The following is a 269,224-nucleotide window of genomic DNA, read 5'->3' on the forward strand; positions in this document are numbered from 1 at the left end:
GACAGTCAGCGCCATCTATAAGCCAAACGACGAATGTGAAAACACTCTTATGCGCATGTTTGGCGTCACGTAGCACGTGAACTTATTGTGAGCGGGCACCTGATTAATTGTCCCTCTTATACAACCTAAACACACAAATTCTGCGAGTACGAGACCCACATTCAATGAAATAAGGGAAAGAAGTGTATACCTAGGGGCTTTGTTTTTCCGTATTTTAACACAATATTATTGAGATCTAACAGACAGTAATGCCAAGGAATGTACAGGGGAAGTTATTAGAACCAATAGAATGTAAGTAAGAAGAAAGAAAAGTGGATGAAAAAATAACCAGCCGTGGGCAGGAATCAAACCTACGACCTTCAATTAACACGTTCGTTGCTCTAACCAATGAGCTACCACAGCGGCCTTCCCTCCATCCACTTTTTTGAGTTTATATGTGAATTGAGAAGAAGGAGTGACAGTCAGCACCATCTATAAGCAAAACAACGATTGTGAAAACACTCTTATGCGCATGTTGCGTCACGTAGCACGTGAACTTATTATGAGTGGGCAGCTGATTAATTGTCCCTCTTATACAACCTAAACACACCAATTCTGCGAGTACGAGACCCTCGTTCATTGAAATAAGGGAAAGAAGTGTATACCTAAGGGCTCGTTTTTTCGTGTTTTAACACAATATTAATGAGATCTAACAAACAGTAATGCCAAGGAATGTATAGGGGAAGTTATTAGAACCATTGGAATGTAAATAAGAAGAAAGAAAAGTGGATGAAAAAATAACCAGCCGTGGGCAGGAATCGAACCTATGACCTTCGAATAACGCGTTCGATGCTCTAACCACTGATCTACCACAGCTGCCTTCCCTCCGCCCACTTTTATGAGTTTATATGAGAATTTAGAAGTAGGAGTGACAGTCACTTCCATCTATAAGCCAAACGACGAATGTGAAAACACACTTATGCATATGTTTGGCATCACGTAGCACGTGAACTTATTATGAGCGGGCAGCTGATTAATTGTCCCTCTTATACAACCTAAACACACCAAGTCTGCCAGTACGAGACCCTAGCTCAATGAAATAGAGGAAAGAAGTGTATACCTAAGGGCTCGTTTTTCCGTGTTTAACACAATATTAATGAGATCTAACAGACAGTCATGCCAAGGAATGTACAGGGGAAGTTATTAGAACCAATGGAATGTAAATAAGAAGAAAGAAAAGTGGATGAAAAAATAACCAGCCGTGGGCAGAAATCGAACCTACGACCTTCAAATAACGCGTTCGATGGTCTAACCACTGAGCTACCACAGCGGCCTTCTCTCCATTCACTTTTTTGAGTTTACATGTGAAGTTGGAAGTAGGAGTGACAGTCAGCGCCATCTATAAGCCAAACCACGAATGTGAAAACACTCTTATGCGCATGTTTGGCGTCACGTAGCACGTGAACTTATTATTAGCGGGCAGCTGATTTATTGTCCCTCTTATACAACCCAAAGACACCAAGTCTGCCAGTACGAGACCCTCGTTCAATGAAATAAGGGAAAGAAGTGTATACCTAAGGGCTCGTTTTTGCGTGTTTTAACACAATAATAATGAGATCTAACAGACAGTAATGCCAAGGAATGTACAGGGGAAGTTATTTGAACCAATGGAATGTAAATAAGAAGAAAGAAAAGTGGATGAAAAAATAACCAGCCGTGGGCGGAATCAAACCTACGACCTTCGAATAACGCGTTCGATGCTCTAACCACTGATCTACCACAGCTGCCTTCCCTCCATCCACTTTTATGAGTTTATATGTGAACTTAGAAGAAGGAGTGACAGTCAGCGCCATCTATAAGCCAAACGACGAATGTGAAAACACTCCTATGCGCATGTTTGGCGTCACGTAGCACGTGAACTTATAATGAGCGAGCAGCTGATTAATTGTCCCTCTTATACAACCTAAACACACCAATTCTGCGAGTACGAGACCCTCGTTCATTGAAATAAGGGAAAGAAGTGTATACCTAAGGGCTCGTTTTTGCGTGTTTTAACACAATATTAATGAGATTTAACAGACAGTAATGCCAAGGAATGTACAGGGGAAGTTATTAGAACCAATGGAATGTAAATAAGAAGAAAGAAAAGTGGATGAAAGAGTAACGAGCCGTGGGCAGGAATTGAACCTACGACCTTCCAATAACACGTTCGATGCTCTAACCACTGAGCTACCACAGCAGCCTTTCCTCCATCCACTTTTTTGAGTTTATATGTGAATTCAGAAGAAGGAGTGACAGTCAGCATCATCTATAAGCAAAACGACGATGGTGAAAACATTCTTATGCGCATGTTTGGCGTCCCGTAGCACGTGAACTTATTATGAGCGGGCAGCTGATTAATTGTCCCTCTTATACAACCTAAACACACCAATTCTGCGAGTACGAGACCCTCGTTCATTGAAATAAGGGAAAGAAGTGTATACCTAAGGGCTCGTTTTTGCGTGTTTTAACACAATATTAGTGAGATCTAACCGACAGTAATGCCAAGGAATGTGCAGGGGAAGTTATTAGAACCAATGGAATGTAAATAAGAAGAAAGAAAAGCGGATGAAAGAGTAACGAGCCGTGGGCAGGAATCGAACATACGACCTTCAAATAACGCGTTCGATGCTCTAACCACTGAGCTACCACAGCGGCCTTCCTTCCGTCCACTTTTTTGAGTTTATATGTGAACCTAAAAGATGGAGTGACAGTCAGCGCCATCTATAGGCCAAACGACGAATGTGAAAACACTCCTATGCGCATGTTTGGCGTCACGTAGCACGTGAACCAATTATGAGCGAGCAGCTGATTAATTGTCCCTCTTATACAACCTAAACACACCGAGTCTGCCAGTACGAGACCGTCGTTCAATGAAATAAGGGAAAGAAGTGTATACCTTAGGGCTCGTTTTTGCGTGTTTTTCCACAATAATAATGAGATCTAAGAGACAGTAATGCCAAGTAATGTACAGGGGAAGTTATTAGAACCAATGGAATGTAAATAAAAAGAAAGAAAAGTGGATGAAAGAGTAACGAGCCGTGGGCAGGAATCGAACATACGACCTTCAAATAACGCGTTCGATGCTTTAACCACTGAGCTACCAGAGCGGCCTTCCTTCCATCCACTTTTTTGAGTTTATATGTGAACTTAGAAGAAGGAGTGACAGTCAGCGCCATCTATAAGCCATACGACGAATGTGAAAACACTCTTATGCGCATGTTTGGCGTCACGTAGCACGTGAACTTATTATGAGCGGGCAGCTGACTAATTGTCCCTCTTATACAACCTAAACACACCAATTCTGCCGGTACGTGACACTCGTTCAATGAAATAAGGGAAAGAAGTGTATACCTAAGGGCTCGTTTTTCCGTCTTTTAACACAATATTAATGAGATCTAACAGACAGTAATGCCAAGGAATGTACAGGGGAAGTTATTAGAACCAATGGAATGTAAATAAGAAGAATAAAAAGTGGATGAAAAAATAACCAGCCGCGGGAAGGAATCAAACCTACGACCTTCAAATAACACGTTCGATGCTCTAACCACTGAGCTACCACAGCGGCCTTCCCTCCATCCACTTTTTTTAGTTTATATGTGAATTCAGAAGAAGGAGTGACAGTCAGCACCATCTATAAGCAAAACAACGATTGTGAAAACACTCTTATGCTCATGTTTGGCGTCACGTAGCACGTGAACTTATTATGAGCGGGCAGCTGAATAATTGTCCCTCTTATACAACCTAAAGACACCAAGTCTGCCAGTACGAGACCCTCGTTCAATGAAATAAGGGAAAAAAGTGTATACCTAAGCGCTCGTTTTTCCGTGTTTTAACACAATAATAATGAGATCTAACAGACAGTAATGCCAAGGAATGTACAGGGGAAGTTATTTGAACCAATGGAATGTAAATAAGAAGAAAGAAAAGTGGATGAAAAAATAACCAGCCGTGGGCGGAATCGAACCTACGACCTTCGAATAACGCGTTCGATGCTCTAACCACTGATCTACCACAGCTGCCTTCCCTCCATCCACTTTTATGAGTTTATATGTGAATTTAGAAGTAGGAGTGACAGTCAGCGCCATCTATAAGCCAAACGACGAATGTGAAAACACACTTATGCACATGTTTGGCGTCACGTAGCACGTGAACTTATTATGAGCGGGCAGCTGAATAATTGTTCCTCTCATACAACCTAAACACACCAAGTCTGCCAGTACGAGACCCTAGCTCAGTGAAATAGGGGAAAGAAGTGTATACCTAAGGTGTCGTTTTTTCGTGTTTTAACACGATATTAATGAGATCTAACAGACAGTCATGCCAAGAAACGTACAGGGGAAGTTATTAGAACCAATGGAATGTAAATAAGAAGAAAGAAAAGTGGATGAAAAAATAACAAGCCGTGGGCAGGAATCGAACCTACGACCTTCGAATAACGCGTTCGATGCTCTAACCACTGATCTACCACAGCTGCCTTCCCTCCATCTACTTTTTTGAGTTTATATGTGAATTTGGAAGTAGGAGTGACAGTCAGCGCCATCTATAAGCCAAACGACGAATGTGAAAACACTCTTATGCGCATGTTTGGCGTCACGTAGCACGTGAACTTATTGTGAGCGGGCAGCTGATTAATTGTCCCTCTTATACAACCTAAACACACCAATTCAGCGAGAACGAGACCCTAGCTCAATGAAATAGGGGAAAGAAGTGTATACCTAAGGGCTCGTTTTTCCGTGTTTAACACAATATTAATGAGATCTAACAGACAGTCATGCCAAGGAATGTACAGGGGAAGTTATTAGAAGCAATGAAATGTAAATAAAAAGAAAGAAAAGTGGATGAAAAAATAACCAGCCGTGGGCAGAAATCGAACCTACGACCTTCAAATAACGCGTTCGATGGTCTAACCACTGAGCTACCACAGCGGCCTTCCCTCCATCCACTTTTTTGAGTTCATATGTGAATTTGGAAGTAGGAGTGACAGTCAGCGCCATCTATAAGCCAAACGACGAATGTGAAAACACTCTTATGCGCATGTTTGGCGTCACGTAGCACGTGAACTTATTGTGAGTGGGCAGCTGATTAATTGTTCCTCTTATACAACCTAAACACACGAATTCTGCGAGTACGAGACCCACATTCAATGAAATAAGGGAAAGAAGTGTATACCTAGGGGCTTTGTTTTTCCGTATTTTAACACAATATTATTGAGATCTAACAGACAGTAATGCCAAGGAATGTACAGGGGAAGTTATTAGAACCAATAGAATGTAAGTAAGAAGAAAGAAAAGTGGATGAAAAAATAACCAGCCGTGGGCAGGAATCAAACCTACGACCTTCAAATAACACGTTCGTTGCTCTAACCACTGAGCTACCACAGCGGCCTTCCCTCCATCCACTTTTTTGAGTTTATATGTGAATTCAGAAGAAGGAGTGACAGTCAGCACCATCTATAAGCAAAGCGATTGTGAAAACACTCTTATGCGCATGTTGCGTCACGTAGCACGTGAACTTATTATGAGTGGGCAGCTGATTAATTGTCCCTCTTATACAATCTAAAGACACCAAGTCTGCCAGTACGAGACCCTCGTTCAATTAAATAAGGGAAAAAAGTGTAAACCTAAGCGCTCGTTTTTCCGTGTTTTAACACAATAATAATGAGATCTAACAGACAGTAATGCCAAGGAATGTACAGGTGAAGTTATTAGAACCAATGGAATGTAAATAAGAAGAAAGAAAAGTGGATGAAAAAATAACCAGCCGTGGGCAGGAATCAAACCTACGACCTTCAAATAACACGTTCGATGCTCTAACCACTGAGCTACCACAGCGGCCTTCCCTACATCCACTTTTTTGAGTTTATATGTGAATTTGGAAGTACGAGTGACAGTCAGCGCCATCTATAAGCCAAACGACGAATGTGAAAACACTCTTATGCGCATGTTTGGCGTCACGTAGCACGTGAACTTATTGTGAGCGGGCACCTGATTAATTGTCCTTCTTATACAACCTAAACACACGAATTCTGCGAGTACGAGACCCACATTCAATGAAATAAGGGAAAGAAGTGTATACCTAGGGGCTTTGTTTTTCCGTATTTTAACACAATATTATTGAGATCTAACAGACAGTAATGCCAAGGAATGTACAGGGGAAGTTATTAGAACCAATAGAATGTAAGTAAGAAGAAAGAAAAGTGGATGAAAAAATAACCAGCCGTGGGCAGGAATCAAACCTACGACCTTCAATTAACACGTTCGTTGCTCTAACCAATGAGCTACCACAGCGGCCTTCCCTCCATCCACTTTTTTGAGTTTATATGTGAATTGAGAAGAAGGAGTGACAGTCAGCACCATCTATAAGCAAAACAACGATTGTGAAAACACTCTTATGCGCATGTTGCGTCACGTAGCACGTGAACTTATTATGAGTGTGCAGCTGATTAATTGTCCCTCTTATACAACCTAAACACACCAATTCTGCCGGTACGTGACACTCGTTCAATGAAATAAGGGAAAGAAGTGTATACCTAAGGGCTCGTTTTTTCGTGTTTTAACACAATATTAATGAGATCTAACAAACAGTAATGCCAAGGAATGTATAGGGGAAGTTATTAGAACCATTGGAATGTAAATAAGAAGAAAGAAAAGTGGATGAAAAAATAACCAGCCGTGGGCAGGAATCGAACCTATGACCTTCGAATAACGCGTTCGATGCTCTAACCACTGATCTACCACAGCTGCCTTCCCTCCGCCCACTTTTATGAGTTTATATGAGAATTTAGAAGTAGGAGTGACAGTCAGTTCCATCTATAAGCCAAACGACGAATGTGAAAACACTCTTATGCGCATGTTTGGCGTCACGTAGCACGTGAACTCATTGTGAGCGGGCAGCTGATTTATTGTCCCTCTTATACAACCTAAACACACGAATTCTGCGAGTACGAGACCCTCATTCAATGAAATAAGGGAAAAAAGTGTATACCTAAGCGCTCGTTTTTCCGTGTTTTAACACAATAATAATGAGATCTAACAGACAGTAATGCCAAGGAATGTACAGGGGAAGTTATTAGAACCAATGGAATGTAAATAAGAAGAAAGAAAAGTGGATGAAGAAATAACCAGCCGTGGGCAGGAATCAAACCTACGACCTTCAAATAACACGTTCGATGCTCTAACCACTGAGCTACCACAGCGGCCTTCCCTCCATCCACTTTTCTGAGTTTATATGTGAATTCAGAAGAAGGAGTGACAGTCAGCACCATCTATAAGCAAAACGACGATGGTGAAAACACTCTTATGCGCATGTTTGGCGTCACGTAGCACGTGAACTTATTATGAGCGGGCAGCTGATTTATTGTCCCTCTTATACAACCCAAAGACACCAAGTCTGCCAGTACGAGACCCTCGTTCAATGAAATAAGGGAAAGAAGTGTATACCTAAGGGCTCGTTTTTGCGTGTTTTAACACAATAATAATGAGATCTAACAGACAGTAATGCCAAGGAATGTACAGGGGAAGTTATTTGAACCAATGGAATGTAAATAAGAAGAAAGAAAAGTGGATGAAAAAATAACCAGCCGTGGGCGGAATCAAACCTACGACCTTCGAATAACGCGTTCGATGCTCTAACCACTGATCTACCACAGCTGCCTTCCCTCCATCCACTTTTATGAGTTTATATGTGAACTTAGAAGAAGGAGTGACAGTCAGCGCCATCTATAAGCCAAACGACGAATGTGAAAACACTCCTATGCGCATGTTTGGCGTCACGTAGCACGTGAACTTATAATGAGCGAGCAGCTGATTAATTGTCCCTCTTATACAACCTAAACACACCAATTCTGCGAGTACGAGACCCTCGTTCATTGAAATAAGGGAAAGAAGTGTATACCTAAGGGCTCGTTTTTGCGTGTTTTAACACAATATTAATGAGATTTAACAGACAGTAATGCCAAGGAATGTACAGGGGAAGTTATTAGAACCAATGGAATGTAAATAAGAAGAAAGAAAAGTGGATGAAAGAGTAACGAGCCGTGGGCAGGAATTGAACCTACGACCTTCCAATAACACGTTCGATGCTCTAACCACTGAGCTACCACAGCAGCCTTTCCTCCATCCACTTTTTTGAGTTTATATGTGAATTCAGAAGAAGGAGTGACAGTCAGCATCATCTATAAGCAAAACGACGATGGTGAAAACATTCTTATGCGCATGTTTGGCGTCCCGTAGCACGTGAACTTATTATGAGCGGGCAGCTGATTAATTGTCCCTCTTATACAACCTAAACACACCAATTCTGCGAGTACGAGACCCTCGTTCATTGAAATAAGGGAAAGAAGTGTATACCTAAGGGCTCGTTTTTGCGTGTTTTAACACAATATTAGTGAGATCTAACCGACAGTAATGCCAAGGAATGTGCAGGGGAAGTTATTAGAACCAATGGAATGTAAATAAAAAGAAAGAAAAGCGGATGAAAGAGTAACGAGCCGTGGGCAGGAATCGAACATACGACCTTCAAATAACGCGTTCGATGCTCTAACCACTGAGCTACCACAGCGGCCTTCCTTCCGTCCACTTTTTTGAGTTTATATGTGAACCTAAAAGATGGAGTGACAGTCAGCGCCATCTATAGGCCAAACGACGAATGTGAAAACACTCCTATGCGCATGTTTGGCGTCACGTAGCACGTGAACCAATTATGAGCGAGCAGCTGATTAATTGTCCCTCTTATACAACCTAAACACACCGAGTCTGCCAGTACGAGACCGTCGTTCAATGAAATAAGGGAAAGAAGTGTATACCTTAGGGCTCGTTTTTGCGTGTTTTTCCACAATAATAATGAGATCTAAGAGACAGTAATGCCAAGGAATGTACAGGGGAAGTTATTAGAACCAATGGAATGTAAATAAAAAGAAAGAAAAGTGGATGAAAGAGTAACGAGCCGTGGGCAGGAATCGAACATACGACCTTCAAATAACGCGTTCGATGCTTTAACCACTGAGCTACCAGAGCGGCCTTCCTTCCATCCACTTTTTTGAGTTTATATGTGAACTTAGAAGAAGGAGTGACAGTCAGCGCCATCTATAAGCCATACGACGAATGTGAAAACACTCTTATGCGCATGTTTGGCGTCACGTAGCACGTGAACTTATTATGAGCGGGCAGCTGACTAATTGTCCCTCTTATACTACCTAAACACACCAATTCTGCCGGTACGTGACACTCGTTCAATGAAATAAGGGAAAGAAGTGTATACCTAAGGGCTCGTTTTTCCGTGTTTTAACACAATATTAATGAGATCTAACAGACAGTAATGCCAAGGAATGTACAGGGGAAGTTATTAGAACCAATGGAATGTAAATAAGAAGAATAAAAAGTGGATGAAAAAATAACCAGCCGCGGGCAGGAATCAAACCTACGACCTTCAAATAACACGTTCGATGCTCTAACCACTGAGCTACCACAGCGGCCTTCCCTCCATCCACTTTTTTAGTTTATATGTGAATTCAGAAGAAGGAGTGACAGTCAGCACCATCTATAAGCAAAACAACGATTGTGAAAACACTCTTATGCGCATGTTTGGCGTCACGTAGCACGTGAACTTATTATGAGCGGGCAGCTGAATAATTGTCCCTCTTATACAACCTAAAGACACCAAGTCTGCCAGTACGAGACCCTCGTTCAATGAAATAAGGGAAAAAAGTGTATACCTAAGCGCTCGTTTTTCCGTGTTTTAACACAATAATAATGAGATCTAACAGAGAGTAATGCCAAGGAATGTACAGGGGAAGTTATTTGAACCAATGGAATGTAAATAAGAAGAAAGAAAAGTGGATGAAAAAATAACCAGCCGTGGGCGGAATCGAACCTACGACCTTCGAATAACGCGTTCGATGCTCTAACCACTGATCTACCACAGCTGCCTTCCCTCCATCTACTTTTTTGAGTTTATATGTGAATTTGGAAGTAGGAGTGACAGTCAGCGCCATCTATAAGCCAAACGACGAATGTGAAAACACTCTTATGCGCATGTTTGGCGTCACGTAGCACGTGAACTTATTGTGAGTGGGCAGCTGATTAATTGTCCCTCTTATACAACCTAAACACACGAATTCTGCGAGTACGAGACCCACATTCAATGAAATAAGGGAAAGAAGTGTATACCTAGGGGCTTTGTTTTTCCGTATTTTAACACAATATTATTGAGATCTAACAGACAGTAATGCCAAGGAATGTACAGGGGAAGTTATTAGAACCAATAGAATGTAAGTAAGAAGAAAGAAAAGTGGATGAAAAAATAACCAGCCGTGGGCAGGAATCAAACCTACGACCTTCAAATAACACGTTCGTTGCTCTAACCACTGAGCTACCACAGCGGCCTTCCCTCCATCCACTTTTTTGAGTTTATATGTGAATTCAGAAGAAGGAGTGACAGTCAGCACCATCTATAAGCAAAGCGATTGTGAAAACACTCTTATGCGCATGTTGCGTCACGTAGCACGTGAACTTATTATGAGTGGGCAGCTGATTAATTGTCCCTCTTATACAATCTAAAGACACCAAGTCTGCCAGTACGAGACCCTCGTTCAATTAAATAAGGGAAAAAAGTGTAAACCTAAGCGCTCGTTTTTCCGTGTTTTAACACAATAATAATGAGATCTATCAGACAGTAATGCCAAGGAATGTACAGGTGAAGTTATTAGAACCAATGGAATGTAAATAAGAAGAAAGAAAAGTGGATGAAAAAATAACCAGCCGTGGGCAGGAATCAAACCTACGACCTTCAAATAACACGTTCGATGCTCTAACCACTGAGCTACCACAGCGGCCTTCCCTCCATCCACTTTTTTGAGTTTATATGTGAATTTGGAAGTACGAGTGACAGTCAGCGCCATCTATAAGCCAAACGACGAATGTGAAAACACTCTTATGCGCATGTTTGGCGTCACGTAGCACGTGAACCTATTGTGAGCGGGCACCTGATTAATTGTCCCTCTTATACAACCTAAACACACGAATTCTGCGAGTACGAGACCCACATTCAATGAAATAAGGGAAAGAAGTGTATACCTAGGGGCTTTGTTTTTCCGTATTTTAACACAATATTATTGAGATCTAACAGACAGTAATGCCAAGGAATGTACAGGGGAAGTTATTAGAACCAATAGAATGTAAGTAAGAAGAAAGAAAAGTGGATGAAAAAATAACCAGCCGTGGGCAGGAATCAAACCTACGACCTTCAATTAACACGTTCGTTGCTCTAACCAATGAGCTACCACAGCGGCCTTCCCTCCATCCACTTTTTTGAGTTTATATGTGAATTGAGAAGAAGGAGTGACAGTCAGCACCATCTATAAGCAAAACAACGATTGTGAAAACACTCTTATGCGCATGTTGCGCCACGTAGCACGTGAACTTATTATGAGTGGGCAGCTGATTAATTGTCCCTCTTATACAATCTAAAGACACCAAGTCTGCCAGTACGATACCCTCGTTCAATGAAATAAGGGAAAAAAGTGTAAACCTAAGCGCTCGTTTTTCCGTGTTTTAACACAATAATATTGAGATCTAACAGACAGTAATGCCAAGGAATGTACAGGTGAAGTTATTAGAACCAATGGAATGTAAATAAGAAGAAAGAAAAGTTGATGAAAAAATAACCAGCCGTGGGCAGGAATCGAACCTACGACCTTAAAATAACACGTTTGATGCTCTAACCACTGAGCTACCACAGCGGCCTTCCCTCCATCCACTTTTTTGAGTTTATATGTGAGTTCAGAAGAAGGAGTGACAGTCAGCACCATCTATAAGCAAAACGACGATGGTGAAAACACTCTTTTCGCATGTTTGGCGTCACGTAGCACGTAAACTTATTGTGAGTGGGCAGCTGATTAATTGTCCCTCTTACACAACCTAAACACACCAATTCTGCGAGTACGAGACCCTCGTTCAATGAAATAGGGGAAAGAAGTGTATACCTAAGGGCTCATTTTTCCGGGTTTCAACACAATATTAAAGAGATCTAACAGACAGTCATGCCAAGAAACGTACAGGGGAAGTTATTAGAACCAATGGAATGTATATAAGAAGAAAGAAAAGTGGATGAAAAAATAACAAGCCGTGGACAGAAATCGAACCTACGACCTTCAAATAAAGCGTTCGATGGTCTAATCACTGAGATACCACAGCGGCCTTCCCTCCATCCACTTTTTTGAGTTTATATGTGAATTTGGAAGTAGGAGTGACAGTCAGCGCAATCTATAAGCCAAACGACGAATGTGAAAACACTCTTATGCGCATGTTTGGTGTCACGTAGCACGTAAACTTATTGTGAGCGGGCAGCTGATTAATTGTCCCTCTTATACAACCTAAACACACCAATTCTGCGAGAACGAGACCCTAGCTCAATGAAATAGGGGAAAGAAGTGTATACCTAAGGGCTCGTTTTTCCGTGTTTAACACAATATTAATGAGATCTAACAGACAGTCATGCCAAGGAATGTACAGGGGAAGTTATTAGAAGCAATGAAATGTAAATAAGAAGAAAGAAAAGTGGATGAAAAAATAACCAGCCGTGGGCAGAAATCGAACCTACGACCTTCAAATAACGCGTTCGATGGTCTAACCACTGAGCTACCACAGCGGCCTTCCCTCCATCCACTTTTTTGAGTTCATATGTGAATTTGGAAGTAGGAGTGACAGTCAGCGCCATCTATAAGCCAAACGACGAATGTGAAAACACTCTTATGCGCATGTTTGGCGTCACGTAGCACGTGAACTTATTGTGAGCGGGCAGCTGATTAATTGTCCCTCTTATACAACCTAAACACACGAATTCTGCGAGTACGAGACCCACATTCAATGAAATAAGGGAAAGAAGTGTATACCTAGGGGCTTTGTTTTTCCGTATTTTAACACAATATTATTGAGATCTAACAGACAGTAATGCCAAGGAATGTACAGGGGAAGTTATTAGAACCAATAGAATGTAAGTAAGAAGAAAGAAAAGTGGATGAAAAAATAACAAGCCGTGGGCAGGAATCAAACCTACGACCTTCAAATAACACGTTGGTTGCTCTAACCACTGAGCTACCACAGCGGCCTTCCCTCCATCAACTTCTTTGAGTTTATATGTGAATTCAAAAGAAGGAGTGACAGTCAGCACCATCTATAAGCAAAGCGATTGTGAAAACACTCTTATGCGCATGTTGCGTAACGTAGCACGTGAACTTATTATGAGTGGGCAGCTGATTAATTGTCCCTCTTATACAATCTAAAGACACCAAGTCTGCCAGTACGAGACCCTCGTTCAATTAAATAAGGGAAAAAAGTGTAAACCTAAGCGCTCGTTTTTCCGTGTTTTAACACAATAATAATGAGATCTAACAGACAGTAATGCCAAGGAATGTACAGGTGAAGTTATTAGAACCAATGGAATGTAAATAAGAAGAAAGAAAAGTGGATGAAAAAATAACCAGCCGTGGGCAGGAATCAAACCTACGACCTTCAAATAACACGTTCGATGCTCTAACCACTGAGCTACCACAGCGGCCTTCCCTCCATCCACTTTTTTGAGTTTATATGTGAATTTGGAAGTACGAGTGACAGTCAGCGCCATCTATAAGCCAAACGACGAATGTGAAAACACTCTTATGCGCATGTTTGGCGTCACGTAGCACGTGAACTTATTGTGAGCGGGCACCTGATTAATTGTCCCTCTTATACAACCTAAACACACGAATTCTGCGAGTACGAGACCCACATTCAATGAAATAAGGGAAAGAAGTGTATACCTAGGGGCTTTGTTTTTCCGTATTTTAACACAATATTATTGAGATCTAACAGACAGTAATGCCAAGGAATGTACAGGGGAAGTTATTAGAACCAATGGAATGTAAATAAGAAGAAAGAAAAGTGGATGAAAAAATAACCAGCCGTGGGCGGAATCGAACCTACGACCTTCGAATAACGCGTTCGATGCTCTAACCACTGATCTACCACAGCTGCCTTCCCTCCATCCACTTTTATGAGTTTATATGTGAATTTAGAAGTAGGAGTGACAGTCAGCGCCATCTATAAGCCAAACGACGAATGTGAAAACACACTTATGCACATGTTTGGCGTCACGTAGCACGTGAACTTATTATGAGCGGGCAGCTGAATAATTGTCCCTCTCATACAACCTAAACACACAAAGTCTGCCAGTACGAGACCCTAGCTCAATGAAATAGGGGAAAGAAGAGTAAACCTAAGGGCTCGTTTTTTCGTGTTTTAACACAATATTAATGAGATCTAACAGACAGTAATGCCAAGGAATGTACAGGGGAAGTTATTAGAAGCAATGAAATGTAAATAAGAAGAAAGAAAAGTGGATGAAAAAATAACCAGCCGTGGGCAGAAATCGAACCTACGACCTTCGAATAACGTGTTCGATGCTCTAACCACTGATCTACCACAGCTGCTTTCCCGCCATCCACTTTTTTGAGTTTATATGTGAACTCAGAAGAAGGAGTGACAGTCAGCGCCATCTATAAGCCAAACGACGAATGTGAAAACACTCCTATGTGCATGTTTGGCGTAACGTAGCACGTGAACTTATTCTGAGCGGGCAGCTGACTAATTGTTCCTCTTATACAACCTAAACACACCACTTCTGCGAGTACGAGACCCTCGTTCATTGAAATAAGCAAAAGAAGTGTATACCTAAGGGCTCAATTTTGCGTGTTTTAACACAATATTAATGAGATCTAACCGACAGTAATGCCAAGGAATGTGCAGGGGAAGTTATTAGAACCAATGGAATGTAAATAAGAAGAAAGAAAAGTGGATGAAAGAGTAACGAGCCGTGGGCAGGAATCGAACATACGACCTTCAAATAACGCGTTCGATGCTCTAACCACTGAGCTACCACAGCGGCCTTCCTTCCATCCACTTTTTTGAGCTTATATGTGAACTTAAAAGAAGGAGTGACAGTCAGCGCCATCTATAAACCAAACGACGATTGTGAAAACACTCCTATGCGCATGTTTGGCGTCACGTAGCACGTGAACCTATTATGAGCGAGCAGCTGATTAATTGTCCCTCTTATACAACCTAAACACACCAATTCTGCCGGTACGTGACACTCGTTCAATGAAATAAGGGAAAGAAGTGTATACCTAAGGGCTCGTTTTTCCGTGTTTTAACACAATATTAATGAGATCTAACAGACAGTAATGCCAAGGAATGTACAGGGGAAGTTATTAGAACCAATGGAATGTAAATAAGAAGAATAAAAAGTGGATGAAAAAATAACCAGCCGCGGGCAGGAATCAAACCTACGACTTTCAAATAACACGTTCGATGCTCTAACCACTGAGCTACCACAGCGGCCTCCCTCCATCCACTTTTTTTAGTTTATATGTGAATTCAGAAGAAGGAGTGACAGTCAGCACCATCTATAAGCAAAACAACGATTGTGAAAACACTCTTATGCGCATGTTTGGCGTCACGTAGCACGTGAACTTATTATGAGCGGGCAGCTGATTAATTGTCCCTCTTATACAACCTAAAGACACCAAGTCTGCCAGTACGAGACCCTCGTTCAATGAAATAAGGGAAAAAAGTGTATACCTAAGCGCTCGTTTTTCCGTGTTTTAACACAATAATATTGAGATCTAACAGACAGTAATGCCAAGGAATGTACAGGGGAAGTTATTTGAACCAATGGAATGTAAATAAGAAGAAAGAAAAGTGGATGAAAAAATAACCAGCCGTGGGCGGAATCGAACCTACGACCTTCGAATAACGCGTTCGATGCTCTAACCACTGATCTACCACAGCTGCCTTCCCTCCATCCACTTTTATGAGTTTATATGTGAATTTAGAAGTAGGAGTGACAGTCAGCGCCATCTATAAGCCAAACGACGAATGTGAAAACACACTTATGCACATGTTTGGCGTCACGTAGCACGTGAACTTATTATGAGCGGGCAGCTGAATAATTGTTCCTCTCATACAACCTAAACACGCCAAGTCTGCCAGTACGAGACCCTAGCTCAGTGAAATAGGGGAAAGAAGTGTATACCTAAGGGCTCGTTTTTTCGTGTTTTAACACGATATTAATGAGATCTAACAGACAGTCATGCCAAGAAACGTACAGGGGAAGTTATTAGAACCAATGGAATGTAAATAAGAAGAAATTAAAGTGGATGAAAAAATAACAAGCCGTGGACAGAAATCGAACCTACGACCTTCAAATAAAGCGTTCGATGGTCTAATCACTCAGATACCACAGCGGCCTTCCCTCCATCCACTTTTTTGAGTTTATATGTGAATTTGGAAGTAGGAGTGACAGTCAGCGCAATCTATAAGCCAAACGACGAATGTGAAAACACTCTTATGCGCATGTTTGGTGTCACGTAGCACGTAAACTTATTGTGAGTGGGCAGCCGATTAATTGTCCCTCTTACACAACCTAAACACACCAATTCTGCGAGTACGAGACCCTCATTCAATGAAATAAGGGAAAGAAGTGTATACCTAGGGGCTTTGTTTTTCCATATTTTAACACAATATTATTGAGATCTAACAGACAGTAATGCCAAGGAATGTACAGGGGAAGTTATTAGAACCAATAAAAATGTAAATAAGAAGAAACAAATGCGGATGAAAAAATAACCAGCCGTGGGCAGGAATCGAACCTACGACCTTCGAATAACGCGTTCGATGCTCTAACCACTGATCTACCACAGCTGCCTTCCCTCCATCTACTTTCTTGAGTTTATATGTGAATTTGGAAGTAGGAGTGACAGTCAGCGCCATCTATAAGCCAAACGACGAATGTGAAAACACTCTTATGCGCATGTTTGGCGTCACGTAGCACGTGAACTTATTGTGAGTGGGCAGCTGATTAATTGTCCCTCTTATACAACCTAAACACACGAATTCTGCGAGTACGAGACCCACATTCAATGAAATAAGGGAAAGAAGTGTATACCTAGGGGCTTTGTTTTTCCGTATTTTAACACAATATTATTGAGATCTAACAGACAGTAATGCCAAGGAATGTACAGGGGAAGTTATTAGAAGCAATGAAATGTAAATAAGAAGAAAGAAAAGTGGATGAAAAAATAACCAGCCGTGGGCAGAAATCGAACCTACGACCTTCAAATAACGCGTTCGATGGTCTAACCACTGAGCTACCACAGCGGCCTTCCCTCCATCCACTTTTTTGAGTTCATATGTGAATTTGGAAGTAGGAGTGACAGTCAGCGCCATCTATAAGCCAAACGACGAATGTGAAAACACTCTTATGCGCATGTTTGGCGTCACGTAGCACGTGAACTTATTGTGAGTGGGCAGCTGATTAATTGTCCCTCTTATACAACCTAAACACACGAATTCTGCGAGTACGAGACCCACATTCAATGAAATAAGGGAAAGAAGTGTATACCTAGGGGCTTTGTTTTTCCGTATTTTAACACAATATTATTGAGATCTAACAGACAGTAATGCCAAGGAATGTACAGGGGAAGTTATTAGAACCAATAGAATGTAAGTAAGAAGAAAGAAAAGTGGATGAAAAAATAACCAGCCGTGGGCAGGAATCAAACCTACGACCTTCAAATAACACGTTCGTTGCTGTAACCACTGAGCTACCACAGCGGCCTTCCCTCCATCCACTTTTTTGAGTTTATATGTGAATTCAGAAGAAGGAGTGACAGTCAGCACCATCTATAAGCAAAGCGATTGTGAAAACACTCTTATGCGCATGTTGCGTCACGTAGCACGTGAACTTATTATGAGTGGGCAGCTGATTAATTGTCCCTCTTATACAACCTAAAGACACCAAGTCTGCCAGTACGAGACCCTCGTTCGATGAAATAAGGGAAAAAAGTGTAGACCTAAGCGCTCGTTTTTCCGTGTTTTAACACAATAATAATGAGATCTAACAGACAGTAATGCCAAGGAATGTACAGGGGAAGTTATTTGAACCAATGGAATGTAAATAAGAAGAAAGAAAAGTTGATGAAAAAATAACCAGCCGTGGGCGGAATCGAACCTACGACCTTCGAATAACGCGTTCGATGCTCTAACCACTGATCTACCACAGCTGCCTTCCCTCCATCCACTTTTATGAGTTTATATGTGAATTTAGAAGTAGGAGTGACAGTCAGCGCCATCTATAAGCCAAACCACGAATGTGAAAACACACTTATGCACATGTTTGGCGTCACGTAGCACGTGAACTTATTATGAGCGGGCAGCTGAATAATTGTCCCTCTCATACAACCTAAACACACCAAGTCTGCCAGTACGAGACCCTAGCTCAATGAAATAGGGGAAAGAAGAGTAAACCTAAGGGCTCGTTTTTTCGTGTTTTAACACAATATTAATGAGATCTAACAGACAGTAATGCCAAGGAATGTACAGGGGAAGTTATCAGAACCAATGGAATGTAAATAAGAAGAAAGAAAAGTGGATGAAAAAATAACCAGCCGTGGGCAGGAATCGAACCTACGACCTTCGAATAACGTGTTCGATGATCTAACCACTGATCTACCACAGCTGCCTTCCCGCCATCCACTTTTTTGAGTTTATATGTGAACTCAGAAGAAGAAGTGACAGTCAGCGCCATCTATAAACCAAACGACGAATGTGAAAACACTCCTATGTGCATGTTTGGCGTCACGTAGCACGTGAACTTATTCTGAGCGGGCAGCTGACTAATTGTTCCTCTTATACAACCTAAACACACCACTTCTGCGAGTACGAGACCCTCGTTCATTGAAATAAGGGAAAGAAGTGTATACCTAAGGGCTCGTTTTTGCGTGTTTTAACACAATATTAATGAGATCTAACCGACAGTAATGCCAAGGAATGTGCAGGGGAAGTTATTAGAACCAATGGAATGTAAATAAGAAGAAAGAAAAGTGGATGAAAGAGTAACGAGCCGTGGGCAGGAATCGAACATACGACCTTCAAATAACGCATTCGATGCTCTAACCACTGAGCTACCACAGCGGCCTTCCTTCCATCCACTTTTTTGAGCTTATATGTGAACTTAAAAGAAGGAGTGACAGTCAGCGCCATCTATAAACCAAACGACGATTGTGAAAACACTCTTATGCGCATGTTTGGCGTCACGTAGCACGTGAACTTATTATGAGCGGGCAGCTGATTAATTGTCCCTCTTATACAACCTAAAGACACCAAGTCTGCCAGTACGAGACCCTCGTTCAATGAAATAAGGTAAAAAAGTGTATACCTAAGCGCTCGTTTTTCCGTGTTTTAACACAATAATAATGAGATCTAACAGACAGTAATGCCAAGGAATGTACAGGGGAAGATATTTGAACCAATGGAATGTAAATAAGAAGAAAGAAAACTGGATGAAAAAATAACCAGCCGTGGGCGGAATCGAACCTACGACCTTCGAATAACGCGTTCGATGCTCTAACCACTGATCTACCAGAGCTGCCTTCCCTCCATCCACTTTTATGAGTTTATATGTGAATTTAGAAGTAGGAGTGACAGTCAGCGCCATCTATAAGCCAAACGACGAATGTGAAAACACACTTATGCACATGTTTGGCGTCACGTAGCACGTGAACTTATTATGAGCGGGCAGCTGAATAATTGTCCCTCTCATACAACCTAAACACACCAAGTCTGCCAGTACGAGACCCTAGCTCAATGAAATAGGGGAAAGAAGTGTAAACCTAAGGGCTCGTTTTTTCGTGTTTTAACACAATATTAATGAGATCTAACAGACAGTAATGCCAAGGAATGTACAGGGGAAGTTATCAGAACCAATGGAATGTAAATAAGAAGAAAGAAAAGTGGATGAAAAAATAACCAGCCGTGGGCAGGAATCGAACCTACGACCTTCGAATAACGTGTTCGATGCTCTAACCACTGATCTACCACAGCTGCCTTCCCGCCATCCACTTTTTTGAGTTTATATGTGAACTCAGAAGAAGGAGTGACAGTCAGTGCCATCTATAAGCCAAACGGCGAATGTGAAAACACACTTATGCACATGTTTGGCGTCACGTAGCACGTGAACTTATTATGAGCGGGCAGCTGAATAATTGTCCCTCTCATACAACCTAAACACACCAAGTCTGCCAGTACGAGACCCTAGCTCAATGAAATAGGGGAAAGAAGTGTATACCTAAGGGCTCGTTTTTTCGTGTTTTAACACAATATTAATGAGATCTAACAGACAGTCATGCCAAGAAACGTACAGGGGAAGTTATTAGAACCAATGGAATGTAAATAAGAAGAAAAAAAAGTGGATGAAAAAATAACAAGCCGTGGACAGAAATCGAACCTACGACCTTCAAATAAAGCGTTCGATGGTCTAATCACTGAGATACCACAGCGGCCTTCCCTCCATCCACTTTTTTGAGTTTATATGTGAATTTGGAAGTAGGAGTGACAGTCAGCGCAATCTATAAGCCAAACGACGAATGTGAAAACACTCTTATGCGCATGTTTGGTGTCACGTAGCACGTAAACTTATTGTGAGTGGGCAGCTGATTAATTGTCCCTCTTACACAACCTAAACACACCAATTCTGCGAGTACGCGACCCTCATTCAATGAAATAAGGGAAAGAAGTGTATACCTAGGGGCTTTGTTTTTCCGTGTTTTAACACAATAATATTGAGATCTAACAGACAGTAATGCCAAGGAATGTACAGGGGAAGTTATTAGAACCAATGGAATGTAAATAAGAAGGAAAAGTGGATGAAAAAATAACCAGCCGTGGGCAGGAATCGAACCTACGACCTTCAAATAACACGTTCGATGCTCTAACCACTGAGCTACCACAGCGGCCTTCCCTCTATCCACTTTTTTGAGTTTATATGTGAATTTAGAAGTAGGAGTGACTGTCAGCGCCATCCATAAGGCAAACGACGAATGTGAAAACACTCTTATGCGCATGTTTGGCGTCACGTAGCACGGGAACTTATTATGAGCGGGCAGCTGATTAATTGTCCCTATAATACAACCTAAACACACCAAGTCTGCTAGTACGAGACCCTCGTTCAATGAAATAGGGGAAAGAAGTGTATACCTAAGGGCTCATTTTTCCGGGTTTCAACACAATATTAAAGAGATCTAACAGACAGTCATGCCATGGAATGTACAGGGGAAGTTATTAGAACCAATAAAAATGTAAATAAGAAGAAACAAATGTGGATGAAAAAATAACCAGCCGTGGGCAGGAATCGAACCTACGACCTTCGAATAACGCGTTCGATGCTCTAACCACTGATCTACCACAGCTGCCTTCCCTCCATCCACTTTTTTGAGTTTATATGTGAATTTGGAAGTAGGAGTGACAGTCAGCGCCATCTATAAGCCAAACGACGAATGTGAAAACACTCTTATGCGCATGTTTGGCGTCACGTAGCACGTGAACTTATTGTGAGTGGGCAGCTGATTAATTGTCCCTCTTATACAACCTAAACACACCAATTCTGCGAGAACGAGACCCTAGCTCAATGAAATAGGGGAAAGAAGTGTATACCTAAGGGCTCGTTTTTCCGTGTTTAACACAATATTAATGAGATCTAACAGACAGTCATGCCAAGGAATGTACAGGGGAAGTTATTAGAAGCAATGGAATGTAAATAAGAAGAAAGAAAAGTGGATGAAAAAATAACCAGCCGTGGGCAGAAATCGAACCTACGACCTTCAAATAACGCGTTCGATGGTCTAACCACTGAGCTACCACAGCGGCCTTCCCTCCATCCACTTTTTTGAGTTCATATGTGAATTTGGAAGTAGGAGTGACAGTCAGCGCCATCTATAAGCCATACGACGAATGTGAAAACACTCTTATGCGCATGTTTGGCGTCACGTAGCACGTGAACTTATTGTGAGCGGGCAGCTGATTAATTGTCCCTCTTATACAACCTAAACACACGAATTCTGCGAGTACGAGACCCACATTCAATGAAATAAGGGAAAGAAGTGTATACCTAGGGGCTTTGTTTTTCCGTATTTTAACACAATATTATTGAGATCTAACAGACAGTAATGCCAAGGAACGTACAGGGGAAGTTATTAGAACCAATAGAATGTAAGTAAGAAGAAAGAAAAGTGGATGAAAAAATAACCAGCCGTGGGCAGGAATCAAACCTACGACCTTCAAATAATACGTTCGTTGCTCTAACCACTGAGCTACCACAGCGGCCTTCCCTCCATCCACTTTTTTGAGTTTAAATGTGAATTCAGAAGAAGGAGTGACAGTCAGCACCATCTATAAGCAAAACAACGATTGTGAAAACACTCTTATGCGCATGTTGCGTCACGTAGCACGTGAACTTATTATGAGTGGGCAGCTGAATAATTGTCCCTCTTATACAATCTAAAGACACCAAGTCTGCCAGTACGAGACCCTCGTTACATTAAATAAGGGAAAAAAGTGTAAACCTAAGCGCTCGTTTTTCCGTGTTTTAACACAATAATAATGAGATCCAACAGACAGTAATGCCAAGGAATGTACAGGTGAAGTTATTAGAACCAATGGAATGTAAATAAGAAGAAAGAAAAGTTGATGAAAAAATAACCAGCCGTGGGCAGGTATCAAACCTACGACCTTCGATGCTCTAACCACTGAGCTACCACAGCGGCCTTCCCTCCATCCACTTTTTTTAGTTTATATGTTAATTCAGAAGAAGGAGTGACAGTCAGCACCATCTATAAGCCAAACGACAAATGTGAAAACACTCCTATGTGCATGTTTGGCGTCACGTAGCACGTGAACTTATTATGAGCGGGCAGCTGAATAATTGTCCCTCTCATACAACCTAAACACACCAAAACTGCCAGTACGAGACCCTAGCTCAATGAAATAGGGGAAAGAAGTGTAAACCTAAGGGCTCGTTTTTCCGTGTTTTAACACAATAATAATGAGATCTAACAGACAGTAATGCCAAGGAATGTACAGAGGAAGTTATTAGAACCAATGGAATGTAAATAAGAAGAAAGAAAAGTGGATGAAAGAGTAACGAGCCGTGGGCAGGAATCGAACATACGACCTTCAAATAACGCGTTCGATGCTTTAACCACCGAGCTACCACAGCGGCCTTCCTTCCATCCACTTTTTTGAGTTTATATGTGAACTTAGAAGAAGGAGTGAAAGTCAGCGCCATCTATAAGCCAAACGACGATTGTGAAAACACTCTTATGCGCATGTTTGGCGTCACGTAGTACGTGAACTTATTATAAGCGGGCAGCTGATTAATTCTCCCTCTTATACAACCTAAACACACCAATTCTGCCGGTACGTGACACTCGTTCAATGAAATAAGGGAAAGAAGTGTATACCTAAGGGCTCGTTTTTCCGTGTTTTAACACAATATTAATGAGATCTAACAGACAGTAATGCCAAGGAATGTACAGGGGAAGTTATTAGAACCAATGGAATGTAAATAAGAAGAAAGAAAAGTGGATGAAAAAAAAACCAGCCGTGGGCAGGAATCGAACCTATGACCTTCGAATAACGCGTTCGATGCTCTAACCACTGATCTACCACAGCTGCCTTCCCTCCACCCACTTTTATGAGTTTATATGAGAATTTAGAAGTAGGAGTGACTGTCAGCGCCATCCATAAGCCAAACGACGAATGTGAAAACACTCTTATGCGCATGTTTGGCGTCACGTAGCACGGGAACTTATTATGAGCGGGCAGCTGATTAATTGTCCCTATAATACAACCTAAACACACCAAGTCTGCTAGTACGAGACCCTCGTTCAATGAAATAGGGGAAAGAAGTGTATACCTAAGGGCTCATTTTTCCGGGTTTCAACACAATATTAAAGAGATCTAACAGACAGTCATGCCAAGGAATGTACAGGGGAAGTTATTAGAACCAATAAAAATGTAAATAAGAAGAAACAAATGTGGATGAAAAAATAACCAGCCGTGGGCAGGAATCGAACCTACGACCTTCGAATAACGCGTTCGATGCTCTAACCACTGATCTACCACAGCTGCCTTCCCTCCATCCACTTTTTTGAGTTTATATGTGAATTTGGAAGTAGGAGTGACAGTCAGCGCCATCTATAAGCCAAACGACGAATGTGAAAACACTCTTATGCGCATGTTTGGCGTCACGTAGCACGTGAACTTATTGTGAGCGGGCAGCTGATTAATTGTCCCTCTTATACAACCTAAACACACGAATTCTGCGAGTACGAGACCCACATTCAATGAAATAAGGGAAAGAAGTGTATACCTAGGGGCTTTGTTTTTCCGTATTTTAACACAATATTATTGAGATCTAACAGACAGTAATGCCAAGGAACGTACAGGGGAAGTTATTAGAACCAATAGAATGTAAGTAAGAAGAAAGAAAAGTGGATGAAAAAATAACCAGCCGTGGGCAGGAATCAAACCTACGACCTTCAAATAATACGTTCGTTGCTCTAACCACTGAGCTACCACAGCGGCCTTCCCTCCATCCACTTTTTTGAGTTTAAATGTGAATTCAGAAGAAGGAGTGACAGTCAGCACCATCTATAAGCAAAACAACGATTGCGAAAACACTCTTATGCGCATGTTGCGTCACGTAGCACGTGAACTTATTATGAGTGGGCAGCTGAATAATTGTCCCTCTTATACAATCTAAAGACACCAAGTCTGCCAGTACGAGACCCTCGTTACATTAAATAAGGGAAAAAAGTGTAAACCTAAGCGCTCGTTTTTCCGTGTTTTAACACAATAATAATGAGATCCAACAGACAGTAATGCCAAGGAATGTACAGGTGAAGTTATTAGAACCAATGGAATGTAAATAAGAAGAAAGAAAAGTTGATGAAAAAATAACCAGCCGTGGGCAGGAATCAAACCTACGACCTTCGATGCTCTAACCACTGAGCTACCACAGCGGCCTTCCCTCCATCCACTTTTTTTAGTTTATATGTTAATTCAGAAGAAGGAGTGACAGTCAGCACCATCTATAAGCCAAACGACAAATGTGAAAACACTCCTATGTGCATGTTTGGCGTCACGTAGCACGTGAACTTATTATGAGCGGGCAGCTGAATAATTGTCCCTCTCATACAACCTAAACACACCAAAACTGCCAGTACGAGACCCTAGCTCAATGAAATAGGGGAAAGAAGTGTAAACCTAAGGGCTCGTTTTTTCGTGTTTTAACACAATATTAATGAGGTCTAACAGACAGTAATGCCAAGGAATGTACAGGGGAAGTTATCAGAACCAATGGAATGTAAATAAGAAGAAAGAAAAGTGCATGAAAAAATAACCAGCCATGGGCAGGAATCGAACCTACGACCTTCGAATAACGCGTTCGATGCTTTAACCACTGATCTACCACAGCTGCCTTCCCGCCATCCACTTTTTTGAGTTTATATGTGAACTCAGAAGAAGGAGTGACAGTCAGCGCCATCTATAAGCCAAACGACGAATGTGAAAACACTCCTATGCGCATGTTTGGCGTCACGTAGCACGTGAACTTATTCTGAGCGGGCAGCTGACTAATTGTTCCTCTTATACAACCTAAACACACCAATTCTGCGAGTACGAGACCCTCGTTCATTGAAATAGGGGAAAGAAGTGAATACCTAAGGGCTCGTTTTTGCGTGTTTTAACACAATATTAATGAGATCTAACCGACAGTAATGCCAAGGAATGTGCAGGGGAAGTTATTAGAACCAATGGAATGTAAATAAGAAGAAAGAAAAGTGAATGAAAGAGTAACGAGCCGTGGGCAGGAATCGAACATACGACCTTCAAATAACGCGTTCGATGCTCTAACCATTGAGCTACCACAGCGGCCTTCCTTCCATCCACTTTTTTGAGCTTATATGTGAACTTAGAAGAAGGAGTGACAGTCAGCGCCATCTATAAGCCAAACGACGAATGTGAAAACACTCTTATGCGCATGTTTGGCGTCACGTAGCACGTGAACTTATTATAAGCGGGCAGCTGATTAATTGTCCCTCTTATACAACCTAAACACACCAATTCTGCCGGTACGTGACACTCGTTCAATGAAATAAGGGAAAGAAGTGTATACCTAAGGGCTCGTTTTTCCGTGTTTTAACACAATATTAATGAGATCTAACAGACAGTAATGCCAAGGAATGTACAGGGGAAGTTATTAGAACCAATGGAATGTAAATAAGAAGAAAGAAAAGTGGATGAAAAAATAACCAGCCGCGGGCAGGAATCAAACCTACGACCTTCAAATAACACGTTCGATGCTCTAACCACTGAGCTACCACAGCGGCCTTCCCTCCATCCACTTTCTTAGTTTATATGTGAATTCAGAAGAAGGAGTGACAGTCAGCACCATCTATAAGCAAAACAACGATTGTGAAAACACTCTTATGCGCATGTTTGGCGTCACGTAGCACGTGAACTTATTATGAGCGGGCAGCTGATTAATTGTCCCTCTTATACAACCTAAAGACACCAAGTCTGCCAGTACGAGACCCTCGTTCAATGAAATAAGGGAAAAAAGTGTATACCTAAGCGCTCGTTTTTCCGTGTTTTAACACAATAATAATGAGATCTAACAGACAGTAATGCCAAGGAATGTACAGGGGAAGTTATTTGAACCAATGGAATGTAAATAAGAAGAAAGAAAAGTGGATGAAAAAATAACCAGCCGTGGGCGGAATCGAACCTACGACCTTCGAATAACGCGTTCGATGCTCTAACCACTGATCTACCACAGCTGCCTTCCCTCCATCCACTTTTATGAGTTTATATGTGAATTTGGAAGTAGGAGTGACAGTCAGCGCCATCTATAAGCCAAACGACGAATGTGAAAACACACTTATGCACATGTTTGGCGTCACGTAGCACGTGAACTTATTATGAGCGGGCAGCTGAATAATTGTCCCTCTCATACAACCTAAACACACCAAGTCTGCCAGTACGAGACCCTAGCTCAATGAAATAGGGGAAAGAAGTGTAAACCTAAGGGCTCGTTTTTTCGTGTTTTAACACAATATTAATGAGATCTAACAGACAGTAATGCCAAGGAATGTACAGGGGAAGTTATCAGAACCAATGGAATGTAAATAAGAAGAAAGAAAAGTGGATGAAAAAATAACCAGCCGTGGGCAGGAATCGAACCTACGACCTTCGAATAACGTGTTCGATGCTCTAACCACTGATCTACCACAGCTGCCTTCCCGCCATCCACTTTTTTGAGTTTATATGTGAACTCAGAAAAAGGAGTGACAGTCAGCGCCATCTATAAGCCAAACGACGAATGTGAAAACACTCCTATGCGCATGTTTGGTGTCACGTAGCACGTGAACTTATTCTGAGCGGGCAGCTGACTAATTGTTCCTCTTATACAACCTAAACACACCACTTCTGCGAGTACGAGACCCTCGTTCATTGAAATAAGGGAAAGAAGTGTATACCTAAGGGCTCGTTTTTGCGTGTTTTAACACAATATTAATGAGATCTAACCGACAGTAATGCCAAGGAATGTGCAGGGGAAGTTATTAGAACCAATGGAATGTAAATAAGAAGAAAGAAAAGTGGATGAAAGAGTAACGAGCCGTGGGCAGGAATCGAACATACGACCTTCAAATAACGCGTTCGATGCTCTAACCACTGAGCTACCACAGCGGCCTTCCTTCCATCCACTTTTTTGAGCTTATATGTGAACTTAAAAGAAGGAGTGACAGTCAGCGCCATCTATAAACCAAACGACGATTGTGAAAACACTCCTATGCGCATGTTTGGCGTCACGTAGCACGTGAACTTATTATGAGCGAGCAGCTGATTAATTGCCCCTCTTATACAACCTAAACACACCAAGTCTGCCAGTACGAGACCGTCGTTCAATGAAATAAGGGAAAGAACTGTATACCTAAGGGCTCGTTTTTCCGTGTTTTAACACAATATTGTTGCGGGTTCGCGGCTATGCAGCTATGCGGGCGGTGCGAAGAAGAAGACGACGACGTTTTTGGGCTGTTCGAAATACACAACGGCTGCCATCTTGACTGCTGGAGTACTTTTCTACTCTAAAGTAGTAAATACATTCGCAACATTTTGGTGGAGGTGCTGGGTACGACGCAAGACGGAACTTCGAAGCGGACGTGTTCTCGACTGCCCGACCATGGCAACAGAAACCAATTCTGCCGCTCCTGTTTCAGCCGCGACTCCGGCGCAGCCTGTACAGCCGGTCGTATTGACGCAACCGCGCGACCCTGGCAACTTCTGCGGCACCGACCATGTTGACGTTGACGACTGGATTCCGAAGTTCGAGCGGTTTGCAGCAGTGTACCGGTGGGACCCTACGATGATGCTCGCCAACGTTGGCTTCTATCTCTGCGGAACAGCTGGCGCGTGGTTCGAGGCTCATGAAGCGGACATAACCAGCTGGGATACTTGCAAACAGAAGCTTCGTGACCTGTTTGGTAAGGCCGTCGGACGCCAGCGGGCCGCTTCTAAAGAACTCTCTGGTCGGGCACAAACTACGACCGAATCATATGTCACCTACATCCTTGACGTTCTCGCCCTTTGCCATCGTGCCGACCCCAACATGTCCGAGGAAGACAAAGTAAGCCATTTACTTAAAGGCATTGCAGATGATGCTTTTAACATACTGGTTTCCAAAGACTGTTCCACCATTGATGACATTATCAAAGAGTGCCGCCGATTCGAAGAGCTGAAGAGTCGCCGGGTCGCCAAGAATTTCTTGCGACTTCCGAACACGGCCGCTACGTCATCTTGCGAGGACCTTCAGCCGCCATGCAGTCAACCACATAACAACGAAAGTGTGGTTCGCATCGTTCGTAGAGAAATCGAGGCCGCGTCTCCGTCTTTTCTGACCCGCCCATCTGATGATCGACCAACGATCTCGTTGATCCAACAGGTCGTGAGAGAGGAGCTGGCAAACGTTGGGCTGCAGCCTGTGTGTTCGTTGACGGAACCTCGGGTCAGTACCATAGCGCCTTCTCCTGCACCAGAAAGATTCCGCCGCTATCGTGATCCTGCTCAGTGGAGGACACAGGACGACAAGCCTATATGTTTTCATTGTCATGGTGTAGGACACATCTCCCGCTACTGTCGTTTCCGCACGTATCCACCTCGGTCGTTTCCTGGCTATCGACGTGACGACAACCACCGGCCCCTGCAGTACAGCGCTCGTGACGATGGACCGTACAATGGCACTCCTGCGACACCAGTCCGCCGGTCCAGCCGTTCGCCGTCCCCGCATGACCGTCGCTCCAGGTCACCTCAGCACCGCCGCTATTCGTCGCCCCACCCTAGTGGACGCCCTTCTTCGGAAAACTGAGCAATGCAGCTCCCGGAGGTGACGCTGCATTGGACTCCCGACCTGAAAACCCTCTGCTGACCTTGACTACGGACAAGAACCTGCTTGATGTAGAAGTGGATGGCCTTCCTGTTACTGCCCTTATTGACACCGGCGCACATATTTCAATTCTGAGCTCTGACCTCCGTGCACGATTAAACAAGGTCCTTACGCCGCCAGAGTCCCTATTTGTACGTGTCGCTAGTGGAGCGACCCCGGCTGTGCTCGGAATGTGCACCGCGCGTGTGAGATTCGCCGACCGCCAGACGTCCGTTCTATTCCATGTTCTCGCTCACTGTCCACATGACGTCATCCTTGGACTCGATTTTTTGTCCGACCACTCCGCTGTAATTGACTGCTCAGCCGGCGTCGTGCAACTTGACTTGCCTGCGGCCACCGAAGAGTCGAAGATGGTACAGAACAAGCTTTCGTGCGCTGAGTTTGTTCGCCTCCCACCCCAAGCCCTAACTTGTGTCACAGTTGAACCATATCCCAGTGTTCCGGATGGGGATTACGTGGTCTTTCCCTCTCCCGGTGTTTTATTGGCCCGCAACGTTTCCTCCCCGTACACCATATTAACTGTCACAGCGAACAAGACGTGCCTTCCTCTTCTGAACTTCGGACTCAGCCCTCAAATCCTACCACAAGGCATTGTTCTCGCCACTCTTTCACCGTCACACGAGTGCCAGATCTCATCAGTGTCACGTGAACTGGCCACAGTCGCCTCGCCGAACCTGCATAGCACCGACGCAGCCAAATCTACACGGCTCAACAATGTAACTAAGATGATTGCCTCAGACCTCTTGCCGTCTCAGGTCAAAGACCTCACTGATCTTCTCACGAGCTATTCGGACATATTTGACTTTGACGGTAGGCCCATAAGTCAAACATCGCAAGTCAAACATCGCATTAATACCGGTGATGCAGCTCCAATTCACAGGCGTCCCTATCGAGTGTCACCATCAGAACGCCAAGTTATCCAACAGGAGGTGAATAAGATGCTCACAAAAGGCATCATAGAGCCCTCATCGAGTCCGTGGGCGTCCCCTGTAGTCTTAGTTAAAAAGAAGGACAATACCTGGCGTTTCTGCGTGGACTATCGGCATTTAAACAAGGTCACCAAAAGGGATGTCTACCCGCTTCCTCGTATTGATGATGCCCTGGACTGCCTTCATGGCGCAACCTATTTTTCTTCGATAGACTTACGCTCCGGTTACTGGCAGATCGCCGTGGACGACCTCGACCGGGAGAAGACCGCCTTTGTAACGCCTGACGGTCTCTACCAATTCAAGGTAATGCCGTTTGGCTTGTGCAATGCGCCGGCAACGTTCGAGCGGATGATGGACACGCTTTTGCGCAGCTTTAAATGGTCTATCTGCCTGTGTTATCTGGACGACGTGATTGTGTTTGCCCCAACCTTTAAGTCTCACCTCGAGCGCCTTTCCTCAATTCTTTCAGTATTTCGAGAGGCTGGGCTCCAACTTAATTCCTCGAAATGCCATTTTGGGCATCGCCAAGTTACTATTCTAGGGCATCTCGTTGACTCCTCCGGCATCCGCCCCGATCCCGACAAAGTCCGAGCTGTCCTGGATTTTCCTGTACCGACTTGTGTCAAGGACGTTCGAAGTTTTGTGGGCCTATGCTCATATTTCCGACGATTTGTCAGAAACTTCGCAGAGGTCGCACGCCCCCTCACTGATCTTTTGAAGAAAGATGTACCATTTGAGTGGGGTCCTGATCAAGGCACGGCCTTTTCCCAGCTCATAACACTTCTGACCACGCCACCGATTCTCGCTCACTTCGACCCGTCTGCTCCAACCGAGGTCCGCACTGATGCTAGTGGCTACGGTATTGGCGCGGTTTTAGCCCAGCGTCAATCCGGTCACGATCGAGTTCTTGCGTATGCCAGCCGGCTCCTTTCTCCTGCCGAACGCAATTACTCTATTACGGAACGCGAGTGCCTGGCGCTTGTATGGGCAGTTGGTAAATTCCGCCCCTATTTATATGGCCGGCCTTTCACAGTTACCACTGACCATCACGCTCTATGCTGGCTTTCAGCCCTCAAAGATCCAACGGGGCGCCTTGCTCGTTGGGCTCTGCGCCTCCAGGAATTCACATACACAGTGGTTTACAAGTCTGGCCGTTTACACCAAGACGCCGACTGCCTCTCTCGGTACCCCGTTGACGCTCCAGATCTAGTAACCGACGACGCGTCCATCTGTATTTCCTCGCTCTCTGCTTTCGGCAACATAGGATGTGAGCAACGGCGTGACGCGTCCCTACGCGAGCTAATCGACCGCCTGAACACAGGCTGTACAGACAATTCGCTTCGCATGTTCGTTGTCATAGACGGCATTTTATACCGCCGCAACATGCACCATGTGGGAAACGAACTACTACTCGTAATACCCACTCATTTGCACTCGACCGTACTTCAGCAACTACATGATGTACCAACGGCTGGCCACCTTGGTGTTGCCAGAACGTACGACCGTGTCCGCCGACGCTTTTTCTGGCCCGGCCTCTACCGTTCTGTACAACGTTATGTTAGGTCTTGTGAGTCGTGCCAACGCCGCAAAAGGCCAGCGGTACACCCCGCCGGGCTCCTTCAACCGATCGACGTACCTGCCGAGCCTTTCTATCGTGTCGGCCTCGACCTGCTGGGCCCTTTCCCTCTTTCTACCGACGGTAACAGGTGGGTCGCCGTCGCCATAGATTACTCGACCCGTTTCGCAATTACGAGACCTCTTCCAAGCAGCTGCGCTACAGATGTCGCCGACTTTTTGATTCAAGACGTCATCTTACATCATGGTGCTCCTCGTCAACTGGTCACCGATCGCGGTCGCTACTTTTTATCTAAGGTAATTGACGATCTACTTCGTTCTTGTGCAACCAAGCACAAGCTTACGACGGCCTACCATCCTCAAACAAACGGCCTCACAGAACGTCTGAATCGCACACTCACTGACATGCTCGCCATGTACGTGTCGACGGATCATCGTGACTGGGACATTGCGCTACCCTTTGTCACTTTCGCTTACAATAGCTCACGCCACGACACTGCTGGATATTCTCCCTTTTACCTTTTGTATGGAAGAGACCCGACATTGCCGTTCGACACGCTTGTACCCAACCCTACCGACCTGTCCACAGCATATGCTCGCCGCGCTATTAGCACCGCGGAGAAAGCCCGTCAGATTGCCCACCAGCGCCTTTCGGACTCGCAGCTCCGTCAGAAACGTAGCTATGACAGCCACCATCGGGACGTCCACTTTAGTCCAGGTGACCTCGTTCTTCTGTGGACTCCGTCGCGACATGTTGGTCTGGCTGAAAAGCTTCTACCCAAGTATTCCGGACCTTATCGTGTGCTACGGCAGGTAACTGATGTTACCTATGAAATAGCACCTCTAAACCCTTCGATACCTTCCACATCTTCCGACATCGTCCACGTCGCTCGCCTCAAGCCGTACATCTCGTCCAACACCTGCTAACAAGCGCCGGGTCGGCGCTTTTCGCCGCCGGAGGTCGATGTTGCGGGTTCGCGGCTATGCAGCTATGCGGGCGGTGCGAAGAAGAAGACGACGACGTTTTTGGGCTGTTCGAAATACACAACGGCTGCCATCTTGACTGCTGGAGTACTTTTCTACTCTAAAGTAGTAAATACATTCGCAACAATATTAATGAGATCTAACAGACAGTAATGCCAAGGAATGTACAGGGGAAGTTATTAGAACCAATGGAATGTAAATAAGAAGAAAGAAAAGTGGATGAAAAAAAAACCAGCCGTGGGCAGGAATCGAACCTATGACCTTCGAATAACGCGTTCGATGCTCTAACCACTGATCTACCACAGCTGCCTTCCCTCCACCCACTTTTATGAGTTTATATGAGAATTTAGAAGTAGGAGTGACAGTCAGTTCCATCTATAAGCCAAACGACGAATGTGAAAACACACTTATGCATATGTTTGGCATCACGTAGCACGTGAACTTATTATGAGCGGGCAGCTGATTAATTGTCCCTCTTATACAACCTAAACACACCAAGTCTGCCTGTACGAGACCCTAGCTCAATGAAATAGAGGAAAGAAGTGTATACCTAAGGGCTCGTTTTTCCGTGTTTAACACAATATTAATGAGATCTAACAGACAGTCATGCCAAGGAATGTACAGGGGAAGTTATTAGAACCAATGGAATGTAAATAGGAAGAAAGAAAAGTGGATGAAAAATAACCAGCCGTGGGCAGAAATCGAACCTACGACCTTCAAATAACACGTTCGATGCTCTAACCACTGAACTACCTCAGCGGCCTTCCCTCCATCCACTTTTTTGAGTTTATATGTGAATTCATAAGAAGGAGTGACAGTCAGCACCATCTATAAGCAAAACAACGATTGTGAAAACACTCTTATGCGCATGTTTGGCGTCACGTAGCACGTGAACTTATTATGAGCGGGCAGCTGAATAATTGTCCCTCTTATACAACCTAAAGACACCAAGTCTGCCAGTACGAGACCCTCGTTCAATGAAATAAGGGAAAAAAGTGTATACCTAAGCGCTCGTTTTTCCGTGTTTTAACACAATAATAATGAGATCTAACAGAGAGTAATGCCAAGGAATGCACAGCGGAAGTTATTAGAACCAATGGAATGTAAATAAGAAGAAAGAAAAGTGGATGAAAAAATAACCAGCCGTGGGCAGGAATCGAACCTACGACCTTCAAATAACACGTTCGATGCTCTAACCACTGATCTACCACAGCTGCCTTCCCGCCATCCACTTTTTTGAGTTTATATGTGAACTCAGAAGAAGGAGTGACAGTCAGCGCCATCTATAAGCCAAACGACGAATGTGAAAACACTCCTATGCGCATGTTTGGCATCACGTAGCACGTGAACCTATTATGAGCGAGCAGCTGATTAATTGTCCCTCTTATACAACCTAAACACACCGAGTCTGCCAGTACGAGACCGTCGTTCAATGAAATAAGGGAAAGAAGTGTATACCTTAGGGCTCGTTTTTGCGTGTTTTTCCACAATAATAATGAGATCTAACAGACAGTAATGCCAAGGAATGTACAGGGGAAGTTATTAGAACCAATGGAATGTAAATAAGAAGAAAGAAAAGTGGATGAAATAGTAACGAGCCGTAGGCAGGAATCGAACATACGACCTTCAAATAACGCGTTCGATGCTTTAACCACTGAGCTACCACAGCGGCCTTCCTTCCATCCACTTTTTTGAGTTTATATGTGAACTTAGAAGAAGGAGTGACAGTCAGCGCCATCTATAAGCCAAACGACGAATGTGAAAACACTCTTATGCGCATGTTTGGCGTCACGTAGCACGTGAACTTATTATGAGCGGGCAGCTGACTAATTGTCCCTCTTATACAACCTAAACACACCAATTCTGCCAGTACGAGACCCTCGTTCAATGAAATAAGGGAAAAAAGTGTAAACCTAAGCGCTCGTTTTTCCGTGTTTTAACACAATAATAATGAGATCTAACAGACAGTAATGCCAAGGAATGTACAGGGGAAGTTATTAGAACCAATGGAATGTAAATAGGAAGAAAGAAAAGTGGATGAAAAAATAACCAGCCGTGGGCAGGAATCGAACCTACGACCTTCAAATAACACGTTTGATGCTCTAACCACCGAGCTACCACAGCGGCCTTCCTTCCATCCACTTTTTTGAGTTTATATGTGAACTTAGAAGAAGGAGTGACAGTCAGCGCCATCTATAAGCCAAACGACGAATGTGAAAACACTCTTATGCGCATGTTTGGCGTCACGTAGCACGTGAACTTATTATAAGCGGGCAGCTGATTAATTCTCCCTCTTATACAACCTAAACACACCAATTCTGCCGGTACGTGACACTCGTTCAATGAAATAAGGGAAAGAAGTGTATACCTAAGGGCTCGTTTTTCCGTGTTTTAACACAATATTAATGAGATCTAACAGACAGTAATGCCAAGGAATGTACAGGGGAAGTTATTAGAACCAATGGAATGTAAATAAGAAGAAAGAAAAGTGGATGAAAAAAAAACCAGCCGTGGGCAGGAATCGAACCTATGACCTTCGAATAACGCGTTCGATGCTCTAACCACTGATCTACCACAGCTGCCTTCCCTCCACCCACTTTTATGAGTTTATATGAGAATTTAGAAGTAGGAGTGACAGTCAGTTCCATCTATAAGCCAAACGACGAATGTGAAAACACACTTATGCATATGTTTGGCATCACGTAGCACGTGAACTTATTATGAGCGGGCAGCTGATTAATTGTCCCTCTTATACAACCTAAACACACCAAGTCTGCCTGTACGAGACCCTAGCTCAATGAAATAGAGGAAAGAAGTGTATACCTAAGGGCTCGTTTTTCCGTGTTTAACACAATATTAATGAGATCTAACAGACAGTCATGCCAAGGAATGTACAGGGGAAGTTATTGGAACCAATGGAATGTAAATAGGAAGAAAGAAAAGTGGATGAAAAATAACCAGCCGTGGGCAGAAATCGAACCTACGACCTTCAAATAACACGTTCGATGCTCTAACCACTGAGCTACCACAGCGGCCTTCCCTCCATCCACTTTTTTGAGTTTATATGTGAATTCATAAGAAGGAGTGACAGTCAGCACCATCTATAAGCAAAACAACGATTGTGAAAACACTCTTATGCGCATGTTTGGCGTCACGTAGCACGTGAACTTATTATGATCGGGCAGCTGATTAATTGTCCCTCTTATACAACCTAAAGACACCAAGTCTGCCAGTACGAGACCCTCGTTCAATGAAATAAGGGGAAAAAGTGTATACCTAAGCGCTCGTTTTTCCGTGTTTTAACACAATAATAATGAGATCTAACAGAGAGTAATGCCAAGGAATGCACAGCGGAAGTTATTAGAACCAATGGAATAAAAATAAGAAGAAAGAAAAGTGGATAAAAAAATAACCAGCCGTGGGCAGGAATCTAACCTACGACCTTCAAATAACACGTTCGATGCTCTAACCACTGATCTACCACAGCTGCCTTCCCGCCATCCACTTTTTTGAGTTTATATGTGAACTCAGAAGAAGGAGTGACAGTCAGCGCCATCTATAAGCCAAACGACGAATGTGAAAACACTCCTATGCGCATGTTTGGCGTCACGTAGCACGTGAACCTATTATGAGCGAGCAGCTGATTAATTGTCCCTCTTATACAACCTAAACACACCGAGTCTGCCAGTACGAGACCGTCGTTCAATGAAATAAGGGAAAGAAGTGTATACCTTAGGGCTCGTTTTTGCGTGTTTTTCCACAATAATAATGAGATCTAACAGACAGTAATGCCAAGGAATGTACAGGGGAAGTTATTAGAACCAATGGAATGTAAATAAGAAGAAAGAAAAGTGGATGAAATAGTAACGAGCCGTAGGCAGGAATCGAACATACGACCTTCAAATAACGCGTTCGATGCTTTAACCACTGAGCTACCACAGCGGCCTTCCTTCCATCCACTTTTTTGAGTTTATATGTGAACTTAGAAGAAGGAGTGACAGTCAGCGCCATCGATAAGCCAAACGACGAATGTGAAAACACTCTTATGCGCATGTTTGGCGTCACGTAGCACGTGAACTTATTATGAGCGGGCAGCTGACTAATTGTCCCTCTTATACAACCTAAACACACCAATTCTGCCAGTACGAGACCCTCGTTCAATGAAATAAGGGAAAAAAGTGTAAACCTAAGCGCTCGTTTTTCCGTGTTTTAACACAATAATAATGAGATCTAACAGACAGTAATGCCAAGGAATGTACAGGGGAAGTTATTAGAACCAATGGAATGTAAATAGGAAGAAAGAAAAGTGGATGAAAAAATAACCAGCCGTGGGCAGGAATCGAACCTACGACCTTCAAATAACACGTTTGATGCTCTAACCACCGAGCTACCACAGCGGCCTTCCTTCCATCCACTTTTTTGAGTTTATATGTGAACTTAGAAGAAGGAGTGACAGTCAGCGCCATCTATAAGCCAAACGACGAATGTGAAAACACTCTTATGCGCATGTTTGGCGTCACGTAGCACGTGAACTTATTATAAGCGGGCAGCTGATTAATTGTCCCTCTTATACAACCTAAACACACCAATTCTGCCGGTACGTGACACTCGTTCAATGAAATAAGGGAAAGAAGTGTATACCTAAGGGCTCGTTTTTCCGTGTTTTAACACAATATTAATGAGATCTAACAGACAGTAATGCCAAGGAATGTACAGGGGAAGTTATTAGAACCAATGGAATGTAAATAAGAAGGAAGAAAAGTGGATGAAAAAAAACCAGCCGTGGGCAGGAATCGAACCTATGACCTTCGAATAACGCGTTCGATGCTCTAACCACTGATCTACCACAGCTGCCTTCCCTCCACCCACTTTTATGAGTTTATATGTGAATTCAGAAGAAGGAGTGACAGTCAGCACCATCTATAAGCAAAACAACGATTGTGAAAACACTCTTATGCGCATGTTTGGCGTCACGTAGCACGTGAACTTATTATGAGCGGGCAGCTGATTAATTGTCCCTCTCATACAACCTAAACACACCAAGTCTGCCAGTACGAGACCCTAGCTCAATGAAATAGGGGAAAGAAGTGTAAACCTAAGGGCTCGTTTTTTCGCGTTTTAACACAATATTAATGAGATCAAACAGACAGTAATGCCAAGGAATGTACAGGGGAAGTTATCAGAACCAATGGAATGTAAATAAGAAGAAAGAAAAGTGGATGAAAAAATAACCAGCCGTGGGCAGGAATCGAACCTACGACCTTCGAATAACGTGTTCGATGCTCTAACCACTGATCTACCACAGCTGCCTTCCCGCAATCCACTTTTTTGAGTTTATATGTGAACTCAGATGAAGGAGTGACAGTCAGCGCCATCTATAAGCCAAACGACGAATGTGAAAACACTCCTATGCGCATGTTTGGCGTCACGTAGCACGTGAACTTATTCTGAGCGGGCAGCTGACTAATTGTTCCTCTTATACAACCTAAACACACCACTTCTGCGAGTACGAGACCCTCGTTCATTGAAATAAGGGAAAGAAGTGTATACCTAAGGGCTCGTATTTGCGTGTTTTAACACAATAGTAATGAGATCTAACCGACAGTAATGCCAAGGAATGTGCAGGGGAAGTTATTAGAACCAATGGAATGTAAATAAGAAGAAAGAAAAGTGGATGAAAGAGTAACAAGCCGTGGGCAGGAATCGAACATACGACCTTCAAATAAAGCGTTCGATGCTCTAACCACTGAGCTACCACAGCGGCCTTCCTTCCATCCACTTTTTTGAGCTTATATGTGAACTTAAAAGAAGGAGTGACAGTCAGCGCCATCTATAAACCAAACGACGATTGTGAAAACACTCCTATGCGCATGTTTGGCGTCACGTAGCACGTGAACTTATTATGAGCGAGCAGCTGATTAATTGTCCCTCTTATACAACCTAAACACACCAAGTCTGCCAGTACGAGACCGTCGTTCAATGAAATAAGGGAAAGAAGTGTATACCTAAGGGCTCGTTTTTCCGTGTTTTAACACAATAATAATGAGATCTAACAGACAGTAATGCCAAGGAATGTACAGAGGAAGTTATTAGAACCAATGGAATGTAAATAAGAAGAAAGAAAAGTGGATGAAAGAGTAACGAGCCGTGGGCAGGAATCGAACATACGACCTTCAAATAACGCGTTCGATGCTTTAACCACCGAGCTACCACAGCGGCCTTCCTTCCATCCACTTTTTTGAGTTTATATGTGAACTTAGAAGAAGGAGTGACAGTCAGCGCCATCTATAAGCCAAACGACGAATTTGAAAACACTCTTATGCGCATGTTTGGCGTCACGTAGCACGTGAACTTATTATGAGCGGGCAGCTGACTAATTGTCCCTCTTATACAACCTAAACACACCAATTCTGCCAGTACGAGACCCTCGTTCAATGAAATAAGGGAAAAAAGTGTAAACCTAAGCGCTCGTTTTTCCGTGTTTTAACACAATAATAATGAGATCTAACAGACAGTAATGCCAAGGAATGTACAGGGGAAGTTATTAGAACCAATGGAATGTAAATAAGAAGAAAGAAAAGTGGATGAAAAAATAACCAGCCGTGGGCAGGAATCGAACCTACGACCTTCAAATAACACGTTTGATGCTCTAACTACTGAGCTACCACAGCGGCCTTCCCTCCATCCACTTTTTTGAGTTTATATGTGAATTCAGAAGAAGGAGTGACAGTCAGCGCCCTCTATAAGCCAAACGACGAATGTGAAAACACTCTTATGCGCATGTTTGGCGTCACGTAGCACGTGAACTTATTATGAGCGGGAAGCTGACTAATTGTCCCTCTTATACAACCTAAACACACCAATTCTGCCAGTACGAGACCCTAGCTCAATGAAATAGGGGAAAGAAGTGTATACCTAAGGGCTCGTTTTTCCGTGTTTAACACAATATTAATGAGATCTAACAGACAGTCATGCCAAGGAATGTACAGGGGAAGTTATTAGAACCAATGGAATGTAAATAAGAAGAAAGAAAAGTGGATGAAAAAATAACCAGCCGTGGGCAGAAATCGAACCTACGACCTTCAAATAACGCGTTCGATGGTCTAACCACTGAGCTACCACAGCGGCCTTTCTCCATCCACTTTTTTGAGTTTGTATGTGAATTTGGAAGTAGGAGTGACAGTCAGCGCCATCTATAAGCCAAACGACGAATGTGAAAACACTCTTATGCGCATGTTTGGCGTCACGTAGCACGTGAACTTATTGTGAGCGGGCACCTGATTAAATGTCCCTCTTATACAACCTAAACACACGAATTCTGCGAGTACGAGACCCACATTCAATGAAATAAGGGAAAGAAGTGTATACCTAGGAGCTTTGTTTTTCCGTATTTTAACACAATATTATTGAGATCTAACAGACAGTAATGCCAAGGAACACACAGGGGAAGTTACTAGAACCAATAGAATGTAAGTAAGAAGAAAGAAAAGTGGATGAAAAAATAACCAGCCGTGGGCCGGAATCAAACCTACGACCTTCAAAAACACGTTCGTTGCTCTAACCACTGAGCTACCACAGCGGCCTTCCCTCCATCCACTTTTTTGAGTTTATATGTGAATTCAGAAGAAGGAGTGACAGTCAGCACCATCTATAAGCAAAACAACGATTGTGAAAACACTCTTATGCGCATGTTGCGTCACGTAGCACGTGAACTTATTATGAGTGGGCAGCTGAATAATTGTCCCTCTTATACAATCTAAAGACACCAAGTCTGCCAGTACGAGACCCTCGTTCAATTAAATAAGGGAAAAAAGTGTAAACCTAAGCGCTCGTTTTTCCGTGTTTTAACACAATAATAATGAGATCCAACAGACAGTAATGCCAAGGAATGTACAGGTGAAGTTATTAGAACCAATGGAATGTAAATAAGAAGAAAGAAAAGTTGATGAAAAAATAACCAGCCGTGGGCAGGAATCAAACCTACGACCTTCGATGCTCTAACCACTGAGCTACCACAGCGGCCTTCCCTCCATCCACTTTTTTTAGTTTATATGTTAATTCAGAAGAAGGAGTGACAGTCAGCACCATCTATAAGCAAAACAACGATTGTGAAAACACTCTTATGCGCATGTTTGGCGTCACGTAGCACGTGAACTTATTATGAGCGGGCAGCTGATTAATTGTCCCTCTTATACAACCTAAAGACACCAAGTCTGCCAGTACGAGACCCTCGTTCAATGAAATAAGGTAAAAAGTGTATACCTAAGCGCTCGTTTTTCCGTGTTTTAACACAATAATAATGAGATCTAACAGACAGTAATGCCAAGGAATGTACAGGGGAAGTTATTTGAACCAATGGAATGTAAATAAGAAGAAAGAAAAGTGGATGAAAAAATAACCAGCCGTGGGCGGAATCGAACCTACGACCTTCGAATAACGCGTTCGATGCTCTAACCACTGATCTACCACAGCTGCCTTCCCTCCATCCACTTTTATGAGTTTATATGTGAATTTAGAAGTAGGAGTGACAGTCAGCGCCATCTATAAGCCAAACGACGAATGTCAAAACACACTTATGCACATGTTTGGCGTCACGTAGCACGTGAACTTATTATGAGCGGGCAGCTGAATAATTGTCCCTCTCATACAACCTAAACACACCAAAACTGCCAGTACGAGACCCTAGCTCAATGAAATAGGGGAAAGAAGTGTAAACCTAAGGGCTCGTTTTTTCGTGTTTTAACACAATATTAATGAGATCTAACAGACAGTAATGCCAAGGAATGTACAGGGGAAGTTATCAGAACCAATGGAATGTAAATAAGAAGAAAGAAAAGTGGATGAAAAAATAACCAGCCGTGGGCAGGAATGGAACCTACGACCTTCGAATAACGTGTTCGATGCTCTAACCACTGATCTACCACAGCTGCCTTCCCGCCATCCACTTTTTTGAGTTTATATGTGAACTCAGAAGAAGGAGTGACAGTCAGCGCCATCTATAAGCCAAACTACGAATGTGAAAACACTCCTATGCGCATGTTTGGCGTCACGTAGCACGTGAACTTATTCTGAGCGGGCAGCTGACTAATTGTTCCTCTTATACAACCTAAACACACCAATTCTGCGAGTACGAGACCCTCGTTCATTGAAATAGGGGAAAGAAGTGTATACCTAAGGGCTCGTTTTTGCGTGTTTTAACACAATATTAATGAGATCTAACCGACAGTAATGCCAAGAAATGTGCAGGGGAAGTTATTAGAACCAATGGAATGTAAATAAGAAGAAAGAAAAGTGAATGAAAGAGTAACGAGCCGTGGGCAGGAATCGAACATACGACCTTCAAATAACGCGTTCGATGCTCTAACCATTGAGCTACCACAGCGGCCTTCCTTCCATCCACTTTTTTTGAGCTTATATGTGAACTTAAAAGAAGGAGTGACAGTCAGCGCCATCTATAAACCAAACGACGATTGTGAAAACACTCCTATGCGCATGTTTGGCGTCACGTAGCACGTGAACCTATTATGAGCGAGCAGCTGATTAATTGTCCCTCTTATACAACCTAAACACACCAAGTCTGCCAGTACGAGACCGTCGTTCAATGAAATAAGGGAAAGAAGTGTATACCTAAGGGCTCGTTTTTGCGTGTTTTAACACAATATTAATGAGACCTAACAGACAGTAATGCCAAGGAATGTACAGAGGAAGTTATTAGAACCAATGGAATGTAAATAAGAAGAAAGAAAAGTGGATGAAAGAGTAACGAGCCGTGGGCAGGAATCGAACATACGACCTTCAAATAACGCGTTCGATGCTTTAACCACTGAGCTACCACAGCGGCCTTCCTTCCATCCACTTTTTTTAGTTTATATGTGAACTTAGAAGAAGGAGTGACAGTCAGCGCCATCTATAAGCCAAACGACGAATGTGAAAACACTCTTATGCGCATGTTTGGCGTCACGTAGCACGTGAACTTATAAGCGGGCAGCTGATTAATTGTACCTCTTATACAACCTAAACACACCAATTCTGCCGGTACGTGACACTCGTTCAATGAAATAAGGGAAAGAAGTGTATACCTAAGGGCTCGTTTTTCCGTGTTTTAACACAATATTAATGAGATCTAACAGACAGCAATGCCAAGGAATGTACAGGGGAAGTTATTAGAACCAATGGAATGTAAATAAGAAGAATGAAAAGTGGATGAAAAAATAACCAGCCGCGGGCAGGAATCAAACCTACGACCTTCAAATAACACGTTCGATGCTCTAACCACTGAGCTACCACAGCGGCCTTCCCTCCATCCACTTTTTTAGTTTATATGTGAATTCAGAAGAAGGAGTGACAGTCAGCACCATCTATAAGCAAAACAACGATTGTGAAAACACTCTTATGCGCATGTTTGGCGTCACGTAGCACGTGAACTTATTATGAGCGGGCAGCTGATTAATTGTCCCTCTCATACAACCTAAACACACCAAGTCTGCCAGTACGAGACCCTAGCTCAATGAAATAGGGGAAAGAAGTGTAAACCTAAGGGCTCGTTTTTTCGTGTTTTAACACAATATTAATGAGATCAAACAGACAGTAATGCCAAGGAATGTACAGGGGAAGTTATCAGAACCAATGGAATGTAAATAAGAAGAAAGAAAAGTGGATGAAAAAATAACCAGCCGTGGGCAGGAATCGAACCTACGACCTTCGAATAACGTGTTCGATGCTCTAACCACTGATCTACCACAGCTGCCTTCCCGCAATCCACTTTTTTGAGTTTATATGTGAACTCAGATGAAGAAGTGACAGTCAGCGCCATCTATAAGCCAAACGACGAATGTGAAAACACTCCTATGCGCATGTTTGGCGTCACGTAGCACGTGAACTTATTCTGAGCGGGCAGCTGACTAATTGTTCCTCTTATACAACCTAAACACACCACTTCTGCGAGTACGAGACCCTCGTTCATTGAAATAAGGGAAAGAAGTGTATACCTAAGGGCTCGTATTTGCGTGTTTTAACACAATAGTAATGAGATCTAACCGACAGTAATGCCAAGGAATGTGCAGGGGAAGTTATTAGAACCAATGGAATGTAAATAAGAAGAAAGAAAAGTGGATGAAAGAGTAACAAGCCGTGGGCAGGAATCGAACATACGACCTTCAAATAAAGCGTTCGATGCTCTAACCACTGAGCTACCACAGTGGCCTTCCTTCCATCCACTTTTTTGAGCTTATATGTGAACTTAAAAGAAGGAGTGACAGTCAGCGCCATCTATAAACCAAACGACGATTGTGAAAACACTCCTATGCGCATGTTTGGCGTCACGTAGCACGTGAACTTATTATGAGCGAGCAGCTGATTAATTGTCCCTCTTATACAACCTAAACACACCAAGTCTGCCAGTACGAGACCGTCGTTCAATGAAATAAGGGAAAGAAGTGTATACCTAAGGGCTCGTTTTTCCGTGTTTTAACACAATAATAATGAGATCTAACAGACAGTAATGCCAAGGAATGTACAGAGGAAGTTATTAGAACCAATGGAATGTAAATAAGAAGAAAGAAAAGTGGATGAAAGAGTAACGAGCCGTGGGCAGGAATCGAACATACGACCTTCAAATAACGCGTTCGATGCTTTAACCACCGAGCTACCACAGCGGCCTTCCTTCCATCCACTTTTTTGAGTTTATATGTGAACTTAGAAGAAGGAGTGACAGTCAGCGCCATCTATAAGCCAAACGACGAATGTGAAAACACTCTTATGCGCATGTTTGGCGTCACGTAGCACGTGAACTTATTATAAGCGGGCAGCTGATTAATTGTCCCTCTTATACAACCTAAACACACCAATTCTGCCGGAAAGTGACACTCGTTCAATGAAATAAGGGAAAGAAGTGTATACCTAAGGGCTCGTTTTTCCGTGTTTTAACACAATAATAATGAGATCTAACAGACAGTAATGCCAAGGAATGTACAGGGGAAGTTATTAGAACCAATGGAATGTAAATAAGAAGAAAGAAAAGTGGATGAAAAAATAACCAGCCGTGGGCAGGAATCGAACCTACGACCTTCAAATAACACGTTCGATGCTCTAACCACTGATCTACCACAGCTGCCTTCCCGCCATCCACTTTTTTGAGTTTATATGTGAACTCAGAAGAAGGAGTGACAGTCAGCGCCATCTATAAGCCAAACGACGAATGTGAAAACACTCCTATGCGCATGTTTGGCGTCACGTAGCACGTGAACCTATTATGAGCGAGCAGCTGATTAATTGTCCCTCTTATACAACCTAAACACACCGAGTCTGCCAGTACGAGACCGTCGTTCAATGAAATAAGGGAAAGAAGTGTATACCTTAGGGCTCGTTTTTGCGTGTTTTTCCACAATAATAATGAGATCTAACAGACAGTAATGCCAAGGAATGTACAGGGGAAGTTATTAGAACCAATGGAATGTAAATAAGAAGAAAGAAAAGTGGATGAAATAGTAACGAGCCGTAGACAGGAATCGAACATACGACCTTCAAATAACGCGTTCGATGCTTTAACCACTGAGCTACCACAGCGGCCTTCCTTCCATCCACTTTTTTGAGTTTATATGTGAACTTAGAAGAAGGAGTGACAGTCAGCGCCATCTATAAGCCAAACGACGAATGTGAAAACACTCTTATGCGCATGTTTGGCGTCACGTAGCACGTGAACTTATTATGAGCGGGCAGCTGACTAATTGTCCCTCTTATACAACCTAAACACACCAATTCTGCCAGTACGAGACCCTCGTTCAATGAAATAAGGGAAAAAAGTGTAAACCTAAGCGCTCGTTTTTCCGTGTTTTAACACAATAATAATGAGATCTAACAGACAGTAATGCCAAGGAATGTACAGGGGAAGTTATTAGAACCAATGGAATGTAAATAAGAAGAAAGAAAAGTGGATGAAAAAATAACCAGCCGTGGGCAGGAATCGAACCTACGACCTTCAAATAACACGTTTGATGCTCTAACCACCGAGCTACCACAGCGGCCTTCCTTCCATCCACTTTTTTGAGTTTATATGTGAACTTAGAAGAAGGAGTGACAGTCAGCGCCATCTATAAGCCAAACGACGAATGTGAAAACACTCTTATGCGCATGTTTGGCGTCACGTAGCACGTGAACTTATTATAAGCGGGCAGCTGATTAATTGTCCCTCTTATACAACCTAAACACACCAATTCTGCCGGTACGTGACACTCGTTCAATGAAATAAGGGAAAGAAGTGTATACCTAAGGGCTCGTTTTTCCGTGTTTTAACACAATATTAATGAGATCTAACAGACAGTAATGCCAAGGAATGTACAGGGGAAGTTATTAGAACCAATGGAATGTAAATAAGAAGAAAGAAAAGTGGATGAAAAAAAAACCAGCCGTGGGCAGGAATCGAACCTATGACCTTCGAATAACGCGTTCGATGCTCTAACCACTGATCTACCACAGCTGCCTTCCCTCCACCCACTTTTATGAGTTTATATGAGAATTTAGAAAAAGGAGTGACAGTCAGTTCCATCTATAAGCCAAACGACGAATGTGAAAACACACTTATGCATATGTTTGGCATCACGTAGCACGTGAACTTATTATGAGCGGGCAGCTGATTAATTGTCCCTCTTATACAACCTAAACACACCACGTCTGCCAGTACGAGACCCTAGCTCAATGAAATAGAGGAAAGAAGTGTATACCTAAGGGCTCGTTTTTCCGTGTTTAACACAATATTAATGAGATCTAACAGACAGTCATGCCAAGGAATGTACAGGGGAAGTTATTATAACCAATGGAATGTAAATAGGAAGAAAGAAAAGTGGATGAAAAATAACCAGCCGTGGGCAGAAATCGAACCTACGACCTTCAAATAACACGTTCGATGCTCTAACCACTGAGCTACCACAGCGGCCTTCCCTCCATCCACTTTTTTGAGTTTATATGTGAATTCAGAAGAAGGAGTGACAGTCAGCACCATCTATAAGCAAAACAACGATTGTGAAAACACTCTTATGCGCATGTTTGGCGTCACGTAGCACGTGAACTTATTATGAGCGGGCAGCTGATTAATTGTCCCTCTTATACAACCTAAAGACACCAAGTCTGCCAGTACGAGACCCTCGTTCAATGAAATAAGGGAAAAAAGTGTATACCTAAGCGCTCGTTTTTCCGTGTTTTAACACAATAATAATGAGATCTAACAGACAGTAATGCCAAGGAGTGCACAGGGGAAGTTATTAGAACCAATGGAATGTAAATAAGAAGAAAGAAAAGTGGATGAAAAAATAACCAGCCGTGGGCAGGAATCGAACCTACGACCTTCAAATAACACGTTCGATGCTCTAACCACTGAGCTACCACAGCGGCCTTCCCTCCATCCACTTTTCTGAGTTTATATGTGAATTCAGAAGAAGGAGTGACAGTCAGCACCATCTATAAGCAAAACGACGATGGTGAAAACACTCTTATGCGCATGTTTGGCATCACGTAGCACGTGAACCTATTATGAGCGAGCAGCTGATTAATTGTCCCTCTTATACAACCTAAACACAACGAGTCTGCCAGTACGAGACCGTCGTTCAATGAAATAAGGGAAAGAAGTGTATACCTTAGGGCTCGTTTTTGCGTGTTTTTCCACAATAATAATGAGATCTAACAGACAGTAATGCCAAGGAATGTACAGGGGAAGTTATTAGAACCAATGGAATGTAAATAAGAAGAAAGAAAAGTGGATGAAATAGTAACGAGCCGTAGGCAGGAATCGAACATACGACCTTCAAATAACGCGTTCGATGCTTTAACCACTGAGCTACCACAGCGGCCTTCCTTCCATCCACTTTTTTGAGTTTATATGTGAACTTAGAAGAAGGAGTGACAGTCAGCGCCATCTATAAGCCAAACGACGAATGTGAAAACACTCTTATGCGCATGTTTGGCGTCACGTAGCACGTGAACTTATTATGAGCGGGCAGCTGACTAATTGTCCCTCTTATACAACCTAAACACACCAATTCTGCCAGTACGAGACCCTCGTTCAATGAAATAAGGGAAAAAAGTGTAAACCTAAGCGCTCGTTTTTCAGTGTTTTAACACAATAATAATGAGATCTAACAGACAGTAATGCCAAGGAATGTACAGGGGAAGTTATTGGAATCAATGGAATGTAAATACGAAGAAAGAAAAGTGGATGAAAAAATAACCAGCCGTGGGCAGGAATCGAACCTACGACCTTCAAATAACACGTTTGATGCTCTAACTACTGAGCTACCACAGCGGCCTTCCCTCCATCCACTTTTTTGAGTTTATATGTGAATTCAGAAGAAGGAGTGACAGTCAGCGCCCTCTATAAGCCAAACGACGAATGTGAAAACACTCTTATGCGCATGTTTGGCGTCACGTAGCACGTGAACTTATTATGAGCGGGCAGCTGACTAATTGTCCCTCTTATACAACCTAAACACACCAATTCTGCCAGTACGAGACCCTAGCTCAATGAAATAGGGGAAAGAAGTGTATACCTAAGGGCTCGTTTTTCCGTGTTTAACACAATATTAATGAGATCTAACAGACAGTCATGCCAAGGAATGTACAGGGGAAGTTATTAGAACCAATGGAATGTAAATAAGAAGAAAGAAAAGTGGATGAAAAAATAACCAGCCGTGGGCAGAAATCGAACCTACGACCTTCAAATAACGCGTTCGATGGTCTAACCACTGAGCTACCACAGCGGCCTTTCTCCATCCACTTTTTTGAGTTTATATGTGAATTTGGAAGTAGGAGTGACAGTCAGCGCCATCTATAAGCCAAACGACGAATGTGAAAACACTCTTATGCGCATGTTTGGCGTCACGTAGCACGTGAACTTATTGTGAGTGGGCAGCTGATTAATTGTCCCTCTTATACAATCTAAAGACACCAAGTCTGCCAGTACGAGACCCTCGTTCAATGAAATAAGGGAAAAAAGTGTAAACCTAAGCGCTCGTTTTTCCGTGTTTTAACACAATAATAATGAGATCTAACAGACAGTAATGCCAAGGAATGTACAGGTGAAGTTATTAGAACCAATGGAATGTAAATAAGAAGAAAGAAAAGTTGATGAAAAAATAACCAGCCGTGGGCATGAATCGAACCTACGACCTTCAAATAACACGTTTGATGCTCTAACCACTGAGCTACCACATCGGCCTTCCCTCCATCCACTTTTTTGAGTTTATATGTGAGTTCAGAAGAAGGAGTGACAGTCAGCACCATCTATAAGCAAAACAACGATTGTGAAAACACTCTTATGCGCATGTTGCGTCACGTAGCACGTGAACTTGTTATGAGTGGGCAGCTGAATAATTGTCCCTCTTATACAATCTAAAGACACCAAGTCTGCCAGTACGAGACCCTCGTTCAATGAAATAAGGGAAAAAAGTGTAAACCTAAGCGCTCGTTTTTCCGTGTTTTAACACAATAATAATGAGATCTAACAGACAGTAATGCCAAGGAATGTACAGGTGAAGTTATTAGAACCAATGGAATGTAAATAAGAAGAAAGAAAAGTTGATGAAAAAATAACCAGCCGTGGGCATGAATCGAACCTACGACCTTCAAATAACACGTTTGATGCTCTAACCACTGAGCTACCACAGCTGCCTTCCCGACATCCACTTTTTTGAGTTTATATGTGAACTCAGAAGAAGGAGTGACAGTCAGCGCCATCTATAAGCCAAACGACGAATGTGAAAACACTCCTATGCGCATGTTTGGCGTCACGTAGCACGTGAACTTATTCTGAGCGGGCAGCTGACTAATTGTTCCTCTTATACAACCTAAACACACCAATTCTGCGAGTACGAGACCCTCGTTCATTGAAATAAGGGAAAGAAGTGTATACCTAAGGGCTCGTTTTTGCGTGTTTTAACACAATATTAATGAGATCTAACCGACAGTAATGCCAAGGAATGTGCAGGGGAAGTTATTAGAACCAATGGAATGTAAATAAGAAGAAAGAAAAGTGAATGAAAGAGTAACGAGCCGTGGGCAGGAATCGAACATACGACCTTCAAATAACGCGTTCGATGCTCTAACCATTGAGCTACCACAGCGGCCTTCCTTCCATCCACTTTTTTGAGCTTATATGTGAACTTAAAAGAAGGAGTGACAGTCAGCGCCATCTATAAACCAAACGACGATTGTGAAAACACTCCTATGCGCATGTTTGGCGTCACGTAGCACGTGAACCTATTATGAGCGAGCAGCTGATTAATTGTCCCTCTTATACAACCTAAACACACCAAGTCTGCCAGTACGAGACCGTCGTTCAATGAAATAAGGGAAAGAAGTGTATACCTAAGGGCTCGTTTTTGCGTGTTTTAACACAATATTAATGAGATCTAACAGACAGTAATGCCAAGGAATGTACAGAGGAAGTTATTAGAACCAATGGAATGTAAATAAGAAGAAAGAAAAGTGGATGAAAGAGTAACGAGCCGTGGGCAGGAATCGAACATACGACCTTCAAATAACGCGTTCGATGCTTTAACCACTGAGCTACCACAGCGGCGTTCCTTCCATCCACTTTTTTGAGTTTATATGTGAACTTAGAAGGAGTGACAGTCAGCGCCATCTATAAGCCAAACGACGAATGTGAAAACACTCTTATGCGCATGTTTGGCGTCACGTAGCACGTGAACTTATTATAAGCGGGCAGCTGATTAATTGTCCCTCTTATACAACCTAAACACACCAATTCTGCCGGTACGTGACACTCGTTCAATGAAATAAGGGAAAGAAGTGTATACCTAAGGGCTCGTTTTTCCGTGTTTTAACACAATAATAATGAGATCTAACAGACAGTAATGCCAAGGAATGTACAGGGAAAGTTATTAGAACCAATGGAATGTAAATAGGAAGAATGAAAAGTGGATGAAAAAATAACCAGCCGCGGGCAGGAATCAAACCTACGACCTTCAAATAACACGTTCGATGCTCTAACCACTGAGCTACCACAGCGGCCTTCCCTCTATCCACTTTTTTAGTTTATATGTGAATTCAGAAGAAGGAGTGACAGTCAGCACCATCTATAAGCAAAACAACGATTGTGAAAACACTCTTATGCGCATGTTTGGCGTCACGTAGCACGTGAACTTATTATAAGCGGGCAGCTGATTAATTGGCCCTCTTATACAACCTAAACACACCAATTCTGCCGGTACGTGACACTCGTTCAATGAAATAAGGGAAAGAAGTGTATACCTAAGGGCTCGTTTTTCCGTGTTTTAACACAATATTAATGAGATCTAACAGACAGTAATGCCAAGGAATGTACAGGGGAAGTTATTAGAACCAATGGAATGTAAATAAGAAGAATGAAAAGTGGATGAAAAAATAACCAGCCGCGGGCAGGAATCAAACCTACGACCTTCAAATAACACGTTCGATGCTCTAACCACTGAGCTACCACAGCGGCCTTCCCTCCATCCACTTTTTTAATTTATATGTGAATTCAGAAGAAGGAGTGACAGTCAGCACCATCTATAAGCAAAACAACGATTGTGAAAACACTCTTATGCGCATGTTTGGCGTCACGTAGCACGTGAACTTATTATGAGCGGGCAGCTGAATAATTGTCCCTCTCATACAACCTAAACACACCAAGTCTGCCAGTACGAGACCCTAGCTCAATGAAATAGGGGAAAGAAGTGTAAACCTAAGGGCTCGTTTTTTCGTGTTTTAACACAATATTAATGAGATCTAACAGACAGTAATGCCGAGGAATGTACAGGGGAAGTTATCACAACCAATGGAATGTAAATAAGAAGAAAGAAAAGTGGATGAAAAAATAACCAGCCGTGGGCAGGAATCGAACCTACGATTTTCGAATAACGTGTTCGATGCTCTAACCACTGATCTACCACAGCTGCCTTCCCGCCATCCACTTTTTTGAGTTTATATGTGATCTCAGAAGAAGGAGTGACAGTCAGCGCCATCTATAAGCCAAACGACGAATGTGAAAACACTCCTATGCGCATGTTTGGCGTCACGTAGCACGTGAACTTATTCTGAGCGGGCAGCTGACTAATTGTTCCTCTTATACAACCTAAACACACCACTTCTGCGAGTACGAGACCCTCGTTCATTGAAATAAGAAAAAGAAGTGTATACTTAAGGGCTCGTTTTTGCGTGTTTTAACACAATATTAATGAGATCTAACCAACAGTAATGCCAAGGAATGTGCAGGGGAAGTTATTAGAACCAATGGAATGTAAATAAGAAGAAAGAAAAGTGGATGAAAGAGTAACGAGCCGTGGGCAGGAATCGAACATACGACCTTCAAATAACGCGTTCGATGCTCTAACCACTGAGCTACCACAGCGGCCTTCCTTCCATCCACTTTTTTGAGCTTATATGTGAACTTAAAAGAAGGAGTGACAGTCAGCGCCATCTATAAACCAAACGACGATTGTGAAAACACTCCTATGCGCATGTTTGGCGTCACGTAGCACGTGAACTTATTATGAGCGAGCAGCTGATTAATTGTCCCTCTTATACAACCTAAACACACCAAGTCTGCCAGTACGAGACCGTCGTTCAATGAAATAAGGGAAAGAAGTGTACACCTAAGGGCTCGTTTTTGCGTGTTTTAACACAATATTAATGAGATCTAACAGACAGTAATGCCAAGGAATGTACAGAGGAAGTTATTAGAACCAATGGAATGTAAATAAGAAGAAAGAAAAGTGGATGAAAGAGTAACGAGCCGTGGGCAGGAATCGAACATACGACCTTCAAATAACGCGTTCGATGCTTTAACCACCGAGCTACCACAGCGGCCTTCCTTCCATCCACTTTTTTGAGTTTATATGTGAACTCAGAAGAAGGAGTGACAGTCAGCGCCATCTATAAGCCAAACGACGAATGTGAAAACACTCTTATGCGCATGTTTGGCGTCACGTAGCACGTGAACTTATTATAAGCGGGCAGCTGATTAATTGTCCCTCTTATACAACCTAAACACACCAATTCTGCCGGTACGTGACACTCGTTTAATGAAATAAGGGAAAGAAGTGTATACCTAAGGGCTCGTTTTTCGGTGTTTTAACACAATAATAATGAGATCTAACAGACAGTAATGCCAAGGAATGCACAGGGGAAGTTATTACAACCAATGGAATGTAAATAAGAAGAAAGAAAAGTGGATGAAAAAATAATCAGCCGTGGGCAGGAATCGAACCTACGACCTTCAAATAACACGTTCGATGCTCTAACCACTGAGCTACCACAGCGGCCTTCCCTCCATCCACTTTTCTGAGTTTATATGTGAATTCAGAAGAAGGAGTGACAGTCAGCACCATCTATAAGCAAAACGACGATGGTGAAAACACTCCTATGCGCATGTTTGGCATCACGTAGCACGTGAACGTTTTATGAGCGAGCAGCTGATTAATTGTCCCTCTTATACAACCTAAACACACCGAGTCTGCCAGTACGAGACCGTCGTTCAATGAAATAAGGGAAAGAAGTGTATACCTTAGGGCTCGTTTTTGCGTGTTTTTCCACAATAATAATGAGATCTAACAGACAGTAATGCCAAGGAATGTACAGGGGAAGTTATTAGAACCAATGGAATGTAAATAAGAAGAAAGAAAAGTGGATGAAAGAGTAACGAGCCGTGGGCAGGAATCGAACATACGACCTTCAAATAACGCGTTCGATGCTTTAACCACTGAGCTACCACAGCGGCCTTCCTTCCATCCACTTTTTTGAGTTTATATGTGAACTTAGAAGGAGTGACAGTCAGCGCCATCTATAAGCCAAACGACGAATGTGAAAACACTCTTATGCGCATGTTTGGCGTCACGTAGCACGTGAACTTATTATAAGCGGGCAGCTGATTAATTGTCCCTCTTATACAACCTAAACACACCAATTCTGCCGGTACGTGACACTCGTTCAATGAAATAAGGGAAAGAAGTGTATACCTAAGGGCTCGTTTTTCCGTGTTTAACACAATAATAATGAGATCTAACAGACAGTCATGCCAAGGAATGTACAGGGGAAGTTATTAGAACCAATGTAATGTAAATAAGAAGAAAGAAAAGTGGATGAAAAAATAACCAGCCGTGGGCAGAAATCGAACCTACGACCTTCAAATAACACGTTCGATGCTCTAACCATTGAGCTACCACAGCGGCCTTCCTTCCATCCACTTTTTTGAGCTTATATGTGAACTTAAAAGAAGGAGTGACAGTCAGCGCCATCTATAAACCAAACGACGATTGTGAAAACACTCCTATGCGCATGTTTGGCGTCACGTAGCACGTGAACCTATTATGAGCGAGCAGCTGATTAATTGTCCCTCTTATACAACCTAAACACACCAAGTCTGCCAGTACGAGACCGTCGTTCAATGAAATAACGGAAAGAAGTGTATACCTAAGGGCTCGTTTTTGCGTGTTTTAACACAATATTAATGAGATCTAACAGACAGTAATGCCAAGGAATGTACAGAGGAAGTTATTAGAACCAATGGAATGTAAATAAGAAGAAAGAAAAGTGGATGAAAGAGTAACGAGCCGTGGGCAGGAATCGAACATACGACCTTCAAATAACGCGTTCGATGCTTTAACCACTGAGCTACCACAGCGGCCTTCCTTCCATCCACTTTTTTGAGTTTATATGTGAACTTAGAAGGAGTGACAGTCAGCGCCATCTATAAGCCAAACGACGAATGTGAAAACACTCTTATGCGCATGTTTGGCGTCACGTAGCACGTGAACTTATTATAAGCGGGCAGCTGATTAATTGTCCCTCTTATACAACCTAAACACACCAATTCTGCCGGTACGTGACACTCGTTCAATGAAATAAGGGAAAGAAGTGTATACCTAAGGGCTCGTTTTTCCGTGTTTTAACACAATATTAATGAGATCTAACAGACAGTAATGCCAAGGAATGTACAGGGGAAGTTATTAGAACCAATGGAATGTAAATAGGAAGAATGAAAAGTGGATGAAAAAATAACCAGCCGCGGACAGGAATCAAACCTACGACCTTCAAATAACACGTTCGATGCTCTAACCACTGAGCTACCACAGCGGCCTTCCCTCCATCCACTTTTTTAGTTTATATGTGAATTCAGAAGAAGGAGTGACAGTCAGCACCATCTATAAGCAAAACAACGATTGTGAAAACACTCTTATGCGCATGTTTGGCGTCACGTAGCACGTGAACTTATTATAAGCGGGCAGCTGATTAATTGTCCCTCTTATACAACCTAAACACACCAATTCTGCCAGTACGTGACACTCGTTCAATGAAATAAGGGAAAGAAGTGTATACCTAAGGGCTCGTTTTTCCGTGTTTTAACACAATATTAATGAGATCTAACAGACAGTAATGCCAAGGAATGTACAGGGGAAGTTATTAGAACCAATGGAATGTAAATAAGAAGAATGAAAAGTGGATGAAAAAATAACCAGCCGCGGGCAGGAATCAAACCTACGACCTTCAAATAACACGTTCGATGCTGTAACCACTGAGCTACCACAGCGGCCTTCCCTCCATCCACTTTTTTAGTTTATATGTGAATTCAGAAGAAGGAGTGACAGTCAGCACCATCTATAAGCAAAACAACGATTGTGAAAACACTCTTATGCGCATGTTTGGCGTCACGTAGCACGTGAACTTATTATGAGCGGGCAGCTGAATAATTGTCCCTCTCATACAACCTAAACACACCAAGTCTGCCAGTACGAGACCCTAGCTCAATGAAATAGGGGAAAGAAGTGTAAACCTAAGGGCTCGTTTTTTCGTGTTGTAACACAATATTAATGAGATCTAACAGACAGTAATGCCAAGGAATGTACAGGGGAAGTTATCAGAACCAATGGAATGTAAATAAGAAGAAAGAAAAGTGGATGAAAAAATAACCAGCCGTGGGCAGGAATCGAACCTACGATTTTCGAATAACGTGTTCGATGCTCTAACCACTGATCTACCACAGCTGCCTTCCCGCCATCCACTTTTTTGAGTTTATATGTGAACTCAGAAGTAGGAGTGACAGTCAGTTCCATCTATAAGCCAAACGACGAATGTGAAAACACACTTATGCATATGTTTGGCATCACGTAGCACGTGAACTTATTATGAGCGGGCAGCTGATTAATTGTCCCTCTTATACAACATAAACACACCAAGTCTGCCAGTACGAGACCCTAGCTCAATGAAATAGAGGAAAGAAGTGTATACCTAAGGGCTCGTTTTTCCGTGTTTAACACAATATTAATGAGATCTAACAGACAGTCATGCCAAGGAATGTACAGGGGAAGTTATTAGAACCAATGGAATGTAAATAGGAAGAAAGAAAAGTGGATGAAAAATAACCAGCCGTGGGCAGAAATCGAACCTACGACCTTCAAATAACACGTTCGATGCTCTAACCACTGAGCTACCACAGCGGCCTTCCCTCCATCCACTTTTTTGAGTTTATATGTGAATTCAGAAGAAGGAGTGACAGTCAGCACCATCTATAAGCAAAACAACGATTGTGAAAACACTCTTATGCGCATGTTTGGCGTCACGTAGCACGTGAACTTATTATGAGCGGGCAGCTGATTAATTGTCCCTCTTATACAACCTAAAGACACCAAGTCTGCCAGTACGAGACCCTCGTTCAATGAAATAAGGGAAAAAAGTGTATACCTAAGCGCTCGTTTTTCGGTGTTTTAACACAATAATAATGAGATCTAACAGACAGTAATGCCAAGGAATGCACAGGGGAAGTTATTACAACCAATGGAATGTAAATAAGAAGAAAGAAAAGTGGATGAAAAAATAACCAGCCGTGGGCAGGAATCGAACCTACGACCTTCAAATAACACGTTCGATGCTCTAACCACTGAGCTACCACAGCGACCTTCCCTCCATCCACTTTTCTGAGTTTATATGTGAATTCAGAAGAAGGAGTGACAGTCAGCACCATCTATAAGCAAAACGACGATGGTGAAAACACTCCTATGCGCATGTTTGGCATCACGTAGCACGTGAACCTTTTATGAGCGAGCAGCTGATTAATTGTCCCTCTTATACAACCTAAACACACCGAGTCTGCCAGTACGAGACCGTCGTTCAATGAAATAAGGGAAAGAAGTGTATACCTTAGGGCTCGTTTTTGCGTGTTTTTCCACAATAATAATGAGATCTAACAGACAGTAATGCCAAGGAATGTACAGGGGAAGTTATTAGAACCAATGGAATGTAAATAAGAAGAAAGAAAAGTGGATGAAAGAGTAACGAGCCGTGGGCAGGAATCGAACATACGACCTTCAAATAACGCGTTCGATGCTTTAACCACTGAGCTACCACAGCGGCCTTCCTTCCATCCACTTTTTTGAGTTTATATGTGAACTTAGAAGAAGGAGTGACAGTCAGCGCCATCTATAAGCCAAACGACGAATGTGAAAACACTCTTATGCGCATGTTTGGCGTCACGTAGCACGTGAACTTATTATGAGCGGGCAGCTGACTAATTGTCCCTCTTATACAACCTAAACACACCAATTCTGCCAGTACGACACCCTCGTTCAATGAAATAGGGGAAAAAAGTGTAAACCTAAGCGCTCGTTTTTCCGTGTTTTAACACAATAATAATGAGATCTAACAGACAGTAATGCCAAGGAATGTACAGGGGAAGTTATTAGAACCAATGGAATGTAAATAAGAAGAAAGAAAAGTGGATGAAAAAATAACCAGCCGTGGGCAGGAATCGAACCTACGACCTTCAAATAACACGTTTGATGCTCTAACTACTGAGCTACCACAGCGGCCTTCCCTCCATCCACTTTTTTGAGTTTATATGTGAATTCAGAAGAAGGAGTGACAGTCAGCGCCCTCTATAAGCCAAACGACGAATGTGAAAACACTCTTATGCGCATGTTTGGCGTCACGTAGCACGTGAACTTATTATGAGCGGGCAGCTGACTGATTGTCCCTCTTATACAACCTAAACACACCAATTCTGCCAGTACGAGACCCTAGCTCAATGAAATAGGGGAAAGAAGTGTATACCTAAGGGCTCGTTTTTCCGTGTTTAACACAATAATAATGAGATCTAACAGACAGTCATGCCAAGGAATGTACAGGGGAAGTTATTAGAACCAATGGAATGTAAATAAGAAGAAAGAAAAGTGGATGGAAAAATAACCAGCCGTGGGCAGAAATCGAACCTACGACCTTCAAATAACGCGTTTTATGGTCTAACCATTGAGCTACCACAGCGGCCTTCCTTCCATCCACTTTTTTGAGCTTATATGTGAACTTAAAAGAAGGAGTGACAGTCAGCGCTATCTATAAACCAAACGACGATTGTGAAAACACTCCTATGCGCATGTTTGGCGTCACGTAGCACGTGAACCTATTATGAGCGAGCAGCTGATTAATTGTCCCTCTTATACAACCTAAACACACCAAGTCTGCCAGTACGAGACCGTCGTTCAATGAAATAAGGGAAAGAAGTGTATACCTAAGGGCTCGTTTTTGCGTGTTTTAACACAATATTAATGAGATCTAACAGACAGTAATGCCAAGGAATGTACAGAGGAAGTTATTAGAACCAATGGAATGTAAATAAGAAGAAAGAAAAGTGGATGAAAGAGTAACGAGCCGTGGGCAGGAATCGAACATACGACCTTCAAATAACGCGTTCGATGCTTTAACCACTGAGCTACCACAGCGGCCTTCCTTCCATCCACTTTTTTGAGTTTATATGTGAACTTAGAAGGAGTGACAGTCAGCGCCATCTATAAGCCAAACGACGAATGTGAAAACACTCTTATGCGCATGTTTGGCGTCACGTAGCACGTGAACTTATTATAAGCGGGCAGCTGATTAATTGTCCCTCTTATACAACCTAAACACACCAATTCTGCCGGTACGTGACACTCGTTCAATGAAATAAGGGAAAGAAGTGTATACCTAAGGGCTCGTTTTTCCGTGTTTTAACACAATATTAATGAGATCTAACAGACAGTAATGCCAAGGAATGTACAGGGGAAGTTATTAGAACCAATGGAATGTAAATAGGAAGAATGAAAAGTGGATGAAAAAATAACCAGCCGCGGGCAGGAATCAAACCTACGACCTTCAAATAACACGTTCGATGCTCTAACCACTGAGCTACCACAGCGGCCTTCCCTCCATCCACTTTTTTAGTTTATATGTGAATTCAGAAGAAGGAGTGACAGTCAGCACCATCTATAAGCAAAACAACGATTGTGAAAACACTCTTATGCGCATGTTTGGCGTCACGTAGCACGTGAACTTATTATAAGCGGGCAGCTGATTAATTGTCCCTCTTATACAACCTAAACACACCAATTCTGCCGGTACGTGACACTCGTTCAATGAAATAAGGGAAAGAAGTGTATACCTAAGGGCTCGTTTTTCCGTGTTTTAACACAATATTAATGAGATCTAACAGACAGTAATGCCAAGGAATGTACAGGGGAAGTTATTAGAACCAATGGAATGTAAATAAGAAGAATGAAAAGTCGATGAAAAAATAACCAGCCGCGGGCAGGAATCAAACCTACGACCTTCAAATAACACGTTCGATGCTCTAACCACTGAGCTACCACAGCGGCCTTCCCTCCATCCACTTTTTTAATTTATATGTGAATTCAGAAGAAGGAGTGACAGTCAGCACCATCTATAAGCAAAACAACGATTGTGAAAACACTCTTATGCGCATGTTTGGCGTCACGTAGCACGTGAACTTATTATGAGCGGGCAGCTGAATAATTGTCCCTCTCATACAACCTAAACACACCAAGTCTGCCAGTACGAGACCCTAGCTCAATGAAATAGGGGAAAGAAGTGTAAACCTAAGGGCTCGTTTTTTCGTGTTTTAACACAATATTAATGAGATCTAACAGACAGTAATGCCAAGGAATGTACAGGGGAAGTTATCAGAACCAATGGAATGTAAATAAGAAGAAAGAAAAGTGGATGAAAAAATAACCAGCCGTGGGCAGGAATCGAACCTACGATTTTCGAATAACGTGTTCGATGCTCTAACCACTGATCTACCACAGCTGCCTTCCCGCCATCCACTTTTTTGAGTTTATATGTGATCTCAGAAGAAGGAGTGACAGTCAGCGCCATCTATAAGCCAAACGACGAATGTGAAAACACTCCTATGCGCATGTTTGGCGTCACGTAGCACGTGAACTTATTCTGAGCGGGCAGCTGACTAATTGTTCCTCTTATACAACCTAAACACACCACTTCTGCGAGTACGAGACCCTCGTTCATTGAAATAAGAAAAAGAAGTGTATACTTAAGGGCTCGTTTTTGCGTGTTTTAACACAATATTAATGAGATCTAACCAACAGTAATGCCAAGGAATGTGCAGGGGAAGTTATTAGAACCAATGGAATGTAAATAAGAAGAAAGAAAAGTGGATGAAAGAGTAACGAGCCGTGGGCAGGAATCGAACATACGACCTTCAAATAACGCGTTCGATGCTCTAACCACTGAGCTACCACAGCGGCCTTCCTTCCATCCACTTTTTTGAGCTTATATGTGAACTTAAAAGAAGGAGTGACAGTCAGCGCCATCTATAAACCAAACGACGATTGTGAAAACACTCCTATGCGCATGTTTGGCGTCACGTAGCACGTGAACTTATTATGAGCGAGCAGCTGATTAATTGTCCCTCTTATACAACCTAAACACACCAAGTCTGCCAGTACGAGACCGTCGTTCAATGAAATAAGGGAAAGAAGTGTACACCTAAGGGCTCGTTTTTGCGTGTTTTAACACAATATTAATGAGATCTAACAGACAGTAATGCGAAGGAATGTACAGAGGAAGTTATTAGAACCAATGGAATGTAAATAAGAAGAAAGAAAAGTGGATGAAAGAGTAACGAGCCGTGGGCAGGAATCGAACATACGACCTTCAAATAACGCGTTCGATGCTTTAACCACCGAGCTACCACAGCGGCCTTCCTTCCATCCACTTTTTTGAGTTTATATGTGAACTCAGAAGAAGGAGTGACAGTCAGCGCCATCTATAAGCCAAACGACGAATGTGAAAACACTCTTATGCGCATGTTTGGCGTCACGTAGCACGTGAACTTATTATAAGCGGGCAGCTGATTAATTGTCCCTCTTATACAACCTAAACACACCAATTCTGCCGGTACGTGACACTCGTTTAATGAAATAAGGGAAAGAAGTGTATACCTAAGGGCTCGTTTTTCGGTGTTTTAACACAATAATAATGAGATCTAACAGACAGTAATGCCAAGGAATGCACAGGGGAAGTTATTACAACCAATGGAATGTAAATAAGAAGAAAGAAAAGTGGATGAAAAAATAATCAGCCGTGGGCAGGAATCGAACCTACGACCTTCAAATAACACGTTCGATGCTCTAACCACTGAGCTACCACAGCGGCCTTCCCTCCATCCACTTTTCTGAGTTTATATGTGAATTCAGAAGAAGGAGTGACAGTCAGCACCATCTATAAGCAAAACGACGATGGTGAAAACACTCCTATGCGCATGTTTGGCATCACGTAGCACGTGAACCTTTTATGAGCGAGCAGCTGATTAATTGTCCCTCTTATACAACCTAAACACACCGAGTCTGCCAGTACGAGACCGTCGTTCAATGAAATAAGGGAAAGAAGTGTATACCTTAGGGCTCGTTTTTGCGTGTTTTTTCACAATAATAATGAGATCTAACAGACAGTAATGCCAAGGAATGTACAGGGGAAGTTATTAGAACCAATGGAATGTAAATAAGAAGAAAGAAAAGTGGATGAAAGAGTAACGAGCCGTGGGCAGGAATCGAACATACGACCTTCAAATAACGCGTTCGATGCTTTAACCACTGAGCTACCAAAGCGGCCTTCCTTCCATCCACTTTTTTGAGTTTATATGTGAACTTAGAAGGAGTGACAGTCAGCGCCATCTATAAGCCAAACGACGAATGTGAAAACACTCTTATGCGCATGTTTGGCGTCACGTAGCACGTGAACTTATTATAAGCGGGCAGCTGATTAATTGTCCCTCTTATACAACCTAAACACACCAATTCTGCTGGTACGTGACACTCGTTCAATGAAATAAGGGAAAGAAGTGTATACCTAAGGGCTCGTTTTTCCGTGTTTAACACAATAATAATGAGATCTAACAGACAGTCATGCCAAGGAATGTACAGGGGAAGTTATTAGAACCAATGTAATGTAAATAAGAAGAAAGAAAAGTGGATGAAAAAATAACCAGCCGTGGGCAGAAATCGAACCTACGACCTTCAAATAACACGTTCGATGCTCTAACCATTGAGCTACCACAGCGGCCTTCCTTCCATCCACTTTTTTGAGCTTATATGTGAACTTAAAAGAAGGAGTGACAGTCAGCGCCATCTATAAACCAAACGACGATTGTGAAAACACTCCTATGCGCATGTTTGGCGTCACGTAGCACGTGAACCTATTATGAGCGAGCAGCTGATTAATTGTCCCTCTTATACAACCTAAACACACCAAGTCTGCCAGTACGAGACCGTCGTTCAATGAAATAACGGAAAGAAGTGTATACCTAAGGGCTCGTTTTTGCGTGTTTTAACACAATATTAATGAGATCTAACAGACAGTAATGCCAAGGAATGTACAGAGGAAGTTATTAGAACCAATGGAATGTAAATAAGAAGAAAGAAAAGTGGATGAAAGAGTAACGAGCCGTGGGCAGGAATCGAACATACGACCTTCAAATAACGCGTTCGATGCTTTAACCACTGAGCTACCACAGCGGCCTTCCTTCCATCCACTTTTTTGAGTTTATATGTGAACTTAGAAGGAGTGACAGTCAGCGCCATCTATAAGCCAAACGACGAATGTGAAAACACTCTTATGCGCATGTTTGGCGTCACGTAGCACGTGAACTTATTATAAGCGGGCAGCTGATTAATTGTCCCTCTTATACAACCTAAACACACCAATTCTGCCGGTACGTGACACTCGTTCAATGAAATAAGGGAAAGAAGTGTATACCTAAGGGCTCGTTTTTCCGTGTTTTAACACAATATTAATGAGATCTAACAGACAGTAATGCCAAGGAATGTACAGGGGAAGTTATTAGAACCAATGGAATGTAAATAGGAAGAATGAAAAGTGGATGAAAAAATAACCAGCCGCGGACAGGAATCAAACCTACGACCTTCAAATAACACGTTCGATGCTCTAACCACTGAGCTACCACAGCGGCCTTCCCTCCATCCACTTTTTTAGTTTATATGTGAATTCAGAAGAAGGAGTGACAGTCAGCACCATCTATAAGCAAAACAACGATTGTGAAAACACTCTTATGCGCATGTTTGGCGTCACGTAGCACGTGAACTTATTATAAGCGGGCAGCTGATTAATTGTCCCTCTTATACAACCTAAACACACCAATTCTGCCGGTACGTGACACTCGTTCAATGAAATAAGGGAAAGAAGTGTATACCTAAGGGCTCGTTTTTCCGTGTTTTAACACAATAATAATGAGATCTAACAGACAGTAATGCCAAGGAATGTACAGGGGAAGTTATTAGAACCAATGGAATGTAAATAAGAAGAATGAAAAGTGGATGAAAAAATAACCAGCCGCGGGCAGGAATCAAACCTACGACCTTAAATAACACGTTCGATGCTGTAACCACTGAGCTACCACAGCGGCCTTCCCTCCATCCACTTTTTTAGTTTATATGTGAATTCAGAAGAAGGAGTGACAGTCAGCACCATCTATAAGCAAAACAACGATTGTGAAAACACTCTTATGCGCATGTTTGGCGTCACGTAGCACGTGAACTTATTATGAGCGGGCAGCTGAATAATTGTCCCTCTCATACAACCTAAACACACCAAGTCTGCCAGTACGAGACCCTAGCTCAATGAAATAGGGGAAAGAAGTGTAAACCTAAGGGCTCGTTTTTTCGTGTTTTAACACAATATTAATGAGATCTAACAGACAGTAATGCCAAGGAATGTACAGGGGAAGTTATCAGAACCAATGGAATGTAAATAAGAAGAAAGAAAAGTGGATGAAAAAATAACCAGCCGTGGGCAGGAATCGAACCTACGATTTTCGAATAACGTGTTCGATGCTCTAACCACTGATCTACCACAGCTGCCTTCCCGCCATCCACTTTTTTGAGTTTATATGTGAACTCAGAAGTAGGAGTGACAGTCAGTTCCATCTATAAGCCAAACGACGAATGTGAAAACACACTTATGCATATGTTTGGCATCACGTAGCACGTGAACTTATTATGAGCGGGCAGCTGATTAATTGTCCCTCTTATACAACCTAAACACACCAAGTCTGCCAGTACGAGACCCTAGCTCAATGAAATAGAGGAAAGAAGTGTATACCTAAGGGCTCGTTTTTCCGTGTTTAACACAATATTAATGAGATCTAACAGACAGTCATGCCAAGGAATGTACAGGGGAAGTTATTAGAACCAATGGAATGTAAATAGGAAGAAAGAAAAGTGGATGAAAAATAACCAGCCGTGGGCAGAAATCGAACCTACGACCTTCAAATAACACGTTCGATGCTCTAACCACTGAGCTACCACAGCGGCCTTCCCTCCATCCACTTTTTTGAGTTTATATGTGAATTCAGAAGAAGGAGTGACAGTCAGCACCATCTATAAGCAAAACAACGATTGTGAAAACACTCTTATGCGCATGTTTGGCGTCACGTAGCACGTGAACTTATTATGAGCGGGCAGCTGATTAATTGTCCCTCTTATACAACCTAAAGACACCAAGTCTGCCAGTACGAGACCCTCGTTCAATGAAATAAGGGAAAAAAGTGTATACCTAAGCGCTCGTTTTTCGGTGTTTTAACACAATAATAATGAGATCTAACAGACAGTAATGCCAAGGAATGCACAGGGGAAGTTATTACAACCAATGGAATGTAAATAAGAAGAAAGAAAAGTGGATGAAAAAATAACCAGCCGTGGGCAGGAATCGAACCTACGACCTTCAAATAACACGTTCGATGCTCTAACCACTGAGCTACCACAGCGACCTTCCCTCCATCCACTTTTCTGAGTTTATATGTGAATTCAGAAGAAGGAGTGACAGTCAGCACCATCTATAAGCAAAACGACGATGGTGAAAACACTCCTATGCGCATGTTTGGCATCACGTAGCACGTGAACCTTTTATGAGCGAGCAGCTGATTAATTGTCCCTCTTATACAACCTAAACACACCGAGTCTGCCAGTACGAGACCGTCGTTCAATGAAATAAGGGAAAGAAGTGTATACCTTAGGGCTCGTTTTTGCGTGTTTTTCCACAATAATAATGAGATCTAACAGACAGTAATGCCAAGGAATGTACAGGGGAAGTTATTAGAACCAATGGAATGTAAATAAGAAGAAAGAAAAGTGGATGAAAGAGTAACGAGCCGTGGGCAGGAATCGAACATACGACCTTCAAATAACGCGTTCGATGCTTTAACCACTGAGCTACCACAGCGGCCTTCCTTCCATCCACTTTTTTGAGTTTATATGTGAACTTAGAAGGAGTGACAGTCAGCGCCATCTATAAGCCAAACGACGAATGTGAAAACACTCTTATGCGCATGTTTGGCGTCACGTAGCACGTGAACTTATTATAAGCGGGCAGCTGATTAATTCTCCCTCTTATACAACCTAAACACACCAATTCTGCCGGTACGTGACACTCGTTCAATGAAATAAGGGAAAGAAGTGTATACCTAAGGGCTCGTTTTTCCGTGTTTTAACACAATATTAATGAGATCTAACAGACAGTAATGCCAAGGAATGTACAGGGGAAGTTATTAGAACCAATGGAATGTAAATAGGAAGAATGAAAAGTGGATGAAAAAATAACCAGCCGCGGACAGGAATCAAACCTACGACCTTCAAATAACACGTTCGATGCTCTAACCACTGAGCTACCACAGCGGCCTTCCCTCCATCCACTTTTTTAGTTTATATGTGAATTCAGAAGAAGGAGTGACAGTCAGCACCATCTATAAGCAAAACAACGATTGTGAAAACACTCTTATGCGCATGTTTGGCGTCACGTAGCACGTGAACTTATTATAAGCGGGCAGCTGATTAATTGTCCCTCTTATACAACCTAAACACACCAATTCTGCCGGTACGTGACACTCGTTCAATGAAATAAGGGAAAGAAGTGTATACCTAAGGGCTCGTTTTTCCGTGTTTTAACACAACATAATGAGATCTAACAGACAGTAATGCCAAGGAATGTACAGGGGAAGTTATTAGAACCAATGGAATGTAAATAAGAAGAATGAAAAGTGGATGAAAAAATAACCAGCCGCGGGCAGGAATCAAACCTACGACCTTCAAATAACACGTTCGATGCTGTAACCACTGAGCTACCACAGCGGCCTTCCCTCCATCCACATTTTTTGTTTATATGTGAATTCAGAAGAAGGAGTGACAGTCAGCACCATCTATAAGCAAAACAACGATTGTGAAAACACTCTTATGCGCATGTTTGGCGTCACGTAGCACGTGAACTTATTATGAGCGGGCAGCTGAATAATTGTCCCTCTCATACAACCTAAACACACCAAGTCTGCCAGTACGAGACCGTCGTTCAATGAAATAAGGGAAAGAAGTGTATACCTAAGGGCTCGTTTTTGCGTGTTTTAACACAATATTAATGAGATCTAACAGACAGTAATGCCAAGGAATGTACAGAGGAAGTTATTAGAACCAATGGAATGTAAATAAGAAGAAAGAAAAGTGGATGAAAGAGTAACGAGCCGTGGGCAGGAATCGAACATACGACCTTCAAATAACACGTTTGATGCTCTAACTACTGAGCTACCACAGCGGCCTTCCCTCCATCCACTTTTTTGAGTTTATATGTGAATTCAGAAGAAGGAGTGACAGTCAGCGCCCTCTATAAGCCAAACGACGAATGTGAAAACACTCTTATGCGCATGTTTGGCGTCACGTAGCACGTGAACTTATTATGAGCGGGCAGCTGACTGATTGTCCCTCCTATACAACCTAAACACACCAATTCTGCCAGTACGAGACCCTAGCTCAATGAAATAGGGGAAAGAAGTGTATACCTAAGGGCTCGTTTTTCCGTGTTTAACACAATAATAATGAGATCTAACAGACAGTCATGCCAAGGAATGTACAGGGGAAGTTATTAGAACCAATGGAATGTAAATAAGAAGAAAGAAAAGTGGATGAAAAAATAACCAGCCGTGGGCAGAAATCGAACCTACGACCTTCAAATAACGCGTTTTATGGTCTAACTATTGAGCTACCACAGCGGCCTTCCTTCCATCCACTTTTTTGAGCTTATATGTGAACTTAAAAGAAGGAGTGACAGTCAGCGCCATCTATAAACCAAACGACGATTGTGAAAACACTCCTATGCGCATGTTTGGCGTCACGTAGCACGTGAACCTATTATGAGCGAGCAGCTGATTAATTGTCCCTCTTATACAACCTAAACACACCAAGTCTGCCAGTACGAGACCGTCGTTCAATGAAATAAGGGAAAGAAGTGTATACCTAAGGGCTCGTTTTTGCGTGTTTTAACACAATATTAATGAGATCTAACAGACAGTAATGCCAAGGAATGTACAGAGGAAGTTATTAGAACCAATGAAATGTAAATAAGAAGAAAGAAAAGTGGATGAAAGAGTAACGAGCCGTGGGCAGGAATCGAACATACGACCTTCAAATAACGCGTTCGATGCTTTAACCACTGAGCTACCACAGCGGCCTTCCTTCCATCCACTTTTTTGAGTTTATATGTGAACTTAGAAGGAGTGACAGTCAGCGCCATCTATAAGCCAAACGACGAATGTGAAAACACTCTTATGCGCATGTTTGGCGTCACGTAGCACGTGAACTTATTATAAGCGGGCAGCTGATTAATTCTCCCTCTTATACAACCTAAACACACCAATTCTGCCGGTACGTGACACTCGTTCAATGAAATAAGGGAAAGAAGTGTATACCTAAGGGCTCGTTTTTCCGTGTTTTAACACAATATTAATGAGATCTAACAGACAGTAATGCCAAGGAATGTACAGGGGAAGTTATTAGAACCAATGGAATGTAAATAGGAAGAATGAAAAGTGGATGAAAAAATAACCAGCCGCGGACAGGAATCAAACCTACGACCTTCAAATAACACGTTCGATGCTCTAACCACTGAGCTACCACAGCGGCCTTCCCTCCATCCACTTTTTTAGTTTATATGTGAATTCAGAAGAAGGAGTGACAGTCAGCACCATCTATAAGCAAAACAACGATTGTGAAAACACTCTTATGCGCATGTTTGGCGTCACGTAGCACGTGAACTTATTATAAGCGGGCAGCTGATTAATTGTCCCTCTTATACAACCTAAACACACCAATTCTGCCGGTACGTGACACTCGTTCAATGAAATAAGGGAAAGAAGTGTATACCTAAGGGCTCGTTTTTCCGTGTTTTAACACAATATAATGAGATCTAACAGACAGTAATGCCAAGGAATGTACAGGGGAAGTTATTAGAACCAATGGAATGTAAATAAGAAGAATGAAAAGTGGATGAAAAAATAACCAGCCGCGGGCAGGAATCAAACCTACGACCTTCAAATAACACGTTCGATGCTGTAACCACTGAGCTACCACAGCGGCCTTCCCTCCATCCACATTTTTTGTTTATATGTGAATTCAGAAGAAGGAGTGACAGTCAGCACCATCTATAAGCAAAACAACGATTGTGAAAACACTCTTATGCGCATGTTTGGCGTCACGTAGCACGTGAACTTATTATGAGCGGGCAGCTGAATAATTGTCCCTCTCATACAACCTAAACACACCAAGTCTGCCAGTACGAGACCGTCGTTCAATGAAATAAGGGAAAGAAGTGTATACCTAAGGGCTCGTTTTTGCGTGTTTTAACACAATATTAATGAGATCTAACAGACAGTAATGCCAAGGAATGTACAGAGGAAGTTATTAGAACCAATGGAATGTAAATAAGAAGAAAGAAAAGTGGATGAAAGAGTAACGAGCCGTGGGCAGGAATCGAACATACGACCTTCAAATAACACGTTTGATGCTCTAACTACTGAGCTACCACAGCGGCCTTCCCTCCATCCACTTTTTTGAGTTTATATGTGAATTCAGAAGAAGGAGTGACAGTCAGCGCCCTCTATAAGCCAAACGACGAATGTGAAAACACTCTTATGCGCATGTTTGGCGTCACGTAGCACGTGAACTTATTATGAGCGGGCAGCTGACTAATTGTCCCTCTTATACAACCTAAACACACCAATTCTGCCAGTACGAGACCCTCGTTCAATGAAATAGGGGAAAAAAGTGTAAACCTAAGCGCTCGTTTTTCCGTGTTTTAACACAATAATAATGAGATCTAACAGACAGTAATGCCAAGGAATGTACAGGGGAAGTTATTAGAACCAATGGAATGTAAATAAGAAGAAAGAAAAGTGGATGAAAAAATAACCAGCCGTGGGCAGGAATCGAACCTACGACCTTCAAATAACACGTTTGATGCTCTAACTACTGAGCTACCACAGCGGCCTTCCCTCCATCCACTTTTTTGAGTTTATATGTGAATTCAGAAGAAGGAGTGACAGTCAGCGCCCTCTATAAGCCAAACGACGAATGTGAAAACACTCTTATGCGCATGTTTGGCGTCACGTAGCACGTGAACTTATTATGAGCGGGCAGCTGACTGATTGTCCCTCTTATACAACCTAAACACACCAATTCTGCCAGTACGAGACCCTAGCTCAATGAAATAGGGGAAAGAAGTGTATACCTAAGGGCTCGTTTTTCCGTGTTTAACACAATAATAATGAGATCTAACAGACAGTCATGCCAAGGAATGTACAGGGGAAGTTATTAGAACCAATGGAATGTAAATAAGAAGAAAGAAAAGTGGATGAAAAAATAACCAGCCGTGGGCAGAAATCGAACCTACGACCTTCAAATAACGCGTTTTATGTTCTAACCATTGAGCTACCACAGCGGCCTTCCTTCCATCCACTTTTTTGAGCTTATATGTGAACTTAAAAGAAGGAGTGACAATCAGCGCCATCTATAAACCAAACGACGATTGTGAAAACACTCCTATGCGCATGTTTGGCGTCACGTAGCACGTGAACCTATTATGAGCGAGCAGCTGATTAATTGTCCCTCTTATACAACCTAAACACACCAAGTCTGCCAGTACGAGACCGTCGTTCAATGAAATAAGGGAAAGAAGTGTATACCTAAGGGCTCGTTTTTGCGTGTTTTAACACAATATTAATGAGATCTAACAGACAGTAATGCCAAGGAATGTACAGAGGAAGTTATTAGAACCAATGGAATGTAAATAAGAAGAAAGAAAAGTGGATGAAAGAGTAACGAGCCGTGGGCAGGAATCGAACATACGACCTTCAAATAACGCGTTCGATGCTTTAACCACTGAGCTACCACAGCGGCCTTCCCTCCATCCACTTTTTTAGTTTATATGTGAATTCAGAAGAAGGAGTGACAGTCAGCACCATCTATAAGCAAAACAACGATTGTGAAAACACTCTTATGCGCATGTTTGGCGTCACGTAGCACGTGAACTTATTATAAGCGGGCAGCTGATTAATTGTCCCTCTTATACAACCTAAACACACCAATTCTGCCGGTACGTGACACTCGTTCAATGAAATAAGGGAAAGAAGTGTATACCTAAGGGCTCGTTTTTCCGTGTTTTAACACAATATTAATGAGATCTAACAGACAGTAATGCCAAGGAATGTACAGGGGAAGTTATTAGAACCAATGGAATGTAAATAAGAAGAATGAAAAGTGGATGAAAAAATAACCAGCCGCGGGCAGGAATCAAACCTACGACCTTCAAATAACACGTTCGATGCTGTAACCACTGAGCTACCACAGCGGCCTTCCCTCCATCCACATTTTTTGTTTATATGTGAATTCAGAAGAAGGAGTGACAGTCAGCACCATCTATAAGCAAAACAATCATTGTGAAAACACTCTTATGCGCATGTTTGGCGTCACGTAGCACGTGAACTTATTATGAGCGGGCAGCTGAATAATTGTCCCTCTCATACAACCTAAACACACCAAGTCTGCCAGTACGAGACCCTAGCTCAATGAAATAGGGGAAAGAAGTGTAAACCTAAGGGCTCGTTTTTTCGTGTTTTAACACAATAATAATGAGATCTAACAGACAGTAATGCCAAGGAATGTACAGGGGAAGTTATCAGAACCAATGGAATGTAAATAAGAAGAAAGAAAAGTGGATGAAAAAATAACCAGCCGTGGGCAGGAATCAAACCTACGATTTTCGAATAACGTGTTCGATGCTCTAACCACTGATCTACCACAGCTGCCTTCCCGCCATCCACTTTTTTGAGTTTATATGTGAACTCAGAAGAAGGAGTGACAGTCAGCGCCATCTATAAGCCAAACGACGAATGTGAAAACACTCCTATGCGCATGTTTGGCGTCACGTAGCACGTGAACTTATTCTGAGCGGGCAGCTGACTAATTGTTCCTCTTATACAACCTAAACACACCACTTCTGCGAGTACGAGACCCTCGTTCATTGAAATAAGAAAAAGAAGTGTATACTTAAGGGCTCGTTTTTGCGTGTTTTAACACAATATTAATGAGATCTAACCAACAGTAATGCCAAGGAATGTGCAGGGGAAGTTATTAGAACCAATGGAATGTAAATAAGAAGAAAGAAAAGTGGATGAAAGAGTAACGAGCCGTGGGCAGGAATCGAACATACGACCTTCAAATAACGCGTTCGATGCTCTAACCACTGAGCTACCACAGCGGCCTTCCTTCCATCCACTTTTTTGAGCTTATATGTGAACTTAAAAGAAGGAGTGACAGTCAGCGCCATGTATAAACCAAACGACGATTGTGAAAACACTCCTATGCGCATGTTTGGCGTCACGTAGCACGAGAACTTATTATGAGCGAGCAGCTGATTAATTGTCCCTCTTATACAACCTAAACACACCAAGTCTGCCAGTACGAGACCGTCGTTCAATGAAATAAGGGAAAGAAGTGTATACCTAAGGGCTCGTTTTTGCGTGTTTTAACACAATATTAATGAGATCTAACAGACAGTAATGCCAAGGAATGTACAGAGGAAGTTATTAGAACCAATGGAATGTAAATAAGAAGAAAGAAAAGTGGATGAAAGAGTAACGAGCCGTGGGCAGGAATCGAACATACGACCTTCAAATAACGCGTTCGATGCTTTAACCACCGAGCTACCACAGCGGCCTTCCTTCCATCCACTTTTTTGAGTTTATATGTGAACTTAGAAGAAGGAGTGACAGTCAGCGCCATCTATAAGCCAAACGACGAATGTGAAAACACTCTTATGCGCATGTTTGGCGTCACGTAGCACGTGAACTTATTATAAGCGGGCAGCTGATTAATTGTCCCTCTTATACAACCAAAACACACCAATTCTGCCGGTACGTGACACTCGTTCAATGAAATAAGGGAAAGAAGTGTATACCTAAGGGCTCGTTTTTCCGTGTTTAACACAATATTAATGAGATCTAACAGACAGTCATGCCAAGGAATGTACAGGGGAAGTTATTAGAACCAATGGAATGTAAATAAGAAGAAAGAATAGTGGATGAAAAATAACCAGCCGTGGGCAGAAATCGAACCTACGACCTTCAAATAACACGTTCTATGCTCTAACCACTGAGCTACCACAGCGGCCTTCCCTCCATCCACTTTTTTGAGTTTATATGTGAATTCAGAAGAAGGAGTGACAGTCAGCACCATCTATAAGCAAAACAACGATTGTGAAAACACTGTTATGCGCATGTTTGGCGTCACGTAGCACGTGAACTTATTATGAGCGGGCAGCTGAATAATTGCCCCTCTTATACAACCTAAAGACACCAAGTCTGCCAGTACGAGACCCTCGTTCAATGAAATAAGGGAAAAAAGTGTATACCTAAGCGCTCGTTTTTCGGTGTTTTAACACAATAATAATGAGATCTAACAGACAGTAATGCCAAGGAATGCACAGGGGAGGTTATTACAACCAATGGAATGTAAATAAGAAGAAAGAAAAGTGGATGAAAAAATAACCAGCCATGGGCAGGAATCGAACCTACGACCTTCAAATAACACATTCGAGCTCTAACCACTGAGCTACCACAGCGGCCTTCCCTCCATCCACTTTTCTGAGTTTATATGTGAATTCAGAAGAAGGAGTGACAGTCAGCACCATCTATAAGCAAAACGACGATGGTGAAAACACTCCTATGCGCATGTTTGGCATCACGTAGCACGTGAACCTTTTATGAGCGAGCAGCTGATTAATTGTCCCTCTTATACAACCTAAACACACCGAGTCTGCCAGTACGAGACCGTCGTTCAATGAAATAAGGGAAAGAAGTGTATACCTTAGGGCTCGTTTTTGCGTGTTTTTCCACAATAATAATGAGATCTAACAGACAGTAATGCCAAGGAATGTACAGGGGAAGTTATTAGAACCAATGGAATGTAAATAAGAAGAAAGAAAAGTGGATGAAAGAGTAACGAGCCGTGGGCAGGAATCGAACATACGACCTTCAAATAACGCGTTCGATGCTTTAACCACTGAGCTACCACAGCGGCCTTCCTTCCATCCACTTTTTTGAGTTTATATGTGAACTTAGAAGAAGGAGTGAGAGTCAGCGCCATCTATAAGCCAAACGACGAATGTGAAAACACTCTTATGCGCATGTTTGGCGTCACGTAGCACGTGAACTTATTATGAGCGGGCAGCTGACTAATTGTCCCTCTTATACAACCTAAACACACCAATTCTGCCAGTACGAGACCCTCGTTCAATGAAATAGGGGAAAAGTGTAAACCTAAGCGCTCGTTTTTCCGTGTTTTAACACAATAATAATGAGATCTAACAGACAGTAATGCCAAGGAATGTACAGGGGAAGTTATTAGAACCAATAGAATGTAAATAAGAAGAAAGAAAAGTGGATGAAAAAATAACCAGTCGTGGGCAGGAATCGAACCTACGACCTTCAAATAAATCGTTTGATGCTCTAACTACTGAGCTACCACAGCGGCCTTCCCTCCATCCACTTTTTTGAGTTTATATGTGAATTCAGAAGAAGGAGTGACAGTCAGCGCCCTCTATAAGCCAAACGACGAATGTGAAAACACTCTTATGCGCATGTTTGGCGTCACGTAGCACGTGAACTTATTATGAGCGGGCAGCTGACTAATTGTCCCTCTTATACAACCTAAACACACCAATTCTGCCAGTACGAGACCCTAGCTCAATGAAATAGGGGAAAGAAGTGTATACCTAAGGGCTCGTTTTTCCGTGTTTAACACAATAATAATGAGATCTAACAGACAGTCATGCCAAGGAATGTACGGTGGAAGTTATTAGAACCAATTAAATGTAAATAAGAAGAAAGAAAAGTGGATGAAAAAATAACCAGCCGTGGGCAGAAATCGAACCTACGACCTTCAAATAACGCGTTTTATGGTCTAACCACTGAGCTACCACAGCGGCCTTTCTCCATCCACTTTTTTGAGTTTATATGTGAATTTGGAAGTAGGAGTGACAGTCAGCGCCATCTATAAGCCAAACGACGAATGCGAAAACACTCTTATGCGCATGTTTGGCGTCACGTAGCACGTGAACTTATTGTGAGCGGGCACCTGAATAATTGTCCCTCTTATACAACCTAAACACACGAATTCTGCGAGTACGAGACCCACATTCAATGAAATAAGGGAAAGAAGTGTATACCTAGGAGCTTTGTTTTTCCGTATTTTAACACAATATATTGAGATGTAACAGACAGTAATGCCAAGGAACACACAGGGGAAGTTATTAGAACCAATAGAATGTAAGTAGGAAGAAAGAAAAGTGGATGAAAAAATAACCAGCCGTGGGCAGGAATCAAACCTACGACCTTCAAATAACACGTTCGTTGCTCTAACCACTGAGCTACCACAGCGGCCTTCCCTCCATCCACTTTTTTGAGTTTATATGTGAATTCAGAAGAAGGAGTGACAGTCAGCACCATCTATAAGCAAAACAACGATTGTTAAAACACTCTTATGCGCATGTTGCGTCACGTAGCACGTGAACTTATTATGAGTGGGCAGCTGATTAATTGTCCCTCTTATACAATCTAAAGACACCAAGTCTGCCAGTACGAGACCCTCGTTCAATGAAATAAGGGAAAAAAGTGTAAACCTAAGCGCTCGTTTTTCCGTGTTTTAACACAATAATAATGAGATCTAACAGACAGTAATGCCAAGGAATGTACAGGTGAAGTTATTAGAACCAATGGAATGTAAATAAGAAGAAAGAAAAGTTGATGAAAAAATAACCAGCCGTGGGCAGGAATCGAACCTACGACCTTCAAATAACACGTTTGATGCTCTAACCACTGAGCTACCACAGCGGCCTTCCCTCCATCCACTTTTTTGAGTTTATATGTGAGTTAAGAAGAAGGAGTGACAGTCAGCACCATCTATAAGCAAAACGACGATGGTGAAAACACTCTTTTCGCATGTTTGGCGTCACGTAGCACGTGAACTTATTATGAGCGGGCAGCTGATTAATTGTCCCTCTTATACAACCTAAACACACCAAGTCCGCCAGTACGAAACCCTAGCTCAATGAAATAGGGGAAAGAAGTGTATACCTAAGGGCTCGTTTTTTCGTGTTTTAACACAATATTAATGAGATCTAACAGACAGTCATGCCAAGAAACGTACAGGGGAAGTTATTAGAACCAATGGAATGTAAATAAGAAGAAAGAAAAGTGAATGAAAAAATAACAAGCCGTGGACCGAAATCGAACCTACGACCTTCAAATAAAGCGTTCGATGGTCTAATCACTGAGATACCACAGCGGCCTTCCCTCCATCCACTTTTTTGAGTTTATATGTGAATTTGGAAGTAGGAGTGACAGTCAGCGCAATCTATGCGCCAAACGACGAATGTGAAAACACTCTTATGCGCATGTTTGGTGTCACGTAGCACGTAAACTTATTGTGAGTGGGCAGCTGATTAATTGTCCCTCTTACACAACCTAAACACACCAATTCTGCGAGTACGAGACCCTCATTCAATGAAATAAGGGAAAGAAGTGTATACCTAGGGGCTTTGTTTTTCCGTGTTTTAACACAATAATATTGAGATCTAACAGACAGTAATGCCAAGGAATGTACAGGGGAAGTTATTAGAACCAATGGAATGTAAATAAGAAGAAGGAAAAGGGGATGAAAAAATAACCAGCCGTGGGCAGGAATCGAACCTACGACCTTCAAATAACACGTTCGATGCTCTAACCACTGAGCTACCACAGCGGCCTTCCCTCTATCCACTTTTTTGAGTTTATATGTGAATTTAGAAGTAGGAGTGACTGTCAGCGCTATCCATAAGCCAAACGACGAATGTGAAAACACTCTTATGCGCATGTTTGGCGTCACGTAGCACGTGAACTTATTATGAGCGGGCAGCTGATTAATTGTCCCTCTTATACAACCTAAACACACCAAGTCTGCTAGTACGAGACCCTCGTTCAATGAAATAGGGGAAAGAAGTGTATACCTAAGGGCTCATTTTTCCGGGTTTCAACACAATATTAAAGAGATCTAACAGACAGTCATGCCAAGGAATGTACAGGGGAAGTTATTAGAACCAATAAAAATGTAAATAAGAAGAAACAAATGTGGATGAAAAAATAACCAGCCGTGGGCAGGAATCGAACCTACGACCTTCGAATAACGCGTTCGATGCTCTAACCACTGATCTACCACAGCTGCCTTCCCTCCATCCACTTTTTTGAGTTTATATGTGAATTTGGAAGTAGGAGTGACAGTCAGCGCCATCTATAAGCCAAACGACAAATGTGAAAACACTCTTATGCGCATGTTTGGCGTCACGTAGCACGTGAACTTATTGTGAGCGGGCAGCTGATTAATTGTCCCTCTTATACAACCTAAATACACCAATTCTGCGAGAACGAGACCCTAGCTCAATGAAATAGGGGAAAGAAGTGTATACCTAAGGGCTCGTTTTTCCGTGTTTAACACAATAATAATGAGATCTAACAGACAGTCATGCCAAGGAATGTAGAGGGGAAGTTATTAGAAGCAATGGAATGTAAATAAGAAGAAAGAAAAATGGATGAAAAAATAACCAGCCGCGGGCAGAAATCGAACCTACGACCTTCAAATAACGCGTTCGATGGTCTAACCACTGAGCTACCACAGCGGCCTTCCCTCCATCCACTTTTTTGAGTTCATATGTGAATTTGGAAGTTGGAGTGACAGTCAGCGCCATCTATAAGCCAAACAACGAATGTGAAAACACTCTTATGCGCATGTTTGGCGTCACGTAGCACGTGAACTTATTGTGAGCGGGCAGCTGATTAATTGTCCCTCTTATACAACCTAAACACACGAATTCTGCGAGTACGAGACCCAAATTCAATGAAATAAGGGAAAGAAGTGTATACCTAGGGGCTTTGTTTTTCCATATTTTAACACAATATTATTGAGATCTAACAGACAGTAATGCCAAGGAATGTACAGGGGAAGTTATTAGAACCAATAGAATGTAAGTAAGAAGAAAGAAAAGTGGATGAAAAAATAACCAGCCGTGGGCAGGAATCAAACCTACGACCTTCAAATAACACGTTCGTTGCTCTAACCACTGAGCTACCACAGCGGCCTTCCCTCCATCCACTTTTTTGAGTTTATATGTGAATTCAGAAGAAGGAGTGACAGTCAGCACCATCTATAAGCAAAACAACGATTGTGAAAACACTCTTATGCGCATGTTGCGTCACGTAGCACGTGAACTTATTATGAGTGGGCAGCTGATTAATTGTCCCTCTTATACAATCTAAAGACACCAAGTCTGCCAGTACGAGACCCTCGTTCAATGAAATAAGGGAAAAAAGTGTATACCTAAGCGCTCGTTTTTCGGTGTTTTAACACAATAATAATGAGATCTAACAGACAGTAATGCCAAGGAATGCACAGGGGAAGTTATTACAACCAATGGAATGTAAATAAGAAGAAAGAAAAGTGGATGAAAAAATAACCAGCCATGGGCAGGAATCGAACCTACGACCTTCAAATAACACATTCGAGCTCTAACCACTGAGCTACCACAGCGGCCTTCCCTCCATCCACTTTTCTGAGTTTATATGTGAATTCAGAAGAAGGAGTGACAGTCAGCACCATCTATAAGCAAAACGACGATGGTGAAAACACTCCTATGCGCATGTTTGGCATCACGTAGCACGTGAACCTTTTATGAGCGAGCAGCTGAATAATTGTCCCTCTTATACAACCTAAACACACCGAGTCTGCCAGTACGAGACCGTCGTTCAATGAAATAAGGGAAAGAAGTGTATACCTTAGGGCTCGTTTTTGCGTGTTTTTCCACAATAATAATGAGATCTAACAGACAGTAATGCCAAGGAATGTACAGGGGAAGTTATTAGAACCAATGGAATGTAAATAAGAAGAAAGAAAAGTGGATGAAAGAGTAACGAGCCGTGGGCAGGAATCGAACATACGACCTTCAAATAACGCGTTCGATGCTTTAACCACTGAGCTACCACAGCGGCCTTCCTTCCATCCACTTTTTTGAGTTTATATGTGAACTTAGAAGAAGAAGTGAGAGTCAGCGCCATCTATAAGCCAAACGACGAATGTGAAAACACTCTTATGCGCATGTTTGGCGTCACGTAGCACGTGAACTTATTATGAGCGGGCAGCTGACTAATTGTCCCTCTTATACAACCTAAACACACCAATTCTGCCAGTACGAGACCCTCGTTCAATGAAATAGGGGAAAAAGTGTAAACCTAAGCGCTCGTTTTTCCGTGTTTTAACACAATAATAATGAGATCTAACAGACAGTAATGCCAAGGAATGTACAGGGGAAGTTATTAGAACCAATGGAATGTAAATAAGAAGAAAGAAAAGTGGATGAAAAAATAACCAGCCGTGGGCAGGAATCGAACCTACGACCTTCAAATAACACGTTTGATGCTCTAACTACTGAGCTACCACAGCGGCCTTCCCTCCATCCACTTTTTTGAGTTTATATGTGAATTCAGAAGAAGGAGTGACAGTCAGCGCCCTCTATAAGCCAAACGACGAATGTGAAAACACTCTTATGCGCATGTTTGGCGTCACGTAGCACGTGAACTTATTATGAGCGGGCAGCTGACTAATTGTCCCTCTTATACAACCTAAACACACCAATTCTGCCAGTACGAGACCCTAGCTCAATGAAATAGGGGAAAGAAGTGTATACCTAAGGGCTCGTTTTTCCGTGTTTAACACAATAATAATGAGATCTAACAGACAGTCATGCCAAGGAATGTACAGGGGAAGTTATTAGAACCAATGGAATGTAAATAAGAAGAAAGAAAAGTGGATGAAAAAATAACCAGCCGTGGGCAGAAATCGAACCTACGACCTTCAAATAACGCGTTTTATGGTCTAACCACTGAGCTACCACAGCGGCCTTTCTCCATCAACTTTTTTGAGTTTATATGTGAATTTGGAAGTAGGAGTGACAGTCAGCGCCATCTATAAGCCAAACGACGAATGCGAAAACACTCTTATGCGCATGTTTGGCGTCACGTAGCACGTGAACTTATTGTGAGCGGGCACCTGAATAATTGTCCCTCTTATACAACCTAAACACACGAATTCTGCGAGTACGAGACCCACATTCAATGAAATAAGGGAAAGAAGTGTATACCTAGGAGCTTTGTTTTTCCGTATTTTAACACAATATTATTGAGATGTAACAGACAGTAATGCCAAGGAACACACAGGGGAAGTTATTAGAACCAATAGAATGTAAGTAGGAAGAAAGAAAAGTGGATGAAAAAATAACCAGCCGTGGGCAGGAATCAAACCTACGACCTTCAAATAACACGTTCGTTGCTCTAACCACTGAGCTACCACAGCGGCCTTCCCTCCATCCACTTTTTTGAGTTTATATGTGAATTCAGAAGAAGGAGTGACAGTCAGCACCATCTATAAGCAAAACAACGATTGTTAAAACACTCTTATGCGCATGTTGCGTCACGTAGCACGTGAACTTATTATGAGTGGGCAGCTGATTAATTGTCCCTCTTATACAATCTAAAGACACCAAGTCTGCCAGTACGAGACCCTCGTTCAATGAAATAAGGGAAAAAAGTGTAAACCTAAGCGCTCGTTTTTCCGTGTTTTAACACAATAATAATGAGATCTAACAGACAGTAATGCCAAGGAATGTACAGGTGAAGTTATTAGAACCAATGGAATGTAAATAAGAAGAAAGAAAAGTTGATGAAAAAATAACCAGCCGTGGGCAGGAATCGAACCTACGACCTTCAAATAACACGTTTGATGCTCTAACCACTGAGCTACCACAGCGGCCTTCCCTCCATCCACTTTTTTGAGTTTATATGTGAGTTAAGAAGAAGGAGTGACAGTCAGCACCATCTATAAGCAAAACGACGATGGTGAAAACACTCTTTTCGCATGTTTGGCGTCACGTAGCACGTGAACTTATTATGAGCGGGCAGCTGATTAATTGTCCCTCTTATACAACCTAAACACACCAAGTCCGCCAGTACGAAACCCTAGCTCAATGAAATAGGGGAAAGAAGTGTATACCTAAGGGCTCGTTTTTTCGTGTTTTAACACAATATTAATGAGATCTAACAGACAGTCATGCCAAGAAACGTACAGGGGAAGTTATTAGAACCAATGGAATGTAAATAAGAAGAAAGAAAAGTGAATGAAAAATAACAAGCCGTGGACAGAAATCGAACCTACGACCTTCAAATAAAGCGTTCGATGGTCTAATCACTGAGATACCACAGCGGCCACTTTTTTGAGTTTATATGTGAATTTGGAAGTAGGAGTGACAGTCAGCGCAATCTATGCGCCAAACGACGAATGTGAAAACACTCTTATGCGCATGTTTGGTGTCACGTAGCACGTAAACTTATTGTGAGTGGGCAGCTGATTAATTGTCCCTCTTACACAACCTAAACACACCAATTCTGCGAGTACGAGACCCTCATTCAATGAAATAAGGGAAAGAAGTGTATACCTAGGGGCTTTGTTTTTCCGTGTTTTAACACAATAATATTGAGATCTAACAGACAGTAATGCCAAGGAATGTACAGGGGAAGTTATTAGAACCAATGGAATGTAAATAAGAAGAAGGAAAAGGGGATGAAAAAATAACCAGCCGTGGGCAGGAATCGAACCTACGACCTTCAAATAACACGTTCGATGCTCTAACCACTGAGCTACCACAGCGGCCTTCCCTCTATCCACTTTTTTGAGTTTATATGTGAATTTAGAAGTAGGAGTGACTGTCAGCGCTATCCATAAGCCAAACGACGAATGTGAAAACACTCTTATGCGCATGTTTGGCGTCACGTAGCACGTGAACTTATTATGAGCGGGCAGCTGATTAATTGTCCCTCTTATACAACCTAAACACACCAAGTCTGCTAGTACGAGACCCTCGTTCAATGAAATAGGGGAAAGAAGTGTATACCTAAGGGCTCATTTTTCCGGGTTTCAACACAATATTAAAGAGATCTAACAGACAGTCATGCCAAGGAATGTACAGGGGAAGTTATTAGAACCAATAAAAATGTAAATAAGAAGAAACAAATGTGGATGAAAAAATAACCAGCCGTGGGCAGGAATCGAACCTACGACCTTCGAATAACGCGTTCGATGCTCTAACCACTGATCTACCACAGCTGCCTTCCCTCCATCCACTTTTTTGAGTTTATATGTGAATTTGGAAGTAGGAGTGACAGTCAGCGCCATCTATAAGCCAAACGACAAATGTGAAAACACTCTTATGCGCATGTTTGGCGTCACGTAGCACGTGAACTTATTGTGAGCGGGCAGCTGATTAATTGTCCCTCTTATACAACCTAAATACACCAATTCTGCGAGAACGAGACCCTAGCTCAATGAAATAGGGGAAAGAAGTGTATACCTAAGGGCTCGTTTTTCCGTGTTTAACACAATAATAATGAGATCTAACAGACAGTCATGCCAAGGAATGTACAGGGGAAGTTATTAGAAGCAATGGAATGTAAATAAGAAGAAAGAAAAATGGATGAAAAAATAACCAGCCGCGGGCAGAAATCGAACCTACGACCTTCAAATAACGCGTTCGATGGTCTAACCACTGAGCTACCACAGCGGCCTTCCCTCCATCCACTTTTTTGAGTTCATATGTGAATTTGGAAGTTGGAGTGACAGTCAGCGCCATCTATAAGCCAAACAACGAATGTGAAAACACTCTTATGCGCATGTTTGGCGTCACGTAGCACGTGAACTTATTGTGAGCGGGCAGCTGATTAATTGTCCCTCTTATACAACCTAAACACACGAATTCTGCGAGTACGAGACCCAAATTCAATGAAATAAGGGAAAGAAGTGTATACCTAGGGGCTTTGTTTTTCCATATTTTAACACAATATTATTGAGATCTAACAGACAGTAATGCCAAGGAATGTACAGGGGAAGTTATTAGAACCAATAGAATGTAAGTAAGAAGAAAGAAAAGTGGATGAAAAAATAACCAGCCGTGGGCAGGAATCAAACCTACGACCTTCAAATAACACGTTCGTTGCTCTAACCACTGAGCTACCACAGCGGCCTTCCCTCCATCCACTTTTTTGAGTTTATATGTGAATTCAGAAGAAGGAGTGACAGTCAGCACCATCTATAAGCAAAACAACGATTGTGAAAACACTCTTATGCGCATGTTGCGTCACGTAGCACGTGAACTTATTATGAGTGGGCAGCTGATTAATTGTCCCTCTTATACAATCTAAAGACACCAAGTCTGCCAGTACGAGACCCTCGTTCAATGAAATAAGGGAAAAAAGTGTATACCTAAGCGCTCGTTTTTCGGTGTTTTAACACAATAATAATGAGATCTAACAGACAGTAATGCCAAGGAATGCACAGGGGAAGTTATTACAACCAATGGAATGTAAATAAGAAGAAAGAAAAGTGGATGAAAAAATAACCAGCCATGGGCAGGAATCGAACCTACGACCTTCAAATAACACATTCGAGCTCTAACCACTGAGCTACCACAGCGGCCTTCCCTCCATCCACTTTTCTGAGTTTATATGTGAATTCAGAAGAAGGAGTGACAGTCAGCACCATCTATAAGCAAAACGACGATGGTGAAAACACTCCTATGCGCATGTTTGGCATCACGTAGCACGTGAACCTTTTATGAGCGAGCAGCTGATTAATTGTCCCTCTTATACAACCTAAACACACCGAGTCTGCCAGTACGAGACCGTCGTTCAATGAAATAAGGGAAAGAAGTGTATACCTTAGGGCTCGTTTTTGCGTGTTTTTCCACAATAATAATGAGATCTAACAGACAGTAATGCCAAGGAATGTACAGGGGAAGTTATTAGAACCAATGGAATGTAAATAAGAAGAAAGAAAAGTGGATGAAAAAGTAACGAGCCGTGGGCAGGAATCGAACATACGACCTTCAAATAACGCGTTCGATGCTTTAACCACTGAGCTACCACAGCGGCCTTCCTTCCATCCACTTTTTTGAGTTTATATGTGAACTTAGAAGAAGGAGTGAGAGTCAGCGCCATCTATAAGCCAAACGACGAATGTGAAAACACTCTTATGCGCATGTTTGGCGTCACGTAGCACGTGAACTTATTATGAGCGGGCAGCTGACTAATTGTCCCTCTTATACAACCTAAACACACCAATTCTGCCAGTACGAGACCCTCGTTCAATGAAATAGGGGAAAAAGTGTAAACCTAAGCGCTCGTTTTTCCGTGTTTTAACACAATAATAATGAGATCTAACAGACAGTAATGCCAAGGAATGTACAGGGGAAGTTATTAGAACCAATGGAATGTAAATAAGAAGAAAGAAAAGTGGATGAAAAAATAACCAGCCGTGGGCAGGAATCGAACCTACGACCTTCAAATAACACGTTTGATGCTCTAACTACTGAGCTACCACAGCGGCCTTCCCTCCATCCACTTTTTTGAGTTTATATGTGAATTCAGAAGAAGGAGTGACAGTCAGCGCCCTCTATAAGCCAAACGACGAATGTGAAAACACTCTTATGCGCATGTTTGGCGTCACGTAGCACGTGAACTTATTATGAGCGGGCAGCTGACTAATTGTCCCTCTTATACAACCTAAACACACCAATTCTGCCAGTACGAGACCCTAGCTCAATGAAATAGGGGAAAGAAGTGTATACCTAAGGGCTCGTTTTTCCGTGTTTAACACAATAATAATGAGATCTAACAGACAGTCATGCCAAGGAATGTACAGGGGAAGTTATTAGAACCAATGGAATGTAAATAAGAAGAAAGAAAAGTGGATGAAAAAATAACCAGCCGTGGGCAGAAATCGAACCTACGACCTTCAAATAACGCGTTTTATGGTCTAACCACTGAGCTACCACAGCGGCCTTTCTCCATCCACTTTTTTGAGTTTATATGTGAATTTGGAAGTAGGAGTGACAGTCAGCGCCATCTATAAGCCAAACGACGAATGCGAAAACACTCTTATGCGCATGTTTGGCGTCACGTAGCACGTGAACTTATTGTGAGCGGGCACCTGAATAATTGTCCCTCTTATACAACCTAAACACACGAATTCTGCGAGTACGAGACCCACATTCAATGAAATAAGGGAAAGAAGTGTATACCTAGGAGCTTTGTTTTTCCGTATTTTAACACAATATTATTGAGATGTAACAGACAGTAATGCCAAGGAACACACAGGGGAAGTTATTAGAACCAATAGAATGTAAGTAGGAAGAAAGAAAAGTGGATGAAAAAATAACCAGCCGTGGGCAGGAATCAAACCTACGACCTTCAAATAACACGTTCGTTGCTCTAACCACTGAGCTACCACAGCGGCCTTCCCTCCATCCACTTTTTTGAGTTTATATGTGAATTCAGAAGAAGGAGTGACAGTCAGCACCATCTATAAGCAAAACAACGATTGTTAAAACACTCTTATGCGCATGTTGCGTCACGTAGCACGTGAACTTATTATGAGTGGGCAGCTGATTAATTGTCCCTCTTATACAATCTAAAGACACCAAGTCTGCCAGTACGAGACCCTCGTTCAATGAAATAAGGGAAAAAAGTGTAAACCTAAGCGCTCGTTTTTCCGTGTTTTAACACAATAATAATGAGATCTAACAGACAGTAATGCCAAGGAATGTACAGGTGAAGTTATTAGAACCAATGGAATGTAAATAAGAAGAAAGAAAAGTTGATGAAAAAATAACCAGCCGTGGGCAGGAATCGAACCTACGACCTTCAAATAACACGTTTGATGCTCTAACCACTGAGCTACCACAGCGGCCTTCCCTCCATCCACTTTTTTGAGTTTATATGTGAGTTAAGAAGAAGGAGTGACAGTCAGCACCATCTATAAGCAAAACGACGATGGTGAAAACACTCTTTTCGCATGTTTGGCGTCACGTAGCACGTGAACTTATTATGAGCGGGCAGCTGATTAATTGTCCCTCTTATACAACCTAAACACACCAAGTCCGCCAGTACGAAACCCTAGCTCAATGAAATAGGGGAAAGAAGTGTATACCTAAGGGCTCGTTTTTTCGTGTTTTAACACAATATTAATGAGATCTAACAGACAGTCATGCCAAGAAACGTACAGGGGAAGTTATTAGAACCAATGGAATGTAAATAAGAAGAAAGAAAAGTGAATGAAAAAATAACAAGCCGTGGACAGAAATCGAACCTACGACCTTCAAATAAAGCGTTCGATGGTCTAATCACTGAGATACCACAGCGGCCTTCCCTCCATCCACTTTTTTGAGTTTATATGTGAATTTGGAAGTAGGAGTGACAGTCAGCGCAATCTATGCGCCAAACGACGAATGTGAAAACACTCTTATGCGCATGTTTGGTGTCACGTAGCACGTAAACTTATTGTGAGTGGGCAGCTGATTAATTGTCCCTCTTACACAACCTAAACACACCAATTCTGCGAGTACGAGACCCTCATTCAATGAAATAAGGGAAAGAAGTGTATACCTAGGGGCTTTGTTTTTCCGTGTTTTAACACAATAATATTGAGATCTAACAGACAGTAATGCCAAGGAATGTACAGGGGAAGTTATTAGAACCAATGGAATGTAAATAAGAAGAAGGAAAAGGGGATGAAAAAATAACCAGCCGTGGGCAGGAATCGAACCTACGACCTTCAAATAACACGTTCGATGCTCTAACCACTGAGCTACCACAGCGGCCTTCCCTCTATCCACTTTTTTGAGTTTATATGTGAATTTAGAAGTAGGAGTGACTGTCAGCGCCATCCATAAGCCAAACGACGAATGTGAAAACACTCTTATGCGCATGTTTGGCGTCACGTAGCACGTGAACTTATTATGAGCGGGCAGCTGATTAATTGTCCCTCTTATACAACCTAAACACACCAAGTCTGCTAGTACGAGACCCTCGTTCAATGAAATAGGGGAAAGAAGTGTATACCTAAGGGCTCATTTTTCCGGGTTTCAACACAATATTAAAGAGATCTAACAGACAGTCATGCCAAGGAATGTACAGGGGAAGTTATTAGAACCAATAAAAATGTAAATAAGAAGAAACAAATGTGGATGAAAAAATAACCAGCCGTGGGCAGGAATCGAACCTACGACCTTCGAATAACGCGTTCGATGCTCTAACCACTGATCTACCACAGCTGCCTTCCCTCCATCCACTTTTTTGAGTTTATATGTGAATTTGGAAGTAGGAGTGACAGTCAGCGCCATCTATAAGCCAAACGACAAATGTGAAAACACTCTTATGCGCATGTTTGGCGTCACGTAGCACGTGAACTTATTGTGAGCGGGCAGCTGATTAATTGTCCCTCTTATACAACCTAAATACACCAATTCTGCGAGAACGAGACCCTAGCTCAATGAAATAGGGGAAAGAAGTGTATACCTAAGGGCTCGTTTTTCCGTGTTTAACACAATAATAATGAGATCTAACAGACAGTCATGCCAAGGAATGTACAGGGGAAGTTATTAGAAGCAATGGAATGTAAATAAGAAGAAAGAAAAATGGATGAAAAAATAACCAGCCGCGGGCAGAAATCGAACCTACGACCTTCAAATAACGCGTTCGATGGTCTAACCACTGAGCTACCACAGCGGCCTTCCCTCCATCCACTTTTTTGAGTTCATATGTGAATTTGGAAGTTGGAGTGACAGTCAGCGCCATCTATAAGCCAAACAACGAATGTGAAAACACTCTTATGCGCATGTTTGGCGTCACGTAGCACGTGAACTTATTATGAGCGGGCAGCTGACTAATTGTCCCTCTTATACAACCTAAACACACCAATTCTGCCAGTACGAGACCCTCGTTCAATGAAATAGGGGAAAAGTGTAAACCTAAGCGCTCGTTTTTCCGTGTTTTAACACAATAATAATGAGATCTAACAGACAGTAATGCCAAGGAATGTACAGGGGAAGTTATTAGAACCAATAGAATGTAAATAAGAAGAAAGAAAAGTGGATGAAAAAATAACCAGTCGTGGGCAGGAATCGAACCTACGACCTTCAAATAACACGTTTGATGCTCTAACTACTGAGCTACCACAGCGGCCTTCCCTCCATCCACTTTTTTGAGTTTATATGTGAATTCAGAAGAAGGAGTGACAGTCAGCGCCCTCTATAAGCCAAACGACGAATGTGAAAACACTCTTATGCGCATGTTTGGCGTCACGTAGCACGTGAACTTATTATGAGCGGGCAGCTGACTAATTGTCCCTCTTATACAACCTAAACACACCAATTCTGCCAGTACGAGACCCTAGCTCAATGAAATAGGGGAAAGAAGTGTATACCTAAGGGCTCGTTTTTCCGTGTTTAACACAATAATAATGAGATCTAACAGACAGTCATGCCAAGGAATGTACAGGGGAAGTTATTAGAACCAATGGAATGTAAATAAGAAGAAAGAAAAGTGGATGAAAAAATAACCAGCCGTGGGCAGAAATCGAACCTACGACCTTCAAATAACGCGTTTTATGGTCTAACCACTGAGCTACCACAGCGGCCTTTCTCCATCCACTTTTTTGAGTTTATATGTGAATTTGGAAGTAGGAGTGACAGTCAGCGCCATCTATAAGCCAAACGACGAATGCGAAAACACTCTTATGCGCATGTTTGGCGTCACGTAGCACGTGAACTTATTGTGAGCGGGCACCTGAATAATTGTCCCTCTTATACAACCTAAACACACGAATTCTGCGAGTACGAGACCCACATTCAATGAAATAAGGGAAAGAAGTGTATACCTAGGAGCTTTGTTTTTCCGTATTTTAACACAATATATTGAGATGTAACAGACAGTAATGCCAAGGAACACACAGGGGAAGTTATTAGAACCAATAGAATGTAAGTAGGAAGAAAGAAAAGTGGATGAAAAAATAACCAGCCGTGGGCAGGAATCAAACCTACGACCTTCAAATAACACGTTCGTTGCTCTAACCACTGAGCTACCACAGCGGCCTTCCCTCCATCCACTTTTTTGAGTTTATATGTGAATTCAGAAGAAGGAGTGACAGTCAGCACCATCTATAAGCAAAACAACGATTGTTAAAACACTCTTATGCGCATGTTGCGTCACGTAGCACGTGAACTTATTATGAGTGGGCAGCTGATTAATTGTCCCTCTTATACAATCTAAAGACACCAAGTCTGCCAGTACGAGACCCTCGTTCAATGAAATAAGGGAAAAAAGTGTAAACCTAAGCGCTCGTTTTTCCGTGTTTTAACACAATAATAATGAGATCTAACAGACAGTAATGCCAAGGAATGTACAGGTGAAGTTATTAGAACCAATGGAATGTAAATAAGAAGAAAGAAAAGTTGATGAAAAAATAACCAGCCGTGGGCAGGAATCGAACCTACGACCTTCAAATAACACGTTTGATGCTCTAACCACTGAGCTACCACAGCGGCCTTCCCTCCATCCACTTTTTTGAGTTTATATGTGAGTTAAGAAGAAGGAGTGACAGTCAGCACCATCTATAAGCAAAACGACGATGGTGAAAACACTCTTTTCGCATGTTTGGCGTCACGTAGCACGTGAACTTATTATGAGCGGGCAGCTGATTAATTGTCCCTCTTATACAACCTAAACACACCAAGTCCGCCAGTACGAAACCCTAGCTCAATGAAATAGGGGAAAGAAGTGTATACCTAAGGGCTCGTTTTTTCGTGTTTTAACACAATATTAATGAGATCTAACAGACAGTCATGCCAAGAAACGTACAGGGGAAGTTATTAGAACCAATGGAATGTAAATAAGAAGAAAGAAAAGTGAATGAAAAAATAACAAGCCGTGGACAGAAATCGAACCTACGACCTTCAAATAAAGCGTTCGATGGTCTAATCACTGAGATACCACAGCGGCCTTCCCTCCATCCACTTTTTTGAGTTTATATGTGAATTTGGAAGTAGGAGTGACAGTCAGCGCAATCTATGCGCCAAACGACGAATGTGAAAACACTCTTATGCGCATGTTTGGTGTCACGTAGCACGTAAACTTATTGTGAGTGGGCAGCTGATTAATTGTCCCTCTTACACAACCTAAACACACCAATTCTGCGAGTACGAGACCCTCATTCAATGAAATAAGGGAAAGAAGTGTATACCTAGGGGCTTTGTTTTTCCGTGTTTTAACACAATAATATTGAGATCTAACAGACAGTAATGCCAAGGAATGTACAGGGGAAGTTATTAGAACCAATGGAATGTAAATAAGAAGAAGGAAAAGGGGATGAAAAAATAACCAGCCGTGGGCAGGAATCGAACCTACGACCTTCAAATAACACGTTCGATGCTCTAACCACTGAGCTACCACAGCGGCCTTCCCTCTATCCACTTTTTTGAGTTTATATGTGAATTTAGAAGTAGGAGTGACTGTCAGCGCTATCCATAAGCCAAACGACGAATGTGAAAACACTCTTATGCGCATGTTTGGCGTCACGTAGCACGTGAACTTATTATGAGCGGGCAGCTGATTAATTGTCCCTCTTATACAACCTAAACACACCAAGTCTGCTAGTACGAGACCCTCGTTCAATGAAATAGGGGAAAGAAGTGTATACCTAAGGGCTCATTTTTCCGGGTTTCAACACAATATTAAAGAGATCTAACAGACAGTCATGCCAAGGAATGTACAGGGGAAGTTATTAGAACCAATAAAAATGTAAATAAGAAGAAACAAATGTGGATGAAAAAATAACCAGCCGTGGGCAGGAATCGAACCTACGACCTTCGAATAACGCGTTCGATGCTCTAACCACTGATCTACCACAGCTGCCTTCCCTCCATCCACTTTTTTGAGTTTATATGTGAATTTGGAAGTAGGAGTGACAGTCAGCGCCATCTATAAGCCAAACGACAAATGTGAAAACACTCTTATGCGCATGTTTGGCGTCACGTAGCACGTGAACTTATTGTGAGCGGGCAGCTGATTAATTGTCCCTCTTATACAACCTAAATACACCAATTCTGCGAGAACGAGACCCTAGCTCAATGAAATAGGGGAAAGAAGTGTATACCTAAGGGCTCGTTTTTCCGTGTTTAACACAATAATAATGAGATCTAACAGACAGTCATGCCAAGGAATGTACAGGGGAAGTTATTAGAAGCAATGGAATGTAAATAAGAAGAAAGAAAAATGGATGAAAAAATAACCAGCCGCGGGCAGAAATCGAACCTACGACCTTCAAATAACGCGTTCGATGGTCTAACCACTGAGCTACCACAGCGGCCTTCCCTCCATCCACTTTTTTGAGTTCATATGTGAATTTGGAAGTTGGAGTGACAGTCAGCGCCATCTATAAGCCAAACAACGAATGTGAAAACACTCTTATGCGCATGTTTGGCGTCACGTAGCACGTGAACTTATTGTGAGCGGGCAGCTGATTAATTGTCCCTCTTATACAACCTAAACACACGAATTCTGCGAGTACGAGACCCAAATTCAATGAAATAAGGGAAAGAAGTGTATACCTAGGGGCTTTGTTTTTCCATATTTTAACACAATATTATTGAGATCTAACAGACAGTAATGCCAAGGAATGTACAGGGGAAGTTATTAGAACCAATAGAATGTAAGTAAGAAGAAAGAAAAGTGGATGAAAAAATAACCAGCCGTGGGCAGGAATCAAACCTACGACCTTCAAATAACACGTTCGTTGCTCTAACCACTGAGCTACCACAGCGGCCTTCCCTCCATCCACTTTTTTGAGTTTATATGTGAATTCAGAAGAAGGAGTGACAGTCAGCACCATCTATAAGCAAAACAACGATTGTGAAAACACTCTTATGCGCATGTTGCGTCACGTAGCACGTGAACTTATTATGAGTGGGCAGCTGATTAATTGTCCCTCTTATACAATCTAAAGACACCAAGTCTGCCAGTACGAGACCCTCGTTCAATGAAATAAGGGAAAAAAGTGTATACCTAAGCGCTCGTTTTTCGGTGTTTTAACACAATAATAATGAGATCTAACAGACAGTAATGCCAAGGAATGCACAGGGGAAGTTATTACAACCAATGGAATGTAAATAAGAAGAAAGAAAAGTGGATGAAAAAATAACCAGCCATGGGCAGGAATCGAACCTACGACCTTCAAATAACACATTCGAGCTCTAACCACTGAGCTACCACAGCGGCCTTCCCTCCATCCACTTTTCTGAGTTTATATGTGAATTCAGAAGAAGGAGTGACAGTCAGCACCATCTATAAGCAAAACGACGATGGTGAAAACACTCCTATGCGCATGTTTGGCATCACGTAGCACGTGAACCTTTTATGAGCGAGCAGCTGAATAATTGTCCCTCTTATACAACCTAAACACACCGAGTCTGCCAGTACGAGACCGTCGTTCAATGAAATAAGGGAAAGAAGTGTATACCTTAGGGCTCGTTTTTGCGTGTTTTTCCACAATAATAATGAGATCTAACAGACAGTAATGCCAAGGTATGTACAGGGGAAGTTATTAGAACCAATGGAATGTAAATAAGAAGAAAGAAAAGTGGATGAAAGAGTAACGAGCCGTGGGCAGGAATCGAACATACGACCTTCAAATAACGCGTTCGATGCTTTAACCACTGAGCTACCACAGCGGCCTTCCTTCCATCCACTTTTTTGAGTTTATATGTGAACTTAGAAGAAGGAGTGAGAGTCAGCGCCATCTATAAGCCAAACGACGAATGTGAAAACACTCTTATGCGCATGTTTGGCGTCACGTAGCACGTGAACTTATTATGAGCGGGCAGCTGACTAATTGTCCCTCTTATACAACCTAAACACACCAATTCTGCCAGTACGAGACCCTCGTTCAATGAAATAGGGGAAAAAGTGTAAACCTAAGCGCTCGTTTTTCCGTGTTTTAACACAATAATAATGAGATCTAACAGACAGTAATGCCAAGGAATGTACAGGGGAAGTTATTAGAACCAATGGAATGTAAATAAGAAGAAAGAAAAGTGGATGAAAAAATAACCAGCCGTGGGCAGGAATCGAACCTACGACCTTCAAATAACACGTTTGATGCTCTAACTACTGAGCTACCACAGCGGCCTTCCCTCCATCCACTTTTTTGAGTTTATATGTGAATTCAGAAGAAGGAGTGACAGTCAGCGCCCTCTATAAGCCAAACGACGAATGTGAAAACACTCTTATGCGCATGTTTGGCGTCACGTAGCACGTGAACTTATTATGAGCGGGCAGCTGACTAATTGTCCCTCTTATACAACCTAAACACACCAATTCTGCCAGTACGAGACCCTAGCTCAATGAAATAGGGGAAAGAAGTGTATACCTAAGGGCTCGTTTTTCCGTGTTTAACACAATAATAATGAGATCTAACAGACAGTCATGCCAAGGAATGTACAGGGGAAGTTATTAGAACCAATAGAATGTAAGTAGGAAGAAAGAAAAGTGGATGAAAAAATAACCAGCCGTGGGCAGGAATCAAACCTACGACCTTCAAATAACACGTTCGTTGCTCTAACCACTGAGCTACCACAGCGGCCTTCCCTCCATCCACTTTTTTGAGTTTATATGTGAATTCAGAAGAAGGAGTGACAGTCAGCACCATCTATAAGCAAAACAACGATTGTTAAAACACTCTTATGCGCATGTTGCGTCACGTAGCACGTGAACTTATTATGAGTGGGCAGCTGATTAATTGTCCCTCTTATACAATCTAAAGACACCAAGTCTGCCAGTACGAGACCCTCGTTCAATGAAATAAGGGAAAAAAGTGTAAACCTAAGCGCTCGTTTTTCCGTGTTTTAACACAATAATAATGAGATCTAACAGACAGTAATGCCAAGGAATGTACAGGTGAAGTTATTAGAACCAATGGAATGTAAATAAGAAGAAAGAAAAGTTGATGAAAAAATAACCAGCCGTGGGCAGGAATCGAACCTACGACCTTCAAATAACACGTTTGATGCTCTAACCACTGAGCTACCACAGCGGCCTTCCCTCCATCCACTTTTTTGAGTTTATATGTGAGTTAAGAAGAAGGAGTGACAGTCAGCACCATCTATAAGCAAAACGACGATGGTGAAAACACTCTTTTCGCATGTTTGGCGTCACGTAGCACGTGAACTTATTATGAGCGGGCAGCTGATTAATTGTCCCTCTTATACAACCTAAACACACCAAGTCCGCCAGTACGAAACCCTAGCTCAATGAAATAGGGGAAAGAAGTGTATACCTAAGGGCTCGTTTTTTCGTGTTTTAACACAATATTAATGAGATCTAACAGACAGTCATGCCAAGAAACGTACAGGGGAAGTTATTAGAACCAATGGAATGTAAATAAGAAGAAAGAAAAGTGAATGAAAAAATAACAAGCCGTGGACAGAAATCGAACCTACGACCTTCAAATAAAGCGTTCGATGGTCTAATCACTGAGATACCACAGCGGCCTTCCCTCCATCCACTTTTTTGAGTTTATATGTGAATTTGGAAGTAGGAGTGACAGTCAGCGCAATCTATGCGCCTAACGACGAATGTGAAAACACTCTTATGCGCATGTTTGGTGTCACGTAGCACGTAAACTTATTGTGAGTGGGCAGATGATTAATTGTCCCTCTTACACAACCTAAACACACCAATTCTGCGAGTACGAGACCCTCATTCAATGAAATAAGGGAAAGAAGTGTATACCTAGGGGCTTTGTTTTTCCGTGTTTTAACACAATAATATTGAGATCTAACAGACAGTAATGCCAAGGAATGTACAGGGGAAGTTATTAGAACCAATGGAATGTAAATAAGAAGAAGGAAAAGGGGATGAAAAAATAACCAGCCGTGGGCAGGAATCGAACCTACGACCTTCAAATAACACGTTCGATGCTCTAACCACTGAGCTACCACAGCGGCCTTCCCTCTATCCACTTTTTTGAGTTTATATGTGAATTTAGAAGTAGGAGTGACTGTCAGCGCTATCCATAAGCCAAACGACGAATGTGAAAACACTCTTATGCGCATGTTTGGCGTCACGTAGCACGTGAACTTATTATGAGCGGGCAGCTGATTATTGTCCCTCTTATACAACCTAAACACACCAAGTCTGCTAGTACGAGACCCTCGTTCAATGAAATAGGGGAAAGAAGTGTATACCTAAGGGCTCATTTTTCCGGGTTTCAACACAATATTAAAGAGATCTAACAGACAGTCATGCCAAGGAATGTACAGGGGAAGTTATTAGAACCAATAAAAATGTAAATAAGAAGAAACAAATGTGGATGAAAAAATAACCAGCCGTGGGCAGGAATCGAACCTACGACCTTCGAATAACGCGTTCGATGCTCTAACCACTGATCTACCACAGCTGCCTTCCCTCCATCCACTTTTTTGAGTTTATATGTGAATTTGGAAGTAGGAGTGACAGTCAGCGCCATCTATAAGCCAAACGACAAATGTGAAAACACTCTTATGCGCATGTTTGGCGTCACGTAGCACGTGAACTTATTGTGAGCGGGCAGCTGATTAATTGTCCCTCTTATACAACCTAAATACACCAATTCTGCGAGAACGAGACCCTAGCTCAATGAAATAGGGGAAAGAAGTGTATACCTAAGGGCTCGTTTTTCCGTGTTTAACACAATAATAATGAGATCTAACAGACAGTCATGCCAAGGAATGTACAGGGGAAGTTATTAGAAGCAATGGAATGTAAATAAGAAGAAAGAAAAATGGATGAAAAAATAACCAGCCGCGGGCAGAAATCGAACCTACGACCTTCAAATAACGCGTTCGATGGTCTAACCACTGAGCTACCACAGCGGCCTTCCCTCCATCCACTTTTTTGAGTTCATATGTGAATTTGGAAGTTGGAGTGACAGTCAGCGCCATCTATAAGCCAAACAACGAATGTGAAAACACTCTTATGCGCATGTTTGGCGTCACGTAGCACGTGAACTTATTGTGAGCGGGCAGCTGATTAATTGTCCCTCTTATACAACCTAAACACACGAATTCTGCGAGTACGAGACCCAAATTCAATGAAATAAGGGAAAGAAGTGTATACCTAGGGGCTTTGTTTTTCCATATTTTAACACAATATTATTGAGATCTAACAGACAGTAATGCCAAGGAATGTACAGGGGAAGTTATTAGAACCAATAGAATGTAAGTAAGAAGAAAGAAAAGTGGATGAAAAAATAACCAGCCGTGGGCAGGAATCAAACCTACGACCTTCAAATAACACGTTCGTTGCTCTAACCACTGAGCTACCACAGCGGCCTTCCCTCCATCCACTTTTTTGAGTTTATATGTGAATTCAGAAGAAGGAGTGACAGTCAGCACCATCTATAAGCAAAACAACGATTGTGAAAACACTCTTATGCGCATGTTGCGTCACGTAGCACGTGAACTTATTATGAGTGGGCAGCTGATTAATTGTCCCTCTTATACAATCTAAAGACACCAAGTCTGCCAGTACGAGACCCTCGTTCAATGAAATAAGGGAAAAAAGTGTATACCTAAGCGCTCGTTTTTCGGTGTTTTAACACAATAATAATGAGATCTAACAGACAGTAATGCCAAGGAATGCACAGGGGAAGTTATTACAACCAATGGAATGTAAATAAGAAGAAAGAAAAGTGGATGAAAAAATAACCAGCCATGGGCAGGAATCGAACCTACGACCTTCAAATAACGCGTTCGATGCTTTAACCACTGAGCTACCACAGCGGCCTTCCTTCCATCCACTTTTTTGAGTTTATATGTGAACTTAGAAGAAGGAGTGAGAGTCAGCGCCATCTATAAGCCAAACGACGAATGTGAAAACACTCTTATGCGCATGTTTGGCGTCACGTAGCACGTGAACTTATTATGAGCGGGCAGCTGACTAATTGTCCCTCTTATACAACCTAAACACACCAATTCTGCCAGTACGAGACCCTCGTTCAATGAAATAGGGGAAAAAGTGTAAACCTAAGCGCTCGTTTTTCGGTGTTTTAACACAATAATAATGAGATCTAACAGACAGTAATGCCAAGGAATGCACAGGGGAAGTTATTACAACCAATGGAATGTAAATAAGAAGAAAGAAAAGTGGATGAAAAAATAACCAGCCATGGGCAGGAATCGAACCTACGACCTTCAAATAACACATTCGAGCTCTAACCACTGAGCTACCACAGCGGCCTTCCCTCCATCCACTTTTCTGAGTTTATATGTGAATTCAGAAGAAGGAGTGACAGTCAGCACCATCTATAAGCAAAACGACGATGGTGAAAACACTCCTATGCGCATGTTTGGCATCACGTAGCACGTGAACCTTTTATGAGCGAGCAGCTGAATAATTGTCCCTCTTATACAACCTAAACACACCGAGTCTGCCAGTACGAGACCGTCGTTCAATGAAATAAGGGAAAGAAGTGTATACCTTAGGGCTCGTTTTTGCGTGTTTTTCCACAATAATAATGAGATCTAACAGACAGTAATGCCAAGGTATGTACAGGGGAAGTTATTAGAACCAATGGAATGTAAATAAGAAGAAAGAAAAGTGGATGAAAGAGTAACGAGCCGTGGGCAGGAATCGAACATACGACCTTCAAATAACGCGTTCGATGCTTTAACCACTGAGCTACCACAGCGGCCTTCCTTCCATCCACTTTTTTGAGTTTATATGTGAACTTAGAAGAAGGAGTGAGAGTCAGCGCCATCTATAAGCCAAACGACGAATGTGAAAACACTCTTATGCGCATGTTTGGCGTCACGTAGCACGTGAACTTATTATGAGCGGGCAGCTGACTAATTGTCCCTCTTATACAACCTAAACACACCAATTCTGCCAGTACGAGACCCTCGTTCAATGAAATAGGGGAAAAAGTGTAAACCTAAGCGCTCGTTTTTCCGTGTTTTAACACAATAATAATGAGATCTAACAGACAGTAATGCCAAGGAATGTACAGGGGAAGTTATTAGAACCAATGGAATGTAAATAAGAAGAAAGAAAAGTGGATGAAAAAATAACCAGCCGTGGGCAGGAATCGAACCTACGACCTTCAAATAACACGTTTGATGCTCTAACTACTGAGCTACCACAGCGGCCTTCCCTCCATCCACTTTTTTGAGTTTATATGTGAATTCAGAAGAAGGAGTGACAGTCAGCGCCCTCTATAAGCCAAACGACGAATGTGAAAACACTCTTATGCGCATGTTTGGCGTCACGTAGCACGTGAACTTATTATGAGCGGGCAGCTGACTAATTGTCCCTCTTATACAACCTAAACACACCAATTCTGCCAGTACGAGACCCTAGCTCAATGAAATAGGGGAAAGAAGTGTATACCTAAGGGCTCGTTTTTCCGTGTTTAACACAATAATAATGAGATCTAACAGACAGTCATGCCAAGGAATGTACAGGGGAAGTTATTAGAACCAATAGAATGTAAGTAGGAAGAAAGAAAAGTGGATGAAAAAATAACCAGCCGTGGGCAGGAATCAAACCTACGACCTTCAAATAACACGTTCGTTGCTCTAACCACTGAGCTACCACAGCGGCCTTCCCTCCATCCACTTTTTTGAGTTTATATGTGAATTCAGAAGAAGGAGTGACAGTCAGCACCATCTATAAGCAAAACAACGATTGTTAAAACACTCTTATGCGCATGTTGCGTCACGTAGCACGTGAACTTATTATGAGTGGGCAGCTGATTAATTGTCCCTCTTATACAATCTAAAGACACCAAGTCTGCCAGTACGAGACCCTCGTTCAATGAAATAAGGGAAAAAAGTGTAAACCTAAGCGCTCGTTTTTCCGTGTTTTAACACAATAATAATGAGATCTAACAGACAGTAATGCCAAGGAATGTACAGGTGAAGTTATTAGAACCAATGGAATGTAAATAAGAAGAAAGAAAAGTTGATGAAAAAATAACCAGCCGTGGGCAGGAATCGAACCTACGACCTTCAAATAACACGTTTGATGCTCTAACCACTGAGCTACCACAGCGGCCTTCCCTCCATCCACTTTTTTGAGTTTATATGTGAGTTAAGAAGAAGGAGTGACAGTCAGCACCATCTATAAGCAAAACGACGATGGTGAAAACACTCTTTTCGCATGTTTGGCGTCACGTAGCACGTGAACTTATTATGAGCGGGCAGCTGATTAATTGTCCCTCTTATACAACCTAAACACACCAAGTCCGCCAGTACGAAACCCTAGCTCAATGAAATAGGGGAAAGAAGTGTATACCTAAGGGCTCGTTTTTTCGTGTTTTAACACAATATTAATGAGATCTAACAGACAGTCATGCCAAGAAACGTACAGGGGAAGTTATTAGAACCAATGGAATGTAAATAAGAAGAAAGAAAAGTGAATGAAAAAATAACAAGCCGTGGACAGAAATCGAACCTACGACCTTCAAATAAAGCGTTCGATGGTCTAATCACTGAGATACCACAGCGGCCTTCCCTCCATCCACTTTTTTGAGTTTATATGTGAATTTGGAAGTAGGAGTGACAGTCAGCGCAATCTATGCGCCTAACGACGAATGTGAAAACACTCTTATGCGCATGTTTGGTGTCACGTAGCACGTAAACTTATTGTGAGTGGGCAGATGATTAATTGTCCCTCTTACACAACCTAAACACACCAATTCTGCGAGTACGAGACCCTCATTCAATGAAATAAGGGAAAGAAGTGTATACCTAGGGGCTTTGTTTTTCCGTGTTTTAACACAATAATATTGAGATCTAACAGACAGTAATGCCAAGGAATGTACAGGGGAAGTTATTAGAACCAATGGAATGTAAATAAGAAGAAGGAAAAGGGGATGAAAAAATAACCAGCCGTGGGCAGGAATCGAACCTACGACCTTCAAATAACACGTTCGATGCTCTAACCACTGAGCTACCACAGCGGCCTTCCCTCTATCCACTTTTTTGAGTTTATATGTGAATTTAGAAGTAGGAGTGACTGTCAGCGCTATCCATAAGCCAAACGACGAATGTGAAAACACTCTTATGCGCATGTTTGGCGTCACGTAGCACGTGAACTTATTATGAGCGGGCAGCTGATTATTGTCCCTCTTATACAACCTAAACACACCAAGTCTGCTAGTACGAGACCCTCGTTCAATGAAATAGGGGAAAGAAGTGTATACCTAAGGGCTCATTTTTCCGGGTTTCAACACAATATTAAAGAGATCTAACAGACAGTCATGCCAAGGAATGTACAGGGGAAGTTATTAGAACCAATAAAAATGTAAATAAGAAGAAACAAATGTGGATGAAAAAATAACCAGCCGTGGGCAGGAATCGAACCTACGACCTTCGAATAACGCGTTCGATGCTCTAACCACTGATCTACCACAGCTGCCTTCCCTCCATCCACTTTTTTGAGTTTATATGTGAATTTGGAAGTAGGAGTGACAGTCAGCGCCATCTATAAGCCAAACGACAAATGTGAAAACACTCTTATGCGCATGTTTGGCGTCACGTAGCACGTGAACTTATTGTGAGCGGGCAGCTGATTAATTGTCCCTCTTATACAACCTAAATACACCAATTCTGCGAGAACGAGACCCTAGCTCAATGAAATAGGGGAAAGAAGTGTATACCTAAGGGCTCGTTTTTCCGTGTTTAACACAATAATAATGAGATCTAACAGACAGTCATGCCAAGGAATGTACAGGGGAAGTTATTAGAAGCAATGGAATGTAAATAAGAAGAAAGAAAAATGGATGAAAAAATAACCAGCCGCGGGCAGAAATCGAACCTACGACCTTCAAATAACGCGTTCGATGGTCTAACCACTGAGCTACCACAGCGGCCTTCCCTCCATCCACTTTTTTGAGTTCATATGTGAATTTGGAAGTTGGAGTGACAGTCAGCGCCATCTATAAGCCAAACAACGAATGTGAAAACACTCTTATGCGCATGTTTGGCGTCACGTAGCACGTGAACTTATTGTGAGCGGGCAGCTGATTAATTGTCCCTCTTATACAACCTAAACACACGAATTCTGCGAGTACGAGACCCAAATTCAATGAAATAAGGGAAAGAAGTGTATACCTAGGGGCTTTGTTTTTCCATATTTTAACACAATATTATTGAGATCTAACAGACAGTAATGCCAAGGAATGTACAGGGGAAGTTATTAGAACCAATAGAATGTAAGTAAGAAGAAAGAAAAGTGGATGAAAAAATAACCAGCCGTGGGCAGGAATCAAACCTACGACCTTCAAATAACACGTTCGTTGCTCTAACCACTGAGCTACCACAGCGGCCTTCCCTCCATCCACTTTTTTGAGTTTATATGTGAATTCAGAAGAAGGAGTGACAGTCAGCACCATCTATAAGCAAAACAACGATTGTGAAAACACTCTTATGCGCATGTTGCGTCACGTAGCACGTGAACTTATTATGAGTGGGCAGCTGATTAATTGTCCCTCTTATACAATCTAAAGACACCAAGTCTGCCAGTACGAGACCCTCGTTCAATGAAATAAGGGAAAAAAGTGTATACCTAAGCGCTCGTTTTTCGGTGTTTTAACACAATAATAATGAGATCTAACAGACAGTAATGCCAAGGAATGCACAGGGGAAGTTATTACAACCAATGGAATGTAAATAAGAAGAAAGAAAAGTGGATGAAAAAATAACCAGCCATGGGCAGGAATCGAACCTACGACCTTCAAATAACACATTCGACCTCTAACCACTGAGCTACCACAGCGGCCTTCCCTCCATCCACTTTTCTGAGTTTATATGTGAATTCAGAAGAAGGAGTGACAGTCAGCACCATCTATAAGCAAAACGACGATGGTGAAAACACTCCTATGCGCATGTTTGGCATCACGTAGCACGTGAACCTTTTATGAGCGAGCAGCTGATTAATTGTCCCTCTTATACAACCTAAACACACCGAGTCTGCCAGTACGAGACCGTCGTTCAATGAAATAAGGGAAAGAAGTGTATACCTTAGGGCTCGTTTTTGCGTGTTTTTCCACAATAATAATGAGATCTAACAGACAGTAATGCCAAGGAATGTACAGGGGAAGTTATTAGAACCAATGGAATGTAAATAAGAAGAAAGAAAAGTGGATGAAAAAGTAACGAGCCGTGGGCAGGAATCGAACATACGACCTTCAAATAACGCGTTCGATGCTTTAACCACTGAGCTACCACAGCGGCCTTCCTTCCATCCACTTTTTTGAGTTTATATGTGAACTTAGAAGAAGGAGTGAGAGTCAGCGCCATCTATAAGCCAAACGACGAATGTGAAAACACTCTTATGCGCATGTTTGGCGTCACGTAGCACGTGAACTTATTATGAGCGGGCAGCTGACTAATTGTCCCTCTTATACAACCTAAACACACCAATTCTGCCAGTACGAGACCCTCGTTCAATGAAATAGGGGAAAAAGTGTAAACCTAAGCGCTCGTTTTTCCGTGTTTTAACACAATAATAATGAGATCTAACAGACAGTAATGCCAAGGAATGTACAGGGGAAGTTATTAGAACCAATGGAATGTAAATAAGAAGAAAGAAAAGTGGATGAAAAAATAACCAGCCGTGGGCAGGAATCGAACCTACGACCTTCAAATAACACGTTTGATGCTCTAACTACTGAGCTACCACAGCGGCCTTCCCTCCATCCACTTTTTTGAGTTTATATGTGAATTCAGAAGAAGGAGTGACAGTCAGCGCCCTCTATAAGCCAAACGACGAATGTGAAAACACTCTTATGCGCATGTTTGGCGTCACGTAGCACGTGAACTTATTATGAGCGGGCAGCTGACTAATTGTCCCTCTTATACAACCTAAACACACCAATTCTGCCAGTACGAGACCCTAGCTCAATGAAATAGGGGAAAGAAGTGTATACCTAAGGGCTCGTTTTTCCGTGTTTAACACAATAATAATGAGATCTAACAGACAGTCATGCCAAGGAATGTACAGGGGAAGTTATTAGAACCAATGGAATGTAAATAAGAAGAAAGAAAAGTGGATGAAAAAATAACCAGCCGTGGGCAGAAATCGAACCTACGACCTTCAAATAACGCGTTTTATGGTCTAACCACTGAGCTACCACAGCGGCCTTTCTCCATCCACTTTTTTGAGTTTATATGTGAATTTGGAAGTAGGAGTGACAGTCAGCGCCATCTATAAGCCAAACGACGAATGCGAAAACACTCTTATGCGCATGTTTGGCGTCACGTAGCACGTGAACTTATTGTGAGCGGGCACCTGAATAATTGTCCCTCTTATACAACCTAAACACACGAATTCTGCGAGTACGAGACCCACATTCAATGAAATAAGGGAAAGAAGTGTATACCTAGGAGCTTTGTTTTTCCGTATTTTAACACAATATTATTGAGATGTAACAGACAGTAATGCCAAGGAACACACAGGGGAAGTTATTAGAACCAATAGAATGTAAGTAGGAAGAAAGAAAAGTGGATGAAAAAATAACCAGCCGTGGGCAGGAATCAAACCTACGACCTTCAAATAACACGTTCGTTGCTCTAACCACTGAGCTACCACAGCGGCCTTCCCTCCATCCACTTTTTTGAGTTTATATGTGAATTCAGAAGAAGGAGTGACAGTCAGCACCATCTATAAGCAAAACAACGATTGTTAAAACACTCTTATGCGCATGTTGCGTCACGTAGCACGTGAACTTATTATGAGTGGGCAGCTGATTAATTGTCCCTCTTATACAATCTAAAGACACCAAGTCTGCCAGTACGAGACCCTCGTTCAATGAAATAAGGGAAAAAAGTGTAAACCTAAGCGCTCGTTTTTCCGTGTTTTAACACAATAATAATGAGATCTAACAGACAGTAATGCCAAGGAATGTACAGGTGAAGTTATTAGAACCAATGGAATGTAAATAAGAAGAAAGAAAAGTTGATGAAAAAATAACCAGCCGTGGGCAGGAATCGAACCTACGACCTTCAAATAACACGTTTGATGCTCTAACCACTGAGCTACCACAGCGGCCTTCCCTCCATCCACTTTTTTGAGTTTATATGTGAGTTAAGAAGAAGGAGTGACAGTCAGCACCATCTATAGGCAAAACGACGATGGTGAAAACACTCTTTTCGCATGTTTGGCGTCACGTAGCACGTGAACTTATTATGAGCGGGCAGCTGATTAATTGTCCCTCTTATACAACCTAAACACACCAAGTCCGCCAGTACGAAACCCTAGCTCAATGAAATAGGGGAAAGAAGTGTATACCTAAGGGCTCGTTTTTTCGTGTTTTAACACAATATTAATGAGATCTAACAGACAGTCATGCCAAGAAACGTACAGGGGAAGTTATTAGAACCAATGGAATGTAAATAAGAAGAAAGAAAAGTGAATGAAAAAATAACAAGCCGTGGACAGAAATCGAACCTACGACCTTCAAATAAAGCGTTCGATGGTCTAATCACTGAGATACCACAGCGGCCTTCCCTCCATCCACTTTTTTGAGTTTATATGTGAATTTGGAAGTAGGAGTGACAGTCAGCGCATTCTATGCGCCAAACGACGAATGTGAAAACACTCTTATGCGCATGTTTGGTGTCACGTAGCACGTAAACTTATTGTGAGTGGGCAGCTGATTAATTGTCCCTCTTACACAACCTAAACACACCAATTCTGCGAGTACGAGACCCTCATTCAATGAAATAAGGGAAAGAAGTGTATACCTAGGGGCTTTGTTTTTCCGTGTTTTAACACAATAATATTGAGATCTAACAGACAGTAATGCCAAGGAATGTACAGGGGAAGTTATTAGAACCAATGGAATGTAAATAAGAAGAAGGAAAAGGGGATGAAAAAATAACCAGCCGTGGGCAGGAATCGAACCTACGACCTTCAAATAACACGTTCGATGCTCTAACCACTGAGCTACCACAGCGGCCTTCCCTCTATCCACTTTTTTGAGTTTATATGTGAATTTAGAAGTAGGAGTGACTGTCAGCGCCATCCATAAGCCAAACGACGAATGTGAAAACACTCTTATGCGCATGTTTGGCGTCACGTAGCACGTGAACTTATTATGAGCGGGCAGCTGATTAATTGTCCCTCTTATACAACCTAAACACACCAAGTCTGCTAGTACGAGACCCTCGTTCAATGAAATAGGGGAAAGAAGTGTATACCTAAGGGCTCATTTTTCCGGGTTTCAACACAATATTAAAGAGATCTAACAGACAGTCATGCCAAGGAATGTACAGGGGAAGTTATTAGAACCAATAAAAATGTAAATAAGAAGAAACAAATGTGGATGAAAAAATAACCAGCCGTGGGCAGGAATCGAACCTACGACCTTCGAATAACGCGTTCGATGCTCTAACCACTGATCTACCACAGCTGCCTTCCCTCCATCCACTTTTTTGAGTTTATATGTGAATTTGGAAGTAGGAGTGACAGTCAGCGCCATCTATAAGCCAAACGACAAATGTGAAAACACTCTTATGCGCATGTTTGGCGTCACGTAGCACGTGAACTTATTGTGAGCGGGCAGCTGATTAATTGTCCCTCTTATACAACCTAAATACACCAATTCTGCGAGAACGAGACCCTAGCTCAATGAAATAGGGGAAAGAAGTGTATACCTAAGGGCTCGTTTTTCCGTGTTTAACACAATAATAATGAGATCTAACAGACAGTCATGCCAAGGAATGTACAGGGGAAGTTATTAGAAGCAATGGAATGTAAATAAGAAGAAAGAAAAATGGATGAAAAAATAACCAGCCGCGGGCAGAAATCGAACCTACGACCTTCAAATAACGCGTTCGATGGTCTAACCACTGAGCTACCACAGCGGCCTTCCCTCCATCCACTTTTTTGAGTTCATATGTGAATTTGGAAGTTGGAGTGACAGTCAGCGCCATCTATAAGCCAAACAACGAATGTGAAAACACTCTTATGCGCATGTTTGGCGTCACGTAGCACGTGAACTTATTGTGAGCGGGCAGCTGAATAATTGTCCCTCTTATACAACCTAAACACACAAATTCTGCGAGTACGAGACCCACATTCAATGAAATAAGGGAAAGAAGTGTATACCTAGGGGCTTTGTTTTTCCATATTTTAACACAATATTATTGAGATCTAACAGACAGTAATGCCAAGGAATGTACAGGGGAAGTTATTAGAACCAATAGAATGTAAGTAAGAAGAAAGAAAAGTGGATGAAAAAATAACCAGCCGTGGGCAGGAATCAAACCTACGACCTTCAAATAACACGTTCGTTGCTCTAACCACTGAGCTACCACAGCGGCCTTCCCTCCATCCACTTTTTTGAGTTTATATGTGAATTCAGAAGAAGGAGTGACAGTCAGCACCATCTATAAGCAAAACAACGATTGTGAAAACACTCTTATGCGCATGTTGCGTCACGTAGCACGTGAACTTATTATGAGTGGGCAGCTGATTAATTGTCCCTCTTATACAATCTAAAGACACCAAGTCTGCCAGTACGAGACCCTCGTTCAATTAAATAAGGGAAAAAAGTGTAAACCTAAGCGCTCGTTTTTCCGTGTTTTAACACAATAATAATGAGATCTAACAGACAGTAATGCCAAGGAATGTACAGGTGACGTTATTAGAACCAATGGAATGTAAACAAGAAGAAAGAAAAGTTGATGAAAAAATAACCAGCCGTGGGCAGGAATCGAACCTACGACCTTCAAATAACACGTTTGATGCTCTAACCACTGAGCTACCACAGCGGCCTTCCTTCCATCCACTTTTTTGAGTTTATATGTGAGTTCAGAAGAAGGAGTGACAGTCAGCACCATCTATAAGCAAAACGACGATGGTGAAAACACTCTTTTCGCAAGTTTGGCGTCACGTAGCACGTGAACTTATTATGAGCGGGCAGCTGAATTACTGTCCCTCTTATACAACCTAAACACACCAAGTCTGCCAGTACGAGACCCTAGCTCAATGAAATAGGGGAAAGAATTGTACACCTAAGGGCTCGTTTTTGCGTGTTTTTCCACAATAATAATGAGATCTAACAGACAGTAATGCCAAGGAATGTACAGGGGAAGTTATTAGAACCAATGGAATGTAAATAAGAAGAAGGAAAAGTGGATGAAAAAATAACCAGCCGTGGGCAGGAATCGAACCTACGACCTTCGAATAACGCGTTCGATGCTCTAACCACTGATCTACCACAGCTGCCTTCCCTCCATCCACTTTTTTGAGTTTATATGTGAATTTGGAAGTAGGAGTGACAGTCAGCGCCATTTATAAGCCAAACGACGAATGTGAAAACACTCTTATGCGCATGTTTGGCGTCACGTAGCACGTAAACTTATTGTGAGCGGGCAGCTGATTAATTGTCCCTCTTATACAACCTAAACACACCAATTCTGCGAGAACGAGACCCTCATTCAATGAAATAAGGGAAAGAAGTGTATACCTAGGGGCTTTGTTTTTCCGTGTTTTAACACAATAATATTGAGATCTAACAGACAGTAATGCCAAGGAATGTACAGGGGAAGTTATTAGAACCAATGGAATGTAAATAAGAAGAAAGAAAAGTGGATGAAAAAATAACCAGCCGTGGGCAGGAATCGAACCTACGACCTTCAAATAACACGTTTGATGCTCTAACTACTGAGCTACCACAGCGGCCTTCCCTCCATCCACTTTTTTGAGTTTATATGTGAATTCAGAAGAAGGAGTGACAGTCAGCGCCCTCTATAAGCCAAACGACGAATGTGAAAACACTCTTATGCGCATGTTTGGCGTCACGTAGCACGTGAACTTATTATGAGCGGGCAGCTGACTAATTGTCCCTCTTATACAACCTAAACACACCAATTCTGCCAGTACGAGACCCTAGCTCAATGAAATAGGGGAAAGAAGTGTATACCTAAGGGCTCGTTTTTCCGTGTTTAACACAATATTAATGAGATCTAACAGACAGTCATGCCAAGGAATGTACAGGGGAAGTTATTAGAACCAATGGAATGTAAATAAGAAGAAAGAAAAGTGGATGAAAAAATAACCAGCCGTGGGCAGAAATCGAACCTACGACCTTCAAATAACGCGTTTTATGGTCTAACCACTGAGCTACCACAGCGGCCTTTCTCCATCCACTTTTTTGAGTTTATATGTGAATTTGGAAGTAGGAGTGACAGTCAGCGCCATCTATAAGCCAAACGACGATTGCGAAAACACTCTTATGCGCATGTTTGGCGTCACGTAGCACGTGAACTTATTGTGAGCGGGCACCTGAATAATTGTCCCTCTTATACAACCTAAACACACGAATTCTGCGAGTACGAGACCCACATTCAATGAAATAAGGGAAAGAAGTGTATACCTAGGAGCTTTGTTTTTCCGTATTTTAACACAATATTATTGAGATGTAACAGACAGTAATGCCAAGGAACACACAGGGGAAGTTATTAGAACCAATAGAATGTAAGTAGGAAGAAAGAAAAGTGGATGAAAAAATAACCAGCCGTGGGCAGGAATCAAACCTACGACCTTCAAATAACACGTTCGTTGCTCTAACCACTGAGCTACCACAGCGGCCTTCCCTCCATCCACTTTTTTGAGTTTATATGTGAATTCAGAAGAAGGAGTGACAGTCAGCACCATCTATAAGCAAAACAACGATTGTTAAAACACTCTTATGCGCATGTTGCGTCACGTAGCACGTGAACTTATTATGAGTGGGCAGCTGATTAATTGTCCCTCTTATACAATCTAAAGACACCAAGTCTGCCAGTACGAGACCCTCGTTCAATGAAATAAGGGAAAAAAGTGTAAACCTAAGCGCTCGTTTTTCCGTGTTTTAACACAATAATAATGAGATCTAACAGACAGTAATGCCAAGGAATGTACAGGTGAAGTTATTAGAACCAATGGAATGTAAATAAGAAGAAAGAAAAGTTGATGAAAAAATAACCAGCCGTGGGCAGGAATCGAACCTACGACCTTCAAATAACACGTTTGATGCTCTAACCACTGAGCTACCACAGCGGCCTTCCCTCCATCCACTTTTTTGAGTTTATATGTCAGTTAAGAAGAAGGAGTGACAGTCAGCACCATCTATAAGCAAAACGACGATGGTGAAAACACTCTTTTCGCATGTTTGGCGTCACGTAGCACGTGAACTTATTATGAGCGGGCAGCTGATTAATTGTCCCTCTTATACAACCTAAACACACCAAGTCCGCCAGTACGAAACCCTAGCTCAATGAAATAGGGGAAAGAAGTGTATACCTAAGGGCTCGTTTTTTCGTGTTTTAACACAATATTAATGAGATCTAACAGACAGTCATGCCATGAAACGTACAGGGGAAGTTATTAGAACCAATGGAATGTAAATAAGAAGAAAGAAAAGTGAATGAAAAAATAACAAGCCGTGGACAGAAATCGAACCTACGACCTTCAAATAAAGCGTTCGATGGTCTAATCACTGAGATACCACAGCGGCCTTCCCTCCATCCACTTTTTTGAGTTTATATGTGAATTTGGAAGTAGGAGTGACAGTCAGCGCAATCTATGCGCCAAACGACGAATGTGAAAACACTCTTATGCGCATGTTTGGTGTCACGTAGCACGTAAACTTATTGTGAGTGGGCAGCTGATTAATTGTCCCTCTTACACAACCTAAACACACCAATTCTGCGAGTACGAGACCCTCATTCAATGAAATAAGGGAAAGAAGTGTATACCTAGGGGCTTTGTTTTTCCGTGTTTTAACACAATAATATTGAGATCTAACAGACAGTAATGCCAAGGAATGTACAGGGGAAGTTATTAGAACCAATGGAATGTAAATAAGAAGAAGGAAAAGGGGATGAAAAAATAACCAGCCGTGGGCAGGAATCGAACCTACGACCTTCAAATAACACGTTCGATGCTCTAACCACTGAGCTACCACAGCGGCCTTCCCTCTATCCACTTTTTTGAGTTTATATGTGAATTTAGAAGTAGGAGTGACTGTCAGCGCTATCCATAAGCCAAACGACGAATGTGAAAACACTCTTATGCGCATGTTTGGCGTCACGTAGCACGTGAACTTATTATGAGCGGGCAGCTGATTAATTGTCCCTCTTATACAACCTAAACACACCAAGTCTGCTAGTACGAGACCCTCGTTCAATGAAATAGGGGAAAGAAGTGTATACCTAAGGGCTCATTTTTCCGGGTTTCAACACAATATTAAAGAGATCTAACAGACAGTCATGCCAAGGAATGTACAGGGGAAGTTATTAGAACCAATAAAAATGTAAATAAGAAGAAACAAATGTGGATGAAAAAATAACCAGCCGTGGGCAGGAATCGAACCTACGACCTTCGAATAACGCGTTCGATGCTCTAACCACTGATCTACCACAGCTGCCTTCCCTCCATCCACTTTTTTGAGTTTATATGTGAATTTGGAAGTAGGAGTGACAGTCAGCGCCATCTATAAGCCAAACGACAAATGTGAAAACACTCTTATGCGCATGTTTGGCGTCACGTAGCACGTGAACTTATTGTGAGCGGGCAGCTGATTAATTGTCCCTCTTATACAACCTAAATACACCAATTCTGCGAGAACGAGACCCTAGCTCAATGAAATAGGGGAAAGAAGTGTATACCTAAGGGCTCGTTTTTCCGTGTTTAACACAATAATAATGAGATCTAACAGACAGTCATGCCAAGGAATGTACAGGGGAAGTTATTAGAAGCAATGGAATGTAAATAAGAAGAAAGAAAAATGGATGAAAAAATAACCAGCCGCGGGCAGAAATCGAACCTACGACCTTCAAATAACGCGTTCGATGGTCTAACCACTGAGCTACCACAGCGGCCTTCCCTCCATCCACTTTTTTGAGTTCATATGTGAATTTGGAAGTTGGAGTGACAGTCAGCGCCATCTATAAGCCAAACAACGAATGTGAAAACACTCTTATGCGCATGTTTGGCGTCACGTAGCACGTGAACTTATTGTGAGCGGGCAGCTGATTAATTGTCCCTCTTATACAACCTAAACACACGAATTCTGCGAGTACGAGACCCAAATTCAATGAAATAAGGGAAAGAAGTGTATACCTAGGGGCTTTGTTTTTCCATATTTTAACACAATATTATTGAGATCTAACAGACAGTAATGCCAAGGAATGTACAGGGGAAGTTATTAGAACCAATAGAATGTAAGTAAGAAGAAAGAAAAGTGGATGAAAAAATAACCAGCCGTGGGCAGGAATCAAACCTACGACCTTCAAATAACACGTTCGTTGCTCTAACCACTGAGCTACCACAGCGGCCTTCCCTCCATCCACTTTTTTGAGTTTATATGTGAATTCAGAAGAAGGAGTGACAGTCAGCACCATCTATAAGCAAAACAACGATTGTGAAAACACTCTTATGCGCATGTTGCGTCACGTAGCACGTGAACTTATTATGAGTGGGCAGCTGATTAATTGTCCCTCTTATACAATCTAAAGACACCAAGTCTGCCAGTACGAGACCCTCGTTCAATGAAATAAGGGAAAAAAGTGTATACCTAAGCGCTCGTTTTTCGGTGTTTTAACACAATAATAATGAGATCTAACAGACAGTAATGCCAAGGAATGCACAGGGGAAGTTATTACAACCAATGGAATGTAAATAAGAAGAAAGAAAAGTGGATGAAAAAATAACCAGCCATGGGCAGGAATCGAACCTACGACCTTCAAATAACACATTCGAGCTCTAACCACTGAGCTACCACAGCGGCCTTCCCTCCATCCACTTTTCTGAGTTTATATGTGAATTCAGAAGAAGGAGTGACAGTCAGCACCATCTATAAGCAAAACGACGATGGTGAAAACACTCCTATGCGCATGTTTGGCATCACGTAGCACGTGAACCTTTTATGAGCGAGCAGCTGATTAATTGTCCCTCTTATACAACCTAAACACACCGAGTCTGCCAGTACGAGACCGTCGTTCAATGAAATAAGGGAAAGAAGTGTATACCTTAGGGCTCGTTTTTGCGTGTTTTTCCACAATAATAATGAGATCTAACAGACAGTAATGCCAAGGAATGTACAGGGGAAGTTATTAGAACCAATGGAATGTAAATAAGAAGAAAGAAAAGTGAATGAAAGAGTAACGAGCCGTGGGCAGGAATCGAACATACGACCTTCAAATAACGCGTTCGATGCTTTAACCACTGAGCTACCACAGCGGCCTTCCTTCCATCCACTTTTTTGAGTTTATATGTGAACTTAGAAGAAGGAGTGAGAGTCAGCGCCATCTATAAGCCAAACGACGAATGTGAAAACACTCTTATGCGCATGTTTGGCGTCACGTAGCACGTGAACTTATTATGAGCGGGCAGCTGACTAATTGTCCCTCTTATACAACCTAAACACACCAATTCTGCCAGTACGAGACCCTCGTTCAATGAAATAGGGGAAAAAGTGTAAACCTAAGCGCTCGTTTTTCCGTGTTTTAACACAATAATAATGAGATCTAACAGACAGTAATGCCAAGGAATGTACAGGGGAAGTTATTAGAACCAATGGAATGTAAATAAGAAGAAAGAAAAGTGGATGAAAAAATAACCAGCCGTGGGCAGGAATCGAACCTACGACCTTCAAATAACACGTTTGATGCTCTAACTACTGAGCTACCACAGCGGCCTTCCCTCCATCCACTTTTTTGAGTTTATATGTGAATTCAGAAGAAGGAGTGACAGTCAGCGCCCTCTATAAGCCAAACGACGAATGTGAAAACACTCTTATGCGCATGTTTGGCGTCACGTAGCACGTGAACTTATTATGAGCGGGCAGCTGACTAATTGTCCCTCTTATACAACCTAAACACATCAATTCTGCCAGTACGAGACCCTAGCTCAATGAAATAGGGGAAAGAAGTGTATACCTAAGGGCTCGTTTTTCCGTGTTTAACACAATAATAATGAGATCTAACAGACAGTCATGCCAAGGAATGTACAGGGGAAGTTATTAGAACCAATGGAATGGAAATAAGAAGAAAGAAAAGTGGATGAAAAAATAACCAGCCGTGGGCAGAAATCGAACCTACGACCTTCAAATAACGCGTTTTATGGTCTAACCACTGAGCTACCACAGCGGCCTTTCTCCATCCACTTTTTTGAGTTTATATGTGAATTTGGAAGTAGGAGTGACAGTCAGCGCCATCTATAAGCCAAACGACGAATGCGAAAACACTCTTATGCGCATGTTTGGCGTCACGTAGCACGTGAACTTATTGTGAGCGGGCACCTGAATAATTGTCCCTCTTATACAACCTAAACACACGAATTCTGCGAGTACGAGACCCACATTCAATGAAATAAGGGAAAGAAGTGTATACCTAGGAGCTTTGTTTTTCCGTATTTTAACACAATATTATTGAGATGTAACAGACAGTAATGCCAAGGAACACACAGGGGAAGTTATTAGAACCAATAGAATGTAAGTAGGAAGAAAGAAAAGTGGATGAAAAAATAACCAGCCGTGGGCAGGAATCAAACCTACGACCTTCAAATAACACGTTCGTTGCTCTAACCACTGAGCTACCACAGCGGCCTTCCCTCCATCCACTTTTTTGAGTTTATATGTGAATTCAGAAGAAGGAGTGACAGTCAGCACCATCTATAAGCAAAACAACGATTGTTAAAACACTCTTATGCGCATGTTGCGTCACGTAGCACGTGAACTTATTATGAGTGGGCAGCTGATTAATTGTCCCTCTTATACAATCTAAAGACACCAAGTCTGCCAGTACGAGACCCTCGTTCAATGAAATAAGGGAAAAAAGTGTAAACCTAAGCGCTCGTTTTTCCGTGTTTTAACACAATAATAATGAGATCTAACAGACAGTAATGCCAAGGAATGTACAGGTGAAGTTATTAGAACCAATGGAATGTAAATAAGAAGAAAGAAAAGTTGATGAAAAAATAACCAGCCGTGGGCAGGAATCGAACCTACGACCTTCAAATAACACGTTTGATGCTCTAACCACTGAGCTACCACAGCGGCCTTCCCTCCATCCACTTTTTTGAGTTTATATGTGAGTTAAGAAGAAGGAGTGACAGTCAGCACCATCTATAAGCAAAACGACGATGGTGAAAACACTCTTTTCGCATGTTTGGCGTCACGTAGCACGTGAACTTATTATGAGCGGGCAGCTGATTAATTGTCCCTCTTATACAACCTAAACACACCAAGTCCGCCAGTACGAAACCCTAGCTCAATGAAATAGGGGAAAGAAGTGTATACCTAAGGGCTCGTTTTTTCGTGTTTTAACACAATATTAATGAGATCTAACAGACAGTCATGCCAAGAAACGTACAGGGGAAGTTATTAGAACCAATGGAATGTAAATAAGAAGAAAGAAAAGTGAATGAAAAAATAACAAGCCGTGGACAGAAATCGAACCTACGACCTTCAAATAAAGCGTTCGATGGTCTAATCACTGAGATACCACAGCGGCCTTCCCTCCATCCACTTTTTTGAGTTTATATGTGAATTTGGAAGTAGGAGTGACAGTCAGCGCAATCTATGCGCCAAACGACGAATGTGAAAACACTCTTATGCGCATGTTTGGTGTCACGTAGCACGTAAACTTATTGTGAGTGGGCAGCTGATTAATTGTCCCTCTTACACAACCTAAACACACCAATTCTGCGAGTACGAGACCCTCATTCAATGAAATAAGGGAAAGAAGTGTATACCTAGGGGCTTTGTTTTTCCGTGTTTTAACACAATAATATTGAGATCTAACAGACAGTAATGCCAAGGAATGTACAGGGGAAGTTATTAGAACCAATGGAATGTAAATAAGAAGAAGGAAAAGGGGATGAAAAAATAACCAGCCGTGGGCAGGAATCGAACCTACGACCTTCAAATAACACGTTCGATGCTCTAACCACTGAGCTACCACAGCGGCCTTCCCTCTATCCACTTTTTTGAGTTTATATGTGAATTTAGAAGTAGGAGTGACTGTCAGCGCCATCCATAAGCCAAACGACGAATGTGAAAACACTCTTATGCGCATGTTTGGCGTCACGTAGCACGTGAACTTATTATGAGCGGGCAGCTGATTAATTGTCCCTCTTATACAACCTAAACACACCAAGTCTGCTAGTACGAGACCCTCGTTCAATGAAATAGGGGAAAGAAGTGTATACCTAAGGGCTCATTTTTCCGGGTTTCAACACAATATTAAAGAGATCTAACAGACAGTCATGCCAAGGAATGTACAGGGGAAGTTATTAGAACCAATAAAAATGTAAATAAGAAGAAACAAATGTGGATGAAAAAATAACCAGCCGTGGGCAGGAATCGAACCTACGACCTTCGAATAACGCGTTCGATGCTCTAACCACTGATCTACCACAGCTGCCTTCCCTCCATCCACTTTTTTGAGTTTATATGTGAATTTGGAAGTAGGAGTGACAGTCAGCGCCATCTATAAGCCAAACGACAAATGTGAAAACACTCTTATGCGCATGTTTGGCGTCACGTAGCACGTGAACTTATTGTGAGCGGGCAGCTGATTAATTGTCCCTCTTATACAACCTAAATACACCAATTCTGCGAGAACGAGACCCTAGCTCAATGAAATAGGGGAAAGAAGTGTATACCTAAGGGCTCGTTTTTCCGTGTTTAACACAATAATAATGAGATCTAACAGACAGTCATGCCAAGGAATGTACAGGGGAAGTTATTAGAAGCAATGGAATGTAAATAAGAAGAAAGAAAAATGGATGAAAAAATAACCAGCCGCGGGCAGAAATCGAACCTACGACCTTCAAATAACGCGTTCGATGGTCTAACCACTGAGCTACCACAGCGGCCTTCCCTCCATCCACTTTTTTGAGTTCATATGTGAATTTGGAAGTTGGAGTGACAGTCAGCGCCATCTATAAGCCAAACAACGAATGTGAAAACACTCTTATGCGCATGTTTGGCGTCACGTAGCACGTGAACTTATTGTGAGCGGGCAGCTGAATAATTGTCCCTCTTATACAACCTAAACACACGAATTCTGCGAGTACGAGACCCACATTCAATGAAATAAGGGAAAGAAGTGTATACCTAGGGGCTTTGTTTTTCCATATTTTAACACAATATTATTGAGATCTAACAGACAGTAATGCCAAGGAATGTACAGGGGAAGTTATTAGAACCAATAGAATGTAAGTAAGAAGAAAGAAAAGTGGATGAAAAAATAACCAGCCGTGGGCAGGAATCAAACCTACGACCTTCAAATAACACGTTCGTTGCTCTAACCACTGAGCTACCACAGCGGCCTTCCCTCCATCCACTTTTTTGAGTTTATATGTGAATTCAGAAGAAGGAGTGACAGTCAGCACCATCTATAAGCAAAACAACGATTGTGAAAACACTCTTATGCGCATGTTGCGTCACGTAGCACGTGAACTTATTATGAGTGGGCAGCTGATTAATTGTCCCTCTTATACAATCTAAAGACACCAAGCCTGCCAGTACGAGACCCTCGTTCAATTAAATAAGGGAAAAAAGTGTAAACCTAAGCGCTCGTTTTTCCGTGTTTTAACACAATAATAATGAGATCTAACAGACAGTAATGCCAAGGAATGTACAGGTGACGTTATTAGAACCAATGGAATGTAAACAAGAAGAAAGAAAAGTTGATGAAAAAATAACCAGCCGTGGGCAGGAATCGAACCTACGACCTTCAAATAACACGTTTGATGCTCTAACCACTGAGCTACCACAGCGGCCTTCCTTCCATCCACTTTTTTGAGTTTATATGTGAGTTCAGAAGAAGGAGTGACAGTCAGCACCATCTATAAGCAAAACGACGATGGTGAAAACACTCTTTTCGCAAGTTTGGCGTCACGTAGCACGTGAACTTATTATGAGCGGGCAGCTGAATTACTGTCCCTCTTATACAACCTAAACACACCAAGTCTGCCAGTACGAGACCCTAGCTCAATGAAATAGGGGAAAGAATTGTACACCTAAGGGCTCGTTTTCGCGTGTTTTTCCACAATAATAATGAGATCTAACAGACAGTAATGCCAAGGAATGTACAGGGGAAGTTATTAGAACCAATGGAATGTAAATAAGAAGAAGGAAAAGTGGATGAAAAAATAACCAGCCGTGGGCAGGAATCGAACCTACGACCTTCGAATAACGCGTTCGATGCTCTAACCACTGATCTACCACAGCTGCCTTCCCTCCATCCACTTTTTTGAGTTTATATGTGAATTTGGAAGTAGGAGTGACAGTCAGCGCCATTTATAAGCCAAACGACGAATGTGAAAACACTCTTATGCGCATGTTTGGCGTCACGTAGCACGTAAACTTATTGTGAGCGGGCAGCTGATTAATTGTCCCTCTTATACAACCTAAACACACCAATTCTGCGAGAACGAGACCCTCATTCAATGAAATAAGGGAAAGAAGTGTATACCTAGGGGCTTTGTTTTTCCGTGTTTTAACACAATAATATTGAGATCTAACAGACAGTAATGCCAAGGAATGTACAGGGGAAGTTATTAGAACCAATGGAATGTAAATAAGAAGAAAGAAAAGTGGATGAAAAAATAACCAGCCGTGGGCAGGAATCGAACCTACGACCTTCAAATAACACGTTTGATGCTCTAACTACTGAGCTACCACAGCGGCCTTCCCTCCATCTACTTTTTTGAGTTTATATGTGAATTCAGAAGAAGGAGTGACAGTCAGCACCCTCTATAAGCCAAACGACGAATGTGAAAACACTCTTATGCGCATGTTTGGCGTCACGTAGCACGTGAACTTATTATGAGCGGGCAGCTGACTAATTGTCCCTCTTATACAACCTAAACACACCAATTCTGCCAGTACGAGACCCTAGCTCAATGAAATAGGGGAAAGAAGTGTATACCTAAGGGCTCGTTTTTCCGTGTTTAACACAATAATAATGAGATCTAACAGACAGTCATGCCAAGGAATGTACAGGGGAAGTTATTAGAACCAATGGAATGTAAATAAGAAGAAAGAAAAGTGGATGAAAAAATAACCAGCCGTGGGCAGAAATCGAACCTACGACCTTCAAATAACGCGTTTTATGGTCTAACCACTGAGCTACCACAGCGGCCTTTCTCCATCCACTTTTTTGAGTTTATATGTGAATTTGGAAGTAGGAGTGACAGTCACCGCAATCTATGCGCCAAACGACGAATGTGAAAACACTCTTATGCGCATGTTTGGTGTCACGTAGCACGTAAACTTATTGTGAGTGGGCAGCTGATTAATTGTCCCTCTTACACAACCTAAACACACCAATTCTGCGAGTACGAGACCCTCATTCAATGAAATAAGGGAAAGAAGTGTATACCTAGGGGCTTTGTTTTTCCGTGTTTTAACACAATAATATTGAGATCTAACAGACAGTAATGCCAAGGAATGTACAGGGGAAGTTATTAGAACCAATGGAATGTAAATAAGAAGAAGGAAAAGGGGATGAAAAAATAACCAGCCGTGGGCAGGAATCGAACCTACGACCTTCAAATAACACGTTCGATGCTCTAACCACTGAGCTACCACAGCGGCCTTCCCTCTATCCACTTTTTTGAGTTTATATGTGAATTTAGAAGTAGGAGTGACTGTCAGCGCCATCCATAAGCCAAACGACGAATGTGAAAACACTCTTATGCGCATGTTTGGCGTCACGTAGCACGTGAACTTATTATGAGCGGGCAGCTGATTAATTGTCCCTCTTATACAACCTAAACACACCAAGTCTGCTAGTACGAGACCCTCGTTCAATGAAATAGGGGAAAGAAGTGTATACCTAAGGGCTCATTTTTCCGGGTTTCAACACAATATTAAAGAGATCTAACAGACAGTCATGCCAAGGAATGTACAGGGGAAGTTATTAGAACCAATAAAAATGTAAATAAGAAGAAACAAATGTGGATGAAAAAATAACCAGCCGTGGGCAGGAATCGAACCTACGACCTTCGAATAACGCGTTCGATGCTCTAACCACTGATCTACCACAGCTGCCTTCCCTCCATCCACTTTTTTGAGTTTATATGTGAATTTGGAAGTAGGAGTGACAGTCAGCGCCATCTATAAGCCAAACGACAAATGTGAAAACACTCTTATGCGCATGTTTGGCGTCACGTAGCACGTGAACTTATTGTGAGCGGGCAGCTGATTAATTGTCCCTCTTATACAACCTAAATACACCAATTCTGCGAGAACGAGACCCTAGCTCAATGAAATAGGGGAAAGAAGTGTATACCTAAGGGCTCGTTTTTCCGTGTTTAAAACAATAATAATGAGATCTAACAGACAGTCATGCCAAGGAATGTACAGGGGAAGTTATTAGAAGCAATGGAATGTAAATAAGAAGAAAGAAAAATGGATGAAAAAATAACCAGCCGCGGGCAGAAATCGAACCTACGACCTTCAAATAACGCGTTCGATGGTCTAACCACTGAGCTACCACAGCGGCCTTCCCTCCATCCACTTTTTTGAGTTCATATGTGAATTTGGAAGTTGGAGTGACAGTCAGCGCCATCTATAAGCCAAACAACGAATGTGAAAACACTCTTATGCGCATGTTTGGCGTCACGTAGCACGTGAACTTATTGTGAGCGGGCAGCTGATTAATTGTCCCTCTTATACAACCTAAACACACGAATTCTGCGAGTACGAGACCCACATTCAATGAAATAAGGGAAAGAAGTGTATACCTAGGGGCTTTGTTTTTCCATATTTTAACACAATATTATTGAGATCTAACAGACAGTAATGCCAAGGAATGTACAGGGGAAGTTATTAGAACCAATAGAATGTAAGTAAGAAGAAAGAAAAGTGGATGAAAAAATAACCAGCCGTGGGCAGGAATCAAACCTACGACCTTCAAATAACACGTTCGTTGCTCTAACCACTGAGCTACCACAGCGGCCTTCCCTCCATCCACTTTTTTGAGTTTATATGTGAATTCAGAAGAAGGAGTGACAGTCAGCACCATCTATAAGCAAAACAACGATTGTGAAAACACTCTTATGCGCATGTTGCGTCACGTAGCACGTGAACTTATTATGAGTGGGCAGCTGATTAATTGTCCCTCTTATACAATCTAAAGACACCAAGTCTGCCAGTACGAGACCCTCGTTCAATTAAATAAGGGAAAAAAGTGTAAACCTAAGCGCTCGTTTTTCCGTGTTTTAACACAATAATAATGAGATCTAACAGACAGTAATGCCAAGGATGTACAGGTGACGTTATTAGAACCAATGGAATGTAAACAAGAAGAAAGAAAAGTTGATGAAAAAATAACCAGCCGTGGGCAGGAATCGAACCTACGACCTTCAAATAACACGTTTGATGCTCTAACCACTGAGCTACCACAGCGGCCTTCCTTCCATCCACTTTTTTGAGTTTATATGTGAGTTCAGAAGAAGGAGTGACAGTAGCACCATCTATAAGCAAAACGACGATGGTGAAAACACTCTTTTCGCAAGTTTGGCGTCACGTAGCACGTGAACTTATTATGAGCGGGCAGCTGAATTACTGTCCCTCTTATACAACCTAAACACACCAAGTCTGCCAGTACGAGACCCTAGCTCAATGAAATAGGGGAAAGAATTGTATACCTAAGGGCTCGTTTTTTCGTGTTTTAACACAATATAATGAGATCTAACAGACAGTCATGCCAAGAAACGTACAGGGGAAGTTATTAGAACCAATGGAATGTAACTAAGAAGAAAGAAAAGTGGATGAAAAAATAACAAGCCGTGGACAGAAATCGAACCTACGACCTTCAAATAACGCGTTCGATGGTCTAATCACTGAGATACCACAGCGGCCTTCCCTCCATCCACTTTTTTGAGTTTATATGTGAATTTGGAAGTAGGAGTGACAATCAGCGCAATCTATAAGCCAAACGACGAATGTGAAAACACTCTTATGCGCATGTTTGGTGTCACGTAGCACGTAAACTTATTGTGAGTGGGCAGCTGATTAATTGTCCCTCTTACACAACCTAAACACACCAATTCTGCGAGTACGAGACCCTCATTCAATGAAATAAGGGTAAGAAGTGTATACCTAGGGGCTTTGTTTTTCCGTGTTTTAACACAATAATATTGAGATCTAACAGACAGTAATGCCAAGGAATGTACAGGGGAAGTTATTAGAACCAATGGAATGTAAATAAGAAGAAGGAAAAGTGGATGAAAAAATAACCAGCCGTGGGCAGGAATCGAACCTACGACCTTCGAATAACGCGTTCGATGCTCTAACCACTGATCTACCACAGCTGCCTTCCCTCCATCCACTTTTTTGAGTTTATATGTGAATTTGGAAGTAGGAGTGACAGTCAGCGCCATTTATAAGCCAAACGACGAATGTGAAAACACTCTTATGCGCATGTTTGGCGTCACGTAGCACGTAAACTTATTGTGAGCGGGCAGCTGATTAATTGTCCCTCTTATACAACCTAAACACACCAATTCTGCGAGAACGAGACCCTCATTCAATGAAATAAGGGAAAGAAGTGTATACCTAGGGGCTTTGTTTTTCCGTGTTTTAACACAATAATATTGAGATCTAACAGACAGTAATGCCAAGGAATGTACAGGGGAAGTTATTAGAACCAATGGAATGTAAATAAGAAGAAGGAAAAGTGGATGAAAAAAATAACCAGCCGTGGTCAGGAATCGAACCTACGACCTTCAAATAACACGTTCGATGCTCTAACCACTGAGCTACCACAGCGGCCTTCCCTCCATCCACTTTTTTGAGTTTATATGTGAATTCAGAAGAAGGAGTGACAGTCAGCACCATCTACAAGCAAAACGACGATGGTGAAAACACTCTTATGCGCATGTTTGGCGTCCCGTAGCACGTGAACTTATTATGAGCGGGCAGCTGATTAATTGTCCCTCTTATACAACCTAAACACACCAATTCTGCGAGTACGAGACCCTCGTTCATATAAATAAGGGAAAGAAATGTATACCTAAGGGCTCGTTTTTGCGTGTTTTAACACAATATTAATGAGATCTAACAGACAGTAATGCCAAGGAATGTGCAGGGGAAGTTATTAGAACCAATGGATTGTAAATAAGAAGAAAGAAAAGTGGATGAAAGAGTAACGAGCCGTGGGCAGGAATCGAACATACGACCTTCAAATAACGCGTTCGATGCTCTAACCACTGAGCTACCACAGCGGCCTTCCTTCCCTCCACTTTTTTGAGTTTATATGTGAACTTAGAAGAAGGAGTGACAGTCAGCGCCATCTATAAGCCAAACGACGAATGTGAAAACACTCCTATGCGCATGTTTGGCGTCACGTAGCACGTGAACCTATTATGAGCGAGCAGCTGATTAATTGTCCCTCTTATACAACCTAAACACACCAAGTCTGCCAGTACGAGACCCTCGTTCAATGAAATAAGGGAAAAAAGTGTATACCTAAGCGCTCGTTTTTCCGTGTTTTAACACAATAATAATGAGATCTAACAGACAGTAATGCCAAGGAATGTACAGGGGAAGTTATTTGAACCAATGGAATGTAAATAAGAAGAAAGAAAAGTGGATGAAAAAATAACCAGCCGTGGGCGGAATCGAACCTACGACCTTCGAATAACGCGTTCGATGCTCTAACCACTGATCTACCACAGCTGCCTTTTCTCCATCCACTTTTATGAGTTTATATGTGAATTTGGAAGTAGGAGTGACAGTCAGCGCCATCTATAAGCCAAACGACGAATGTGAAAACACACTTATGCACATGTTTGGCGTCACGTAGCACGTGAACTTATTATGAGCGGGCAGCTGAATAATTGTCCCTCTCATACAACCTAAACACACCAAGTCTGCCATTACGAGACCCTAGCTCAATGAAATAGGGGAAAGAAGTGTAAACCTAAGGGCTCGTTTTTTCGTGTTTTAACACAATAATAATGAGATCTAACAGACAGTAATGCCAAGGAATGTACAGGGGAAGTTATCAGAACCAATGGAATGTAAATAAGAAGAAAGAAAAGTGGATGAAAAAATAACCAACCGTGGGCAGGAATCGAACCTACGACCTTCGAATAACGTGTTCGATGCTCTAACCACTGATCTACCACAGCTGCCTTCCCGCCATCCACTTTTTTGAGTTTATATGTGAACTCAGAAGAAGGAGTGACAGTCAGCGCCATCTATAAGCCAAACGACAAATGTGAAAACACTCCTATGCGCATGTTTGGCGTCACGTAGCACGTGAACTTATTCTGAGCGGGCAGCTGACTAATTGTTCCTCTTATACAACCTAAACACACCACTTGTGCGAGTACGAGACCCTCGTTCATTGAAATAAGGGAAAGAAGTGTATACTTAAGGGCTCGTTTTTCCGTGTTTTAACACAATATTAATGAGATCTAACAGACAGTAATGCCAAGGAATGTACAGGGGAAGTTAATAGAACCAATGGAATGTAAATAAGAAGAAAGAAAAGTGGATGAAAAAATAACCAGCCGTGGGCAGGAATCGAACCTATGACCTTCGAATAACGCGTTCGATGCTCTAACCACTGATCTACCACAGCTGCCTTCCCTCCACCCACTTTTATGAGTTTATATGAGAATTTACAAGTAGGAGTGACAGTCAGTTCCATCTATAAGCCAAACGACGAATGTGAAAACACACTTATGCATATGTTTGGCATCACGTAGCACGTGAACTTATTATGAGCGGGCAGCTGATTAATTGTCCCTCTTATACAACCTAAACACACCAAGTCTGCCAGTACGAGACCCTAGCTCAATGAAATAGAGGAAAGATGTGTATACCTAAGGGCTCGTTTTTCCGTGTTTAACACAATATTAATGAGATCTAACAGACAGTCATGCCAAGGAATGTACAGGGGAAGTTATTAGAACCAATGGAATGTAAATAAGAAGAAAGAAAAGTGGATGAAAAATAACCAGCCGTGGGCAGAAATCGAACCTATGACCTTCAAATAACACGTTCGATGCTCTAACCACTGAGCTACCACAGCGGCCTTCCCTCCATCCACTTTTTTGAGTTTATATGTGAATTCAGAAGAAGGAGTGACAGTCAGCACCATCTATAAGCAAAACAACGATTGTGAAAACACTCTTATGCGCATGTTTGGCGTCACGTAGCACGTGAACCTATTATGAGCGGGCAGCTGATTAATTGTCCCTCTTATACAACCTAAAGACACCAAGTCTGCCAGTACGAGACCCTCGTTCAATGAAATAAGGGAAAAAAGTGTATACCTAAGCGCTCGTTTTTCGGTGTTTTAACACAATAATAATGAGATCTAACAGACAGTAATGCCAAGGAATGCACAGGGGAAGTTATTAGAACCAATGGAATGTAAATAAGAAGAAAGAAAAGTGGATGAAAAAATAACCAGCCGTGGGCAGGAATCGAACCTACGACCTTCAAATAACACGTTCGATGCTCTAACCACTGAGCTACCACAGCGGCCTTCCCTCCATCCACTTTTCTGAGTTTATATGTGAATTCAGAAGAAGGAGTGACAGTCAGCACCATCTATAAGCAAAACGACGATGGTGAAAACACTCTTATGCGCATGTTTGGCGTCCCGTAGCACGTGAACTTATTATGAGCGGGCAGCTGATTAATTGTCCCTTTTATACAACCTAAACACACCAAGTCTGCCAGTACGAGACCGTCGTTCAATGAAATAAGGGAAAGAAGTGTATACTTTAGGGCTCGTTTTTGCATGTTTTAACACAATATAATGAGATCTAACAGACAGTAATGCCAAGGAATGTACAGGGGAAGTTATTAGAACCAATGGAATGTAAATAAGAAGAAAGAAAAGTGGATGAAAGAGTAACGAGCCGTGGGCAGGAATCGAATATACGACCTTCAAATAACGCGTTCGATGCTTTAACCACTGAGCTACCACAGCGGCCTTCCTTCCATCCACTTTTTTGAGTTTATATGTGAACTTAGAAGAAGAAGTGACAGTCAGCGCCATCTATAAGCCAAACGACGAATGTGAAAACACTCTTATGCGCATGTTTGGCGTCACGTAGCACGTGAACTTATTATGAGCGGGGAGCTGACTAATTGTCCCTCTTATACAACCTAAACACACCAAATCTGCCAGTACGAGACACTCGTTCAATGAAATAAGGGAAAGAAGTGTATACCTAAGGGCTCGTTTTTCCGTGTTTTAACACAATATTAATGAGATCTAACAGACAGTAATGCCAAGGAATGTACAGGGGAAGTTATTAGAACCAATGGAATGTAAATAAGAAGAATGAAAAGTGGATGAAAAAATAACCAGCCGCGGGCAGGAATCAAACCTACGACCTTCAAATAACACGTTCGATGCTCTAACCACTGAGCTACCACAGCGGCCTTCCCTTCATCTACTTTTTTTAGTTTATATGTGAATTCAGAAGAAGGAGTGACAGTCAGCACCATCTATAAGCAAAACAACGATTGTGAAAACACTCTTATGCGCATGTTTGGCGTCACGTAGCACGTGAACTTATTATGAGCGGGCAGCTGATTAATTGTCCCTCTTATACAACCTAAAGACACCAAGTCTGCCAGTACGAGACCCTCGTTCAATGAAATAAGGGAAAAAAGTGTATACCTAAGCGCTCGTTTTTCCGTGTTTTAACACAATAATAATGAGATCTAACAGACAGTAATGCCAAGGAATGTACAGGGGAAGTTATTTGAACCAATGGAATGTAAATAAGAAGAAAGAAAAGTGGATGAAAAAATAACCAGCCGTGGGCGGAATCGAACCTACGACCTTCGAATAACGCGTTCGATGCTCTAACCACTGATCTACCACAGCTGCCTTTTCTCCATCCACTTTTATGAGTTTATATGTGAATTTGGAAGTAGGAGTGACAGTCAGCGCCATCTATAAGCCAAACGACGAATGTGAAAACACACTTATGCACATGTTTGGCGTCACGTAGCACGTGAACTTATTATGAGCGGGCAGCTGAATAATTGTCCCTCTCATACAACCTAAACACACCAAGTCTGCCATTACGAGACCCTAGCTCAATGAAATAGGGGAAAGAAGTGTAAACCTAAGGGCTCGTTTTTTCGTGTTTTAACACAATAATAATGAGATCTAACAGACAGTAATGCCAAGGAATGTACAGGGGAAGTTATCAGAACCAATGGAATGTAAATAAGAAGAAAGAAAAGTGGATGAAAAAATAACCAACCGTGGGCAGGAATCGAACCTACGACCTTCGAATAACGTGTTCGATGCTCTAACCACTGATCTACCACAGCTGCCTTCCCGCCATCCACTTTTTTGAGTTTATATGTGAACTCAGAAGAAGGAGTGACAGTCAGCGCCATCTATAAGCCAAACGACAAATGTGAAAACACTCCTATGCGCATGTTTGGCGTCACGTAGCACGTGAACTTATTCTGAGCGGGCAGCTGACTAATTGTTCCTCTTATACAACCTAAACACACCACTTGTGCGAGTACGAGACCCTCGTTCATTGAAATAAGGGAAAGAAGTGTATACTTAAGGGCTCGTTTTTCCGTGTTTTAACACAATATTAATGAGATCTAACAGACAGTAATGCCAAGGAATGTACAGGGGAAGTTAATAGAACCAATGGAATGTAAATAAGAAGAAAGAAAAGTGGATGAAAAAATAACCAGCCGTGGGCAGGAATCGAACCTATGACCTTCGAATAACGCGTTCGATGCTCTAACCACTGATCTACCACAGCTGCCTTCCCTCCACCCACTTTTATGAGTTTATATGAGAATTTACAAGTAGGAGTGACAGTCAGTTCCATCTATAAGCCAAACGACGAATGTGAAAACACACTTATGCATATGTTTGGCATCACGTAGCACGTGAACTTATTATGAGCGGGCAGCTGATTAATTGTCCCTCTTATACAACCTAAACACACCAAGTCTGCCAGTACGAGACCCTAGCTCAATGAAATAGAGGAAAGATGTGTATACCTAAGGGCTCGTTTTTCCGTGTTTAACACAATATTAATGAGATCTAACAGACAGTCATGCCAAGGAATGTACAGGGGAAGTTATTAGAACCAATGGAATGTAAATAAGAAGAAAGAAAAGTGGATGAAAAATAACCAGCCGTGGGCAGAAATCGAACCTATGACCTTCAAATAACACGTTCGATGCTCTAACCACTGAGCTACCACAGCGGCCTTCCCTCCATCCACTTTTTTGAGTTTATATGTGAATTCAGAAGAAGGAGTGACAGTCAGCACCATCTATAAGCAAAACAACGATTGTGAAAACACTCTTATGCGCATGTTTGGCGTCACGTAGCACGTGAACCTATTATGAGCGGGCAGCTGATTAATTGTCCCTCTTATACAACCTAAAGACACCAAGTCTGCCAGTACGAGACCCTCGTTCAATGAAATAAGGGAAAAAAGTGTATACCTAAGCGCTCGTTTTTCGGTGTTTTAACACAATAATAATGAGATCTAACAGACAGTAATGCCAAGGAATGCACAGGGGAAGTTATTAGAACCAATGGAATGTAAATAAGAAGAAAGAAAAGTGGATGAAAAAATAACCAGCCGTGGGCAGGAATCGAACCTACGACCTTCAAATAACACGTTCGATGCTCTAACCACTGAGCTACCACAGCGGCCTTCCCTCCATCCACTTTTCTGAGTTTATATGTGAATTCAGAAGAAGGAGTGACAGTCAGCACCATCTATAAGCAAAACGACGATGGTGAAAACACTCTTATGCGCATGTTTGGCATCACGTAGCACGTGAACCTTTTATGAGCGAGCAGCTGATTAATTGTCCCTCTTATACAACCTAAACACACCGAGTCTGCCAGTACGAGACCGTCGTTCAATGAAATAAGGGAAAGAAGTGTATACCTTAGGGCTCGTTTTTGCGTGTTTTTCCACAATAATAATGAGATCTAACAGACAGTAATGCCAAGGAATGTACAGGGGAAGTTATTAGAACCAATGGAATGTAAATAAGAAGAAAGAAAAGTGGATGAAAGAGTAACGAGCCGTGGGCAGGAATCGAACATACGACCTTCAAATAACGCGTTCGATGCTTTAACCACTGAGCTACCACAGCGGCCTTCCTTCCATCCACTTTTATGAGTTTATATGTGAACTTAGAAGAAGGAGTGACAGTCAGCGCCATCTATAAGCCAAACGACGAATGTGAAAACACTCTTATGCGCATGTTTGGCGTCACGTAGCACGTGAACTTATTATGAGCGGGCAGCTGACTAATTGTCTCTCTTATACAACCTAAACACACCAATTCTGCCAGTACGAGACCCTCGTTCAATGAAATAAGGGAAAAAAGTGTAAACCTAAGCGCTCGTTTTTCCGTGTTTTAACACAATAATAATGAGATCTAACAGACAGTAATGCCAAGGAATGTACAGGGGAAGTTATTAGAACCAATGGAATGTAAATAAGAAGAAAGAAAAGTGGATGAAAAAATAACCAGCCGTGGGCAGGAATCGAACCTACGACCTTCAAATAACACGTTCGATGCTCTAACCACTATTCTACCACAGCTGCCTTCCCTCCATCCTCTTTTTTGAGTTTATATGTGAATTTGGAAGTAGGAGTGACAGTCAGCGCCATCTATAAGCCAAACGACAAATGTGAAAACACTCTTATGCGCATGTTTGGCGTCACGTAGCACGTGAACTTATTGTGAGCGGGCAGCTGATTAATTGTCCCTCTTATACAACCTAAACACACCAATTCTGCGAGAACGAGACCCTAGCTCAATGAAATAGGGGAAAGAAGTCTATACCTAAGGGCTCGTTTTTCCGTGTTTAACACAATAATAATGAGATCTAACAGACAGTCATGCCAAGGAATGTACAGGGGAAGTTATTAGAAGCAATGGAATGTAAAAACGAAGAAAGAAAAATGGATGAAAACATAACCAGCCGCGGGCAGAAATCGAACCTACGACCTTCAAATAACGCGTTCGATGGTCTAACCACTGAGCTACCACAGCGGCCTTCCCTCCATCCACTTTTTTGAGTTCATATGTGAATTTGGAAGTTGGAGTGACAGTCAGCGCCATCTATAAGCCAAACGACGAATGTGAAAACACTCTTATGCGCATGTTTGGCGTCACGTAGCACGTGAACTTATTGTGAGCGGGCAGCTGATTAATTGTCCCTCTTATACAACCTAAACACACGAATTCTGCGAGTACGAGACCCTCGTTCAATTAAATAAGGGAAAAAAGTGTAAACCTAAGCGCTCGTTTTTCCGTGTTTTAACACAATAATAATGAGATCTAACAGACAGTAATGCCAAGGAATGTACAGGTGAAGTTATTAGAACCAATGGAATGTAAACAAGAAGAAAGAAAAGTTGATGAAAAAATAACCAGCCGTGGGCAGGAATCGAACCTACGACCTTCAAATAACACGTTTGATGCTCTAACCACTGAGCTACCACAGCGGCCTTCCCTCCATCCACTTTTTTGAGTTCATATGTGAATTCAGAAGAAGGAGTGACAGTCAGCACCATCTATACCCAAAACGACGATGGTGAAAACACTCTTATGCGCATGTTTGGCGTCACGTGGCACGTGAACTTATTATGAGCGGGCAGCTGAATTATTGTCCCTCTTATACAACCTAAACACACCAAGTCTGCCAGTACGAGACCCTAGCTCAATGAAATAGGGGAAAGAATTGTATACCTAAGGGCTCGTTTTTTCGTGTTTTAACACAATATTAATGAGATCTAACAGACAGTCATGCCAAGAAACGTACAGGGGAAGTTATTAGAACCAATGGAATGTAACTAAGAAGAAAGAAAAGTGGATGAAAAAATAACAAGCCGTGGACAGAAATCGAACCTACGACCTTCAAATAACGCGTTCGATGGTCTAATCACTGAGATACCACAGCGGCCTTCCCTCCATCCACTTTTTTGAGTTTATATGTGAATTTGGAAGTAGGAGTGACAGTCAGCGCAATCTATAAGCCAAACGACGAATGTGAAAACACTCTTATGCGCATGTTTGGTGTCACGTAGCACGTAAACTTATTGTGAGTGGGCAGCTGATTAATTGTCCCTCTTACACAACCTAAACACACCAATTCTGCGAGTACGAGACCCTCATTCAATGAAATAAGGGAAAGAAGTGTATACCTAGGGGCTTTGTTTTTCCGTGTTTTAACACAATAATATTGAGATCTAACAGACAGTAATGCCAAGGAATGTACAGGGGAAGTTATTAGAACCAATGGAATGTAAATAAGAAGAAGGAAAAGTGGATGAAAAAATAACCAGCCGTGGGCAGGAATCGAACCTACGACCTTCGAATAACGCGTTCGATGCTCTAACCACTGATCTACCACAGCTGCCTTCCCTCCATCCACTTTTTTGAGTTTATATGTGAATTTGGAAGTAGGAGTGACAGTCAGCGCCATCTATAAACCAAACGACGAATGTGAAAACACTCTTATGCGCATGTTTGGCGTCACGTAGCACGTAAACTTATTGTGAGCGGGCAGCTGATTAATTGTCCCTCTTATACAACCTAAACACACCAATTCTGCGAGAACGAGACCCTCATTCAATGAAATAAGGGAAAGAAGTGTATACCTAGGGGCTTTGTTTTTCCGTGTTTTAACACAATAATATTGAGATCTAACAGACAGTAATGCCAAGGAATGTACAGGGGAAGTTATTAGAACCAATGGAATGTAAATAAGAAGAAGGAAAAGTGGATGAAAAAAATAACCAGCCGTGGTCAGGAATCGAACCTACGACCTTCAAATAACACGTTCGATGCTCTAACCACTGAGCTACCACAGCGGCCTTCCCTCCATCCACTTTTTTGAGTTTATATGTGAATTCAGAAGAAGGAGTGACAGTCAGCACCATCTACAAGCAAAACGACGATGGTGAAAACACTCTTATGCGCATGTTTGGCGTCCCGTAGCACGTGAACTTATTATGAGCGGGCAGCTGATTAATTGTCCCTCTTATACAACCTAAACACACCAATTCTGCGAGTACGAGACCCTCGTTCATATAAATAAGGGAAAGAAATGTATACCTAAGGGCTCGTTTTTGCGTGTTTTAACACAATATTAATGAGATCTTACAGACAGTAATGCCAAGGAATGTGCAGGGGAAGTTATTAGAACCAATGGAATGTAAATAAGAAGAAAGAAAGTGGATGAAAGAGTAACGAGCCGTGGGCAGGAATCGAACATACGACCTTCAAATAACGCGTTCGATGCTCTAACCACTGAGCTACCACAGCGGCCTTCCTTCCCTCCACTTTTTTGAGTTTATATGTGAACTTAGAAGAAGGAGTGACAGTCAGCGCCATCTATAAGCCAAACGACGAATGTGAAAACACTCCTATGTGCATGTTTGGCGTCACGTAGCACGTGAACCTATTATGAGCGAGCAGCTGATTAATTGTCCCTCTTATACAACCTAAACACACCAAGTCTGCCAGAACGAGACCGTCGTTCAATGAAATAAGGGAAAGAAGTGTATACTTTAGGGCTCGTTTTTGCATGTTTTAACACAATATAATGAGATCTAACAGACAGTAATGCCAAGGAATGTACAGGGGAAGTTATTAGAACCAATGGAATGTAAATGAGAAGAAAGAAGAGTGGATGAAAGAGTAACGAGCCGTGGGCAGGAATCGAATATACGACCTTCAAATAACGCGTTCGATGCTTTAACCACTGAGCTACCACAGCGGCCTTCCTTCCATCCACTTTTTTGAGTTTATATGTGAACTTAGAAGAAGAAGTGACAGTCAGCGCCATCTATAAGCCAAACGACGAATGTGAAAACACTCTTATGCGCATGTTTGGCGTCACGTAGCACGTGAACTTATTATGAGCGGGGAGCTGACTAATTGTCCCTCTTATACAACCTAAACACACCAAATCTGCCAGTACGAGACACTCGTTCAATGAAATAAGGGAAAGAAGTGTATACCTAAGGGCTCGTTTTTCCGTGTTTTAACACAATATTAATGAGATCTAACAGACAGTAATGCCAAGGAATGTACAGGGGAAGTTATTAGAACCAATGGAATGTAAATAAGAATGAAAAGTGGATGAAAAAATAACCAGCCGCGGGCAGGAATCAAACCTACGACCTTCAAATAACACGTTCGATGCTCTAACCACTGAGCTACCACAGCGGCCTTCCCTCCATCCACATTTTTAGTTTATATGTGAATTCAGAAGAAGGGGTGACAGTCAGCACCATCTATAAGAAAAACAACGATTGTGAAAACACTCTTATGCGCATGTTTGGCGTCACGTAGCACGTGAACTTATTATGAGCGGGCAGCTGATTAATTGTCCCTCTTATACAACCTAAAGACACCAAGTCTGCCAGTACGAGACCCTCGTTCAATGAAATAAGGGAAAAAAGTGTATACCTAAGCGCTCGTTTTTCCGTGTTGTAACACAATAATAATGAGATCTAACAGACAGTAATGCCAAGGAATGTACAGGGGAAGTTATTTGAACCAATGGAATGTAAATAAGAAGAAAGAAAAGTGGATGAAAAAATAACCAGCCGTGGACGGAATCGAACCTACGACCTTCGAATAACGCGTTCGATGCTCTAACCACTGATCTACCACAGCTGCCTTCCCTCCATCCACTTTTATGAGTTCATATGTGAATTGAGAAGTAGGAGTGACAGTCAGCGCCATCTATAAGCCAAACGACGAATGTGAAAACACTCCTATGCGCATGTTTGGCGTCACGTAGCACGTGAACTTATTCTGAGCGGGCAGCTGACTAATTGTTCCTCTTATACAACCTAAAGACACCACTTCTGCGAGTACGAGACCCTCGTTCATTGAAATAAGGGAAAGAAGTGTATACCTAAGGGCTCGTTTTTGCGTGTTTTAACACAATATTAATGAGATCTAACCGACAGTAATGCCAAGGAATGTGCAGGGGAAGTTATTAGAACCAATGGAGTGTAAATAAGAAGAAAGAAAAGTAGATGAAAGAGTAACGAGCCGTGGGCAGGAATCGAACATACGACGTTCAAATAACGCGTTCGATGCTCTAACCACTGAGCTACCACAGCGGCCTTCCTTCCATCCACTTTTTTGAGCTTATATGTGAACTTAAAAGAAGGAGTGACAGTCAGCGCCATCTATAAACCAAACGACGAATGTGAAAACACTCCTATGCGCATGTTTGGCGTCACGTAGCACGTGAACTTATTATGAGCGAGCAGCTGATTAATTGTCCCTCTTATACAACCTAAACACACCAAGTCTGCCAGTACGAGACCGTCGTTCAATGAAATAAGGAAAAGAAGTGTATACCTAAGGGCTCGTTTTTGCGTGTTTTAACACAATATTAATGAGATCTAACAGACAGTAATGCCAAGGAATGTACAGAGGAAGTTATTAGAACCAATGGAATGTAAATAAGAAGAAAGAAAAGTGGATGAAAGAGTAACGAGCCGTGGGCAGGAATCGAACATACGACCTTCAAATAACGCGTTCGATGCTTTAACCACTGAGCTACCACAGCGGCCTTCCTTCCATCCACTTTTTTGAGTTTATATGTGAACTTAGAAGAAGGAGTGACAGTCAGCGCCATCTATAAGCCAAACGACGAATGTGAAAACACTCTTATGCGCATGTTTGGCGTCACATAGCACGTGAACTTATTATAAGTGGGCAGCTGATTAATTGTCCCTCTTATACAACCTAAACACACCAATTCTGCCGGTACGTGACACTCGTTCAATGAAATAAGGGAAAGAAGTGTATACCTAAGGGCTCGTTTTTCCGTGTTTTAACACAATATTAATGAGATCTAACAGACAGTAATGCCAAGGAATGTACAGGGGAAGTTATTAGAACCAATGGAATGTAAATAAGAAGAAAGAAAAGTGGATGAAAAAATAACCAGCCGTGGGCAGGAATCGAACTTATGACCTTCGAATAACGCGTTCGATGCTCTAACCACTGATCTACCACAGCTGCCTTCCCTCCACCCACTTTTATGAGTTTATATGAGAATTTAGAAGTAGGAGTGACAGTCAGTTCCATCTATAAGCCAAACGACGAATGTGAAAACACACTTATGCATATGTTTGGCATCACGTAGCACGTGAACTTATTATGAGCGGGCAGCTGATTAATTGTCCCTCTTATACAACCTAAACACACCAAGTCTGCCAGTACGAGACCCTAGCTCAATGAAATAGAGGAAAGAAGTGTATACCTAAGGGCTCGTTTTTCCGTGTTTAACACAATATTAATGAGATCTAACAGACAGTCATGCCAAGGAATGTACAGGGGAAGTTATTAGAACCAATGGAATGTAAATAAGAAGAAAGAAAAGTGGATGAAAAAATAACCAGCCGTGGGCAGAAATCGAACCTACGACCTTCAAATAACGCGTTCGATGGTCTAACCACTGAGCTACCACAGCGGCCTTCTTCCATCCACTTTTTTGAGTTTATATGTGAATTTGGAAGTAGGAGTGACAGTCAGCGCCATCTATAAGCCAAACGACGATTGTGAAAACACTCTTATGCGCATGTTTGGCGTCACGTAGCACGTGAACTTATTATGAGCGGGCAGCTGATTAATTGTCCCTCTTATACAACCTAAACACACCAATTCTGCCAGTACGAGACACTCGTTCAATGAAATAAGGGAAAGAAGTGTATACCTAGGGGCTTTGTTTTTCCGTATTTTAACACAATATTATTGAGATCTAACAGACAGTAATGCCAAGAAATGTACAGGGGAAGTTATTAGAACCAATGGAATGTAAATAAGAAGAAAGAAAAGTGGATGAAAAAATAACCAGCCGTGGGCAGGAATCAAACCTACGACCTTCAAATAACACGTTCGATGCTCTAACCACTGAGCTACCACAGCGGCCTTCCCTCCATCCACTTTTTTGAGTTTATATGTGAATTCAGAAGAAGGAGTGACAGTCAGCACCATCTATAAGCAAAACAACGATTGTGAAAACACTCTTATGCGCATGTTTGGCGTCACGTAGCACGTGAACTTATTATGAGCGGGCAGCTGATTAATTGTCCCTCTTATACAACCTAAAGACACCAAGTCTGCCAGTACGAGACCCTCGTTCAATGAAATAAGGGAAAAAAGTGTATACCTAAGCGCTCGTTTTTCCGTGTTTTAACACAATAATAATGAGATATAACAGACAGTAATGCCAAGGAATGCACAGGGGAAGTTATTAGAACCAATGGAATGTAAATAAGAAGAAAGAAAAGTGGATGAAAAAATAACCAGCCGTGGGCAGGAATCGAACCTACGACCTTCAAATAACACGTTCGATGCTCTAACCACTGAGCTACCACAGCGCCCTTCCCTCCATCCACTTTTCTGAGTTTATATGTGAATTCAGAAGAAGGAGTGACAGTCAGCACCATCTATAAGCAAAACGACGATGGTGAAAACACTCTTATGCGCATGTTTGGCGTCACGTAGCACGTGAACCTATTATGAGCGAGCAGCTGATTAATTGTCCCTCTTATACAACCTAAACACACCGAGTCTGCCAGTACGAGACCGTCGTTCAATGAAATAAGGGAAAGAAGTGTATACCTTAGGGCTCGTTTTTGCGTGTTTTTCCACAATAATAATGAGATCTAACAGACAGTAATGCCAAGGAATGTACAGGGGAAGTTATTAGAACCAATGGAATGTAAATAAGAAGAAAGAAAAGTGGATGAAAGAGTAACGAGCCGTGGGCAGGAATCGAACATACGACCTTCAAATAACGCGTTCGATGCTTTAACCACTGAGCTACCACAGCGGCCTTCCTTCCATCCACTTTTTTGAGTTTATATGTGAATTTAGAAGTAGGAGTGACAGTCAGCGCCATCTATAAACCAAACGACGAATGTGAAAACACTCCTATGCGCATGTTTGGCGTCACGTAGCACGTGAACTTATTATGAGCGAGCAGCTGATTAATTGTCCCTCTTATACAACCTAAACACACCAAGTCTGCCAGTACGAGACCGTCGTTCAATGAAATAAGGAAAAGAAGTGTATACCTAAGGGCTCGTTTTTGCGTGTTTTAACACAATATTAATGAGATCTAACAGACAGTAATGCCAAGGAATGTACAGAGGAAGTTATTAGAACCAATGGAATGTAAATAAGAAGAAAGAAAAGTGGATGAAAGAGTAACGAGCCGTGGGCAGGAATCGAACATACGACCTTCAAATAACGCGTTCGATGCTTTAACCACTGAGCTACCACAGCGGCCTTCCTTCCATCCACTTTTTTGAGTTTATATGTGAACTTAGAAGAAGGAGTGACAGTCAGCGCCATCTATAAGCCAAACGACGAATGTGAAAACACTCTTATGCGCATGTTTGGCGTCACATAGCACGTGAACTTATTATAAGCGGGCAGCTGATTAATTGTCCCTCTTATACAACCTAAACACACCAATTCTGCCGGTACGTGACACTCGTTCAATGAAATAAGGGAAAGAAGTGTATACCTAAGGGCTCGTTTTTCCGTGTTTTAACACAATATTAATGAGATCTAACAGACAGTAATGCCAAGGAATGTACAGGGGAAGTTATTAGAACCAATGGAATGTAAATAAGAAGAAAGAAAAGTGGATGAAAAAATAACCAGCCGTGGGCAGGAATCGAACTTATGACCTTCGAATAACGCGTTCGATGCTCTAACCACTGATCTACCACAGCTGCCTTCCCTCCACCCACTTTTATGAGTTTATATGAGAATTTAGAAGTAGGAGTGACAGTCAGTTCCATCTATAAGCCAAACGACGAATGTGAAAACACACTTATGCATATGTTTGGCATCACGTAGCACGTGAACTTATTATGAGCGGGCAGCTGATTAATTGTCCCTCTTATACAACCTAAACACACCAAGTCTGCCAGTACGAGACCCTAGCTCAATGAAATAGAGGAAAGAAGTGTATACCTAAGGGCTCGTTTTTCCGTGTTTAACACAATATTAATGAGATCTAACAGACAGTCATGCCAAGGAATGTACAGGGGAAGTTATTAGAACCAATGGAATGTAAATAAGAAGAAAGAAAAGTGGATGAAAAAATAACCAGCCGTGGGCAGAAATCGAACCTACGACCTTCAAATAACGCGTTCGATGGTCTAACCACTGAGCTACCACAGCGGCCTTCTTCCATCGACTTTTTTGAGTTTATATGTGAATTTGGAAGTAGGAGTGACAGTCAGCGCCATCTATAAGCCAAACGACGATTGTGAAAACACTCTTATGCGCATGTTTGGCGTCACGTAGCACGTGAACTTATTATGAGCGGGCAGCTGATTAATTGTCCCTCTTATACAACCTAAACACACCAATTCTGCCAGTACGAGACACTCGTTCAATGAAATAAGGGAAAGAAGTGTATACCTAGGGGCTTTGTTTTTCCGTATTTTAACACAATATTATTGAGATCTAACAGACAGTAATGCCAAGAAATGTACAGGGGAAGTTATTAGAACCAATGGAATGTAAATAAGAAGAAAGAAAAGTGGATGAAAAAATAACCAGCCGTGGGCAGGAATCAAACCTACGACCTTCAAATAACACGTTCGATGCTCTAACCACTGAGCTACCACAGCGGCCTTCCCTCCATCCACTTTTTTGAGTTTATATGTGAATTCAGAAGAAGGAGTGACAGTCAGCACCATCTATAAGCAAAACAACGATTGTGAAAACACTCTTATGCGCATGTTTGGCGTCACGTAGCACGTGAACTTATTATGAGCGGGCAGCTGATTAATTGTCCCTCTTATACAACCTAAAGACACCAAGTCTGCCAGTACGAGACCCTCGTTCAATGAAATAAGGGAAAAAAGTGTATACCTAAGCGCTCGTTTTTCCGTGTTTTAACACAATAATAATGAGATATAACAGACAGTAATGCCAAGGAATGCACAGGGGAAGTTATTAGAACCAATGGAATGTAAATAAGAAGAAAGAAAAGTGGATGAAAAAATAACCAGCCGTGGGCAGGAATCGAACCTACGACCTTCAAATAACACGTTCGATGCTCTAACCACTGAGCTACCACAGCGCCCTTCCCTCCATCCACTTTTCTGAGTTTATATGTGAATTCAGAAGAAGGAGTGACAGTCAGCACCATCTATAAGCAAAACGACGATGGTGAAAACACTCTTATGCGCATGTTTGGCGTCACGTAGCACGTGAACCTATTATGAGCGAGCAGCTGATTAATTGTCCCTCTTATACAACCTAAACACACCGAGTCTGCCAGTACGAGACCGTCGTTCAATGAAATAAGGGAAAGAAGTGTATACCTTAGGGCTCGTTTTTGCGTGTTTTTCCACAATAATAATGAGATCTAACAGACAGTAATGCCAAGGAATGTACAGGGGAAGTTATTAGAACCAATGGAATGTAAATAAGAAGAAAGAAAAGTGGATGAAAGAGTAACGAGCCGTGGGCAGGAATCGAACATACGACCTTCAAATAACGCGTTCGATGCTTTAACCACTGAGCTACCACAGCGGCCTTCCTTCCATCCACTTTTTTGAGTTTATATGTGAATTTAGAAGTAGGAGTGACTGTCAGCGCCATCCATAAGCCAAACGACGAATGTGAAAACACTCTTATGCGCATGTTTGGCGTCACGTAGCACGTGAACTTATTATGAGCCGGCAGCTGATTAATTGTCCCTCCTATACAACCTAAACACACCAAGTCTGCTAGTACGAGACCCTCGTTCAATGAAATAGGGGAAAGAAGTGTATACCTAAGGGCTCATTTTTCCGGGTTTCAACACAATATAAAGAGATCTAACAGACAGTCATGCCAAGGAATGTACAGGGGAAGTTATTAGAACCAATAAAAATGTAAATAAGAAGAAACAAATGTGGATGAAAAAATAACCAGCCGTGGGCAGGAATCGAACCTACGACCTTCGAATAACGCGTTCGATGCTCTAACCAGTGATCTACCACAGCTGCCTTCCCTCAATCCACTTTTTTGAGTTTATATGTGAATTCAGAAGAAGGAGTGACAGTCAGCACCATCTATAAGCAAAACAACGATTGTGAAAACACTCCTATGCGCATGTTGCGTCACGTAGGACGTGAACTTATTATGAATGGGCAGCTGATTAATTGTCCCTCTTATACAATCTAAAGACACCAAGTCTGCCAGTACGAGACCCTCGTTCAATTAAATAAGGGAAAAAAGTGTAAACCTAAGCGCTCGTTTTTCCGTGTTTTAACACAATAATAATGAGATCTAACAGACAGTAATGCCAAGGAATGTACAGGTGAAGTTATTAGAACCAATGGAATGTAAATAAGAAGAAAGAAAAGTTGATGAAAAAATAACCAGCCGTGGGCAGGAATCGAACCTATGACCTTCGAATAACACGTTTGATGCTCTAACCACTGAGCTACCACAGCGGCCTTCCCTCCATCCACTTTTTTGAGTTTATATGTGAGTTCAGAAGAAGGAGTGACAGTCAGCACCATCTATAAGCAAAACGACGATGGTGAAAACACTCTTTTCGCAAGTTTGGCGTCACGTAGCACGTGAACTTATTATGAACGGGAAGCTGATTAATTGTCCCTCTTATACAACCTAAACACACCAAGTCTGCCAGTACGAGACCCTAGCTCAATGAAATAGGGTAAAGAAGTGTATACCTAAGGGCTCGTTTTTTCGTGTTTTAACACAATATTAATGAGATCTAACAGACAGTCATGCCAAGAAACGTACAGGGGAAGTTATTAGAACCAATGGAATGTAACTAAGAAGAAAGAAAAGTGGATGAAAAAATAACAAGCCGTGGACAGAAATCGAACCTACGACCTTCAAATAACGCGTTCGATGGTCTAATCACTGAGATACCACAGCGGCCTTCCCTCCATCCACTTTTTTGAGTTTATATGTGAATTTGGAAGTAGGAGTGACAGTCAGCGCAATCTATAAGCCAAACGACGAATGTGAAAACACTCTTATGCGCATCTTTGGTGTCACGTAGCACGTAAACTTATTGTGAGTGGGCAGCTGATTAATTGTCCCTCTTACACAACCTAAACACACCAATTCTGCGAGTACGAGACCCTCATTCAATGAAATCAGGGAAAGAAGTGTATACCTAGGGGCTTTGTTTTTCCGTGTTTTAACACAATAATATTGAGATCTAACAGACAGTAATGCCAAGGAATGTACAGGGGAAGTTATTAGAACCAATGGAATGTAAATAAGAAGGAAAAGTGGATGAAAAAATAACCAGCCGTGGGCAGGAATCGAACCTACGACCTTCAAATAACACGTTCGATGCTCTAACCACTGAGCTACCACAGCGGCCTTCCCTCTATCCACTTTTTTGAGTTTATATGTGAATTTAGAAGTAGGAGTGACTGTCAGCGCCATCCATAAGCCAAACGACGAATGTGAAAACACTCTTATGCGCATGTTTGGCGTCACGTAGCACGTGAACTTATTATGAGCGGGCAGCTGATTAATTGTCCCTCTTATACAACCTAAACACACCAAGTCTGCTAGTACGAGACCCTCGTTCAATGAAATAGGGGAAAGAAGTGTATACCTAAGGGCTCATTTTTCCGGGTTTCAACACAATATTAAAGAGATCTAACAGACAGTCATGCCAAGGAATGTACAGGGGAAGTTATTAGAACCAATAAAAATGTAAATAAGAAGAAACAAATGTGGATGAAAAAATAACCAGCCGTGGGCAGCAATCGAACCTACGACCTTCGAATAACGCGTTCGATGCTCTAACCACTGATCTACCACAGCTGCCTTCCCTCCATCCACTTTTTTGAGTTTATATGTGAATTTGGAAGTAGGAGTGACAGTCAGCGCCATCTATAAGCCAAACGAAGAATGTGAAAACACTCTTATGCGCATGTTTGGCGTCACGTAGCACGTGAACTTATTGTGAGCGGGCAGCTGATTAATTGTCCCTCTTATACAACCTAAACACACCAATTCTGCGAGAATGAGACCCTCATTCAATGAAATAAGGGAAAGAAGTGTATACCTAGGGGCTTTGTTTTTCCGTGTTTTCACACAATATTAATGAGATCTAACAGACAGTAATGCCAAGGAATGTACAGGGGAAGTTATTAGAACCAATGGAATGTAAATAAGAAGAAGGAAAAGTGGATGAAAAAAATAACCAGCCGTGGTCAGGAATCGAACCTACGACCTTCAAATAACACGTTCGATGCTCTAACCACTGAGCTACCACAGCGGCCTTCCCTCCATCCACTTTTTTGAGTTTATAAGTGAATTCAGAAGAAGGAGTGACAGTCTGCACCATCTATAAGCAAAACGACGATGGTGAAAACACTCTGATGCGCATGTTTGGCGTCCCGTAGCACGTGAACTTATTATGAGCGGGCAGCTGATTAATTGTCCTTCTTATACAACCTAAACACACCAATTCTGCGAGTACGAGACCCTCGTTCATATAAATAAGGGAAAGAAATGTATACCTAAGGGCTCGTTTTTGCGTGTTTTAACACAATATTAATGAGATCTAACAGACAGTAATGCCAAGGAATGTGCAGGGGAAGTTATTAGAACCAATGGAATGTAAATAAGAAGAAAGAAAAGTGGATGAAAGAGTAACGAGCCGTGGGCAGGAATCGAACATACGACCTTCAAATAACGCGTTCGATGCTCTAACCACTGAGCTACCACAGCGGCCTTCCTTCCCTCCACTTTTTTGAGTTTTTATGTGAACTTAGAAGAAGGAATGACAGTCAGCGCCATCTATAAGCCAAACGACGAATGTGAAAACACTCCTATGCGCATGTTTGGCGTCACGTAGCACGTGAACTTATTATGAGTTAGCAGCTGATTAATTGTCCCTCTTATACAACCTAAACACACCAAGTCTGCCAGTACGAGACCGTCGTTCAATGAAATAAGGGAAAGAAGTGTATACTTTAGGGCTCGTTTTTGCATGTTTTAACACAATATAATGAGATCTAACAGACAGTAATGCCAAGGAATGTACAGGGGAAGTTATTAGAACCAATGGAATGTAAATAAGAAGAAAGAAAAATATGAAAGAGTAACGAGCCGTGGGCAGGAATCGAATATACGACCTTCAAATAACGCGTTCGATGCTTTAACCTCTGAGCTACCACAGCGGCTTTCCTTCAATCCACTTTTTTGAGTTTATATGTGAATTCAGAAGAAGGAGTGACAGTCAGCACCATCTATAAGCAAAACTACGATGGTGAAAACACTCTTATGCGCATGTTTGGCGTCACGTAGCACGTGAACCTATTATGAGCGAGCAGCTGATTAATTGTCCCTCTTATACAACCTAAACACACCGAGTCTGCCAGTACGAGACCGTCGTTCAATGAAATAAGGGAAAGAAGTGTATACCTTAGGGCTCGTTTTTGCGTGTTTTTCCACAATAATAATGAGATCTAACAGACAGTAATGCCAAGGAATGTACAGGGGAAGTTATTAGAACCAATGGAATGTAAATAAGAAGAAAGAAAAGTGGATGAAAGAGTAACGAGCCGTGGGCAGGAATCAAACATACGACCTTCAAATAACGCGTTCGATGCTTTAACCACTGAGCTACCACAGCGGCCTTCCTTCCATCCACTTTTTTGAGTTTATATGTGAATTTAGAAGTAGGAGTGACTGTCAGCGCCATCCATAAGCCAAACGACGAATGTGAAAACACTCTTATGCGCATGTTTGGCGTCACGTAGCACGTGAACTTATTATGAGCCGGCAGCTGATTAATTGTCCCTCCTATACAACCTAAACACACCAAGTCTGCTAGTACGAGACCCTCGTTCAATGAAATAGGGGAAAGAAGTGTATGCCTAAGGGCTCATTTTTCCGGGTTTCAACACAATATTAAAGAGATCTAACAGACAGTCATGCCAAGGAATGTACAGGGGAAGTTATTAGAACCAATAAAAATGTAAATAAGAAGAAACAAATATGGATGAAAAAATAAACAGCCGTGGGCAGGAATCGAACCTACGACCTTCGAATAACGCGTTCGATGCTCTAACCACTGATCTACCACAGCTGCCTTCCCTCCATCCACTTTTTTTGAGTTTATATGTGAATTTGGAAGTAGGAGTGACAGTCAGCGCCATCTATAAGCCAAACGACGAATGTGAAAACACTCTTATGCGCATGTTTGGCGTCACGTAGCACGTGAACTTATTGTGAGCGGGCAGCTGATTAATTGTCCCTCTTATACAACCTAAACACACCAATTCTGCGAGAACGAGACCCTAGCTCAATGAAATAGGGGAAAGAAGTGTATACCTAAGGGCTCGTTTTTCCGTGTTTAACACAATATTAATGAGATCTAACAGACAGTCATGCCAAGGAATGTACAGGGGAAGTTATTAGAAGCAATGGAATGTAAATAAGAAGAAAGAAAAGTGGATGAAAAAATAACCAGCCGTGGGCAGAAATCGAACCTACGACCTTCAAATAACGCGTTCGATGGTCGAACCACTGAGCTACCACAGCGGCCTTCCCTCCATCCACTTTTTTGAGTTCATATGTGAATTTGGAAGTAGGAGCGACAGTCAGCGCCATCTATAAGCCAAACGACGAATGTGAAAACACTCTTATGCGCATGTTTGGCGTCACGTAGCACGTGAACTTATTGTGAGCGGGCAGCTGATTAATTGTCCCTCTTATACAACCTAAACACACGAATTCTGCGAGTACGAGACCCACATTCAATGAAATAAGGGAAAGAAGTGTATACCTAGGGGCTTTGTTTTTCCGTATTTTAACACAATATTATTGAGATCTAACAGACAGTAATGCCAAGGAATGTACAGGGGAAGTTATTAGAACCAATAGAATGTAAGTAAGAAGAAAGAAAAGTGGATGAAAAAATAACCAGCCGTGGGCAGGAATCAAACCTACGACCTTCAAATAACACGTTCGTTGCTCTAACCACTGAGCTACCACAGCGGCCTTCCCTCCATCCACTTTTTTGAGTTTATATGTGAATTCAGAAGAAGGAGTGACAGTCAGCACCATCTATAAGCAAAACAACGATTGTGAAAACACTCTTATGCGCATGTTGCGTCACGTAGCACGTGAACTTATTATGAGTGGGCAGCTGATTAATTGTCCCTCTTATACAATCTAAAGACACCAAGTCTGCCAGTACGAGACCCTCGTTCAATTAAATAAGGGAAAAAAGTGTAAACCTAAGCGCTCGTTTTTCCGTGTTTTAACACAATATTAAAGAGATCTAACAGACAGTCATGCCAAGGAATGTACAGGGGAAGTTATTAGAACCAATAAAAATGTAAATAAGAAGAAACAAATATGGATGAAAAAATAAACAGCCGTGGGCAGGAATCGAACCTACGACCTTCAAATAACACGTTCGATGCTCTAACCACTGAGCTACCACAGCGTCCTTCCCTCCATCCACTTTTTTGAGTTTATATGTGAATTCAGAAGAAGGAGTGACAGTCAGCACCATCTATAAGCAAAACGACGATGGTGAAAACACTCTTATGCGCATGTTTGGCGTCCCGTAGCACGTGAACTTATTATGAGCGGGCAGCTGATTAATTGTCCCTCTTATACAACCTAAACACACCAATTCTGCGAGTACGAGACCCTCGTTCATATAAATAAGGGAAAGAAATGTATACCTAAGGGCTCGTTTTTGCGTGTTTTAACACAATATTAATGAGATCTAACAGACAGTAATGCCAAGGAATGTGCAGGGGAAGTTATTAGAACCAATGGAATGTAAATAAGAAGAAAGAAAAGTGGATGAAAGAGTAACAAGCCGTGGGCAGGAATCGAACATACGACCTTCAAATAACGCGTTCGATGCTCTAACCACTGAGCTACCACAGCGGCCTTCCTTCCCTCCACTTTTTTGAGTTTATATGTGAACTTAGAAGAAGGAGTGACAGTCAGCGCCATCTATAAGCCAAACGACGAATGTGAAAACACTCCTATGCGCATGTTTGGCGTCACGTAGCACGTGAACTTATTATGAGCGAGCAGCTGATTAATTGTCCCTCTTATACAACCTAAACACACCAAGTCTGCCAGTACGAGACCGTCGTTCAATGAAATAAGGGAAAGAAGTGTATACTTTAGGGCTCGTTTTTGCATGTTTTAACACAATATAATGAGATCTAACAGACAGTAATGCCAAGGAATGTACAGGGGAAGTTATTAGAACCAATGGAATGTAAATAAGAAGAAAGAAAAGTGGATGAAAGAGTAACGAGCCGTGGGCAGGAATCGAATATACGACCTTCAAATAACGCGTTCGATGCTTTAACCACTGAGCTACCACAGCGGCCTTCCTTCCATCCACTTCTTTGAGTTTATATGTGAACTTAGAAGAAGAAGTGACAGTCAGCGCCATCTATAAGCCAGACGACGAATGTGAAAACACTCTTATGCGCATGTTTGGCGTCACGTAGCACGTGAACTTATTATGAGCGGGCAGCTGACTAATTGTCCCTCTTATACAACCTAAACACACCAAATCTGCCAGTACGAGACACTCGTTCAATGAAATAAGGGAAAGAAGTGTATACCTAAGGGCTCGTTTTTCCGTGTTTTAACACAATATTGAGATATAACATACAGTAATGCCAAGGAATGTACAGGGGAAGTTATTAGAACCAATGGAATGTAAATAAGAAGAAAGAAAAGTGGATGAAAAAATACCCACCCGTGGGCAGGAATCGAACCTACGACCTTCGAATAACGCGTTCGATGCTCTAACCACTCATCTACCACAGCTGCCTTCCCTCCATCCACTTTTTGACTTTATATGTGAACTTAGAAGTAGGAGCGACAGTCAGTTCCATCTATAAGCCAAACGACGAATGTGAAAACACACCTATGCACATGTTTGGCGTCACGTAGCACGTGAACTTCTTATGAGCGGGCAGCTGATTAATTGTCCCTCTTATACAACCTAAACACACCGAGTCTGCCAGTACGAGACAGTCGTTCAATGAAATAAGGGAAAGAAGTGTATACCTTAGGGCTCGTTTTTGCGTGTTTTTCCACAATATTAATGAGATCTAACAGACAGTAATGCCAAGGAATGTACAGGGGAAGTTATTAGAACCAATGGAATGTAAATAAGAAGAAAGAAAAGTGGATGAAGGAGTAACGAGCCGTGGGCAGGAATCGAACATACGACCTTCAATTAACGCGTTCGATGCTTTAACCACTGAGCTACCACAGCGGCCTTCCTTCCATCCACTTTTTTTAGTTTAAATGTGAACTTAGAAGAAGGAGTGACAGTCAGCGCCATCTATAAGCCAAACGACGAATGTGAAAACACTCTTATGCGCATGTTTGGTGTCACGTAGCACGTGAACTTATTATGAGCGGGCAGCTGACTAATTGTCCCTCTTATACAACCTAAACACACCAATTCTGCCAGTACGAGACCCTCGTTCAATGAAATAAGGGAAAAAAGTGTAAACCTAAGCGCTCGTTTTTCCGTGTTTTAACACAATAATAATGAGATCTAACAGACAGTAATGCCAAGGAATGTACAGGGGAAGTTATTAGAACCAATGGAATGTAAATAAGAAGAAAGAAAAGTGGATGAAAAAATAACCAGCCGTGGGCAGGAATCGAACCTACGACCTTCAAATAACACGTTTGATGCTCTAACCACTGAGCTACCACAGCGGCCTTCCTTCCATCCACTTTTTTGAGTTTACATGTGAATTCAGAAGAAGGAGTGACAGTCAGCGCCATCTATAAGCCAAACGACGAATGTGAAAACACTCTTATGTGCATGTTTGGCGTCACGTAGCACGTGAACTTATTATGAGCGGGCAGCTGACTAATTGTCCCTCTTATACAACCTAAACACACCAATTCTGCCTGTACGAGACCCTAGCTCAATGAAATAGGGGAAAAAAGTGTATACCTAGGGGCTTTGTTTTTCCGTGTTTTAACACAATATTATTGAGATCTAACAGACAGTAATGCCAAGGAATGTACAGGGAAAGTTATTAGAACCAATGGAATGTAAATAAGAAGAAGGAAAAGTGGATGAAAAAATAACCAGCCGTGGGCAGGAATCGAACCTACGACCTTCAAATAACACGTTCGATGCTCTAACCACTGAGCTACCACAGCGGCCTTCCCTCTATCCACTTTTTTGAGTTTATATGTGAATTTAGAAGTAGGAGTGACTGTCAGCGCCATCCATAAGCCAAACGACGAATGTGAAAACACTCTTATGCGCATGTTTGGCGTCACGTAGCACGTGAACTTATTAAGAGCGGGCAGCTGATTAATTGTCCCTCTTATACAACCTAAACACACCAAGTCTGCTAGTACGAGACCCTCGTTCAATGAAATAGGGGAAAGAAGTGTATACCTAAGGGCTCATTTTTCCGGATTTCAACACAATAATTAAGATATCTAACAGACAGTCATGCCAAGGAATGTACAGGGGAAGTTATTAGAACCAATAAAAATGTAAATCAGAAGAAACAAATGTGGATGAAAAATAACCAGCCGTGGGCAGGAATCGAACCTACGACCTTCGAATAACGCGTTCGATGCTCTAACCACTGATCTACCACAGCTGCCTTCCCTCCATCCACTTTTTTGAGTTTATATGTGAATTTGGAAGTAGGAGTGACAGTCAGCGCCATCTATAAGCCAAACGACGAATGTGAAAACACTCTTATGCGCATGTTTGGCGTCACGTAGCACGTAAACTTATTGTGAGCGGGCAGCTGATTAATTGTCCCTCTTATACAACCAAAACACACCAATTCTGCGAGAACGAGACCCTCATTCAATGAAATAAGGGAAAGAAGTGTATACCTAGGGGCTTTGTTTTTCCGTGTTTTAACACAATATTATTGAGATCTAACAGACAGTAATGCCAAGGAATGTACAGGGGAAGTTATTAGAACCAATGGAATGTAAATAAGAAGAAGGAAAAGTGGATGAAAAAAATAACCAGCCGTGGTCAGGAATCGAACCTACGACCTTCAAATAACACGTTCGATGCTCTAACCACTGAGCTACCACAGCGGCCTTCCCTCTATCCACTTTTTTGAGTTTATATGTGAATTCAGAAGAAGGAGTGACAGTCAGCACCATCTATAAGCAAAACGACGATGGTGAAAACACTCTTATGCGCATGTTTGGCGTCCCGTAGCACGTGAACTTATTATGAGGGGGCAGCTGAATAGTTGTCCCTCTTATACAACCTAAACACACCAATTCTGCGAGTACGAGACCCTCGTTCATATAAATAAGGGAAAGAAGTGTATACCTAAGGGCTCGTTTTTGCATGTTTTAACACAATATTATTGAGATCTACCAGACAGTAATGCCAAGGAATGTGCAGGGGAAGTTATTAGAACCAATGGAATGTAAATAAGAAGAAAGAAAAGTGGATGAAAGAGTAACGAGCCGTGGGCAGGAATCGAACATACGACCTTCAAATAACGCGTTCGATGCTCTAACCACTGAGCTACCACAGCGGCCTTCCTTCCATCCACTTTTTTGAGTTTATATGTGAACTTAGAAGAAGGAGTGACAGTCAGCGCCATTAATAAGCCAAACGACGAATGTGAAAACACTCCTATGCGCATGTTTGGCGTCACGTAGCACGTGAACTTATTATGAGCGAGCAGCTGATTAATTGTCCCTCTTATACAACCTAAACACACCAAGTCTGCCAGTACGAGACCGTCGTTCAATGAAATAAGGGAAAGAAGTGTATACTTTAAGGCTCGTTTTTCCGTGTTTTAACACAATAATAATGAGATCTAACAGACAGTAATGCCAAGGAATGTACAGGGGAAGTTATTAGAACAAATGGAATGTAAATAAGAAGAAGGAAAAGTGGATGAAAAAATAACCAACCGTGGGCAGGAATCGAACCTACGACCTTCAAATAACACTTTCGATGCTCTAACCACTGAGCTACCACAGCAGCCTTCCCTCCATCCGCTTTTTTGAGTTTATATGTGAATTCAGAAGGAGTGACAGTCAGCGCCATCTATAAGCCAAACGACGAATGTGAAAACACTCTTATGTGCATGTTTGGCGTCACGTAGCACGTGAACTTATTATGAGCGGGCAGCTGACTAATTGTCTCTCTTATACAACCTAAACACACCAATTCTGCCAGTACGAGACCCTAGCTCAATGAAATAGGGGAAAGAAGTGTATACCTAAGGGCTCGTTTTTCCGTGTTTAACACAATATTAATGAGATCTAACAGACAGCCATGCCAAAGAATGTACAGGGGAAGTTATTAGAACCAATGGAATGTAAATAAGAAGAAAGAAAAGTGGATGAAAAAATAACCAGCCGTGGGCAGAAATCGAACATACGAACTTCAAATAACGCGTTCGATGGTCCAACCACTGAGCTACCACAGCGGCCTTCCCTCCATCCACTTTTTTGAGTTTATCTGTGAATTTGGAAGTAAGAGTGACAGTCAGCGCCATCTATAAGCCAAACGACGAATGTGAAAACACTCTTATGCGCATGTTTGGCGTCACGTAGCACGCGAACTTATTGTGAGCGGGCAGCTGATTAATTGTCCCTCTTATACAACCTAAACACACCAATTCTGCGAGAACGAGACCCTCATTCAATGAAATAAGGGAAAGAAGTGTATACCTAGGGGCTTTGTTTTTCCGTGTTTTAACACAATATTATTGAGATCTAACAGACAGTAATGCCAAGGAATGTACAGGGGAAGTTATTAGAACCAATGGAATGTAAATAAGAAGAAGGAAAAGTGGATGAAAAAAATAACCAGCCGTGGTCAGGAATCGAACCTACGACCTTCAAATAACACGTTCGATGCTCTAACCACTGAGCTACCACAGCGGCCTTCCCTCCATCCACTTTTTTGAGTTTATATGTGAATTCAGAAGAAGGAGTGACAGTCAGCACCATCTATAAGCAAAACGACGATGGTGAAAACACTCTTATGCGCATGTTTGGCGTTCCGTAGCACGTGAACTTATTATGAGGGGGCAGCTGAATAATTGTCCCTCTTATACAACCTAAACACACCAATTCTGCGAGTACGAGACCCTCGTTCATATAAATAAGGGAAAGAAGTGTATACCTAAGGGCTCGTTTTTGCATGTTTTAACACAATATTATTGAGATCTAACAGACAGTAATGCCAAGGAATGTGCAGGGGAAGTTATTAGAACCAATGGAATGTAAATAAGAAGAAAGAAAAGTGGATGAAAGAGTAACGAGCCGTGGGCAGGAATCGAACATACGACCTTCAAATAACGCGTTCGATGCTCTAACCACTGAGCTACCACAGCGGCCTTCCTTCCATCCACTTTTTTGAGTTTATATGTGAACTTAGAAGAAGGAGTGACAGTCAGCGCCATCAATAAGCCAAAGGACGAATGTGAAAACACTCCTATGCGCATGTTTGGCGTCACGTAGCACGTGAACTTATTATGAGCGAGCAGCTGATTAATTGTCCCTCTTATACAACCTAAACACACCAAGTCTGCCAGTACGAGACCGTCGTTCAATGAAATAAGGGAAAGAAGTGTATACTTTAGGGCTCGTTTTTGCATGTTTTAACACAATATAATGAGATCTAACAGACAGTAATGCCAAGGAATGTACAGGGGAAGTTATTAGAACCAATGGAATGTAAATAAGAAGAAAGAAAAGTGGATGAAAGAGTAACGAGCCGTGGGCAGGAATCGAATATACGACCTTCAAATAACGCGTTCGATGCTTTAACCACTGAGCTACCACAGCGGCCTTCCTTCCATCCACTTCTTTGAGTTTATATGTGAACTTAGAAGAAGAAGTGACAGTCAGCGCCATCTATAAGCCAAACGACGAATGTGAAAACACTCTTATGCGCATGTTTGGCGTCACGTAGCACGTGAACTTATTATGAGCGGGCAGCTGACTAATTGTCCCTCTTATACAACCTAAACACACCAAATCTGCCAGTACGAGACACTCGTTCAATGAAATAAGGGAAAGAAGTGTATACCTAAGGGCTCGTTTTTCCGTGTTTTAACACAATATTGAGATATAACATACAGTAATGCCAAGGAATGTACAGCGGAAGTTATTAGAACCAATGGAATGTAAATAAGAAGAAAGAAAAGTGGATGAAAAAATAACCAGCCGTGGGCAGGAATCGAACCTACGACCTTCGAATAACGCGTTCGATGCTCTAACCACTCATCTACCACAGCTGCCTTCCCTCCATCCACTTTTTGACTTTATATGTGAACTTAGAAGTAGGAGCGACAGTCAGTTCCATCTATAAGCCAAACGACGAATGTGAAAACACACCTATGCACATGTTTGGCGTCACGTAGCACGTGAACTTCTTATGAGCGGGCAGCTGATTAATTGTCCCTCTTATACAACCTAAACACACCGAGTCTGCCAGTACGAGACAGTCGTTCAATGAAATAAGGGAAAGAAGTGTATACCTTAGGGCTCGTTTTTGCGTGTTTTTCCACAATATTAATGAGATCTAACAGACAGTAATGCCAAGGAATGTACAGGGGAAGTTATTAGAACCAATGGAATGTAAATAAGAAGAAAGAAAAGTGGATGAAGGAGTAACGAGCCGTGGGCAGGAATCGAACATACGACCTTCAATTAACGCGTTCGATGCTTTAACCACTGAGCTACCACAGCGGCCTTCCTTCCATCCACTTTTTTGAGTTTAAATGTGAACTTAGAAGAAGGAGTGACAGTCAGCGCCATCTATAAGCCAAACGACGAATGTGAAAACACTCTTATGCGCATGTTTGGTGTCACGTAACACGTGAACTTATTATGAGCGGGCAGCTGACTAATTGTCCCTCTTATACAACCTAAACACACCAATTCTGCCAGTACGAGACCCTCGTTCAATGAAATAAGGGAAAAAAGTGTAAACCTAAGCGCTCGTTTTTCCGTGTTTTAACACAATAATAATGAGATCTAACAGACAGTAATGCCAAGGAATGTACAGGGGAAGTTATTAGAACCAATGGAATGTAAATAAGAAGAAAGAAAAGTGGATGAAAAAATAACCAGCCGTGGGCAGGAATCGAACCTACGACCTTCAAATAACACGTTTGATGCTCTAACCACTGAGCTACCACAGCGGCCTTCCTTCCATCCACTTTTTTGAGTTTACATGTGAATTCAGAAGAAGGAGTGACAGTCAGCGCCATCTATAGGCCAAACGACGAATGTGAAAACACTCTTATGTGCATGTTTGGCGTCACGTAGCACGTGAACTTATTCTGAGCGGGCAGCTGACTAATTGTCCCTCTTATACAACCTAAACACACCAATTCTGCCTGTACGAGACCCTAGCTCAATGAAATAGGGGAAAAAAGTGTATACCTAAGGGCTCGTTTTTCCGTGTTTAACACAATATTAATGAGATCTAACAGACAGTCATGCCAAGGAATGTACAGGGGAAGTTATTAGAACCAATGGAATGTAAATAAGAAGAAAGAAAAGTGGATGAAAAAATAACCAGCCGTGGGCAGAAATCGAACATACGACCTTCAAATAACGCGTTCGATGGTCCAACCACTGAGCTACCACAGCGGCCTTCCCTCCATCCACTTTTTTGAGTTTATATGTGAATTTGGAAGTAGGAGTGACAGTCAGCGCCATCTATAAGCCAAACGACGAATGTGAAAACACTCTTATGCGCATGTTTGGCGTCACGTAGCACGTGAACATATTGTGAGCGGGCAGCTGAATAATTGTCCCTCTTATACAACCTAAACACACCAATTCTGCGAGAACGAGACCCTCATTCAATGAAATAGGGGAAAGAAGTGTATACCTAAGGGCTCGTTTTTTCGTGTTTTAACACAATATTAATGAGATCTAACAGACAGTCATGCCAAGAAACGTACAGGGGAAGTTATTAGAACCAATGGAATGTAAATAAGAAGAAAGAAAAGTGGATGAAAAAATAACAAGCCGTGGACAGAAATCGAACCTACGACCTTCAAATAACGCGTTCAATGGTCTAATCACTGAGATACCACAGCGGCCTTCCCTCCATCCACTTTTTTGAGTTTATATGTGAATTTGGAAGTAGGAGTGACAGTCAGCGCAATCTTTAAGCCAAACGACGAATGTGAAAACACTCTTATGCGCATGTTTCGTGTCACGTAGCACGTAAACTTATTGTGAGCGGGCAGCTGATTAATTGTCCCTCTTACACAACCTAAACACACCAATTCTGCGAGTACGAGACCCTCATTCAATGAAATAAGGGAAAGAAGTGTATACCTAGGGGCTTTGTTTTTCCGTGTTTTAACACAATATTATTGAGATCTAACAGACAGTAATGCCAAGGAATGTACAGGGAAAGTTATTAGAACCAATGGAATGTAAATAAGAAGAAGGAAAAGTGGATGAAAAAATAACCAGCCGTGGGCAGGAATCGAACCTACGACCTTCAAATAACACGTTCGATGCTCTAACCACTGAGCTACCACAGCGGCCTTCCCTCTATCCACTTTTTTGAGTTTATATGTGAATTTAGAAGTAGGAGTGACTGTCAGCGCCATCCATAAGCCAAACGACGAATGTGAAAACACTCTTATGCGCATGTTTGGCGTCACGTAGCACGTGAACTTATTAAGAGCGGGCAGCTGATTAATTGTCCCTCTTATACAACCTAAACACACCAAGTCTGCTAGTACGAGACCCTCGTTCAATGAAATAGGGGAAAGAAGTGTATACCTAAGGGCTCATTTTTCCGGGTTTCAACACAATAATTAAGATATCTAACAGACAGTCATGCCAAGGAATGTACAGGGGAAGTTATTAGAACCAATAAAAATGTAAATCAGAAGAAACAAATGTGGATGAAAAAATAACCAGCCGTGGGCAGGAATCGAACCTACGACCTTCGAATAACGCGTTCGATGCTCTAACCACTGATCTACCACAGCTGCCTTCCCTCCATCCACTTTTTTGAGTTTATATGTGAATTTGGAAGTAGGAGTGACAGTCAGCGCCATCTATAAGCCAAACGACGAATGTGAAAACACTCTTATGCGCATGTTTGGCGTCACGTAGCACGTAAACTTATTGTGAGCGGGCAGCTGATTAATTGTCCCTCTTATACAACCAAAACACACCAATTCTGCGAGAACGAGACCCTCATTCAATGAAATAAGGGAAAGAAGTGTATACCTAGGGGCTTTGTTTTTCCGTGTTTTAACACAATATTATTGAGATCTAACAGACAGTAATGCCAAGGAATGTACAGGGGAAGTTATTAGAACCAATGGAATGTAAATAAGAAGAAGGAAAAGTGGATGAAAAAAATAACCAGCCGTGGCCAGGAATCGAACCTACGACCTTCAAATAACACGTTCGATGCTCTAACCACTGAGCTACCACAGCGGCCTTCCCTCTATCCACTTTTTTGAGTTTATATGTGAATTCAGAAGAAGGAGTGACAGTCAGCACCATCTATAAGCAAAACGACGATGGTGAAAACACTCTTATGCGCATGTTTGGCGTCCCGTAGCACGTGAACTTATTATGAGTGGGCAGCTGAATAGTTGTCCCTCTTATACAACCTAAACACACCAATTCTGCGAGTACGAGACCCTCGTTCATATAAATAAGGGAAAGAAGTGTATACCTAAGGGCTCGTTTTTGCATGTTTTAACACAATATTATTGAGATCTACCAGACAGTAATGCCAAGGAATGTGCAGGGGAAGTTATTAGAACCAATGGAATGTAAATAAGAAGAAAGAAAAGTGGATGAAAGAGTAACGAGCCGTGGGCAGGAATCGAACATACGACCTTCAAATAACGCGTTCGATGCTCTAACCACTGAGCTACCACAGCGGCCTTCCTTCCATCCACTTTTTTGAGTTTATATGTGAACTTAGAAGAAGGAGTGACAGTCAGCGCCATTAATAAGCCAAACGACGAATGTGAAAACACTCCTATGCGCATGTTTGGCGTCACGTAGCACGTGAACTTATTATGAGCGAGCAGCTGATTAATTGTCCCTCTTATACAACCTAAACACACCAAGTCTGCCAGTACGAGACCGTCGTTCAATGAAATAAGGGAAAGAAGTGTATACTTTAAGGCTCGTTTTTCCGTGTTTTAACACAATAATAATGAGATCTAACAGACAGTAATGCCAAGGAATGTACAGGGGAAGTTATTAGAACCAATGGAATGTAAATAAGAAAAAGGAAAAGTGGATGAAAAAATAACCAACCGTGGGCAGGAATCGAACCTACGACCTTCAAATAACACTTTCGATGCTCTAACCACTGAGCTACCACAGCAGCCTTCCCTCCATCCGCTTTTTTGAGTTTATATGTGAATTCAGAAGAAGGAGTGACAGTCAGCGCCATCTATAAGCCAAACGACGAATGTGAAAACACTCTTATGTGCATGTTTGGCGTCACGTAGCACGTGAACTTATTATGAGCGGGCAGCTGACTAATTGTCTCTCTTATACAACCTAAACACACCAATTCTGCCAGTACGAGACCCTAGCTCAATGAAATAGGGGAAAGAAGTGTATACCTAAGGGCTCGTTTTTCCGTGTTTAACACAATATTAATGAGATCTAACAGACAGCCATGCCAAAGAATGTACAGGGGAAGTTATTAGAACCAATGGAATGTAAATAAGAAGAAAGAAAAGTGGATGAAAAAATAACCAGCCGTGGGCAGAAATCGAACATACGACCTTCAAATAACGCGTTCGATGGTCCAACCACTGAGCTACCACAGCGGCCTTCCCTCCATCCACTTTTTTGAGTTTATCTGTGAATTTGGAAGTAAGAGTGACAGTCAGCGCCATCTATAAGCCAAACGACGAATGTGAAAACACTCTTATGCGCATGTTTGGCGTCACGTAGCACGCGAACTTATTGTTAGCGGGCAGCTGATTAATTGTCCCTCTTATACAACCTAAACACACCAATTCTGCGAGAACGAGACCCTCATTCAATGAAATAAGGGAAAGAAGTGTATACCTAGGGGCTTTGTTTTTCCGTGTTTTAACACAATATTATTGAGATCTAACAGACAGTAATGCCAAGGAATGTACAGGGGAAGTTATTAGAACCAATGGAATGTAAATAAGAAGAAGGAAAAGTGGATGAAAAAAATAACCAGCCGTGGTCAGGAATCGAACCTACGACCTTCAAATAACACGTTCGATGCTCTAACCACTGAGCTACCACAGCGGCCTTCCCTCCATCCACTTTTTTGAGTTTATATGTGAATTCAGAAGAAGGAGTGACAGTCAGCACCATCTATAAGCAAAACGACGATGGTGAAAACACTCTTATGCGCATGTTTGGCGTTCCGTAGCACGTGAACTTATTATGAGGGGGCAGCTGAATAATTGTCCCTCTTATACAACCTAAACACACCAATTCTGCGAGTACGAGACCCTCGTTCATATAAATAAGGGAAAGAAGTGTATACCTAAGGGCTCGTTTTTGCATGTTTTAACACAATATTATTGAGATCTAACAGACAGTAATGCCAAGGAATGTGCAGGGGAAGTTATTAGAACCAATGGAATGTAAATAAGAAGAAAGAAAAGTGGATGAAAGAGTAACGAGCCGTGGGCAGGAATCGAACATACGACCTTCAAATAACGCTTTCGATGCTATAACCACTGAGCTACCACAGCGGCCTTCCTTCCATCCACTTTTTTGAGTTTATATGTGAACTTAGAAGAAGGAGTGACAGTCAGCGCCATCAATAAGCCAAAGGACGAATGTGAAAACACTCCTATGCGCATGTTTGGCGTCACGTAGCACGTGAACTTATTATGAGCGAGCAGCTGATTAATTGTCCCTCTTATACAACCTAAACACACCAAGTCTGCCAGTACGAGACCGTCGTTCAATGAAATAAGGGAAAGAAGTGTATACTTTAAGGCTCGTTTTTGCATGTTTTAACACAATATAATGAGATCTAACAGACAGTAATGCCAAGGAATGTACAGGGGAAGTTATTAGAACCAATGGAATGTAAATAGGAAGAAAGAAAAGTGGATGAAAGAGTAACAAGCCGTGGGCAGGAATCGAACATACGACCTTCAAATAACGCGTTCGATGCTTTAACCACTGAGCTACCACAGCGGCCTTCCTTCCATCCACTTTTTTGAGTTTATATGTGAACTTAGAAGAAGAAGTGACAGTCAGCGCCATCTTTGCGCCAAACGACGAATGTGAAAACACTCTTATGCGCATGTTTGGCGTCACGTAGCACGTGAACTTATTATGAGCGGGCAGCTGGCTAATTGTCCCTTTTATACAACCTAAACACACCAAATCTGCCAGTACGAGACACTCGTTCAATGAAATAAGGGAAAGAAGTGTATACCTAAGGGCTCGTTTTTCCGTGTTTTAACACAATATTGAGATCTAACAGACAGTAATGCCAAGGAATGTACAGGGGAAGTTATTAGAACCAATAGAATGTAAATAAGAAGAAAGAAAAGTGGATGAAAAAATAACCAGCCGTGGGCAGGAATCGAACCTACGACCTTCGAATAACGCGTTCGATGCTCTAACCACTCATCTACCACAGCTGCCTTCCCTCCATCCACTTTTTGAGTTTATATGTGAACTTAGAAGAAGGAGTGACAGTCAGCGCCATCTATAAGCCAAACGACGAATGTGAAAACACTCTTATGCGCATGTTTGGCGCCACGTAGCACGTGAACTTATTATGAGCGGGCAGCTGACTAATTGTCCCTCTTATACAACCTAAACACACCAATTCTGCCAGTACGAGACCCTCGTTCAATGAAATAAGGGAAAAAAGTGTAAACCTAAGCGCTCGTTTTTCCGTGTTTTAACACAATAATAATGAGATCTAACAGACAGTAATGCCAAGGAATGTACAGGGGAAGTTATTAGAACCAATGGAATGTAAATAAGAAGAAAGAAAAGTGGATAAAAAAATAACCAGCCGTGGGCAGGAATCGAACCTACGACCTTCAAATAACACGTTTGATGCTCTAACCACTGAGCTACCACAGCGGCCTTCCCTCCATCCACTTTTTTGAGTTTATATGTGAATTCAGAAGAAGGAGTGACAGTCAGCGTCATCTATAAGCCAAACGACGAATGTGAAAACACTCTTATGTGCATGTTCGGCGTCACGTAGCACGTGAACTTATTATGAGCGGGCGGCTGACTAATTGTCCCTCTTATACAACCTAAACACACCAATTCTGCCAGTACGAGACCCTAGCTCAATGAAATAGGGGAAAGAAGTGTATACCTAAGGGCTCGTTTTTCCGTGTTTAACACAATATTAATGAGATCTAACAGACAGTCATGCCAAGGAATGTACAGGGGAAGTTATTAGAACCAATGGAATGTAAATAGGAAGAAAGAAAAGTGGATGAAAAAATAACCAGCCGTGGGCAGAAATCGAGCATACGACCTTCAAATAACGCGTTCGATGGTCCAACCACTGAGCTACCACAGCGGCCTTCCCTCCATCCACTTTTTTGAGTTTATATGTGAATTTTGAAGTAGGAGTGACAGTCAGCGCCATCTATAGGCCAAACGACGAATGTGAAAACACTCTTATGCGCATGTTTGGCGTCACGTAGCACGTGAACTTATTGTGAGCGGGCAGCTGATTAATTGTCCCTCTTATACAACCTAAACACACGAATTCTGCGAGTACGAGACCCTCATTCAATGAAATAAGGGAAAGAAGTGTATACCTAGGGACTTTGTTTTTCCGTATTTTAACACAATATTATTGAGATCTAACAGACAGTAATGCCAAGGAATGTACAGGGGAAGTTATTAGAACCAATAGAATGTAAGTAAGAAGAAAGAAAAGTGGATGAAAAAATAACCAGCCGTGGACAGGATTCAAACCTACGACCTTCAAATAACACGTTCGACGCTCTAACCACTGAGCTACCACAGCGGCCTTCCCTCCATCCACTTTTTTGAGTTTATATGTGAATTCAGAAGAAGGAGTGACAGTCAGCACCATCTATACCCAAAACGACGATGGTGAAAACACTCTTATGCGCATGTTTGGCGTCACGTGGCACGTGAACTTATTATGAGCGGGCAGCTGATTAATTGTCCCTCTTATACAACCTAAAGACACCAAGTCTGCCAGTACGAGATCCTCGTTCAATGAAATAAGGGAAAGAAGGGTATACCTAAGGGCTCGTTTTTGTGTGTTTTAACACAATATTAATGAGATCTAACAGACAGTCATGCCAAGGAATGTACAGGGGAAGTTATTAGAACCAATGGAATGTAAATAAGAAGAAAGAAAAGTGGATGAAAAAATAACCAGCCGTGGGCAGAAATCGAACATACGACCTTCAAATAACGCGTTCGATGGTCTAACCACTGAGCTACCACAGCGGCCTTCCCTCCATCCACTTTTTTGAGTTTATGTGTGAATTTGGAAGTAGGAGTGACAGTCAGTGCCATCTATAAGCCAAACGACGAATGTGAAAACACTCTTATGCGCATGTTTGGCGTCACGTAGCACGCGAACTTATTGTGAGCGGGCAGCTGATTGTTTGTCCCTCTTATACAACCTAAACACACCAATTCTGCGAGTACGAGACCCTCATTCAATGAAATAAGGGAAAGAAGTGCATACCTAGGGGCTTTGTTTTTCCGTGTTTTAACACAGTATTATTGAGATCTAACAGACAGTAATGCCAAGGAATGTACAGGGGAAGTTATTAGAACCAATGGAATGTAAATAAGAAGAAGGAAAAGTGGATGAAAAAAATAACCAGCCGTGGTCAGGAATCGAACCTACGACCTTCAAATAACACGTTCGATGCTCTAACCACTGAGCTACCACAGCGGCCTTCCCTCCATCCACTTTTTTGAGTTTATATGTGAATTCAGAAGAAGGAGTGACAGTCAGCACCATCTATAAGCAAAACGACGATGGTGAAAACACTCTTATGCGCATGTTTGGCGTTCCGTAGCACGTGAACTTATTATGAGGGGGCAGCTGAATAATTGTCCCTCTTATACAACCTAAACACACCAATTCTGCGAGTACGAGACCCTCGTTCATATAAATAAGGGAAAGAAGTGTATACCTAAGGGCTCGTTTTTGCATGTTTTAACACAATATTATTGAGATCTAACAGACAGTAATGCCAAGGAATGTGCAGGGGAAGTTATTAGAACCAATGGAATGTAAATAAGAAGAAAGAAAAGTGGATGAAAGAGTAACGAGCCGTGGGCAGGAATCGAACATACGACCTTCAAATAACGCTTTCGATGCTATAACCACTGAGCTACCACAGCGGCCTTCCTTCCATCCACTTTTTTGAGTTTATATGTGAACTTAGAAGAAGGAGTGACAGTCAGCGCCATCAATAAGCCAAAGGACGAATGTGAAAACACTCCTATGCGCATGTTTGACGTCACGTAGCACGTGAACTTATTATGAGCGAGCAGCTGATTAATTGTCCCTCTTATACAACCTAAACACACCAAGTCTGCCAGTACGAGACCGTCGTTCAATGAAATAAGGGAAAGAAGTGTATACTTTAAGGCTCGTTTTTGCATGTTTTAACACAATATAATGAGATCTAACAGACAGTAATGCCAAGGAATGTACAGGGGAAGTTATTAGAACCAATGGAATGTAAAAAGGAAGAAAGAAAAGTGGATGAAAGAGTAACAAGCCGTGGGCAGGAATCGAACATACGACCTTCAAATAACGCGTTCGATGCTTTAACCACTGAGCTACCACAGCGGCCTTCCTTCCATCCACTTTTTTGAGTTTATATGTGAACTTAGAAGAAGAAGTGACAGTCAGCGCCATCTTTGCGCCAAACGACGAATGTGAAAACACTCTTATGCGCATGTTTGGCGTCACGTAGCACGTGAACTTATTATGAGCGGGCAGCTGGCTAATTGTCCCTTTTATACAACCTAAACACACCAAATCTGCCAGTACGAGACACTCGTTCAATGAAATAAGGGAAAGAAGTGTATACCTAAGGGCTCGTTTTTCCGTGTTTTAACACAATATTGAGATCTAACAGACAGTAATGCCAAGGAATGTACAGGGGAAGTTATTAGAACCAATAGAATGTAAATAAGAAGAAAGAAAAGTGGATGAAAAAATAACCAGCCGTGGGCAGGAATCGAACCTACGACCTTCGAATAACGCGTTCGATGCTCTAACCACTCATCTACCACAGCTGCCTTCCCTCCATCCACTTTTTGAGTTTATATGTGAACTTAGAAGAAGGAGTGACAGTCAGCGCCATCTATAAGCCAAACGACGAATGTGAAAACACTCTTATGCGCATGTTTGGCGCCACGTAGCACGTGAACTTATTATGAGCGGGCAGCTGACTAATTGTCCCTCTTATACAACCTAAACACACCAATTCTGCCAGTACGAGACCCTCGTTCAATGAAATAAGGGAAAAAAGTGTAAACCTAAGCGCTCGTTTTTCCGTGTTTTAACACAATAATAATGAGATCTAACAGACAGTAATGCCAAGGAATGTACAGGGGAAGTTATTAGAACCAATGGAATGTAAATAAGAAGAAAGAAAAGTGGATAAAAAAATAACCAGCCGTGGGCAGGAATCGAACCTACGACCTTCAAATAACACGTTTGATGCTCTAACCACTGAGCTACCACAGCGGCCTTCCCTCCATCCACTTTGATGAGTTTATATGTGAATTCAGAAGAAGGAGTGACAGTCAGCGTCATCTATAAGCCAAACGACGAATGTGAAAACACTCTTATGTGCATGTTCGGCGTCACGTAGCACGTGAACTTATTATGAGCGGGCGGCTGACTAATTGTCCCTCTTATACAACCTAAACACACCAATTCTGCCAGTACGAGACCCTAGCTCAATGAAATAGGGGAAAGAAGTGTATACCTAAGGGCTCGTTTTTCCGTGTTTAACACAATATTAATGAGATCTAACAGACAGTCATGCCAAGGAATGTACAGGGGAAGTTATTAGAACCAATGGAATGTAAATAGGAAGAAAGAAAAGTGGATGAAAAAATAACCAGCCGTGGGCAGAAATCGAGCATACGACCTTCAAATAACGCGTTCGATGGTCCAACCACTGAGCTACCACAGCGGCCTTCCCTCCATCCACTTTTTTGAGTTTATATGTGAATTTTGAAGTAGGAGTGACAGTCAGCGCCATCTATAGGCCAAACGACGAATGTGAAAACACTCTTATGCGCATGTTTGGCGTCACGTAGCACGTGAACCTATTGTGAGCGGGCAGCTGATTAATTGTCCCTCTTATACAACCTAAACACACGAATTCTGCGAGTACGAGACCCTCATTCAATGAAATAAGGGAAAGAAGTGTATACCTAGGGACTTTGTTTTTCCGTATTTTAACACAATATTATTGAGATCTAACAGACAGTAATGCCAAGGAATGTACAGGGGAAGTTATTAGAACCAATAGAATGTAAGTAAGAAGAAAGAAAAGTGGATGAAAAAATAACCAGCCGTGGACAGGATTCAAACCTACGACCTTCAAATAACACGTTCGACGCTCTAACCACTGAGCTACCACAGCGGCCTTCCCTCCATCCACTTTTTTGAGTTTATATGTGAATTCAGAAGAAGGAGTGACAGTCAGCACCATCTATACCCAAAACGACGATGGTGAAAACACTCTTATGCGCATGTTTGGCGTCACGTGGCACGTGAACTTATTATGAGCGGGCAGCTGATTAATTGTCCCTCTTATACAACCTAAAGACACCAAGTCTGCCAGTACGAGATCCTCGTTCAATGAAATAAGGGAAAGAAGGGTATACCTAAGGGCTCGTTTTTGTGTGTTTTAACACAATATTAATGAGATCTAACAGACAGTCATGCCAAGGAATGTACAGGGCAAGTTATTAGAACCAATGGAATGTAAATAAGAAGAAAGAAAAGTGGATGAAAAAATAACAAGCCGTGGGCAGAAATCGAACCTACGACCTTCAAATAACGCGTTCGATGGTCTAACCACTGAGCTACCACAGCGGCCTTCCCTCCATCCACTTTTTTGAGTTTATATGTGAATTCAGAAGAAGGACTGACAGTCAGCACCATCTATAAGCAAAACAACGATTGTGAAAACACTCTTATGCGCTTGTTTGGCGTCACGAAGCACGTGAACTTATTATGAGCGGGCAGCTGATTAATTGTCCCTCTTATACAACCTAAACACACCAATTCTGCGAGTACGAGACCCTCATTCAATGAAATAAGGGAAAGAAGTGCATACCTAGGGGCTTTGTTTTTCCGTGTTTTAACACAGTATTATTGAGATCTAACAGACAGGAGACAGCCAAGGAATGAATGTACAGGGGAAGTTATTAGAACCAATGGAATGTAAATAAGAAGAAGGAAAAGTGGATGAAAAAAATAACCAACCGTGGGCAGGAATCGAACCTACGACCTTCAAATAACACTTTCGATGCTCTAACCACTGAGCCACCACAGCAGCCTTCCCTCCATCCACTTTTTTGAGTTTATTTGTGAATTTAGAAGTAGGAGTGACTGTCAGCGCCATCCATAAGCCAAACGACGAATGTGAAAACACTCTTATGCGCATGTTTGGCGTCACGTAGCACGTGAACTTATTATGAGCGGGCAGCTGAATAATTGTCCCTCTTATACAACCTAAAGACACCAAGTCTGCCAGTACGAGACCCTCGTTCAATGAAATAAGGGAAAAAAGTGTAAACCTAAGCGCTCGTTTTTCCGTGTTTTAACACAATAATAATGAGATCTAACAGACAGTAATGCCAAGGAATGTACAGGGGAAGTTATTAGAACCAATAGAATGTAAGTAAGAAGAAAGAAAAGTGGATGAAAAAATAACCAGCCGTGGGCAGGATTCAAACCTACGACCTTCAAATAACACGTTCGATGCTCTAACCACTGAGCTACCACAGCGGCCTTCCCTCCATCCACTTTTTTGAGTTTATATGTGAATTCAGAAGAAGGACTGACAGTCAGCACCATCTATAAGCAAAACAACGATTGTGAAAACACTCTTATGCGCTTGTTTGGCGTCACGAAGCACGTGAACTTATTATGAGCGGGCAGCTGATTAATTGTCCCTCTTATACAACCTAAAGACACCAAGTCTGCCAGTACGAGACCCTCATTCAATGAAATAAGGGAAAAAAGTGTAAACCTAAGCGCTCGTTTTTCCGTGTTTTAACACAATAATAGTGAGATCTAACAGACAGTAATGCCAAGGAATGTACAGGGGAAGTTATTATAACCAATGGAATGTAAATAAGAAGAAGGAAAAGTGGATGAAAAAATAACCAGCCGTGGGCAGGAATCGAACCTACGACCTTCAAATAACACGTTCGATGCTCTAACCACTGAGCTACCACAGCGGCCTTCCCTCTATCTACTTTTTTGAGTTTATATGTGAATTTACAAGTAGGAGTGACATTCAGCGCCATCCATAAGCCAAACGACGAATGTGAAAACACTCTTATGCGCATGTTTGGCGTCACGTAGCACGTGAACTTATTATGAGCGGGCAGCTGAATAATTGTCCCTCTTATACAACCTAAACACACCAAGTCTGCTAGTACGAGACCCTCGTTCAATGAAATAGGGGAAAGAAGTGTATACCTAAGGGCTCATTTTTCCGGGTTTCAACACAATAATAATGAGATCTAACAGGCAGTCATGCCAAGGAATGTACAGGGGAAGTTATTAGAACCAATAAAAATGTAAACAAGAAGAAACAAATGTGGATGAAAAAATAACCAGCCGTGGGCAGGAATCGAACCTACGACCTTCGAATAACGCGTTCGATGCTCTAACCACTGATCTACCACAGCTGCCTTCCCTCCATCCACTTTTTTGAGTTTATATGTGAATTTGGAAGTAGGAGTGACAGTCAGCGCCATCTATAAGCCAAACGACGAATGTGAAAACACTCTTATGCGCATGTTTGGCGTCACGTAGCACGTGAACCTGTTGTGAGCGGGTAGCTGATTAATTGTCCCTCTTATACAACCTAAACACCTTAATTCTGCGAGTACGAGACCCTCATTCAATGAAATAAGGGAAAGAAGTGTATACCTGGGGGCTTTGTTTTTCCGTGTTTTAACACAGTATTATTGAGATCTAACAGACAGTAATGCCAAGGAATGAATGTACAGGGGAAGTTATTAGAACCAATGGAATGTAAATAAGAAGAAGGAAAAGTGGATGAAAAAATAACCAACCGTGGGCAGGAATCGAACCTACGACCTTCAAATAACACTTTCGATGCTCTAACCACTGAGCTACCACAGCAGCCTTCCCTCCATCCGCTTTTTTGAGTTTATTTGTGAATTTAGAAGTAGGAGTGACTGTCAGCGCCATCCATAAGCCAAACGACGAATGTGAAAACACTCTTATGCGCATGTTTGGCGTCACGTAGCACGTGAACTTATTATGAGCGGGCAGCTGATTAATCGTCCCTCTTATACAACCTAAATACACCAATTCTGCGAGAACGAGACCCTAGCTCAATGAAATAGGGGAAAGAAGTGTATACCTAAGGGCTCGTTTTTCCGTGTTTAACACAATAATAATGAGATCTAACAGACAGTCATGCCAAGGAATGTACAGGGGAATTTATTAGAAGCAATGGAATGTAAATAAGAAGAAAGAAAAATGGATGAAAAAATAACCAGCCGCGGGCAGAAATCGAACCTACGACCTTCAAATAACGCGTTCGATGGTCTAACCACTGAGCTACCACAGCGGCCTTCCCTCCATCCACTTTTTTGAGTTCATATGTGAATTTGGAAGTTGGAGTGACAGTCAGCGCCATCTATAAGCCAAACAACGAATGTGAAAACACTCTTATGCGCATGTTTGGCGTCACGTAGCACGTGAACTTATTGTGAGCGGGCAGCTGATTAATTGTCCCTCTTATACAACCTAAACACACGAATTCTGCGAGTACGAGACCCAAATTCAATGAAATAAGGGAAAGAAGTGTATACCTAGGGGCTTTGTTTTTCCATATTTTAACACAATATCATTGAGATCTGACAGACAGTAATGCCAAGGAATGTACAGGGGAAGTTATTAGAACCAATAGAATGTAAGTAAGAAGAAAGAAAAGTGGATGAAAAAATAACCAGCCGTGGGCAGGAATCAAACCTACGACCTTCAAATAACACGTTCGTTGCTCTAACCACTGAGCTACCACAGCGGCCTTCCCTCCATCCACTTTTTTGAGTTTATATGTGAATTCAGAAGAAGGAGTGACAGTCAGCACCATCTATAAGCAAAACAACGATTGTGAAAACACTCTTATGCGCATGTTGCGTCACGTAGCACGTGAACTTATTATGAGTGGGCAGCTGATTAATTGTCCCTCTTATACAATCTAAAGACACCAAGTCTGCCAGTACGAGACCCTCGTTCAATGAAATAAGGGAAAAAAGTGTATACCTAAGCGCTCGTTTTTCGGTGTTTTAACACAATAATAATGAGATCTAACAGACAGTAATGCCAAGGAATGCACAGGGGAAGTTATTACAACCAATGGAATGTAAATAAGAAGAAAGAAAAGTGGATGAAAAAATAACCAGCCATGGGCAGGAATCGAACCTACGACCTTCAAATAACACATTCGAGCTCTAACCACTGAGCTACCACAGCGGCCTTCCCTCCATCCACTTTTCTGAGTTTATATGTGAATTCAGAAGAAGGAGTGACAGTCAGCACCATCTATAAGCAAAACGACGATGGTGAAAACACTCCTATGCGCATGTTTGGCATCACGTAGCACGAGAACCTTTTATGAGCGAGCAGCTGATTAATTGTCCCTCTTATACAACCTAAACACACCGAATCTGCCAGTACGAGACCGTCGTTCAATGAAATAAGGGAAAGAAGTGTATACCTTAGGGCTCGTTTTTGCGTGTTTTTCCACAATAATAATGAGATCTAACAGACAGTAATGCCAAGGAATGTACAGGGGAAGTTATTAGAACCAATGGAATGTAAATAAGAAGAAAGAAAAGTGGATGAAAGAGTAACGAGCCGTGGGCAGGAATCGAACATACGACCTTCAAATAACGCGTTCGATGCTTTAACCACTGAGCTACCACAGCGGCCTTCCTTCCATCCACTTTTTTGAGTTTATATGTGAACTTAGAAGAAGGAGTGAGAGTCAGCGCCATCTATAAGCCAAACGACGAATGTGAAAACACTCTTATGCGCATGTTTGGCGTCACGTAGCACGTGAACTTATTATGAGCGGGCAGCTGACTAATTGTCCCTCTTATACAACCTAAACACACCAATTCTGCCAGTACGAGACCCTCGTTCAATGAAATAGGGGAAAAAGTGTAAACCTAAGCGCTCGTTTTTCCGTGTTTTAACACAATAATAATGAGATCTAACAGACAGTAATGCCAAGGAATGTACAGGGGAAGTTATTAGAACCAATGGAATGTAAATAAGAAGAAAGAAAAGTGGATGAAAAAATAACCAGCCGTGGGCAGGAATCGAACCTACGACCTTCAAATAACACGTTTGATGCTCTAACTACTGAGCTACCACAGCGGCCTTCCCTCCATCCACTTTTTTGAGTTTATATGTGAATTCAGAAGAAGGAGTGACAGTCAGCGCCCTCTATAAGCCAAACGACGAATGTGAAAACACTCTTATGCGCATGTTTGGCGTCACGTAGCACGTGAACTTATTATGAGCGGGCAGCTGACTAATTGTCCCTCTTATACAACCTAAACACACCAATTCTGCCAGTACGAGACCCTAGCTCAATGAAATAGGGGAAAGAAGTGTATACCTAAGGGCTCGTTTTTCCGTGTTTAACACAATAATAATGAGATCTAACAGACAGTCATGCCAAGGAATGTACAGGGGAAGTTATTAGAACCAATGGAATGTAAATAAGAAGAAAGAAAAGTGGATGAAAAAATAACCAGCCGTGGGCAGAAATCGAACCTACGACCTTCAAATAACGCGTTTTATGGTCTAACCACTGAGCTACCACAGCGGCCTTTCTCCATCCACTTTTTTGAGTTTATATGTGAATTTGGAAGTAGGAGTGACAGTCAGCGCCATCTATAAGCCAAACGACGAATGCGAAAACACTCTTATGCGCATGTTTGGCGTCACGTAGCACGTGAACTTATTGTGAGCGGGCACCTGAATAATTGTCCCTCTTATACAACCTAAACACACGAATTCTGCGAGTACGAGACCCACATTCAATGAAATAAGGGAAAGAAGTGTATACCTAGGAGCTTTGTTTTTCCGTATTTTAACACAATATTATTGAGATGTAACAGACAGTAATGCCAAGGAACACACAGGGGAAGTTATTAGAACCAATAGAATGTAAGTAGGAAGAAAGAAAAGTGGATGAAAAAATAACCAGCCGTGGGCAGGAATCAAACCTACGACCTTCAAATAACACGTTCGTTGCTCTAACCACTGAGCTACCACAGCGGCCTTCCCTCCATCCACTTTTTTGAGTTTATATGTGAATTCAGAAGAAGGAGTGACAGTCAGCACCATCTATAAGCAAAACAACGATTGTTAAAACACTCTTATGCGCATGTTGCGTCACGTAGCACGTGAACTTATTATGAGTGGGCAGCTGATTAATTGTCCCTCTTATACAATCTAAAGACACCAAGTCTGCCAGTACGAGACCCTCGTTCAATGAAATAAGGGAAAAAAGTGTAAACCTAAGCGCTCGTTTTTCCGTGTTTTAACACAATAATAATGAGATCTAACAGACAGTAATGCCAAGGAATGTACAGGTGAAGTTATTAGAACCAATGGAATGTAAATAAGAAGAAAGAAAAGTTGATGAAAAAATAACCAGCCGTGGGCAGGAATCGAACCTACGACCTTCAAATAACACGTTTGATGCTCTAACCACTGAGCTACCACAGCGGCCTTCCCTCCATCCACTTTTTTGAGTTTATATGTGAGTTAAGAAGAAGGAGTGACAGTCAGCACCATCTATAAGCAAAACGACGATGGTGAAAACACTCTTTTCGCATGTTTGGCGTCACGTAGCACGTGAACTTATTATGAGCGGGCAGCTGATTAATTGTCCCTCTTATACAACCTAAACACACCAAGTCCGCCAGTACGAAACCCTAGCTCAATGAAATAGGGGAAAGAAGTGTATACCTAAGGGCTCGTTTTTTCGTGTTTTAACACAATATTAATGAGATCTAACAGACAGTCATGCCAAGAAACGTACAGGGGAAGTTATTAGAACCAATGGAATGTAAATAAGAAGAAAGAAAAGTGAATGAAAAAATAACAAGCCGTGGACAGCAATCGAACCTACGACCTTCAAATAAAGCGTTCGATGGTCTAATCACTGAGATACCACAGCGGCCTTCCCTCCATCCACTTTTTTGAGTTTATATGTGAATTTGGAAGTAGGAGTGACAGTCAGCGCAATCTATGCGCCAAACGACGAATGTGAAAACACTCTTATGCGCATGTTTGGTGTCACGTAGCACGTAAACTTATTGTGAGTGGGCAGCTGATTAATTGTCCCTCTTACACAACCTAAACACACCAATTCTGCGAGTACGAGACCCTCATTCAATGAAATAAGGGAAAGAAGTGTATACCTAGGGGCTTTGTTTTTCCGTGTTTTAACACAATAATATTGAGATCTAACAGACAGTAATGCCAAGGAATGTACAGGGGAAGTTATTAGAACCAATGGAATGTAAATAAGAAGAAGGAAAAGGGGATGAAAAAATAACCAGCCGTGGGCAGGAATCGAACCTACGACCTTCAAATAACACGTTCGATGCTCTAACCACTGAGCTACCACAGCGGCCTTCCCTCTATCCACTTTTTTGAGTTTATATGTGAATTTAGAAGTAGGAGTGACTGTCAGCGCCATCCATAAGCCAAACGACGAATGTGAAAACACTCTTATGCGCATGTTTGGCGTCACGTAGCACGTGAACTTATTATGAGCGGGCAGCTGATTAATTGTCCCTCTTATACAACCTAAACACACCAAGTCTGCTAGTACGAGACCCTCGTTCAATGAAATAGGGGAAAGAAGTGTATACCTAAGGGCTCATTTTTCCGGGTTTCAACACAATATTAAAGAGATCTAACAGACAGTCATGCCAAGGAATGTACAGGGGAAGTTATTAGAACCAATAAAAATGTAAATAAGAAGAAACAAATGTGGATGAAAAAATAACCAGCCGTGGGCAGGAATCGAACCTACGACCTTCGAATAACGCGTTCGATGCTCTAACCACTGATCTACCACAGCTGCCTTCCCTCCATCCACTTTTTTGAGTTTATATGTGAATTTGGAAGTAGGAGTGACAGTCAGCGCCATCTATAAGCCAAACGACAAATGTGAAAACACTCTTATGCGCATGTTTGGCGTCACGTAGCACGTGAACTTATTGTGAGCGGGCAGCTGATTAATTGTCCCTCTTATACAACCTAAATACACCAATTCTGCGAGAACGAGACCCTAGCTCAATGAAATAGGGGAAAGAAGTGTATACCTAAGGGCTCGTTTTTCCGTGTTTAACACAATAATAATGAGATCTAACAGACAGTCATGCCAAGGAATGTACAGGGGAAGTTATTAGAAGCAATGGAATGTAAATAAGAAGAAAGAAAAATGGATGAAAAAATAACCAGCCGCGGGCAGAAATCGAACCTACGACCTTCAAATAACGCGTTCGATGGTCTAACCACTGAGCTACCACAGCGGCCTTCCCTCCATCCACTTTTTTGAGTTCATATGTGAATTTGGAAGTTGGAGTGACAGTCAGCGCCATCTATAAGCCAAACAACGAATGTGAAAACACTCTTATGCGCATGTTTGGCGTCACGTAGCACGTGAACTTATTGTGAGCGGGCAGCTGAATAATTGTCCCTCTTATACAACCTAAACACACGAATTCTGCGAGTACGAGACCCACATTCAATGAAATAAGGGAAAGAAGTGTATACCTAGGGGCTTTGTTTTTCCATATTTTAACACAATATTATTGAGATCTAACAGACAGTAATGCCAAGGAATGTACAGGGGAAGTTATTAGAACCAATAGAATGTAAGTAAGAAGAAAGAAAAGTGGATGAAAAAATAACCAGCCGTGGGCAGGAATCAAACCTACGACCTTCAAATAACACGTTCGTTGCTCTAACCACTGAGCTACCACAGCGGCCTTCCCTCCATCCACTTTTTTGAGTTTATATGTGAATTCAGAAGAAGGAGTGACAGTCAGCACCATCTATAAGCAAAACAACGATTGTGAAAACACTCTTATGCGCATGTTGCGTCACGTAGCACGTGAACTTATTATGAGTGGGCAGCTGATTAATTGTCCCTCTTATACAATCTAAAGACACCAAGTCTGCCAGTACGAGACCCTCGTTCAATTAAATAAGGGAAAAAAGTGTAAACCTAAGCGCTCGTTTTTCCGTGTTTTAACACAATAATAATGAGATCTAACAGACAGTAATGCCAAGGAATGTACAGGTGACGTTATTAGAACCAATGGAATGTAAACAAGAAGAAAGAAAAGTTGATGAAAAAATAACCAGCCGTGGGCAGGAATCGAACCTACGACCTTCAAATAACACGTTTGATGCTCTAACCACTGAGCTACCACAGCGGCCTTCCTTCCATCCACTTTTTTGAGTTTATATGTGAATTTGGAAGTAGGAGTGACAGTCAGCGCCATCTATAAGCCAAACGACAAATGTGAAAACACTCTTATGCGCATGTTTGGCGTCACGTAGCACGTGAACTTATTGTGAGCGGGCAGCTGATTAATTGTCCCTCTTATACAACCTAAATACACCAATTCTGCGAGAACGAGACCCTAGCTCAATGAAATAGGGGAAAGAAGTGTATACCTAAGGGCTCGTTTTTCCGTGTTTAACACAATAATAATGAGATCTAACAGACAGTCATGCCAAGGAATGTACAGGGGAAGTTATTAGAAGCAATGGAATGTAAATAAGAAGAAAGAAAAATGGATGAAAAAATAACCAGCCGCGGGCAGAAATCGAACCTACGACCTTCAAATAACGCGTTCGATGGTCTAACCACTGAGCTACCACAGCGGCCTTCCCTCCATCCACTTTTTTGAGTTCATATGTGAATTTGGAAGTTGGAGTGACAGTCAGCGCCATCTATAAGCCAAACAACGAATGTGAAAACACTCTTATGCGCATGTTTGGCGTCACGTAGCACGTGAACTTATTGTGAGCGGGCAGCTGAATAATTGTCCCTCTTATACAACCTAAACACACGAATTCTGCGAGTACGAGACCCACATTCAATGAAATAAGGGAAAGAAGTGTATACCTAGGGGCTTTGTTTTTCCATATTTTAACACAATATTATTGAGATCTAACAGACAGTAATGCCAAGGAATGTACAGGGGAAGTTATTAGAACCAATAGAATGTAAGTAAGAAGAAAGAAAAGTGGATGAAAAAATAACCAGCCGTGGGCAGGAATCAAACATACGACCTTCAAATAACACGTTCGTTGCTCTAACCACTCAGCTACCACAGCGGCCTTCCCTCCATCCACTTTTTTGAGTTTATATGTGAATTCAGAAGAAGGAGTGACAGTCAGCACCATCTATAAGCAAAACAACGATTGTGAAAACACTCTTATGCGCATGTTGCGTCACGTAGCACGTGAACTTATTATGAGTGGGCAGCTGATTAATTGTCCCTCTTATACAATCTAAAGACACCAAGTCTGCCAGTACGAGACCCTCGTTCAATTAAATAAGGGAAAAAAGTGTAAACCTAAGCGCTCGTTTTTCCGTGTTTTAACACAATAATAATGAGATCTAACAGACAGTAATGCCAAGGAATGTACAGGTGACGTTATTAGAACCAATGGAATGTAAACAAGAAGAAAGAAAAGTTGATGAAAAAATAACCAGCCGTGGGCAGGAATCGAACCTACGACCTTCAAATAACACGTTTGATGCTCTAACCACTGAGCTACCACAGCGGCCTTCCTTCCATCCACTTTTTTGAGTTTATATGTGAGTTCAGAAGAAGGAGTGACAGTCAGCACCATCTATAAGCAAAACGACGATGGTGAAAACACTCTTTTCGCAAGTTTGGCGTCACGTAGCACGTGAACTTATTATGAGCGGGCAGCTGAATTACATTCCCTCTTATACAACCTAAACACACCAAATCTGCCAGTACGAGACCCTAGCTCAATGAAATAGGGGAAAGAATTGTACACCTAAGGGCTCGTTTTTGCGTGTTTTTCCACAATAATAATGAGATCTAACAGACAGTAATGCCAAGGAATGTACAGGGGAAGTTATTAGAACCAATGGAATGTAAATAAGAAGAAGGAAAAGTGGATGAAAAAATAACCAGCCGTGGGCAGGAATCGAACCTACGACCTTCGAATAACGCGTTCGATGCTCTAACCACTGATCTACCACAGCTGCCTTCCCTCCATCCACTATTTTGAGTTTATATGTGAATTTGGAAGTAGGAGTGACAGTCAGCGCCATTTATAAGCCAAACGACGAATGTGAAAACACTCTTATGCGCATGTTTGGCGTCACGTAGCACGTAAACTTATTGTGAGCGGGCAGCTGATTAATTGTCCCTCTTATACAACCTAAACACACCAATTCTGCGAGAACGAGACCCTCATTCAATGAAATAAGGGAAAGAAGTGTATACCTAGGGGCTTTGTTTTTCCGTGTTTTAACACAATAATATTGAGATCTAACAGACAGTAATGCCAAGGAATGTACAGGGGAAGTTATTAGAACCAATGGAATGTAAATAAGAAGAAAGAAAAGTGGATGAAAAAATAACCAGCCGTGGGCAGGAATCGAACCTACGACCTTCAAATAACACGTTTGATGCTCTAACTACTGAGCTACCACAGCGGCCTTCCCTCCATCCACTTTTTTGAGTTTATATGTGAATTCAGAAGAAGGAGTGACAGTCAGCGCCCTCTATAAGCCAAACGACGAATGTGAAAACACTCTTATGCGCATGTTTGGCGTCACGTAGCACGTGAACTTATTATGAGCGGGCAGCTGACTAATTGTCCCTCTTATACAACCTAAACACACCAATTCTGCCAGTACGAGACCCTAGCTCAATGAAATAGGGGAAAGAAGTGTATACCTAAGGGCTCGTTTTTCCGTGTTTAACACAATAATAATGAGATCTAACAGACAGTCATGCCAAGGAATGTACAGGGGAAGTTATTAGAACCAATGGAATGTAAATAAGAAGAAAGAAAAGTGGATGAAAAAATAACCAGCCGTGGGCAGAAATCGAACCTACGACCTTCAAATAACGCGTTTTATGGTCTAACCACTGAGCTACCACAGCGGCCTTTCTCCATCCACTTTTTTGAGTTTATATGTGAATTTGGAAGTAGGAGTGACAGTCAGCGCCATCTATAAGCCAAACGACGATTGCGAAAACACTCTTATGCGCATGTTTGGCGTCACGTAGCACGTGAACTTATCGTGAGCGGGCACCTGAATAATTGTCCCTCTTATACAACCTAAACACACGAATTCTGCGAGTACGAGACCCACATTCAATGAAATAAGGGAAAGAAGTGTATACCTAGGAGCTTTGTTTTTCCGTATTTTAACACAATATTATTGAGATGTAACAGACAGTAATGCCAAGGAACACACAGGGGAAGTTATTAGAACCAATAGAATGTAAGTAGGAAGAAAGAAAAGTGGATGAAAAAATAACCAGCCGTGGGCAGGAATCAAACCTACGACCTTCAAATAACACGTTCGTTGCTCTAACCACTGAGCTACCACAGCGGCCTTCCCTCCATCCACTTTTTTGAGTTTATATGTGAATTCAGAAGAAGGAGTGACAGTCAGCACCATCTATAAGCAAAACAACGATTGTTAAAACACTCTTATGCGCATGTTGCGTCACGTAGCACGTGAACTTATTATGAGTGGGCAGCTGATTAATTGTCCCTCTTATACAATCTAAAGACACCAAGTCTGCCAGTACGAGACCCTCGTTCAATGAAATAAGGGAAAAAAGTGTAAACCTAAGCGCTCGTTTTTCCGTGTTTTAACACAATAATAATGAGATCTAACAGACAGTAATGCCAAGGAATGTACAGGTGAAGTTATTAGAACCAATGGAATGTAAATAAGAAGAAAGAAAAGTTGATGAAAAAATAACCAGCCGTGGGCAGGAATCGAACCTACGACCTTCAAATAACACGTTTGATGCTCTAACCACTGAGCTACCACAGCGGCCTTCCCTCCATCCACTTTTTTGAGTTTATATGTCAGTTAAGAAGAAGGAGTGACAGTCAGCACCATCTATAAGCAAAACGACGATGGTGAAAACACTCTTTTCGCATGTTTGGCGTCACGTAGCACGTGAACTTATTATGAGCGGGCAGCTGATTAATTGTCCCTCTTATACAACCTAAACACACCAAGTCCGCCAGTACGAAACCCTAGCTCAATGAAATAGGGGAAAGAAGTGTATACCTAAGGGCTCGTTTTTTCGTGTTTTAACACAATATTAATGAGATCTAACAGACAGTCATGCCAAGAAACGTACAGGGGAAGTTATTAGAACCAATGGAATGTAAATAAGAAGAAAGAAAAGTGAATGAAAAAATAACAAGCCGTGGACAGAAATCGAACCTACGACCTTCAAATAAAGCGTTCGATGGTCTAATCACTGAGATACCACAGCGGCCTTCCCTCCATCCACTTTTTTGAGTTTATATGTGAATTTGGAAGTAGGAGTGACAGTCAGCGCAATCTATGCGCCAAACGACGAATGTGAAAACACTCTTATGCGCATGTTTGGTGTCACGTAGCACGTAAACTTATTGTGAGTGGGCAGCTGATTAATTGTCCCTCTTACACAACTTAAACACACCAATTCTGCGAGTACGAGACCCTCATTCAATGAAATAAGGGAAAGAAGTGTATACCTAGGGGCTTTGTTTTTCCGTGTTTTAACACAATAATATTGAGATCTAACAGACAGTAATGCCAAGGAATGTACAGGGGAAGTTATTAGAACCAATGGAATGTAAATAAGAAGAAGGAAAAGGGGATGAAAAAATAACCAGCCGTGGGCAGGAATCGAACCTACGACCTTCAAATAACACGTTCGATGCTCTAACCACTGAGCTACCACAGCGGCCTTCCCTCTATCCACTTTTTTGAGTTTATATGTGAATTTAGAAGTAGGAGTGACTGTCAGCGCTATCCATAAGCCAAACGACGAATGTGAAAACACTCTTATGCGCATGTTTGGCGTCACGTAGCACGTGAACTTATTATGAGCGGGCAGCTGATTAATTGTCCCTCTTATACAACCTAAACACACCAAGTCTGCTAGTACGAGACCCTCGTTCAATGAAATAGGGGAAAGAAGTGTATACCTAAGGGCTCATTTTTCCGGGTTTCAACACAATATTAAAGAGATCTAACAGACAGTCATGCCAAGGAATGTACAGGGGAAGTTATTAGAACCAATAAAAATGTAAATAAGAAGAAACAAATGTGGATGAAAAAATAACCAGCCGTGGGCAGGAATCGAACCTACGACCTTCGAATAACGCGTTCGATGCTCTAACCACTGATCTACCACAGCTGCCTTCCCTCCATCCACTTTTTTGAGTTTATATGTGAATTTGGAAGTAGGAGTGACAGTCAGCGCCATCTATAAGCCAAACGACAAATGTGAAAACACTCTTATGCGCATGTTTGGCGTCACGTAGCACGTGAACTTATTGTGAGCGGGCAGCTGATTAATTGTCCCTCTTATACAACCTAAATACACCAATTCTGCGAGAACGAGACCCTAGCTCAATGAAATAGGGGAAAGAAGTGTATACCTAAGGGCTCGTTTTTCCGTGTTTAACACAATAATAATGAGATCTAACAGACAGTCATGCCAAGGAATGTACAGGGGAAGTTATTAGAAGCAATGGAATGTAAATAAGAAGAAAGAAAAATGGATGAAAAAATAACCAGCCGCGGGCAGAAATCGAACCTACGACCTTCAAATAACGCGTTCGATGGTCTAACCACTGAGCTACCACAGCGGCCTTCCCTCCATCCACTTTTTTGAGTTCATATGTGAATTTGGAAGTTGGAGTGACAGTCAGCGCCATCTATAAGCCAAACAACGAATGTGAAAACACTCTTATGCGCATGTTTGGCGTCACGTAGCACGTGAACTTATTGTGAGCGGGCAGCTGATTAATTGTCCCTCTTATACAACCTAAACACACGAATTCTGCGAGTACGAGACCCAAATTCAATGAAATAAGGGAAAGAAGTGTATACCTAGGGGCTTTGTTTTTCCATATTTTAACACAATATTATTGAGATCTAACAGACAGTAATGCCAAGGAATGTACAGGGGAAGTTATTAGAACCAATAGAATGTAAGTAAGAAGAAAGAAAAGTGGATGAAAAAATAACCAGCCGTGGGCAGGAATCAAACCTACGACCTTCAAATAACACGTTCGTTGCTCTAACCACTGAGCTACCACAGCGGCCTTCCCTCCATCCACTTTTTTGAGTTTATATGTGAATTCAGAAGAAGGAGTGACAGTCAGCACCATCTATAAGCAAAACAACGATTGTGAAAACACTCTTATGCGCATGTTGCGTCACGTAGCACGTGAACTTATTATGAGTGGGCAGCTGATTAATTGTCCCTCTTATACAATCTAAAGACACCAAGTCTGCCAGTACGAGACCCTCGTTCAATGAAATAAGGGAAAAAAGTGTATACCTAAGCGCTCGTTTTTCGGTGTTTTAACACAATAATAATGAGATCTAACAGACAGTAATGCCAAGGAATGCACAGGGGAAGTTATTACAACCAATGGAATGTAAATAAGAAGAAAGAAAAGTGGATGAAAAAATAACCAGCCATGGGCAGGAATCGAACCTACGACCTTCAAATAACACATTCGAGCTCTAACCACTGAGCTACCACAGCGGCCTTCCCTCCATCCACTTTTCTGAGTTTATATGTGAATTCAGAAGAAGGAGTGACAGTCAGCACCATCTATAAGCAAAACGACGATGGTGAAAACACTCCTATGCGCATGTTTGGCATCACGTAGCACGTGAACCTTTTATGAGCGAGCAGCTGATTAATTGTCCCTCTTATACAACCTAAACACACCGAGTCTGCCAGTACGAGACCGTCGTTCAATGAAATAAGGGAAAGAAGTGTATACCTTAGGGCTCGTTTTTGCGTGTTTTTCCACAATAATAATGAGATCTAACAGACAGTAATGCCAAGGAATGTACAGGGGAAGTTATTAGAACCAATGGAATGTAAATAAGAAGAAAGAAAAGTGGATGAAAGAGTAACGAGCCGTGGGCAGGAATCGAACATACGACCTTCAAATAACGCGTTCGATGCTTTAACCACTGAGCTACCACAGCGGCCTTCCTTCCATCCACTTTTTTGAGTTTATATGTGAACTTAGAAGAAGGAGTGAGAGTCAGCGCCATCTATAAGCCAAACGACGAATGTGAAAACACTCTTATGCGCATGTTTGGCGTCACGTAGCACGTGAACTTATTATGAGCGGGCAGCTGACTAATTGTCCCTCTTATACAACCTAAACACACCAATTCTGCCAGTACGAGACCCTCGTTCAATGAAATAGGGGAAAAAGTGTAAACCTAAGCGCTCGTTTTTCCGTGTTTTAACACAATAATATTGAGATCTAACAGACAGTAATGCCAAGGAATGTACAGGGGAAGTTATTAGAACCAATGGAATGTAAATAAGAAGAAGGAAAAGGGGATGAAAAAATAACCAGCCGTGGGCAGGAATCGAACCTACGACCTTCAAATAACACGTTCGATGCTCTAACCACTGAGCTACCACAGCGGCCTTCCCTCTATCCACTTTTTTGAGTTTATATGTGAATTTAGAAGTAGGAGTGACTGTCAGCGCCATCCATAAGCCAAACGACGAATGTGAAAACACTCTTATGCGCATGTTTGGCGTCACGTAGCACGTGAACTTATTATGAGCGGGCAGCTGATTAATTGTCCCTCTTATACAACCTAAACACACCAAGTCTGCTAGTACGAGACCCTCGTTCAATGAAATAGGGGAAAGAAGTGTATACCTAAGGGCTCATTTTTCCGGGTTTCAACACAATATTAAAGAGATCTAACAGACAGTCATGCCAAGGAATGTACAGGGGAAGTTATTAGAACCAATAAAAATGTAAATAAGAAGAAACAAATGTGGATGAAAAAATAACCAGCCGTGGGCAGGAATCGAACCTACGACCTTCGAATAACGCGTTCGATGCTCTAACCACTGATCTACCACAGCTGCCTTCCCTCCATCCACTTTTTTGAGTTTATATGTGAATTTGGAAGTAGGAGTGACAGTCAGCGCCATCTATAAGCCAAACGACAAATGTGAAAACACTCTTATGCGCATGTTTGGCGTCACGTAGCACGTGAACTTATTGTGAGCGGGCAGCTGATTAATTGTCCCTCTTATACAACCTAAATACACCAATTCTGCGAGAACGAGACCCTAGCTCAATGAAATAGGGGAAAGAAGTGTATACCTAAGGGCTCGTTTTTCCGTGTTTAACACAATAATAATGAGATCTAACAGACAGTCATGCCAAGGAATGTACAGGGGAAGTTATTAGAAGCAATGGAATGTAAATAAGAAGAAAGAAAAATGGATGAAAAAATAACCAGCCGCGGGCAGAAATCGAACCTACGACCTTCAAATAACGCGTTCGATGGTCTAACCACTGAGCTACCACAGCGGCCTTCCCTCCATCCACTTTTTTGAGTTCATATGTGAATTTGGAAGTTGGAGTGACAGTCAGCGCCATCTATAAGCCAAACAACGAATGTGAAAACACTCTTATGCGCATGTTTGGCGTCACGTAGCACGTGAACTTATTGTGAGCGGGCAGCTGAATAATTGTCCCTCTTATACAACCTAAACACACGAATTCTGCGAGTACGAGACCCACATTCAATGAAATAAGGGAAAGAAGTGTATACCTAGGGGCTTTGTTTTTCCATATTTTAACACAATATTATTGAGATCTAACAGACAGTAATGCCAAGGAATGTACAGGGGAAGTTATTAGAACCAATAGAATGTAAGTAAGAAGAAAGAAAAGTGGATGAAAAAATAACCAGCCGTGGGCAGGAATCAAACCTACGACCTTCAAATAACACGTTCGTTGCTCTAACCACTGAGCTACCACAGCGGCCTTCCCTCCATCCACTTTTTTGAGTTTATATGTGAATTCAGAAGAAGGAGTGACAGTCAGCACCATCTATAAGCAAAACAACGATTGTGAAAACACTCTTATGCGCATGTTGCGTCACGTAGCACGTGAACTTATTATGAGTGGGCAGCTGATTAATTGTCCCTCTTATACAATCTAAAGACACCAAGTCTGCCAGTACGAGACCCTCGTTCAATTAAATAAGGGAAAAAAGTGTAAACCTAAGCGCTCGTTTTTCCGTGTTTTAACACAATAATAATGAGATCTAACAGACAGTAATGCCAAGGAATGTACAGGTGACGTTATTAGAACCAATGGAATGTAAACAAGAAGAAAGAAAAGTTGATGAAAAAATAACCAGCCGTGGGCAGGAATCGAACCTACGACCTTCAAATAACACGTTTGATGCTCTAACCACTGAGCTACCACAGCGGCCTTCCTTCCATCCACTTTTTTGAGTTTATATGTGAGTTCAGAAGAAGGAGTGACAGTCAGCACCATCTATAAGCAAAACGACGATGGTGAAAACACTCTTTTCGCAAGTTTGGCGTCACGTAGCACGTGAACTTATTATGAGCGGGCAGCTGAATTACATTCCCTCTTATACAACCTAAACACACCAAATCTGCCAGTACGAGACCCTAGCTCAATGAAATAGGGGAAAGAATTGTACACCTAAGGGCTCGTTTTTGCGTGTTTTTCCACAATAATAATGAGATCTAACAGACAGTAATGCCAAGGAATGTACAGGGGAAGTTATTAGAACCAATGGAATGTAAATAAGAAGAAGGAAAAGTGGATGAAAAAATAACCAGCCGTGGGCAGGAATCGAACCTACGACCTTCGAATAACGCGTTCGATGCTCTAACCACTGATCTACCACAGCTGCCTTCCCTCCATCCACTATTTTGAGTTTATATGTGAATTTGGAAGTAGGAGTGACAGTCAGCGCCATTTATAAGCCAAACGACGAATGTGAAAACACTCTTATGCGCATGTTTGGCGTCACGTAGCACGTAAACTTATTGTGAGCGGGCAGCTGATTAATTGTCCCTCTTATACAACCTAAACACACCAATTCTGCGAGAACGAGACCCTCATTCAATGAAATAAGGGAAAGAAGTGTATACCTAGGGGCTTTGTTTTTCCGTGTTTTAACACAATAATATTGAGATCTAACAGACAGTAATGCCAAGGAATGTACAGGGGAAGTTATTAGAACCAATGGAATGTAAATAAGAAGAAAGAAAAGTGGATGAAAAAATAACCAGCCGTGGGCAGGAATCGAACCTACGACCTTCAAATAACACGTTTGATGCTCTAACTACTGAGCTACCACAGCGGCCTTCCCTCCATCCACTTTTTTGAGTTTATATGTGAATTCAGAAGAAGGAGTGACAGTCAGCGCCCTCTATAAGCCAAACGACGAATGTGAAAACACTCTTATGCGCATGTTTGGCGTCACGTAGCACGTGAACTTATTATGAGCGGGCAGCTGACTAATTGTCCCTCTTATACAACCTAAACACACCAATTCTGCCAGTACGAGACCCTAGCTCAATGAAATAGGGGAAAGAAGTGTATACCTAAGGGCTCGTTTTTCCGTGTTTAACACAATAATAATGAGATCTAACAGACAGTCATGCCAAGGAATGTACAGGGGAAGTTATTAGAACCAATGGAATGTAAATAAGAAGAAAGAAAAGTGGATGAAAAAATAACCAGCCGTGGGCAGAAATCGAACCTACGACCTTCAAATAACGCGTTTTATGGTCTAACCACTGAGCTACCACAGCGGCCTTTCTCCATCCACTTTTTTGAGTTTATATGTGAATTTGGAAGTAGGAGTGACAGTCAGCGCCATCTATAAGCCAAACGACGATTGCGAAAACACTCTTATGCGCATGTTTGGCGTCACGTAGCACGTGAACTTATCGTGAGCGGGCACCTGAATAATTGTCCCTCTTATACAACCTAAACACACGAATTCTGCGAGTACGAGACCCACATTCAATGAAATAAGGGAAAGAAGTGTATACCTAGGAGCTTTGTTTTTCCGTATTTTAACACAATATTATTGAGATGTAACAGACAGTAATGCCAAGGAACACACAGGGGAAGTTATTAGAACCAATAGAATGTAAGTAGGAAGAAAGAAAAGTGGATGAAAAAATAACCAGCCGTGGGCAGGAATCAAACCTACGACCTTCAAATAACACGTTCGTTGCTCTAACCACTGAGCTACCACAGCGGCCTTCCCTCCATCCACTTTTTTGAGTTTATATGTGAATTCAGAAGAAGGAGTGACAGTCAGCACCATCTATAAGCAAAACAACGATTGTTAAAACACTCTTATGCGCATGTTGCGTCACGTAGCACGTGAACTTATTATGAGTGGGCAGCTGATTAATTGTCCCTCTTATACAATCTAAAGACACCAAGTCTGCCAGTACGAGACCCTCGTTCAATGAAATAAGGGAAAAAAGTGTAAACCTAAGCGCTCGTTTTTCCGTGTTTTAACACAATAATAATGAGATCTAACAGACAGTAATGCCAAGGAATGTACAGGTGAAGTTATTAGAACCAATGGAATGTAAATAAGAAGAAAGAAAAGTTGATGAAAAAATAACCAGCCGTGGGCAGGAATCGAACCTACGACCTTCAAATAACACGTTTGATGCTCTAACCACTGAGCTACCACAGCGGCCTTCCCTCCATCCACTTTTTTGAGTTTATATGTCAGTTAAGAAGAAGGAGTGACAGTCAGCACCATCTATAAGCAAAACGACGATGGTGAAAACACTCTTTTCGCATGTTTGGCGTCACGTAGCACGTGAACTTATTATGAGCGGGCAGCTGATTAATTGTCCCTCTTATACAACCTAAACACACCAAGTCCGCCAGTACGAAACCCTAGCTCAATGAAATAGGGGAAAGAAGTGTATACCTAAGGGCTCGTTTTTTCGTGTTTTAACACAATATTAATGAGATCTAACAGACAGTCATGCCAAGAAACGTACAGGGGAAGTTATTAGAACCAATGGAATGTAAATAAGAAGAAAGAAAAGTGAATGAAAAAATAACAAGCCGTGGACAGAAATCGAACCTACGACCTTCAAATAAAGCGTTCGATGGTCTAATCACTGAGATACCACAGCGGCCTTCCCTCCATCCACTTTTTTGAGTTTATATGTGAATTTGGAAGTAGGAGTGACAGTCAGCGCAATCTATGCGCCAAACGACGAATGTGAAAACACTCTTATGCGCATGTTTGGTGTCACGTAGCACGTAAACTTATTGTGAGTGGGCAGCTGATTAATTGTCCCTCTTACACAACTTAAACACACCAATTCTGCGAGTACGAGACCCTCATTCAATGAAATAAGGGAAAGAAGTGTATACCTAGGGGCTTTGTTTTTCCGTGTTTTAACACAATAATATTGAGATCTAACAGACAGTAATGCCAAGGAATGTACAGGGGAAGTTATTAGAACCAATGGAATGTAAATAAGAAGAAGGAAAAGGGGATGAAAAAATAACCAGCCGTGGGCAGGAATCGAACCTACGACCTTCAAATAACACGTTCGATGCTCTAACCACTGAGCTACCACAGCGGCCTTCCCTCTATCCACTTTTTTGAGTTTATATGTGAATTTAGAAGTAGGAGTGACTGTCAGCGCTATCCATAAGCCAAACGACGAATGTGAAAACACTCTTATGCGCATGTTTGGCGTCACGTAGCACGTGGACTTATTATGAGCGGGCAGCTGATTAATTGTCCCTCTTATACAACCTAAACACACCAAGTCTGCTAGTACGAGACCCTCGTTCAATGAAATAGGGGAAAGAAGTGTATACCTAAGGGCTCATTTTTCCGGGTTTCAACACAATATTAAAGAGATCTAACAGACAGTCATGCCAAGGAATGTACAGGGGAAGTTATTAGAACCAATAAAAATGTAAATAAGAAGAAACAAATGTGGATGAAAAAATAACCAGCCGTGGGCAGGAATCGAACCTACGACCTTCGAATAACGCGTTCGATGCTCTAACCACTGATCTACCACAGCTGCCTTCCCTCCATCCACTTTTTTGAGTTTATATGTGAATTTGGAAGTAGGAGTGACAGTCAGCGCCATCTATAAGCCAAACGACAAATGTGAAAACACTCTTATGCGCATGTTTGGCGTCACGTAGCACGTGAACTTATTGTGAGCGGGCAGCTGATTAATTGTCCCTCTTATACAACCTAAATACACCAATTCTGCGAGAACGAGACCCTAGCTCAATGAAATAGGGGAAAGAAGTGTATACCTAAGGGCTCGTTTTTCCGTGTTTAACACAATAATAATGAGATCTAACAGACAGTCATGCCAAGGAATGTACAGGGGAAGTTATTAGAAGCAATGGAATGTAAATAAGAAGAAAGAAAAATGGATGAAAAAATAACCAGCCGCGGGCAGAAATCGAACCTACGACCTTCAAATAACGCGTTCGATGGTCTAACCACTGAGCTACCACAGCGGCCTTCCCTCCATCCACTTTTTTGAGTTCATATGTGAATTTGGAAGTTGGAGTGACAGTCAGCGCCATCTATAAGCCAAACAACGAATGTGAAAACACTCTTATGCGCATGTTTGGCGTCACGTAGCACGTGAACTTATTGTGAGCGGGCAGCTGATTAATTGTCCCTCTTATACAACCTAAACACACGAATTCTGCGAGTACGAGACCCAAATTCAATGAAATAAGGGAAAGAAGTGTATACCTAGGGGCTTTGTTTTTCCATATTTTAACACAATATTATTGAGATCTAACAGACAGTAATGCCAAGGAATGTACAGGGGAAGTTATTAGAACCAATAGAATGTAAGTAAGAAGAAAGAAAAGTGGATGAAAAAATAACCAGCCGTGGGCAGGAATCAAACCTACGACCTTCAAATAACACGTTCGTTGCTCTAACCACTGAGCTACCACAGCGGCCTTCCCTCCATCCACTTTTTTGAGTTTATATGTGAATTCAGAAGAAGGAGTGACAGTCAGCACCATCTATAAGCAAAACAACGATTGTGAAAACACTCTTATGCGCATGTTGCGTCACGTAGCACGTGAACTTATTATGAGTGGGCAGCTTATTAATTGTCCCTCTTATACAATCTAAAGACACCAAGTCTGCCAGTACGAGACCCTCGTTCAATGAAATAAGGGAAAAAAGTGTATACCTAAGCGCTCGTTTTTCGGTGTTTTAACACAATAATAATGAGATCTAACAGACAGTAATGCCAAGGAATGCACAGGGGAAGTTATTACAACCAATGGAATGTAAATAAGAAGAAAGAAAAGTGGATGAAAAAATAACCAGCCATGGGCAGGAATCGAACCTACGACCTTCAAATAACACATTCGAGCTCTAACCACTGAGCTACCACAGCGGCCTTCCCTCCATCCACTTTTCTGAGTTTATATGTGAATTCAGAAGAAGGAGTGACAGTCAGCACCATCTATAAGCAAAACGACGATGGTGAAAACACTCCTATGCGCATGTTTGGCATCACGTAGCACGTGAACCTTTTATGAGCGAGCAGCTGATTAATTGTCCCTCTTATACAACCTAAACACACCGAGTCTGCCAGTACGAGACCGTCGTTCAATGAAATAAGGGAAAGAAGTGTATACCTTAGGGCTCGTTTTTGCGTGTTTTTCCACAATAATAATGAGATCTAACAGACAGTAATGCCAAGGAATGTACAGGGGAAGTTATTAGAACCAATGGAATGTAAATAAGAAGAAAGAAAAGTGGATGAAAGAGTAACGAGCCGTGGGCAGGAATCGAACATACGACCTTCAAATAACGCGTTCGATGCTTTAACCACTGAGCTACCACAGCGGCCTTCCTTCCATCCACTTTTTTGAGTTTATATGTGAACTTAGAAGAAGGAGTGAGAGTCAGCGCCATCTATAAGCCAAACGACGAATGTGAAAACACTCTTATGCGCATGTTTGGCGTCACGTAGCACGTGAACTTATTATGAGCGGGCAGCTGACTAATTGTCCCTCTTATACAACCTAAACACACCAATTCTGCCAGTACGAGACCCTCGTTCAATGAAATAGGGGAAAAAGTGTAAACCTAAGCGCTCGTTTTTCCGTGTTTTAACACAATAATAATGAGATCTAACAGACAGTAATGCCAAGGAATGTACAGGGGAAGTTATTAGAACCAATGGAATGTAAATAAGAAGAAAGAAAAGTGGATGAAAAAATAACCAGCCGTGGGCAGGAATCGAACCTACGACCTTCAAATAACACGTTTGATGCTCTAACTACTGAGCTACCACAGCGGCCTTCCCTCCATCCACTTTTTTGAGTTTATATGTGAATTCAGAAGAAGGAGTGACAGTCAGCGCCCTCTATAAGCCAAACGACGAATGTGAAAACACTCTTATGCGCATGTTTGGCGTCACGTAGCACGTGAACTTATTATGAGCGGGCAGCTGACTAATTGTCCCTCTTATACAACCTAAACACACCAATTCTGCCAGTACGAGACCCTAGCTCAATGAAATAGGGGAAAGAAGTGTATACCTAAGGGCTCGTTTTTTCGTGTTTTAACACAATATTAATGAGATCTAACAGACAGTCATGCCAAGAAACGTACAGGGGAAGTTATTAGAACCAATGGAATGTAAATAAGAAGAAAGAAAAGTGAATGAAAAAATAACAAGCCGTGGACAGAAATCGAACCTACGACCTTCAAATAAAGCGTTCGATGGTCTAATCACTGAGATACCACAGCGGCCTTCCCTCCATCCACTTTTTTGAGTTTATATGTGAATTTGGAAGTAGGAGTGACAGTCAGCGCAATCTATGCGCCAAACGACGAATGTGAAAACACTCTTATGCGCATGTTTGGTGTCACGTAGCACGTAAACTTATTGTGAGTGGGCAGCTGATTAATTGTCCCTCTTACACAACCTAAACACACCAATTCTGCGAGTACGAGACCCTCATTCAATGAAATAAGGGAAAGAAGTGTATACCTAGGGGCTTTGTTTTTCCGTGTTTTAACACAATAATATTGAGATCTAACAGACAGTAATGCCAAGGAATGTACAGGGGAAGTTATTAGAACCAATGGAATGTAAATAAGAAGAAGGAAAAGGGGATGAAAAAATAACCAGCCGTGGGCAGGAATCGAACCTACGACCTTCAAATAACACGTTCGATGCTCTAACCACTGAGCTACCACAGCGGCCTTCCCTCTATCCACTTTTTTGAGTTTATATGTGAATTTAGAAGTAGGAGTGACTGTCAGCGCCATCCATAAGCCAAACGACGAATGTGAAAACACTCTTATGCGCATGTTTGGCGTCACGTAGCACGTGAACTTATTATGAGCGGGCAGCTGATTAATTGTCCCTCTTATACAACCTAAACACACCAAGTCTGCTAGTACGAGACCCTCGTTCAATGAAATAGGGGAAAGAAGTGTATACCTAAGGGCTCATTTTTCCGGGTTTCAACACAATATTAAAGAGATCTAACAGACAGTCATGCCAAGGAATGTACAGGGGAAGTTATTAGAACCAATAAAAATGTAAATAAGAAGAAACAAATGTGGATGAAAAAATAACCAGCCGTGGGCAGGAATCGAACCTACGACCTTCGAATAACGCGTTCGATGCTCTAACCACTGATCTACCACAGCTGCCTTCCCTCCATCCACTTTTTTGAGTTTATATGTGAATTTGGAAGTAGGAGTGACAGTCAGCGCCATCTATAAGCCAAACGACAAATGTGAAAACACTCTTATGCGCATGTTTGGCGTCACGTAGCACGTGAACTTATTGTGAGCGGGCAGCTGATTAATTGTCCCTCTTATACAACCTAAATACACCAATTCTGCGAGAACGAGACCCTAGCTCAATGAAATAGGGGAAAGAAGTGTATACCTAAGGGCTCGTTTTTCCGTGTTTAACACAATAATAATGAGATCTAACAGACAGTCATGCCAAGGAATGTACAGGGGAAGTTATTAGAACCAATGGAATGTAAATAAGAAGAAAGAAAAGTGGATGAAAAAATAACCAGCCGTGGGCAGGAATCAAACCTACGACCTTCAAATAACACGTTCGTTGCTCTAACCACTGAGCTACCACAGCGGCCTTCCCTCCATCCACTTTTTTGAGTTTATATGTGAATTCAGAAGAAGGAGTGACAGTCAGCACCATCTATAAGCAAAACAACGATTGTGAAAACACTCTTATGCGCATGTTGCGTCACGTAGCACGTGAACTTATTATGAGTGGGCAGCTGATTAATTGTCCCTCTTATACAATCTAAAGACACCAAGCCTGCCAGTACGAGACCCTCGTTCAATTAAATAAGGGAAAAAAGTGTAAACCTAAGCGCTCGTTTTTCCGTGTTTTAACACAATAATAATGAGATCTAACAGACAGTAATGCCAAGGAATGTACAGGTGACGTTATTAGAACCAATGGAATGTAAACAAGAAGAAAGAAAAGTTGATGAAAAAATAACCAGCCGTGGGCAGGAATCGAACCTACGACCTTCAAATAACACGTTTGATGCTCTAACCACTGAGCTACCACAGCGGCCTTCCTTCCATCCACTTTTTTGAGTTTATATGTGAGTTCAGAAGAAGGAGTGACAGTCAGCACCATCTATAAGCAAAACGACGATGGTGAAAACACTCTTTTCGCAAGTTTGGCGTCACGTAGCACGTGAACTTATTATGAGCGGGCAGCTGAATTACTGTCCCTCTTATACAACCTAAACACACCAAGTCTGCCAGTACGAGACCCTAGCTCAATGAAATAGGGGAAAGAATTGTACACCTAAGGGCTCGTTTTTGCGTGTTTTTCCACAATAATAATGAGATCTAACAGACAGTAATGCCAAGGAATGTACAGGGGAAGTTATTAGAACCAATGGAATGTAAATAAGAAGAAGGAAAAGTGGATGAAAAAATAACCAGCCGTGGGCAGGAATCGAACCTACGACCTTCGAATAACGCGTTCGATGCTCTAACCACTGATCTACCACAGCTGCCTTCCCTCCATCCACTTTTTTGAGTTTATATGTGAATTTGGAAGTAGGAGTGACAGTCAGCGCCATTTATAAGCCAAACGACGAATGTGAAAACACTCTTATGCGCATGTTTGGCGTCACGTAGCACGTAAACTTATTGTGAGCGGGCAGCTGATTAATTGTCCCTCTTATACAACCTAAACACACCAATTCTGCGAGAACGAGACCCTCATTCAATGAAATAAGGGAAAGAAGTGTATACCTAGGGGCTTTGTTTTTCCGTGTTTTAACACAATAATATTGAGATCTAACAGACAGTAATGCCAAGGAATGTACAGGGGAAGTTATTAGAACCAATGGAATGTAAATAAGAAGAAAGAAAAGTGGATGAAAAAATAACCAGCCGTGGGCAGGAATCGAACCTACGACCTTCAAATAACACGTTTGATGCTCTAACTACTGAGCTACCACAGCGGCCTTCCCTCCATCTACTTTTTTGAGTTTATATGTGAATTCAGAAGAAGGAGTGACAGTCAGCACCCTCTATAAGCCAAACGACGAATGTGAAAACACTCTTATGCGCATGTTTGGCGTCACGTAGCACGTGAACTTATTATGAGCGGGCAGCTGACTAATTGTCCCTCTTATACAACCTAAACACACCAATTCTGCCAGTACGAGACCCTAGCTCAATGAAATAGGGGAAAGAAGTGTATACCTAAGGGCTCGTTTTTCCGTGTTTAACACAATAATAATGAGATCTAACAGACAGTCATGCCAAGGAATGTACAGGGGAAGTTATTAGAACCAATGGAATGTAAATAAGAAGAAAGAAAAGTGGATGAAAAAATAACCAGCCGTGGGCAGAAATCGAACCTACGACCTTCAAATAACGCGTTTTATGGTCTAACCACTGAGCTACCACAGCGGTCTTTCTCCATCCACTTTTTTGAGTTTATATGTGAATTTGGAAGTAGGAGTGACAGTCAGCGCCATCTATAAGCCAAACGACGAATGCGAAAACACTCTTATGCGCATGTTTGGCGTCACGTAGCACGTGAACTTATTGTGAGCGGGCACCTGAATAATTGTCCCTCTTATACAACCTAAACACACGAATTCTGCGAGTACGAGACCCACATTCAATGAAATAAGGGAAAGAAGTGTATACCTAGGAGCTTTGTTTTTCCGTATTTTAACACAATATTATTGAGATGTAACAGACAGTAATGCCAAGGAACACACAGGGGAAGTTATTAGAACCAATAGAATGTAAGTAGGAAGAAAGAAAAGTGGATGAACAAATAACCAGCCGTGGGCAGGAATCAAACCTACGACCTTCAAATAACACGTTCGTTGCTCTAACCACTGAGCTACCACAGCGGCCTTCCCTCCATCCACTTTTTTGAGTTTATATGTGAATTCAGAAGAAGGAGTGACAGTCAGCACCATCTATAAGCAAAACAACGATTGTTAAAACACTCTTATGCGCATGTTGCGTCACGTAGCACGTGAACTTATTATGAGTGGGCAGCTGATTAATTGTCCCTCTTATACAATCTAAAGACACCAAGTCTGCCAGTACGAGACCCTCGTTCAATGAAATAAGGGAAAAAAGTGTAAACCTAAGCGCTCGTTTTTTCGTGTTTTAACACAATATTAATGAGATCTAACAGACAGTCATGCCAAGAAACGTACAGGGGAAGTTATTAGAACCAATGGAATGTAAATAAGAAGAAAGAAAAGTGAATGAAAAAATAACAAGCCGTGGACAGAAATCGAACCTACGACCTTCAAATAAAGCGTTCGATGGTCTAATCACTGAGATACCACAGCGGCCTTCCCTCCATCCACTTTTTTGAGTTTATATGTGAATTTGGAAGTAGGAGTGACAGTCACCGCAATCTATGCGCCAAACGACGAATGTGAAAACACTCTTATGCGCATGTTTGGTGTCACGTAGCACGTAAACTTATTGTGAGTGGGCAGCTGATTAATTGTCCCTCTTACACAACCTAAACACACCAATTCTGCGAGTACGAGACCCTCATTCAATGAAATAAGGGAAAGAAGTGTATACCTAGGGGCTTTGTTTTTCCGTGTTTTAACACAATAATATTGAGATCTAACAGACAGTAATGCCAAGGAATGTACAGGGGAAGTTATTAGAACCAATGGAATGTAAATAAGAAGAAGGAAAAGGGGATGAAAAAATAACCAGCCGTGGGCAGGAATCGAACCTACGACCTTCAAATAACACGTTCGATGCTCTATCCACTGAGCTACCACAGCGGCCTTCCCTCTATCCACTTTTTTGAGTTTATATGTGAATTTAGAAGTAGGAGTGACTGTCAGCGCCATCCATAAGCCAAACGACGAATGTGAAAACACTCTTATGCGCATGTTTGGCGTCACGTAGCACGTGAACTTATTATGAGCGGGCAGCTGATTAATTGTCCCTCTTATACAACCTAAACACACCAAGTCTGCTAGTACGAGACCCTCGTTCAATGAAATAGGGGAAAGAAGTGTATACCTAAGGGCTCATTTTTCCGGGTTTCAACACAATATTAAAGAGATCTAACAGACAGTCATGCCAAGGAATGTACAGGGGAAGTTATTAGAACCAATAAAAATGTAAATAAGAAGAAACAAATGTGGATGAAAAAATAACCAGCCGTGGGCAGGAATCGAACCTACGACCTTCGAATAACGCGTTCGATGCTCTAACCACTGATCTACCACAGCTGCCTTCCCTCCATCCACTTTTTTGAGTTTATATGTGAATTTGGAAGTAGGAGTGACAGTCAGCGCCATCTATAAGCCAAACGACAAATGTGAAAACACTCTTATGCGCATGTTTGGCGTCACGTAGCACGTGAACTTATTATGAGCGGGCAGCTGACTAATTGTCCCTCTTATACAACCTAAACACACCAATTCTGCCAGTACGAGACCCTAGCTCAATGAAATAGGGGAAAGAAGTGTATACCTAAGGGCTCGTTTTTCCGTGTTTAACACAATAATAATGAGATCTAACAGACAGTCATGCCAAGGAATGTACAGGGGAAGTTATTAGAACCAATGGAATGTAAATAAGAAGAAAGAAAAGTGGATGAAAAAATAACCAGCCGTGGGCAGAAATCGAACCTACGACCTTCAAATAACGCGTTTTATGGTCTAACCACTGAGCTACCACAGCGGCCTTTCTCCATCCACTTTTTTGAGTTTATATGTGAATTTGGAAGTAGGAGTGACAGTCAGCGCCATCTATAAGCCAAACGACGAATGCGAAAACACTCTTATGCGCATGTTTGGCGTCACGTAGCACGTGAACTTATTGTGAGCGGGCACCTGAATAATTGTCCCTCTTATACAACCTAAACACACGAATTCTGCGAGTACGAGATCCACATTCAATGAAATAAGGGAAAGAAGTGTATACCTAGGAGCTTTGTTTTTCCGTATTTTAACACAATATTATTGAGATGTAACAGACAGTAATGCCAAGGAACACACAGGGGAAGTTATTAGAACCAATAGAATGTAAGTAGGAAGAAAGAAAAGTGGATGAACAAATAACCAGCCGTGGGCAGGAATCAAACCTACGACCTTCAAATAACACGTTCGTTGCTCTAACCACTGAGCTACCACAGCGGCCTTCCCTCCATCCACTTTTTTGAGTTTATATGTGAATTCAGAAGAAGGAGTGACAGTCAGCACCATCTATAAGCAAAACAACGATTGTTAAAACACTCTTATGCGCATGTTGCGTCACGTAGCACGTGAACTTATTATGAGTGGGCAGCTGATTAATTGTCCCTCTTATACAATCTAAAGACACCAAGTCTGCCAGTACGAGACCCTCGTTCAATGAAATAAGGGAAAAAAGTGTAAACCTAAGCGCTCGTTTTTTCGTGTTTTAACACAATATTAATGAGATCTAACAGACAGTCATGCCAAGAAACGTACAGGGGAAGTTATTAGAACCAATGGAATGTAAATAAGAAGAAAGAAAAGTGAATGAAAAAATAACAAGCCGTGGACAGAAATCGAACCTACGACCTTCAAATAAAGCGTTCGATGGTCTAATCACTGAGATACCACAGCGGCCTTCCCTCCATCCACTTTTTTGAGTTTATATGTGAATTTGGAAGTAGGAGTGACAGTCACCGCAATCTATGCGCCAAACGACGAATGTGAAAACACTCTTATGCGCATGTTTGGTGTCACGTAGCACGTAAACTTATTGTGAGTGGGCAGCTGATTAATTGTCCCTCTTACACAACCTAAACACACCAATTCTGCGAGTACGAGACCCTCATTCAATGAAATAAGGGAAAGAAGTGTATACCTAGGGGCTTTGTTTTTCCGTGTTTTAACACAATAATATTGAGATCTAACAGACAGTAATGCCAAGGAATGTACAGGGGAAGTTATTAGAACCAATGGAATGTAAATAAGAAGAAGGAAAAGGGGATGAAAAAATAACCAGCCGTGGGCAGGAATCGAACCTACGACCTTCAAATAACACGTTCGATGCTCTAACCACTGAGCTACCACAGCGGCCTTCCCTCTATCCACTTTTTTGAGTTTATATGTGAATTTAGAAGTAGGAGTGACTGTCAGCGCCATCCATAAGCCAAACGACGAATGTGAAAACACTCTTATGCGCATGTTTGGCGTCACGTAGCACGTGAACTTATTATGAGCGGGCAGCTGATTAATTGTCCCTCTTATACAACCTAAACACACCAAGTCTGCTAGTACGAGACCCTCGTTCAATGAAATAGGGGAAAGAAGTGTATACCTAAGGGCTCATTTTTCAGGGTTTCAACACAATATTAAAGAGATCTAACAGACAGTCATGCCAAGGAATGTACAGGGGAAGTTATTAGAACCAATAAAAATGTAAATAAGAAGAAACAAATGTGGATGAAAAAATAACCAGCCGTGGGCAGGAATCGAACCTACGACCTTCGAATAACGCGTTCGATGCTCTAACCACTGATCTACCACAGCTGCCTTCCCTCCATCCACTTTTTTGAGTTTATATGTGAATTTGGAAGTAGGAGTGACAGTCAGCGCCATCTATAAGCCAAACGACAAATGTGAAAACACTCTTATGCGCATGTTTGGCGTCACGTAGCACGTGAACTTATTGTGAGCGGGCAGCTGATTAATTGTCCCTCTTATACAACCTAAATACACCAATTCTGCGAGAACGAGACCCTAGCTCAATGAAATAGGGGAAAGAAGTGTATACCTAAGGGCTCGTTTTTCCGTGTTTAACACAATAATAATGAGATCTAACAGACAGTCATGCCAAGGAATGTACAGGGGAAGTTATTAGAAGCAATGGAATGTAAATAAGAAGAAAGAAAAATGGATGAAAAAATAACCAGCCGCGGGCAGAAATCGAACCTACGACCTTCAAATAACGCGTTCGATGGTCTAACCACTGAGCTACCACAGCGGCCTTCCCTCCATCCACTTTTTTGAGTTCATATGTGAATTTGGAAGTTGGAGTGACAGTCAGCGCCATCTATAAGCCAAACAACGAATGTGAAAACACTCTTATGCGCATGTTTGGCGTCACGTAGCACGTGAACTTATTGTGAGCGGGCAGCTGATTAATTGTCCCTCTTATACAACCTAAACACACGAATTCTGCGAGTACGAGACCCACATTCAATGAAATAAGGGAAAGAAGTGTATACCTAGGGGCTTTGTTTTTCCATATTTTAACACAATATTATTGAGATCTAACAGACAGTAATGCCAAGGAATGTACAGGGGAAGTTATTAGAACCAATAGAATGTAAGTAAGAAGAAAGAAAAGTGGATGAAAAAATAACCAGCCGTGGGCAGGAATCAAACCTACGACCTTCAAATAACACGTTCGTTGCTCTAACCACTGAGCTACCACAGCGGCCTTCCCTCCATCCACTTTTTTGAGTTTATATGTGAATTCAGAAGAAGGAGTGACAGTCAGCACCATCTATAAGCAAAACAACGATTGTGAAAACACTCTTATGCGCATGTTGCGTCACGTAGCACGTGAACTTATTATGAGTGGGCAGCTGATTAATTGTCCCTCTTATACAATCTAAAGACACCAAGTCTGCCAGTACGAGACCCTCGTTCAATTAAATAAGGGAAAAAAGTGTAAACCTAAGCGCTCGTTTTTCCGTGTTTTAACACAATAATAATGAGATCTAACAGACAGTAATGCCAAGGAATGTACAGGTGACGTTATTAGAACCAATGGAATGTAAACAAGAAGAAAGAAAAGTTGATGAAAAAATAACCAGCCGTGGGCAGGAATCGAACCTACGACCTTCAAATAACACGTTTGATGCTCTAACCACTGAGCTACCACAGCGGCCTTCCTTCCATCCACTTTTTTGAGTTTATATGTGAGTTCAGAAGAAGGAGTGACAGTCAGCACCATCTATAAGCAAAACGACGATGGTGAAAACACTCTTTTCGCAAGTTTGGCGTCACGTAGCACGTGAACTTATTATGAGCGGGCAGCTGAATTACTGTCCCTCTTATACAACCTAAACACACCAAGTCTGCCAGTACGAGACCCTAGCTCAATGAAATAGGGGAAAGAATTGTATACCTAAGGGCTCGTTTTTTCGTGTTTTAACACAATATAATGAGATCTAACAGACAGTCATGCCAAGAAACGTACAGGGGAAGTTATTAGAACCAATGGAATGTAACTAAGAAGAAAGAAAAGTGGATGAAAAAATAACAAGCCGTGGACAGAAATCGAACCTACGACCTTCAAATAACGCGTTCGATGGTCTAATCACTGAGATACCACAGCGGCCTTCCCTCCATCCACTTTTTTGAGTTTATATGTGAATTTGGAAGTAGGAGTGACAATCAGCGCAATCTATAAGCCAAACGACGAATGTGAAAACACTCTTATGCGCATTTTTGGTGTCACGTAGCACGTAAACTTATTGTGAGTGGGCAGCTGATTAATTGTCCCTCTTACACAACCTAAACACACCTATTCTGCGAGTACGAGACCCTCATTCAATGAAATAAGGGTAAGAAGTGTATACCTAGGGGCTTTGTTTTTCCGTGTTTTAACACAATAATATTGAGATCTAACAGACAGTAATGCCAAGGAATGTACAGGGGAAGTTATTAGAACCAATGGAATGTAAATAAGAAGAAGGAAAAGTGGATGAAAAAATAACCAGCCGTGGGCAGGAATCGAACCTACGACCTTCGAATAACGCGTTCGATGCTCTAACCACTGATCTACCACAGCTGCCTTCCCTCCATCCACTTTTTTGAGTTTATATGTGAATTTGGAAGTAGGAGTGACAGTCAGCGCCATTTATAAGCCAAACGACGAATGTGAAAACACTCTTATGCGCATGTTTGGCGTCACGTAGCACGTAAACTTATTGTGAGCGGGCAGCTGATTAATTGTCCCTCTTATACAACCTAAACACACCAATTCTGCGAGAACGAGACCCTCATTCAATGAAATAAGGGAAAGAAGTGTATACCTAGGGGCTTTGTTTTTCCGTGTTTTAACACAATAATATTGAGATCTAACAGACAGTAATGCCAAGGAATGTACAGGGGAAGTTATTAGAACCAATGGAATGTAAATAAGAAGAAGGAAAAGTGGATGAAAAAAATAACCAGCCGTGGTCAGGAATCGAACCTACGACCTTCAAATAACACGTTCGATGCTCTAACCACTGAGCTACCACAGCGGCCTTCCCTCCATCCACTTTTTTGAGTTTATATGTGAATTCAGAAGAAGGAGTGACAGTCAGCACCATCTACAAGCAAAACGACGATGGTGAAAACACTCTTATGCGCATGTTTGGCGTCCCGTAGCACGTGAACTTATTATGAGCGGGCAGCTGATTAATTGTCCCTCTTATACAACCTAAACACACCAATTCTGCGAGTACGAGACCCTCGTTCATATAAATAAGGGAAAGAAATGTATACCTAAGGGCTCGTTTTTGCGTGTTTTAACACAATATTAATGAGATCTAACAGACAGTAATGCCAAGGAATGTGCAGGGGAAGTTATTAGAACCAATGGAATGTAAATAAGAAGAAAGAAAAGTGGATGAAAGAGTAACGAGCCGTGGGCAGGAATCGAACATACGACCTTCAAATAACGCGTTCGATGCTCTAACCACTGAGCTACCACAGCGGCCTTCCTTCCCTCCACTTTTTTGAGTTTATATGTGAACTTAGAAGAAGGAGTGACAGTCAGCGCCATCTATAAGCCAAACGACGAATGTGAAAACACTCCTATGCGCATGTTTGGCGTCACGTAGCACGTGAACCTATTATGAGCGAGCAGCTGATTAATTGTCCCTCTTATACAACCTAAACACACCAAGTCTGCCAGTACGAGACACTCGTTCAATGAAATAAGGGAAAGAAGTGTATACCTAAGGGCTCGTTTTTCCGTGTTTTAACACAATATTAATGAGATCTAACAGACAGTAATGCCAAGGAATGTACAGGGGAAGTTATTAGAACCAATGGAATGTAAATAAGAAGAATGAAAAGTGGATGAAAAAATAACCAGCCGCGGGCAGGAATCAAACCTACGACCTTCAAATAACACGTTCGATGCTCTAACCACTGAGCTACCACAGCGGCCTTCCCTTCATCCACTTTTTTTAGTTTATATGTGAATTCAGAAGAAGGAGTGACAGTCAGCACCATCTATAAGCAAAACAACGATTGTGAAAACACTCTTATGCGCATGTTTGGCGTCACGTAGCACGTGAACTTATTATGAGCGGGCAGCTGATTAATTGTCCCTCTTATACAACCTAAAGACACCAAGTCTGCCAGTACGAGACCCTCGTTCAATGAAATAAGGGAAAAAAGTGTATACCTAAGCGCTCGTTTTTCCGTGTTTTAACACAATAATAATGAGATCTAACAGACAGTAATGCCAAGCAATGTACAGGGGAAGTTATTTGAACCAATGGAATGTAAATAAGAAGAAAGAAAAGTGGATGAAAAAATAACCAGCCGTGGGCGGAATCGAACCTACGACCTTCGAATAACGCGTTCGATGCTCTAACCACTGATCTACCACAGCTGCCTTTTCTCCATCCACTTTTATGAGTTTATATGTGAATTTGGAAGTAGGAGTGACAGTCAGCGCCATCTATAAGCCAAACGACGAATGTGAAAACACACTTATGCACATGTTTGGCGTCACGTAGCACGTGAACTTATTATGAGCGGGCAGCTGAATAATTGTCCCTCTCATACAACCTAAACACACCAAGTCTGCCATTACGAGACCCTAGCTCAATGAAATAGGGGAAAGAAGTGTAAACCTAAGGGCTCGTTTTTTCGTGTTTTAACACAATAATAATGAGATCTAACAGACAGTAATGCCAAGGAATGTACAGGGGAAGTTATCAGAACCAATGGAATGTAAATAAGAAGAAAGAAAAGTGGATGAAAAAATAACCAACCGTGGGCAGGAATTGAACCTACGACCTTCGAATAACGTGTTCGATGCTCTAACCACTGATCTACCACAGCTGCCTTCCCGCCATCCACTTTTTTGAGTTTATATGTGAACTCAGAAGAAGGAGTGACAGTCAGCGCCATCTATAAGCCAAACGACAAATGTGAAAACACTCCTATGCGCATGTTTGGCGTCACGTAGCACGTGAACTTATTCTGAGCGGGCAGCTGACTAATTGTTCCTCTTATACAACCTAAACACACCACTTGTGCGAGTACGAGACCCTCGTTCATTGAAATAAGGGAAAGAAGTGTATACTTAAGGGCTCGTTTTTCCGTGTTTTAACACAATATTAATGAGATCTAACAGACAGTAATGCCAAGGAATGTACAGGGGAAGTTAATAGAACCAATGGAATGTAAATAAGAAGAAAGAAAAGTGGATGAAAAAATAACCAGCCGTGGGCAGGAATCGAACCTATGACCTTCGAATAACGCGTTCGATGCTCTAACCACTGATCTACCACAGCTGCCTTCCCTCCACCCACTTTTATGAGTTTATATGAGAATTTACAAGTAGGAGTGACAGTCAGTTCCATCTATAAGCCAAACGACGAATGTGAAAACACACTTATGCATATGTTTGGCATCACGTAGCACGTGAACTTATTATGAGCGGGCAGCTGATTAATTGTCCCTCTTATACAACCTAAACACACCAAGTCTGCCAGTACGAGACCCTAGCTCAATGAAATAGAGGAAAGATGTGTATACCTAAGGGCTCGTTTTTCCGTGTTTAACACAATATTAATGAGATCTAACAGACAGTCATGCCAAGGAATGTACAGGGGAAGTTATTAGAACCAATGGAATGTAAATAGGAAGAAAGAAAAGTGGATGAAAAATAACCAGCCGTGGGCAGAAATCGAACCTATGACCTTCAAATAACACGTTCGATGCTCTAACCACTGAGCTACCACAGCGGCCTTCCCTCCATCCACTTTTTTGAGTTTATATGTGAATTCAGAAGAAGGAGTGACAGTCAGCACCATCTATAAGCAAAACAACGATTGTGAAAACACTCTTATGCGCATGTTTGGCGTCACGTAGCACGTGAACCTATTATGAGCGGGCAGCTGATTAATTGTCCCTCTTATACAACCTAAAGACACCAAGTCTGCCAGTACGAGACCCTCGTTCAATGAAATAAGGGAAAAAGTGTATACCTAAGCGCTCGTTTTTCGGTGTTTTAACACAATAATAATGAGATCTAACAGACAGTAATGCCAAGGAATGCACAGGGGAAGTTATTAGAACCAATGGAATGTAAATAAGAAGAAAGAAAAGTGGATGAAAAAATAACCAGCCGTGGGCAGGAATCGAACCTACGACCTTCAAATAACACGTTCGATGCTCTAACCACTGAGCTACCACAGCGGCCTTCCCTCCATCCACTTTTCTGAGTTTATATGTGAATTCAGAAGAAGGAGTGACAGTCAGCACCATCTATAAGCAAAACGACGATGGTGAAAACACTCTTATGCGCATGTTTGGCGTCCCGTAGCACGTGAACTTATTATGAGCGGGCAGCTGATTAATTGTCCCTTTTATACAACCTAAACACACCAAGTCTGCCAGTACGAGACCGTCGTTCAATGAAATAAGGGAAAGAAGTGTATACTTTAGGGCTCGTTTTTGCATGTTTTAACACAATATAATGAGATCTAACAGACAGTAATGCCAAGGAATGTACAGGGGAAGTTATTAGAACCAATGGAATGTAAATAAGAAGAAAGAAAAGTGGATGAAAGAGTAACGAGCCGTGGGCAGGAATCGAATATACGACCTTCAAATAACGCGTTCGATGCTTTAACCACTGAGCTACCACAGCGGCCTTCCTTCCATCCACTTTTATGAGTTTATATGTGAATTCAGAAGAAGGAGTGACAGTCAGCACCATCTATAAGCAAAACAACGATTGTGAAAACACTCTTATGCGCATGTTTGGCGTCACGTAGCACGTGAACCTATTATGAGCGGGCAGCTGATTAATTGTCCCTCTTATACAACCTAAAGACACCAAGTCTGCCAGTACGAGACCCTCGTTCAATGAAATAAGGGAAAAAAGTGTATACCTAAGCGCTCGTTTTTCGGTGTTTTAACACAATAATAATGAGATCTAACAGACAGTAATGCCAAGGAATGCACAGGGGAAGTTATTAGAACCAATGGAATGTAAATAAGAAGAAAGAAAAGTGGATGAAAAAATAACCAGCCGTGGGCAGGAATCGAACCTACGACCTTCAAATAACACGTTCGATGCTCTAACCACTGAGCTACCACAGCGGCCTTCCCTCCATCCACTTTTCTGAGTTTATATGTGAATTCAGAAGAAGGAGTGAAAGTCAGCACCATCTATAAGCAAAACGACGATGGTGAAAACACTCTTATGCGCATGTTTGGCATCACGTAGCACGTGAACCTTTTATGAGCGAGCAGCTGATTAATTGTCCCTCTTATACAACCTAAACACACCGAGTCTGCCAGTACGAGACCGTCGTTCAATGAAATAAGGGAAAGAAGTGTATACCTTAGGGCTCGTTTTTGCGTGTTTTTCCACAATAATAATGAGATCTAACAGACAGTAATGCCAAGGAATGTACAGGGGAAGTTATTAGAACCAATGGAATGTAAATAAGAAGAAAGAAAAGTGGATGAAAGAGTAACGAGCCGTGGGCAGGAATCGAACATACGACCTTCAAATAACGCGTTCGATGCTTTAACCACTGAGCTACCACAGCGGCCTTCCTTCCATCCACTTTTATGAGTTTATATGTGAACTTAGAAGAAGGAGTGACAGTCAGCGCCATCTATAAGCCAAACGACGAATGTGAAAACACTCTTATGCGCATGTTTGGCGTCACGTAGCACGTGAACTTATTATGAGCGGGCAGCTGACTAATTGTCTCTCTTATACAACCTAAACACACCAATTCTGCCAGTACGAGACCCTCGTTCAATGAAATAAGGGAAAAAAGTGTAAACCTAAGCGCTCGTTTTTCCGTGTTTTAACACAATAATAATGAGATCTAACAGACAGTAATGCCAAGGAATGTACAGGGGAAGTTATTAGAACCAATGGAATGTAAATAAGAAGAAAGAAAAGTGGATGAAAAAATAACCAGCCGTGGGCAGGAATCGAACCTACGACCTTCAAATAACACGTTCGATGCTCTAACCACTATTCTACCACAGCTGCCTTCCCTCCATCCTCTTTTTTGAGTTTATATGTGAATTTGGAAGTAGGACTGACAGTCAGCGCCATCTATAAGCCAAACGACAAATGTGAAAACACTCTTATGCGCATGTTTGGCGTCACGTAGCACGTGAACTTATTGTGAGCGGGCAGCTGATTAATTGTCCCTCTTATACAACCTAAACACACCAATTCTGCGAGAACGAGACCCTAGCTCAATGAAATAGGGGAAAGAAGTCTATACCTAAGGGCTCGTTTTTCCGTGTTTAACACAATAATAATGAGATCTAACAGACAGTCATGCCAAGGAATGTACAGGGGAAGTTATTAGAAGCAATGGAATGTAAAAACGAAGAAAGAAAAATGGATGAAAACATAACCAGCCGCGGGCAGAAATCGAACCTACGACCTTCAAATAACGCGTTCGATGGTCTAACCACTGAGCTACCACAGCGGCCTTCCCTCCATCTACTTTTTTGAGTTTATATGTGAATTCAGAAGAAGGAGTGACAGTCAGCACCCTCTATAAGCCAAACGACGAATGTGAAAACACTCTTATGCGCATGTTTGGCGTCACGTAGCACGTGAACTTATTATGAGCGGGCAGCTGACTAATTGTCCCTCTTATACAACCTAAACACACCAATTCTGCCAGTACGAGACCCTAGCTCAATGAAATAGGGGAAAGAAGTGTATACCTAAGGGCTCGTTTTTCCGTGTTTAACACAATAATAATGAGATCTAACAGACAGTCATGCCAAGGAATGTACAGGGGAAGTTATTAGAACCAATGGAATGTAAATAAGAAGAAAGAAAAGTGGATGAAAAAATAACCAGCCGTGGGCAGAAATCGAACCTACGACCTTCAAATAACGCGTTTTATGGTCTAACCACTGAGCTACCACAGCGGCCTTTCTCCATCCACTTTTTTGAGTTTATATGTGAATTTGGAAGTAGGAGTGACAGTCAGCGCCATCTATAAGCCAAACGACGAATGCGAAAACACTCTTATGCGCATGTTTGGCGTCACGTAGCACGTGAACTTATTGTGAGCGGGCACCTGAATAATTGTCCCTCTTATACAACCTAAACACACGAATTCTGCGAGTACGAGACCCACATTCAATGAAATAAGGGAAAGAAGTGTATACCTAGGAGCTTTGTTTTTCCGTATTTTAACACAATATTATTGAGATGTAACAGACAGTAATGCCAAGGAACACACAGGGGAAGTTATTAAAACCAATAGAATGTAAGTAGGAAGAAAGAAAAGTGGATGAACAAATAACCAGCCGTGGGCAGGAATCAAACCTACGACCTTCAAATAACACGTTCGTTGCTCTAACCACTGAGCTACCACAGCGGCCTTCCCTCCATCCACTTTTTTGAGTTTATATGTGAATTCAGAAGAAGGAGTGACAGTCAGCACCATCTATAAGCAAAACAACGATTGTTAAAACACTCTTATGCGCATGTTGCGTCACGTAGCACGTGAACTTATTATGAGTGGGCAGCTGATTAATTGTCCCTCTTATACAATCTAAAGACACCAAGTCTGCCAGTACGAGACCCTCGTTCAATGAAATAAGGGAAAAAAGTGTAAACCTAAGCGCTCGTTTTTTCGTGTTTTAACACAATATTAATGAGATCTAACAGACAGTCATGCCAAGAAACGTACAGGGGAAGTTATTAGAACCAATGGAATGTAAATAAGAAGAAAGAAAAGTGAATGAAAAAATAACAAGCCGTGGACAGAAATCGAACCTACGACCTTCAAATAAAGCGTTCGATGGTCTAATCACTGAGATACCACAGCGGCCTTCCCTCCATCCACTTTTTTTAGTTTATATGTGAATTCAGAAGAAGGAGTGACAGTCAGCACCATCTATAAGCAAAACAACGATTGTGAAAACACTCTTATGCGCATGTTTGGCGTCACGTAGCACGTGAACTTATTATGAGCGGGCAGCTGATTAATTGTCCCTCTTATACAACCTAAAGACACCAAGTCTGCCAGTACGAGACCCTCGTTCAATGAAATAAGGGAAAAAAGTGTATACCTAAGCGCTCGTTTTTCCGTGTTTTAACACAATAATAATGAGATCTAACAGACAGTAATGCCAAGCAATGTACAGGGGAAGTTATTTGAACCAATGGAATGTAAATAAGAAGAAAGAAAAGTGGATGAAAAAATAACCAGCCGTGGGCGGAATCGAACCTACGACCTTCGAATAACGCGTTCGATGCTCTAACCACTGATCTACCACAGCTGCCTTTTCTCCATCCACTTTTATGAGTTTATATGTGAATTTGGAAGTAGGAGTGACAGTCAGCGCCATCTATAAGCCAAACGACGAATGTGAAAACACACTTATGCACATGTTTGGCGTCACGTAGCACGTGAACTTATTATGAGCGGGCAGCTGAATAATTGTCCCTCTCATACAACCTAAACACACCAAGTCTGCCATTACGAGACCCTAGCTCAATGAAATAGGGGAAAGAAGTGTAAACCTAAGGGCTCGTTTTTTCGTGTTTTAACACAATAATAATGAGATCTAACAGACAGTAATGCCAAGGAATGTACAGGGGAAGTTATCAGAACCAATGGAATGTAAATAAGAAGAAAGAAAAGTGGATGAAAAAATAACCAACCGTGGGCAGGAATCGAACCTACGACCTTCGAATAACGTGTTCGATGCTCTAACCACTGATCTACCACAGCTGCCTTCCCGCCATCCACTTTTTTGAGTTTATATGTGAACTCAGAAGAAGGAGTGACAGTCAGCGCCATCTATAAGCCAAACGACAAATGTGAAAACACTCCTATGCGCATGTTTGGCGTCACGTAGCACGTGAACTTATTCTGAGCGGGCAGCTGACTAATTGTTCCTCTTATACAACCTAAACACACCACTTGTGCGAGTACGAGACCCTCGTTCATTGAAATAAGGGAAAGAAGTGTATACTTAAGGGCTCGTTTTTCCGTGTTTTAACACAATATTAATGAGATCTAACAGACAGTAATGCCAAGGAATGTACAGGGGAAGTTAATAGAACCAATGGAATGTAAATAAGAAGAAAGAAAAGTGGATGAAAAAATAACCAGCCGTGGGCAGGAATCGAACCTATGACCTTCGAATAACGCGTTCGATGCTCTAACCACTGATCTACCACAGCTGCCTTCCCTCCACCCACTTTTATGAGTTTATATGAGAATTTACAAGTAGGAGTGACAGTCAGTTCCATCTATAAGCCAAACGACGAATGTGAAAACACACTTATGCATATGTTTGGCATCACGTAGCACGTGAACTTATTATGAGCGGGCAGCTGATTAATTGTCCCTCTTATACAACCTAAACACACCAAGTCTGCCAGTACGAGACCCTAGCTCAATGAAATAGAGGAAAGATGTGTATACCTAAGGGCTCGTTTTTCCGTGTTTAACACAATATTAATGAGATCTAACAGACAGTCATGCCAAGGAATGTACAGGGGAAGTTATTAGAACCAATGGAATGTAAATAAGAAGAAAGAAAAGTGGATGAAAAATAACCAGCCGTGGGCAGAAATCGAACCTATGACCTTCAAATAACACGTTCGATGCTCTAACCACTGAGCTACCACAGCGGCCTTCCCTCCATCCACTTTTTTGAGTTTATATGTGAATTCAGAAGAAGGAGTGACAGTCAGCACCATCTATAAGCAAAACAACGATTGTGAAAACACTCTTATGCGCATGTTTGGCGTCACGTAGCACGTGAACCTATTATGAGCGGGCAGCTGATTAATTGTCCCTCTTATACAACCTAAAGACACCAAGTCTGCCAGTACGAGACCCTCGTTCAATGAAATAAGGGAAAAAGTGTATACCTAAGCGCTCGTTTTTCGGTGTTTTAACACAATAATAATGAGATCTAACAGACAGTAATGCCAAGGAATGCACAGGGGAAGTTATTAGAACCAATGGAATGTAAATAAGAAGAAAGAAAAGTGGATGAAAAAATAACCAGCCGTGGGCAGGAATCGAACCTACGACCTTCAAATAACACGTTCGATGCTCTAACCACTGAGCTACCACAGCGGCCTTCCCTCCATCCACTTTTCTGAGTTTATATGTGAATTCAGAAGAAGGAGTGACAGTCAGCACCATCTATAAGCAAAACGACGATGGTGAAAACACTCTTATGCGCATGTTTGGCGTCCCGTAGCACGTGAACTTATTATGAGCGGGCAGCTGATTAATTGTCCCTTTTATACAACCTAAACACACCAAGTCTGCCAGTACGAGACCGTCGTTCAATGAAATAAGGGAAAGAAGTGTATACTTTAGGGCTCGTTTTTGCATGTTTTAACACAATATAATGAGATCTAACAGACAGTAATGCCAAGGAATGTACAGGGGAAGTTATTAGAACCAATGGAATGTAAATAAGAAGAAAGAAAAGTGGATGAAAGAGTAACGAGCCGTGGGCAGGAATCGAATATACGACCTTCAAATAACGCGTTCGATGCTTTAACCACTGAGCTACCACAGCGGCCTTCCTTCCATCCACTTTTATGAGTTTATATGTGAATTCAGAAGAAGGAGTGACAGTCAGCACCATCTATAAGCAAAACAACGATTGTGAAAACACTCTTATGCGCATGTTTGGCGTCACGTAGCACGTGAACCTATTATGAGCGGGCAGCTGATTAATTGTCCCTCTTATACAACCTAAAGACACCAAGTCTGCCAGTACGAGACCCTCGTTCAATGAAATAAGGGAAAAAAGTGTATACCTAAGCGCTCGTTTTTCGGTGTTTTAACACAATAATAATGAGATCTAACAGACAGTAATGCCAAGGAATGCACAGGGGAAGTTATTAGAACCAATGGAATGTAAATAAGAAGAAAGAAAAGTGGATGAAAAAATAACCAGCCGTGGGCAGGAATCGAACCTACGACCTTCAAATAACACGTTCGATGCTCTAACCACTGAGCTACCACAGCGGCCTTCCCTCCATCCACTTTTCTGAGTTTATATGTGAATTCAGAAGAAGGAGTGACAGTCAGCACCATCTATAAGCAAAACGACGATGGTGAAAACACTCTTATGCGCATGTTTGGCATCACGTAGCACGTGAACCTTTTATGAGCGAGCAGCTGATTAATTGTCCCTCTTATACAACCTAAACACACCGAGTCTGCCAGTACGAGACCGTCGTTCAATGAAATAAGGGAAAGAAGTGTATACCTTAGGGCTCGTTTTTGCGTGTTTTTCCACAATAATAATGAGATCTAACAGACAGTAATGCCAAGGAATGTACAGGGGAAGTTATTAGAACCAATGGAATGTAAATAAGAAGAAAGAAAAGTGGATGAAAGAGTAACGAGCCGTGGGCAGGAATCGAACATACGACCTTCAAATAACGCGTTCGATGCTTTAACCACTGAGCTACCACAGCGGCCTTCCTTCCATCCACTTTTATGAGTTTATATGTGAACTTAGAAGAAGGAGTGACAGTCAGCGCCATCTATAAGCCAAACGACGAATGTGAAAACACTCTTATGCGCATGTTTGGCGTCACGTAGCACGTGAACTTATTATGAGCGGGCAGCTGACTAATTGTCTCTCTTATACAACCTAAACACACCAATTCTGCCAGTACGAGACCCTCGTTCAATGAAATAAGGGAAAAAAGTGTAAACCTAAGCGCTCGTTTTTCCGTGTTTTAACACAATAATAATGAGATCTAACAGACAGTAATGCCAAGGAATGTACAGGGGAAGTTATTAGAACCAATGGAATGTAAATAAGAAGAAAGAAAAGTGGATGAAAAAATAACCAGCCGTGGGCAGGAATCGAACCTACGACCTTCAAATAACACGTTCGATGCTCTAACCACTATTCTACCACAGCTGCCTTCCCTCCATCCTCTTTTTTGAGTTTATATGTGAATTTGGAAGTAGGACTGACAGTCAGCGCCATCTATAAGCCAAACGACAAATGTGAAAACACTCTTATGCGCATGTTTGGCGTCACGTAGCACGTGAACTTATTGTGAGCGGGCAGCTGATTAATTGTCCCTCTTATACAACCTAAACACACCAATTCTGCGAGAACGAGACCCTAGCTCAATGAAATAGGGGAAAGAAGTCTATACCTAAGGGCTCGTTTTTCCGTGTTTAACACAATAATAATGAGATCTAACAGACAGTCATGCCAAGGAATGTACAGGGGAAGTTATTAGAAGCAATGGAATGTAAAAACGAAGAAAGAAAAATGGATGAAAACATAACCAGCCGCGGGCAGAAATCGAACCTACGACCTTCAAATAACGCGTTCGATGGTCTAACCACTGAGCTACCACAGCGGCCTTCCCTCCATCTACTTTTTTGAGTTTATATGTGAATTCAGAAGAAGGAGTGACAGTCAGCACCCTCTATAAGCCAAACGACGAATGTGAAAACACTCTTATGCGCATGTTTGGCGTCACGTAGCACGTGAACTTATTATGAGCGGGCAGCTGACTAATTGTCCCTCTTATACAACCTAAACACACCAATTCTGCCAGTACGAGACCCTAGCTCAATGAAATAGGGGAAAGAAGTGTATACCTAAGGGCTCGTTTTTCCGTGTTTAACACAATAATAATGAGATCTAACAGACAGTCATGCCAAGGAATGTACAGGGGAAGTTATTAGAACCAATGGAATGTAAATAAGAAGAAAGAAAAGTGGATGAAAAAATAACCAGCCGTGGGCAGAAATCGAACCTACGACCTTCAAATAACGCGTTTTATGGTCTAACCACTGAGCTACCACAGCGGCCTTTCTCCATCCACTTTTTTGAGTTTATATGTGAATTTGGAAGTAGGAGTGACAGTCAGCGCCATCTATAAGCCAAACGACGAATGCGAAAACACTCTTATGCGCATGTTTGGCGTCACGTAGCACGTGAACTTATTGTGAGCGGGCACCTGAATAATTGTCCCTCTTATACAACCTAAACACACGAATTCTGCGAGTACGAGACCCACATTCAATGAAATAAGGGAAAGAAGTGTATACCTAGGAGCTTTGTTTTTCCGTATTTTAACACAATATTATTGAGATGTAACAGACAGTAATGCCAAGGAACACACAGGGGAAGTTATTAGAACCAATAGAATGTAAGTAGGAAGAAAGAAAAGTGGATGAACAAATAACCAGCCGTGGGCAGGAATCAAACCTACGACCTTCAAATAACACGTTCGTTGCTCTAACCACTGAGCTACCACAGCGGCCTTCCCTCCATCCACTTTTTTGAGTTTATATGTGAATTCAGAAGAAGGAGTGACAGTCAGCACCATCTATAAGCAAAACAACGATTGTTAAAACACTCTTATGCGCATGTTGCGTCACGTAGCACGTGAACTTATTATGAGTGGGCAGCTGATTAATTGTCCCTCTTATACAATCTAAAGACACCAAGTCTGCCAGTACGAGACCCTCGTTCAATGAAATAAGGGAAAAAAGTGTAAACCTAAGCGCTCGTTTTTTCGTGTTTTAACACAATATTAATGAGATCTAACAGACAGTCATGCCAAGAAACGTACAGGGGAAGTTATTAGAACCAATGGAATGTAAATAAGAAGAAAGAAAAGTGAATGAAAAAATAACAAGCCGTGGACAGAAATCGAACCTACGACCTTCAAATAAAGCGTTCGATGGTCTAATCACTGAGATACCACAGCGGCCTTCCCTCCATCCACTTTTTTGAGTTTATATGTGAATTTGGAAGTAGGAGTGACAGTCACCGCAATCTATGCGCCAAACGACGAATGTGAAAACACTCTTATGCGCATGTTTGGTGTCACGTAGCACGTAAACTTATTGTGAGTGGGCAGCTGATTAATTGTCCCTCTTACACAACCTAAACACACCAATTCTGCGAGTACGAGACCCTCATTCAATGAAATAAGGGAAAGAAGTGTATACCTAGGGGCTTTGTTTTTCCGTGTTTTAACACAATAATATTGAGATCTAACAGACAGTAATGCCAAGGAATGTACAGGGGAAGTTATTAGAACCAATGGAATGTAAATAAGAAGAAGGAAAAGGGGATGAAAAAATAACCAGCCGTGGGCAGGAATCGAACCTACGACCTTCAAATAACACGTTCGATGCTCTATCCACTGAGCTACCACAGCGGCCTTCCCTCTATCCACTTTTTTGAGTTTATATGTGAATTTAGAAGTAGGAGTGACTGTCAGCGCCATCCATAAGCCAAACGACGAATGTGAAAACACTCTTATGCGCATGTTTGGCGTCACGTAGCACGTGAACTTATTATGAGCGGGCAGCTGATTAATTGTCCCTCTTATACAACCTAAACACACCAAGTCTGCTAGTACGAGACCCTCGTTCAATGAAATAGGGGAAAGAAGTGTATACCTAAGGGCTCATTTTTCCGGGTTTCAACACAATATTAAAGAGATCTAACAGACAGTCATGCCAAGGAATGTACAGGGGAAGTTATTAGAACCAATAAAAATGTAAATAAGAAGAAACAAATGTGGATGAAAAAATAACCAGCCGTGGGCAGGAATCGAACCTACGACCTTCGAATAACGCGTTCGATGCTCTAACCACTGATCTACCACAGCTGCCTTCCCTCCATCCACTTTTTTGAGTTTATATGTGAATTTGGAAGTAGGAGTGACAGTCAGCGCCATCTATAAGCCAAACGACAAATGTGAAAACACTCTTATGCGCATGTTTGGCGTCACGTAGCACGTGAACTTATTATGAGCGGGCAGCTGACTAATTGTCCCTCTTATACAACCTAAACACACCAATTCTGCCAGTACGAGACCCTAGCTCAATGAAATAGGGGAAAGAAGTGTATACCTAAGGGCTCGTTTTTCCGTGTTTAACACAATAATAATGAGATCTAACAGACAGTCATGCCAAGGAATGTACAGGGGAAGTTATTAGAACCAATGGAATGTAAATAAGAAGAAAGAAAAGTGGATGAAAAAATAACCAGCCGTGGGCAGAAATCGAACCTACGACCTTCAAATAACGCGTTTTATGGTCTAACCACTGAGCTACCACAGCGGCCTTTCTCCATCCACTTTTTTGAGTTTATATGTGAATTTGGAAGTAGGAGTGACAGTCAGCGCCATCTATAAGCCAAACGACGAATGCGAAAACACTCTTATGCGCATGTTTGGCGTCACGTAGCACGTGAACTTATTGTGAGCGGGCACCTGAATAATTGTCCCTCTTATACAACCTAAACACACGAATTCTGCGAGTACGAGATCCACATTCAATGAAATAAGGGAAAGAAGTGTATACCTAGGAGCTTTGTTTTTCCGTATTTTAACACAATATTATTGAGATGTAACAGACAGTAATGCCAAGGAACACACAGGGGAAGTTATTAGAACCAATAGAATGTAAGTAGGAAGAAAGAAAAGTGGATGAACAAATAACCAGCCGTGGGCAGGAATCAAACCTACGACCTTCAAATAACACGTTCGTTGCTCTAACCACTGAGCTACCACAGCGGCCTTCCCTCCATCCACTTTTTTGAGTTTATATGTGAATTCAGAAGAAGGAGTGACAGTCAGCACCATCTATAAGCAAAACAACGATTGTTAAAACACTCTTATGCGCATGTTGCGTCACGTAGCACGTGAACTTATTATGAGTGGGCAGCTGATTAATTGTCCCTCTTATACAATCTAAAGACACCAAGTCTGCCAGTACGAGACCCTCGTTCAATGAAATAAGGGAAAAAAGTGTAAACCTAAGCGCTCGTTTTTTCGTGTTTTAACACAATATTAATGAGATCTAACAGACAGTCATGCCAAGAAACGTACAGGGGAAGTTATTAGAACCAATGGAATGTAAATAAGAAGAAAGAAAAGTGAATGAAAAAATAACAAGCCGTGGACAGAAATCGAACCTACGACCTTCAAATAAAGCGTTCGATGGTCTAATCACTGAGATACCACAGCAGCCTTCCCTCCATCCACTTTTTTGAGTTTATATGTGAATTTGGAAGTAGGAGTGACAGTCACCGCAATCTATGCGCCAAACGACGAATGTGAAAACACTCTTATGCGCATGTTTGGTGTCACGTAGCACGTAAACTTATTGTGAGTGGGCAGCTGATTAATTGTCCCTCTTACACAACCTAAACACACCAATTCTGCGAGTACGAGACCCTCATTCAATGAAATAAGGGAAAGAAGTGTATACCTAGGGGCTTTGTTTTTCCGTGTTTTAACACAATAATATTGAGATCTAACAGACAGTAATGCCAAGGAATGTACAGGGGAAGTTATTAGAACCAATGGAATGTAAATAAGAAGAAGGAAAAGGGGATGAAAAAATAACCAGCCGTGGGCAGGAATCGAACCTACGACCTTCAAATAACACGTTCGATGCTCTAACCACTGAGCTACCACAGCGGCCTTCCCTCTATCCACTTTTTTGAGTTTATATGTGAATTTAGAAGTAGGAGTGACTGTCAGCGCCATCCATAAGCCAAACGACGAATGTGAAAACACTCTTATGCGCATGTTTGGCGTCACGTAGCACGTGAACTTATTATGAGCGGGCAGCTGATTAATTGTCCCTCTTATACAACCTAAACACACCAAGTCTGCTAGTACGAGACCCTCGTTCAATGAAATAGGGGAAAGAAGTGTATACCTAAGGGCTCATTTTTCCGGGTTTCAACACAATATTAAAGAGATCTAACAGACAGTCATGCCAAGGAATGTACAGGGGAAGTTATTAGAACCAATAAAAATGTAAATAAGAAGAAACAAATGTGGATGAAAAAATAACCAGCCGTGGGCAGGAATCGAACCTACGACCTTCGAATAACGCGTTCGATGCTCTAACCACTGATCTACCACAGCTGCCTTCCCTCCATCCACTTTTTTGAGTTTATATGTGAATTTGGAAGTAGGAGTGACAGTCAGCGCCATCTATAAGCCAAACGACAAATGTGAAAACACTCTTATGCGCATGTTTGGCGTCACGTAGCACGTGAACTTATTGTGAGCGGGCAGCTGATTAATTGTCCCTCTTATACAACCTAAATACACCAATTCTGCGAGAACGAGACCCTAGCTCAATGAAATAGGGGAAAGAAGTGTATACCTAAGGGCTCGTTTTTCCGTGTTTAACACAATAATAATGAGATCTAACAGACAGTCATGCCAAGGAATGTACAGGGGAAGTTATTAGAAGCAATGGAATGTAAATAAGAAGAAAGAAAAATGGATGAAAAAATAACCAGCCGCGGGCAGAAATCGAACCTACGACCTTCAAATAACGCGTTCGATGGTCTAACCACTGAGCTACCACAGCGGCCTTCCCTCCATCCACTTTTTTGAGTTCATATGTGAATTTGGAAGTTGGAGTGACAGTCAGCGCCATCTATAAGCCAAACAACGAATGTGAAAACACTCTTATGCGCATGTTTGGCGTCACGTAGCACGTGAACTTATTGTGAGCGGGCAGCTGATTAATTGTCCCTCTTATACAACCTAAACACACGAATTCTGCGAGTACGAGACCCACATTCAATGAAATAAGGGAAAGAAGTGTATACCTAGGGGCTTTGTTTTTCCATATTTTAACACAATATTATTGAGATCTAACAGACAGTAATGCCAAGGAATGTACAGGGGAAGTTATTAGAACCAATAGAATGTAAGTAAGAAGAAAGAAAAGTGGATGAAAAAATAACCAGCCGTGGGCAGGAATCAAACCTACGACCTTCAAATAACACGTTCGTTGCTCTAACCACTGAGCTACCACAGCGGCCTTCCCTCCATCCACTTTTTTGAGTTTATATGTGAATTCAGAAGAAGGAGTGACAGTCAGCACCATCTATAAGCAAAACAACGATTGTGAAAACACTCTTATGCGCATGTTGCGTCACGTAGCACGTGAACTTATTATGAGTGGGCAGCTGATTAATTGTCCCTCTTATACAATCTAAAGACACCAAGTCTGCCAGTACGAGACCCTCGTTCAATTAAATAAGGGAAAAAAGTGTAAACCTAAGCGCTCGTTTTTCCGTGTTTTAACACAATAATAATGAGATCTAACAGACAGTAATGCCAAGGAATGTACAGGTGACGTTATTAGAACCAATGGAATGTAAACAAGAAGAAAGAAAAGTTGATGAAAAAATAACCAGCCGTGGGCAGGAATCGAACCTACGACCTTCAAATAACACGTTTGATGCTCTAACCACTGAGCTACCACAGCGGCCTTCCTTCCATCCACTTTTTTGAGTTTATATGTGAGTTCAGAAGAAGGAGTGACAGTCAGCACCATCTATAAGCAAAACGACGATGGTGAAAACACTCTTTTCGCAAGTTTGGCGTCACGTAGCACGTGAACTTATTATGAGCGGGCAGCTGAATTACTGTCCCTCTTATACAACCTAAACACACCAAGTCTGCCAGTACGAGACCCTAGCTCAATGAAATAGGGGAAAGAATTGTATACCTAAGGGCTCGTTTTTTCGTGTTTTAACACAATATAATGAGATCTAACAGACAGTCATGCCAAGAAACGTACAGGGGAAGTTATTAGAACCAATGGAATGTAACTAAGAAGAAAGAAAAGTGGATGAAAAAATAACAAGCCGTGGACAGAAATCGAACCTACGACCTTCGAATAACGCGTTCGATGCTCTAACCACTGATCTACCACAGCTGCCTTCCCTCCATCCACTTTTTTGAGTTTATATGTGAATTTGGAAGTAGGAGTGACAGTCAGCGCCATCTATAAGCCAAACGACAAATGTGAAAACACTCTTATGCGCATGTTTGGCGTCACGTAGCACGTGAACTTATTGTGAGCGGGCAGCTGATTAATTGTCCCTCTTATACAACCTAAATACACCAATTCTGCGAGAACGAGACCCTAGCTCAATGAAATAGGGGAAAGAAGTGTATACCTAAGGGCTCGTTTTTCCGTGTTTAACACAATAATAATGAGATCTAACAGACAGTCATGCCAAGGAATGTACAGGGGAAGTTATTAGAAGCAATGGAATGTAAATAAGAAGAAAGAAAAATGGATGAAAAAATAACCAGCCGCGGGCAGAAATCGAACCTACGACCTTCAAATAACGCGTTCGATGGTCTAACCACTGAGCTACCACAGCGGCCTTCCCTCCATCCACTTTTTTGAGTTTATATGTGAATTTGGAAGTAGGAGTGACAGTCAGCGCCATTTATAAGCCAAACGACGAATGTGAAAACACTCTTATGCGCATGTTTGGCGTCACGTAGCACGTAAACCTATTGTGAGCGGGCAGCTGATTAATTGTCCCTCTTATACAACCTAAACACACCAATTCTGCGAGAACGAGACCCTCATTCAATGAAATAAGGGAAAGAAGTGTTTACCTAGGGGCTTTGTTTTTCCGTGTTTTAACACAATAATATTGAGATCTAACAGACAGTAATGCCAAGGAATGTACAGGGGAAGTTATTAGAACCAATGGAATGTAAATAAGAAGAAGGAAAAGTGGATGAAAAAAATAACCAGCCGTGGTCAGGAATCGAACCTACGACCTTCAAATAACACGTTCGATGCTCTAACCACTGAGCTACCACAGCGGCCTTCCCTCCATCCACTTTTCTGAGTTTATATGTGAATTCAGAAGAAGGAGTGACAGTCAGCACCATCTACAAGCAAAACGACGATGGTGAAAACACTCTTATGCGCATGTTTGGCGTCCCGTAGCACGTGAACTTATTATGAGCGGGCAGCTGATTAATTGTCCCTCTTATACAACCTAAACACACCAATTCTGCGAGTACGAGACCCTCGTTCATATAAATAAGGGAAAGAAATGTATACCTAAGGGCTCGTTTTTGCGTGTTTTAACACAATATTAATGAGATCTAACAGACAGTAATGCCAAGGAATGTGCAGGGGAAGTTATTAGAACCAATGGAATGTAAATAAGAAGAAAGAAAAGTGGATGAAAGAGTAACGAGCCGTGGGCAGGAATCGAACATACGACCTTCAAATAACGCGTTCGATGCTCTAACCACTGAGCTACCACAGCGGCCTTCCTTCCCTCCACTTTTTTGAGTTTATATGTGAACTTAGAAGAAGGAGTGACAGTCAGCGCCATCTATAAGCCAAACGACGAATGTGAAAACACTCCTATGCGCATGTTTGGCGTCACGTAGCACGTGAACCTATTATGAGCGAGCAGCTGATTAATTGTCCCTCTTACACAACCAAAACACACCAAGTCTGCCAGTACGAGACACTCGTTCAATGAAATAAGGGAAAGAAGTGTATACCTAAGGGCTCGTTTTTCCGTGTTTTAACACAATATTAATGAGATCTAACAGACAGTAATGCCAAGGAATGTACAGGGGAAGTTATTAGAACCAATGGAATGTAAATAAGAAGAATGAAAAGTGGATGAAAAAATAACCAGCCGCGGGCAGGAATCAAACCTACGACCTTCAAATAACACGTTCGATGCTCTAACCACTGAGCTACCACAGCGGCCTTCCCTTCATCCACTTTTTTTAGTTTATATGTGAATTCAGAAGAAGGAGTGACAGTCAGCACCATCTATAAGCAAAACAACGATTGTGAAAACACTCTTATGCGCATGTTTGGCGTCACGTAGCACGTGAACTTATTATGAGCGGGCAGCTGATTAATTGTCCCTCTTATACAACCTAAAGACACCAAGTCTGCCAGTACGAGACCCTCGTTCAATGAAATAAGGGAAAAAAGTGTATACCTAAGCGCTCGTTTTTCCGTGTTTTAACACAATAATAATGAGATCTAACAGACAGTAATGCCAAGCAATGTACAGGGGAAGTTATTTGAACCAATGGAATGTAAATAAGAAGAAAGAAAAGTGGATGAAAAAATAACCAGCCGTGGGCGGAATCGAACCTACGACCTTCGAATAACGCGTTCGATGCTCTAACCACTGATCTACCACAGCTGCCTTTTCTCCATCCACTTTTATGAGTTTATATGTGAATTTGGAAGTAGGAGTGACAGTCAGCGCCATCTATAAGCCAAACGACGAATGTGAAAACACACTTATGCACATGTTTGGCGTCACGTAGCACGTGAACTTATTATGAGCGGGCAGCTGAATAATTGTCCCTCTCATACAACCTAAACACACCAAGTCTGCCATTACGAGACCCTAGCTCAATGAAATAGGGGAAAGAAGTGTAAACCTAAGGGCTCGTTTTTTCGTGTTTTAACACAATAATAATGAGATCTAACAGACAGTAATGCCAAGGAATGTACAGGGGAAGTTATCAGAACCAATGGAATGTAAATAAGAAGAAAGAAAAGTGGATGAAAAAATAACCAACCGTGGGCAGGAATCGAACCTACGACCTTCGAATAACGTGTTCGATGCTCTAACCACTGATCTACCACAGCTGCCTTCCCGCCATCCACTTTTTTGAGTTTATATGTGAACTCAGAAGAAGGAGTGACAGTCAGCGCCATCTATAAGCCAAACGACAAATGTGAAAACACTCCTATGCGCATGTTTGGCGTCACGTAGCACGTGAACTTATTCTGAGCGGGCAGCTGACTAATTGTTCCTCTTATACAACCTAAACACACCACTTGTGCGAGTACGAGACCCTCGTTCATTGAAATAAGGGAAAGAAGTGTATACTTAAGGGCTCGTTTTTCCGTGTTTTAACACAATATTAATGAGATCTAACAGACAGTAATGCCAAGGAATGTACAGGGGAAGTTAATAGAACCAATGGAATGTAAATAAGAAGAAAGAAAAGTGGATGAAAAAATAACCAGCCGTGGGCAGGAATCGAACCTATGACCTTCGAATAACGCGTTCGATGCTCTAACCACTGATCTACCACAGCTGCCTTCCCTCCACCCACTTTTATGAGTTTATATGAGAATTTACAAGTAGGAGTGACAGTCAGTTCCATCTATAAGCCAAACGACGAATGTGAAAACACACTTATGCATATGTTTGGCATCACGTAGCACGTGAACTTATTATGAGCGGGCAGCTGATTAATTGTCCCTCTTATACAACCTAAACACACCAAGTCTGCCAGTACGAGACCCTAGCTCAATGAAATAGAGGAAAGATGTGTATACCTAAGGGCTCGTTTTTCCGTGTTTAACACAATATTAATGAGATCTAACAGACAGTCATGCCAAGGAATGTACAGGGGAAGTTATTAGAACCAATGGAATGTAAATAAGAAGAAAGAAAAGTGGATGAAAAATAACCAGCCGTGGGCAGAAATCGAACCTATGACCTTCAAATAACACGTTCGATGCTCTAACCACTGAGCTACCACAGCGGCCTTCCCTCCATCCACTTTTTTGAGTTTATATGTGAATTCAGAAGAAGGAGTGACAGTCAGCACCATCTATAAGCAAAACAACGATTGTGAAAACACTCTTATGCGCATGTTTGGCGTCACGTAGCACGTGAACCTATTATGAGCGGGCAGCTGATTAATTGTCCCTCTTATACAACCTAAAGACACCAAGTCTGCCAGTACGAGACCCTCGTTCAATGAAATAAGGGAAAAAAGTGTATACCTAAGCGCTCGTTTTTCGGTGTTTTAACACAATAATAATGAGATCTAACAGACAGTAATGCCAAGGAATGCACAGGGGAAGTTATTAGAACCAATGGAATGTAAATAAGAAGAAAGAAAAGTGGATGAAAAAATAACCAGCCGTGGGCAGGAATCGAACCTACGACCTTCAAATAACACGTTCGATGCTCTAACCACTGAGCTACCACAGCGGCCTTCCCTCCATCCACTTTTCTGAGTTTATATGTGAATTCAGAAGAAGGAGTGACAGTCAGCACCATCTATAAGCAAAACGACGATGGTGAAAACACTCTTATGCGCATGTTTGGCGTCCCGTAGCACGTGAACTTATTATGAGCGGGCAGCTGATTAATTGTCCCTTTTATACAACCTAAACACACCAAGTCTGCCAGTACGAGACCGTCGTTCAATGAAATAAGGGAAAGAAGTGTATACTTTAGGGCTCGTTTTTGCATGTTTTAACACAATATAATGAGATCTAACAGACAGTAATGCCAAGGAATGTACAGGGGAAGTTATTAGAACCAATGGAATGTAAATAAGAAGAAAGAAAAGTGGATGAAAGAGTAACGAGCCGTGGGCAGGAATCGAATATACGACCTTCAAATAACGCGTTCGATGCTTTAACCACTGAGCTACCACAGCGGCCTTCCTTCCATCCACTTTTATGAGTTTATATGTGAATTCAGAAGAAGGAGTGACAGTCAGCACCATCTATAAGCAAAACAACGATTGTGAAAACACTCTTATGCGCATGTTTGGCGTCACGTAGCACGTGAACCTATTATGAGCGGGCAGCTGATTAATTGTCCCTCTTATACAACCTAAAGACACCAAGTCTGCCAGTACGAGACCCTCGTTCAATGAAATAAGGGAAAGAAGTGTATACCTTAGGGCTCGTTTTTGCGTGTTTTTCCACAATAATAATGAGATCTAACAGACAGTAATGCCAAGGAATGTACAGGGGAAGTTATTAGAACCAATGGAATGTAAATAAGAAGAAAGAAAAGTGGATGAAAGAGTAACGAGCCGTGGGCAGGAATCGAACATACGACCTTCAAATAACGCGTTCGATGCTTTAACCACTGAGCTACCACAGCGGCCTTCCTTCCATCCACTTTTATGAGTTTATATGTGAACTTAGAAGAAGGAGTGACAGTCAGCGCCATCTATAAGCCAAACGACGAATGTGAAAACACTCTTATGCGCATGTTTGGCGTCACGTAGCACGTGAACTTATTATGAGCGGGCAGCTGACTAATTGTCTCTCTTATACAACCTAAACACACCAATTCTGCCAGTACGAGACCCTCGTTCAATGAAATAAGGGAAAAAAGTGTAAACCTAAGCGCTCGTTTTTCCGTGTTTTAACACAATAATAATGAGATCTAACAGACAGTAATGCCAAGGAATGTACAGGGGAAGTTATTAGAACCAATGGAATGTAAATAAGAAGAAAGAAAAGTGGATGAAAAAATAACCAGCCGTGGGCAGGAATCGAACCTACGACCTTCAAATAACACGTTCGATGCTCTAACCACTATTCTACCACAGCTGCCTTCCCTCCATCCTCTTTTTTGAGTTTATATGTGAATTTGGAAGTAGGACTGACAGTCAGCGCCATCTATAAGCCAAACGACAAATGTGAAAACACTCTTATGCGCATGTTTGGCGTCACGTAGCACGTGAACTTATTGTGAGCGGGCAGCTGATTAATTGTCCCTCTTATACAACCTAAACACACCAATTCTGCGAGAACGAGACCCTAGCTCAATGAAATAGGGGAAAGAAGTCTATACCTAAGGGCTCGTTTTTCCGTGTTTAACACAATAATAATGAGATCTAACAGACAGTCATGCCAAGGAATGTACAGGGGAAGTTATTAGAAGCAATGGAATGTAAAAACGAAGAAAGAAAAATGGATGAAAACATAACCAGCCGCGGGCAGAAATCGAACCTACGACCTTCAAATAACGCGTTCGATGGTCTAACCACTGAGCTACCACAGCGGCCTTCCCTCCATCTACTTTTTTGAGTTTATATGTGAATTCAGAAGAAGGAGTGACAGTCAGCACCCTCTATAAGCCAAACGACGAATGTGAAAACACTCTTATGCGCATGTTTGGCGTCACGTAGCACGTGAACTTATTATGAGCGGGCAGCTGACTAATTGTCCCTCTTATACAACCTAAACACACCAATTCTGCCAGTACGAGACCCTAGCTCAATGAAATAGGGGAAAGAAGTGTATACCTAAGGGCTCGTTTTTCCGTGTTTAACACAATAATAATGAGATCTAACAGACAGTCATGCCAAGGAATGTACAGGGGAAGTTATTAGAACCAATGGAATGTAAATAAGAAGAAAGAAAAGTGGATGAAAAAATAACCAGCCGTGGGCAGAAATCGAACCTACGACCTTCAAATAACGCGTTTTATGGTCTAACCACTGAGCTACCACAGCGGCCTTTCTCCATCCACTTTTTTGAGTTTATATGTGAATTTGGAAGTAGGAGTGACAGTCAGCGCCATCTATAAGCCAAACGACGAATGCGAAAACACTCTTATGCGCATGTTTGGCGTCACGTAGCACGTGAACTTATTGTGAGCGGGCACCTGAATAATTGTCCCTCTTATACAACCTAAACACACGAATTCTGCGAGTACGAGACCCACATTCAATGAAATAAGGGAAAGAAGTGTATACCTAGGAGCTTTGTTTTTCCGTATTTTAACACAATATTATTGAGATGTAACAGACAGTAATGCCAAGGAACACACAGGGGAAGTTATTAGAACCAATAGAATGTAAGTAGGAAGAAAGAAAAGTGGATGAACAAATAACCAGCCGTGGGCAGGAATCAAACCTACGACCTTCAAATAACACGTTCGTTGCTCTAACCACTGAGCTACCACAGCGGCCTTCCCTCCATCCACTTTTTTGAGTTTATATGTGAATTCAGAAGAAGGAGTGACAGCCAGCACCATCTATAAGCAAAACAACGATTGTTAAAACACTCTTATGCGCATGTTGCGTCACGTAGCACGTGAACTTATTATGAGTGGGCAGCTGATTAATTGTCCCTCTTATACAATCTAAAGACACCAAGTCTGCCAGTACGAGACCCTCGTTCAATGAAATAAGGGAAAAAAGTGTAAACCTAAGCGCTCGTTTTTTCGTGTTTTAACACAATATTAATGAGATCTAACAGACAGTCATGCCAAGAAACGTACAGGGGAAGTTATTAGAACCAATGGAATGTAAATAAGAAGAAAGAAAAGTGAATGAAAAAATAACAAGCCGTGGACAGAAATCGAACCTACGACCTTCAAATAAAGCGTTCGATGGTCTAATCACTGAGATACCACAGCGGCCTTCCCTCCATCCACTTTTTTGAGTTTATATGTGAATTTGGAAGTAGGAGTGACAGTCACCGCAATCTATGCGCCAAACGACGAATGTGAAAACACTCTTATGCGCATGTTTGGTGTCACGTAGCACGTAAACTTATTGTGAGTGGGCAGCTGATTAATTGTCCCTCTTACACAACCTAAACACACCAATTCTGCGAGTACGAGACCCTCATTCAATGAAATAAGGGAAAGAAGTGTATACCTAGGGGCTTTGTTTTTCCGTGTTTTAACACAATAATATTGAGATCTAACAGACAGTAATGCCAAGGAATGTACAGGGGAAGTTATTAGAACCAATGGAATGTAAATAAGAAGAAGGAAAAGGGGATGAAAAAATAACCAGCCGTGGGCAGGAATCGAACCTACGACCTTCAAATAACACGTTCGATGCTCTATCCACTGAGCTACCACAGCGGCCTTCCCTCTATCCACTTTTTTGAGTTTATATGTGAATTTAGAAGTAGGAGTGACTGTCAGCGCCATCCATAAGCCAAACGACGAATGTGAAAACACTCTTATGCGCATGTTTGGCGTCACGTAGCACGTGAACTTATTATGAGCGGGCAGCTGATTAATTGTCCCTCTTATACAACCTAAACACACCAAGTCTGCTAGTACGAGACCCTCGTTCAATGAAATAGGGGAAAGAAGTGTATACCTAAGGGCTCATTTTTCCGGGTTTCAACACAATATTAAAGAGATCTAACAGACAGTCATGCCAAGGAATGTACAGGGGAAGTTATTAGAACCAATAAAAATGTAAATAAGAAGAAACAAATGTGGATGAAAAAATAACCAGCCGTGGGCAGGAATCGAACCTACGACCTTCGAATAACGCGTTCGATGCTCTAACCACTGATCTACCACAGCTGCCTTCCCTCCATCCACTTTTTTGAGTTTATATGTGAATTTGGAAGTAGGAGTGACAGTCAGCGCCATCTATAAGCCAAACGACAAATGTGAAAACACTCTTATGCGCATGTTTGGCGTCACGTAGCACGTGAACTTATTATGAGCGGGCAGCTGACTAATTGTCCCTCTTATACAACCTAAACACACCAATTCTGCCAGTACGAGACCCTAGCTCAATGAAATAGGGGAAAGAAGTGTATACCTAAGGGCTCGTTTTTCCGTGTTTAACACAATAATAATGAGATCTAACAGACAGTCATGCCAAGGAATGTACAGGGGAAGTTATTAGAACCAATGGAATGTAAATAAGAAGAAAGAAAAGTGGATGAAAAAATAACCAGCCGTGGGCAGAAATCGAACCTACGACCTTCAAATAACGCGTTTTATGGTCTAACCACTGAGCTACCACAGCGGCCTTTCTCCATCCACTTTTTTGAGTTTATATGTGAATTTGGAAGTAGGAGTGACAGTCAGCGCCATCTATAAGCCAAACGACGAATGCGAAAACACTCTTATGCGCATGTTTGGCGTCACGTAGCACGTGAACTTATTGTGAGCGGGCACCTGAATAATTGTCCCTCTTATACAACCTAAACACACGAATTCTGCGAGTACGAGATCCACATTCAATGAAATAAGGGAAAGAAGTGTATACCTAGGAGCTTTGTTTTTCCGTATTTTAACACAATATTATTGAGATGTAACAGACAGTAATGCCAAGGAACACACAGGGGAAGTTATTAGAACCAATAGAATGTAAGTAGGAAGAAAGAAAAGTGGATGAACAAATAACCAGCCGTGGGCAGGAATCAAACCTACGACCTTCAAATAACACGTTCGTTGCTCTAACCACTGAGCTACCACAGCGGCCTTCCCTCCATCCACTTTTTTGAGTTTATATGTGAATTCAGAAGAAGGAGTGACAGTCAGCACCATCTATAAGCAAAACAACGATTGTTAAAACACTCTTATGCGCATGTTGCGTCACGTAGCACGTGAACTTATTATGAGTGGGCAGCTGATTAATTGTCCCTCTTATACAATCTAAAGACACCAAGTCTGCCAGTACGAGACCCTCGTTCAATGAAATAAGGGAAAAAAGTGTAAACCTAAGCGCTCGTTTTTTCGTGTTTTAACACAATATTAATGAGATCTAACAGACAGTCATGCCAAGAAACGTACAGGGGAAGTTATTAGAACCAATGGAATGTAAATAAGAAGAAAGAAAAGTGAATGAAAAAATAACAAGCCGTGGACAGAAATCGAACCTACGACCTTCAAATAAAGCGTTCGATGGTCTAATCACTGAGATACCACAGCGGCCTTCCCTCCATCCACTTTTTTGAGTTTATATGTGAATTTGGAAGTAGGAGTGACAGTCACCGCAATCTATGCGCCAAACGACGAATGTGAAAACACTCTTATGCGCATGTTTGGTGTCACGTAGCACGTAAACTTATTGTGAGTGGGCAGCTGATTAATTGTCCCTCTTACACAACCTAAACACACCAATTCTGCGAGTACGAGACCCTCATTCAATGAAATAAGGGAAAGAAGTGTATACCTAGGGGCTTTGTTTTTCCGTGTTTTAACACAATAATATTGAGATCTAACAGACAGTAATGCCAAGGAATGTACAGGGGAAGTTATTAGAACCAATGGAATGTAAATAAGAAGAAGGAAAAGGGGATGAAAAAATAACCAGCCGTGGGCAGGAATCGAACCTACGACCTTCAAATAACACGTTCGATGCTCTAACCACTGAGCTACCACAGCGGCCTTCCCTCTATCCACTTTTTTGAGTTTATATGTGAATTTAGAAGTAGGAGTGACTGTCAGCGCCATCCATAAGCCAAACGACGAATGTGAAAACACTCTTATGCGCATGTTTGGCGTCACGTAGCACGTGAACTTATTATGAGCGGGCAGCTGATTAATTGTCCCTCTTATACAACCTAAACACACCAAGTCTGCTAGTACGAGACCCTCGTTCAATGAAATAGGGGAAAGAAGTGTATACCTAAGGGCTCATTTTTCCGGGTTTCAACACAATATTAAAGAGATCTAACAGACAGTCATGCCAAGGAATGTACAGGGGAAGTTATTAGAACCAATAAAAATGTAAATAAGAAGAAACAAATGTGGATGAAAAAATAACCAGCCGTGGGCAGGAATCGAACCTACGACCTTCGAATAACGCGTTCGATGCTCTAACCACTGATCTACCACAGCTGCCTTCCCTCCATCCACTTTTTTGAGTTTATATGTGAATTTGGAAGTAGGAGTGACAGTCAGCGCCATCTATAAGCCAAACGACAAATGTGAAAACACTCTTATGCGCATGTTTGGCGTCACGTAGCACGTGAACTTATTGTGAGCGGGCAGCTGATTAATTGTCCCTCTTATACAACCTAAATACACCAATTCTGCGAGAACGAGACCCTAGCTCAATGAAATAGGGGAAAGAAGTGTATACCTAAGGGCTCGTTTTTCCGTGTTTAACACAATAATAATGAGATCTAACAGACAGTCATGCCAAGGAATGTACAGGGGAAGTTATTAGAAGCAATGGAATGTAAATAAGAAGAAAGAAAAATGGATGAAAAAATAACCAGCCGCGGGCAGAAATCGAACCTACGACCTTCAAATAACGCGTTCGATGGTCTAACCACTGAGCTACCACAGCGGCCTTCCCTCCATCCACTTTTTTGAGTTCATATGTGAATTTGGAAGTTGGAGTGACAGTCAGCGCCATCTATAAGCCAAACAACGAATGTGAAAACACTCTTATGCGCATGTTTGGCGTCACGTAGCACGTGAACTTATTGTGAGCGGGCAGCTGATTAATTGTCCCTCTTATACAACCTAAACACACGAATTCTGCGAGTACGAGACCCACATTCAATGAAATAAGGGAAAGAAGTGTATACCTAGGGGCTTTGTTTTTCCATATTTTAACACAATATTATTGAGATCTAACAGACAGTAATGCCAAGGAATGTACAGGGGAAGTTATTAGAACCAATAGAATGTAAGTAAGAAGAAAGAAAAGTGGATGAAAAAATAACCAGCCGTGGGCAGGAATCAAACCTACGACCTTCAAATAACACGTTCGTTGCTCTAACCACTGAGCTACCACAGCGGCCTTCCCTCCATCCACTTTTTTGAGTTTATATGTGAATTCAGAAGAAGGAGTGACAGTCAGCACCATCTATAAGCACAACAACGATTGTGAAAACACTCTTATGCGCATGTTGCGTCACGTAGCACGTGAACTTATTATGAGTGGGCAGCTGATTAATTGTCCCTCTTATACAATCTAAAGACACCAAGTCTGCCAGTACGAGACCCTCGTTCAATTAAATAAGGGAAAAAAGTGTAAACCTAAGCGCTCGTTTTTCCGTGTTTTAACACAATAATAATGAGATCTAACAGACAGTAATGCCAAGGAATGTACAGGTGACGTTATTAGAACCAATGGAATGTAAACAAGAAGAAAGAAAAGTTGATGAAAAAATAACCAGCCGTGGGCAGGAATCGAACCTACGACCTTCAAATAACACGTTTGATGCTCTACCCACTGAGCTACCACAGCGGCCTTCCTTCCATCCACTTTTTTGAGTTTATATGTGAGTTCAGAAGAAGGAGTGACAGTCAGCACCATCTATAAGCAAAACGACGATGGTGAAAACACTCTTTTCGCAAGTTTGGCGTCACGTAGCACGTGAACTTATTATGAGCGGGCAGCTGAATTACTGTCCCTCTTATACAACCTAAACACACCAAGTCTGCCAGTACGAGACCCTAGCTCAATGAAATAGGGGAAAGAATTGTATACCTAAGGGCTCGTTTTTTCGTGTTTTAACACAATATAATGAGATCTAACAGACAGTCATGCCAAGAAACGTACAGGGGAAGTTATTAGAACCAATGGAATGTAACTAAGAAGAAAGAAAAGTGGATGAAAAAATAACAAGCCGTGGACAGAAATCGAACCTACGACCTTCAAATAACGCGTTCGATGGTCTAATCACTGAGATACCACAGCGGCCTTCCCTCCATCCACTTTTTTGAGTTTATATGTGAATTTGGAAGTAGGAGTGACAATCAGCGCAATCTATAAGCCAAACGACGAATGTGAAAACACTCTTATGCGCATTTTTGGTGTCACGTAGCACGTAAACTTATTGTGAGTGGGCAGCTGATTAATTGTCCCTCTTACACAACCTAAACACACCAATTCTGCGAGTACGAGACCCTCATTCAATGAAATAAGGGTAAGAAGTGTATACCTAGGGGCTTTGTTTTTCCGTGTTTTAACACAATAATATTGAGATCTAACAGACAGTAATGCCAAGGAATGTACAGGGGAAGTTATTAGAACCAATGGAATGTAAATAAGAAGAAGGAAAAGTGGATGAAAAAATAACCAGCCGTGGGCAGGAATCGAACCTACGACCTTCGAATAACGCGTTCGATGCTCTAACCACTGATCTACCACAGCTGCCTTCCCTCCATCCACTTTTTTGAGTTTATATGTGAATTTGGAAGTAGGAGTGACAGTCAGCGCCATTTATAAGCCAAACGACGAATGTGAAAACACTCTTATGCGCATGTTTGGCGTCACGTAGCACGTAAACTTATTGTGAGCGGGCAGCTGATTAATTGTCCCTCTTATACAACCTAAACACACCAATTCTGCGAGAACGAGACCCTCATTCAATGAAATAAGGGAAAGAAGTGTTTACCTAGGGGCTTTGTTTTTCCGTGTTTTAACACAATAATATTGAGATCTAACAGACAGTAATGCCAAGGAATGTACAGGGGAAGTTATTAGAACCAATGGAATGTAAATAAGAAGAAGGAAAAGTGGATGAAAAAAATAACCAGCCGTGGTCAGGAATCGAACCTACGACCTTCAAATAACACGTTCGATGCTCTAACCACTGAGCTACCACAGCGGCCTTCCCTCCATCCACTTTTCTGAGTTTATATGTGAATTCAGAAGAAGGAGTGACAGTCAGCACCATCTACAAGCAAAACGACGATGGTGAAAACACTCTTATGCGCATGTTTGGCGTCCCGTAGCACGTGAACTTATTATGAGCGGGCAGCTGATTAATTGTCCCTCTTATACAACCTAAACACACCAATTCTGCGAGTACGAGACCCTCGTTCATATAAATAAGGGAAAGAAATGTATACCTAAGGGCTCGTTTTTGCGTGTTTTAACACAATATTAATGAGATCTAACAGACAGTAATGCCAAGGAATGTGCAGGGGAAGTTATTAGAACCAATGGAATGTAAATAAGAAGAAAGAAAAGTGGATGAAAGAGTAACGAGCCGTGGGCAGGAATCGAACATACGACCTTCAAATAACGCGTTCGATGCTCTAACCACTGAGCTACCACAGCGGCCTTCCTTCCCTCCACTTTTTTGAGTTTATATGTGAACTTAGAAGAAGGAGTGACAGTCAGCGCCATCTATAAGCCAAACGACGAATGTGAAAACACTCCTATGCGCATGTTTGGCGTCACGTAGCACGTGAACCTATTATGAGCGAGCAGCTGATTAATTGTCCCTCTTATACAACCTAAACACACCAAGTCTGCCAGTACGAGACACTCGTTCAATGAAATAAGGGAAAGAAGTGTATACCTAAGGGCTCGTTTTTCCGTGTTTTAACACAATATTAATGAGATCTAACAGACAGTAATGCCAAGGAATGTACAGGGGAAGTTATTAGAACCAATGGAATGTAAATAAGAAGAATGAAAAGTGGATGAAAAAATAACCAGCCGCGGGCAGGAATCAAACCTACGACCTTCAAATAACACGTTCGATGCTCTAACCACTGAGCTACCACAGCGGCCTTCCCTTCATCCACTTTTTTTAGTTTATATGTGAATTCAGAAGAAGGAGTGACAGTCAGCACCATCTATAAGCAAAACAACGATTGTGAAAACACTCTTATGCGCATGTTTGGCGTCACGTAGCACGTGAACTTATTATGAGCGGGCAGCTGATTAATTGTCCCTCTTATACAACCTAAAGACACCAAGTCTGCCAGTACGAGACCCTCGTTCAATGAAATAAGGGAAAAAAGTGTATACCTAAGCGCTCGTTTTTCCGTGTTTTAACACAATAATAATGAGATCTAACAGACAGTAATGCCAAGCAATGTACAGGGGAAGTTATTTGAACCAATGGAATGTAAATAAGAAGAAAGAAAAGTGGATGAAAAAATAACCAGCCGTGGGCGGAATCGAACCTACGACCTTCGAATAACGCGTTCGATGCTCTAACCACTGATCTACCACAGCTGCCTTTTCTCCATCCACTTTTATGAGTTTATATGTGAATTTGGAAGTAGGAGTGACAGTCAGCGCCATCTATAAGCCAAACGACGAATGTGAAAACACACTTATGCACATGTTTGGCGTCACGTAGCACGTGAACTTATTATGAGCGGGCAGCTGAATAATTGTCCCTCTCATACAACCTAAACACACCAAGTCTGCCATTACGAGACCCTAGCTCAATGAAATAGGGGAAAGAAGTGTAAACCTAAGGGCTCGTTTTTTCGTGTTTTAACACAATAATAATGAGATCTAACAGACAGTAATGCCAAGGAATGTACAGGGGAAGTTATCAGAACCAATGGAATGTAAATAAGAAGAAAGAAAAGTGGATGAAAAAATAACCAACCGTGGGCAGGAATCGAACCTACGACCTTCGAATAACGTGTTCGATGCTCTAACCACTGATCTACCACAGCTGCCTTCCCGCCATCCACTTTTTTGAGTTTATATGTGAACTCAGAAGAAGGAGTGACAGTCAGCGCCATCTATAAGCCAAACGACAAATGTGAAAACACTCCTATGCGCATGTTTGGCGTCACGTAGCACGTGAACTTATTCTGAGCGGGCAGCTGACTAATTGTTCCTCTTATACAACCTAAACACACCACTTGTGCGAGTACGAGACCCTCGTTCATTGAAATAAGGGAAAGAAGTGTATACTTAAGGGCTCGTTTTTCCGTGTTTTAACACAATATTAATGAGATCTAACAGACAGTAATGCCAAGGAATGTACAGGGGAAGTTAATAGAACCAATGGAATGTAAATAAGAAGAAAGAAAAGTGGATGAAAAAATAACCAGCCGTGGGCAGGAATCGAACCTATGACCTTCGAATAACGCGTTCGATGCTCTAACCACTGATCTACCACAGCTGCCTTCCCTCCACCCACTTTTATGAGTTTATATGAGAATTTACAAGTAGGAGTGACAGTCAGTTCCATCTATAAGCCAAACGACGAATGTGAAAACACACTTATGCATATGTTTGGCATCACGTAGCACGTGAACTTATTATGAGCGGGCAGCTGATTAATTGTCCCTCTTATACAACCTAAACACACCAAGTCTGCCAGTACGAGACCCTAGCTCAATGAAATAGAGGAAAGATGTGTATACCTAAGGGCTCGTTTTTCCGTGTTTAACACAATATTAATGAGATCTAACAGACAGTCATGCCAAGGAATGTACAGGGGAAGTTATTAGAACCAATGGAATGTAAATAAGAAGAAAGAAAAGTGGATGAAAAATAACCAGCCGTGGGCAGAAATCAAACCTATGACCTTCAAATAACACGTTCGATGCTCTAACCACTGAGCTACCACAGCGGCCTTCCCTCCATCCACTTTTTTGAGTTTATATGTGAATTCAGAAGAAGGAGTGACAGTCAGCACCATCTATAAGCAAAACAACGATTGTGAAAACACTCTTATGCGCATGTTTGGCGTCACGTAGCACGTGAACCTATTATGAGCGGGCAGCTGATTAATTGTCCCTCTTATACAACCTAAAGACACCAAGTCTGCCAGTACGAGACCCTCGTTCAATGAAATAAGGGAAAAAAGTGTATACCTAAGCGCTCGTTTTTCGGTGTTTTAACACAATAATAATGAGATCTAACAGACAGTAATGCCAAGGAATGCACAGGGGAAGTTATTAGAACCAATGGAATGTAAATAAGAAGAAAGAAAAGTGGATGAAAAAATAACCAGCCGTGGGCAGGAATCGAACCTACGACCTTCAAATAACACGTTCGATGCTCTAACCACTGAGCTACCACAGCGGCCTTCCCTCCATCCACTTTTCTGAGTTTATATGTGAATTCAGAAGAAGGAGTGACAGTCAGCACCATCTATAAGCAAAACGACGATGGTGAAAACACTCTTATGCGCATGTTTGGCGTCCCGTAGCACGTGAACTTATTATGAGCGGGCAGCTGATTAATTGTCCCTTTTATACAACCTAAACACACCAAGTCTGCCAGTACGAGACCGTCGTTCAATGAAATAAGGGAAAGAAGTGTATACTTTAGGGCTCGTTTTTGCATGTTTTAACACAATATAATGAGATCTAACAGACAGTAATGCCAAGGAATGTACAGGGGAAGTTATTAGAACCAATGGAATGTAAATAAGAAGAAAGAAAAGTGGATGAAAGAGTAACGAGCCGTGGGCAGGAATCGAATATACGACCTTCAAATAACGCGTTCGATGCTTTAACCACTGAGCTACCACAGCGGCCTTCCTTCCATCCACTTTTATGAGTTTATATGTGAATTCAGAAGAAGGAGTGACAGTCAGCACCATCTATAAGCAAAACAACGATTGTGAAAACACTCTTATGCGCATGTTTGGCGTCACGTAGCACGTGAACCTATTATGAGCGGGCAGCTGATTAATTGTCCCTCTTATACAACCTAAAGACACCAAGTCTGCCAGTACGAGACCCTCGTTCAATGAAATAAGGGAAAGAAGTGTATACCTTAGGGCTCGTTTTTGCGTGTTTTTCCACAATAATAATGAGATCTAACAGACAGTAATGCCAAGGAATGTACAGGGGAAGTTATTAGAACCAATGGAATGTAAATAAGAAGAAAGAAAAGTGGATGAAAGAGTAACGAGCCGTGGGCAGGAATCGAACATACGACCTTCAAATAACGCGTTCGATGCTTTAACCACTGAGCTACCACAGCGGCCTTCCTTCCATCCACTTTTATGAGTTTATATGTGAACTTAGAAGAAGGAGTGACAGTCAGCGCCATCTATAAGCCAAACGACGAATGTGAAAACACTCTTATGCGCATGTTTGGCGTCACGTAGCACGTGAACTTATTATGAGCGGGCAGCTGACTAATTGTCTCTCTTATACAACCTAAACACACCAATTCTGCCAGTACGAGACCCTCGTTCAATGAAATAAGGGAAAAAAGTGTAAACCTAAGCGCTCGTTTTTCCGTGTTTTAACACAATAATAATGAGATCTAACAGACAGTAATGCCAAGGAATGTACAGGGGAAGTTATTAGAACCAATGGAATGTAAATAAGAAGAAAGAAAAGTGGATGAAAAAATAACCAGCCGTGGGCAGGAATCGAACCTACGACCTTCAAATAACACGTTCGATGCTCTAACCACTATTCTACCACAGCTGCCTTCCCTCCATCCTCTTTTTTGAGTTTATATGTGAATTTGGAAGTAGGACTGACAGTCAGCGCCATCTATAAGCCAAACGACAAATGTGAAAACACTCTTATGCGCATGTTTGGCGTCACGTAGCACGTGAACTTATTGTGAGCGGGCAGCTGATTAATTGTCCCTCTTATACAACCTAAACACACCAATTCTGCGAGAACGAGACCCTAGCTCAATGAAATAGGGGAAAGAAGTCTATACCTAAGGGCTCGTTTTTCCGTGTTTAACACAATAATAATGAGATCTAACAGACAGTCATGCCAAGGAATGTACAGGGGAAGTTATTAGAAGCAATGGAATGTAAAAACGAAGAAAGAAAAATGGATGAAAACATAACCAGCCGCGGGCAGAAATCGAACCTACGACCTTCAAATAACGCGTTCGATGGTCTAACCACTGAGCTACCACAGCGGCCTTCCCTCCATCCACTTTTTTGAGTTCATATGTGAATTTGGAAGTTGGAGTGACAGTCAGCGCCATCTATAAGCCAAACGACGAATGTGAAAACACTCTTATGCGCATGTTTGGCGTCACGTAGCACGTGAACTTATTGTGAGCGGGCAGCTGATTAATTGTCCCTCTTATACAACCTAAACACACGAATTCTGCGAGTACGAGACCCTCGTTCAATTAAATAAGGGAAAAAAGTGTAAACCTAAGCGCTCGTTTTTCCGTGTTTTAACACAATAATAATGAGATCTAACAGACAGTAATGCCAAGGAATGTACAGGTGAAGTTATTAGAACCAATGGAATGTAAACAAGAAGAAAGAAAAGTTGATGAAAAAATAACCAGCCGTGGGCAGGAATCGAACCTACGACCTTCAAATAACACGTTTGATGCTCTAACCACTGGGCTACCACAGCGGCCTTCCCTCCATCCACTTTTTTGAGTTCATATGTGAATTCAGAAGAAGGAGTGACAGTCAGCACCATCTATACCCAAAACGACGATGGTGAAAACACTCTTATGCGCATGTTTGGCGTCACGTGGCACGTGAACTTATTATGAGCGGGCAGCTGAATTATTGTCCCTCTTATACAACCTAAACACACCAAGTCTGCCAGTACGAGACCCTAGCTCAATGAAATAGGGGAAAGAATTGTATACCTAAGGGCTCGTTTTTTCGTGTTTTAACACAATATTAATGAGATCTAACAGACAGTCATGCCAAGAAACGTACAGGGGAAGTTATTAGAACCAATGGAATGTAACTAAGAAGAAAGAAAAGTGGATGAAAAAATAACAAGCCGTGGACAGAAATCGAACCTACGACCTTCAAATAACGCGTTCGATGGTCTAATCACTGAGATACCACAGCGGCCTTCCCTCCATCCACTTTTTTGAGTTTATATGTGAATTTGGAAGTAGGAGTGACAGTCAGCGCAATCTATAAGCCAAACGACGAATGTGAAAACACTCTTATGCGCATGTTTGGTGTCACGTAGCACGTAAACTTATTGTGAGTGGGCAGCTGATTAATTGTCCCTCTTACACAACCTAAACACACCAATTCTGCGAGTACGAGACCCTCATTCAATGAAATAAGGGAAAGAAGTGTATACCTAGGGGCTTTGTTTTTCCGTGTTTTAACACAATAATATTGAGATCTAACAGACAGTAATGCCAAGGAATGTACAGGGGAAGTTATTAGAACCAATGGAATGTAAATAAGAAGAAGGAAAAGTGGATGAAAAAATAACCAGCCGTGGGCAGGAATCGAACCTACGACCTTCGAATAACGCGTTCGATGCTCTAACCACTGATCTACCACAGCTGCCTTCCCTCCATCCACTTTTTTGAGTTTATATGTGAATTTGGAAGTAGGAGTGACAGTCAGCGCCATCTATAAACCAAACGACGAATGTGAAAACACTCTTATGCGCATGTTTGGCGTCACGTAGCACGTAAACTTATTGTGAGCGGGCAGCTGATAAATTGTCCCTCTTATACAACCTAAACACACCAATTCTGCGAGAACGAGACCCTCATTCAATGAAATAAGGGAAAGAAGTGTATACCTAGGGGCTTTGTTTTTCCGTGTTTTAACACAATAATATTGAGATCTAACAGACAGTAATGCCAAGGAATGTACAGGGGAAGTTATTAGAACCAATGGAATGTAAATAAGAAGAAGGAAAAGTGGATGAAAAAAATAACCAGCCGTGGTCAGGAATCGAACCTACGACCTTCAAATAACACGTTCGATGCTCTAACCACTGAGCTACCACAGCGGCCTTCCCTCCATCCACTTTTTTGAGTTTATATGTGAATTCAGAAGAAGGAGTGACAGTCAGCACCATCTACAAGCAAAACGACGATGGTGAAAACACTCTTATGCGCATGTTTGGCGTCCCGTAGCACGTGAACTTATTATGAGCGGGCAGCTGATTAATTGTCCCTCTTATACAACCTAAACACACCAATTCTGCGAGTACGAGACCCTCGTTCATATAAATAAGGGAAAGAAATGTATACCTAAGGGCTCGTTTTTGCGTGTTTTAACACAATATTAATGAGATCTTACAGACAGTAATGCCAAGGAATGTGCAGGGGAAGTTATTAGAACCAATGGAATGTAAATAAGAAGAAAGAAAGTGGATGAAAGAGTAACGAGCCGTGGGCAGGAATCGAACATACGACCTTCAAATAACGCGTTCGATGCTCTAACCACTGAGCTACCACAGCGGCCTTCCTTCCCTCCACTTTTTTGAGTTTATATGTGAACTTAGAAGAAGGAGTGACAGTCAGCGCCATCTATAAGCCAAACGACGAATGTGAAAACACTCCTATGCGCATGTTTGGCGTCACGTAGCACGTGAACCTATTATGAGCGAGCAGCTGATTAATTGTCCCTCTTATACAACCTAAACACACCAAGTCTGCCAGAACGAGACCGTCGTTCAATGAAATAAGGGAAAGAAGTGTATACTTTAGGGCTCGTTTTTGCATGTTTTAACACAATATAATGAGATCTAACAGACAGTAATGCCAAGGAATGTACAGGGGAAGTTATTAGAACCAATGGAATGTAAATGAGAAGAAAGAAAAGTGGATGAAAGAGTAACGAGCCGTGGGCAGGAATCGAATATACGACCTTCAAATAACGCGTTCGATGCTTTAACCACTGAGCTACCACAGCGGCCTTCCTTCCATCCACTTTTTTGAGTTTATATGTGAACTTAGAAGAAGAAGTGACAGTCAGCGCCATCTATAAGCCAAACGACGAATGTGAAAACACTCTTATGCGCATGTTTGGCGTCACGTAGCACGTGAACTTATTATGAGCGGGGAGCTGACTAATTGTCCCTCTTATACAACCTAAACACACCAAATCTGCCAGTACGAGACACTCGTTCAATGAAATAAGGGAAAGAAGTGTATACCTAAGGGCTCGTTTTTCCGTGTTTTAACACAATATTAATGAGATCTAACAGACAGTAATGCCAAGGAATGTACAGGGGAAGTTATTAGAACCAATGGAATGTAAATAAGAATGAAAAGTGGATGAAAAAATAACCAGCCGCGGGCAGGAATCAAACCTACGACCTTCAAATAACACGTTCGATGCTCTAACCACTGAGCTACCACAGCGGCCTTCCCTCCATCCACATTTTTAGTTTATATGTGAATTCAGAAGAAGGGGTGACAGTCAGCACCATCTATAAGAAAAACAACGATTGTGAAAACACTCTTATGCGCATGTTTGGCGTCACGTAGCACGTGAACTTATTATGAGCGGGCAGCTGATTAATTGTCCCTCTTATACAACCTAAAGACACCAAGTCTGCCAGTACGAGACCCTCGTTCAATGAAATAAGGGAAAAAAGTGTATACCTAAGCGCTCGTTTTTCCGTGTTGTAACACAATAATAATGAGATCTAACAGACAGTAATGCCAAGGAATGTACAGGGGAAGTTATTTGAACCAATGGAATGTAAATAAGAAGAAAGAAAAGTGGATGAAAAAATAACCAGCCGTGGACGGAATCGAACCTACGACCTTCGAATAACGCGTTCGATGCTCTAACCACTGATCTACCACAGCTGCCTTCCCTCCATCCACTTTTATGAGTTCATATGTGAATTGAGAAGTAGGAGTGACAGTCAGCGCCATCTATAAGCCAAACGACGAATGTGAAAACACTCCTATGCGCATGTTTGGCGTCACGTAGCACGTGAACTTATTCTGAGCGGGCAGCTGACTAATTGTTCCTCTTATACAACCTAAAGACACCACTTCTGCGAGTACGAGACCCTCGTTCATTGAAATAAGGGAAAGAAGTGTATACCTAAGGGCTCGTTTTTGCGTGTTTTAACACAATATTAATGAGATCTAACCGACAGTAATGCCAAGGAATGTGCAGGGGAAGTTATTAGAACCAATGGAGTGTAAATAAGAAGAAAGAAAAGTGGATGAAAGAGTAACGAGCCGTGGGCAGGAATCGAACATACGACGTTCAAATAACGCGTTCGATGCTCTAACCACTGAGCTACCACAGCGGCCTTCCTTCCATCCACTTTTTTGAGCTTATATGTGAACTTAAAAGAAGGAGTGACAGTCAGCGCCATCTATAAACCAAACGACGAATGTGAAAACACTCCTATGCGCATGTTTGGCGTCACGTAGCACGTGAACTTATTATGAGCGAGCAGCTGATTAATTGTCCCTCTTATACAACCTAAACACACCAAGTCTGCCAGTACGAGACCGTCGTTCAATGAAATAAGGAAAAGAAGTGTATACCTAAGGGCTCGTTTTTGCGTGTTTTAACACAATATTAATGAGATCTAACAGACAGTAATGCCAAGGAATGTACAGAGGAAGTTATTAGAACCAATGGAATGTAAATAAGAAGAAAGAAAAGTGGATGAAAGAGTAACGAGCCGTGGGCAGGAATCGAACATACGACCTTCAAATAACGCGTTCGATGCTTTAACCACTGAGCTACCACAGCGGCCTTCCTTCCATCCACTTTTTTGAGTTTATATGTGAACTTAGAAGAAGGAGTGACAGTCAGCGCCATCTATAAGCCAAACGACGAATGTGAAAACACTCTTATGCGCATGTTTGGCGTCACATAGCACGTGAACTTATTATAAGCGGGCAGCTGATTAATTGTCCCTCTTATACAACCTAAACACACCAATTCTGCCGGTACGTGACACTCGTTCAATGAAATAAGGGAAAGAAGTGTATACCTAAGGGCTCGTTTTTCCGTGTTTTAACACAATAATAATGAGATCTAACAGACAGTAATGCCAAGGAATGTACAGGGGAAGTTATTAGAACCAATGGAATGTAAATAAGAAGAAAGAAAAGTGGATGAAAAAATAACCAGCCGTGGGCAGGAATCGAACTTATGACCTTCGAATAACGCGTTCGATGCTCTAACCACTGATCTACCACAGCTGCCTTCCCTCCACCCACTTTTATGAGTTTATATGAGAATTTAGAAGTAGGAGTGACAGTCAGTTCCATCTATAAGCCAAACGACGAATGTGAAAACACACTTATGCATATGTTTGGCATCACGTAGCACGTGAACTTATTATGAGCGGGCAGCTGATTAATTGTCCCTCTTATACAACCTAAACACACCAAGTCTGCCAGTACGAGACCCTAGCTCAATGAAATAGAGGAAAGAAGTGTATACCTAAGGGCTCGTTTTTCCGTGTTTAACACAATATTAATGAGATCTAACAGACAGTCATGCCAAGGAATGTACAGGGGAAGTTATTAGAACCAATGGAATGTAAATAAGAAGAAAGAAAAGTGGATGAAAAAATAACCAGCCGTGGGCAGAAATCGAACCTACGACCTTCAAATAACGCGTTCGATGGTCTAACCACTGAGCTACCACAGCGGCCTTCTTCCATCCACTTTTTTGAGTTTATATGTGAATTTGGAAGTAGGAGTGACAGTCAGCGCCATCTATAAGCCAAACGACGATTGTGAAAACACTCTTATGCGCATGTTTGGCGTCACGTAGCACGTGAACTTATTATGAGCGGGCAGCTGATTAATTGTCCCTCTTATACAACCTAAACACACCAATTCTGCCAGTACGAGACACTCGTTCAATGAAATAAGGGAAAGAAGTGTATACCTAGGGGCTTTGTTTTTCCGTATTTTAACACAATATTATTGAGATCTAACAGACAGTAATGCCAAGAAATGTACAGGGGAAGTTATTAGAACCAATGGAATGTAAATAAGAAGAAAGAAAAGTGGATGAAAAAATAACCAGCCGTGGGCAGGAATCAAACCTACGACCTTCAAATAACACGTTCGATGCTCTAACCACTGAGCTACCACAGCGGCCTTCCCTCCATCCACTTTTTTGAGTTTATATGTGAATTCAGAAGAAGGAGTGACAGTCAGCACCATCTATAAGCAAAACAACGATTGTGAAAACACTCTTATGCGCATGTTTGGCGTCACGTAGCACGTGAACTTATTATGAGCGGGCAGCTGATTAATTGTCCCTCTTATACAACCTAAAGACACCAAGTCTGCCAGTACGAGACCCTCGTTCAATGAAATAAGGGAAAAAAGTGTATACCTAAGCGCTCGTTTTTCCGTGTTTTAACACAATAATAATGAGATATAACAGACAGTAATGCCAAGGAATGCACAGGGGAAGTTATTAGAACCAATGGAATGTAAATAAGAAGAAAGAAAAGTGGATGAAAAAATAACCAGCCGTGGGCAGGAATCGAACCTACGACCTTCAAATAACACGTTCGATGCTCTAACCACTGAGCTACCACAGCGCCCTTCCCTCCATCCACTTTTCTGAGTTTATATGTGAATTCAGAAGAAGGAGTGACAGTCAGCACCATCTATAAGCAAAACGACGATGGTGAAAACACTCTTATGCGCATGTTTGGCGTCACGTAGCACGTGAACCTATTATGAGCGAGCAGCTGATTAATTGTCCCTCTTATACAACCTAAACACACCGAGTCTGCCAGTACGAGACCGTCGTTCAATGAAATAAGGGAAAGAAGTATATACCTTAGGGCTCGTTTTTGCGTGTTTTTCCACAATAATAATGAGATCTAACAGACAGTAATGCCAAGGAATGTACAGGGGAAGTTATTAGAACCAATGGAATGTAAATAAGAAGAAAGAAAAGTGGATGAAAGAGTAACGAGCCGTGGGCAGGAATCGAACATACGACCTTCAAATAACGCGTTCGATGCTTTAACCACTGAGCTACCACAGCGGCCTTCCTTCCATCCACTTTTTTGAGTTTATATGTGAATTTAGAAGTAGGAGTGACTGTCAGCGCCATCCATAAGCCAAACGACGAATGTGAAAACACTCTTATGCGCATGTTTGGCGTCACGTAGCACGTGAACTTATTATGAGCCGGCAGCTGATTAATTGTCCCTCCTATACAACCTAAACACACCAAGTCTGCTAGTACGAGACCCTCGTTCAATGAAATAGGGGAAAGAAGTGTATACCTAAGGGCTCATTTTTCCGGGTTTCAACACAATATAAAGAGATCTAACAGACAGTCATGCCAAGGAATGTACAGGGGAAGTTATTAGAACCAATAAAAATGTAAATAAGAAGAAACAAATGTGGATGAAAAAATAACCAGCCGTGGGCAGGAATCGAACCTACGACCTTCGAATAACGCGTTCGATGCTCTAACCAGTGATCTACCACAGCTGCCTTCCCTCAATCCACTTTTTTGAGTTTATATGTGAATTCAGAAGAAGGAGTGACAGTCAGCACCATCTATAAGCAAAACAACGATTGTGAAAACACTCCTATGCGCATGTTGCGTCACGTAGGACGTGAACTTATTATGAATGGGCAGCTGATTAATTGTCCCTCTTATACAATCTAAAGACACCAAGTCTGCCAGTACGAGACCCTCGTTCAATTAAATAAGGGAAAAAAGTGTAAACCTAAGCGCTCGTTTTTCCGTGTTTTAACACAATAATAATGAGATCTAACAGACAGTAATGCCAAGGAATGTACAGGTGAAGTTATTAGAACCAATGGAATGTAAATAAGAAGAAAGAAAAGTTGATGAAAAAATAACCAGCCGTGGGCAGGAATCGAACCTATGACCTTCGAATAACACGTTTGATGCTCTAACCACTGAGCTACCACAGCGGCCTTCCCTCCATCCACTTTTTTGAGTTTATATGTGAGTTCAGAAGAAGGAGTGACAGTCAGCACCATCTATAAGCAAAACGACGATGGTGAAAACACTCTTTTCGCAAGTTTGGCGTCACGTAGCACGTGAACTTATTATGAACGGGAAGCTGATTAATTGTCCCTCTTATACAACCTAAACACACCAAGTCTGCCAGTACGAGACCCTAGCTCAATGAAATAGGGGAAAGAAGTGTATACCTAAGGGCTCGTTTTTTCGTGTTTTAACACAATATTAATGAGATCTAACAGACAGTCATGCCAAGAAACGTACAGGGGAAGTTATTAGAACCAATGGAATGTAACTAAGAAGAAAGAAAAGTGGATGAAAAAATAACAAGCCGTGGACAGAAATCGAACCTACGACCTTCAAATAACGCGTTCGATGGTCTAATCACTGAGATACCACAGCGGCCTTCCCTCCATCCACTTTTTTGAGTTTATATGTGAATTTGGAAGTAGGAGTGACAGTCAGCGCAATCTATAAGCCAAACGACGAATGTGAAAACACTCTTATGCGCATCTTTGGTGTCACGTAGCACGTAAACTTATTGTGAGTGGGCAGCTGATTAATTGTCCCTCTTACACAACCTAAACACACCAATTCTGCGAGTACGAGACCCTCATTCAATGAAATCAGGGAAAGAAGTGTATACCTAGGGGCTTTGTTTTTCCGTGTTTTAACACAATAATATTGAGATCTAACAGACAGTAATGCCAAGGAATGTACAGGGGAAGTTATTAGAACCAATGGAATGTAAATAAGAAGGAAAAGTGGATGAAAAAATAACCAGCCGTGGGCAGGAATCGAACCTACGACCTTCAAATAACACGTTCGATGCTCTAACCACTGAGCTACCACAGCGGCCTTCCCTCTATCCACTTTTTTGAGTTTATATGTGAATTTAGAAGTAGGAGTGACTGTCAGCGCCATCCATAAGCCAAACGACGAATGTGAAAACACTCTTATGCGCATGTTTGGCGTCACGTAGCACGTGAACTTATTATGAGCGGGCAGCTGATTAATTGTCCCTCTTATACAACCTAAACACACCAAGTCTGCTAGTACGAGACCCTCGTTCAATGAAATAGGGGAAAGAAGTGTATACCTAAGGGCTCATTTTTCCGGGTTTCAACACAATATTAAAGAGATCTAACAGACAGTCATGCCAAGGAATGTACAGGGGAAGTTATTAGAACCAATAAAAATGTAAATAAGAAGAAACAAATGTGGATGAAAAAATAACCAGCCGTGGGCAGCAATCGAACCTACGACCTTCGAATAACGCGTTCGATGCTCTAACCACTGATCTACCACAGCTGCCTTCCCTCCATCCACTTTTTTGAGTTTATATGTGAATTTGGAAGTAGGAGTGACAGTCAGCGCCATCTATAAGCCAAACGAAGAATGTGAAAACACTCTTATGCGCATGTTTGGCGTCACGTAGCACGTGAACTTATTGTGAGCGGGCAGCTGAATAATTGTCCCTCTTATACAACCTAAACACACCAATTCTGCGAGAATGAGACCCTCATTCAATGAAATAAGGGAAAGAAGTGTATACCTAGGGGCTTTGTTTTTCCGTGTTTTCACACAATATTATTGAGATCTAACAGACAGTAATGCCAAGGAATGTACAGGGGAAGTTATTAGAACCAATGGAATGTAAATAAGAAGAAGGAAAAGTGGATGAAAAAAATAACCAGCCGTGGTCAGGAATCGAACCTACGACCTTCAAATAACACGTTCGATGCTCTAACCACTGAGCTACCACAGCGGCCTTCCCTCCATCCACTTTTTTGAGTTTATAAGTGAATTCAGAAGAAGGAGTGACAGTCAGCACCATCTATAAGCAAAACGACGATGGTGAAAACACTCTGATGCGCATGTTTGGCGTCCCGTAGCACGTGAACTTATTATGAGCGGGCAGCTGATTAATTGTCCTTCTTATACAACCTAAACACACCAATTCTGCGAGTACGAGACCCTCGTTCATATAAATAAGGGAAAGAAATGTATACCTAAGGGCTCGTTTTTGCGTGTTTTAACACAATATTAATGAGATCTAACAGACAGTAATGCCAAGGAATGTGCAGGGGAAGTTATTAGAACCAATGGAATGTAAATAAGAAGAAAGAAAAGTGGATGAAAGAGTAACGAGCCGTGGGCAGGAATCGAACATACGACCTTCAAATAACGCGTTCGATGCTCTAACCACTGAGCTACCACAGCGGCCTTCCTTCCCTCCACTTTTTTGAGTTTATATGTGAACTTAGAAGAAGGAATGACAGTCAGCGCCATCTATAAGCCAAACGACGAATGTGAAAAAACTCCTATGCGCATGTTTGGCGTCACGTAGCACGTGAACTTATTATGAGTTAGCAGCTGATTAATTGTCCCTCTTATACAACCTAAACACACCAAGTCTGCCAGTACGAGACCGTCGTTCAATGAAATAAGGGAAAGAAGTGTATACTTTAGGGCTCGTTTTTGCATGTTTTAACACAATATAATGAGATCTAACAGACAGTAATGCCAAGGAATGTACAGGGGAAGTTATTAGAACCAATGGAATGTAAATAAGAAGAAAGAAAAATATGAAAGAGTAACGAGCCGTGGGCAGGAATCGAATATACGACCTTCAAATAACGCGTTCGATGCTTTAACCTCTGAGCTACCACAGCGGCTTTCCTTCAATCCACTTTTTTGAGTTTATATGTGAATTCAGAAGAAGGAGTGACAGTCAGCACCATCTATAAGCAAAACTACGATGGTGAAAACACTCTTATGCGCATGTTTGGCGTCACGTAGCACGTGAACCTATTATGAGCGAGCAGCTGATTAATTGTCCCTCTTATACAACCTAAACACACCGAGTCTGCCAGTACGAGACCGTCGTTCAATGAAATAAGGGAAAGAAGTGTATACCTTAGGGCTCGTTTTTGCGTGTTTTTCCACAATAATAATGAGATCTAACAGACAGTAATGCCAAGGAATGTACAGGGGAAGTTATTAGAACCAATGGAATGTAAATAAGAAGAAAGAAAAGTGGATGAAAGAGTAACGAGCCGTGGGCAGGAATCAAACATACGACCTTCAAATAACGCGTTCGATGCTTTAACCACTGAGCTACCACAGCGGCCTTCCTTCCATCCACTTTTTTGAGTTTATATGTGAATTTAGAAGTAGGAGTGACTGTCAGCGCCATCCATAAGCCAAACGACGAATGTGAAAACACTCTTATGCGCATGTTTGGCGTCACGTAGCACGTGAACTTATTATGAGCCGGCAGCTGATTAATTGTCCCTCCTATACAACCTAAACACACCAAGTCTGCTAGTACGAGACCCTCGTTCAATGAAATAGGGGAAAGAAGTGTATGCCTAAGGGCTCATTTTTCCGGGTTTCAACACAATATTAAAGAGATCTAACAGACAGTCATGCCAAGGAATGTACAGGGGAAGTTATTAGAAGCAATGGAATGTAAATAAGAAGAAAGAAAAGTGGATGAAAAAATAACCAGCCGTGGGCAGAAATCGAACCTACGACCTTCAAATAACGCGTTCGATGGTCTAACCACTGAGCTACCACAGCGGCCTTCCCTCCATCCACTTTTTTGAGTTCATATGTGAATTTGGAAGTAGGAGCGACAGTCAGCGCCATCTATAAGCCAAACGACGAATGTGAAAACACTCTTATGCGCATGTTTGGCGTCACGTAGCACGTGAACTTATTGTGAGCGGGCAGCTGATTAATTGTCCCTCTTATACAACCTAAACACACGAATTCTGCGAGTACGAGACCCACATTCAATGAAATAAGGGAAAGAAGTGTATACCTAGGGGCTTTGTTTTTCCGTATTTTAACACAATATTATTGAGATCTAACAGACAGTAATGCCAAGGAATGTACAGGGGAAGTTATTAGAACCAATAGAATGTAAGTAAGAAGAAAGAAAAGTGGATGAAAAAATAACCAGCCGTGGGCAGGAATCAAACCTACGACCTTCAAATAACACGTTCGTTGCTCTAACCACTGAGCTACCACAGCGGCCTTCCCTCCATCCACTTTTTTGAGTTTATATGTGAATTCAGAAGAAGGAGTGACAGTCAGCACCATCTATAAGCAAAACAACGATTGTGAAAACACTCTTATGCGCATGTTGCGTCACGTAGCACGTGAACTTATTATGAGTGGGCAGCTGATTAATTGTCCCTCTTATACAATCTAAAGACACCAAGTCTGCCAGTACGAGACCCTCGTTCAATTAAATAAGGGAAAAAAGTGTAAACCTAAGCGCTCGTTTTTCCGTGTTTTAACACAATAATAATGAGATCTAACAGACAGTAATGCCAAGGAATGTACAGGTGAAGTTATTAGAACCAATGGAATGTAAATAAGAAGAAAGAAAAGTTGATGAAAAAATAACCAGCCGTGGGCAGGAATCGAACCTACGACCTTCAAATAACACGTTCGATGCTCTAACCACTGAGCTACCACAGCGTCCTTCCCTCCATCCACTTTTTTGAGTTTATATGTGAATTCAGAAGAAGGAGTGGCAGTCAGCACCATCTATAAGCAAAACGACGATGGTGAAAACACTCTTATGCGCATGTTTGGCGTCCCGTAGCACGTGAACTTATTATGAGCGGGCAGCTGATTAATTGTCCCTCTTATACAACCTAAACACACCAATTCTGCGAGTACGAGACCCTCGTTCATATAAATAAGGGAAAGAAATGTATACCTAAGGGCTCGTTTTTGCGTGTTTTAACACAATATTAATGAGATCTAACAGACAGTAATGCCAAGGAATGTGCAGGGGAAGTTATTAGAACCAATGGAATGTAAATAAGAAGAAAGAAAAGTGGATGAAAGAGTAACAAGCCGTGGGCAGGAATCGAACATACGACCTTCAAATAACGCGTTCCATGCTCTAACCACTGAGCTACCACAGCGGCCTTCCTTCCCTCCACTTTTTTGAGTTTATATGTGAACTTAGAAGAAGGAGTGACAGTCAGCGCCATCTATAAGCCAAACGACGAATGTGAAAACACTCCTATGCGCATGTTTGGCGTCACGTAGCACGTGAACTTATTATGAGCGAGCAGCTGATTAATTGTCCCTCTTATACAACCTAAACACACCAAGTCTGCCAGTACGAGACCGTCGTTCAATGAAATAAGGGAAAGAAGTGTATACTTTAGGGCTCGTTTTTGCATGTTTTAACACAATATAATGAGATCTAACAGACAGTAATGCCAAGGAATGTACAGGGGAAGTTATTAGAACCAATGGAATGTAAATAAGAAGAAAGAAAAATATGAAAGAGTAACGAGCCGTGGGCAGGAATCGAATATACGACCTTCAAATAACGCGTTCGATGCTTTAACCTCTGAGCTACCACAGCGGCTTTCCTTCAATCCACTTTTTTGAGTTTATATGTGAATTCAGAAGAAGGAGTGACAGTCAGCACCATCTATAAGCAAAACTACGATGGTGAAAACACTCTTATGCGCATGTTTGGCGTCACGTAGCACGTGAACCTATTATGAGCGAGCAGCTGATTAATTGTCCCTCTTATACAACCTAAACACACCGAGTCTGCCAGTACGAGACCGACGTTCAATGAAATAAGGGAAAGAAGTGTATACCTTAGGGCTCGTTTTTGCGTGTTTTTCCACAATAATAATGAGATCTAACAGACAGTAATGCCAAGGAATGTACAGGGGAAGTTATTAGAACCAATGGAATGTAAATAAGAAGAAAGAAAAGTGGATGAAAGAGTAACGAGCCGTGGGCAGGAATCAAACATACGACCTTCAAATAACGCGTTCGATGCTTTAACCACTGAGCTACCACAGCGGCCTTCCTTCCATCCACTTTTTTGAGTTTATATGTGAATTTAGAAGTAGGAGTGACTGTCAGCGCCATCCATAAGCCAAACGACGAATGTGAAAACACTCTTATGCGCATGTTTGGCGTCACGTAGCACGTGAACTTATTATGAGCCGGCAGCTGATTAATTGTCCCTCCTATACAACCTAAACACACCAAGTCTGCTAGTACGAGACCCTCGTTCAATGAAATAGGGGAAAGAAGTGTATGCCTAAGGGCTCATTTTTCCGGGTTTCAACACAATATTAAAGAGATCTAACAGACAGTCATGCCAAGGAATGTACAGGGGAAGTTATTAGAACCAATAAAAATGTAAATAAGAAGAAACAAATATGGATGAAAAAATAAACAGCCGTGGGCAGGAATCGAACCTACGACCTTCGAATAACGCGTTCGATGCTCTAACCACTGATCTACCACAGCTGCCTTCCCTCCATCCACTTTTTTTGAGTTTATATGTGAATTTGGAAGTAGGAGTGACAGTCAGCGCCATCTATAAGCCAAACGACGAATGTGAAAACACTCTTATGCGCATGTTTGGCGTCACGTAGCACGTGAACTTATTGTGAGCGGGCAGCTGATTAATTGTCCCTCTTATACAACCTAAACACACCAATTCTGCGAGAACGAGACCCTAGCTCAATGAAATAGGGGAAAGAAGTGTATACCTAAGGGCTCGTTTTTCCGTGTTTAACACAATATTAATGAGATCTAACAGACAGTCATGCCAAGGAATGTACAGGGGAAGTTATTAGAAGCAATGGAATGTAAATAAGAAGAAAGAAAAGTGGATGAAAAAATAACCAGCCGTGGGCAGAAATCGAACCTACGACCTTCAAATAACGCGTTCGATGGTCTAACCACTGAGCTACCACAGCGGCCTTCCCTCCATCCACTTTTTTGAGTTCATATGTGAATTTGGAAGTAGGAGCGACAGTCAGCGCCATCTATAAGCCAAACGACGAATGTGAAAACACTCTTATGCGCATGTTTGGCGTCACGTAGCACGTGAACTTATTGTGAGCGGGCAGCTGATTAATTGTCCCTCTTATACAACCTAAACACACGAATTCTGCGAGTACGAGACCCACATTCAATGAAATAAGGGAAAGAAGTGTATACCTAGGGGCTTTGTTTTTCCGTATTTTAACACAATATTATTGAGATCTAACAGACAGTAATGCCAAGGAATGTACAGGGGAAGTTATTAGAACCAATAGAATGTAAGTAAGAAGAAAGAAAAGTGGATGAAAAAATAACCAGCCGTGGGCAGGAATCAAACCTACGACCTTCAAATAACACGTTCGTTGCTCTAACCACTGAGCTACCACAGCGGCCTTCCCTCCATCCACTTTTTTGAGTTTATATGTGAATTCAGAAGAAGGAGTGACAGTCAGCACCATCTATAAGCAAAACAACGATTGTGAAAACACTCTTATGCGCATGTTGCGTCACGTAGCACGTGAACTTATTATGAGTGGGCAGCTGATTAATTGTCCCTCTTATACAATCTAAAGACACCAAGTCTGCCAGTACGAGACCCTCGTTCAATTAAATAAGGGAAAAAAGTGTAAACCTAAGCGCTCGTTTTTCCGTGTTTTAACACAATAATAATGAGATCTAACAGACAGTAATGCCAAGGAATGTACAGGTGAAGTTATTAGAACCAATGGAATGTAAATAAGAAGAAAGAAAAGTTGATGAAAAAATAACCAGCCGTGGGCAGGAATCGAACCTACGACCTTCAAATAACACGTTCGATGCTCTAACCACTGAGCTACCACAGCGTCCTTCCCTCCATCCACTTTTTTGAGTTTATATGTGAATTCAGAAGAAGGAGTGACAGTCAGCACCATCTATAAGCAAAACGACGATGGTGAAAACACTCTTATGCGCATGTTTGGCGTCCCGTAGCACGTGAACTTATTATGAGCGGGCAGCTGATTAATTGTCCCTCTTATACAACCTAAACACACCAATTCTGCGAGTACGAGACCCTCGTTCATATAAATAAGGGAAAGAAATGTATACCTAAGGGCTCGTTTTTGCGTGTTTTAACACAATATTAATGAGATCTAACAGACAGTAATGCCAAGGAATGTGCAGGGGAAGTTATTAGAACCAATGGAATGTAAATAAGAAGAAAGAAAAGTGGATGAAAGAGTAACAAGCCGTGGGCAGGAATCGAACATACGACCTTCAAATAACGCGTTCGATGCTCTAACCACTGAGCTACCACAGCGGCCTTCCTTCCCTCCACTTTTTTGAGTTTATATGTGAACTTAGAAGAAGGAGTGACAGTCAGCGCCATCTATAAGCCAAACGACGAATGTGAAAACACTCCTATGCGCATGTTTGGCGTCACGTAGCACGTGAACTTATTATGAGCGAGCAGCTGATTAATTGTCCCTCTTATACAACCTAAACACACCAAGTCTGCCAGTACGAGACCGTCGTTCAATGAAATAAGGGAAAGAAGTGTATACTTTAGGGCTCGTTTTTGCATGTTTTAACACAATATAATGAGATCTAACAGACAGTAATGCCAAGGAATGTACAGGGGAAGTTATTAGAACCAATGGAATGTAAATAAGAAGAAAGAAAAGTGGATGAAAGAGTAACGAGCCGTGGGCAGGAATCGAATATACGACCTTCAAATAACGCGTTCGATGCTTTAACCACTGAGCTACCACAGCGGCCTTCCTTCCATCCACTTCTTTGAGTTTATATGTGAACTTAGAAGAAGAAGTGACAGTCAGCGCCATCTATAAGCCAAACGACGAATGTGAAAACACTCTTATGCGCATGTTTGGCGTCACGTAGCACGTGAACTTATTATGAGCGGGCAGCTGACTAATTGTCCCTCTTATACAACCTAAACACACCAAATCTGCCAGTACGAGACACTCGTTCAATGAAATAAGGGAAAGAAGTGTATACCTAAGGGCTCGTTTTTCCGTGTTTTAACACAATATTGAGATATAACATACAGTAATGCCAAGAAATGTACAGGGGAAGTTATTAGAACCAATGGAATGTAAATAAGAAGAAAGAAATGTGGATGAAAAAATAACCAGCCGTGGGCAGGAATCGAACCTACGACCTTCGAATAACGCGTTCGATGCTCTAACCACTCATCTACCACAGCTGCCTTCCCTCCATCCACTTTTTGACTTTATATGTGAACTTAGAAGTAGGAGCGACAGTCAGTTCCATCTATAAGCCAAACGACGAATGTGAAAACACACCTATGCACATGTTTGGCGTCACGTAGCACGTGAACTTCTTATGAGCGGGCAGCTGATTAATTGTCCCTCTTATACAACCTAAACACACCGAGTCTGCCAGTACGAGACAGTCGTTCAATGAAATAAGGGAAAGAAGTGTATACCTTAGGGCTCGTTTTTGCGTGTTTTTCCACAATATTAATGAGATCTAACAGACAGTAATGCCAAGGAATGTACAGGGGAAGTTATTAGAACCAATGGAATGTAAATAAGAAGAAAGAAAAGTGGATGAAGGAGTAACGAGCCGTGGGCAGGAATCGAACATACGACCTTCAATTAACGCGTTCGATGCTTTAACCACTGAGCTACCACAGCGGCCTTCCTTCCATCCACTTTTTTTAGTTTAAATGTGAACTTAGAAGAAGGAGTGACAGTCAGCGCCATCTATAAGCCAAACGACGAATGTGAAAACACTCTTATGCGCATGTTTGGTGTCACGTAGCACGTGAACTTATTATGAGCGGGCAGCTGACTAATTGTCCCTCTTATACAACCTAAACACACCAATTCTGCCAGTACGAGACCCTCGTTCAATGAAATAAGGGAAAAAAGTGTAAACCTAAGCGCTCGTTTTTCCGTGTTTTAACACAATAATAATGAGATCTAACAGACAGTAATGCCAAGGAATGTACAGGGTAAGTTATTAGAACCAATGGAATGTAAATAAGAAGAAAGAAAAGTGGATGAAAAAATAACCAGCCGTGGGCAGGAATCGAACCTACGACCTTCAAATAACACGTTTGATGCTCTAACCACTGAGCTACCACAGCGGCCTTCCTTCCATCCACTTTTTTGAGTTTACATGTGAATTCAGAAGAAGGAGTGACAGTCAGCGCCATCTATAAGCCAAACGACGAATGTGAAAACACTCTTATGTGCATGTTTGGCGTCACGTAGCACGTGAACTTATTATGAGCGGGCAGCTGACTAATTGTCCCTCTTATACAACCTAAACACACCAATTCTGCCTGTACGAGACCCTAGCTCAATGAAATAGGGGAAAAAAGTGTATACCTAGGGGCTTTGTTTTTCCGTGTTTTAACACAATATTATTGAGATCTAACAGACAGTAATGCCAAGGAATGTACAGGGAAAGTTATTAGAACCAATGGAATGTAAATAAGAAGAAGGAAAAGTGGATGAAAAAATAACCAGCCGTGGGCAGGAATCGAACCTACGACCTTCAAATAACACGTTCGATGCTCTAACCACTGAGCTACCACAGCGGCCTTCCCTCTATCCACTTTTTTGAGTTTATATGTGAATTTAGAAGTAGGAGTGACTGTCAGCGCCATCCATAAGCCAAACGACGAATGTGAAAACACTCTTATGCGCATGTTTGGCGTCACGTAGCACGTGAACTTATTAAGAGCGGGCAGCTGATTAATTGTCCCTCTTATACAACCTAAACACACCAAGTCTGCTAGTACGAGACCCTCGTTCAATGAAATAGGGGAAAGAAGTGTATACCTAAGGGCTCATTTTTCCGGATTTCAACACAATAATTAAGATATCTAACAGACAGTCATGCCAAGGAATGTACAGGGGAAGTTATTAGAACCAATAAAAATGTAAATCAGAAGAAACAAATGTGGATGAAAAAATAACCAGCCGTGGGCAGGAATCGAACCTACGACCTTCGAATAACGCGTTCGATGCTCTAACCACTGATCTACCACAGCTGCCTTCCCTCCATCCACTTTTTTGAGTTTATATGTGAATTTGGAAGTAGGAGTGACAGTCAGCGCCATCTATAAGCCAAACGACGAATGTGAAAACACTCTTATGTGCATGTTTGGCGTCACGTAGCACGTAAACTTATTGTGAGCGGGCAGCTGATTAATTGTCCCTCTTATACAACCAAAACACACCAATTCTGCGAGAACGAGACCCTCATTCAATGAAATAAGGGAAAGAAGTGTATACCTAGGGGCTTTGTTTTTCCGTGTTTTAACACAATATTATTGAGATCTAACAGACAGTAATGCCAAGGAATGTACAGGGGAAGTTATTAGAACCAATGGAATGTAAATAAGAAGAAGGAAAAGTGGATGAAAAAAATAACCAGCCGTGGTCAGGAATCGAACCTACGACCTTCAAATAACACGTTCGATGCTCTAACCACTGAGCTACCACAGCGGCCTTCCCTCTATCCACTTTTTTGAGTTTATATGTGAATTCAGAAGAAGGAGTGACAGTCAGCACCATCTATAAGCAAAACGACGATGGTGAAAACACTCTTATGCGCATGTTTGGCGTCCCGTAGCACGTGAACTTATTATGAGGGGGCAGCTGAATAGTTGTCCCTCTTATACAACCTAAACACACCAATTCTGCGAGTACGAGACCCTCGTTCATATAAATAAGGGAAAGAAGTGTATACCTAAGGGCTCGTTTTTGCATGTTTTAACACAATATTATTGAGATCTACCAGACAGTAATGCCAAGGAATGTGCAGGGGAAGTTATTAGAACCAATGGAATGTAAATAAGAAGAAAGAAAAGTGGATGAAAGAGTAACGAGCCGTGGGCAGGAATCGAACATACGACCTTCAAATAACGCGTTCGATGCTCTAACCACTGAGCTACCACAGCGGCCTTCCTTCCATCCACTTTTTTGAGTTTATATGTGAACTTAGAAGAAGGAGTGACAGTCAGCGCCATTAATAAGCCAAACGACGAATGTGAAAACACTCCTATGCGCATGTTTGGCGTCACGTAGCACGTGAACTTATTATGAGCGAGCAGCTGATTAATTGTCCCTCTTATACAACCTAAACACACCAAGTCTGCCAGTACGAGACCGTCGTTCAATGAAAAAAGGGAAAGAAGTGTATACTTTAAGGCTCGTTTTTCCGTGTTTTAACACAATAATAATGAGATCTAACAGACAGTAATGCCAAGGAATGTACAGGGGAAGTTATTAGAACAAATGGAATGTAAATAAGAAGAAGGAAAAGTGGATGAAAAAATAACCAACCGTGGGCAGGAATCGAACCTACGACCTTCAAATAACACTTTCGATGCTCTAACCACTGAGCTACCACAGCAGCCTTCCCTCCATCCGCTTTTTTGAGTTTATATGTGAATTCAGAAGAAGGAGTGACAGTCAGCGCCATCTATAAGCCAAACGACGAATGTGAAAACACTCTTATGTGCATGTTTGGCGTCACGTAGCACGTGAACTTATTATGAGCGGGCAGCTGACTAATTGTCTCTCTTATACAACCTAAACACACCAATTCTGCCAGTACGAGACCCTAGCTCAATGAAATAGGGGAAAGAAGTGTATACCTAAGGGCTCGTTTTTCCGTGTTTAACACAATATTAATGAGATCTAACAGACAGCCATGCCAAAGAATGTACAGGGGAAGTTATTAGAACCAATGGAATGTAAATAAGAAGAAAGAAAAGTGGATGAAAAAATAACCAGCCGTGGGCAGAAATCGAACATACGAACTTCAAATAACGCGTTCGATGGTCCAACCACTGAGCTACCACAGCGGCCTTCCCTCCATCCACTTTTTTGAGTTTATCTGTGAATTTGGAAGTAAGAGTGACAGTCAGCGCCATCTATAAGCCAAACGACGAATGTGAAAACACTCTTATGCGCATGTTTGGCGTCACGTAGCACGCGAACTTATTGTGAGCGGGCAGCTGATTAATTGTCCCTCTTATACAACCTAAACACACCAATTCTGCGAGAACGAGACCCTCATTCAATGAAGTAAGGGAAAGAAGTGTATACCTAGGGGCTTTGTTTTTCCGTGTTTTAACACAATATTATTGAGATCTAACAGACAGTAATGCCAAGGAATGTACAGGGGAAGTTATTAGAACCAATGGAATGTAAATAAGAAGAAGGAAAAGTGGATGAAAAAAATAACCAGCCGTGGTCAGGAATCGAACCTACGACCTTCAAATAACACGTTCGATGCTCTAACCACTGAGCTACCACAGCGGCCTTCCCTCCATCCACTTTTTTGAGTTTATATGTGAATTCAGAAGAAGGAGTGACAGTCAGCACCATCTATAAGCAAAACGACGATGGTGAAAACACTCTTATGCGCATGTTTGGCGTTCCGTAGCACGTGAACTTATTATGAGGGGGCGGCTGAATAATTGTCCCTCTTATACAACCTAAACACACCAATTCTGCGAGTACGAGACCCTCGTTCATATAAATAAGGGAAAGAAGTGTATACCTAAGGGCTCGTTTTTGCATGTTTTAACACAATATTATTGAGATCTAACAGACAGTAATGCCAAGGAATGTGCAGGGGAAGTTATTAGAACCAATGGAATGTAAATAAGAAGAAAGAAAAGTGGATGAAAGAGTAACGAGCCGTGGGCAGGAATCGAACATACGACCTTCAAATAACGCGTTCGATGCTCTAACCACTGAGCTACCACAGCGGCCTTCCTTCCATCCACTTTTTTGAGTTTATATGTGAACTTAGAAGAAGGAGTGACAGTCAGCGCCATCAATAAGCCAAAGGACGAATGTGAAAACACTCCTATGCGCATGTTTGGCGTCACGTAGCACGTGAACTTATTATGAGCGAGCAGCTGATTAATTGTCCCTCTTATACAACCTAAACACACCAAGTCTGCCAGTACGAGACCGTCGTTCAATGAAATAAGGGAAAGAAGTGTATACTTTAAGGCTCGTTTTTGCATGTTTTAACACAATATAATGAGATCTAACAGACAGTAATGCCAAGGAATGTACAGGGGAAGTTATTAGAACCAATGGAATGTAAATAGGAAGAAAGAAAAGTGGATGAAAGAGTAACAAGCCGTGGGCAGGAATCGAACATACGACCTTCAAATAACGCGTTCGATGCTTTAACCACTGAGCTACCACAGCGGCCTTCCTTCCATCCACTTTTTTGAGTTTATATGTGAATTTGGAAGTAGGAGCGACAGTCAGCGCCATCTATAAGCCAAACGACGAATGTGAAAACACTCTTATGCGCATGTTTGGCGTCACGTAGCACGTGAACTTATTATGAGCGAGCAGCTGATTAATTGTCCCTCTTATACAACCTAAACACACCAAGTCTGCCAGTACGAGACCGTCGTTCAATGAAATAAGGGAAAGAAGTGTATACTTTAGGGCTCGTTTTTGCATGTTTTAACACAATATAATGAGATCTAACAGACAGTAATGCCAAGGAATGTACAGGGGAAGTTATTAGAACCAATGGAATGTAAATAAGAAGAAAGAAAAGTGGATGAAAGAGTAACGAGCCGTGGGCAGGAATCGAATATACGACCTTCAAATAACGCGTTCGATGCTCTAACCACTGAGCTACCACAGCGTCCTTCCCTCCATCCACTTTTTTGAGTTTATATGTGAATTCAGAAGAAGGAGTGACAGTCAGCACCATCTATAAGCAAAACGACGATGGTGAAAACACTCTTATGCGCATGTTTGGCGTCCCGTAGCACGTGAACTTATTATGAGCGGGCAGCTGATTAATTGTCCCTCTTATACAACCTAAACACACCAATTCTGCGAGTACGAGACCCTCGTTCATATAAATAAGGGAAAGAAATGTATACCTAAGGGCTCGTTTTTGCGTGTTTTAACACAATATTAATGAGATCTAACAGACAGTAATGCCAAGGAATGTGCAGGGGAAGTTATTAGAACCAATGGAATGTAAATAAGAAGAAAGAAAAGTGGATGAAAGAGTAACAAGCCGTGGGCAGGAATCGAACATACGACCTTCAAATAACGCGTTCGATGCTCTAACCACTGAGCTACCACAGCGGCCTTCCTTCCCTCCACTTTTTTGAGTTTATATGTGAACTTAGAAGAAGGAGTGACAGTCAGCGCCATCTATAAGCCAAACGACGAATGTGAAAACACTCCTATGCGCATGTTTGGCGTCACGTAGCACGTGAACTTATTATGAGCGAGCAGCTGATTAATTGTCCCTCTTATACAACCTAAACACACCAAGTCTGCCAGTACGAGACCGTCGTTCAATGAAATAAGGGAAAGAAGTGTATACTTTAGGGCTCGTTTTTGCATGTTTTAACACAATATAATGAGATCTAACAGACAGTAATGCCAAGGAATGTACAGGGGAAGTTATTAGAACCAATGGAATGTAAATAAGAAGAAAGAAAAGTGGATGAAAGAGTAACGAGCCGTGGGCAGGAATCGAATATACGACCTTCAAATAACGCGTTCGATGCTTTAACCACTGAGCTACCACAGCGGCCTTCCTTCCATCCACTTCTTTGAGTTTATATGTGAACTTAGAAGAAGAAGTGACAGTCAGCGCCAACTATAAGCCAAACGACGAATGTGAAAACACTCTTATGCGCATGTTTGGCGTCACGTAGCACGTGAACTTATTATGAGCGGGCAGCTGACTAATTGTCCCTCTTATACAACCTAAACACACCAAATCTGCCAGTACGAGACACTCGTTCAATGAAATAAGGGAAAGAAGTGTATACCTAAGGGCTCGTTTTTCCGTGTTTTAACACAATATTGAGATATAACATACAGTAATGCCAAGGAATGTACAGGGGAAGTTATTAGAACCAATGGAATGTAAATAAGAAGAAAGAAAAGTGGATGAAAAAATAACCAGCCGTGGGCAGGAATCGAACCTACGACCTTCGAATAACGCGTTCGATGCTCTAACCACTCATCTACCACAGCTGCCTTCCCTCCATCCACTTTTTGACTTTATATGTGAACTTAGAAGTAGGAGCGACAGTCAGTTCCATCTATAAGCCAAACGACGAATGTGAAAACACACCTATGCACATGTTTGGCGTCACGTAGCACGTGAACTTCTTATGAGCGGGCAGCTGATTAATTGTCCCTCTTATACAACCTAAACACACCGAGTCTGCCAGTACGAGACAGTCGTTCAATGAAATAAGGGAAAGAAGTGTATACCTTAGGGCTCGTTTTTGCGTGTTTTTCCACAATATTAATGAGATCTAACAGACAGTAATGCCAAGGAATGTACAGGGGAAGTTATTAGAACCAATGGAATGTAAATAAGAAGAAAGAAAAGTGGATGAAGGAGTAACGAGCCGTGGGCAGGAATCGAACATACGACCTTCAATTAACGCGTTCGATGCTTTAACCACTGAGCTACCACAGCGGCCTTCCTTCCATCCACTTTTTTGAGTTTAAATGTGAACTTAGAAGAAGGAGTGACAGTCAGCGCCATCTATAAGCCAAACGACGAATGTGAAAACACTCTTATGCGCATGTTTGGTGTCACGTAACACGTGAACTTATTATGAGCGGGCAGCTGACTAATTGTCCCTCTTATACAACCTAAACACACCAATTCTGCCAGTACGAGACCCTCGTTCAATGAAATAAGGGAAAAAAGTGTAAACCTAAGCGCTCGTTTTTCCGTGTTTTAACACAATAATAATGAGATCTAACAGACAGTAATGCCAAGGAATGTACAGGGGAAGTTATTAGAACCAATGGAATGTAAATAAGAAGAAAGAAAAGTGGATGAAAAAATAACCAGCCGTGGGCAGGAATCGAACCTACGACCTTCAAATAACACGTTTGATGCTCTAACCACTGAGCTACCACAGCGGCCTTCCTTCCATCCACTTTTTTGAGTTTACATGTGAATTCAGAAGAAGGAGTGACAGTCAGCGCCATCTATAGGCCAAACGACGAATGTGAAAACACTCTTATGTGCATGTTTGGCGTCACGTAGCACGTGAACTTATTCTGAGCGGGCAGCTGACTAATTGTCCCTCTTATACAACCTAAACACACCAATTCTGCCTGTACGAGACCCTAGCTCAATGAAATAGGGGAAAAAAGTGTATACCTAAGGGCTCGTTTTTCCGTGTTTAACACAATATTAATGAGATCTAACACACAGTCATGCCAAGGAATGTACAGGGGAAGTTATTAGAACCAATGGAATGTAAATAAGAAGAAAGAAAAGTGGATGAAAAAATAACCAGCCGTGGGCAGAAATCGAACATACGACCTTCAAATAACGCGTTCGATGGTCCAACCACTGAGCTACCACAGCGGCCTTCCCTCCATCCACTTTTTTGAGTTTATATGTGAATTTGGAAGTAGGAGTGACAGTCAGCGCCATCTATAAGCCAAACGACGAATGTGAAAACACTCTTATGCGCATGTTTGGCGTCACGTAGCACGTGAACTTATTGTGAGCGGGCAGCTGAATAATTGTCCCTCTTATACAACCTAAACACACCAATTCTGCGAGAACGAGACCCTCATTCAATGAAATAGGGGAAAGAAGTGTATACCTAAGGGCTCGTTTTTTTGTGTTTTAACACAATATTAATGAGATCTAACAGACAGTCATGCCAAGAAACGTACAGGGGAAGTTATTAGAACCAATGGAATGTAAATAAGAAGAAAGAAAAGTGGATGAAAAAATAACAAGCCGTGGACAGAAATCGAACCTACGACCTTCAAATAACGCGTTCAATGGTCTAATCACTGAGATACCACAGCGGCCTTCCCTCCATCCACTTTTTTGAGTTTATATGTGAATTTGGAAGTAGGAGTGACAGTCAGCGCAATCTTTAAGCCAAACGACGAATGTGAAAACACTCTTATGCGCATGTTTCGTGTCACGTAGCACGTAAACTTATTGTGAGCGGGCAGCTGATTAATTGTCCCTCTTACACAACCTAAACACACCAATTCTGCGAGTACGAGACCCTCATTCAATGAAATAAGGGAAAGAAGTGTATACCTAGGGGCTTTGTTTTTCCGTGTTTTAACACAATATTATTGAGATCTAACAGACAGTAATGCCAAGGAATGTACAGGGAAAGTTATTAGAACCAATGGAATGTAAATAAGAAGAAGGAAAAGTGGATGAAAAAATAACCAGCCGTGGGCAGGAATCGAACCTACGACCTTCAAATAACACGTTCGATGCTCTAACCACTGAGCTACCACAGCGGCCTTCCCTCTATCCACTTTTTTGAGTTTATATGTGAATTTAGAAGTAGGAGTGACTGTCAGCGCCATCCATAAGCCAAACGACGAATGTGAAAACACTCTTATGCGCATGTTTGGCGTCACGTAGCACGTGAACTTATTAAGAGCGGGCAGCTGATTAATTGTCCCTCTTATACAACCTAAACACACCAAGTCTGCTAGTACGAGACCCTCGTTCAATGAAATAGGGGAAAGAAGTGTATACCTAAGGGCTCATTTTTCCGGGTTTCAACACAATAATTAAGATATCTAACAGACAGTCATGCCAAGGAATGTACAGGGGAAGTTATTAGAACCAATAAAAATGTAAATCAGAAGAAACAAATGTGGATGAAAAAATAACCAGCCGTGGGCAGGAATCGAACCTACGACCTTCGAATAACGCGTTCGATGCTCTAACCACTGATCTACCACAGCTGCCTTCCCTCCATCCACTTTTTTGAGTTTATATGTGAATTTGGAAGTAGGAGTGACAGTCAGCGCCATCTATAAGCCAAACGACGAATGTGAAAACACTCTTATGCGCATGTTTGGCGTCACGTAGCACGTAAACTTATTGTGAGCGGGCAGCTGATTAATTGTCCCTCTTATACAACCAAAACACACCAATTCTGCGAGAACGAGACCCTCATTCAATGAAATAAGGGAAAGAAGTGTATACCTAGGGGCTTTGTTTTTCCGTGTTTTAACACAATATTATTGAGATCTAACAGACAGTAATGCCAAGGAATGTACAGGGGAAGTTATTAGAACCAATGGAATGTAAATAAGAAGAAGGAAAAGTGGATGAAAAAAATAACCAGCCGTGGTCAGGAATCGAACCTACGACCTTCAAATAACACGTTCGATGCTCTAACCACTGAGCTACCACAGCGGCCTTCCCTCTATCCACTTTTTTGAGTTTATATGTGAATTCAGAAGAAGGAGTGACAGTCAGCACCATCTATAAGCAAAACGACGATGGTGAAAACACTCTTATGCGCATGTTTGGCGTCCCGTAGCACGTGAACCTATTATGAGTGGGCAGCTGAATAGTTGTCCCTCTTATACAACCTAAACACACCAATTCTGCGAGTACGAGACCCTCGTTCATATAAATAAGGGAAAGAAGTGTATACCTAAGGGCTCGTTTTTGCATGTTTTAACACAATATTATTGAGATCTACCAGACAGTAATGCCAAGGAATGTGCAGGGGAAGTTATTAGAACCAATGGAATGTAAATAAGAAGAAAGAAAAGTGGATGAAAGAGTAACGAGCCGTGGGCAGGAATCGAACATACGACCTTCAAATAACGCGTTCGATGCTCTAACCACTGAGCTACCACAGCGGCCTTCCTTCCATCCACTTTTTTGAGTTTATATGTGAACTTAGAAGAAGGAGTGACAGTCAGCGCCATTAATAAGCCAAACGACGAATGTGAAAACACTCCTATGCGCATGTTTGGCGTCACGTAGCACGTGAACTTATTATGAGCGAGCAGCTGATTAATTGTCCCTCTTATACAACCTAAACACACCAAGTCTGCCAGTACGAGACCGTCGTTCAATGAAATAAGGGAAAGAAGTGTATACTTTAAGGCTCGTTTTTCCGTGTTTTAACACAATAATAATGAGATCTAACAGACAGTAATGCCAAGGAATGTACAGGGGAAGTTATTAGAACCAATGGAATGTAAATAAGAAGAAGGAAAAGTGGATGAAAAAATAACCAACCGTGGGCAGGAATCGAACCTACGACCTTCAAATAACACTTTCGATGCTCTAACCACTGAGCTACCACAGCAGCCTTCCCTCCATCCGCTTTTTTGAGTTTATATGTGAATTCAGAAGAAGGAGTGACAGTCAGCGCCATCTATAAGCCAAACGACGAATGTGAAAACACTCTTATGTGCATGTTTGGCGTCACGTAGCACGTGAACTTATTATGAGCGGGCAGCTGACTAATTGTCTCTCTTATACAACCTAAACACACCAATTCTGCCAGTACGAGACCCTAGCTCAATGAAATAGGGGAAAGAAGTGTATACCTAAGGGCTCGTTTTTCCGTGTTTAACACAATATTAATGAGATCTAACAGACAGCCATGCCAAAGAATGTACAGGGGAAGTTATTAGAACCAATGGAATGTAAATAAGAAGAAAGAAAAGTGGATGAAAAAATAACCAGCCGTGGGCAGAAATCGAACATACGACCTTCAAATAACGCGTTCGATGGTCCAACCACTGAGCTACCACAGCGGCCTTCCCTCCATCCACTTTTTTGAGTTTATCTGTGAATTTGGAAGTAAGAGTGACAGTCAGCGCCATCTATAAGCCAAACGACGAATGTGAAAACACTCTTATGCGCATGTTTGGCGTCACGTAGCACGCGAACTTATTGTGAGCGGGCAGCTGATTAATTGTCCCTCTTATACAACCTAAACACACCAATTCTGCGAGAACGAGACCCTCATTCAATGAAATAAGGGAAAGAAGTGTATACCTAGGGGCTTTGTTTTTCCGTGTTTTAACACAATATTATTGAGATCTAACAGACAGTAATGCCAAGGAATGTACAGGGGAAGTTATTAGAACCAATGGAATGTAAATAAGAAGAAGGAAAAGTGGATGAAAAAAATAACCAGCCGTGGTCAGGAATCGAACCTACGACCTTCAAATAACACGTTCGATGCTCTAACCACTGAGCTACCACAGCGGCCTTCCCTCCATCCACTTTTTTGAGTTTATATGTGAATTCAGAAGAAGGAGTGACAGTCAGCACCATCTATAAGCAAAACGACGATGGTGAAAACACTCTTATGCGCATGTTTGGCGTTCCGTAGCACGTGAACTTATTATGAGGGGGCAGCTGAATAATTGTCCCTCTTATACAACCTAAACACACCAATTCTGCGAGTACGAGACCCTCGTTCATATAAATAAGGGAAAGAAGTGTATACCTAAGGGCTCGTTTTTGCATGTTTTAACACAATATTATTGAGATCTAACAGACAGTAATGCCAAGGAATGTGCAGGGGAAGTTATTAGAACCAATGGAATGTAAATAAGAAGAAAGAAAAGTGGATGAAAGAGTAACGAGCCGTGGGCAGGAATCGAACATACGACCTTCAAATAACGCTTTCGATGCTATAACCACTGAGCTACCACAGCGGCCTTCCTTCCATCCACTTTTTTGAGTTTATATGTGAACTTAGAAGAAGGAGTGACAGTCAGCGCCATCAATAAGCCAAAGGACGAATGTGAAAACACTCCTATGCGCATGTTTGGCGTCACGTAGCACGTGAACTTATTATGAGCGAGCAGCTGATTAATTGTCCCTCTTATACAACCTAAACACACCAAGTCTGCCAGTACGAGACCGTCGTTCAATGAAATAAGGGAAAGAAGTGTATACTTTAAGGCTCGTTTTTGCATGTTTTAACACAATATAATGAGATCTAACAGACAGTAATGCCAAGGAATGTACAGGGGAAGTTATTAGAACCAATGGAATGTAAATAGGAAGAAAGAAAAGTGGATGAAAGAGTAACAAGCCGTGGGCAGGAATCGAACATACGACCTTCAAATAACGCGTTCGATGCTTTAACCACTGAGCTACCACAGCGGCCTTCCTTCCATCCACTTTTTTGAGTTTATATGTGAACTTAGAAGAAGAAGTGACAGTCAGCGCCATCTTTGCGCCAAACGACGAATGTGAAAACACTCTTATGCGCATGTTTGGCGTCACGTAGCACGTGAACTTATTATGAGCGGGCAGCTGGCTAATTGTCCCTTTTATACAACCTAAACACACCAAATCTGCCAGTACGAGACACTCGTTCAATGAAATAAGGGAAAGAAGTGTATACCTAAGGGCTCGTTTTTCCGTGTTTTAACACAATATTGAGATCTAACAGACAGTAATGCCAAGGAATGTACAGGGGAAGTTATTAGAACCAATAGAATGTAAATAAGAAGAAAGAAAAGTGGATGAAAAAATAACCAGCCGTGGGCAGGAATCGAACCTACGACCTTCGAATAACGCGTTCGATGCTCTAACCACTCATCTACCACAGCTGCCTTCCCTCCATCCACTTTTTGAGTTTATATGTGAACTTAGAAGAAGGAGTGACAGTCAGCGCCATCTATAAGCCAAACGACGAATGTGAAAACACTCTTATGCGCATGTTTGGCGCCACGTAGCACGTGAACTTATTATGAGCGGGCAGCTGACTAATTGTCCCTCTTATACAACCTAAACACACCAATTCTGCCAGTACGAGACCCTCGTTCAATGAAATAAGGGAAAAAAGTGTAAACCTAAGCGCTCGTTTTTCCGTGTTTTAACACAATAATAATGAGATCTAACAGACAGTAATGCCAAGGAATGTACAGGGGAAGTTATTAGAACCAATGGAATGTAAATAAGAAGAAAGAAAAGTGGATAAAAAAATAACCAGCCGTGGGCAGGAATCGAACCTACGACCTTCAAATAACACGTTTGATGCTCTAACCACTGAGCTACCACAGCGGCCTTCCCTCCATCCACTTTTTTGAGTTTATATGTGAATTCAGAAGAAGGAGTGACAGTCAGCGTCATCTATAAGCCAAACGACGAATGTGAAAACACTCTTATGTGCATGTTCGGCGTCACGTAGCACGTGAACTTATTATGAGCGGGCGGCTGACTAATTGTCCCTCTTATACAACCTAAACACACCAATTCTGCCAGTACGAGACCCTAGCTCAATGAAATAGGGGAAAGAAGTGTATACCTAAGGGCTCGTTTTTCCGTGTTTAACACAATATTAATGAGATCTAACAGACAGTCATGCCAAGGAATGTACAGGGGAAGTTATTAGAACCAATGGAATGTAAATAGGAAGAAAGAAAAGTGGATGAAAAAATAACCAGCCGTGGGCAGAAATCGAGCATACGACCTTCAAATAACGCGTTCGATGGTCCAACCACTGAGCTACCACAGCGGCCTTCCCTCCATCCACTTTTTTGAGTTTATATGTGAATTTTGAAGTAGGAGTGACAGTCAGCGCCATCTATAGGCCAAACGACGAATGTGAAAACACTCTTATGCGCATGTTTGGCGTCACGTAGCACGTAAACCTATTGTGAGCGGGCAGCTGATTAATTGTCCCTCTTATACAACCTAAACACACGAATTCTGCGAGTACGAGACCCTCATTCAATGAAATAAGGGAAAGAAGTGTATACCTAGGGACTTTGTTTTTCCGTATTTTAACACAATATTATTGAGATCTAACAGACAGTAATGCCAAGGAATGTACAGGGGAAGTTATTAGAACCAATAGAATGTAAGTAAGAAGAAAGAAAAGTGGATGAAAAAATAACCAGCCGTGGACAGGATTCAAACCTACGACCTTCAAATAACACGTTCGACGCTCTAACCACTGAGCTACCACAGCGGCCTTCCCTCCATCCACTTTTTTGAGTTTATATGTGAATTCAGAAGAAGGAGTGACAGTCAGCACCATCTATACCCAAAACGACGATGGTGAAAACACTCTTATGCGCATGTTTGGCGTCACGTGGCACGTGAACTTATTATGAGCGGGCAGCTGATTAATTGTCCCTCTTATACAACCTAAAGACACCAAGTCTGCCAGTACGAGATCCTCGTTCAATGAAATAAGGGAAAGAAGGGTATACCTAAGGGCTCGTTTTTGTGTGTTTTAACACAATATTAATGAGATCTAACAGACAGTCATGCCAAGGAATGTACAGGGGAAGTTATTAGAACCAATGGAATGTAAATAAGAAGAAAGAAAAGTGGATGAAAAAATAACCAGCCGTGGGCAGAAATCGAACATACGACCTTCAAATAACGCGTTCGATGGTCTAACCACTGAGCTACCACAGCGGCCTTCCCTCCATCCACTTTTTTGAGTTTATGTGTGAATTTGGAAGTAGGAGTGACAGTCAGTGCCATCTATAAGCCAAACGACGAATGTGAAAACACTCTTATGCGCATGTTTGGCGTCACGTAGCACGCGAACTTATTGTGAGCGGGCAGCTGATTGTTTGTCCCTCTTATACAACCTAAACACACCAATTCTGCGAGTACGAGACCCTCATTCAATGAAATAAGGGAAAGAAGTGCATACCTAGGGGCTTTGTTTTTCCGTGTTTTAACACAGTATTATTGAGATCTAACAGACAGTAATGCCAAGGAATGTACAGGGGAAGTTATTAGAACCAATGGAATGTAAATAAGAAGAAGGAAAAGTGGATGAAAAAAATAACCAGCCGTGGTCAGGAATCGAACCTACGACCTTCAAATAACACGTTCGATGCTCTAACCACTGAGCTACCACAGCGGCCTTCCCTCCATCCACTTTTTTGAGTTTATATGTGAATTCAGAAGAAGGAGTGACAGTCAGCACCATCTATAAGCAAAACGACGATGGTGAAAACACTCTTATGCGCATGTTTGGCGTTCCGTAGCACGTGAACTTATTATGAGGGGGCAGCTGAATAATTGTCCCTCTTATACAACCTAAACACACCAATTCTGCGAGTACGAGACCCTCGTTCATATAAATAAGGGAAAGAAGTGTATACCTAAGGGCTCGTTTTTGCATGTTTTAACACAATATTATTGAGATCTAACAGACAGTAATGCCAAGGAATGTGCAGGGGAAGTTATTAGAACCAATGGAATGTAAATAAGAAGAAAGAAAAGTGGATGAAAGAGTAACGAGCCGTGGGCAGGAATCGAACATACGACCTTCAAATAACGCTTTCGATGCTATAACCACTGAGCTACCACAGCGGCCTTCCTTCCATCCACTTTTTTGAGTTTATATGTGAACTTAGAAGAAGGAGTGACAGTCAGCGCCATCAATAAGCCAAAGGACGAATGTGAAAACACTCCTATGCGCATGTTTGGCGTCACGTAGCACGTGAACTTATTATGAGCGAGCAGCTGATTAATTGTCCCTCTTATACAACCTAAACACACCAAGTCTGCCAGTACGAGACCGTCGTTCAATGAAATAAGGGAAAGAAGTGTATACTTTAAGGCTCGTTTTTGCATATTTTAACACAATATAATGAGATCTAACAGACAGTAATGCCAAGGAATGTACAGGGGAAGTTATTAGAACCAATGGAATGTAAAAAGGAAGAAAGAAAAGTGGATGAAAGAGTAACAAGCCGTGGGCAGGAATCGAACATACGACCTTCAAATAACGCGTTCGATGCTTTAACCACTGAGCTACCACAGCGGCCTTCCTTCCATCCACTTTTTTGAGTTTATATGTGAACTTAGAAGAAGAAGTGACAGTCAGCGCCATCTTTGCGCCAAACGACGAATGTGAAAACACTCTTATGCGCATGTTTGGCGTCACGTAGCACGTGAACTTATTATGAGCGGGCAGCTGGCTAATTGTCCCTTTTATACAACCTAAACACACCAAATCTGCCAGTACGAGACACTCGTTCAATGAAATAAGGGAAAGAAGTGTATACCTAAGGGCTCGTTTTTCCGTGTTTTAACACAATATTGAGATCTAACAGACAGTAATGCCAAGGAATGTACAGGGGAAGTTATTAGAACCAATAGAATGTAAATAAGAAGAAAGAAAAGTGGATGAAAAAATAACCAGCCGTGGGCAGGAATCGAACCTACGACCTTCGAATAACGCGTTCGATGCTCTAACCACTCATCTACCACAGCTGCCTTCCCTCCATCCACTTTTTGAGTTTATATGTGAACTTAGAAGAAGGAGTGACAGTCAGCGCCATCTATAAGCCAAACGACGAATGTGAAAACACTCTTATGCGCATGTTTGGCGCCACGTAGCACGTGAACTTATTATGAGCGGGCAGCTGACTAATTGTCCCTCTTATACAACCTAAACACACCAATTCTGCCAGTACGAGACCCTCGTTCAATGAAATAAGGGAAAAAAGTGTAAACCTAAGCGCTCGTTTTTCCGTGTTTTAACACAATAATAATGAGATCTAACAGACAGTAATGCCAAGGAATGTACAGGGGAAGTTATTAGAACCAATGGAATGTAAATAAGAAGAAAGAAAAGTGGATAAAAAAATAACCAGCCGTGGGCAGGAATCGAACCTACGACCTTCAAATAACACGTTTGATGCTCTAACCACTGAGCTACCACAGCGGCCTTCCCTCCATCCACTTTTATGAGTTTATATGTGAATTCAGAAGAAGGAGTGACAGTCAGCGTCATCTATAAGCCAAACGACGAATGTGAAAACACTCTTATGTGCATGTTCGGCGTCACGTAGCACGTGAACTTATTATGAGCGGGCGGCTGACTAATTGTCCCTCTTATACAACCTAAACACACCAATTCTGCCAGTACGAGACCCTAGCTCAATGAAATAGGGGAAAGAAGTGTATACCTAAGGGCTCGTTTTTCCGTGTTTAACACAATATTAATGAGATCTAACAGACAGTCATGCCAAGGAATGTACAGGGGAAGTTATTAGAACCAATGGAATGTAAATAGGAAGAAAGAAAAGTGGATGAAAAAATAACCAGCCGTGGGCAGAAATCGAGCATACGACCTTCAAATAACGCGTTCGATGGTCCAACCACTGAGCTACCACAGCGGCCTTCCCTCCATCCACTTTTTTGAGTTTATATGTGAATTTTGAAGTAGGAGTGACAGTCAGCGCCATCTATAGGCCAAACGACGAATGTGAAAACACTCTTATGCGCATGTTTGGCGTCACGTAGCACGTGAACTTATTGTGAGCGGGCAGCTGATTAATTGTCCCTCTTATACAACCTAAACACACGAATTCTGCGAGTACGAGACCCTCATTCAATGAAATAAGGGAAAGAAGTGTATACCTAGGGACTTTGTTTTTCCGTATTTTAACACAATATTATTGAGATCTAACAGACAGTAATGCCAAGGAATGTACAGGGGAAGTTATTAGAACCAATAGAATGTAAGTAAGAAGAAAGAAAAGTGGATGAAAAAATAACCAGCCGTGGACAGGATTCAAACCTACGACCTTCAAATAACACGTTCGACGCTCTAACCACTGAGCTACCACAGCGGCCTTCCCTCCATCCACTTTTTTGAGTTTATATGTGAATTCAGAAGAAGGAGTGACAGTCAGCACCATCTATACCCAAAACGACGATGGTGAAAACACTCTTATGCGCATGTTTGGCGTCACGTGGCACGTGAACTTATTATGAGCGGGCAGCTGATTAATTGTCCCTCTTATACAACCTAAAGACACCAAGTCTGCCAGTACGAGATCCTCGTTCAATGAAATAAGGGAAAGAAGGGTATACCTAAGGGCTCGTTTTTGTGTGTTTTAACACAATATTAATGAGATCTAACAGACAGTCATGCCAAGGAATGTACAGGGCAAGTTATTAGAACCAATGGAATGTAAATAAGAAGAAAGAAAAGTGGATGAAAAAATAACAAGCCGTGGGCAGAAATCGAACCTACGACCTTCAAATAACGCGTTCGATGGTCTAACCACTGAGCTACCACAGCGGCCTTCCCTCCATCCACTTTTTTGAGTTTATGTGTGAATTTGGAAGTAGGAGTGACAGTCAGTGCCATCTATAAGCCAAACGACGAATGTGAAAACACTCTTATGCGCATGTTTGGCGTCACGTAGCACGTGAACTTATTGTGAGCGGGCAGCTGATTGTTTGTCCCTCTTATACAACCTAAACACACCAATTCTGCGAGTACGAGACCCTCATTCAATGAAATAAGGGAAAGAAGTGCATACCTAGGGGCTTTGTTTTTCCGTGTTTTAACACAGTATTATTGAGATCTAACAGACAGGAGACAGCCAAGGAATGAATGTACAGGGGAAGTTATTAGAACCAATGGAATGTAAATAAGAAGAAGGAAAAGTGGATGAAAAAAATAACCAACCGTGGGCAGGAATCGAACCTACGACCTTCAAATAACACTTTCGATGCTCTAACCACTGAGCTACCACAGCAGCCTTCCCTCCATCCACTTTTTTGAGTTTATTTGTGAATTTAGAAGTAGGAGTGACTGTCAGCGCCATCCATAAGCCAAACGACGAATGTGAAAACACTCTTATGCGCATGTTTGGCGTCACGTAGCACGTGAACTTATTATGAGCGGGCAGCTGAATAATTGTCCCTCTTATACAACCTAAAGACACCAAGTCTGCCAGTACGAGACCCTCGTTCAATGAAATAAGGGAAAAAAGTGTAAACCTAAGCGCTCGTTTTTCCGTGTTTTAACACAATAATAATGAGATCTAACAGACAGTAATGCCAAGGAATGTACAGGGGAAGTTATTAGAACCAATAGAATGTAAGTAAGAAGAAAGAAAAGTGGATGAAAAAATAACCAGCCGTGGGCAGGATTCAAACCTACGACCTTCAAATAACACGTTCGATGCTCTAACCACTGAGCTACCACAGCGGCCTTCCCTCCATCCACTTTTTTGAGTTTATATGTGAATTCAGAAGAAGGACTGACAGTCAGCACCATCTATAAGCAAAACAACGATTGTGAAAACACTCTTATGCGCTTGTTTGGCGTCACGAAGCACGTGAACTTATTAT

The 269,224-nt window shown here is 41.9% G+C and overlaps 104 non-coding genes across 104 annotated transcripts; all 104 read right to left on the reverse strand.

Moving 5' to 3' along the window:
- Nucleotides 1-2,145: 2,145 nt before the first annotated feature.
- On the reverse strand, nt 2,146-2,218 carry TRNAT-UGU (transfer RNA threonine (anticodon UGU)). Its single transcript has one exon. It is a non-coding gene; the product is annotated as a tRNA-Thr (tRNA).
- Nucleotides 2,219-8,052: 5,834 nt separating this feature from the next.
- Nucleotides 8,053-8,125, reverse strand: TRNAT-UGU (transfer RNA threonine (anticodon UGU)). Its single transcript has one exon. It is a non-coding gene; the product is annotated as a tRNA-Thr (tRNA).
- A 3,560-nt stretch (nt 8,126-11,685) lies between these two features.
- TRNAT-UGU (transfer RNA threonine (anticodon UGU)) lies at nt 11,686-11,758 on the reverse strand. Its single transcript has one exon. It is a non-coding gene; the product is annotated as a tRNA-Thr (tRNA).
- Nucleotides 11,759-20,772: 9,014 nt separating this feature from the next.
- Nucleotides 20,773-20,845, reverse strand: TRNAT-UGU (transfer RNA threonine (anticodon UGU)). The gene has a single exon. It is a non-coding gene; the product is annotated as a tRNA-Thr (tRNA).
- Nucleotides 20,846-34,933: 14,088 nt separating this feature from the next.
- Nucleotides 34,934-35,006, reverse strand: TRNAT-UGU (transfer RNA threonine (anticodon UGU)). Its single transcript has one exon. It is a non-coding gene; the product is annotated as a tRNA-Thr (tRNA).
- Nucleotides 35,007-37,206: 2,200 nt separating this feature from the next.
- TRNAT-UGU (transfer RNA threonine (anticodon UGU)) lies at nt 37,207-37,279 on the reverse strand. Its single transcript has one exon. It is a non-coding gene; the product is annotated as a tRNA-Thr (tRNA).
- A 2,201-nt stretch (nt 37,280-39,480) lies between these two features.
- Nucleotides 39,481-39,553, reverse strand: TRNAT-UGU (transfer RNA threonine (anticodon UGU)). Its single transcript has one exon. It is a non-coding gene; the product is annotated as a tRNA-Thr (tRNA).
- Nucleotides 39,554-45,828: 6,275 nt separating this feature from the next.
- TRNAT-UGU (transfer RNA threonine (anticodon UGU)) lies at nt 45,829-45,901 on the reverse strand. The gene has a single exon. It is a non-coding gene; the product is annotated as a tRNA-Thr (tRNA).
- Nucleotides 45,902-47,191: 1,290 nt separating this feature from the next.
- TRNAT-UGU (transfer RNA threonine (anticodon UGU)) lies at nt 47,192-47,264 on the reverse strand. The gene has a single exon. It is a non-coding gene; the product is annotated as a tRNA-Thr (tRNA).
- Nucleotides 47,265-48,101: 837 nt separating this feature from the next.
- On the reverse strand, nt 48,102-48,174 carry TRNAT-UGU (transfer RNA threonine (anticodon UGU)). Its single transcript has one exon. It is a non-coding gene; the product is annotated as a tRNA-Thr (tRNA).
- A 1,288-nt stretch (nt 48,175-49,462) lies between these two features.
- Nucleotides 49,463-49,535, reverse strand: TRNAT-UGU (transfer RNA threonine (anticodon UGU)). The gene has a single exon. It is a non-coding gene; the product is annotated as a tRNA-Thr (tRNA).
- A 3,562-nt stretch (nt 49,536-53,097) lies between these two features.
- On the reverse strand, nt 53,098-53,170 carry TRNAT-UGU (transfer RNA threonine (anticodon UGU)). Its single transcript has one exon. It is a non-coding gene; the product is annotated as a tRNA-Thr (tRNA).
- A 3,556-nt stretch (nt 53,171-56,726) lies between these two features.
- Nucleotides 56,727-56,799, reverse strand: TRNAT-UGU (transfer RNA threonine (anticodon UGU)). Its single transcript has one exon. It is a non-coding gene; the product is annotated as a tRNA-Thr (tRNA).
- An 837-nt stretch (nt 56,800-57,636) lies between these two features.
- TRNAT-UGU (transfer RNA threonine (anticodon UGU)) lies at nt 57,637-57,709 on the reverse strand. The gene has a single exon. It is a non-coding gene; the product is annotated as a tRNA-Thr (tRNA).
- Nucleotides 57,710-61,270: 3,561 nt separating this feature from the next.
- On the reverse strand, nt 61,271-61,343 carry TRNAT-UGU (transfer RNA threonine (anticodon UGU)). Its single transcript has one exon. It is a non-coding gene; the product is annotated as a tRNA-Thr (tRNA).
- Nucleotides 61,344-64,898: 3,555 nt separating this feature from the next.
- Nucleotides 64,899-64,971, reverse strand: TRNAT-UGU (transfer RNA threonine (anticodon UGU)). Its single transcript has one exon. It is a non-coding gene; the product is annotated as a tRNA-Thr (tRNA).
- Nucleotides 64,972-69,435: 4,464 nt separating this feature from the next.
- Nucleotides 69,436-69,508, reverse strand: TRNAT-UGU (transfer RNA threonine (anticodon UGU)). The gene has a single exon. It is a non-coding gene; the product is annotated as a tRNA-Thr (tRNA).
- A 5,830-nt stretch (nt 69,509-75,338) lies between these two features.
- On the reverse strand, nt 75,339-75,411 carry TRNAT-UGU (transfer RNA threonine (anticodon UGU)). The gene has a single exon. It is a non-coding gene; the product is annotated as a tRNA-Thr (tRNA).
- Nucleotides 75,412-76,248: 837 nt separating this feature from the next.
- Nucleotides 76,249-76,321, reverse strand: TRNAT-UGU (transfer RNA threonine (anticodon UGU)). The gene has a single exon. It is a non-coding gene; the product is annotated as a tRNA-Thr (tRNA).
- A 2,654-nt stretch (nt 76,322-78,975) lies between these two features.
- TRNAT-UGU (transfer RNA threonine (anticodon UGU)) lies at nt 78,976-79,048 on the reverse strand. The gene has a single exon. It is a non-coding gene; the product is annotated as a tRNA-Thr (tRNA).
- Nucleotides 79,049-80,337: 1,289 nt separating this feature from the next.
- Nucleotides 80,338-80,410, reverse strand: TRNAT-UGU (transfer RNA threonine (anticodon UGU)). The gene has a single exon. It is a non-coding gene; the product is annotated as a tRNA-Thr (tRNA).
- An 824-nt stretch (nt 80,411-81,234) lies between these two features.
- On the reverse strand, nt 81,235-81,307 carry TRNAT-UGU (transfer RNA threonine (anticodon UGU)). Its single transcript has one exon. It is a non-coding gene; the product is annotated as a tRNA-Thr (tRNA).
- Nucleotides 81,308-83,961: 2,654 nt separating this feature from the next.
- On the reverse strand, nt 83,962-84,034 carry TRNAT-UGU (transfer RNA threonine (anticodon UGU)). The gene has a single exon. It is a non-coding gene; the product is annotated as a tRNA-Thr (tRNA).
- Nucleotides 84,035-85,323: 1,289 nt separating this feature from the next.
- On the reverse strand, nt 85,324-85,396 carry TRNAT-UGU (transfer RNA threonine (anticodon UGU)). Its single transcript has one exon. It is a non-coding gene; the product is annotated as a tRNA-Thr (tRNA).
- Nucleotides 85,397-86,233: 837 nt separating this feature from the next.
- TRNAT-UGU (transfer RNA threonine (anticodon UGU)) lies at nt 86,234-86,306 on the reverse strand. The gene has a single exon. It is a non-coding gene; the product is annotated as a tRNA-Thr (tRNA).
- A 2,651-nt stretch (nt 86,307-88,957) lies between these two features.
- TRNAT-UGU (transfer RNA threonine (anticodon UGU)) lies at nt 88,958-89,030 on the reverse strand. Its single transcript has one exon. It is a non-coding gene; the product is annotated as a tRNA-Thr (tRNA).
- An 837-nt stretch (nt 89,031-89,867) lies between these two features.
- Nucleotides 89,868-89,940, reverse strand: TRNAT-UGU (transfer RNA threonine (anticodon UGU)). Its single transcript has one exon. It is a non-coding gene; the product is annotated as a tRNA-Thr (tRNA).
- A 2,654-nt stretch (nt 89,941-92,594) lies between these two features.
- On the reverse strand, nt 92,595-92,667 carry TRNAT-UGU (transfer RNA threonine (anticodon UGU)). The gene has a single exon. It is a non-coding gene; the product is annotated as a tRNA-Thr (tRNA).
- Nucleotides 92,668-93,501: 834 nt separating this feature from the next.
- On the reverse strand, nt 93,502-93,574 carry TRNAT-UGU (transfer RNA threonine (anticodon UGU)). Its single transcript has one exon. It is a non-coding gene; the product is annotated as a tRNA-Thr (tRNA).
- An 837-nt stretch (nt 93,575-94,411) lies between these two features.
- On the reverse strand, nt 94,412-94,484 carry TRNAT-UGU (transfer RNA threonine (anticodon UGU)). Its single transcript has one exon. It is a non-coding gene; the product is annotated as a tRNA-Thr (tRNA).
- A 3,107-nt stretch (nt 94,485-97,591) lies between these two features.
- Nucleotides 97,592-97,664, reverse strand: TRNAT-UGU (transfer RNA threonine (anticodon UGU)). Its single transcript has one exon. It is a non-coding gene; the product is annotated as a tRNA-Thr (tRNA).
- Nucleotides 97,665-98,498: 834 nt separating this feature from the next.
- TRNAT-UGU (transfer RNA threonine (anticodon UGU)) lies at nt 98,499-98,571 on the reverse strand. Its single transcript has one exon. It is a non-coding gene; the product is annotated as a tRNA-Thr (tRNA).
- Nucleotides 98,572-99,408: 837 nt separating this feature from the next.
- TRNAT-UGU (transfer RNA threonine (anticodon UGU)) lies at nt 99,409-99,481 on the reverse strand. The gene has a single exon. It is a non-coding gene; the product is annotated as a tRNA-Thr (tRNA).
- Nucleotides 99,482-102,134: 2,653 nt separating this feature from the next.
- TRNAT-UGU (transfer RNA threonine (anticodon UGU)) lies at nt 102,135-102,207 on the reverse strand. Its single transcript has one exon. It is a non-coding gene; the product is annotated as a tRNA-Thr (tRNA).
- Nucleotides 102,208-103,496: 1,289 nt separating this feature from the next.
- Nucleotides 103,497-103,569, reverse strand: TRNAT-UGU (transfer RNA threonine (anticodon UGU)). The gene has a single exon. It is a non-coding gene; the product is annotated as a tRNA-Thr (tRNA).
- Nucleotides 103,570-104,406: 837 nt separating this feature from the next.
- On the reverse strand, nt 104,407-104,479 carry TRNAT-UGU (transfer RNA threonine (anticodon UGU)). The gene has a single exon. It is a non-coding gene; the product is annotated as a tRNA-Thr (tRNA).
- Nucleotides 104,480-106,225: 1,746 nt separating this feature from the next.
- Nucleotides 106,226-106,298, reverse strand: TRNAT-UGU (transfer RNA threonine (anticodon UGU)). Its single transcript has one exon. It is a non-coding gene; the product is annotated as a tRNA-Thr (tRNA).
- Nucleotides 106,299-107,135: 837 nt separating this feature from the next.
- Nucleotides 107,136-107,208, reverse strand: TRNAT-UGU (transfer RNA threonine (anticodon UGU)). Its single transcript has one exon. It is a non-coding gene; the product is annotated as a tRNA-Thr (tRNA).
- A 1,289-nt stretch (nt 107,209-108,497) lies between these two features.
- TRNAT-UGU (transfer RNA threonine (anticodon UGU)) lies at nt 108,498-108,570 on the reverse strand. The gene has a single exon. It is a non-coding gene; the product is annotated as a tRNA-Thr (tRNA).
- An 837-nt stretch (nt 108,571-109,407) lies between these two features.
- Nucleotides 109,408-109,480, reverse strand: TRNAT-UGU (transfer RNA threonine (anticodon UGU)). Its single transcript has one exon. It is a non-coding gene; the product is annotated as a tRNA-Thr (tRNA).
- A 2,654-nt stretch (nt 109,481-112,134) lies between these two features.
- TRNAT-UGU (transfer RNA threonine (anticodon UGU)) lies at nt 112,135-112,207 on the reverse strand. The gene has a single exon. It is a non-coding gene; the product is annotated as a tRNA-Thr (tRNA).
- Nucleotides 112,208-113,496: 1,289 nt separating this feature from the next.
- On the reverse strand, nt 113,497-113,569 carry TRNAT-UGU (transfer RNA threonine (anticodon UGU)). The gene has a single exon. It is a non-coding gene; the product is annotated as a tRNA-Thr (tRNA).
- An 837-nt stretch (nt 113,570-114,406) lies between these two features.
- On the reverse strand, nt 114,407-114,479 carry TRNAT-UGU (transfer RNA threonine (anticodon UGU)). Its single transcript has one exon. It is a non-coding gene; the product is annotated as a tRNA-Thr (tRNA).
- Nucleotides 114,480-116,225: 1,746 nt separating this feature from the next.
- Nucleotides 116,226-116,298, reverse strand: TRNAT-UGU (transfer RNA threonine (anticodon UGU)). The gene has a single exon. It is a non-coding gene; the product is annotated as a tRNA-Thr (tRNA).
- Nucleotides 116,299-117,135: 837 nt separating this feature from the next.
- TRNAT-UGU (transfer RNA threonine (anticodon UGU)) lies at nt 117,136-117,208 on the reverse strand. Its single transcript has one exon. It is a non-coding gene; the product is annotated as a tRNA-Thr (tRNA).
- Nucleotides 117,209-118,044: 836 nt separating this feature from the next.
- TRNAT-UGU (transfer RNA threonine (anticodon UGU)) lies at nt 118,045-118,117 on the reverse strand. Its single transcript has one exon. It is a non-coding gene; the product is annotated as a tRNA-Thr (tRNA).
- Nucleotides 118,118-119,862: 1,745 nt separating this feature from the next.
- Nucleotides 119,863-119,935, reverse strand: TRNAT-UGU (transfer RNA threonine (anticodon UGU)). Its single transcript has one exon. It is a non-coding gene; the product is annotated as a tRNA-Thr (tRNA).
- A 4,019-nt stretch (nt 119,936-123,954) lies between these two features.
- Nucleotides 123,955-124,027, reverse strand: TRNAT-UGU (transfer RNA threonine (anticodon UGU)). Its single transcript has one exon. It is a non-coding gene; the product is annotated as a tRNA-Thr (tRNA).
- A 3,108-nt stretch (nt 124,028-127,135) lies between these two features.
- On the reverse strand, nt 127,136-127,208 carry TRNAT-UGU (transfer RNA threonine (anticodon UGU)). The gene has a single exon. It is a non-coding gene; the product is annotated as a tRNA-Thr (tRNA).
- Nucleotides 127,209-128,954: 1,746 nt separating this feature from the next.
- On the reverse strand, nt 128,955-129,027 carry TRNAT-UGU (transfer RNA threonine (anticodon UGU)). Its single transcript has one exon. It is a non-coding gene; the product is annotated as a tRNA-Thr (tRNA).
- Nucleotides 129,028-134,864: 5,837 nt separating this feature from the next.
- On the reverse strand, nt 134,865-134,937 carry TRNAT-UGU (transfer RNA threonine (anticodon UGU)). The gene has a single exon. It is a non-coding gene; the product is annotated as a tRNA-Thr (tRNA).
- Nucleotides 134,938-137,593: 2,656 nt separating this feature from the next.
- TRNAT-UGU (transfer RNA threonine (anticodon UGU)) lies at nt 137,594-137,666 on the reverse strand. The gene has a single exon. It is a non-coding gene; the product is annotated as a tRNA-Thr (tRNA).
- A 2,197-nt stretch (nt 137,667-139,863) lies between these two features.
- On the reverse strand, nt 139,864-139,936 carry TRNAT-UGU (transfer RNA threonine (anticodon UGU)). The gene has a single exon. It is a non-coding gene; the product is annotated as a tRNA-Thr (tRNA).
- Nucleotides 139,937-143,959: 4,023 nt separating this feature from the next.
- On the reverse strand, nt 143,960-144,032 carry TRNAT-UGU (transfer RNA threonine (anticodon UGU)). The gene has a single exon. It is a non-coding gene; the product is annotated as a tRNA-Thr (tRNA).
- A 2,197-nt stretch (nt 144,033-146,229) lies between these two features.
- TRNAT-UGU (transfer RNA threonine (anticodon UGU)) lies at nt 146,230-146,302 on the reverse strand. The gene has a single exon. It is a non-coding gene; the product is annotated as a tRNA-Thr (tRNA).
- Nucleotides 146,303-146,685: 383 nt separating this feature from the next.
- On the reverse strand, nt 146,686-146,758 carry TRNAT-UGU (transfer RNA threonine (anticodon UGU)). The gene has a single exon. It is a non-coding gene; the product is annotated as a tRNA-Thr (tRNA).
- Nucleotides 146,759-151,685: 4,927 nt separating this feature from the next.
- Nucleotides 151,686-151,758, reverse strand: TRNAT-UGU (transfer RNA threonine (anticodon UGU)). The gene has a single exon. It is a non-coding gene; the product is annotated as a tRNA-Thr (tRNA).
- Nucleotides 151,759-153,050: 1,292 nt separating this feature from the next.
- TRNAT-UGU (transfer RNA threonine (anticodon UGU)) lies at nt 153,051-153,123 on the reverse strand. Its single transcript has one exon. It is a non-coding gene; the product is annotated as a tRNA-Thr (tRNA).
- A 4,476-nt stretch (nt 153,124-157,599) lies between these two features.
- Nucleotides 157,600-157,672, reverse strand: TRNAT-UGU (transfer RNA threonine (anticodon UGU)). The gene has a single exon. It is a non-coding gene; the product is annotated as a tRNA-Thr (tRNA).
- Nucleotides 157,673-161,236: 3,564 nt separating this feature from the next.
- On the reverse strand, nt 161,237-161,309 carry TRNAT-UGU (transfer RNA threonine (anticodon UGU)). Its single transcript has one exon. It is a non-coding gene; the product is annotated as a tRNA-Thr (tRNA).
- A 2,665-nt stretch (nt 161,310-163,974) lies between these two features.
- On the reverse strand, nt 163,975-164,047 carry TRNAT-UGU (transfer RNA threonine (anticodon UGU)). The gene has a single exon. It is a non-coding gene; the product is annotated as a tRNA-Thr (tRNA).
- Nucleotides 164,048-167,161: 3,114 nt separating this feature from the next.
- TRNAT-UGU (transfer RNA threonine (anticodon UGU)) lies at nt 167,162-167,234 on the reverse strand. The gene has a single exon. It is a non-coding gene; the product is annotated as a tRNA-Thr (tRNA).
- A 1,289-nt stretch (nt 167,235-168,523) lies between these two features.
- Nucleotides 168,524-168,596, reverse strand: TRNAT-UGU (transfer RNA threonine (anticodon UGU)). The gene has a single exon. It is a non-coding gene; the product is annotated as a tRNA-Thr (tRNA).
- Nucleotides 168,597-169,433: 837 nt separating this feature from the next.
- TRNAT-UGU (transfer RNA threonine (anticodon UGU)) lies at nt 169,434-169,506 on the reverse strand. Its single transcript has one exon. It is a non-coding gene; the product is annotated as a tRNA-Thr (tRNA).
- Nucleotides 169,507-171,252: 1,746 nt separating this feature from the next.
- Nucleotides 171,253-171,325, reverse strand: TRNAT-UGU (transfer RNA threonine (anticodon UGU)). The gene has a single exon. It is a non-coding gene; the product is annotated as a tRNA-Thr (tRNA).
- A 1,290-nt stretch (nt 171,326-172,615) lies between these two features.
- Nucleotides 172,616-172,688, reverse strand: TRNAT-UGU (transfer RNA threonine (anticodon UGU)). Its single transcript has one exon. It is a non-coding gene; the product is annotated as a tRNA-Thr (tRNA).
- Nucleotides 172,689-173,525: 837 nt separating this feature from the next.
- On the reverse strand, nt 173,526-173,598 carry TRNAT-UGU (transfer RNA threonine (anticodon UGU)). Its single transcript has one exon. It is a non-coding gene; the product is annotated as a tRNA-Thr (tRNA).
- Nucleotides 173,599-174,887: 1,289 nt separating this feature from the next.
- On the reverse strand, nt 174,888-174,960 carry TRNAT-UGU (transfer RNA threonine (anticodon UGU)). Its single transcript has one exon. It is a non-coding gene; the product is annotated as a tRNA-Thr (tRNA).
- An 837-nt stretch (nt 174,961-175,797) lies between these two features.
- Nucleotides 175,798-175,870, reverse strand: TRNAT-UGU (transfer RNA threonine (anticodon UGU)). Its single transcript has one exon. It is a non-coding gene; the product is annotated as a tRNA-Thr (tRNA).
- A 2,654-nt stretch (nt 175,871-178,524) lies between these two features.
- TRNAT-UGU (transfer RNA threonine (anticodon UGU)) lies at nt 178,525-178,597 on the reverse strand. The gene has a single exon. It is a non-coding gene; the product is annotated as a tRNA-Thr (tRNA).
- Nucleotides 178,598-180,343: 1,746 nt separating this feature from the next.
- On the reverse strand, nt 180,344-180,416 carry TRNAT-UGU (transfer RNA threonine (anticodon UGU)). Its single transcript has one exon. It is a non-coding gene; the product is annotated as a tRNA-Thr (tRNA).
- Nucleotides 180,417-181,253: 837 nt separating this feature from the next.
- Nucleotides 181,254-181,326, reverse strand: TRNAT-UGU (transfer RNA threonine (anticodon UGU)). Its single transcript has one exon. It is a non-coding gene; the product is annotated as a tRNA-Thr (tRNA).
- A 1,289-nt stretch (nt 181,327-182,615) lies between these two features.
- Nucleotides 182,616-182,688, reverse strand: TRNAT-UGU (transfer RNA threonine (anticodon UGU)). Its single transcript has one exon. It is a non-coding gene; the product is annotated as a tRNA-Thr (tRNA).
- An 837-nt stretch (nt 182,689-183,525) lies between these two features.
- TRNAT-UGU (transfer RNA threonine (anticodon UGU)) lies at nt 183,526-183,598 on the reverse strand. Its single transcript has one exon. It is a non-coding gene; the product is annotated as a tRNA-Thr (tRNA).
- A 2,654-nt stretch (nt 183,599-186,252) lies between these two features.
- On the reverse strand, nt 186,253-186,325 carry TRNAT-UGU (transfer RNA threonine (anticodon UGU)). Its single transcript has one exon. It is a non-coding gene; the product is annotated as a tRNA-Thr (tRNA).
- Nucleotides 186,326-187,163: 838 nt separating this feature from the next.
- Nucleotides 187,164-187,236, reverse strand: TRNAT-UGU (transfer RNA threonine (anticodon UGU)). Its single transcript has one exon. It is a non-coding gene; the product is annotated as a tRNA-Thr (tRNA).
- A 1,290-nt stretch (nt 187,237-188,526) lies between these two features.
- TRNAT-UGU (transfer RNA threonine (anticodon UGU)) lies at nt 188,527-188,599 on the reverse strand. Its single transcript has one exon. It is a non-coding gene; the product is annotated as a tRNA-Thr (tRNA).
- An 837-nt stretch (nt 188,600-189,436) lies between these two features.
- TRNAT-UGU (transfer RNA threonine (anticodon UGU)) lies at nt 189,437-189,509 on the reverse strand. The gene has a single exon. It is a non-coding gene; the product is annotated as a tRNA-Thr (tRNA).
- A 1,745-nt stretch (nt 189,510-191,254) lies between these two features.
- Nucleotides 191,255-191,327, reverse strand: TRNAT-UGU (transfer RNA threonine (anticodon UGU)). The gene has a single exon. It is a non-coding gene; the product is annotated as a tRNA-Thr (tRNA).
- A 2,201-nt stretch (nt 191,328-193,528) lies between these two features.
- On the reverse strand, nt 193,529-193,601 carry TRNAT-UGU (transfer RNA threonine (anticodon UGU)). The gene has a single exon. It is a non-coding gene; the product is annotated as a tRNA-Thr (tRNA).
- A 1,746-nt stretch (nt 193,602-195,347) lies between these two features.
- TRNAT-UGU (transfer RNA threonine (anticodon UGU)) lies at nt 195,348-195,420 on the reverse strand. Its single transcript has one exon. It is a non-coding gene; the product is annotated as a tRNA-Thr (tRNA).
- Nucleotides 195,421-199,894: 4,474 nt separating this feature from the next.
- On the reverse strand, nt 199,895-199,967 carry TRNAT-UGU (transfer RNA threonine (anticodon UGU)). Its single transcript has one exon. It is a non-coding gene; the product is annotated as a tRNA-Thr (tRNA).
- Nucleotides 199,968-200,803: 836 nt separating this feature from the next.
- On the reverse strand, nt 200,804-200,876 carry TRNAT-UGU (transfer RNA threonine (anticodon UGU)). Its single transcript has one exon. It is a non-coding gene; the product is annotated as a tRNA-Thr (tRNA).
- A 4,924-nt stretch (nt 200,877-205,800) lies between these two features.
- TRNAT-UGU (transfer RNA threonine (anticodon UGU)) lies at nt 205,801-205,873 on the reverse strand. Its single transcript has one exon. It is a non-coding gene; the product is annotated as a tRNA-Thr (tRNA).
- An 836-nt stretch (nt 205,874-206,709) lies between these two features.
- Nucleotides 206,710-206,782, reverse strand: TRNAT-UGU (transfer RNA threonine (anticodon UGU)). Its single transcript has one exon. It is a non-coding gene; the product is annotated as a tRNA-Thr (tRNA).
- A 3,109-nt stretch (nt 206,783-209,891) lies between these two features.
- Nucleotides 209,892-209,964, reverse strand: TRNAT-UGU (transfer RNA threonine (anticodon UGU)). The gene has a single exon. It is a non-coding gene; the product is annotated as a tRNA-Thr (tRNA).
- A 2,201-nt stretch (nt 209,965-212,165) lies between these two features.
- On the reverse strand, nt 212,166-212,238 carry TRNAT-UGU (transfer RNA threonine (anticodon UGU)). The gene has a single exon. It is a non-coding gene; the product is annotated as a tRNA-Thr (tRNA).
- A 1,746-nt stretch (nt 212,239-213,984) lies between these two features.
- On the reverse strand, nt 213,985-214,057 carry TRNAT-UGU (transfer RNA threonine (anticodon UGU)). Its single transcript has one exon. It is a non-coding gene; the product is annotated as a tRNA-Thr (tRNA).
- Nucleotides 214,058-218,530: 4,473 nt separating this feature from the next.
- Nucleotides 218,531-218,603, reverse strand: TRNAT-UGU (transfer RNA threonine (anticodon UGU)). The gene has a single exon. It is a non-coding gene; the product is annotated as a tRNA-Thr (tRNA).
- Nucleotides 218,604-222,166: 3,563 nt separating this feature from the next.
- On the reverse strand, nt 222,167-222,239 carry TRNAT-UGU (transfer RNA threonine (anticodon UGU)). Its single transcript has one exon. It is a non-coding gene; the product is annotated as a tRNA-Thr (tRNA).
- Nucleotides 222,240-224,440: 2,201 nt separating this feature from the next.
- Nucleotides 224,441-224,513, reverse strand: TRNAT-UGU (transfer RNA threonine (anticodon UGU)). Its single transcript has one exon. It is a non-coding gene; the product is annotated as a tRNA-Thr (tRNA).
- Nucleotides 224,514-226,259: 1,746 nt separating this feature from the next.
- Nucleotides 226,260-226,332, reverse strand: TRNAT-UGU (transfer RNA threonine (anticodon UGU)). Its single transcript has one exon. It is a non-coding gene; the product is annotated as a tRNA-Thr (tRNA).
- A 4,475-nt stretch (nt 226,333-230,807) lies between these two features.
- TRNAT-UGU (transfer RNA threonine (anticodon UGU)) lies at nt 230,808-230,880 on the reverse strand. The gene has a single exon. It is a non-coding gene; the product is annotated as a tRNA-Thr (tRNA).
- Nucleotides 230,881-233,080: 2,200 nt separating this feature from the next.
- TRNAT-UGU (transfer RNA threonine (anticodon UGU)) lies at nt 233,081-233,153 on the reverse strand. Its single transcript has one exon. It is a non-coding gene; the product is annotated as a tRNA-Thr (tRNA).
- A 5,837-nt stretch (nt 233,154-238,990) lies between these two features.
- Nucleotides 238,991-239,063, reverse strand: TRNAT-UGU (transfer RNA threonine (anticodon UGU)). The gene has a single exon. It is a non-coding gene; the product is annotated as a tRNA-Thr (tRNA).
- A 2,197-nt stretch (nt 239,064-241,260) lies between these two features.
- On the reverse strand, nt 241,261-241,333 carry TRNAT-UGU (transfer RNA threonine (anticodon UGU)). The gene has a single exon. It is a non-coding gene; the product is annotated as a tRNA-Thr (tRNA).
- A 3,566-nt stretch (nt 241,334-244,899) lies between these two features.
- TRNAT-UGU (transfer RNA threonine (anticodon UGU)) lies at nt 244,900-244,972 on the reverse strand. The gene has a single exon. It is a non-coding gene; the product is annotated as a tRNA-Thr (tRNA).
- A 3,109-nt stretch (nt 244,973-248,081) lies between these two features.
- Nucleotides 248,082-248,154, reverse strand: TRNAT-UGU (transfer RNA threonine (anticodon UGU)). The gene has a single exon. It is a non-coding gene; the product is annotated as a tRNA-Thr (tRNA).
- A 2,197-nt stretch (nt 248,155-250,351) lies between these two features.
- Nucleotides 250,352-250,424, reverse strand: TRNAT-UGU (transfer RNA threonine (anticodon UGU)). The gene has a single exon. It is a non-coding gene; the product is annotated as a tRNA-Thr (tRNA).
- Nucleotides 250,425-250,807: 383 nt separating this feature from the next.
- TRNAT-UGU (transfer RNA threonine (anticodon UGU)) lies at nt 250,808-250,880 on the reverse strand. The gene has a single exon. It is a non-coding gene; the product is annotated as a tRNA-Thr (tRNA).
- A 6,294-nt stretch (nt 250,881-257,174) lies between these two features.
- On the reverse strand, nt 257,175-257,247 carry TRNAT-UGU (transfer RNA threonine (anticodon UGU)). Its single transcript has one exon. It is a non-coding gene; the product is annotated as a tRNA-Thr (tRNA).
- Nucleotides 257,248-258,539: 1,292 nt separating this feature from the next.
- On the reverse strand, nt 258,540-258,612 carry TRNAT-UGU (transfer RNA threonine (anticodon UGU)). Its single transcript has one exon. It is a non-coding gene; the product is annotated as a tRNA-Thr (tRNA).
- A 4,476-nt stretch (nt 258,613-263,088) lies between these two features.
- TRNAT-UGU (transfer RNA threonine (anticodon UGU)) lies at nt 263,089-263,161 on the reverse strand. Its single transcript has one exon. It is a non-coding gene; the product is annotated as a tRNA-Thr (tRNA).
- A 3,564-nt stretch (nt 263,162-266,725) lies between these two features.
- Nucleotides 266,726-266,798, reverse strand: TRNAT-UGU (transfer RNA threonine (anticodon UGU)). Its single transcript has one exon. It is a non-coding gene; the product is annotated as a tRNA-Thr (tRNA).
- Nucleotides 266,799-269,224: the final 2,426 nt, after the last annotated feature.

This window comes from Rhipicephalus microplus, chromosome 1, assembly GCF_043290135.1.
Source record: "Rhipicephalus microplus isolate Deutch F79 chromosome 1, USDA_Rmic, whole genome shotgun sequence".
In the NCBI taxonomy this organism is placed as follows: domain Eukaryota; kingdom Metazoa; phylum Arthropoda; class Arachnida; order Ixodida; family Ixodidae; genus Rhipicephalus; species Rhipicephalus microplus.